General features: G+C 42.5%; 2 protein-coding genes across 10 annotated transcripts; both read left to right on the top strand.

Moving 5' to 3' along the window:
- Positions 1 to 12295: 12295 nt before the first annotated feature.
- Positions 12296 to 231153, top strand: LOC137348151 (signal transducer and activator of transcription 5B-like). Of its 6 annotated transcripts, none has more exons than XM_068013415.1 (21): positions 12296 to 12389; positions 13354 to 13488; positions 107635 to 107753; positions 165458 to 165595; positions 167929 to 168085; positions 169830 to 169919; positions 170664 to 170835; positions 176714 to 176850; positions 182143 to 182294; positions 185161 to 185316; positions 190163 to 190342; positions 193249 to 193336; positions 195675 to 195797; positions 195898 to 195990; positions 197397 to 197603; positions 208075 to 208169; positions 208972 to 209114; positions 209526 to 209681; positions 211694 to 211745; positions 217395 to 217502; positions 218793 to 231153. In XM_068013415.1, the coding sequence occupies exons 4-21, from the start codon at positions 165468 to 165470 to the stop codon at positions 218917 to 218919; spliced, it is 2364 nt and encodes a 787-aa protein (XP_067869516.1). In that variant the 5' UTR covers positions 12296 to 12389; positions 13354 to 13488; positions 107635 to 107753; positions 165458 to 165467; the 3' UTR covers positions 218920 to 231153. The 6 variants fall into 6 exon arrangements, with proteins under 6 accessions (XP_067869516.1, XP_067869518.1, XP_067869517.1 ...); XM_068013417.1 differs by having other exon boundaries at positions 12308 to 12389; positions 13351 to 13488; XM_068013416.1 differs by lacking the exon at positions 12296 to 12389 and adding an exon at positions 12600 to 12921.
- A 10353-nt stretch (positions 231154 to 241506) lies between these two features.
- Positions 241507 to 276161, top strand: ghdc (GH3 domain containing). Of its 4 annotated transcripts, none has more exons than XM_068013426.1 (8): positions 241507 to 241557; positions 245292 to 245774; positions 250932 to 251541; positions 254476 to 254665; positions 266957 to 267028; positions 267133 to 267266; positions 271594 to 271682; positions 272051 to 276161. In XM_068013426.1, the coding sequence occupies exons 2-8, from the start codon at positions 245292 to 245294 to the stop codon at positions 272270 to 272272; spliced, it is 1800 nt and encodes a 599-aa protein (XP_067869527.1). In that variant the 5' UTR covers positions 241507 to 241557; the 3' UTR covers positions 272273 to 276161. The 4 variants fall into 4 exon arrangements, with proteins under 4 accessions (XP_067869527.1, XP_067869528.1, XP_067869526.1 ...); XM_068013427.1 differs by lacking the exon at positions 241507 to 241557 and adding an exon at positions 241587 to 241626; XM_068013425.1 differs by lacking the exon at positions 241507 to 241557 and adding an exon at positions 241607 to 241697.
- Positions 276162 to 288358: the final 12197 nt, after the last annotated feature.

The following is a 288358-nucleotide window of genomic DNA, read 5'->3' on the forward strand; positions in this document are numbered from 1 at the left end:
GATACAGCCCCTGCACTTGCACAGAACTAAACAGACGGGAGGGATAAAGTATAACAAAAGACAGTAGAGGGGGAAGCTGAGAAGACAGAGAGGCAAAAGATGGGGAGAAAGGTAGGAGAGAGACAAAAGAATGAGTGAAGTAACAGAGGCGAAAGAGAAAAAACAAAGTGTGAACAAAAAAAATGGAGAGTTGGAAGGGAAAGAAAAAATACAGAAAGAAAAGACAGGCAGACAGAACAAAGAGAAAGATATGAGAGAGAAAGAGCGGGACATGTACAGAAAGAAGAAAAACGCGCTGAGAGAAAGGAAATGCAAAAGTGAACCTGGATAAGAAAGACGAAAAGAGGAGAGAGATGGAAGGGAAGGAAAATAGGCTTGCCAATACAAATACCTTTAATTACACAGTGAGAAAGAGGTCTAGGGTTCCCTTTCAGCCTTCATCTGGTCTTACAGTAACAGGGTTTTATTTTTTTAACACATTGTTTTTAGCTCCCCCCTTGGTGATTCCTTGTTCACCGCTTTCCAATTATAAGGCAAAGAAACCAGCACAAACAGGCTTTCTTAGGTTTAAAGAAGAAAAGTGAAATTTTATTAAACTTAAACTCTAATTCGGTTGACACCTATGGATACACGACGCGCCCACCCGAGCATGCATACACGATTCACACATGCAAATAGAGACAGAATAGTGCAGAGGAAAATCAAAAGTGGAAAGGTTTGAGGCAATATCTGAAGGGTTGTTATTACGGTTCTTCGAGCTCACTGTATAGTCCTTGATTGTAGGTAGGTCTTGCTTTTCATTGGGGCCCAGTATTCTTCTTAAACCTTGTTCACTGTAGGAGACTTTTCTCTCTTGGGGTTCATGTGTCTTCAGTTGGTTTTTGGACTTCCATGAGAAAGAGATGGGAGCAGACAGGAGAGGAGGTCTGCTACAGTCCAGGAGCATTCTGCTTTCTGCCAGTTCAAACACTGTCTCTACAATTTAAAACTCCTCAGGTTGGCCAGTAGGGTAGTCATGTGACTGACTGGTATAACCACTTCTGGCTTGGTATATTGTGTGGGCCAGGGAATGGTCCTTTGTTTACAAATACAGTCTGGTAATATGCAAAAATGTCTTTCCAGCCAGGGGCCTGGCAACCCCTTGTAACAGGCCTTCTTTTCCTAGCAACAATTTGAAATTTAATGTCCATGTAGCAAAATTAATGTGCCTCATTCTTGGCAGGTGGGGGCCTGCATAACAAAAGTTTCAGAGTTTTTTTGGGTATGACTGAATCTTTTTTAACATACAAATAAGCCTCTTCTATTGACGATGATATAAAATCATTACACCTGAAGCAAGTTGGTTCAGACAGATGGGAAACATGGAATAGGCATTTAATTGTGACACACTTCAGCATTTGGTGAGGAGATTTGCATCTATCTAATTTTTCTTTTGAATTACTAAGTCCAGTACTGCAAGGCAGGGCAGTTTATCAATTCCAACAGTCATCATTATTACCATAAGCTGCTGTTATTTTGGATTAACTCATTCCTATTTTATTAGCAGCAAACGGTCAGGCAATACTCATTATGGGTGACTTCTAATGTTACAAAAAGCAAGAGCGAAGTGTTAACTTGCACAATTATTTTTTTCAATATTTAAAATATCTGTACCTCTTACAGAATTAATCATTTTTGGCTACACAGGTTGAAAGCACATAGTATGTACATATTACACATTAGATGTCACACTTTATTACAGATGCAAAGCAATGTTTAAAATATGAAGGAAAGCCAGTCATTTCCCATTAGTATTTTTCCAACGGTCGTTACTACCTGGTGAGAAAGAGGTCTAGGGTTCCCTTTCAGCCTTCACCTGGTCTTACCGTAAAAGGGTTTAATTTTAAACACACCGTGTTTTTAGCTCCCCCTTGGTGAACTTTCGTTCATTGCTTTCCAATTATAAGACAAAGAAACCAGCACAAACAGGCTTTCTTAGGTTTAAAAAAGTAAAGTTGAAATTTATTAAACTTGAACTTAAACTCTGATACGGTTGGCACCTACGGATACACAACACGCCCATGCTAGCCTACTTATGTGATACACATATACAAATAGAGACAGAAAAGAACAGAAGAAAAATAAAATGGAAAAATTTGAGGCAATGTCTGAAGAGTTTTTTTTATGATTCTTTGAGCTCACTGTACATTCCTTGATTGTAGGTAGATCTTGCTTTTCATTGGGGCCCAGTATTCTTCTTAAACCTTGTTTGCTATAGGAGACTTTTCTCTCTTGGAGTTCATGTGTCTTCAGTGGATTCAGGGGCTTGTGAGAAAGAGATGGGAGCAGACAGGAGAGATTGTCTCAGTCCAGGAGCAAATAGTCTTTCTGAGTTCAAACTCTCAGGAGCTAGTTCAGAAGACTGGAACAGCCAGTTAATCATGTGACCAGCTGGTCTAACCAGTCCTGGCCCCAGTGGATTGCATCACCTCAGCAGGCCCTGGAATGTGCTTCCCCACCTCCTCACAGTCCAGTGATCAACATCCATTGTGGGTTGAATGTGTCAGGGTATGGTTCTTTGTCTTTCCAAGTACTGTCTGTTAATGTGCAAATGTCTATTCCAGTCATGGCTGGTCTGTTTAACAAGTCATTTCCTCACTTCAGCAACAGTTAAAAATCAATGTTCATGTCAAAATTAATGAGCCTCATTCTTGGCAGGTGGGGGGCCGAGCATGACACTGGGGAGAACCTCGGGATTTACAAACATCTGCCAATCTATAGAGAAGTAATTACACTCTAGTTGACCTCAGTGGGTTCCAAATAGGAATTAGTCTCAAATAGCCTTTTTTAAGTAATTAGATTTTTGGCTCTAAATGGACAAGCCAAAGTGCACAGTGCTCTGGTTGTGTGTTACACTTATACTCAAAAGACAGCATATCTTCCAACTTTTTGTAAGTATTTTAATCTAGTAATATATAGTTTAAATGTATCTGTAGCACTAAAGAGAAATCTGTTATATTTTTCCAGTTGGCTTAAATTTCCCAAGTGTCAATAGAAATCCACTTACTTCACTATTCCTAAGCACATTGTGCAAAATGCCTTCGAAACTTCACGTCCGCTTACTATTTCTGATTGCTGGCGGAAACCAGAGGGGTGGACAGTTAAAATTGCCTGTGAGGCACCCACCAATCCCACAGATTGCAGTTTTAACCTGCAACAACATCCAGCAGAAACTGTTGGGGTCAATCTTTAAATATACAGATCGGACTCTGATGATATCATGGGTGCCGACTGCTTTTTTTAAAATTGGGGCCTGTTCCAGGAAGCCATTGTGGAAGCGGAGATGTGGACAGAAGGAACCCACAAAGCTACATTTGTTTAACTTAAAAAAAAACATTTTTGACTTTCCTTATTGGGCAAGGAGGACTGGGAGTGCACCTCTGCACCCCACAAGGGAAGTTTAGGTTGCCTATTGCAGGCTTCCCCATCTCCATTGTGAGGGCCCCAGGATACCCCTTTCCCAAGTCTTAGCTAAGTGCTGGGGACCATTCTTTCAGTGCCTGGCAACAGTCTTTGCCAACTAACATTGCAATCCTGCTCACCAACTAACTGTAGTTGCCCACTAGTTTTTGGGTAAGAACCACACTCAGATTGTGCAGACGAGATTAAATTGTTAAAATCTCTGGGTCACACACTGCGGAGTTTGAGATAGTTTTCTTCCAACCTAACTCTAGCTCTGAATTAAAATTGGCAGGTTTATTTCTATGTATAACCTTTACTGAACATACATAAGGAACAGACGCAGGACGGACACAATGTTCTTCTAGTCTGCTCCGCCATTCAGTAAGATCATGGCTGAGATCTTTCTTCAGGTCTACTTTCCTGCCCCATCCTCATATCCGTTGATTCCCTTTGTGTCCAAAAATCTATCGATATGAGTTTGGAATATACTCAACGACTGGGCATTCAGCTCTCTCTAGGGCAGAGAATTCCAAACATCCACAATCCTCTGAGTGAAGAAATTTCTCCTCATCTCAATCCTAAATAGCTGATCCCTTAACCTGAGACTATTAAGCCATGCCATAACCTGCAACTCACTGGTTAGTAACATTACAAAAGAGCTAGAAATATTCTAAAAGCCCTACAAGTTGCAGAATCTGAAAATCGGACTGTGAAATTGAGCACCAACAAGTATGAAGTGGTTTCATTACATTTTAGCCGTCAGTTGGCACCAGAAATGCTTTTGCATTCACGTTATTAGCAGTATATTCTATTTAGCGACATCATACGTGAAAAATGTACCAAACGTGGTCCTAATCCTGATGACTACCTTCGTGTGCGGCTGCATCAAGCTGTGTATAGACCTCCAGTACGCAAACTCCAAGTGTCACGATGTGCTGAGGTTCTATCTGTCCCTGGTGTTGCGAAGGATGGGCCTGGTCACATTGCCGCGGAACGCTCCATCCAGTTGGACTGTGCCGTACCACCTATCCTTTGTGGAGCAATTTCTGCGGGAAAACACCTTTGACCACCGATCCATCAGGCAGTGGTCTGCACGGAATGTCCTCAAGGCCCTGCGGGAAAAGGAGACGGTGGATCCTGTCGGATGGTTCCCCGAGCAGACCGCCCAAGTCATTTGGCGGAATGCCTCATCACCAGAACTTTCAAACAAGCACCAAGATATAGCTTGGCTGGTGGTGAGAAGAGCCCTCCCCGTCAGATCCTTCCTGCACGCCCGAAGTCTCACCCCCTCCGCACAATGCCCCCGCGGTGGCTGTGGTGGGGAAGAGACGGTTGCCCACCTCCTTCTGGAATGTGTCTTTGCAAAGCAGGTGTGGAAAGAGATGCAGTGGTTTTTGTCGAGGGTCATCCCAAGCAGCTCAGTAACACAGGAGTCTGTGCTCTACGGGCTGTTCCCAGGGACGCACACCGAGACAAACATCAACTGCTGCTGGAGGACTATCAATTCGGTGAAAGACACCCTTTGGTCTGCCCGAAACTTGCTGGTCTTCCAGCGCAAAGAGTTGTCCACGAACGAATGTTGCAGACTGGCACATTCCAAGGTCCAGGACTACGTGCTGAGGGACGCACTACAGCTCGGGGCAGCCACAGCAAAGGCTCAATGGAGAAAGACCACTGTGTAAGGTCCCCCCACCAAGCTGAACGGAGGGGCTGGATCCATGGGAAACCCCTCAAACTGTATCGGGAAAATGTTCGTTTGCTGTAAAATGTAAAAATGTATCTGGCACGACAAATGAAATGGAAGGGTTGTGAGGCAACTCATGATTGTATTAAAGGAAACTGATCACCTTTGCACTGTTTGTATTTTTTGACCTGGTGCTGTTTGAAACTGTTCAGTAATGTATTTTTTACAGATTTTTATGAATAAAGTATATTTTGGAAATTTAAAAAAAATCATACATGAATGGAGACAATGGGCTGAATTTGACTGGCCCCTTGACCCCGTGGGTTGCGGCTGGGGGGCCCGTAAAAATCAACGGGGAGAGGCTCGCCTTGGCTCCCGGCATTGAGAAGGGCCCGCCGCATATTACCGGTGGCGGGGGGATCTTGGTGCGGACCCCGCCTTCATCTAAATATTCAAATGAACAATAATGAGATTTAAATTAACCTACCTGCAGGCAGCGATTGTCCCACGCCGATTTTACACCCACTGAACACTGCTTGCGCACCTTTGGAACTCTGTACGGAGTTCCGAGGCGAAAACCTGGTGGGACGGGGGAGGATCCCCGGGCTGGGCGGAAGCAGGTTTGCCACCGACTTTTACATTGGTGGCCAGCTCCCGTCCACCCGGCGTAAAATCCAGCCCCTTATCTCCGTGCATCTTGTTTCCATCCTGGATAATGCACATTAACTTATACCTACAGGAGCATACGAAATGAATATTAAAGCAAAATCTAATATTTTAAATATTCTGAGCAAAGTACAAAAGTCATATAAGTACCAAGGTAGCTGGATAAAGTATTTACAGAAAGAAAGACAGTTACTGTTATAATCTAGAAAACACAGCAACCAATTTGCACACAGCAGTGTGATATTAAAAACAAAAGACTTGTATTTATATAGTGCCTTCCATGACCACCAGATGTCTCAAAGTACTTTACAGCCAATTAAATACTTTTCGAAGTGCAGTACAGCAATGTGATAACAACCAGATAATCTGTTTTTGTGATGTTTATTGAGGGATAAATATTGACCAGGACACCAGGGAGAACTCCCCTGCTCTTTGAAATAGTACCACAGGATCTTTTACATTCACTTGAGAGAGCAGATGAGACTTTGGTTTAATATCACATCTGAAAGATGGCACCTCTGACAGTGCAGCACCCTCAATACTGCACTGCAGTGTCAGCCTAGATTTTGTGCTCGAGTCTCTGGTGTGGGACTTAAGCCCAAAACCTGCTGAATCAGGCGAGAATGCTGCTAACTCACTGAGTGACGGCTAACACTTTTACTGAATATTCACCTGTGAATGGAGATCACTCTGTACATAAATTAAATCTAGTTTAAATTTCATACTCAAAACCATCTCTGTCTCCAGTGACATCTGAAGGCTATCCTCATCAGTGAAATAAAATTGTATTTGAATACAACAATTGCATAAACACGTTAAAATAAACAGCTAATTAGTAAATACAGTAAACAAAGTAATTTGTTCAGCTCTGCTGAAAGCAGGAATTTTAAGTGTGATGAATGCCTGCAATCGTAAAGTGCCTGTTATCTACTAATGACAATAAAGAATGTTCCGGTATGTTTTATAGTGGGGTGGGGAACCTTTAGATAATTGAGGCACAGTGTGCAGCCTTATACTTCAATCATCCCTCAGTCCCCATTCCAGCTCAAGCAAAAAGTTGGAAAATTCATATTACTATTTCTGCTCCCGACCTGGAATTCATCCCGATGTTGGGATTGGCACACTAGTGGCAATATTCAGCACAACATTTCAGGTAGGTGACCTTTCATCATAGTTCTCTTTGCTAATTATGATCTTTTGAAACACATCGGTAGAGCTGTCATTACTGCCCAAGTCAGTTTGACAATCATGGATGATCTACTCTACCAGATTATTACCCAGGTGGTTAAAATGAAAATTTATCCCATAATATTTCAATTTATTACTTAGCAAATGTCTTTCCCCCTTGAATTAGCTCCCTGATTCCCTTCCTGCATCATACCTTGAAAGAGAGAGAGAGAGAGATTACAGGTTCCAACACAATTCATCAATCTGTGTCTACATTCTAGCTTTATCTGTTTTCCAATTTCTATCTCCCTTTCTGGAGACGCTTTATAGATCCACGAACTAAGTCGCAAATCTATTCATCGTGCTGAACTTGCACAGCAAGGAAGCCCAGACTTCATAATGCTCTCCCAGTTTGACACAGATTCCATGCATCTCCTGCTTGGGCTGCCTTAAAGTTTAAATTTAGACCTCATTAGGGAAAACCATCTCTCGCTGTGGTATTGAGTTCATAGCTAACTATTGGCTGTAAGTTTTAAGATCAAATTTTTGTATTTCATTTTTATGACATCCTAAGTATGAGCTAATGTAAACTTTGCATAGTTCCCTAAATGATTGAACTTAAGTGAGGTAAGTGTGGCTGTTTATTGGCAGGCTCGCTATAGGGTTAATGCCAATATGAAGCTGAAGCTTTGTCTTCTTGTCTTCATGATCCATAGCCTATCTTTGTTCCCAGCTGACATCCTCCTTCTCCTCTATTAATCAGGAATTTGTCAATTTATTTCTTAAATAATCTTTATTCACTATACTTTCTGACTGTAGTGAAAAACTCTTGAGATAAAGTCATTGTAATACATTTTCTTTAAATGTTCCTCTTTTAGTTTAGTTTAGTTTAGAGATACAACACTGAAACAGGCCCTTCGGCCCACCGAGTCTGTGCCGACCATCAACCACCCATTTATACTAATCCTACAGTAATCCCATATTCCTACCAAACATCCCCACCTGTCCCTATATTTCCCTACCACCTATCTATACTAGTGGCAATTTATAATGGCCAATTTACCTACCAACCTGCAAGTCTTTTGGCTTGTGGGAGGAAACCGGAGCACCCGGAGAAAACCCGCGCAGACACAGGGAGAACTTGCAAACTCCACACAGGCAGTACCCAGAATTGAACCCGGGTCGCTGGAGCTGTGAGGCTGCGGTGCTAACCACTGCGCCACTGTGCTGCCCAGTGGTTTTTAATGCTGAACATTTTCTCTGGAAAAAGTTATTATTGCAACCAAAGTGGTTAAGTACCCAAAAATAAAGATGGCCTGTATTGGTCTGTTTGTTTTACATGACTAAATTCATACATGGTATATAAAGCAGATACTCTGGAAAATGTGTTGGTTCAATCTATTTATACATCTATTTTGGTAGTATGGTTTCTCCACCAGCATTCTTCCCCTCTCTTCAGGAGGCATTCCTGCTTTCTGGGGTGAAATTTTATTGGTGCTGCTCAGTGTTCTGTACCACTCCAACCTGAATATTATTCATGTTTGAACCTTGAAAACCGTCGTCATTCAGTAAGGTTTTTTTATTCGTTCTTGGGATCTGAGCGTCGCCGGCAAGGCCAGCATTTAGTGCCCATCCCTAATTGCCCTTGGGAAGGTGGTAGGTGAACCGCCTTCTTGAGCCACTGCAGTCCATGTGGTTTAGTTACACTGATGTGCTGTTAGGGAGGGAGTTCAAGGATTTTGACCCAACGACCGTGAAGAAATGGCAATATAGTTCAAGTCAAGATGGTGTGTGATTTGGAGGAGAACTTGCAGGTGATGGTGTTCCCATGCATCTGGTGCCCTTCTCCTTCTAGGTTGTAGAGGTTCCGGGTTTGGAAAGTGCTGTCGAAGGAAGCTTGGTGAGTTTATGCACCGCATCTTGTAGATGGTACACACTGCTGCCATTGTGTGCTGGTGGTGGAGGGAGTGACTGTTTAAGGAGGTGGATGGGGTGCCAATCAAGTGGGTTGCTTTGTCCTGGATGGTGTCGAGCTTCTTAAGTGTTGTTGGAGCTGCACCCATCCGGGCAGGTCGAGCGTATTCTATCACAATCTTCACTTATGCCTTGTGGATGGTGAACAGGCTTTGAGGAGTCAGGAAGTGAGTTACTCGCCGCAAAATTCCTAGCCTCTGATCTGCTCTTGTGGCCATAGTCTTTATGTGTCCAGTTAAGTTTTTAATCAATGGTAACTCCCAGGATGTTGATGTTGGGGGATTCAGCGATGGCAATGCCATTGAATGTCAAGGGGAGATGGTTAGATTCTCACTTTTTTTGAGATGGTCATTGCCTGGCACTTGTGTGGCGTGAATGTATATTGCCACTTAACAGCCCAAGCCTGAATGTTGTCCAGGTCTTGCTGTATGTAGGCACGGACTACTTCAATATATGAGGAGTGGCAGGATTGCAGACCTTTGATCTGATCCGTTGGTTGTGGGATAGCTTAGCTCTGTCTATTGCATGCTGCTTCCACTGTTTAGCATGCATGTAGTCCTGTGTTGTAGCTTCACCAGGTTGTCATCTCATTATTAGGTATGCCTGGTGCTGCGACTGACATGCTCTCCTATATTGTTCATTGAATCAGGGTTGGTCCCCTGGCTTGATGGTAATGGTAGAGTTGGGGATATGCCAGGTTATGAGGTTACAGACTGTGGTTGAATACAATTCTGCTGCTGCTGATAGCCCACAGCGCCTCATGGATACCCAGTTTTTAGCTGCTAGACCTGTTCTGAGTCTATCCCATTTAGCACATAGTTGTGGCACACAATACGGTGGAGAGTATCCTCAGTATGAGGAGGGGACTTTGTCTCCAGAAGGACTGTGCAGTGGTCACTCCAATCACTAGTGTCATGGACAGATGCATCTGTGACAGCTAGATTGATGAGGACGAGGTCAAGTAGGTTTTCCCTCTTCTTGGTTTTCTCACCACCTGCCACAGGCCTAGTCTGGCATTTATGTCCTTCAGGACTCAGCCAGTAGTGGTGCTACTGAGCCACTTTTGGTGATGGACATTTGGTGAAGTCCCCCACCCAGAGTACAATTGCGCTCTTGCTACCCTCAGTGCTTCTTCCAAGTGGTGTTCAACAGAGAGGAGTCTGATTTATTAGCTGAGGTTTCTTTGCCCGTGTTTGACCTGATGCCATGAGAATTCACGGGTTCCACAGCCAATGTTGAGGACTCCCAGGGCCACTCCCTATAGACTGTATACCACTGTTCTGTCCCTGCACCACCTCTGGTGTGGTGTAGCTCCTGCTGGTGGGACAGGACACTCCCAGCAATGATGATGGAGGAGTCTGAGACATGGATTGTAAGGTATGATTCAGTGAGTATGACTAGGTCAGGCTGTTGCTTGACTGGTTTGTGGGACAGCTCTCCCAATATTGGCACCAAGTCCCCAGATGTTAGTGAGCAGGGTGTGCCTTTGTCATTTCCCATGCCGAGGTCAATGCCAGGTGGTCTGGCCGGTTTTATTTTTATTTGACTTCTCTGCAGCAGTTTGATATAACCGCGTAGCTTACGAGGCCATTTCAGAAGGCCATTAATAGTTAACCACATTGCTGTGGGTCTGGAGTCACATGTAGGTCATAGCGGGTGAGGTCAGCAGATTTCCTCCCCAACAGGGACATTTTTAATGACAATCCAGTAATTGCATGATTATTATTAATGAAACTAGCATTTTATTCCACATTTATTAATTAATTGAATTTAAATTTCCCCAGCCTTGGTGGGATTTCAACTCATGTCTCCAGCAAATTAGTCTGGGTCTCTGGATTACCAGTCGAGTAATATTGCCGCGAGGTTATCGCTCCCTTATTCAATCACGGGATGGGAAGGGGTTTAAAATCTGCCTCTGAGCCAGATCTTACCCAACACATGTACACTTTCAGCAGGAACTGCTGGACAGCAAAACAAAAAGTGGGAACCTTAGCTAATACTCCTCTCCTTTTCCAAGGGGTGCATAGCCAAAGGTAGCACATGTGACTCAGGACTGAAGCTGAAAGCCTGATTTTTGATATGATTCTGAACTTGCTAGTTAAACTCACTTAGCCATCGTGGAGGTTGCTACTTAAAAGAATCATTGTGAAGTTTATGTCAGGATACTGCTGTTTGTGATTGTTACCGCACCCTTCAAAAATATTGTTGGCAAACATTCAACATTGATGCTAATTATTGGAAGCCGCAAATTGCAAAATATAATTCAATCTGATTCTAACAGATTAGTACTCTAAAAGACCAATTAACAGGACATTAGTAGTTAAAATAAACCAAATTATAATTATGTGCCTTTCGAAGAACCACATAAGGCGTGTGTCGAACACTTGGAGTAAGCAATAATTCCTCTTATTCTGGCCTTAACAAAAGTACTGTCACTGAAATATTTGATTTTGCTATGAGTTATTGCAGCCATAGGACTTCTTATTTTTCAATGTGTTGTTATACCTGATGCATTATAGGAAATCAATCATCCAACTGTATTGAAGTACTTCATCCTGAAGCTGTTCTGCAGTAATACCTTGTCGCTCTGCTGTATAAAAATCCCCACTGATGATATTGCAGGGCAATTTCTCCAACAATTAGATTGACTTTAAGGTAACAACAGCACACTGCTCTAGGGATTCTTTTGGACACTGAAGTGGCAATACCATTGGCGGAGGCATGGAAAATCATCAACTTCATTGATCTTTCCCCTTTGAACGGAAAACTTCTGCATAAGCAGATTCGCACCCAACTTCAGAGTCTTGAGTGCATAATCTAGGCTGACTGATACAGTACCGAAGGAGTGCTGCACTGTCAAAGGAGGCGTCTTTTCAATAAGATGTTAAATCAAGGGCCAGTTAGCTCTCTCAGTTAGACATAAAAGATCCTTTGGCACTATTGGAAGAAGTGAAGTGGTATCCTGGCTAACGTTTATGTCTCAATGAACATCACCAAAAACAAATTGGCTGCTGGGTTTCCCAACATTTCAGCAATGACTACATTAAAAAGTACTTAATTGGTTGTGGAGCATTTTTGGACATCCTGAGGTTGTGAAAGGTGCAATATAAATACAAGTTCTTTTCCTCTTTGTAAACTTGATTGAAGCAATGTGTTTTTTTAAACTACTAAATATTATTTTGATTTAAAGGGTATTCTAACACACTTAATAAATGTTAAAATGAAATATGAGCATCCCTTTAATAAGCTAATTTGCATAAGCTAAGTCACTTTCCACATGTTCATATTAAGGAAGTCCAGAAGCAGAATATAACCGAGCACTTGATGTGCCAGAATGAAACTGAAAGTGAGGGCACAGGGCCATCTTGCGACATGACTTCACCACTGTTTTAAACTATGAAATGAAATTGGCTACAAGTAGTGGGAGTAAGGACTTGGATGCAGAAGTTAAGAAAAGGTTTAATTTAACAGTTCTTTAAATTTAAAAATGTTATTGTTTTAAATAGTAACAAACATGACTGTACAAATTCACATATAGGAGACGAGAGAGGTAAAGAGGAAGAGAGAGAGAAAGGAGAAATTAAGGTCCTTGTTCAGGGCTAAAAGCAGGCTGTCATCTGCCAGTCATCTGATGCAGAGGTCGTATCCTCCTACAGCCTTCCTCCAGCTGAGCGATTTCTCCAAAAATGGAGGACTCAGCAACACCAGGCCTGTACATTCCTGTCAGCTCTCACAGTGCTGTGATATTTAAATGACAGCTTTCCCTCACAACTTCAGCCCAGGCTTCCATTGCTGATTTAATACCAAGGGCAGCCCTGTGGGATAGATACAGCGAGTGGAGATTTAAAAACAGCAGCTGCAGCCAAGGCTGAAGTTGGGCAGGAGAGTTGCATTTAAATCTCAGCACTGGAGGAGTGGAGCAACAGTTGATACAGTTGAAATGAGAAAGAACAGAGAAGCATTACTTGTGAATGCCAACTGACATGGAGGTGAGAATTATTAGTGGATAGAAAGTTTGTAATGTTGACTTGATGACAACGATAACAACTTTCATTTTATATAGAAACTTTAATGTTGAAAAGCGATCCATAGAGGTGCAATCAAAAAATGGATACCACGTCAAAGAAGGAGATATTACGAGTGCCTAAAACCTTGGTCAAAGATTTGGGGCTTAAAGAAGCTCTGAGAGGAGGAGACAGAGGTGGCAAGGCTGAGGGGTTTTGGGGAATGTGGGGTCTCAGCAGTTGAAGCAACTGTTAGCAATGGTGGAACAAGTGAGGGGGTACACAACAGATCATACAATGATGATAGATGAATTTTTTTTTTGTTGAGGGTGCTTCTTTTACACTTGAGTTGTGGTTAACTTCACTGTCACTTTATTAATACTCTTCACATGTTAAATGTGTAATTTTCTGAAGCAGATTCACTGGAAGGAACCTTCAGAGGATCAGTGTGTGGCAGACATAGCACACAATCTCACAACATAACACAGTGAGAAAAAACTGCAGGAGTCCGAGAAGGTGGCCCATCAACATCTTTATCAGGGTTTTGATAAGGTAAATACAGAGAGTGTTTCCACTTGTGTAGAAGAGCAAAACTAGAGGTCATTGATATAATATAGCCACCAACAAATCCAATAGGGAATTGAGAAAAACTTCTTTACCCAGAGAGTGGCGAGAATGTGGAACTTGCTACCACATGGATATTTGAGGTGAATATTATCAATGCATTTAAGGAGAAACTACACAAGTGAATAAGGGAGAAAGGAATAGAGGGTTAGCCGGATAGTTAGATGAGGAAGGATGGGAGGAGGCTGGAGTGGAACATAAATGCCAGCATGGACTGAATTGCCTGTTTCTGAGCTGTATATTCTATGTAATTCTATGTAACTAGAGATGGGATATGGATGTGTTCCTCCTGGCAATAGTCATGGCTTGTGAACGAAAGGAAAATCAACACGTGGGATAGAACTGTCTGATCACTGCGAATCATCAAGAATTCAAGGGAGCTCTGACTCAGAATATTCCTTAATTACCTGAGTGAGGGTGGCTAGTTGTGGAATACTATTATCTACAGATAGCCAGGCAGACTGAAATCAAACTGCTCAATGAACCATGCCCAGTTTACTTTGCTTCTCAGTTGTAATGAATTGTGTCCTGAGTCCTAATTCTTCTGCTAGTTCTGAATGTGGAACAAGGGGGCCTGAGGGGAATCTGTGTCTAATGTGGCTTCTGAAATATTTTTGCCACGGGATTTTCCTCTCTTTCTCCCTCCATCCCACTTCAAATTCCAGATATACCTACCCCAATTCTTTATATACGTTGCAACTCGCCCTCCTTTTCCTTGTCCTTAGTCCTGATTATGAGCACTGCATCTAAAAAGTCAACTAGGTGTTCAGTACAGATGAATCATCCGTGAATGTTATCGCCACAATTCCCTCAGTGGTTTTCCCAATCAGCCACTGTCACCTCAGAGGAAGATTGGGGGAAACACCACTTAAATGGCGTATTTAGAATTTCCTCTAAAATTACACCGGAAAATCGGTAGGTGCCCCAAGGAAATTCCCGACGTGGCTGTTAGCAAATGAGTTTTGAGTCTGTTGAACTGCCCAAGGTCTGGCAATGTATCTAAACCATCTTATTCCCAATTTGGTACTCAAATAGCAGACTGCCTAGGCAATATCCCACATCTCTTCAATAAACTGCACCACACTTGCCCTCTTCAGGAAATAAACTGTTTTTAGATGTGGAATAACCACTTACAGGATAGAGTGAGCCTACCTGAAGGGTGTACGAAATGAAAGCACGCCAAAAGGATCTGCAGGTAATTGATGATGGGGCAATCAAATTCATCACTGCCATTCAAGCCAAATTCCAGCTGCACAAAAATGTCACATTTTAGTACATGCAATTTTTAAAAAACTTCTAAAACTAACCAAACTGGCTGGACTGGAGTTACATGGCCACTCCCAGCCCCAGAAACCTAACCCAACCATTACCACAAAATTAATTCTGTGAGATATGCCATTTATATCTCCATGTGTGCCGAGAAACAAATACATTAAAAATGTCTAAGAAGAGGGAGAAGGAGAGAACCATGGAGAATCCTGATGATTGGGATTTGATTTAAGAAGCAATGCAGAGTTTCAACCTGTAATAAATTCAAAAAGCAAATGAAGGTTAACTTAGAATACAGCACATCCCTGTCCAGCTGCGTTAATGGAATCCTATCAGATTACTGAAGGCTAAGGTGTGTAATTCTGGCAGTAATATGTCAAGTCAAAAGACCATAACAGATCATATAGGGGCACCAAAGGATACTGTAGGGCAGTTTCAAACTCATTCTCATGTTATGGCAGAGCTGATAAATGACTACTTTGCATCCATCCATCATCCTGTACATGATGTCTTTGTTCGAAATGAGGAATTCTAAATATTGAACAGTATTATTAATAATAAAATAGATTGTAATGTCATCTTGGATAGATTATGAAAGCTCAAAATTGAAAGGGTTCCAGGTTCGGCTAATATCCATCTAACGGTGATTAAAGAGATGGGCCAGGTGCTCCGTGAACGTTTTTCTTGTATTTTCAATAGTTCAATAGTGTCAGGGATTGTTCCCTTGGACTGGAAGCTAGCTCATGTAGTTCCTAGTTTCAAGAAAGGGGACAAATAAGAGCAAGGGAACTATGGACCTCAACATCCATATTGGTGAGATGCTAGATGGGATTGTAAGAGATACCTTTATGATCACCGAGAAAGCGAATGGGCCATCAGAGATTCACAACATGGCTTCTGAAAAAATAGATTACGCTGAACATATTTGATAGAGTTTTTTTGAAGAAGTCACTAGGGAGCTGGATGAGAAATCTGGTAGACATTGTGTATCTGGACTTTCAGAAAACCTTTGATAAGATTCCTCACACTAGGTTACTTCACAAGTAGGAATCTTGTGATATCAGTAGAAATTTGAAATGCTTGATTTGGAATTGGCTCCAATACCACAGCCAAAAGGTTATAGATAATGGATACAATTCAGCTTGAAGACTTGATACTAGTGGTATCCTCCAAGGATTGGTCCTAGGTCTACTACTCTTCAAGAACTTTATTAATGACCTGGATAGCAGTGTTGGGCGGATGGTAAGTAAGTTTGTAGATGATAGCAAAATCTGTGCAAGGGCTAAGACGCTAAAGGATTGCAATCAAATCCAAAAAGATTTCCATCTGCTGGGGATTGGCCGCATAATAGCAAATTATGTTTAATTTAGATAAATGTGGTGTCATGTATGTAGTTACGGAACATTTGTAAGGAACAATACTGAAAGAGGTTTGAGAGAGAAAAAGATCTTGGTGTTACCACACACAGAAGGTTCATGATCAATGTAGAGAAACTGTAGTGAAAGCTAACAGGGTATTGGGTTTTATTAATAGAACCATTCAATATAAATCAAAGACACAATTTTGACACTCGACAGGTTGCTGGCCAGACCGCATCTAAAGTACTATGGCCAGTCTTGATCCCCCACATGGTGGATGATATCGTGCCTCGGGAAATTTTTTTTTTTAGAAATACAGCACTGAAACAGGCCCTTCGGCCCACCGAGTCTGTGCCGACCAACAACCACCCATTTATACTAACCCTACAGTAACCCTATATTCCCTATCACCTCCCTACACTAGGGGCAATTTACAACGGCCAATTTACCTATCACCTGCAAGTCTTTGGCTGTGGGAGGAAACCGGAGCACCCGGCGAAAACCCACGCAGACACAGGGAGAACTTGCAAACTCCACACAGGCAGTACCCAGAATCGAACCTGGGTCCCTGGAGCTGTGAGGCTGCAGTGCTAACCACTGCGCCACTGTGCCGCAGGAGTGTCCAGAGGAGTGCCTCAAGAATGATTGCTTGCTTAAAGAACCTCAGCTACCCAAATAGATTCAAGGAGCTTTATTTATTACTTTAGAGCAGTGTAGACTTAGAGGTGACCTGATAGAAGGCTATAAAATAATTAAAGGGCTGTATAGCTTTCTTATTGATAGATTATTCCAGTTAAACAGAATAGAGAGGACCAGGGGACATGAGTTTCAACTATGTAAGAGTAGGCATAGGCTGGATGTTAGGTGGTTCTTCTTTTCCCAGTGAATTGTGAGTCCCTGAATGCATACGTATGGTGGATGCTGACTCTCTTTATGCCTTCGAGAGGGAACTGGACAGGTTCCTGACTCTGGGGCAGAGATTGCATCATATAGAAGCTAAATGTCTATAGGTAAATCATGGTCCATGTGATCTCCTGGACTGATTGTCATTGCCTGGGGGGTGGGGGGGGGGGGGGAGGGGCGCGGTGTGGCCCGACAAAAAATGTATTTTTCCCATATTGGCCTTGAATCTTTTGTTCTTTTGCCAGGATATAACATGGCTGTGAGGGTAGGTGTGAGGTGGCAGTGGGGTGTTTGAAGGAGGGACAAAGTGTTTAACTATGATGGTCCAGACATCATAGTGTAGGACAGGCCTGATGGACCAGCTAGTCTCTCCCTATCTGTCAATTATGTAAGTTCATATGGTGGGGGACACAACTCTTTTCATCTTCTGGTCATGCCCTGGCGTGTGAAATTAAGGTTTTTTGTAACTAAAGTAGTAGTTGTATTCAATTTTCTTGCATGTACACAAAAGCCTGAAAAGGAAACCAAGTTATAAAGGCGCAACATTTGGTTGTGCATTTCTAGACAAGCATCAAATTGCCAGTTCACTAGGAAAGAAATTGATCTTAAGCATTCTTATACTTTGCAATGAATAGATTTTTAATCTTTAAAAAATAAAGGAAAAGCAAAGTGACATTTGGATTTGCAACAGACTAACCAAACCATCACACACCTAAAAGTTACCTCAACTACCACGAAGTTCCAGCATAAACTTGATGTTCTCTTGAGTTCAGCATTACCGGTGAACCCCATAAGTAGACTCTGCATCCCCTGCAATTTGGACAGTAACCATGAGACCCTTTGCATATACTGCAATCCCGCACATGCTCCCTGCTTGTTTCTCCTGTCTACCAAAACATGGACTGAAAAACATTCTAGTGCAATGAGGTCAACTGCAAACCAAGGAACTGGTTTCTTTTAAAAAATACAGAACCGTACAAATGTAATTTTCGGTGAAATTCTATATCTTTTGCTCCTCGTAGCAAGGAAAATTATAACGTATACCACATGTTAACAGGGTAAATTCACTTTACAGACCTGTAATTTCTGAAAGTAGTTGACACTAACCTTAGGGAGATAAATAAAGGAAAACTGTTTCCAGTGCCAGAAGGGTCGATAACCAAAGGGAACAGATTTAAGGCGATTGTCAAAAGACCCAGAGGCGGCACGAGGAAAAATCTTTTTTATTGAATGAGTGGTTAGGATTTGGAATTCACTGCCTAATGGGATGGAGGATACAGATTCAATAGCAGCCATCAAAAGGGAATTGACTAAATTTAATTCAATGAATTGAAGGAGAAAAAATTGCAGGGGTATGGGTAAAGTGCTGGGGAGTAGGACTAAACAGATTGCTCTTTGAAAGAGTTGGCATAGACTCGATGGATTGAATAGCCTCCTTCTTTGCTGGATCTGTATAAATCTCTGTTTAGGCCACAACTAGAGTATTGCATCCAGTTCAGGTACCACACTTTAGGAAGGATGTGAAGGTCCTTGAGAGGGTGCAGAGGAGCTTTACCAGGATGGTTCCAGGGATGTGGGAATTAAGCTTCAAGGTTAGATTGGAGAAGCTGGGGTTGTTTTCCTTGGAGCAAAGGAGGTTGAGGAGAGATCAAATAGAGGTGTACAAGATTATGACAGGTTTAGATAAGGTAGACAAAGAAAAGCTGTTGCCATTAGCTGATGGTACGAGGACTAGGGGGCACAGAATTTAAGGTTTTGGCCAAGAGATGCAGGGGGATGTGAGGATGAACTTTTTAACGCAGTGAGTGTTAATGACCTGGAACTCGCTGCCTAAGAGGGTGGTGGAAGGGAAGATGATCAATGATTTCGAAAAAGAAATTGGATAGGCACTGGCGGAAAATAAACCTGCAGGGCTGCAGGGATAGAACAGGGGAATGGGACTGGCTGAATTGTTCTATGGAGAGCTAGCAAGGACTCAATGGGTCGAATGTCCTCCTTCTGTGCCGTAATGATTCAATGATTATTCTCTGATTCTATTCTGAGGGTGCTGCATGCTCTTCGCTGTTTTTTATGAAAACCTCCTTCACATGATCTTCTTTCCCAGCCAAAGAGGAAGATAACTACGAGATGCCTGAATCCTCCCTCAGTGGAAAGCTTCTCCCATGGCAACAACATAGCCTGTGCAACTAAGACCACTCTCTGCTCAATGAAGAGAAGCCATTCTAAACTTGTAACTGAAAATGTTTCTATAATGTACGAATGAACCACATTGACTCAAATTAATATAGCAGGCAAGAAACGCAATCATATTATTAAACTTTAGGAATGATTTTAACTTTCGGCAGTAAAGGAATACAGGAGGTAGCGACCTGCTGCTTGTACTGAAGTCACTGGAGAGGAAAATCAGCCAAGGTGTGTAAGGGGAAACCGCTCAGCTACTGCCTGTTTTCCACCAGCGCTGAAAGTCAGTATCAGCTCTTTTGTCTTGTCACAGATAATGGGCTTAATTAACATTGCCAATTCTTGTATGTTGTAAGGAGTTAATCCCTTGTGAGACTAATTTAAACTAAATAACAACATGTTAATATAAATTAATTTGAAATTCCTCCGAGGCTAAACAGGCAAAAAGTTCCAAATGTGGCACACTGATCCAAGGGTGGATTAAGATGTGGGCCTCTAGCACCTGTACTGAGAGCCCTGTGAAAATGTGAAGTCCTTGCTAAAACTCAGCATAATGCAGAAAAATTGCATATAACAGCTTTATTATTAATGCAGTGTGTAATTATTCTATGGGCCTATTTCTTCATGCTGTTATATCTAATATATCACAGAATCACAGAATAATACAGGGCAGAAGAGGCTCTTCGGCCCATCGAGTCTGCACCGATGCATTAAAACACCTGACCTGTCTACCTAATCCCATTTGCCAGCACTTGGCCCATAGCCTTGAATGTTATGACGTGCCAAGTGCTCATCCAAGTACTTTTTAAAGGATGTGAGGCAACCTGCCTCTACCACCCTCCCAGGCAGGGCATTCCAGACCGAAGGATGCGGGGTGAGGCTTGAGCAGAGGGTGCAGTGAAGCCCTGAATATTCTCAGTACCCCAAGAATTCTTAAATCTTCTCTTCTCTGCTGTAATTGACATGGGTACTCTACTCCTTCAGGTTCAATTCACAGTCATGTTATCTCTGAGGCTGCACCAGATGAAATTCTTTGAAGCTGACCTTTCCTGGCCATCTAACAGTAGCTGGCCAGCAATTGGTCACACTCCCCATATAGGTTATATACAAGGATGTGGTTGTACACCAACCATCTACCCTCTATAAAGCAACTGTCAAAGCTCAGATGGTGCAACAAAAACCCATTATGCACTTAAATGTCAAGCAGGCATGGCAGGATACTCTAACATCATTACTACTAGCTGCAGTTAGTTTCAACAGTCATCTACCATCCAAGCCACTCAATTAATTCACTGACACAGTGTACTCTATGTGTATGATGATATGTCGGTCATGTGCAATAATTGTAATGCAGTCTATAGTGTTGTATCCAAAGAAAAGTGGCAAAGAAAATGTGTTTTAAATTTGTACTAGTCCCTGCAACATCTAAGACGATTTGTGAAATATTAACGCAAAACCTCTCCTGATGGTATTGAGCCATATAGAGCAGGAAAATTGCAGGTTCAATATCCCGTCCCACTCTTCACCCTGTTCTGTTTCTCTCTCCCCCCACCAGCCCGGCCCAACTCGACTTGACTCCCCGTCTCTCTCCCCCAACCAGCCACTCTTTGTCCCGGTCACCCCAAAGTGAGGGCAGCTCTCTGCATCACCGGGGAGTGAGGTCACTGAGCCAGAGCATTCCCTAAGAGGAAGTTGGTGATGTCAATGAACTGGGGTGTAAGGGTGGCTGGGTAGCAGCATGGGGAGCTGGTGGGGGGAGAGTGGGATTTGAGGGCACTACTGTGACAGCAAATCTAAAGTCCGAAAACCTCCCTGGCTACTAACAGCAGCGTCGGAAGATCCATTGGCCATTTTGAGAAACTGCCAGACAATCTAGGCAACCCTAGACATCCGCCCACATATGAATGGAATGAAAGTCTTTCCCATTCATATTTACTATCTGTTGCTATAGGCTCTGATAAAGCAGCAACTATTAGCAACTATGCGGTGAGAAAAGGTATGATTTACAAGTGGAGTCTTGCAATGCACAATTTCAGCTGCAAACAATAGCAGCAAGTAATGCACCAAATATAATGCAGAAAAGCAAAAGAAAAAAGCTTTAAATGCTGCAATAAGCCATTGACCACAACTTTGAAGTCAAACTTCTAAAAGCCAGAGCAAAAACTCCTGACAGTAAATATTGTCAATGGGCACACAAGGCTGAAAGAATGAATAGGTGAGAATGATCCACTGATTTCTACATGCGACCAAGTTTTAGACAAATGACTGAAGAGGTGTATTGAGATTTACATTTGCTCTGTATGAGGCTTCCAAAAAGTTAGATTTTTCTCTTGCTGAATTCAGTGCTTTGTGAATTGAGTACCCTGAACTATTTACCTGATTCAGTGAGGCGTGACTCCTAATCGCTAGGATCTTTGAGTGATGGGTAGTGTTGCATGTGCTGCATAAAATGATTGTGACATTGGTTTTGTTACTGTGCATTGCTATGTGCTATATTTTATCTGAACTTGACACAGTCTATGAATAAATTTACCAGAATCTGAACCGTCAGTTAGTGTGGTTACCCCACCCTCAATGTATTAACTATTAGAGGCACTTTGTATTTTACTGCAGTCTGTTTACATGGGACCACAGACCCACCCAGGTTTCATTATTGAATTCTGTTACATAACGGTAATTGTTACAAAAACAGAAAATGCTGGAAATACTCAGCAAGTCAGGCAGCATCTGTGGAGCGAAAAACAGAGTTAACATTTCAGGTCGATAACCTTTCATCAGAACTGGCAAAAGTTAGAAATGTAATTGGTTTTGAGAAAGTGAAAGGAAGGAGGGGGAAGAAGAACAAAAGGGAAGGTTTGTGATAGGGTGGAGGGCAGCAGAGATTAAATGACAAAAGGTTTCATGGTACAAAGCCAAAGTGTGTTGCAATGGAACAAGTGAAGAAACAAAAGATGTTTCTGGATGAGGTGTAGATGACAGGATAACAGCCGTCTAAACACAAAGTAAAGGGACGAAGAAAGAAACAAAGAGTGGGAGGAAGAAACCGCATCAGCCAAAAAACAGTAAAAAATAAAAAAATTGGTGGCAGAGGTTATGACCTGAAATTATTGAACTCAGTGTTGATTCTTGAAGGTTGTAAAGTGCCCAGTCGAAAGATGAGGTGCTGTTCCACAGGCTTGTGTTGAGCTTCATTGGAACACTGTAGCAGGCAAAGGAAAGAAAAGTCAGAGTGGGAACAATGTGGAGCTCAGGGTCGCACTTGTGGACTGAATGGAGGTGTTCCACAAAGCGGTCATCCGGTCTGCATTTGGTCTCCCCAATGTAGAGGAGACCACATCGTGAGCAGTGAATACGGTATACTAAATTGAAAGAAGTACAAGTAAATTGCTGTTTCACTTAGAAAGAGTGTTTTTCTTCTCTCCACAGATGCTGCCTGACCTACTGGGCATGTCCAGCATTTTCTGTGCTTGTTTCAGATTTCCAGCATCCGCAGTATTTCACTTTTGTGTTATAGGTCATTGACACCGTTTTGTACTCCTGAACATCCCTAGTTATTTGACATGCTGTATTATCTCATTTTTTTCGACTTTAGCACAATTATTTTGATGCCCACATTACCCTAATATTTTGTTTGCTGTTCTCTTAATTCCACTCTGTCATTTGATGAAATTTTTCATTAAAATATTTCAGTTTTTCACTATGAGTAACATAGGTTTTGCATAATTTCCACATGTGCCCTGGCACGTAAAATAACAACAATTTCCATAATATAGTGTCTTTAATGTAGGAAAACATTCCAAGGGGTTTCACAGAAGAAATGACACAGAGCCAAAGATGTAGACATTACGAGGATTAACTTGATCAAAAAGATAGCTTTTATGGAGGGTTACAAAGGACGTAAGAGAGGCTGAAAGGTTGAGGGAGGAAACTCCAGGGCTCAGTGTTGAGCTGGCTGAAGGCACAGCCAGAAATGATGGGAGAAGTTGAAAAGTTGAAGGAGAAGAATTCAGAAGAAATGTATTTTGAAAAGTTAGCAAAAAAAGTAGTAATTTAAGCAGAATTTTTAACGTTATTAACTGTTTTTAATTGTCAAGATTTTTTTTCCTGCACTGAATCTAATGAAATTGATTGGCCTTCCATCTCTGTTACCTATCCATACATAAGAAATTTGCTTAATCAACGAAACACCATAATGAAGTTTACTGAATGAAATCTTTTATTTCAAAAAAAAAATCCTACAATGATGAATTTTGCTGAACAATTTCCACACATTGGCAGGATTGAAGACTGCAGGGTTGGTTTAGGAGTTGCAGGCTAAGAGGTTGTTTACTTAGGGGCAGGAGGTGGTGGTGATGGTGGCGGGCGGGGATGTTGGGGAATGGACATAGGCGCAACAACTGGTGCTCATTTTTTTTTATTTCTGTAGCTACACCCAGGTTGTAAAAGTGCATAGATATACAAACAAATGTGATCATTATGTTTCATGTAGCTGCTGAAGTGCAAGACGTTACCGGGTTGAGAGGTATGCGGCCCTGCAGCAGCTGATTAAAGGTGATGTGTAAAAAGGTGTTTTTTTTAACCTATTTTTAGGAAGGTGCTGCCTCTTGCTGGTGCTGTTAGTCCCTCCTGTATTTCCCCAACAGTATTTCTCACACTAGACAGTGAGAATCGAGGAGTAATTCAACCATGGAAGGCATCACACCTGAGCGCAATCTTAAAAACACTGATAGCATTATGATTTAGTTGGGAAGGTTCCCTTTGCATTCGTTGGAACATTTTTTATGTTTGTTGAGCTTTTAGTTTGATTGGACTGCGTTTCACTTTCTTATATTAACAATGCCCTAAAAGGGGCTGATTCTGTTGGCCCATTAAAATAAGTTTATCCTAACCCAATAATAGTTTTTTTTAGTTTTAGTTTTAGAGATACAGCACTGGGATGGGCCCTTCGGCCCACCAAGTCTGTGCCGACCGTCAGCCACCCATTTGTACTAGTCTTGCACTGGTCCCATATTCCTACCACATCCCCACCTGTCCCTATATTTCCCTACCACCTGCCTATAATGGGGGCAATTTGTAGTGGCCAATTTGCCTACCGGCCTGCGGGTCTTTTGGCTTGTGGGAGGAGACTGGAGCACCCGGGGAGGGCCCACGCGGACACGGGGAGGGCTTGCGGGCTCCGCACGGGCAGTGCCTGGAGTTGAGCCCGGGGCGCTGCAGCTGTGGGGCTGCGGTGCTAACCACTGCGCCAATGTGCCACCCCAAAAGACTTGCAGATTGGTAGGTAAATTGGCCATTATAAAATTGTCCCTAGTATAGGTAGCTGGTAGGGAAATATAGGATCAGGTGGGGATGTGCTAGGAATATGGGATTAGTGTAGGATTAGTATAAATGGGTGGTTGATGGTCGGCACAGACGAAGGGCCTGTTTCAGTGCTGTATCTCTAAACTAAACTAATAGTTATTAATGAAGTGCGTACCTGGATTGTATCAGTTCTTGGACACGATGTTGATGCTCTTTAAAACAGAAATGAACATCGAGGTAGGGAAGAAATAACTGAGCATGCTGTGAATAGCTTGGCTTAGTGATTGCAGTCTCATCACTAAACTAGAAGGATGTTCAAACCCTGCTCCAGGGATTGAGCCCATAATCTGCTTTCACACTTCAGGATTTTAATCTGGAATGGGAAGAGGGTGCAGATCAGCTGCTGGCAGGCAGTTAAGTGTTGGGGAGGTAGTTGCCTAAGGGTTTCATTGGAAGGCCGGGGCGGGGATAGACCTAGTATTGGAGTCCATAAGTTCCCTTGTCAGGCCCGGAATAGCAGCTTTGCTCCTCCTGGCCCCACAAGGTAATGTTTTGACTTAGCTGGAGGGCTTCTTTGTTCTCGCTGCTGATCTGCTTTACCCCGGCAGAAAAATGTGTTGACTTCCCCACTCAGGCTGTGTTTAAAATGCCATTGGGGTTCTCTTGACATCACAGGACCCCAATTAGCATTAATGCATGAGGCAGCTGCCTGATGCCTCATCTGCCGCCAAAAGCAGCAGCACTAAAACTGGAAATCAGTGGTCACAGAGCAAGAAATGGAGCTGCTCAATTTTGACTGCTCGCCCACTCCATTCTTGCTGAGTGGGGTGCGTTAAAATTCAATGCAGTATTGAAGGAGTGCTGCGTTGTCGGAGGAGCTGCCACTCTTGAACTCTTAAACCAAGATTCTGGATATCTTTTAGAAGATCTTATTATTTCAAAGAAGGGGACTTTTCCCAATGCTCTGGACAACATTCTTCCCTTAATCAACGCCACCAATACCGATGAACTCGTTACTTATTCCATGTTGTGCATGTGTGAACAAAATAGCTGCTGCATTTGCCTACATAATTGCAGTGACTGCACTTCAAAAGTAATTCATTACCTGTGAAGTGCTTTGTGACTTCTTGAAGATATGAAACTTTCTACATCGATGTAAGTTCTTGCTATGAAACACACCATTACAACACATTTAGTCAGTAAGTCGTCAAAAGAACATAACCGTTCCTTTTATAACACTGGTGAAAGGGAATATTCACAATGTAACAGAAATAACCATTGCTCAGGAACAATAGATACTGTGTTTACTGGGAAGGTTCCAGGGCCTGGTTGCAGAAACTAATTACTTTGCTACTTCTTTAATCCTTTGGGAAAGAAGTAAATATGCATTAAAAACACAGAAGTAAAATGAGCTGTCAGGTGGTTGTCGAGGGTGGGGGTTGTTGTGAAATGGTGAAGAAAGTTATTCATTAAGCCTGGCTCTGAGTCAGAAGGCTGTCTGTTCAAGTCCCACTGCAGAGATTTGAGCACAAAAATCTTGGCTGCGAGTCCAATGCAGTACTGACTCATCTTTTGGATGAGAGAATAAACTGGTGCCTTGTCTGCTCTCCCAGGTGAACGTAAAAGATCCCATGGCACAATTTCGAAGAAGAGCAATGGAGTTATCACCAGTGCCCTGGCCAACATTAATCCCTCAATAGGCATTATCACATTGCTGTCTGTGGGAGTTTGCTGTGTGAAAATTAGCTGCCATGTTTCCTACAACAGTGACGACATTTTAAAAGTACTTCATTGTCTGTAAAATGCTTTGGGACATCCTGAGGTCATGAATGGCACTATACAAATGCAAGCCTTTCTTTCATGTTTCAATACAACATGGCTTTATAGCATTTGTTTTCTTTTATTTGCTGGCTCATTTTTCCTTCCTGCCTTAAACATTTGATTAGTCATTACGCTGGTGATGGTAACCTCCTGGCATTTTGCCCAAGTGTCCATAATTTATGTGTGAGTTTTGACAATAATTGTCAGCAGCCTATTTAGGAGGAGAAGGATGAAGGTTGCATTACAGGTTTGTCCAAATCTGTAATTAATGATCCCCACATGAAGATTGTCCAGCAGTACTCAAAATTGCAACGATACAGAGAAGCATGGGCATATGGGGACAAACCTTGGCCATTTTTCCTTTACCTACTTCAGGGCATACATCATGGGGCAAGACGTCAGAAATGCTCCATCCATCAATATTGGTGACCACGCTCTGGAAGTGGTTCAAAAGTTCACCTACCTAGGCTCAACTATCACCAGTAACCTGTCTCTAGATACAGAAATCAACAAGCGCATGGAAAGGCTTCCACTGCTATGTCCAGACTGGCCAAGAGAGTGTGGGAAAATGGCGCACTGACACGGAACACAAAGGTCCGAGTGTATCAAGCCTGTGTCCTCAGTACCTTGCTCTATGGCAGCGAGGCCTGGACAACGTATGTCAGCCAAGAGCAACGTCTCAATTCATTCCATCTTCGCTGCCTCCGGAGAATACTTGGCATCAGGTGGCAGGACCTTATTTCCAACACAGAAGTCCTTGAGGCGGCCAACATCCCCAGCTTATACACACTACTGAGTCAGCGGCGCTTGAGATGGCTTGGCCATGTGAGCTGCATGGAAGATGACAGGATCCCCAAAGATACATTGTACAGCGAGCTCGCCACTGGTATCAGACCCACCGGCCGTCCATGTCTCCGCTTCAAAGACGTCTGCAAACACGACATGAAGTCCTGTGACATTGATCACAAGTCGTGGGAGTCAGTTGCCAGCTCACCAGAGCTGGTGGGCAGTCATTAAGGCGGGGCTAAAGTGTGGCGAGTCGAAGAGACTTAGCAGTTGGCAGGAAAAAAGACAAAAGCGCAAGGGGAGAGCCAACTGTGTAACAGCCCCGACAATCAAATTTTTCTGCAGCACCTGTGGAAGAGCCTGTCACTCTAGAATTGGCCTTTATAGCCACTCCAGGCGCTGCTCCACAAACCACTGACCACCTCCAGGCGCTTACCCATTGTCTCTCGAGATAAGGAGGCCAAAGAAGAACTTCAGGGCATACTGGGGCCAATTATTGTGCCCTGCTGCTTATCTGGCTGCGATCACCTAACTGGTCATGGACTAGGGTAGGAAGCTTTGAAGGTGGCAGGACATATTGAGAGAGTGGTTAGTAAAACATATGGGATCTTGGGCTTCATAAATAGAGGTATTGAGTATAAAAGCTGGGAAGTTATAGTGAACTTTTATAGAGCTTGTGTTAGGTCCCAAATGGAGTATTGTGTTCAGTTTTGGTCACCACACTTCAGTAAGGGTGTGAGTGTCCTTGAGAAGGTGCAGAGTAGATTTACCAGAATGGTTCTAGGGATGAAGAATTTTAATTACCAAGGTTAGGTTGGAAAAGATGGGTTTTTTTTCCTTGGAACAAAGGAGATTGAGAGGAGATTTAATAGTAGTGTACAAGGTTATGATGGGCTTAGATAAGATAGATGAGGCAAAGCTGTTCCCATTAACAAATAGTACAAGGACTAGGGGACACCAATTGAAAATTTTGGGCAAAAGATGCAGGGGAAATATGTGGAAGCACTTCTATACACAGTGGGTGGTTAATGGCCTGGAACTCGCTGCTCACATGGGTGGTGGAAGCAAAGTTGATCAATGATTTCAAAAACAAGTTGGATGGCCACCTAAGAGAAATAGACTTGAGGGCTAAGGGGATTGAGCTGGGGAGTAGGACTGACAGCATAGCTCTACCAAGAGCCAGCATGGGCTCGATGGGGTGAATGGCCTCCTTCTGTGTCGTAAATGAATCTATGACTCTGAAACCCTTTGTCATATAATCGCTCCGGCCCTCCACCCTATCACAGACCTTCCTTTTTGTTCTCCTTTCCCTCCTTCACTTGCACAAACCCTAAGACATTCCTAGCCTTTGCCATTTCCGATGAAAGGTCACTGACAACATTTAAGAAGTATTTAGATGAGCACTCGATAGCATACGAGGCAACGGCACTTGAAACGCCGTAGCATACAAGGCTATGGGCCAAGTGCTGGAAAATGGCATTAGAATATATAGGCTTGATGGCCGGCGCAGACGCGGTGGGCCGAAGGGCCTGCTTCTGTGCTGTTTAATTCGATGACCTGAAACGCTGACTGGTTTTTCCCTGCACAGATGCAGCCTGGCCTGCTGAGCATTTCCAGCACTTTCCATTTTTTGTTGTTGTTGTTGTTTCAGATTTCCAGCATCCTCAGTGTTTTGCTTCCGCAGGTGGAGACAGGTTGTTGTTTGTTTTTTTATTTTTCGTTTTTCGAAAAAGAGTGTGATTTGCGGACGCTCCCCTGAAGCGGATCCAAGGGAGCGTGTGTCAATTAAGCGCCGCGCTGGAAGCGGAGAGGCGGAAGTGGGAGGGAGGTGGCTCGGGTACGTCAGCGCGAGCGGGGCCGAGGGCTCGAGCGGGGAGCGGAGAGAGAAAAATAATCAAGCACTCAACTGAGGAAGGAAAAATTAATAATAAAGTAGTAAAGGAGGAGCGGCACCGACAAACTGAAAGCTTTAAAACAACAGCAACTCAGGTAAGAGGCAACTCGCCCACCGGGCCTGTTTCCAGGGAAAATTACACTTGAAGCGCGATCTTTCTGGGCCGTTGTTTCCAATGACGGTTTGATGTATATATATATATATATTTATAAAAAATGAGGGAATTAATTTAATATTAAAAATTAAAAAGCTGTGGGGAAGCACGCTGGCCGTACGCTGCGGGTTTCACTTTTACGTTGAGTCACTTTTATTGTACAAATTTGCATTGAAGTAAATAGTGGAACTTTTTCTCTCTCCCTCCTGTCAGCTTATTCGTCGTTGGGTTCAACTGTATTTGGTCAAAAGCTTCTCTTTTTATTGAGTGGATCTTAATGGCTTTTATTTTGGAGGGGGAGGGGCAGATTTTAGTGGCTACTTTTTTTTTGGTTAAAAAGTTTTGTCTCTGCATAAATTTAAGTCTGTTTCAGGGAAGTGTTTTCAGATTTTAGTTTGTTGTATTTTTGTTTTTGTGTATTCAGTATTCAATGTTGGTGTGAGGGTGAAGTCTCAGCTCAGTCCCAGTGTAAGGGGACTGGAGTTAAAATGTGCTGTTGAATTGACCTGGGGGAGATGGTGAAGGTGGGGAGTTGTGGGGGTGGTATCAGGGCCACTTTTGCCTCCCCCGCACTTTCCTGAGTCTCAGTGCTGGGGGCAGGGTGAGCTGTGCTGACCAGGGAAGAGGCTGTCACTGCGCTCAGGGAATCAGATTTGAGGCAGTCACATTGTATTTCCTGTCATACAGAAACTCCAGAACCAGGCTCACTTCAGATTTTTTTTTTTGTGACCAAGTGGAGTGGAAAATTATAGAAACCTAATATTGCCTCTAATTACAGCATAATTGCATCAGTTGTATGGTACTGCCTAATTCATAGCTGTCAGGGTTTGCCACAGACGTTCATAGTGGCAGGAGTACTTTCATGAACAAGATTTTGTTTTTATTATAGTTAAAGATTTACCTACAGAATGTGAAAATGATTTTTTTCTTCAGTTTCAATGAAAATTAAAGGAGAAGGAAACTTTTTTGGATAAATTCGTGAAAATCAGTTTTTCTTGATTCTACAAAAAATTGCATGGATTTTTCTGGGTTGGGGAAAACACATCTGACCAGCGAAAAGATGTTGAATTCACACATATCGTGCTCGTGATGTGTGATTTTATGTAAGGTAGTATGCACAATGATGTCTCTGAGTAGCATGAAGTCCAGCTCGATGGATTACTGTTTCCACAGTGTACTTAACTTGGGGAATTTGGTGAGTGAGGGAAAAGGTGCTGTTCTGGTATTTTACGACACAAGGAATGGTCTGAGAAAGGGAGCAGGAAATGGTGGGATCTGAGAGTTGAAGTCTTGAGGCATTAATTCGGTGAACAGGTAGGTTATTGGTTGGTGAGTTTTAAGGTTTTTTTTTCTCTAAACTAGGGCATTACTTTAAACTAGGGGGTCTGGGAAAATATAAGTACTGTATTAAATTAAAACCTAAAGTGCTGGAAATACTCAGCAGGTCTGGCTGCATCTGTGGAGGGAGAAACAGAGTTAATGTTTCAGGTCTGTGACCTTTCATCAGGTCACAGATTTGAAATGTTAACTCTGTTTCTCTCTCCACAGATGCTGCCAGACCTGCTGAGTATTTCCAGCACTTTGTTTTATATTTCAGATTTCCAGCATCTGCAGTATTTTGTTTTTGTATTACTATATGAAATTTATAGCTTAACTACTTAAACTACTTAATATACAAATAATTGTTGAATAAAGGCTTTAACTAATTAAATAAAATAAGGTTAGTCTAAGATATGGCAGAGCAGGTTGTGTGTCTTGATTGCAGAATGTGGGAGTTTCTGGACGGTGAGACTGTCCTGAGCGCAAACGGCTGCAAAAGAGGTCTCCACCTCAGATCTCTCTGGCTGAGAATCATTGAGCTGGTGCGTGAGCTGGCGATACTCTGACACAGAAGAGAGAGGGAGGAATTTCTGGACAGTTTTATCCAGAATACAGTCCCACCCCAGAGGGGAAAACAGGTTCAAGAAAGGGCAGGCGTAACTGTTGGGGAGCTGGGTAGCAGGGATTTAGGACAGGTTGAGAAGGAGGTCCTGCAGTCACTGGTCCTGCCCAACAGGTACAATGTACTTGCAACTGTGAGGACAAGGAGAAAGACTGAAGGAGGACAGCTACAATGAAGACCAAGGCACCGTGGCTAATAAGGCTTTGCAAGGGGGTGGTGGGAAAGCACAATAGATAGTAATGTGGTAGTAATAGGTGACTCTAATTAGGGGATAGATAGCATCCTCTGCAGCCAAGAATGAGAATCCCAAAGGTTGTGTTGCCTGCCTGGTGCCAGGGTAATCGATATCTCATGGCAGCTGGAGAGTAATGTGGAAAGGGAGGGCAGTTGTCATGGTCAATGTTGGAACAAATGATGTAGGTAGGAGCAGGGTGGAGGTCCTGCTGATAGACTATCAGGAGTTAGGCTCTAACTTATAAAGCAGGACCTTGAGGGTAATAATCTCTTGATTACCTGAGCCATGTGCAAATTGGCATAGGAGCAGACAGATCAGGAGAATCAACACATGGCTAAAGGGCTGGTGTTGGAAAGAGGGGGTTCCTTTTCATGGGAAACTGGTACTAGTTCTGGGACAGGAAGGAGCTGTACTGATGGGATGGGCTCCACCTGAGCTAGTATGGGACCTGTCTCTTAGTGGAAAAGGTAAATAGGAAGCTGGCAAAGGCTTTAAACCAGTAAGATGGGGGAGGGATCTACAAGAAATGTAAGCAGCCTAAGTGTAAACAAAACAGGGAAGGAGAGCATAGGAACGAATAAAGTAAGGGAGGACATTGTCAAGAAAACAAATAGTTATAGAACTGGAGTCTTAAAAGATGGTTAAACATAAAGTGAGAGGAAATCCTGTTTAAAAACGAGTTAAAATGTCTGTACAGCAGTGCACACAGTGTCCATAATAAAACTGGGAGCTGCAGGCAATCATGTTGCAGGTAACCAGACATAGTAGGGATTACTGAGACATGGCTACAGAAAAATCAGAACTAGGAATTGGATGTTGCAGGGAAAAACATATTTAGAAAAGACAAAGAGGGGAAAAAGGGGAAGTGGAGTAGCTGTACTTACTAGGGATAACAATGGCAATAGAAAAAAGGGACGCAGCTATCAGAAAGACAAAAATAGAATCCGTATGGATAGAGATAAAAGATCAAATCACACTAATGGGTGTAGTCGACAGAACACCGAATAGTGTAAGGGAGGTGGAGGAAGAAATATGCCAACAAATTTAGGATTTGAGCAAAAAACTTCGAATAATAATCATGGGAGATTTCAACTACCCCAATATTAATTAGACTGAAGAGGTAGGTAAAGGGGATAAGGGAATGGAGTTCCTACAATATGTACAGGACTCCTTTCGAACCAATATGTAAAAAGCCCAACAAGGGAATATTGGCTAATGGATCTAGTAATGGGGAAGGAACCCGAGCAGATGAGAAGTAAAAGTAGTGGAACATCTAGACAATTGCAACAACACTATAATACGCTTTGAGGTAATAATAGAGAAGGACAAATGTATGATGAAAACCAGGTTGATAAATTGGAGCAAAACTGATTTTGAGGGGCTGAGAATAGAACTTGGGAAAATAAAATGAGCAACAATATTGGTGAACAATGAGAAACGTTTAAAATGGCGTTCGAGAGTGCACGAAAAATATATTCCGCTAAAAGGAAAGAAACTAAACACTAGTGAGAGTCTATGGATGAATAAAGACATAAGGGAACAATTGAAGGTTAGCAAAGGGGCATATATTAAGCACATAGACTGCAGAGGAATGCATGATAAGAGAGAATACAAAGTGATTTGAAAAGAAGGCAAAGAAGAACTATGAAATTGAATTATCAAGGAACATAAAACAAAATAGTAAAATATTTTACAGGCACATCAGTAAAGAAAGGGAGGCAGGGATGTGAATATGATAATACAGGTAACAATAGAAAGATGGCAGAAATATTAAGTAATTAGTTCGCTTTGGTATTTACAAAGGAGATAGAACAGGCTAATGCTCTTGAGATATGGGGTTGAATCCCACCAAGGCAGATGGTGAAATTTGAATTCAATTAATAAATTTGGAATTAAAAAGCCTGTTTAATGGTGACCATGAAACCATTGTCGATTATTGTAAAAACCCATCTGGTAATTCCCTTTAGGAAAGAAAATCTGCCATCCTTACCTGGTCTGTCCTACATGTGACTCCAGACCCAGAGCAATGTGGTTGACTCTTAAATTCCCTCTGAAAAGGCCCAGCAGGCCACTTAGTTCTATCAAGCCTCTACGAAGTCTAAGAAAAGTAATTAAACCGACTGATGACCAGGCATCGACCTAGGCAGTGGACACGACAATGGCAAACCCAGCCCTGTTGACAGTGCAAAGTCCTCCTCACTAACATTTGGGGCTTGTGCCAAAATTGGGAGAGCTGTCCCACAGACTAGTCAAGCAACAGCCTGACATAGTCATATTCAAGGAATCATACCTTACAGACAGTTCCCAGACACCACCATCACCATCCCTGGCTATGTCCTGTCCCACCAGCAGAACAGACCCACCAGATGTGGCGGCACAGTGGTATATAGTCAGGAGGGAGTTGCCCTGGGAGTCCTCCAACATTGACTCTGGACCCTGTGAGGTCTCATGGCATCAGGTCAAACATGGGCAAGGAAATCTCCTGCTGATTATCACCGACTGCCCCACCTCGGCTGATGAGTCATTGCTTCTCCATGTTGAGCACCAATTGGAAGAAGCGCGGAATGTGCTCTGGGTGGGGGACTTCAGTGTTCATCACCAAGAGTGGCTCGGTAGCTCCACTGCTGTCCGAGCTGGCCGAGTCCTAAAGGACATAGCTGCGGCAGGCGGTGAGGGAACCAACGAGGGAAAAACATGCTTTACCTCATCCTCACCAATCTACCTGTCGCAGGTGCATCTGTCCATGACAGTATTGGTAGGAGTGACCAGCACACAGTGCTTGTGGAGACAATGTCCGTCTTCACATTGAGGGTACCCACCATTGTTTTGAGTGGCACTACCACTGTGCTAAATGGGATAGATTTCGAATAGATATAGCAACTCAAAACTGGGCATCCATGAGGTGCTGTGGGCCATCAGCAGCAACAGAGTTGTATTGAACCACAATCTGTAACCTCATGGCCCAGCATTCTGCCATCAAGCTGGAGGACCAGCCCTGATTCAATGAAGAGTGCAGGAGGGCATGTCAGGAGCAGCACCAGGCATACTTAAAAATGAGGTGTCAGCCTGATAAAGCTACAACACAGGACTACTTGCATGCCAAATTGCAGAAGCAGCTTGCAATAGATAGGGCTAAGCCACCCCACAACCAACGGATCAGATCTAAGCTCTGCCGTCCTGCCACATCCAGTTGTGAATGGTGGACGATTAAACAGATAACAAGAGGAGGAGGCTCCAGAAAAATCCCCATCATCAATGATGGGAGAGCCCAACACATCAGTGCAAAAGACCAGGCTGAACCATTTGCATCCACCTTCAGCTAGAAGTGCCGAGTGGAAGATCCATCTCGGCCTCCTCCTGAGACAGATGCCAGTCTTCAGCCAATCTGATTCACTCCACATGATAAAGAAACGGCTGAAGGCACTGAATACTGCAAAGGTTATAGGCCCTGACAACATCCTGACAATAATACTCAAGGCTTGTGCTCCAGAACTAGCTGTGCCCATAGCCAAGCTGTTCCAGTACAGCTACAACACTGGCATCTACCTGGCAATGTGGAAAATTGCCCAGGTATGTTCTGTCCAAAAAAGCAGGACAGTTCCAATCTGGGCAGTTACTGCCCTATCAGTCTACTATCGATCATCAGAAAAGTGATGGAAGGGGTCGTAGACAGTGCCATCAAGGGGCACTTTCTCAGCAGTAACATGCTCACTGACTGTCTGCTTGGGTTCTGTCAGGGCCACTCTGCTCCTAACCTCATGATAGCCTTGATGCAAACATGGGCAAAAGGGCTGAACTCCAGAGGTCAGGTGAGAGTGACTGTCCTTGACATCAAGGCAGCATTTGATTTGAGTATGACATCAAGGGGTCCTAATAAAACTGAAGTCAATGGGAATCGGGGAAAACTCTCGACTGGTTGGAGTTATATCTAGCACAGATGAAGATGGTTGTGGTTTTTGGAGGCCAACTATCTCAGTCTCAGGCCATCACTGTAGGAGTTCGTCCGGGTAGTGGCCCAGGCCCAACCATCTTCAGCTGCTTCATCAGTGACCTTCTCTCCATCATAAGGTCAGAAGTGGGGATGTTCACTGATTGCACAGGGTTCAGCACTATTAGTGACACTTCAAATACTGAAGCAACTTGTGTCCAGATGCAGCAAGACCTGGACAACATCCAGGCTTGGGCTGATAAGTGACAACATTCGTGCCACACAAGTGCCAGGCAGTGACCATCTCAAACAAGCGAGAATCTAACCATCTCCCCATGATATTCAATGACATTACCATTGTTGAATCCCCTACCATCAACATCCTTGGGGCTACTATTGACCAGAAACTGAACTGGAATAGCAACATAAATGCTGTGGCTACAAGAACAAGTCCAAGGCTAGGAATTCTGCAGCGAGTAACTCACCTCCTCTCTCCCCAATGCCTCTTCACCATCGACAAGGCACAAGTCAGGAGTGTGATGGAATACTCTCCACTTGTGTGGATGGGTACAGCTCCAACAACACTCGAGAAGCTCGACACCATCCAGGACAAAGTACCCAGCTTAATTGGCACCCCATCCACCACCTTCAACATTCACTCCCTTCACCACCAACACACAGTGGCAGTAGTGTGTGTCCTCTACAAGATGCACTACAGCAACTCACCCAGGCTCATTTGACAGCAGCTTCCAAACCTGTGACCTCTACAACATAGAAGAACAAGGGCAGCAAATGCATGGGAACACCACCACCTGCAAGTTCCCCTTCAAGCCACACACCATCCTGACTTGGAACTCTATCACTGTTCCTTCACTGTAGCTGGGTCAAAATCCTGGAACTCCCTTTGTAACAGCACTGTGGGTGTACCTTTTTCACATGGACAGCAGTGGTTCAAGAAGGCAGCTCACCACTGCCTTCTCAAGGCCATTTAGGGATGGACAATAAATGCTGGTCCAGACAGCACTGCCCACATCCCACAAACAAATTTTAAAAACGTAGACATGTCCTTGAACGATGAGCTAAGTAATGAGACGTGCATTTTAAAATAATAAAAAAGGATGTATTGAATAAATTTACCAAACTCCAAGAAGCTAAAGCCCCGATCTGGAGGGATTGCATCCACACATTTTAAAAGAATCCAGGTAAGAGATAGCAGACATATTACTACGCATTAAATATTTCATGAGAAAAAGGTGTAGAATAGGGAGTTTATTACTTGGAAGGTGCGAGTCTAGATGGGGCGGAGGAACAAAGGGATTTCTGAGTACAAATACACTAATTACTATAAGGTGCGCCACAGGTTAGCAAGTCTATAAAAAAAGCAACTCTAGCTTTATCTCGAGAGGGATAGAATTGGAAAGTAGGGAAGTTATGCTCAACCTGCATCGAACCTTGGTTAGACCATACTTAAAATACTGCGTACAGTTTTGGTCACTGTATTGTAGAAAGATTGTAGAGGCACTGGAGAGGGTGCAGAGCAGATTTAAAAGGATTGTTATGACCAGGTGAGAAAGGTGTCTAGGGGTCTCTTTTAGTCTTCACCTGGTCTTATTGTAACAGGGTTTAATTTTTAAACAGTGTTTTGAGCTCCCCCTTGGTGAATCCTTGTTCACTGCTTTCCAATTATAAGGCAAAGAAGTGAACACAAGCACGCTTGCTTAGGTTTACAGAAGAAAAGTGAAATTTATTTAAACTTAAACTCTATTTCGGTTAACGCCTACAGATACACGCCGATACGCACATGCAAATAGAGACCGAAAAAAAGAGCAGAAGAAAAATAAAATGGAGCGGTTTGAGGCAATATCAGAAGAGTTTCTTGTTGCTGTGCTTCTAGCTCACTGTAGTCTTTTTGTAGGTGGTCTTGTTTTTCATTGGGGCCCAATATTCTTCTGAAACCTTGTTTACTGTAGGAGACTTTTCTCTCTTGCCGTTTCATATGTGTTCAGTGGGTCTTTAAGTTCTGTGAGAGGGAGATGGGAGCAGACAGGAGAAAGGTGTTCTCAGTCAAGGAGCAAAGAGCTTTCAGAGTTTTAAACACTTTGTGGCAAGCTCAAATTTAAACAGCCAGTTAGTCATGTGACTAAACGGTCTGACCAGGTTTTCTGTGTATTGGAGAAGCAGGGACTGGGTCCTTTGTTCCAACACTGTCTGCTAGTATGCAAAAAAGGTCTTTCTGGCGAGGGGCCTGGCAATTCCTTGTGATAGGCCCTTTTCTTCCCAGCAACATTAAGTTTTTAATGTTCCTGTGACGAAATAATGTGTGCCTCATTCTTGGCAGATAGGGGCCTGCATGACAGGATGATACCAGAATTGCATGGGCATATATATCAGGAAAGGATGAACAGGCTGGATCTCACTTCTCAAATAAAGAAGGCCGAGGGTTGATCTTATAGAGGTCTTTAAAATTATGAAACGTTTTGATAGAGTGGATATAGAGCGAATGTTTCTGCTTGTGGGGAGTATAACCAGAGGTCATCAATATAAGATGGTCACCAAGAAATCCAATAGGGAATTCAGAAGAAACTTGTTTACCGGAAGAGTGGTGAGAATGTGGAACTTGCTACCACAGGCAGTGGTTGAAGCAAATAGTACAGATGGTTTAGGGGAAGCGAGACTAGCATTTGAAGGAAAGGGGAATGGCATGCTACAATTATAGTTTTTGATTCGGAAAGAAGGGAGGGGGCTTGAGTGGAGTATAATTACTGACATGGGCTAGTTGGGGTGACTGGCCTGTTTCCGTGCTGCATTTCCTATGTAATCCTGCAACCCATCTGACAAATTTTGGAAGATGTGGGGCGTAACCATAGACACATAGAAAATAGGCCTGCTCTGCCATTCATTACGATCATGGTTGATCATCCAACTCAGTCACCTGTTCCCGCTTTTCCCCCCATATCTTTTGATCCCTTTCACCCCAAGAGCTATATGTAACTCTTTCTTGAGTGTTATGGCCTCAACTGTTTTCTGTGGTAGCGAATTCCACAGGCTCACCACTCTCTGGGTGAAGAAATTTCTCCTCATCTCAGTCCTGAAAGGTTTACCACATATCCTTGGACTATGACCCCTAGTTCTGGACTCTCCCACCATTGGGAACATCCTTCCTGCATCTACCCTGTCAAGTCCTGTTAGAATTTTATAGGTTTCTATGAGATCCCCCTTCACTCTTCTGAACTCCAGCGAATATAATCCTAACCGACTCAATCTCTCCTCATAAGTCAGTCCTGCCATCCCAGGAAACAGTCTGGTAAACCTTTGCTGCACTTCCTCCATAGCAAGGACATCCTTCCTCAGATAAGGAAACCAAAACTGCACACAGTATTCCAAGTGAGGCCTCACCAAGGCTCTGTATAATTGCAGCAAGACATCCCTGCTGCTGTACTCAAATCCTCTTGCTATGAAGGCCAACATACCATTTGCCTTTTTTACCACCTGTTGCACCTGCATGCTTACCTTCAGTGACTGGTGTACGAGAACACCCAGGTCTCGCTGCATATTCCCCTCTCTGTTTATAGCCGTTCAGATAATCTGCCTTCCTGTTTTTGCTACCAAAGTGGATAACCTCACATTTATCCACATTATACTGCATCTGCCATGCATTAGCCCACTCACTCAACTTGTCCAAATCACTCTGAAGCCTCTCTGCATCCTCCTCACAACTCACCCTCCCACCCGGTTTTGTGTCATCTGCAAATTTGGAGATATTACATTCCGTTCCCTCATCTGAATCATTAATATATGTTGTGAATAGCTGGGGTCCGAGCACCGATCCCTGCGGTATCCTACTAGTCACTGCCTGCCATTCGGAAAAAGACCCGGTTATTCCTACTCTTTGTTTCCTGTCTGCCAACCAGTTTTCTATCCATCACTATACACTAGCCCCCAATCCCATGCGCTTTAATTTTACATGCTAATCTCTTATATGGGACTTTGTTGAAAGCCTTCTGAAAGTCCAAATAAACCACAACCACCGGCTCCCCCTCATCAACTCTACTAGTTACATCCTCGAAGAATTCTAGTAGATTTGTCAAGCATGATTTCCCTTTCGTAAATCCATGCTGACTCTGTCCGATTCTACTTCTGTTCTCCAAGTGCTCTGCTATAAAATCTTTGATAATGGACTCTAGAATTTTCCCCACAACCGATGTCAGGCTGACTGGTCTATAATTCCCTGTTTTCTCTCTACCTTCCTTTTTAAATAGTGATGTTTCATTAGTTACCTTCCAATCTGTAGGAACTGTTCCAGAGTCGATGGAAACTTGGAAGATGATCAATGCATCTACTCTTTCTAGGGTCACTTCCTTAAGTACCCTGGGAATTTATTGGCCTTCGATCCCATCAATTTCCCCAACACCATTTCTCTACTGATACTGATTTCCTTCAGTTCCTCCCTCTCACTAAACTGTGTTCCCCAACATTTCTGGTATGTTATTTGTGTCCTCCTTTGTGAAGACAGAACCAAAGTATACATTTAGTTGGTCAGCCATTTCTTTGTTCCCCATAATAAATTCCCCTGTTTCTGACTATAAGGGACCTTCAATCTTTTTCTGTTCACATACCTATAGAAACTTTTACGGTCAGTTTTTATGTTCCTCACAAGCTTACTCTCGTATTCTATTTTCCCCTTCTTAATCAATCCCTTGGTCCTCCTTTGCTGAATTCTAAATTGCTCCCCATCCTGAGGTCCGTTGTTTTTTCTGGCACATTTGTATGCTGCTTCCTTGGATCTAATGCTATCTCTAATTTCCCTTGTAAGCTATGGTTTGGCTACCATTCCTGTTTTACTTTTGCGCCAGACAGGAATAAACAATTGTTGCAGTTCATCCATGTGCTGTTTGAATGTTTGCCATTGCCTATCCACCGACATCCCTTTAAGTAACGTTTCCCAATCCATTATAGCCAACTCTCGCCTCATACCTTCGTAGTTTCCTTTATTAAGATTCAGGACCCTAGTCTCAGAATCAACTACGTCACTCTCCATCTTGATGAAGAATTCAATCATATTATGGTCGCTCATCCCCAAGGGGTCTCGCACAACTAGATTGTCAATTATTTCTCTCTCATTACACAATACCCAGTCTAGAATGGCCTGTTCTCTCGTTGGTTTCTCAACGTATTTGTCCAGAAAACCATCCCGTATACACTCCATGAATTCCTCCTCTACGGTATTGTGACTAATTTGATTTGCCCAATCTATATGCAGATTAATGTCACCCATAATTACAGGTGTTCTTTTATCACATGCGTTTCTAATTTTCTGTTTAATGCCTTTCCCAACATCACCACTACAGTTTGGGTGTCTATATACAACCCCCACTAATGTTTTTTGCCCCTTAGTTTCTCAGCTCTACCCATACAGGTTCCACATCGTCAGAGCTAATATCCTTCCTCGCTGTTGCGTTAATTTCCGCTTTAACCAGCAATGCAACTCCACCGCCTTTTACTTTTTGTCTGTCCTTCCTAAACACTGAATACTCCTGGATGTTCATTTCCTATCCCTGGTCACCCTTCAGCCATGTCTGCGTAATCCTGACTATATCATACCTGTTTACAACTATTTACGCGATTAATTCATCCACTTTATATAGAATTGCATAGAATCCACAGCACAGGCTATTTGGCACATCTGGTCTAAGCTGGTGTTCATAGATCACATGAGTTCCCTCTCAATCTAACTAGCTTTTCCCACCTTGTCCCCATATTCCTGTATTCCCTTGTATATGTATTAAATTTCCCTTTGAATGTGTCAATGCTATTTGCTTCAACCACTTAATGTGGCATTGAGTTACATGTTCTCACCACTGTGTAAATTCCTCTTAGCCACTAACAGATCAAATGAAATATTTATCATACTATGTTCCCCTGTTCCGGACTCACCTATAAGTTTATCCACATCCATCCTGTCGAACATTTTCACATTTTTAAAGATTTCTATTTAGTCTCCTCAGTCTGCTGTTTTACAGAAAAAAAAAGCCCCAGCATGTTCAATTTTTCCTGATAGTTGAATTCTCTCAATTCAAGTAATATCTTTGTACTTTGGGGTAAGTTCATTAAGCACATTGAAAAGCTTGGGAGAAAGTTTAACTGGTGTTTCATACATAACAGTCCCAACCTGTGATGATAAAAGGAAGATGGCATCAAAGAAACTTTGTGATAAAACTTAATAGGAAACGTTCTGATTACTGACCACTTAAGCATCAGCTTGAAGTACACCACTTAGCTTAGTTGAATCTTTGATGTTGATTAGTAAGAGGATTTATGGTTTAGAATAGAGGTGGAACAAGGAAGGAATGAAAATGTGAACCAACATCAAGAACCTTACGAAACAGTAATATGCTCTTAAGCAGACTGTAGAGAATGAAGTACACTGGAAGAGCCTCAGATGATTGCAGCTATGTTAGCAAAATGCATAGATTGCATACTAAGATCACAATATATTTTTTTGAAATTATATTTCAACATCAGCTATTTCATAGTTGTCAGCGGTTAAAAATATTTGTGCTTTAGATATAATGAGGCCAATAACATACACTTACCAACTTGGTAGCACACAGCCCATTCACATACTCAATGTATTTTACTTCTAAAACAATTTGACATTATTTTCTGATCATAGAAACCAGTTACATTGAAGCATGATCCTTTTTAGACTGCATTTTAGTGATCAAAATAATTTTTCTCAATTTACTTTTTTTTGGATTGTAATTTTCCTATGATTTTCTGTGTTTTGATGCTGAAAAGCACCCAGCTTGTTTTAAATTTGATTACATTTACTTTGAAGGTCATATTTATTTTATTCCCCATTAGTTGTAGGAAATAATGCTTTTAAAAGGTACCTCTAAAGACTCATGCGGAAAAGACCAAGACCTGGCAGTCTTTTAAGAGATAAGTTCCCGATCAATATGGAAATAACGAACTACACTGGTATTTCCACTTAAATCAGGATTAATTATACCTCCTTGAGCATTTTCATTTTTTGGCATTTTTATAGTTCTGTGCAACTTTTCACCCCTACCTCCTCCATTTGGCTCATTTTGATATCTTGCATTTGAAATGCAAGAGCATTACCTGTAGCCTGAAGATGCCAGAAACTAACCAACCCCATGCTGCACACATCTGTGTCTGCATTCTTTAACAGACAGTGAGTGTTCTGATGCTCATTGCCACCACACTACCTGATTATGTGGGTTAACTATGAGTTCACTTGTGTGCCTCATAATTTAAAAAACATTCTTGTGATGTCCTTTGTATTACAACTCACGCATTTCCCTTGGTGTTGTAAGTGCGAGGTACTGTCTCATAAGGATAGAATTATACTGTTATGCTACTGAACTACAGCTGTGCTTAATGAGAGCTTTCCTTGAGGACCAGAAGTTATCAGTTCCTGCAGTTCCTATTCGGCCTAATTGTGGATTTGGGATTTTCTTGGTCTGTGTATCTTGATAATGTTAAAAGTTTAGCAAGAACTATATACCTGTGAGATGAGTGGAAATAATCTCCATGGCAGGGAGCCCTGTAATCTATTGCAAAGATCAGACTGATTTTATTTTTGGTAACATTTTTGTATTTTTCTTGTACCTCATAAAATGCTTGCCGACCACTAGCAAACAAAGCTGTGAGCCAAGCTTAATTCCTTACCAGTTTTACACTGAATTGTTAAAGCACAGAAGGAGACCATTTGGCCCATTATGTCTGCACTGGCTCTCCGAGTGAGCAATCCACTTAATGCCATTCCCATGTTTTCTCTACATAGCCCTGCACATTCTTCCTTTTAAGATAACTATCTAATTCCCTTTTGAATGTCTCGATTGAACCTGCCTCCACCACACTCTCTGGCTGTGCATTCCAGATCCTAATCACTCACTGCGTGAAAAAGGTTTTCCTCATATCGCCATTGCTTCCTTTGCCAATTACCTTAAATGTGTGCCCTCTCGTTCTTGATCCTTTCATGAGTGGGAACAGTTTTTCCCTATCTACACAATCTGGACCCCTCATGATTTAGCATACCTCTATAAAATCTCCTCTTGGCGTTCTCTTCTCCAAGGAAAACAGTCCCATCTTCTCCAATCTATCTTTGTGAATGAAGTTCCTCATCCCTGGAACCATTCTTGTGAATTTTTTTTGCACTCTCTCCAATGCCTTTACATCTTTCCTTAAATGCAGCACCCAGAACTAGACGCAGTGCTCCAGTTGAGGCCAAACCAGTGATTTATACAAGCTTAATGTAACGTCCTTGTTCTTGTACTCTGTGCCCCTATTAATAAAGCCTAGGGTACACTATGCTTTATTGACCACTCTCTCAACCTGTTCTGCCGCCTTTAATGACCTATGTACATAGACATCCAGGTCTGTCTGCTCCTGCACCCCATTTAAAGTTGTACCCTTTCTATCAACTATCAGTAGGAGAGCATTTAGGGGATAGTGATCATTGTATCATAAGGTTTAGGCTGACTATGGAAAAGGACAAAGAGCAATCCAGGTTAAGAATTAACTGGGGGAAGGCCAACTTCAGTGGGGTAAGAATGGAGCTGGGGAGAATAAATTGGAGTCAAAAGCTGGCAAGAAAACTGGTAGATGAACAATGGGCTACCTTCAAAGAAGAGATAGTTTGGACACGGTCAAGGCATGTTCCCTCAAAGGGGAAAAGTAGGGCAAACAAATCCAGAGCTCCCTGAATGACAAATAAGATAATTTAAGATAAGATAAAGAAGAAAAAGTGTGCTTATGACAGATGCCAGGTAGAAAATACTATTGAGAACCAGGCTGAATAAAGAAGGCTCAGAGGGGAAGTAAATAAGCGAAGAGAGAGCATGAAAAGAGACGGCAGCTAGTATTAAAGGAAATCCCAAAGTTTTCTATAGGCATATAAATAGTAAAACAGTGGTAAAAGGAGGAGTGGGGCAGATTAGGGACCAGAAAGGGGATTTACAAATGGAGGCAGGGGGCATAGCTGAGGTATTAAATGAATACTTTACATTTATCTTTACCAAGATAGAAGATGCAACCCAGACAATGTTGAAAGAGGAGGTAAGTCAGACGCTAGAGGTGTTTAAAATTGATAAATTGGAAGTATTAGATAGGCTGTCTGTCATTAAAGTGGATAAAGCACCAGGGCCGGATGTGATGCAAGGATACTGAGGGAAGTGGGGGTGGAAGTTGCAGAGGCACTAGCCATAATTTTTCAGTCGTCTTTAGACTTGGGGGTGATGCCAGAGGACTGGAGTATTGTAAACGTTGGACCCTTGTTCAGAAAAGGGTGTAAAGATAAGCCCAGGAAGTCCAGGTCAGTCAGTTTAACTTTGGTGGTGGGGAAACTTTTAGAAAAAAATAATTCAGGGAAAAATCAATTGTCAAATGGACAAATGTGAGTTAATTAAGGAAAGCCAGCATGGATTTCTTAAGGGAAAATCATGTTTAACTAACTTGCTGGATTTTTTAAGGAGCTAACAGAGAGGGTTGATGAGGGCAATGCTGTTGATGTGTTGTACATGGACTTTCAAAAAGCATTTGTTACAGTGCCACACAACAGACTTGTGAGCAAACTTGTAGCTCATGGAATAAAAGGGACGGTAACAACATGGATACGAAATTGGCTGAGTGACAGGAAACAAAGAGTAGTGTTTAATGGATGTTTTTCAGGCTGGAGGAAGGTTTGTAGTGGAGTTCCCCAGGGATCAGTTTTGGGACCCTTGCTTTTACTGATGTATATAGACCTTGGTGTACAGGGCACAATTTCAAAGTTTGCAGACGATACGAAACTTGCAAGCATTGTGAACAGTGAGGAGGATGGTGTAGAACTCCAAGAGGACATAGACAAGTTAGTGGAATGGGCACACAGGTGGCAGATGAAGTTCAATGTAGAGAAATGTGAAGTGATTCATTTTGGTAGGAAGAACATGGCGAGACAATATAGAATAAAGGGTACAATTCTAAAGGGGGTACAGGAGAAGAGGGACCTGGGTGTATCTGCGCATAGGTCATTGAAGGTGGCAGGACAGGTTAAGAGAGTGGTTAATAAAACATACGGTATCCTGGGCTTTATTAATAGGGGCATAGAGTACAAGAGCAAGGATGTTGTGTTGAACATGTATAAGACATTAGTTTGGCCTCAGCTAGAGTATTGTGTCCAGTTCTGGATTCCGCACCTGAGGAAAGACATGAGGGCGTTGGAGAGAGTATAGAAAAGATTCAGGAGAATAGTTCCAGAGGTGAGGAATTTCATTTATAAAGATAGATTGGAGAAGTTAGGACTGTTTTCCTTGGAGAAGAGAAGGCTGAGAGGTGATTTGATAGAGGTATTCAAAATCATGAGGGGTCTGGACAGAGTAGATAGGGAAACTGTTCCCACTTGTGAAAGGATCGAGAGCGAGAGGGCACAGATTTAAAGTATTTGGTAAGAGAAGCAAAAGTGACATGAAAAACTTTTTCACACAGCGAGTGGTTAAGGTCTGGAATGCGCTGCCTGAGAATGTGGTGGAGGCAGGTTGAATTGAAGCATTCAAAAGGGAGTTAGACAGTTACATAAAAACGAAGAATGTGCAGGGTTATGGGGAGAAGGTGGGGAATGGAACTGAGTGAATTGCTCTTTCAGAGAGCAGGTGCGGACACGATGGGCTGAATGGCGGCCTCCTGCACTGTAACGATTCTGTGATTGTCTTTCCATGTTCTTCCTACCTTTTTTACTTCCTACTTTACACTTCTCCGCATTGAACTTCATGTGCCACTTGTCCATATGACCTTTTGAAGTTCCACACTATCTTCCTCATAGTTCACAATGCTTCCAAGTTTTGTATCATCTGCAGATTTTGGAATTGTGTCCTGTACAGCAAGGTCTATCATTAATATACATCAGGAAAAGCAAGGGTCCCATCACTGATCCCTGGGGAGCTCCACTATAAACCTTTTTCCAGTCCAAAAAACATCCGTTAACTACTACGCTCTGTTTCCTATCACTCAGCCAATTTTGTATCCAGGTTGCTACTGTTCCATTTCCATGATCTATAAATTTTGCTCACAAGTCTGTTGTGTGGTACTGTATCAAATGTCTTTTGGAAGCCCATGTACACCACATCAACAGCATTACCCTCATCAACGTCTTCAAACAAACTTCAGCAAATTAGTTAAACATGATTTTCCTTTAACAAATCTGTGCTGGCTTTCCTTAATTAACCCGCATTTGTCCAAGTGCTATTAATTTTGTCTCCAATTATTGTTTCTGGATGTTTCCCCACCACCAAAGTTAAACTGACTGGCCTTTAGTTGCTGGGCTTATCTTCACACCCTTTTTTGAACAAAGGTGTGATATTTGCAATTTTTCAGTCCTCTGGCACCATGCCTGGGTCCAAGGAAGACTGGAAGGTTATGGCCAGTGCCTCTGCAATTTCTGTTCTCACTTCCCTTTGTATCCTTGGATTTATCTCATCTGGACCAGGTGCTTAATCCACTTTAAGCAGACAGCCTATCCAATACCACCACCTTATCAATTTTAAATCCTTCTAGTGTATTAATTACCACCTCTTTCACCGTGACCTGTGGTCGCCTCTTCTTCCGTGGTAAAGACAGATGCAAAGTAACATTTCATACTTCAGGTATGCTGCCAGCCTCCATGTGTAGATCCCCTTTTTGGTCCTTAATCAGCCCCACTCCTCCTTTTGCCATCATTTTACTATTTATCTGCTTATAGAAGACTTTGGGATTCCCTTTTATGTTAGCTGCCAGTCTCTTTTCATACTCTCTCTTTGCTCTTATTTGCTTTTTAACTTCCCCTCTGAACCTTCTGTATTCAGCCTGGTTCTCTGTTGTATTATCTATTTGACAACTGTCGTAAGCACATTTCTTCTTTATCTTACTCTCTATCTCTTTCATCATCCAGGGAGCTCTGGATTTCTTTGTCCTACTTTTCCCTTTTGGGGGAATACACCTTGACTGTGCCTGAAATATCTCCCCTTCAAATCAGGTTGGCATGTAAATTTAGTACTCTCAATCAATCAATAATTAAGTTCCAGTTACTTGTATATTCCAGGTCAGACAAAATAGTATGGCAGAAATTATTTACCCTATGTAGGTAATCCTGTCCAGCCTTTTATCCCAGCATGCATCTTGAATTCCAATTGACTACCTTTCTCGGCTGTACCATCAGCCTTTATGTCTAGCCTCTGGAACACCTTCGCCAAATTCCTTTGTCAAACATCCTTAAAATCCTATCTCTGACTGGTCTTGGCTCCCTGCTTGACATTTTACGCTGTTCCAAATTTCTCTCCTGTTGTGTGGCCTCTGTTCTTCACCTCAAAGCGTTTTAAGACATTTCTGTATTTTAGAATCACTGAAGAAATAATTGTTATTGACTGACCCCAACGTAGTACATGTTCTGTAACTCAAACTAACATTTTTGCTTGAACAAGAGAACTACTTGCATGCTAGTCAATAGGGATATGCATGTTAGTTTTTTCTGTGCAGTACAACTTTAGCTCTTTGCAATGTAATTAGTGAAATTAGTTCTGCAGATTGGAAAGGTAGGAACGAGATGACACTTGAGTTATGGCTTCATTAATAGTTTGTAAATATTTTTTTCAAAGGTTCTCGCATTCTGCTAGCACAGCCAATAGCTTTTCAATTAAATGTTGAAAAATCATAATGTTTTGCTTAGTGGCCTTAATTGAACAATGTTTTCATTAAAAAATGATTTGTTTAACAACTCAACTGGTGAGTGCACTATGTAGTGCGCTACTGAGCCAGAGAGACCAAGAAATACAGTTCAATAGTGAGATACTGCAATTGATAAGGACTGTGAGGCTCGGGACAAGGAAAAGCCAACCAGCAATTCTGCTCCTCTCTAGTGACTCCTGATGGAAAATGCATGTGTATGGATGTTGGATGAGGACATGATCAGGCTTGTCTCCAGTTGCCCTCACTTTCTTCCTGCTTTTCCTAAGTAGCCTGCTGATGAACCCTAATCATAGATCTTTACTTCAAAATGAATGAGGTTGGAGTAATTCAGAAAAACTGACAGTGACCCAATAACTAAGACTATGTTATCCGAATTGCTAAACACTTTTATTTTCTGGAAACCAACATACTTGCTCCTATGCATAACTTATGATACAAAAAATTTCAGTTTTGTGTTTTACTGCCTGCTGCAGCATGGTGCAGGAGGTTCGGGTTTGAATCTATTTTTTTTTTGCTGAGCTTCACATGTGGGTTTTCTTTTCTTTTCACCCAAACCCACACACACAGAAAGTTGACAGTCTGACCAGAGTTGTCTTGAGTGCAGAAGGAGGACATTTCCTTTTTGAACATCCTGCTGATTTTTGGATATTAGTTTTTGTTTGGATTCCAGAGGCAGCAGCAGTATTTACTGACCTTCTCCCATCTCTTTTCAACTTTTGTGTACAGAAGCTGTAGAAACTTATGGTTTCACCTAAAGTTTGAGTTAAGCAAATTTTGTTTTGTGTGCAGAAAGATAAAAACCAACACATGAACGCATTATGCTTCATTTTTCTTACAATTTATTCCATAATGATTAAGCTACTCAAGACTTCATGCTGTAGCTTTCAACAGTTGTTTACAAAATGCCTAATTTGAGACTTAGGAAAATTGAAGTCAGTGGAAAGGAAGATTAGGCGAGGTATGTAACAGGTGGTTGATCTGATACTGTATTTCACACCCCTACCAAAGGTGAAATTTCCACACTCTCTCTCTCTCTCTCTCTCTCTCCTGGACTGACAGGAAAAATTGCAGTCAAAAATAAGCAAGTGTTGAAAACTTTACCATAAAGTCTTGAGAAGCTTAATCATCATGAAATCACTGTTAGAAAAATGAAGCATAATGTGTCATGGTGTTGGCTTTTTTCTTCTTTCTAGGATACTTAGAGGGTTAAAAAGCAGGTTTATTCTCACCGAACAGCTCTCTGTTTTAATGCAACAAGCCTCAGAAACTAAGCTTGGGGTCAATTCATGTAGTGTGGTCCACGACTGTCTCCAGTAACTCTGTTTCTTCCAAGGTGTGAACCTGTAAGCCCTGTAAATCTACACTATTTTTGTCCACATACATTTGCGGATTATAAACGTCTTTGTCAGTGTGAAGCTGAAGCCGTAGTCTGAAGAAGAAAATAGTGCAGGGGCACATGATTTAACCAGGAGCCAAAACATGATTATTTTCTATTTGATCTCTGAGCTTGTGCCAGTGAAGACAAAGCCTTAGATAAGGAGGAGTGAGGGTTTATCTATGAGAATCGTCTCTAGACTCTGAAACCGAAAAAGGTTACGAGTTTAAAATATACCCTCAAAACTCAACAGTCCTCCTAGACATCGGATTAGTTTATTCTGTTTATTCCATGAGAGAAGGTGATAGAGTAATGTAAAAGCAAAATACTGCAGATGCTGGAAATCTGAAATAAAAACAAGGAATGCTGGAAATACTCAGGTCTGCTGTCATCTGTAGAGAGAGAAGCAGAGTTAACGTTTCAGTTCAGTGACCCTTCATCAGGAGTAATGGTTGTGCTCCTTTTCATCTGTTTGTCTCTGCCAACGTTGTGGAAGCAAAACAACCAAAGATTGGCTTCACTGTTCTCTGGCGGATTCTTCGGAAGGTAAACTGTCTTTCCTCTCTGTAACAGCGTTTGGTGTGATAACCAGAAAGGTGTCTTTTAAAAAAAAAAAATTCATGGGATGTAGCCATTGCTGGCAAGGTCAGCATTTATTGCCAATCCTTAATTGCCCTTGAGAAGGTGTTGGTGAGCTGCCTCTTGAACTGTAGCAGTCCATATGGTGGAGGCACACCCACAGTAGTGTTATGTAGGGAATTCCAGGATTTTGACCCAGCAACTATGAAGGAACAGCGATACATTCGCAAGTCAAGATGATGTGTGACTTGGTGGGGGTCTTGCAGGTGGTGGTGTTCATAAGCATCTGCTGACCTTGTCCTTTTAAGTGGTAGAGTTTGCAGGTTTGGAAGGAGCTGTCGAAGATTCCTCAGCAGGGTTGCTGCTGTGCATGTTGTAGATGGTACACATTGCAGCCATGGAGCACTGGTGGAGGGAGTGAAGGTTTTAGGAAATTAGCTTAAATTTAAGCCGAATGCTTAGGAAAGAGGGTATTAATTTCTGTTTTAAATGTGAGCCTGAGTTGTTTGTGCCTAGTCTTTAATTTACAATTGATAAATTGTATGTTCCTCCGTGCAGGAGTAATATTTTGAGGCCTAATTCTTTCTTGGGCTTTTTATAAAATATGCTAAGTTATGAAATTCTTTGCTTGGAGTAGCTCTGCTTACAGTGGTAGAGGAGGAAGGAGGAGAGACATGAGAGAAATATTATTTAAGAGATAGGAAATGCAGAAAATAGTACAGGATTTCAAGTTGGTTCCCTGTTGAAGTAAAAGTCAGGCATGAGAAAAACACATTTGACCCATTGACGTTTATCTGTCCAGTAACTAAGTTCTCATTATGGCAACTGACTATATGTTGAACATCCCTAAGTTTTTATCTTTTACCCCTGGATTTGACTTGCATCTGGAATACACTCTGTTCCTATTTTCTAAATGATTTTTAAAAAATATTTTTTTGAAAAATTTTCATCTCTCCATATTCTGTTAGGGTTCCAATGTTTTGCTGGAGACACTTCTGTACAAAAGCACAAACCAAATTGAGCAAGTCTCTTGCTATTCTACCAGGGCAGTAATTTTGATTGGAGTTGGCCTGGAAGCAGACTGTATAATGCATGTGTTTTGTCCACCTGGCATCTCAAGTGCATTTATTATTTAAGTATTAATACTTGCATAAGTCTCGCATATTTTGAAAAGCTATAACATTTATTTCCAAATATATTGTTGTAAGAGCACTGTTATTTTCAGGATGGATTCTTGTCATTGCACTACAGGTGAGGAGGTTCAAAGCAGAAAACATTTTGAACATAATTGATACATTCACAGTGGTTATGCTTTTAGGCTTTCTTCGTAGTGTTTCTCATGCTCCGTATTTGGACCACTCTTGTAATTGAACCATTCTCCCAATGAGCCGAAGTGTGGACTTGGTTACTGTTTTTGACTTACTGGCATTGACAGATCTTTGTTCTTGTATTCTTTGGATAGCAGCCGAAAAGCAGTCTTAAATGGACTATCCAGATTACTTCATAGACTGCAATTGAAAATTAAACCAGTAGAAAGTTAAGATAGCAGATTTTACTTGATTACAAACCTTGATAATTATGCCTTCATGAGCACAAAAAAAAGGCACAGCATATCACTAGCCAATACAGAATCTGCATTGCAAACATATTCTTGTAGTTTGGTCCATCTTCGTGGCATCTCCATGCATCTGCCTCAACATGTCTGCAGTACTGTTCATCTGGAAAAACTGAAAAGCTGGCAATCAGGCTCTACCTCAGGGCATCAGTCAGAATTTTAAAGATGGGCTGGGAAGCAGGAAGGCTGGTAGAATGGTGGTGGAAAGCATCAGGAGGGAAGCCCAACGTGTTTCAGCAGCCAGGGGATGTTACGAAAGGCGGAAACAGTAGTGGAACGAAACATAAAGTGCTGGAAATACTCAGCAGGTCAGGCAGCATCTATGGAGAGAGAGAAGCAAAGTTAACATTTCAAGTCTGTGACCTTTCATCAGAACTGGCAAAGGTTAGAAAAGAATTAGGTTTTAAGCAAGTGAAAGGGAGGGGAGTGCGGGAGAGAACAAAGGAGAAGATGTTTGATAGGGCAGGAGGAGATTAAATAACAAGGTTGCCCCGGGACAAAGGCAAAGCGTGTGTTAATGTTTGTGGTGAAAGACAAAGCATTAGTCCAGAGAGAGTGTTAATAGTGGAATAATGAGCAACTCTGAATGCATGAAAAGCATGGTTAAAAAATAAAATCTTTAAAAAAAGGTCAGTCATGCTCTGAAGTTATTGAACTCCATGTTCAGTCCGCAAGGCTGTAGATTGCCTAATCGAAAGATCAGATGCTGCTCCTCAAGCTTGCATTGATGTTCACTGGAACATTGGAGCAGGCCAAAACCGGAAATGTTGGCATGAGAGCAGGGAGGAGTGTTGAAATGGGAAGCAACTGGAAGCTCGGGGTCATGCTTTCGGACTGAGCGGAGGTGTTCTGCAAAGCGGTCACCCAATCTGCGTTTGGTCTCCCCAATGTAAAGGAGACAACATTATGAGCAGCAAATACAGTATACTAAATTGAGAGAAGTACAAGTAAATCACTGCTTCACCTGAAAGGAGTGTTTACGGTCTTGGATAGTGAGGAGAGAGGAAGTAAAAGGCAGGTATTACACCTCCTGCGATTGCATGGGAAGGTGCTGTGGGATAGGGACAAGATGTCGGGGGTAATGGCGTGGACCAGGGTATCGCGGAGGGAACGATCCCTTCGGATTGCTGATAGGGGAGGGGAAGATTTGGTGGTGGCATCACGCTGGAACTGGCAGAAATGGCGGAGAATGATCCTCTGGATGTGGAGGCTGGTGGGGTGGAAAGTGAGGACAAGGAGAACCCTGTTGCAGTTCTGGGAGGGAGGGGAAGGCGTGAGGGCTGAAGTGCAGGAACTGCGCTGGACATAGTTGAAGGCCCTGTCAGCCACCATTGGGGGGGAAATCCTCAGAGGAAAAAGGAACGGTAGTAGCTCGGCCCGCCAGAGCCTTCTTTTCCAGATCCCACAAGGCCCAAGGAAGGGCCCCCTGGTGGTAGAGGCCATCCCCGTGGCTCTATTGCGACATCTGGAAGGACTGCCTGCCTAGCCCTGGCACATCCATCAAGCACCTTCCGACCCTTTGAGGGCGCCTCAATATAGAGGAGGCACCCTCTCCTTCTGGTAGCTTCAGCAGCAGCTGCCTCTATCAATTTCGAAGCTGCAGAGCTGCTGGCCCTTTGATTGGACCGGCAGCTTGGAGAGGCAGGCCACCTTAATTGGATGGCGGTCCCGGCGACGGCCTTTTTAAAAAAAAAAGGTCGCCCGTGGGGTCCCACAGACCATCCGCGCCAGCTCGGGAGCCGCTTTTGGTCCTGAAGTTGGGACCCGCGTTGTCCTGATAAGATTCCGGCTACCGTGTGGGATCTCTGCTTCTAGCAGGACTGTAACTGGAGTTCAGGACAGCCGTTTAGGAGTTCCAATCGACAAATACGATACAGGACTTGGTTTTGTGCAGATCAGGACTTATTTCGACAGCTAAAGTTGTCAGCTGGAGGCCTGAGATGATCAAGTAAACAATCAGAACAGATGAGGCGAGTTAATTGCTTTAAAAAAAATAGTCACCCATTTGGTATTTTCTAAATACACATGAAGAATTGGGTTGTTCCAAGCAGGATAACCTAAAACCTGAAGTAAGCAAAACTGAAGTGAACGCCAATGTCCCATGCGCATCGGTCTATTTCACTATATTAAAGATCTTGTGTATATTGTATAGAACTGGGGTTTTCAACCTTTTTGCTTCTGGGCAAATCCTGCTCTCTTCCACCGCGCCCCCCACCCCCCACACACAGCCATTTTCTGGTTCATTCCTCAGGGCAATGCCTTGACCAGAGTCAATCTGTCTTTCAATTTCAAACAAAGCTTGGCAGTTAACTGTCACCTCCTGTAAACTGGTGCATTCTCCAAGGCAACACGTCTACCAATCAGAGTTCACTTGCCAACCAATCAGCACTCTCTTCTCATGCAGTATAAGTTGTTGTTTTCCCTTACATTGGTTATTCTTGCATATTGTCCTGATGAGTGCAAGACGAAAAGCTTTGAGAAAATGTCTCTATTTTCAGCAATTCCATTTTAATTTTGCTTTTTCTATTGCTACATAAATTCAATACATGTATTTTATTTATTATATATGTAAATTATGCTCTGTACCAGAGACAATAAACCAAGTATTTAGAAATGCTGAAATTTCATCTTGTGGTTCCCGGTAGTTTTTATTTTTTTAAAAAGGCTGTTCAGGTTTTAAAAAAAAGGTTGCTGACGCCTGGGTTAGGGTCTGATTAACTTATCAGGCAATTCGGGAAGCAATCTTGAGATAATGAGAAATGTCGGAACATTTAACAAGTTCTTCCATGAGTATGAAAGAATTCCACAATGCTTGTGATATTTAGAGCTATAGTTTTGAGTGAGCAAAACTATAATTGTCAAATTTGTTTATTACACAGATGATTTGAAACGCATTCATATTAACTTCACCCCTTTGATTGATAACTGGAAATTAGGTGCAATTTTATTTTTCCACTACCGTCAAGTCAGAAATAAAATAACAGGATATGACCTGAACCAGGCCCGAAATTCCAACATTACTGGCACTTGGACTGAATGGGTGTGAAGAGGAAGCTCTCCATTGTTACTGCGGGTTATTTATTATTCCGTGGCTGCTGCTCCTTACCAAATGAATTGAGAAAATCTGCTATCTTTTTTTAATGCTGCTGGTGATGACCTCAGTGTACTCCCTGTTGGCCCAGTCCTGGTGTATCTCTCTCTGCACCAGATTGCCCTGCCCTGTCGTGTCTGAAGCACGATGATATCACCTGACCCCACCTGTAATCACTGCAACAATTGGCTTCACATTGCCCATCCAAAGCTCAATCAGATTGGCCACATCGAATCTAGAAGTGCGACTGAAGCTGAAGTTATTGGCTAAGAGGGCGGCAGATTGAGACAATGGATGAAATGAGAGTTTCTATTGGTTATTTTTGGCAGACAGCTTGAAACCTTTTTGTAGGTGCCCAGTTGAGAACCCCTGGTATCAAGTGCTTCTTGTTAGGGTTATATTGCCTATTTGTGTGTCACGTTTCCTGTAACACTAGCCTAGATGTTGCTGAGGGCAAAAGCCTGATGCTTTTGCCACTTTCATGTAGATTTTAAAAAATTTTTCATGTCTTTAAAGCTGTACAATTTAAGAAATTATTTGTAATTTGCTCCTACTTCTCTCTGCTTGTTCCCACTACTGCTGCCACTATCATTATTTTTCCCCTCCCAAATCCTCAGCTTTGGCTGTTTACAGCTGCAAACTTCCCATCTATGGAGTGTTTACCCCTCCCAGATCTCCTACCTCCTTTCTACAGTAGGATGAAGGCTGATAGTCTCACATTTTTTGTTGCCCCTCAAAATTCTGCCAGAAACCAAGTTACTCTTCTGTTTTTTCCTACCAGTGTTGTTCCCCCTAGCCATTCCTGATCTCTTAATCTTCCAGTGGTCATATTTCCCCTCAGATCTGCTCATGGCAGTGCTGCAAATCCTCCAGATGGGCACTATTGTTGGCAAACTTCAGGACCATTCTCTCTTTAGTGTCACTAAACTTTGTTAGCTCTGTGTCCGTAGGATTGTACAAACCTTGACTCCATTTCTGGCAAAATCTAGGGCCTCACAATACCCAGCTTCACAGTGTTGGTGAACTTGGTAACCCACCCAATATGTTAAAACGGTAGATACCTGCCTCCGACTGGGTATATTTTATCTACCATCTTGTTGCATAGGATCATTGAATCTTAGAGGATGTGATGATTACTTGGCGCATCATGCCTGTGCTGGCTGTTTGAAAGAGCTGACCAATTAATCCCAAATCCAGCCTTTTCCATGCAAATTAGTACTCTACAAGTACATGTTCCGTTGCCTTTTGAACATTCCTGTGGAATCTGCTTCAATTTCAGATAATGCATTCAAGATCTTAATCCTCTGGGCAAACAGTTCTTCTTTAGTCTTTTTGCCAATTATTTTATATCCGTAAGCTCTGGTTACCAATCCACTTGCCAGAGAAACTGTTGCAAGGAATCTAAAAATTGCAGCCACAGTATTGGTGTAAAATTAATGAGAACAACCCTGTTGAGAAGTCATATAGTTGAAGATGGAATACTAACTTATGGCCTTATGCTTAGTTGTGCATTGCCTACCTATATTAATGAATTTTGCCAGATGTTTTCATGTTCATTTGCCTAGTATACTGTTGTGCTAAAGCAATTTTATATAGTTATTCATGTATGAGAATATTTGAGTTGTAATGTAGGACTTTGTAGGAGAGAGGTTTAGTGAGGGAATTCCAAAGCTTAGGGCCTAGACATTTGAAGTTATGGCCACCAGTAGTGGGGCAGAGGGAGTTGGAGGGGCTGCTGTGTACAACTGAAGAATCACTTCCACATTTTTGTATTCCAACCCCCTTTACATAAAGGTGACCATTCCATCATCCTTTGTGATTGCTTTGTGATTTGTGCATACAGACACCTAAACCCTTTTCCTCCTGTACAGTTCCTAGTCTATCCCCATTAAGAAAATACTTGAATGTGCTTCTTGGATCCAAAGTGGATGATCTCACTATCGCCCGCAGTGAACTTCATCTGCCATGTTTTTTCCCACTGTCTTCGACTGTTTTTTCCCTCCCCCGTTAAATAATAGTGACATTTGCAATTTTTCAATCTACTGTCACAATTCCTGAATCTAGAGAGCTTTGAAAAATGGTGACTAACACATCTGTAATTTCTTCGATTTTTATTTAACATCCTTGGGGAGAAACCAAGAGACCCTAGTACTTTTCTTAAATCCCAGTCTTTTCTCCATTGCCATTTTTCTGTGTATTAACACTACTGAGTTCCTCCCCTTGACTTACTTTTTGGTTCCTTTTTACTGCAGGTGTTTTGTCCTCTTGCTCCATTGTGGAAAAGGATAATTTAATGAGTCTGCCATTTGTTGTTGCCCATAAAGTCTTGCATGCATCTGTATTTTATGGGTCCACATCCCCTTTTACCACTCACTTTCTCTTGATGTACTTATAACAACTTTTGCTGTTAACTTGCAAACAATATCACTTTTTATTCTATTTTTGAACCTCAGTACTTTTTTGTATCCATTTGTTCTTCTACCTCTTTCAGTCCTGTGGATTTCTACTTTTTCTTGCATTTGTGAAAGCCTTTTCTTTCAGCTTGATGCTGTCTACCTTGTTTATTGATATAGTTGCTTAACTACACAAGTGGTGCAGTAACTTATTAGAGGTATATGCTGGTTTAGTATTGTACCAAATAGTTGGAATATGAAGGGTTTGCTGCGCTGAGGTTCCGTCTGCTTCCTCGGGTGAACGTGGAAGATCCCATGGCGCTGTTGGAGGAAGCGCAAGGGAATTTTCTCGGTGCGGTGGTCAACATCTATCCCTTACCTAGAGTTTAATGTTCATTTATCTCATTGTTTGTGGGTCTTTGGTATGCACAAATGAGCTACTGTATTTCCCTACATTACAGCAGTGACTAGAGTTTCAAAAATACTTCATTGGCTGGGAAATGTTTGAGAAATGTCCCGAGGTTGTGAAAGGTGCTCCGTAAATGCAAGATTATTCTTTTAGTTCACACTGTTTGTAGGTTTACTCATAACAGGCATATTATTGTGGTAAAGTAGAGGTTATTTCACATTACATCCAATTTGTGATTACTTTACCTGTGAGTGCATGTGGGTTGGCTGATACTGGGTGCTAAAAGTACAAGTGTCCCATTCTCCACAGCTGTTAGCACCAGTTTTGAGCATAAATGCAGTACACAATATTAGAAAAAAATCTTTGTAAGGTTTGTTATCTATTTATTTGTGAAGTTATTACAGTCAAAGCTTACTATCATTCTTTTATATCATTTAGAAACTATAATTGAATCCACAATTCAGGAACAAATTATCCTGGCTAGATTTTGCATAATTTTTAATTGTTGAACAAAATAAAACTGTATTTTGTTGGAGTCGAGCAAATGCAGTGACTGTTGCAGCTGTTAAAATACCTTGCTTGTGCCAAAGTTACCAGTTAGGTCTGTTCCTGTCTGAAGCATCTGCGATAGTAAATGCGTGGGAAGATCTCTGCAGCATAGCTTTCTTACGGAAGACGCTTAATAGATTTAGTGCAGGCAATGACTTGTCAGCATACTGCAAACATGAAACCTTCAATAACCACACTGTTGTATCAGAACGATGAGGAAGTGACTTTTATGTTCGAAAAATCCAACCTTACACATTTGGTACTGTTCTACCATTCCATAATGTTACTGTGATATTGATCAGCTCTTCCTCTGCCCCAGATAAAAGTTAGAGTTTGTATGTCCATACATCTGGTATAGTCTGTGTACTAAATGCAAGTTATCTAGACTCAAACTTGCCTCTGTATTTTTATGAATTCAGCATCCTTCTGCACTGCTAGATTTGAGCCAGGCCTCCACCGTAACAATTTCTGTTGTGCTACCATGGTGTTCCACCAGCATTAAAATGGGAACCTCACACAAAACTTACATTTTACAAGTTGAGACTGCTTCAGACATTGCATTTGCATGCTCCAACTACCTGGACGAATTATCACAGGAAAATGTTCTGTGTGAGATGTTGTCTCATAGTAGAGCACGCTAATCAGTTTCTTCTTGATATAAATGAGCCTCACAGACCAGGAAAGATGTAACTGTTTTATTATGCTTGGCTTCATTTACATAATTGGGATATTGCTGTAATAATAGAGAGGCAGAAAAGATGTATGAGAATAGTTCCAGGGATGAAGAACTTCAGTTCGGTAAATAGATTGAAGAAGCTGGGCCTGTTCTTCTTAGAGAAGAGAACACTGAGAGGAGATTGGACAGAGTAGATAGGAAGCAACTGTTGGCACTAGTGGATGGGTCAAGAACCAGAAAATACCAATTTAAAGTGAATGGCAAAAGAACCATATGCAACCTGAGGAAAAACTTATTTTATGCTGCGAGAATCTGGAATACGCTGCTTGAGAGTATGGTGGAAGCAAATTCAATAGTGGCTTTCAAAAGGGAATTGGATAATTATCTGAAGAGAAGGTGGGGGCTTGGGACTAGCTGAGTTGCTGTTGCAGAGAGCTGGCCCAGCCACGACGGGTTGAATGGCCTCCTCCTTCTGTGCTGTGACCATTCTGTAATAAGAGGAAGCCCAAAGTTTAGGAAATTTCCATCATTCACCAAGGAAGCCCCCTCTGGTGTGCAAAATGGTTGGAATATATGCCTAAAATTAGAGGTATTCTCTTGATTTAAAGTTCAGATTTGAGGAAGTATTGGATAGGCTGACTATGCTTAAAGTTGATAAGTCACCAGAACTGGATGAGATGCATCCAAGGATACTCAGGGTAGTAAGGGTGGAAATTGCAGAGGCACAGGCCAAAATCTTCCAATCCTCATTAGATACGGGTATTGTGCCAGAGGACTGGAAAATTACAAATGTTATACCCTTGTTTAAAAAAACATGCAAGCACAAGTCTTGCTACAAGCCAGTCAGTTTAACTTCAGTGATGGGGAAGCTGCAAACTCTTCCACTTAAAAGGACAAGGACAGCAGATGCGTGGGAACACTACCATCTGCAAGTTTTCCTCCAAACCACACACAATCCTGACTTGGAACTATATTTCCGTTCCTTCACTGTTGCTGGGTCAAAATCCTGGAACTCCCTCCCTAACAGCACTGTGGGTGTACCCGCACCAGATGGACTGCACCGTTCAAGAAGTCAGCTCACCACCGCCTTTTCAAGAGCAATTAGGGACGGGCATAAATGTTGGCTTAGCCAGCGATGCCCGCATCCCATGAAACTATTAATTTTGTCCCAATGCTTTTTTAACAGTCACTTGGACAAATGTGGATTAATTAAGGAAAACCAGCATGCATTCGTTGAGAGCAAATAGTGTTAAAAAAACTCAAGCAATTTAATGAGATAATAGAGAGGGTTGTGAGGATAATGCAGTTGATGTGTGTATTGACTTCCAAAGGCATTTGATAAACAGGCTTGTCAACAAAGTTAGAGCCCATGGAATAAAAGGGACAGTAGCATCATGGATATGAAATTGACTGAGAGACAGGAAACAGTAGTTGCGAACTGTTTTCGGACTGAAGGAAGGTATATGGTGGGGTTCCCCAGGGGTCGGTGTTAGGACCCCTGCTTTGCATGATATGTTAATGACCTAAACTTGGGTGTACAGGACACAATTTCAAAATTTGCAAATGACGCAACTGTTGGAAGTGTTGTGAACGGCGAGGAGGATAGTGATACACTTGTGGGAGGTGATGGTGTAGTGGTAGTGTCACTGGACTAGTAGCCTAGCGGCCCAGTCTAGTACACAGGGGACATGGGTTCGAATCCCCACAGCAGATGGTGGAATTTGAATTTAATAAATCTGGAATTAAAAAGCTAGTCTAATCGTGGCCTTGAAACCATTTTCAAGTGTTGTAAAAATCCATCTGGTTTACTAATGTCACTAAGGAAATCTGCCATCCTTACCTGGTCTGGCCTACATGTGACTCCAGGTCCTCAATAATGTGGTTGACTCTTAAATGCTCTCTGAGATGGCTTGGCAAGCCACTCAGTTAAAGGGCAATTAGGGATGGGTAATAAATGCTGGCCTATCCAGCGATGCCCACGTCCCATGAACGAATAAAAAAAAAACAGAGGTGAAATGGGCAGACAAGTGGCAGATGAAATTTAATGCAGAAAAATGTGAAGTGATTCATTTTTGTAGGAAGAATGAGGGGAGGCAAAGAATACAGTTCTAAAGGGGGTGCAGGAGCAGAGGGAACTGGACGTATATGTGCACAAATTATTGAAGGTTGCAGGGCAGGTTGAGAAATTGGTTAATAAAGCTAATGGGATCCTGGGCTTGATAAATAGGGGCAAAGGGTACTAAAATAAGGAAGTTACAATAAACCTGTACAAAACACTAGTTTGGTCTCAACTGGAGTATTGTGTTCCGTCTGGGCGCCACAGTTTCGGAAGGATGTTAAGGCATTTGAGAGGGTGCAGAAAAGATTCACAAGAATGGTTCCAGGGATGAGGAACTTCAGTTTCATGAATAGGTTGGCGAAGCTGGGTCTGTTCTTCTTGAAGAGGAGATTTGATGGAGGTATTCAAAATCATGAGGGGTCTGGACAGAGTGGATGGGGAGAATCTGTTCCCATATGCTAAAGGATCCAGAACCAGAGGACACCAATTTAAGGTGATTGGCAAAAGAAGAACACCGACATGAAAAACATTTTCAGGCAGCGAGTGGTTGGGATCTGAATGCACTGTCTGAAAGTGTGGGGGTGGCAGATTCAATCGAGGCCTCCAAAGAGAACTGAATAATTATCGGAAGAGAGAGAATTTGTGGGGCTACAGGGAAAAGGCAGGGAAGTGGGAGTAGGTGAGTTGCTCTTGCAGAGAGCTGCTATGGATACGATGGGCCAAATGGCTGCCTCCTGCTGCAGCCATTCTATGATTCTATAAGTGCTTTTTTATAAGTATCATGAATGATAACTTGCGTTTTTGTCTTTAAAGTTGGATAGCTAAAGTTCAGTACAGATTGATGTGCTGAGATGTTACTGTTTTATATTGAGCACTGTGATGCTGTGTTTTCACACAACAAAAATATTGTTGAAATGGGAAATTCCAAACTTAATTGGTACAGAAAGCGATTTGTTTCATGATTTGCTTTATTTACAGTTTGTGAGTGGTTTCTGAGACCGGCATTTAAGTTGAGATTAATTAAGATTCCTCATCATGTAATGGACATGTTGGGTATGGTGCCAATTAAGAGCACGTTATTGTGGGTTAGTACTGTGTTGTTTAATCAACTGAAAATTTGAGCACGATTTTGTAAAATGAAATACACGTCTACAAAAAGTCACAAAATACACAAGTACAAAACATCTGTCATTTAGAGCAAATTTTATTTTGGTTGAAATGTTTCTGTCTGATATTTTATTAAACAGTATGTTTTGGTATTCAACTTTTTAAAGGAACTGTCATCATAAATATATGAGCGATAAACAGCCAAAGATCTTGCCATTGCACTGTAACTGACCCATCCACCACGTTGAGGGTTAAAATCTTCAGGCACATTATGTGCCAGGCTTGAATGAAATGGCTGTTAGGAGAAGCAAGGGAGGAAATATTGGAGGCTCTGACCATCATTTTACCATTCTGTCTGGCTACAGGCATGCTGCCAGAGAACTGCTAACGTTGTACCGTCGTTAAAAAGGGAGGAAGGGATAGACAGAGTAATTATGGGTCAGTCAGTCTAACCTCTGTTGTGAGTAAATTGTTCCAAAAACTTCTGAGGGACAGTCTAAATTGGCATTTAGAAAGGCATGGATTAATCAAGGACAGTCAGCATGGATATATTAAGGGAAGGTTGCGTCTGACTAACTTGATTAAATTTTTTGCGGAGGTTTGATGAGGGTAGTACGTTGGCATCTACATGGATTTTAGCAAGACTTTTGACAAGGTCCCACATGGCAGACTGGTCAGGAAAGTAAAAGCCCATGGGATTCAAGGCAGAGTGGCAAGTTGGATCCAAAATTGGCTCAGTGGCAGGAAGCAAAGGTTACTTGTCGAATGGGTGTTTTTGTGACTGGGAGACTGTTTCCATTGGGGTTCTGCAGGGCTCAGTACTGGGTCCCTTGCTTTTTGTGGGAAATATCAATGATTTAGACTTAAATGTAGGGGCAGAGTTAAGGAGTTTGCAGATATTTTTTCGCATGGTTGATGATGTGGAAGAAAGCTGTAGACTGCAGGAAGATACCAATGGTCAAGTGGGCAAAAAGGTGGCAAATGGAATTCAATCAGGAGAAGTGTGAGGTCTTGCATTTGGGGAGGGCAAACAAGGCAAGGGAATACGCAATAAATATTAGGATTCTGAGAAGTGTAGGAGTGCATGTCCTCAGATCCCTGAAGGTAGCAGGATAGGTAGATAAGATGGTCAGGAAGGCATTCGTGATACTTTCCTTTATTAGTCGAGGCATAAAATATAAGAGCAGGATGTTATACTTGAACTGTATAAAACATTAGTGATGCCACGGCTAGAGTACTGTATACAGTTCTGGTCGCAGCATTACAGGAATGATGTGATCGCGCTGGAGAAGTACAGGGGTGATTTATGAAGATGTTGCCAGCGATAGAGAATTTTTGGCTATGAGTAAAGATTGAATAGGCTGGAGTTGTTTGCTTTGGAATAGGGGAGGTTGAGGGAAGATTTAATTGAGGTTTATAGAAGTGTATAAAATTTGAAGGGCCGAGATAGAGTGAATATGAAGGACCTCTTTCCCTTCGGAAAGAGGTTAGTACCAGAGTGCTTGGATTTAAAATATTTGAAAGAAGGATTAGAGGGGAGTTGAGAAATCTTTTCATCCAGAGGCTATTGGTGGGCTGGAATTCAATGCCTGGTAGGGTGGTAGAGGTAGGAACCCACATCACATTTTAAATAAATACTTTGGATATGCTCGAAGTTCTGTAACCTGCAGGGCTACGGTCCAAATGCTAGAAAATAGAGTTCAACTGGATAGCTCCTTTGCTGGCATAGTGGTGGGTTGAGTGGCTGCCTCCTGTGTTGTAAATTTTCTGTGTTTCCATGTTTCTATGCTTTCTGCACAGTACTTGTTTCCAAAACATCTCGTGCACAGAATGTTTGTCAATTATATTTTTAATTTTTGTCTTGCTTGCTCATTTATGATAAGAATTTTTAAGAATTGGCAAAAGCTTTTTTTGATTGATTGCAACTATATCTTTTAGCTTTATATCCCTTCATTCTCCAGAAATGTGTGTAATTACCTCCTCAGCCTGCTAAGGTTTCCATTAGTGGTTTCTCTTAGTAATATATTCCACAAGTCCTATTACCCTTTGTATGAAAACATTTCTGACTGATTTTCCCTTATACACTTAGCTGACTTGCATAAACTGGTATTTGGACCCGTTGCCATTTCATAGAGAGATGCAGCACTGAAACAGGCCCTTCGGCCCACTGACTCTATGCCGATCATCAACCACCCATTTATACTAATCCTACATTAATCCCATTTCCCTCTCACATCCCCACCTTCCCTCAATTCTTCTACCATCTACCTACACTAGGGACAATTTACAATGGCCAATTTACCTATCAACCCGCAAGTCTTTGGCATGTGGAAGGAAACCGGAGCACCCGAAGGAAACCCACGCGGGCCACAGGGAGAACATGCAAACTCCGCACAGGCAGTACCCAGAACTGAACCTGGGTCGCTGGAGCTGTGAGGCTGCGGTGCTAATCACTGCGCCACTGTGTCGCCCTCGCTGGAGCTGTGAGGCTGCGGTGCTAACCACTGCGCCACTGTGCCGCCCTATCGATCAACATGGTCAATTTTCTGAATGGTCTTCAAAATTTTAGTTGAATTACTTCAGGCTCTTATGAAAATAAGTAAAGCTTTCTTAACTTTTCTGCATTACATTGAGGTTCGTGGTATACTTTTGCTACCTATTTCGGTGTCATCTACAAAGCTGCTTGTGGCATTCATGTCGAAATCAATCAATTATGTTTATACTTAAAATAGCAAAGTATTTTTGGAAGTACTGATCTTTGGGTTGTTATGATGAGATAGGGCACAAAATTGCATTGTACTCTACTGGTGCCAAGTGGGAGGCGACATCTAGCAACAGGGAGGAAATATCATGGTTAGGCAGTTTCTACTGCCTCTTGGTTATATTGTATAAAGTTGTAGTACTTTCAAAGCTGTTTATTCTCTGAGTGAGCAATACCAAAGGAAGTTTGTTGGATGCTGTACAAAACATGTGTTGGAATAATTTTCTAAAAATTAATACTTGGGATGTGGGTATTGCTCGGAAGGCTAGCATTTCTTGTCCATCGCTAGTTGGTCTTCTGAAAGTGGTGGAGAACCACTTTCTTGAACTGTTAATGTGGTGAGGATGCTCAAGAAGCTGTTAAGGAGTTTCAGGGTTATGACCAGCAACAATAAAGGAACAGGAATTTATGTTGAAGTCAAAATGTTTCACTTGGAGAACTTAAAGGTGGTGGGGTCCTTATGTGTCTGCTACCCTTGTCCCTCCTGGTGGTTGAGGATGTGGGGTTGGGAAGTGCTGTTGAAGAAACCTTGGTGTGTTGCTGCAGTGCATCTTGCGGGTGGTACACACTGCAGCCAAGCACGCTGTGGTAAAGGGAGTGGATGTTTAAAGGGGTGGATGGATTTCCAGTCACGTGATCAGGTTTGTCCCGAATAGTGTTGAACTTCTTGAGTGTTGTTTCAACTCCACTTATCGAGGCAAGTGGGGATTATTCCACCACACTGTTGACTTATCCCTTGTATGTGGTGGAGAGACTTTGGGGAGTCAGGAAGTGAACCACTCGCCTGCCGTCTCTGATCTACTCTCGTAGCCAAGGCATTTATGTGGCTTGTCCAGTTGAATTTCAGGTCAGTGGTGACCCCAGGATGTTCATGGCGGAAGATTTGGCGATAGTAATGTCGTTAAGTATTAGGAGGTGGTTAGACTCGCTTGTTGGAGATGTCATTGCTTGGCACTTGAGTGGTGCGAATGTTCCCATTCGATTAACAGATTCCAAAATAGTGGCCCTGGAGATATTAGGGGAAAGATCAGACCATAAAATACATGTGATGGGACTGCATGTTATTACAGATCGTTTAAATTTTGGACGTGAAATTTTATTTTTGTGTATTTGGAATAGATAGCTCATTTTAAATTGTGAATTCACATTTGGAAACTTCTTGATGTTTCACACTACATCAACTTAAAAGTCATACAACCCATACCTAACTTGCACCAAGTCCCATTCAGCTGTTCTCACTGACCTACATGGCACCTGGTCTGGCAATGCTTTGATTTTAAAATTCTCATCCTTGTTTTCAAATCCTTCCTTGGCCTCGTCACTCTGTAGCATTCTCCAGCCCTATAACCCTCCGAGATCCTTGCACTCCTCCAATTCTGGCCTCTTGTACATTCCCAATTGTATTCGCTTCACATTGGTGGCAGTGCCTTCAGCTGCCTCAGCCCTATGCTCTGGAAAGCCCTCCCTAAGCCTGTTTAACAGTCTTTCCTCTTTTAAAACAATGCTCAAAATTTAGCTCTTTGGCCAAGTATTTAGTCATCACCGTTATAGAGACATGGTTACAAGGTGATCAAGGTTGGGAAATCAATATTCCAGGATACACAATATCTTGGAAAGATAGAATGGCAAAGGAGGAGGGGTAGCCCAGATAGTAAAGGACGCCATAAGGACATCAGTGAGAAATGATCTGGCTTTAGAAGATCATGAAGTAGAATCAGTATGGGTGGAAATTAGGAATAGCAAGAATCAGAAAACACTGATGGGGTGTTTTATAGGCTCCCTAACCGTAGTTATGCCATTGGAAAGAGCATTAAACAAATTATTGGAGCTTGTAACAAAGACTGGGACAATGAAATTGGCAAGAGTGGTGAGAAGATGAGTTTGTAGAATGTTTTTGTGACAGTTTCTTGGAGCAATACTTAGTGGAACCAACTAGGGATAATGCTATCTTAGATCTAGTATTGTGTAATGAAGCAAAGTTAATTAGTAATGTCATAGTAAAAGATCCACTAGGGAACGGGGGTGATCATAATACCATTGAATTTCATGTTAAGTTTGAAAGTGACATGCTTGAACAGCAAACAAGAATCTTAAACTTAAAGCGAATTACTTAGGTATGATGGAAGAACTGGCTAAAGTTAATTGGGTAAATAAACTAAAAGGTATGGCGGTAAATAAACAATGGGAAACGTTTAAAGAAACAATTCAAAATGTTCAACAAAAATACATTCTATTGAAAAACAAAAACTCAGCGAGGAAGACCCATTCGTGGCTCACTCTGGAAGTTATGGATAGTATTAGATTAAAAGAAGAGGCTTACACTGTTGCAAACAATAGTAGCAAGCCTGAGGATTGGGAGCGTTTTAGAAACCATCAAAGAACCACCAGAAAGTTGATGAAAAAATAGAATAAACGAGCCAGAAATATTAAAACAGATTGTTAGAGCTTTTACAAGTATTTAAAAAGGAAGAGAGTAACTAACGTAAACGTTGGCCCCTTAGAAGCAGAGGCAGGAGAAATTATCATGTGGAATCAGGAAATGGCAGAGATCTTGAACAAATATATTGTTCCTGTCTTCACAGCAGAAGACATAAGTTTCATACCAGAAATAGATGGTAACTTAGGGGCTTAAAAAGTGAGGAAATTAAGGAAATTAATATCAGCAGAGAAAAAGTATTGGAGAAACTTACGGGGCTAAAATCTGACAAATCCTCAGGACCTGATGGCCTACACCCTAGGGCTCTAAAAGAGACAGCTGCAGAGATAGTGGATGCGCTAGCTATGATTTTCCAAAATTCCTTAAATTTGGCAGCGGTCCCATCAGATTGGAAGTTGGCAAATGTTACACCAATTTTCAAGAAAGGAGGGAGAGAGAATGAACTACAGGCCAGTTACCCAAACATCAATCATTGGGAAAATGCTGAAAACTATTAAGGAAGTTTTAACAATGCACTTAGAAAAGCACAATATGGATAGAACAAGTCAACATGGTTTTACGAAAGGGAGATCCTGTTTGACAAGTTTATTAAAGTTTTTTGAGGATGTAATTAGTAGGGTAGATAGAGGGGAACCAGTAGATGTAGTATACCTGAATTTGCAAAAGATATTCGATAAGGTGCTACACAAAAGGTTAATACACAAGATAAGGGCTCATGGATTTGGGGGTAATATATTAGCATGGTTAGAGGATTGGTTAACGGATAGGAAGCAACGAGTGGGTATAAAGGGGCCATTTTCAAGTTGGCAAGCTGTGAATAGTGGAGTTCCGCAAGGATCAGTGCTGGGGCCTCAGCTATTTAAGATACGCTATTTACTTATATGAAGAGGCAGAGAGTAATGTATCTAAGTTTGCTGATGATACAAAGCTAAGCTGTGGGGAGGATACAGGCTGCAAAGAGATATAGACAGGTTAAGTGAGTGGGCAACAAGATGGCAGATGCAGTATACTGTAGGGAAGTATGAAGTTATTCACTTTTGTCATAATAGAAAAGCGGAATATATTTAAATGATGTGAAACTTGTAAGTGTTGCTGTTCAAAGAGACTTGGGTGTATGTTGGATATTGACAAGATATTTGATTAGAAGGCTTGCTGCTTAGCTGTCAGAAGTGGGTAGGTCCTAAAAATATTATACTGCAGTAATTCCTGACAGTGGCAGTTTCTGTTTTTAGCCATAATTTCCTCCAGCAGAACATTAGGAAGACTGAAGCTGTATTTTCTATGGCCGCTGCCACAACCCCCTTACCCTTTGTAACCTTGGCGTCCTGTTCACTACTAAGATAAAGTTCTAACCCCATATCCTGTCCTTCACAAAAGCCACCAACTTCCTCCACTGTAGTATCTGTCACCTCTGCCCCAAATTCAACCTATCTGCTGCTGAAGCCCGACACTATGGCCTAGATTTTAGCTTGGAGACATATTCTGTGCAGGGGTGCTGTTTTGAGGTTTGGAACCCCAGTGGTATGGGTTTCCCAAACATACTGTAGTTTGTCTTTAACATTTTTTTTGTAGATTTCCTGCTACAGACAGCCTAACAGGCTGGAGGCCTGCCTGACAGATACTCCTACAGCACAAGGCTGCAGCTTAGTTGAGCTGAGAGTGGGTGGGTCCACTGGAGGAGGGTGTGGGGGAGAACAAGAGCTTGAGAGCTGGTTTCCAATTGGGTGGGTGGTGCCATATGTTGGCTGTTGGCGTGGGTCCGATGGTGGGGTTGGGGTCGGGGGGAGGGAAGCAGACGGCTCGCGGGGGTTGGGTGGGGTGTGGTTACTTTGGTAGCTTGTAGGTCTGGGGAAACACTCCTACTTATCCTGTGCCATAAGTAGTGGTGTAAAGGTACATAGCTCATAGATTGATCCCTTCTTTCCTCCTTTCACCTTTCACTTTTCTCCAGGCCTGGGAAATCTGGCTGCCTGTGGTTAAAAATAGAATCAGTTAAAAATGAATGCAGCCTCATGAAAGTATTTAAATGACAAACCTGCCTCATGCAAGCAGATTGGTCACTTGTCACACCTCCATTAAAGTTTGAGGTGGGTTGGGTTCGTGTTCCAGATATTTTGAATTTTGCCCTTTGACCTGACACCAACCCACCCATTTTTGGACGTTGAAACTCAGCCCTGCGCCTTTGTCATCTCCAGAATTGATTATTCCAATGTTCTGTTGGCTGACTTTCCATTCTTCATCCTTCGTAAACTTCACCCTGTACAAAACATAGCTTACCTAATCCCACGGCAAGTCCATTTCCTGCATAACCACCTACCTCTTCACCACACCCCTCCCCCCTCCCTTGTAGGCCCCTGCTGATCTGTATTGGCTCTCGGTCCCCCACAGCTTCAGTTTAAAGTTCTGATTCTTGTGTTTCAATCTTTTTGTGGCCTTGCTCCTCCCTATCTTTGTATCTTCCAATTATCCAACCACATCTCCCCCAACATTCCAGCTGAAAACTCTCCATTAGTGGAACTCTTGACCTATGCTGCAGTTCCTTGCACCTACCATTGGCAGCCTTGCCTTCTAAAGTCTGTGCCCAAGCTCTGGAATTTCTTCCCTAATATTTCCCTCCTCTTCTTTCCTTCTTCCTTTGCAAGTGGTTTTTGCAAGCTGGAAGTGGCCTGCAAATCATAACATCATGTTAGTATTGTACTGCTAATTGCATTCCTCTTTCCCCATAATTACAGTGCTTAAAGCATTCTGAATCATTGATTAGGATAATGTGGCTGCAGTGCATTATTTCTACTCATTCTCCTGGGCCTCTCTGCAACCTTCACAATTGATCAGCCCATTCTCCTTCAACGTGTCCCCCTGGCCTGCCGTGGTTCAGCTTGATGGGACTGCCTTCAGTTGGTCCCACTTATATTCATCTGAGCACCTCTGGCAATGACTTCTCTTTCCACCCTTGTGTAATCTCCTTTAGAGTTGCCCAAGGATTCATTTGGCCCACGTCCCTTTCTTAGCACTTTGCATCCTATCTAAGAACTTGATTCACATGAACAAGGCATGCTCCCTCTGTTTCAAATTTGGACAATTGGTGTCTGCATAAAAAATAAACTGGCATAATTTTACAAATTTGTGATGGCTTGCTGAAGTTAATTACACAACGGTCAGCTAAGAATTAGCTAGATAAGAACTTTTAGAGCTTTGTGGATAAATGGCTCAATAACGTACCATGTGCAACATTTACCGTAGTGTAATTAGGGATATATCCCCCACTATTGATATCCTTGGAGTTAGCATTGACCAGGAACTGAACTGGATCAGCCATATAAATGCTGTGGCTACAAGAGCAGGTCAGAGGCTGGGAATTGTGCGGCGAGTGACTCACGTCCTGTCTCCTCAATGCCTGTCCACCATCGAAAAGGCACAAGTCAGGAGTGTGATGGAATACTCTCCTTTTGCCAGGATGAGCACAGCTCCATCAACATACTCAGGCAGCTCGACACCATCCAGGGCAAAGCAGCCCGCTTGATTGGCACCTAATCCACCATCCTCAACATTGATTCCCTCCACCACGGACATACAGTGGCAGCAGTATGTACCATCTACAAGAAGCTCTGCAGCAACTCACCAAGGCTCCTTCAACAGCACCTTCCAAGCCTGTGACCTCTACCACCTAGAAGGACAAGGGCAGCAGACGTATGGGAACACCACCATCTGCAAGTTCCCCTCCAAGTCACACACCATCCTGACTTGGAACTATATTGCCATTCCTTCACTGTCACTGGGTCAATATCCTGGAACTCCCTCCCTAACAGCACTGTTGGTGTACCTACACCAGGTGGACTTCAGCGGTTCAAGAAGGCACACTGCCACCTTCTCAAGCGCATTTAGGGATGGGCAATAAATGCTGGCCTAGCCAGTCATGCCCACATCCCACGAACTAATAAAAAAAAAAGTCCTCTGTTTTTCCGCCCCCGCACCTCCGGCCAAACCCTCACTTCTTTACCTTCTAAGACAGCATTGTGTACAAAATTTTCATTAAAACTTTGTCTCTTTTGCCCTTTCTCTTAAAAGGATTGAGAGCTCACATTTATGCAGCAACATTTTAATCCTACCTCCTTATTGCAGCTTCCCATCAAAACCAATTTAGCCACATTTTCTATTCTATTTGTAAACTCCTTAAAATATATAAAACACTTTACTTCCACATTTGAACATTTCAGTTGTGTTAAATTGGACCTTCAGACATTGAACACACAAAGATCAAATGGTCCATTCACCATGTCCAATTTAGATGTCATGCAGCCTACATGTACCATCGACCCATTCTCAGTCATGCTACCCTCTGAGAGACGCATAAAGAAATGTTCAAAACGAAACATACATGGCAGTTTAGGAAACAAAAATGGAAAATTCCTCTCCCACCGTCGACTGTAATTGGGCAAGTCTCACAATACTGCAGTACCTGATGATGTGGCCCTATCTTTGATATTTGAGACATCTTTCACACCTTTTTTAAGGCCTGTCGTGAATGGATAGTAAAGATGTATTCTGACAATCTGTTCCAAGGATTAGTAACTCTGAAAATAAGTGCTTTCTGTATTTAATCTAACAGAACATTTTTTATATTGTGCCTTGTCCTGATCTCTCTCTCGCTGCAGCTCAAATTGTCTGTCCACCCAAACAGAATCTACTATTTTAAAGAACACAATCTTGTCCTCTTGAAGTCTACATTTCTCCAATAAGGAAGTTTCAGTTTCCTAAGCTTATCCAGAAAAATAAGAGCCTTAAAACTTGATACCATTCTGATAACCCTCTTGAAACCCTCTTGAGGGCTTTGATTTTACTTTAAAACCAGCAATGATATTCGATAAAAATTAACGGTTGATTTACAAGCAAATTTATCCTTACTGATTTAATAGTAAATTGTTTCAGCTTACTGGAACTGAAAAGTTAAATTAAATAATCTTTTCTTTCCTCACTGTTATCTGTATTAAGTACCAGTGGTGTACAGTTGTCATTTGATTATGTTGCCAAAGTGTTATCTGATTACCACCTTGTCGCAAGGAGACATTTTGCTTTTGGACAAATTTGAAGTTTCCTGACAGAAGCATGTATTTACTGAAAATGGTCAACTATTGTGTATCTATATATGTTTTCATATAATTGGGAGTTTGCAGTTAATGTTGGGCCTTATAGAAACAAGCAAGTTGCTTATTTTAATAGTTAAAAAAAAATGTAAATGGGTGCTGAAACAAAAATAGTTCTTCATTCTATGCAGTACTTCTAATGTCATGGATTGACTGATTTTCAAACTGTGAGTTTGCAAGTTGGTTGCTTCTACTGCAACTGATGTTATGAATTCTACTAACTGTGTTATTTGAGTTAATGTTTCCAGTTATTGGAGCAATAACATGAAAATGTATAATGTAAACACTTATTTGTGAATGGGACAAATGATCATATTGTCAAATGTTGTGATGCTGGGGACCTCAGGAGTAGGCCAAGATGGATCATCCACTTGGCAATTCTGGCCGAAGGCGGTTGCGAATGATTCCATCTGTCTTTTGAACGAATGTGCTGGGCTCCTCGATCATTCAGGATGAGGATATTCATGCAGCCACCTCCTTCTATTGTTTAATTGTCCACCATTATTCATGACTGGATGTGGTTTATTGACAATCAATAATGTAGTTCTACTCAAAATCTGTTTCCTTTAATGTTACGAGATTGCTTCTATTTCTTGTGTAAAATGTGTTTTAGAACTTGCAGTTGAATTATGGCCATTGATTCATCTGGAAGTGAAGAGATGCTGAACTTTGTTTTTTTGAAAGAAGTCACCAGAAGGTTCCTGGATTTGACTTGTAAACAAGTCTTACTGGAAGGCACCTGTCTGTGGATAATCACCTAGGGGTTCTTTTTGACTTGGAGAGATATTTACAAAGAAGTGACAGGCCAAGATTTATTGATGTCAGAAGGCTTGACTTCTGGAATGTTTTAGTTTTATTTCGAATTGTGACAACAGACAGTTGGTTTTTGCCTGCCAGAAGAAGAACCAACTTGTCTCTCCCTCTCAAAGAAATCCTGTATTTCCAGTGTGTCAGTTTCCTAGTTCCAACTGTATTTGAAGGGACCCTGCATGTTAAATATGTGGGAACTGAAGCCTTGTTGCCGCATTTGTGCTGTGGGACCTGTGTAGCCTCTGTGGCTGCATTTCTTGGAAAGCCGACCCAAACTGATCTTCACTGTTGCCTGGCAAGAACTGTTCTAGGAAGATCCCAGTGGCAGCCATCTATATGTTGTTGGGATGCCAAACCAAAATAAAGGATATCTTTCCATACCTTTTCAGCTGAAGTGTTCTTTTTTTCTTCTGTTTTCTTTGTAGCAGCGCTATAAACAAAATGCCTTTTATTTTTCCTGGTTAACTGGTATATGTGTGTGTGTAAGTGGCTAAGGTAAATAAGGGGCTTTAATATTTCTATTCGTGTGTGTGTGTTTTACTTCATTATTGGTTAAGACTGATTTTATAATCTGATAATTCTGTTTATTGGAGAAACCTGGTTGGTGTGTTTTATTCTGGGGGGAAAAATAGACTATATAATTGACTGTATCGATAAGTAGGGAAATTTAAATATATGTTGTGACCTGTGGAAAGGTGGGACTAAAATATACAGTGCACTCTTCCCACCTCGGTTGTAACAGTATCAACTATTCTAGTGCCTAAGAAATTTCTTCTCATAAGGCAGCCTTACTCTTTCTCCCCAACCTCCACATGGAGAGGGAGATGTAGGGAACTTTTTGGATAAACCCATCTCTAAACATTAGTTAGATCATTGAACAACAGGATGTCTCTCCTTGTGATATTTCCTCTTTGAGAGCTACCAGGAAGATAGTGTCTACTGTAAAGGTCTGCTACCCGACCTGAACCCAACTGGACCCGACGACGTGCCGGGTTCAGGTCTGGTCGGGCCAGGGACATAATAAGTGCTCTGTTGGTAATTTACCTGAGCTGGGAGTCTGGGACATCAAGCAGTGAAACTGAGTCTGCGCAGTGAGCAAGTGACGTCTCTATGACGTCATCACGCACACGCTGCGGCTTCCTGGAGGTTCCGAGTCGGAAGGTCAGTAAAGGGATGGTCGGGTCGGGTGCGGGGCAACATTGGAGGGACTCAGGCTGGGTTGGGCTTGGGTCGGGTTCTTTTTCTCGAACCTGAGCAGGACTTTAGTCTACTGTACCTTCCGGATTCCTACTTTTTGAAATCATATTCTTCAGTTTGTGGTCCTGGTAAAAGTTAAATAGCCTGTTTTCTTTGAATGTTACTTTGCAAGCATGGATGATTTCTTATTTGGCTTTTAGGGTAGTTATCCTTAGTTGCCCAAAATTGTATCTGAATTTCACTTGTTTCAGAAAATTGAGCTGAAATTTAATCCACTGCTTCATCTTTTGTTGCACTGCAAAGAGTTACATTGTTGTAAGACAGAGTTTTGATTGTTCTCCATAGCTGGAACTAGAATAATTTGCCAATGTAGCTAATTTTGTTTTCATATGGGGATGAGACCTTGTGTAAACTAAGCAGAGCTCATTCAACAAGAGCTGTTTGCTTTTTAATAGTTTTTTTTAAACTTGGGGTACTTAATGGAGAAATAAGAGGAGTGGACACTTCATCTTGGGGTGGGGGGGGGGGAAGGTCAGAAGTGATGATTGAAGAGTAGGGCAAAAACAAATGGATCGTGAGGGTTTTTTCAGAAAAAGGTGAAGTGGTTGCCAGAATTAGGGAGTACCAGATTAGTAGAGCTGAAGTGGTCTCGCCAATGGTGAGGGTGAAAAAAGGGGCATGTACAGGAGGTCAGAGATGGAGAACCAAAGTTTGAGGTAGAGAATGTCGAACGTAGGTGATTGGATGTTCTGGCAAATGGAGAGCTTATGTAGGTCTGCAGGCAACAGAGGTGATGGGGCTTAATGTGGGATTGAATGCAGGCAGCTGTGTTTTGGACAAGTTAGAGTTTGTGGAAGGTAAATAATGGGAAGCCAACAAAAAGAACATTGAAGTAATTGAGTTTAGTGGTGACAAAAAAACAAACAAAAGTTTCAACAACCAAAGAGCAAAGTGGGCTGTGTGGCAAGGGAACAGGGTTTATTATGTCAAAAACTATATTCCACTGATGGAAGTTTTAACACTCTTAGAACTTGCCGTTGGATAGGAAATCTGTCAGCATTCTGGTCGTTGTGGGATTGAGAAGTGTTGGAAGAGGTAGAGCGAGGTGTCACTAGCATAAATATAGAAACAGACAGTAGAATGTTTTTTTTTGTGTTCATTGGCTGGCCAGGAGCTACCAGGGAAAAATGGAGTTCCTCCTGCATGATTACTTTTTGGGCCAACCCTCAGAGGATTTCTGTCAGCACTGTAAGCATTAGCCACCTAGATCGTTTCTGTTAAGTGGTGTCTGGGAGTAGCCCCAAATGAAGTTTGTAACTACGTTGTCTGTGCCAGTGATGCTTCCTTTCCCTTCTTTTGTCTCTTTGCAGCCTTTGAAATGATGAACCATACCGTGCCTCCATTATCTAGCTTCGTGAAATTGCCTTGCTTGGTTCCACTCTCAATTATATGATTTTAGCCAGGGCATATTTAACAATGGCTGTTCTTCCCACTGCTGTGTTATCACATCGGGAGTTCCCCTCTGAGCCATCTTTTTCCCTTTCTTGTGCTTTCAGCTGGTCCCATTATCTGCCGACATATCATCAGCTTGTCTGACATCCATTGTTCGATGAACTGCCGTTTCATGTAGCAAAACATTGGGAAGATCAGACTGTTGTCTTTGGTCCTCACCACAGATACCATTCACTTCCTGGTTACTACTTCAAACTTGGACCAGACTATTCACAACCTCAGCATCCTGTTTGACTTAGTTGAGCTTCTGAACTTTTATCCTCTATCATTTTCCACCTCTTCAGTGTTGTCTACCTGTTCCCCACATCAGTTTATTTGTGACTGGAACCCTCTTCCATGCTTTTGTCACAGCCGAACTGGATTATTTGAATGCTCTCTTGGTTGCCCACCAATCCTCCACCCTCCCAAAACTTGAACTCATTAAAAAGACTTACTGCCTATGTCCTATCACAAACTAGTCCAGTTAGCTCATCACCCATGTGTGACTGAACTGACCTACATTGGCTCCTGGTTCCCCCACTGCATTAAAATTATCATTCTTGTGTTGAAATGCATCGGTGACCTCATCCCTCCATCTTTTGATCTCCTTGAGGGTGCCAGTATCCTTACTGAAATCTATGTTCCTTTGATTGACAACCTCTTGTGCATCACCATCCAACTTCAGCCACCTAGACTTCACAGTCTGGAATTTCCTCTCTGAAGCTCTCCACCTCCCTTTTCTCCTTTAAGATGCTTCTTAAAATCCACCTCTGGCCATGCCCAGGACCCAATCTTGTGGAAAATGAGCATAATTTTTACCTATTAACTCTGCTTTTCTCCGCGCCCCCCCCCCCCCCCAAAACTCCCCACACACATAGACAACCCACACAATATTAACACACTTCTCAACATGTTTAGTTAGCTTTCCATCTCTAAATGGTGACATGTAACATATGCTTTCCGAATCACATCCTGTTTATTTTCTCCCCCGTTCCCATTCAAACCTGCGCCATCCAATTGTATTGTAAGATGCGTTTTCATTGTAACTTGTGATGTTGGACAAGGTGCACTGTGTTCTTAGATTAATGCTTGGAAATGGAATTGATTTCTAGAACAAGTCTTAGAAACGCAGTGAATCCATGCATACGTGACTGAATGTGATACTTCATCCACTACACATGGGCATGGTAATGTCATCATCACATTAGTAAAGGGTAATATGTGCAATGTTCAGGGATTCATGTCAAGTCATCAATCCCAGACATACTGAATTGCACTTGGCACATTTAGTACCCAGTCACTCAAGTTCTGGCTGCCAGGGCGGATCAGATGATGTAGCAAAAACTTGGTCTTCAGTGCTCTTGTATCTGCAAAATAAATTGTGTTTATCTTTTATGCCATTGGTTCAAAGGGATCTAAATGTCAGCTACCAACTACATTAACATAATTTATAAGTGCCTTTAAATGACCGCAAGCTTTTTTCTCTCCACCACTCTGTCTAGAAACCTATTCCAACTAAAGGCCTGCTACCCGACCTGAACCTGACGACGTTTCGGGTTCGGTCGCTCTTCCGGGTCCGTCTTTCAGGCTCCGGTCGGGCATACACAGTACTACCTTTTGCACTGCTAGGTAGAAAAGGGAAGTTGAGTAAGTAAGCATCAAAATTTGAAAAGCCTGCCTGAGCTGGGAGTCTGGGACGTCAAGGAGGGAAAGGTGCATCTGGACACCACAGACTCTGAGTCTGCGCAGTGAGCATCTCTGGCGTCATCGCACTCATGCTGCAGCTTCCTTCCATTCCAGTCATCCAAAAGTGCTAAGTACAGTGAGTGCACTATGGATGTAAAACGAATGCTGTCAACTGGAGAAAGTGAACATACCGGTGGTTGGGTCGGGCGCGGGAAAAATGAAAGGACTCTGGTCAGGTCGGGCTCGTCGAGTCTGATGTGATTCGGGTCGGGTTTTTTTTCCCAGACCCGAGCAGGCCTTTAATTCCAAGTATTGTTCGCTCTGCATGAAAGAAGAAATTCAGCATTGTTTCTAAATGTTGCTGTTTGCTGGGCCGCCTTCTACTGTTGAGATTCACCTGGAAGTAGTGCATTGGGTATACCTTGTATCATTTAATGACCCTGCGTTTCTGCTTCGGGTGCAGTTGCAGATTGCACCTGACACATTACGTCTGTCTGCCTGTAGTAAAATTGTGCCCAAGTTTCTGAGCAACCTGATTAACGTAAGTCCGCTTGTGAAATTTCCCACAGATTATTTGAGTATTTCTTCATAACTGCAACCTCTTGTTCTTGGTTTAATCTTGGTGAATCTTTCCTCTGCCCCTTTTTTGTGATTATAGTATGCTCCGAATGTTGTTCTCAGATGGTCATACACTGCTCTGCTTAGACCTAAATAATGTTTTGTACAAATTCGGCACCACTTTGGTTCTGTATTCAGTAGTCTATGTATAAAACCCTGAATGTAATTTATCTTTGTGTCTTGCTTTTGCAGGTTTTCTCCCAAAAATCATAAATGTTTGTTTAAGCTGAAATCTTCCCAAATTTTCCTTCAGTGGGGATCAGTAACTATTTTCAGAATAGTAGCTACTTGAATGTAAAAAATCATCTTCTCTGTTGTCCCATTTTTGAACTGCTTATGACCACTTGAGACACTTTTGCCACAGTTAACATTTTTGCATTTGTTTGCAATACCAGAAATTAATTTAACAGTGTGTTTTGACCCTTTTAAAAGATATGCAATTTAAAATCTAACTGTAAACTTTCTCTTTTGCAATCTTTGATAATTGAGAGTATAGCTGTCTGATCTCAAACATACAATGGAACAACAGTTTTTTACAATTAATCAGAATGATCCATTTAGTTGGATGGGAAACTGTTTAACATGGTTGTAGACTGACTTTTGTTGGAGAGGGGCACTTCAATTTAGGTTTGAGTTCTGTTTAAGGATGTTATGACATTATTAGGATGATGAAGTGGCTTGGGTAATTTGTTTAATGTTTTCTATTGCTGTATGTGCCACTGATGTTGGATCTTAAACAGAAAATTCAATTGGGTTATGTTGTCAGGGCAACTTGTACTTTTTGAGTGCTTTATTATCTCTTTTGCCCCGAATATTGTAACCATATGCTCTCTGCCTGCAGTTATTTCTCTCTCGCCGCCTTTAGTTGCAACTTTGGTACTAGCCCAAAAGTGCAAGGCAAATGGTTTGGAAGTATCATATCCAAAATGAAAACTAATGGACAACACTTGATGTTTTAACACATCTGTTCATTTTCTACAGTTCTCTCAAGATCTCTTATTTTTCCCTGCCCCTCCCAACAGAATCTGATTTATTCATTAATGTTCCTCTCAATACCTTACGTATTCTCCATTTTTTTTCCCCAAATGTCGAAGGCAAGTTTTTTACTTTGGGTTCCTGCCCTTTAACATCTAAAACTTCTGTTGACAGCAGCTCCAAGCTCATGCTGTTAACACATTAAGAAAAATGATCTCCGGCAGCACTATCACAGATAGATTGGATTTAGGGTCCACACATTGGTGGAGGAGCAGGAATGCTTCTTTGGAGTGTCTCATTACAGCAACTGCACTTTGTGTTGCCATGTCTTATGGCTGTATCACTGATTCGATAAGGAACCCATCTGGGAGATAGGTAGGTTCAGGGGACTTTACTCTTAATCAGACACTGACACTGTCCTATCAGTAGGCTGGGGCCCAAAGTTGTTTGGCTAACCTTCAAAATTTTCACCATTTTAAGCCAGAACAGATTTGCCCCTATATAAGCTAACAGCAGAAATCTTCAGTTCAATAAATGTCTCAACAGCTTTGAGGCCAGCCACAAGCTCAAATTCAAAAACTAACCAACAACACTGGAAGCTAGACAGCAAATTGTTCATTGCTCAAACCCTTTTACCTTCAGAAGTTTGGCAAGGCACAGTGAAGGCAAACCAGATCTTTGGCCATATTTAGTACCGCTCCGTCAGAGTGCTGAATCCTGGCACTATATAAGCCTATATACTCAGCTTTTGAATCTCTTCGTATTTTTCATGATTCAAAATGCTGCCTAGTTTAGAATAATGTTGACTAGGAAGTTGAAATATACTGACCATAGATGTCATATTTCTTAATCTTACGATAGAGGGCAATCTTGAAACTTTACCAGGAGTTCCTTACCAAGGTAATGTGGGCTTCTTTAACTTCTGTCAAGCCCTTCCATATTCCTGAAAGGGAGAATGTTTTTTTATTGTATGGATGTATGCACTTATGTGGATGGGACAGACTAGCTGTAAGCCCTCCCATTGTACTATCCTTGGGGAAGCAGTATTGCACTCCTGTCTTCGTAAATCTGCTTTGAAAGTCTAGTGTGTTTCCCTTTTAAGCCTTCCTTAGCTACAAGATGACTTGAAAATAAGACACCTTGGCCATTGGTCTTGTGCACTAATTGTATGACCATAATTCCACAGCTTGTGTCTGTTTCTCTGCATTAGGATGGTAAAATCGCTATTTCAGAGTTGAATTTGAGCATTATGATGCCTGAATGGTAGTCTTCAGTAAACCTGTCAAGACAGGTGCAATCAGTTGGGATGCTTTTGTGCAATTGGAGACTCAGCTTAATGGAAAATTGGCATGATGTGAGTGGAGTTAAAAAACCTAAGTCAGCTTTTGGCCAGGCAAAATTTTGTTACTACCACATGGTTGGCTTGCGTTTCTTTAATTGTCCAAAATGGGAAGTTGTAAAATATGGTGGGCAGTGCCTTGTCAGTGGGGATTTTACACTTTTATTAATCCAGCCCCTGACTTGAATCAAATTGCCTTACAAATTGAGTGGAATGGGGTTTATTTGTGGCAGCTGCTTGCAAATAATTTTATAAGAAACAGCTGTAACTAGCTTTTCACAAATAGATGATCTGGCTAAAAATAATTTTTTATGACCACTATAAGGAATATAATCCTAATTAACTCAATTTTGCATTGTATCAAACTGTTGGAGGCATGCTACCAATAAAAGCTTGTGTCTATATAAGCCCTTTAATACAGAAAACATCCAAATATACATTACAGTGAAAAATACAAAGGGGACCTACATTTGAACCATGAGGCATTTAAGGGTGGAGAAGTTGAAGGTGAATGTTCAAGACAGTAGAGCTGAGGCAATTCAGGATCCTACTATCACTGGTGGTGATTAAGAGGTGATGCACAGAAAGCCAGAGCTGGAGGACCAAAGAGTGCTGATATGAGGCTGGAGGAGGTTGCAAAGGAAGGGCAGGCTGAGGCCATGGAGTGATTTGAAGATGATAATGAGTTAAAATAAGGATGGAGAGTGAGCGTTGTCCAGCAAGGATGGCGATAGCCGACTGGAACGCAATGCAGAGTTGGATAGGAGCAATTGAGTTCCAGCTGATTTGGTGGAGATGGGGAGGCCAGCAAGGCAGACATTGGAGAAATTGCGTTCAGAGGTGTCAGAAACAGGAATAAGGATTTTGGCGACAGTGGGAATATGCTTCTCAGAGATCACTGCTGGTCTTTTTTCACTTGTTCTCATGCATACATAACTAGGCCCTTGGTAAATATTTAAACATTTTGTTATGAACTGAAGATCCAAAGTATAATTTTGCTTGAAATTTCTACTTCGCCCTCACCTTTACATATTGATTCTTCCCTCCCTTTCCTGGACTTCTCTATCTCTGCCTCTAGCCCATTGACTACCTGGATTATAATCCTTCCCACTTTGCTTCCTTGCCACCATGTAAGGATTCTATTTTTGCTTTCGAGTCTCTGTCGCATCTGCTCTGATGATGCCACTTTGTACATGAGAAGTTCTGAAATGTCCTCAACTGAGGATCCCACTCAACTATGGTAGACAGGACCTGGACTGAGTCTGTTCCACTACTTGTGCTTCTGCTGTGCCCTTACCTCTTTCCTGGCCTTTCAAAACCGTGATACAGTTCCCCTTGTTCTCATCTTCTACCCTATCAGACACCCCATTTGAGAGATCATCTTCTGTTAACTCCAACATTATCCCACCACCAAGCCCTCTCCTCCTTGCATTTATAACGGGCTGTTCCAACTGTGACATCTCGGTTTACTTGTCCACCACCCCTAGCACCTGCTTTCCTTCCCTGGTATATTTTCATCCATCACCTCCCTCGCTACTGTCCAGAGAGCAAACACTGCTCCTGGGTGAGATAGCGATCTGTGTACATTTCCACCAACCTAGTATATTGTACTCGCTATTCACCGTGCCATCTATTCTGCAATGCAGACACCAAATGCAGGTAGGTAACTGCTTTGTTGAAATTTCCATTTTTTCCACAGGTGTGGCCCCCAAGCTGCCTGTTGCTTGTCAGATCAATTCCCCATCTCACTCTGACCGACATACATACGAACATGCGAATTAGGAGCAGGAGTAGGCCACTTGGCCGTTCGAGCCTGCTCTGCCATTCAATAAGTTCGTGGCTGAACTGATTACTCCAAATTTCCACCTATCCCCGATAACCTTACAAGGTTATCAAGAATCTATCTATCTCTGCCTTAAAAATATTCAAAGACTCTGCTTCCACTGTCTTTTGAGAAAGAGAATTCCAAAGAGACACATCCCTCTGAGAAAAAATATTTCTCCTCATCTCTGCCTTAAATGGGCGACCCCTTATTTTTAAACAGTCACCCCGAGTTCTAGATTCTCCCACAAGGGAAACATCCTTTCCACATCCACCCTGTCAAGACCCCTCAGGATCTTATATGTTTCAATCAAGTCGCCTCATACTCTTCTAAATTCCAGCAGATACATGCCTAGCCTGTCCAATCTTTCCTTGTAAGACACCCCACCAATTCCAGGTATTAGTCCAGTAAACCTTCTCTGTACTGCCTCTAATGCATTTACATCCTTCCTTAAATAAGGAGACCAGTACTGTACACAGTACTTCAGATGTGGTGTCACCAATGCCCTCTATAGCTGAAGCATAACCTCCCTACTTTTGCATTCAGTTCCTCTCACAATAAACGATAACATTCTATTAGCTTTCCTATTACGTGCTGTGCCTGCAAACTAACCTTTTGCGATTCATGCACTAGATCGCTCTGCATCTCACAGCTCTGCAATCTCTCAGCATTTAGATAATATGCTTTTTTATTCTTCCTGCCAAAGTGGACAGTTTCACACTTTGCTGCATTATACTCCATTTGCCAGGTCTTTGCCCACTCACTTAACCTATCTAAATCCCTTTGTTAGCCCCCTTATGTCGTCTTCACAAGTTACTTTCCTACCTATTTTTGTGTCATCAGCAAATTTAGCAACCAATCCTTCGGTCCCTTCATCTAAGTCATTTATACAAATTGTAAAAGGTTGAGGCCCCAGCACAGATTCCTGTGGCACACGACTCATTACAGCTTGCCAACCAGAAAATGACTCATTTATACCTACTCTCTGTTTCCTGTTAGCTAGCCAATCTTCTATCTATGCTAATATGTTGCCCCCTACACCATGAGCTTTTATTTTCTGCAATAGATGAGATAAGATGTGGAACCTTATCAAATGCCTTCTGGAAATCGAAGTACAATACATCCACCGGTTCCCCTTTATCCACAGCACATGTAAATCCCTCAAAGAACTCCAATAAATTGGTTAAACATGATTTCCCTTTCATAAAACCATGTTGACTCTGCCTGATTATCTTGAATTTTTCTGAATGCCCTGCTATACCGTCTTTAATAATAGCTTCTAACATTTTCCCTAAGACAGATGTTAAGCTAACTGGCCTGTAGTTTCCTGCTTTCTGTCTCTCTCCCTTTTTGAATAAAGGAGTTACATTCACTATTTTCCAATCTAACGGAACCTTCCCAGAATCTAGGGAATTTTGGAAAATTAAAACTAACGCATTTCATTAGCCACTTCTTTTAACACCCTAGGATGAAGTTCATCAGGGCCCGGGGACTTGTCAGCCCGCAGCTCCAACAATTTGTTCAGTACCACTTCCCTGGTGGTTGTAATCGTCTTGAGTTCCTCCCTCCCTTCCATTTCCTGACTTACAGCTAATACTGGAATGTTACTTGTATCCTCAATAGTGAAGACTAATGCAAAATATCTGTTCAATTTATCTGCCATCTCCTTATTATCCATTATTAATTCCCCAGACTCACTTTCTCTAGGACCAACGCTCACTTTGTTGACTTTTCTTTAAATATCTATAGAAACTCTTGCTACCTGTCTTTATATTTCTAGCTAGCTTTCATTCGTACTCTAATTTAACCTTCCTTATCAATCTTTTAGTCATTCTTCGCTGTTTCTATATTCTGTCCAATCTTCTGACCTGCTTCCCATCTTTGCGCAATTATAGGCTTTTTCTTTAAGTTTGATACTATCTTTAACTGTTTTAGTTAACCACGGATGGCAGGTCCCACCCTTGGAATTTTTCTTTCTCGTTGAAATGTATCTATTCTGTGTATTCTGAAATATGCCCTTAAATGTCTGCATCTCTATTGACCTATCCCTTAACCTGATTTGTCAGTTCACTTTAGCTAGCTCTGCTTTCATGCCCTCATAATTGGCCTTATTTAAGTTTAAAATTAGTCTTGGACCCACTCTTCTCTCCCTCAAACTGAATGTAAAATTCAATCATGTTATGATCGCTGCCACCTAGGGACACCTTAACTATGAGGTCATTAATTAATCCCATGTCATTGCACAATACCAGGTCTCGTATAGCCTGCTCTCCAGTTGGCTGTATTGTTCCAAAAAAATTATCCCAGAAACATTCTATATACTCCTCATCTAGGCTACCTCTGCTCATCTGATTTTTCCACTCTATATGTCGGTTAAAATCCCCCATAATTATCACTGTACCTACCTTTCTGACAAGCTGCCATTATTTCTTCCTTTATACCCTGTCCGACAATGTGGTTAATGTTAGGGGGCCTGTACACCACTCCCACAGGTGACTTCCTGCCTTTATGATTTCTCATCTCTACCCAAACTGCTTCTACATCCTGGTCTCCTGAACTTAGGTCATCCCTCTCTATTGCGTTAATACCATCATTAATTAACAGAGCTACCCCTCCACCTTTTCCCAGCTTCCTGTCCTTCCTAAATGCCATATACCCTTCAATATTTAGGTCTCAATCTATGTCGTCCTGCAGCCATGTCTCTGTAATGGCTATCAGATCGTACATGTGTTTCTATTTGCGCTCTCAGTTCATCTATTATATTTTGAATGCTGCGTGCATTCAGATACAGAGCCTTGTCCTTGACCACCTGCAGTGTTGTCCTGAAGCTCAGTACATGCTTGAGTAATAGAACTTTATCTTTGAGATTCGCTGGACTTAATATTGAATTTTGTAACTTCAGACCTGAACTATAGCTCCCATTTTCTCTCTTGACAGGAAGTGCTGACCGTGTGGGTTGGGTATACTAATGTTTCTGGCATTTTGGCTACCACTGTGGACCCAAGCCCACTACTTCAATTTCCACTTTATTATTTTCCTTCCTTTTAAAAAATTTTTTTCTCTACCCCTCCTAGACCCTCCTCCTCCTGTCATTTTGCCTCCTTTCTCCCCTCTCAAGTACTCTGCCTTCCTAAATCCTTACCCCAAACCCTTAAGTACTCCTCGACCTTTCTGCTCTCCTGCTGCTGGCCCAGGCTTGATTTCCTCTGAGATGAGCCTACAGCTTCCCTCTGTGTGTCTCTTGGCATTCTTCGAAGGGCCTATTGAGGCACTCATCTCTGCTTCCTCTAGAGCAAAAACCCCAACTGCCCCATCCTGCTGTCCTGTCAACCTTCCCAACCAGCATGCCAGCTAGGAGCTGATCTTGCCAACCTCTTGCCTGGCAAACTCACTCTTCCCAGTGCTGATCCTGTGGACTCTACCAGTGGTCCAGCTATCACCACTCCTCTCCACATCTCCCTCCAGAATGACTATTCGCTCATGAACGTCCTTGCAATCCATGAGCTATTGTGGATAACTGCATCAACATTATGGCCTCGACAGAAACCTGGATGAAGGATGATGACACCTTTCCCTGAAAGGAAGCCTTCCCTCCAATATATACCTTTCATCGCTTGCCTTGGCGAGACCATCGTGTTGATGGTGCAGCTCTTATGAGCAAATCTCAACTTGTTCTGACCCCGTTCTCCTCTGGCACTTCCTCCTCCTTTTAAACATCTCACCTTATTACACCTTCTCACCCTCTCACCTCTCATTTAAAATTCTAGTTCTCCACCACCCGTCTTCGCTGCTTTCCTCCCTCAGCCTCTGCACTGAGTGACTTCTCATTTTCGGTGAATTCAACTTCCATCATGTTCTTTCTCATCTGAGTTCACTGCCTTCCCATCCTCCCTTAATCTCTCCCTCCATGTAAACTCCCCAACCAATATTCATGGCTGCCCTTGCCATCTTGCATGACATAGTATCAATCATAGAAAAGGCCATCTCCCATCGTATCAATCATAGAAAAGGCCATCTCTGATCACTTCCTTGTATTGCTCTCCACCCACACCCTGTTTCCCCCTCCAAACCCTAGTTCCTTCTGTCCTCACCCTTGGGGGGGAAAAACTCTTTCCCCCAATTCACTTAGAACTTCACTCTCAAAATCCCAACTCTCTAGATTTTTGGCACCATGGCATTTCTGCAGCTACTGATCTGCCACATAAAGCACTGTCGGGTCCTGCTCTTGTCTGCAAAACCTACTTACTAGATCATCCTAGAATGCAAATGTACCACCCGGCTTCTTTTTTCTACTGCAAGCCATCTTCTTAAACCCCTATTCCCTGCCTGCTCCAACAAGTGCAAGGCACTCATAGATGCCTTTGTCACCAAGATGGAGACTCTGCTACTTCCCGCCCTTCCCCTAGTGAACTAGGGGAACTTCCTGTAAGGCTTCCCCATGTCCTAGCCCGAATATATCTGTCTCTAGTTTCTCTCCTATCTTCCCATATGTCCTCTCCCAGCTCATCTTGTCCATGCTACACACCTCCTGCTCTCTTGACTGTATTCCCACAAAACCACCCAACTTCCCTTTCTGGCTCCCATGTTAGCTGAAATTGTTAGCGGTTCTCTCTCCTCAGATTCTCTTCCTCTCTCCTTCACATCTGTCATCATCACCCCCCCCCTCCCCCCCCCCCCCCCCAGCCCTCAAAAAAAACCCTTAACTCCTCTGTCCCTGCAAACTTGCTTTCCCCATCTCCCTTTCCTCTCCAAAGTCCTTGAATGTGTTGTCTCCCAAATTCATGCCTGTCTTTTCCAGCATTACATTGTTGAATCTTTTACAACATGAGTGCAGAGTGCTGCATTGCCGAAATGGCTCAGCGTCACAAATGACATCCTACGTCACTGTGACAAAGGCACAATATCCCCCCTCCTCCTCCTCAACCTGTCTGCAGCCTATGGCATAGTTGATCACTCCATCCTCCTTCAATGCCTGCCTGTTGTTGTCCAACTGGGTGGGAATGCACTTGCTTGGTTCAATTCTTATCTATCTAATCGTAGCCAGAGGATCACCATGAATGCTTCTTTTCCCATTCCTGCACAGTTGCCTCTGGTATCCCCCCCATGATCTATCCTTGGTCACTTCCTAATTCTCATCTACATGCTATCCCTTGGTGACATCATCTGAAAACACCACATCAATTTCCCCAGGTATACTGACGTCTCCCAGCATTACCTCACCAATACCTCTCTCAACCCCACTACTGTCTATAAATTGTCAGACTACATGTACAACATCCAGTACTAACTGAGCAAACATTTTCTCCAAATAAATATTGGAAAGACTGAAGCCATTGTCTTTGGTCCCCACCAGAAACTCCGCTCTCTCTCAACACTGACTCCATCCTTCTTCCTGACAAGTATCTGAGGCTGAACCAGACTGTTCGCAACCTCAGTGCTATGTTTGACCCTGAGCTGAACTTTCAACCACATATCTGTGGCATTGCTAAGACCGTCGATTTACACCTCTGCAATATTACCCAACTAAGCCCCGCCTCAGCTGTTCTGCTGCTGAAACCCTCATTTGTTACCTTTGTTACTTCTAGCCTTAACTATTCGAATGCATTGCTTGCCGGCAACCCAGTTCCTATCCTCCTTGAGCTTGTGGTCATCCAAAAGTCTCCTGCCCATGTCCCAACTTGCACTAAATCCCATTCATATGTTACCTCAGTGCTAGCTGACCTACACTGGCTCCCGGTTAAACAATGCCTTGATTTTAAAATCTCATCCTTGTCAAATCCCTCCATGGCTTGCCCCCTCCCTATCTCTGTAATCTTGGTTTAAGGACAGAAAACAGCGAGTTGTGGTAAATGGTTGTTTTTCAGACTGGAGGATGGTAGACAGCAGTATTCCCAAGGGTCAGTGCTCGGACCACTGCTTTTTTTTTTGCTATATAAAAATGGCTTGGATCTTGGAATACAGAGTAGAATTTCAAAATTTGTCGATGATACCAAACTTGGAGGAGGGGCAAACAGTGAAGATATGAACTGCCTACAACAGGACATAGATAGGCGAGTAGAATGTGCAGATGGAATTTAATAGACAAGTATGAGGTGCTGCATTTTGGCAGAGGGATAAGGTGAGGCCATAGAAACATAGAAAATAGGAGCAGGAGTTGACCATTTGGCCCTTCGAGCCCGCTCCGCCATTCATTATGATCATGGCTGATCATCCAACTCAGTAGCCTGTTCTGGCTTTCGTCCCATACCCTTGGATCCCTTTAGACCCAAGAGCTTTATCCTTTTTGAAAACATTCAATGTTTTGGCCTCAACTGCTTTCCGTGGTAGCGAATTCCACAGGCTCATCACTCTCTGGGTGAAGAAATTTCTCCTCATCTCAGTCCTGAAAGGTTTACCCCGTATCCTTAGACTATGACCCCTGGTTCTGGACTCCCCCACCATCGGGAACATCCTTCCTGCATCTACCCTGTCAAGTCCTGTTAAATTTTTATAGGTTTCTGAGATCCCCCCTCACTCTTCTGAACCCCAGCGAATATGATCCGAACTGACTCAGTCTCTCCTCATACATCAGTCTGGTAAACCTTTGCTGCAGTCCCTCTATAGCAAGAACATCTTTCCTCAGATCGGGAGACTAAAACTGCACACAATATTCCACGTGTGGCCTCATCAAGGCCCTGTATAATTGCAGCAAGACATCCCTGCTGCTGTACTCGAATCCTCTCGCTATGAAGGCCAACATACCGTGTGCCTTTTTTACCGCCTGTTGGACCTGAATGCTTGCCTTCAGCGACTGGTGTACAAGAACACCCAGGTCTCGCTGCATATTTCCCTCTCTCAGTTTATAGCCATTCAGATAATCTGCCTTCCTGTTTTTGCTACCGAAGTGGATAACCTCACATTTATCCACATTATACTGCATCTGCCATGCTTTAGCCCACTCTCTCAACTTGTCCAAATCACCCTGAAGCCCCTCTGCATTCTGCTCACAACTCGCCCTTCCACCCAGTTTTGTGTCATCTGCAAATTTGGAGATATTGCATTTAATTCCTTCATCTAAATCATTAATGTATATTGTGAATAGCTGGGGTCCTAGCACCGATCCCTGTGGTACCCCACTAGTCACTGCCTGCCATTCAAAAAAAGACCCATTTATCCCTACTCTTTGTTTCTTGTCCGCCAACCAATTTTCTATCCGTCGCAATACACTACCCCCAATCTCATTCGCTTTAATTTTACACAGTATTCTCTTATGTTGGACTTTTTCGAAAGCCTTCTGGAAGTCTGAATAAACCACATCCACTGGCTCACCCTCATCAACTCTACTAGTTACATCCTTGAAGAATTCTAGTAGATTTGTCAAGCATGATTTTCCTTTCATAAACCCATGCTGACTCTGTCCGATTCTACCACTATTCTCTAAGTGCTCTGCTATAAAATCTTTGATGATGGACTCTAGAATTTTCCCCACTACTGATGTTAGGCTGACTGGTCTATAATTCCCTGCTTTTTTCTCTACCTCCCTATATAGACTTACAGGCACAGTTCTAAAGAATGTGCAGGAACAGAGGAGCAAGCACATCGAGCTTTGAAGGTGGCAGGACATATTGAGAGAATGGTTAGCAAAGCAATGGAATCTTGGGCTTCATAAATAGAGGCATAGAGTACAAAAGCAGGGAAGTTATGCTGAAATCAAAACAAGAAATGCTGGAACCACTCAGGTCTGGCAGCATCTGTGGAAAAAGAAGCAGAGTTAACGTTTCGGGTCAGTGACCCTTCGGTGTTCCGAAGAAGTATGTAGATAGTCCAACTAGGGATGGGGCCATTCTGGACCTGGTATTGGGGAATGAGCCCGGCCAGGTGGTCGAAGTTTCATTGGGGGAGCATTTCGGGAGCAGTGACCATAATTCCATAAGTTTTAAGGTACTTGTGGATAAGGATAAGAGTAGTCCTCAGGTGAAGATGCTAAATTGGGGGAAGGCTAATTATAACAATATTAGGCAGGAACTGAAGAATTTAGATTGGGGCGGCTGTTTGAGGGTAAATCAACATCTGACATGTGGGAGTCTTTCAAACGTCCGCTGATTAGAATCCAGGACCAGCATGTTCCTGTGAGGAAGAAAGGCAAGTTTCGGGAAGCTTGGATAACACGGAATATTGTAAGCCTTGTCATAAAAGAAAAAGGAAGCATTTGGAAGGCTAGGAACAGATGAAGCACTTGAGGAATATAAAGACAGTAGGAAGGAACTTAAGCAAGGAGTTAGGAGGGCTAAAATGAAAAGTCATTGGCAAACAGGATTAAGGAAAATCCCAAGGCTTTTTATACATATATAAAGAGCAAGAGGGTAACCAGGGAAAGGGTTGGCCCACTCAAGGACAGAGATGGGAATCTATGCGTGGAGCCAGAGGAAATGGGTGAGGTGCTAAATGAGTACTTTGCATCAGTATTCACCAAGGAGAAGGACTTGGTGGATGATGAGCCTAGGGAAGGGAGTGCAGATAGTCTCAGTCGTCTCATTATCAAAAAGGAGGAGGTGTTGGGTGTCTTGCAAAGCATTAAGGTAGATAAGTCCCCAGGGCCTGATGGGATCTACCCTAGATTACTGAGGGAGGCAAGGGAAGAAATTGCTGGGGCCTTGACAGAAATCTTTGCATCCTCATTGGCTACAGGTGAGGTCCCAGAGAACTGGAGAATAGCCAGTGTTGTTCCTTTGTTTAAGAAGGGTGGTAAGGATAATCCAGGAAATTATCGGCCAGTGAGCCTTACATCAGTGGTAGGGAAACTATTAGAGAGGATTATTCGGGACAGGATTTACTCCCATTTGGAAACAAACAAACTTATTAGCGAGAGACAGCATGGTTTTGTGAAGGGGAGATTGTGTCTTACTAATTTGTTTGAGTTTTTTGAGGAAGTGGCGAAGATGATTGATGAGGGAAGGGCGGTGGATGTTGTCTATATGGACTTTAGTAAAGCCTTTGACAAGGTCCCCCATGGCAGACTGGTGCAAAAGGTGAAGTCACACGGCATCAGAGGTGAGCTGATAAGATGGATACAGAACTGACTCGGTCACAGAAGACAGAGGGTAACAGTGGATGGGTGTTTTTCTGAATGGAGGGATGTGACTAGTGGTGTTCCGCAGGGATCAGTGTTGGGACCTTTGCAGTTTAGTTTAGAGATACGGCACTGAAACAGGTCCTTCGGCCCATCGAGTCTATGCCGACCATCAACCACCCATTTGTACTAATCCTACACTAATTCCATATTCCTACCATATCCCCACCTGTCCCTACATTTCCCTACCACCTACCTATACTAGGAACAATTTATAATGGCCAATTTACCTATCAACCTGCAAGTCTTTGGCATGTGGGAGGAAACTGGAGCACCCGGAGAAAACCCACGCAGACACAGGGCGAACTTGCAAACTCCACACAGGCAGTACCCAGTTTGTAGTATATATAAATGATTTGGAGGAAAATGTAGCTGGTCTGATTAGTAAGTTTGCGGACGACACAAAGGTTGGTGGAGTTGCGGATAATGATGAGGATTGTCAGAGGATACAGCAGGATATAGATCGGTTGGAGACGTGGGCGGAGAAATGACAGATGGAGTTTAATCCAGACAAATGTGAGGTAATGCATTTTGGAAGGTCTAATGAAGGTGGGAGGTATACAGTAAATGGCAGAACCCTTAGGAGTATTGACAGGCAGAGAGATCTGGGCGTACAGGTCCACAGGTCACTGCAAGTGGCAATGCAGGTGGATAAGGTAGTCAAGAAGGCATATGGCATGCTTGCCTTCATCGGTCGGGGCACAGAGTATAAAAATTGGCAAGTCATGTTGCAGCTGTACAGAACCTTAGTTAAGCCACACTTAGAATATTGCGTGCAATTCTGGTCGCAACACTACCAGAAGGACGTGGAGGCTTTGGAGAGGGTACAGAGGAGGTTTACCAGGATGTTGCCTGGTCTGGAGGGCATTAGCTATGAGGAGAGGTTGGAAAAACTCGGATTGTTTTCACTGGAACGACGGAGGTGGAGGGGCGACATGATCGAGGTTTACAAAGTTATGAGCGGCATGGACAGAGTGGATAGTCAGAAGCCTTTTCCCAGGGTGGAAGAGTCAGTTACTAGGGGACATAGGTTTAAGGTGCGAGGGGCAAAGTTTAGAGGGGATGTGCGAGGCAAGTTTTTTACACAGAAGGTGGTGAGTACCTGGAACTTGCTGCCACGGGAGGTGGTGGAAGCAGATATGATAGCAACGTTTAAGAGACAACTTGACAAATATATGAATAGGAAGGGAATAGAGGGATATGGGCCCCGGAAGTGCAGAAGGTGTTAGTTTCGGCAGACATCAAGATCGGCGCAGTCTTGGAGGGCCGAATGGCCTGTTCCTGTGCTGTACTGTTCTTTGTTCTTAGTATTCACATCCTCATATGTCTTTCATTTCTCTCATTCTGCCATCTTCAGCCCTGTTCTAATACCACTACTACCATTTAACCATCTCCTGTTGACCAATTAAGCACTTTACATGCCATTTTTGCGCTCTCCTTTCCATTTGTTTTGTTTCTTTTTAAGCACTATTCATTGATGAAAAGAAAAGAAAGGCAAAGTTAACATGCAGGTGCAGCAGGCTATTAGGAAGGCCTTTATTGCAAGGGGATTGGAGTACAGAAATAAAGAAGTCTGAAGTGAGCATGAGACCCTTGGAGGATGTGACTGGAGAATTGGTAACGGGGCACAGGGAAATGGGAGATAATTTAAACCGATCGTTTGCATTGGTCTTCACGGAGGACATTGTAAACATCCCACAGATATCAGATAAGCAAGGAGCTAATGGGAGGAAAGATCTTGTAACTGTCTCTATCACGAGGGACAAAGTATTTGACAAACTCATGGGACTAAAGGCAGACAAGTCACCAGGACCTGATGGCCTACATCCAAGGATTTTAAAGGAAAAAGCTGCAGAGATAGTGGAGGCATTGGTCGAAATATTCCACAACTCACTGGATTCCAGGAGGGTCCCAGAGGATTGGAAAATAGCTAATGTGACGCCCCTGTTCAAGAAGGGAAGGGGACAAAAAGCAGGAAACTGTAGGCCAGTCAGCCTAACATTGGTCGTTGGGAAAATGCTGGAGTCCATTATTAAGGAAGAACTAGCAGGACATTTTAGAATAGTTTCTTGCAATTAAACAGAGTCAACATGCTTTTGTGGAAATAAAATCGTGTTTGACAAATTTGCTAGAGTTCAAGCAGAGTTGATAAAGGGGAACTGGAAGATGTCGTGTATTTGGATTTCCAGAAGGCATTCGATAAGGTGCCACATAAAAGATTATTGCACAAGATAGGAGCTCACAGTATTAGGGGTAATGTATTAGCATGGATTGAGGATTGGTTAACTCACAGAAGACAGAGACAGGATTAATTGGTCTTTTTCAGGTTGGAAAGACGGTGGGAGGGCATGTTGTGATGAGGACACAAGGAATCTGCAAGGGGTTATGGATAGGTTGAGTGGGCAAAAACTTGGCAGATGGAGTTTAATGTGGGAAAGTGTGAGGTCATGCATTTTGGTAGGAAGAATCAAATGCCAGACTATTATTTAAACTAAGTGATTGACAACGCTCCGGTGGTGAGAAGGGCCCTCCCCATCAGATCCTTCATGCACACCCGAAGTCTCGCCCCCTCCGCACAGTGCCCCCGCGTTGGCTGTGGTGGGGAAGAGACGGTCGCCCACCTCCTCCTGGAATGTGCCTTTGCAAAGCAGGTGTGGAAAGAGATGCAGTGGTTTTTGTCAAGGTTCATCCCAAGCAGCTCTGTAACACAGGAGTCTGTGCTCTACGGGCTGTTCCCAGGGACGCACACCGAGACAAACATCAACTGCTGCTGGAGGACTATCAATTCGGTGAAAGACGCCCTTTGGTCTGCCCGAAACTTGCTGGTCTTCCAGCGCAAAGAGTTGTCCACCACCGAATGTTGCAGACTGGCACATTCCAAGGTCCAGGACTACGTGCTGAGGGACGCACCAAAGCTTGGGGCAGCCGCAGCAAAGGCTCAATGGGGAAAGACCACAGTGTAAGGTTCCCCCACCAAGCTAGACTGAGGGGCTGGATCCATGGGAAACCCCTCGAACTGTATCGTTAATATTCTGAATTGCTGTAAATGTAAAACTGTAATTGACATGACAATTGTGAAACGGAAGGGTTGGGAAGAAACTCATGACAGTATTGAAGGAAACTGATCTCCCTTGCAATGTTTGTATTTTTTGGTGCTGTTTGGAAACTGTTTGGCAATGTAATTTTTACAGATTTTTATGAATAAAGTATATTTTGGAAATAAAAAAAAATCATCAGGATGCGCCGCGGTGCGCACACGACCCCCTTTCTCTCTCCCCCCCCTTTCTCTCTCCCCCCCCTTTCTATCTCTCCCCCCCCTTTCTCTCTCTCCCCCCCCTTTCTCTCTCTCCCCCCCCTTTCTCTCTCTCCCCCCCTTTCTCTCTCTCCCCCCCTTTCTCTCTCTCCCCCCCTTTCTCTCTCTCCCCCCCTTTCTCTCTCTCCCCCCCTTTCTCTCTCTCCCCCCCTTTCTCTCTCTCCCCCCCTTTCTCTCTCTCCCCCCCCTTTCTCTCTCCCCCCCCTTTCTCTCTCCCCCCCCTTTCTCTCTCCCCCCCCTTTCTCTCTCCCCCCCCTTTCTCTCTCCCCCCCCTTTCTCTCTCCCCCCCCTTTCTCTCTCCCCCCCCTTTCTCTCTCCCCCCCCTTTCTCTCTCCCCCCCCTTTCTCTCTCCCCCCCCCTTTCTCTCTCCCCCCCCTTTCTCTCTCCCCCCCCTTTCTCTCTCCCCCCCCTTTCTCTCTCCCCCCCCTTTCTCTCTCCCCCCCCTTTCTCTCTCCCCCCCCCTTTCTCTCTCCCCCCCCTTTCTCTCTCCCCCCCCTTTCTCTCTCCCCCCCCTTTCTCTCTTCCCCCCCCTTTCTCTCTCCCCCCCCTTTCTCTCTCCCCCCCCTTTCTCTCTCCCCCCCCTTTCTCTCTCCCCCCCCTTTCTCTCTCCCCCCCCTTTCTCTCTCCCCCCCCTTTCTCTCTCCCCCCCCTTTCTCTCTCCCCCCCCTTTCTCTCTCCCCCCCCTTTCTCTCTCCCCCCCCTTTCTCTCTCCCCCCCCTTTCTCTCTCCCCCCCCTTTCTCTCTCCCCCCCCTTTCTCTCTCCCCCCCCCTTTCTCTCCCCCCCCCCTTTCTCTCCCCCCCCCCTTTCTCTCCCCCCCCTTTCTCTCCCCCCCCCCTTTCTCTCCCCCCCCCCTTTCTCTCCCCCCCCCCTTTCTCTCCCCCCCCCCTTTCTCTCCCCCCCCCCCTTTCTCTCCCCCCCCCCCTTTCTCTCCCCCCCCCCTTTCTCTCCCCCCCCCCTTTCTCTCTCCCCCCCCCTTTCTCTCTCCCCCCCCCTTTCTCTCTCCCCCCCCCTTTCTCTCTCCCCCCCCTTTCTCTCTCCCCCCCCCCCCCCCCCCCGGCACCGGCACCGCTGGTCTCCCCGCGCTGCTCTCCCCGGCACCCGCGCTGCTCTCCCCGGCCCGCTCCACTCTCTCACTCCGGCCATTGTATTCTGCCACGTGTTTGTTAGGTTTCATCTCTGTGATTCTTTGAGCAGCGCCATCTTTAGTCCTGGCAGCTGCTGCAGTCGCAAGCTGTGACGTTTTCGTTGCACATGCTGTATTTGCGCATGTGCCAAAACAGCGCCACCTACCGATCGCGTTGTCAACAATTGCGGTCTTTATACTAACCCTACAGTAATCCCATATTCCCTACCACCTACCTACACTAGGGGCAATTTACAATGGCCAATTTACCTATCACCTGCAAGTCTTTGGCGGTGGGAGGAAACCGGAGCACCCGGCGAAACCCACGCGGTCACAGGGAGAACTTGCAAACTCCGCACAGGCAGTACCCAGAATTGAACCCGGGTCCCTGGAGCTGTGAGGCTGCGGTGCTAACCACTGCGCCACTGTGCCGTCCGTTCTAGGGGTTTGGAGTTTAAAAATAGGGAAGTCTTGTTAGAACTGTACACGGTGTTGGTGAGGCCACACCTGGAGTACTGTGCACAGTTTTGATCCCCGTATTTCAGAAAGGCTTTGGAGGCAGTTCAAAAGAGCTTCATTGGGCTGATTCCGAGGATGAAGGGGTTGACTTATCAAGAATGGCTGAACAGGTTAGGCCTTTATTCATCAGAGTTTAGAAGAATGAGGGGTGATCTTATTGAAACGTACAAGATTTTGAGGGGGCTTGACAGGGTAGATGTTTAGAAGATGTTTCCACGAGTGGGGGAGTCTCGAACTAGGGGACATAGTGACAGAATAAGGGGACACTCATTTAAAATTGAGATGCAAAGGAATTTCTTTTCTGAGGGTAGTGATTGTCTGGAATTCTCTACCCCAGAGAGTTGTGGAGGCTAAATCACAAAGTATTTAAAGAGGAGGTAGGTAGATTTTTGAAATATCGGGGAGTTGAGGGCTATGAGGAGCTGGCACGAAAGAGGAGTTGAGGTCTGGGGCAGATCAGCCATGATCTCATTGAATGGTGGGGCAGGCTTTAGGGGCCGAATGGCCTACTCCTCCTATTTCTTATGTTCTTATATACTAAAATTGGACAGGACTTTGGTGAGACTGCACCTGGAATACTGTGTGCAGTTTTGGTCTCCACATTTAAGAAAGGATATACTTGCACTGGAGGCAGTGCAACAAAGATTTCCTAAATCTGAAATAAAAACAAGAAATGCTGGAACCACTCAGCAGGTCTGGCAGTATCTGTGAAAAGAGAAGCAGAGTTAACGTTTCGGGTCACTGACCCGAAATGTTAACTCTGCTCTTTTCACAGATGCTGCCAGACCTGCTGAGTGGTTCCAGCATTTCTTGTTTTTATTTCAGATTTCCAGCATCCGCAGTATTTTGCTTTTATTTTACTAAATTCGTATTGAATGGCAGAGAAGGCACAGTGGGCCATATGGTCTACTTCTCCTCCTATTTCTTGTGTTCTTGCATTTATATGTCATCTTTAATGACCTCAGGACATCCCAAAATGACTTTTAGCTAACAAAGTTCTTTTGAAGGATTCACTGTCGTTATGTAGGGAAATGCAGCAGCCAGCCAATTTGCTGACAACGTCCCACAATCAGCAATATGGTAATGAACAAGTAAGCTGTTTTCATGATGATGATTGAGGGTTGAATATTGTCCAGGACATGGGATAACTCCCCTGCTCCTCTTCAAAATGCTGCCATGAGATCCTTTGCATCCACCTGAGAGAGCAGACAGGGTGTCAGTTTAACATCTTATCCAAAAGATGGAACCTCTAACAGTGCAGCACCTCCTCAGTACTGCACTGCAAGGTCAGCCTAGATTTTTGTGCTTAAGATTCTGTAGTGGACTTGAACCTATGATCTTCTGACCGGGCAAGTGTGCTACCAACTGAGCCATGGCTGACTATTTCTAACCCTGACAAAATGTTGACTTGTCTTCTCTCTACAGATCCTATGTGATTTGCTGAGTGTTGCCAGCATTTTCTGATTTTGTTATCAACAACAGCTCTTGAAATGAATTTTTTGTTTTTGAACTACGTTACTGGCTAAAGTTCACAGTTTTTGATTGAATTAATATCATTTCCCACACTTGCTGAAATCAGAAGTCTGTTGGCTTCTATTTTTATTTATTTGGCTATAATTTTCCCAAAAGTAAAATTTTAATTGGAAAGGTTTGTTTGTCTGTTAAATGTGCTCAATTACCAAGGATTATAGTGCTTGTCTTTCACAGGTTGCTTTTTTTTTGAGGGGGAAAATCCATGACTCCTGCAAGACCAACTAAAATTTATTCAAAATGAAACTTAATAAATTGATCTGCTCAACTGCCTATGTGCCCTCTTGCTTTCTGTTGGGCTTGAACGACTGTAGGAGTAAAGTTTATGGAACATTAACCTTTGCATATTTAAATAAAAGATGAACCTTTTACACCTTAAATCAGCAATAAATATTAACATACTGTCAATATGGGGTTTATATGCTATAAAATTGTCAGATACACTTTCAAATAAGATACAAGTCTCCTATTAGTACAGTAAACAAAATATTGATCTGTGAAACTGGTATTTGATGATGTAAACTGAGGAAAAATGCAGGCGTCTAAAGTAGGAATTACAGGCTAGAATGGGTAGATAAGTGGCCGAGCAAGTTTAATGTAGAAAAATCTGATTTAATATACTTTAGGAGCAAAAATAAGGAATGGAAATACATCTTAGAAGTATGATTAATTATGAATTAAAGCCAGACTTCCTGGTAGATGCACTTAAATCTTGAAGTGGTCATTCTTTGTTTCCCATGAAGTTAGCTCTAGCAGTGTCATTTTCTGACCAATGTCATGATATCAAAGATGATCATTTTTTGATGTACTTTGGCATTAGTGTCATGTAATCTTGGTACCAAATGTATTCTGCTGTGACTGAGGCGGGAGGAGTGCACTGGTTATTCTAGTCCACTTCTCCACAGGTCACAACATTTTTTAAATTTTCCCACTGATCGATACAGTCAATCATATACTGTTTTTCCCAGAATAGACACACTAGCCAGGAATCTTTCATGAACAACAAACTTATCAATTTATTATAAAAGAAGTCTTAACTAAAAAAGAAGTAGGACATAAGCACACAGATTTAAATTTTTAAAGTTCCCTTTTTACCTTAGTCCCTTCACATACACTCACTCAATCTCACGCACGCACGCACGCACGCACGCACGCACGCACGCACGCACGCACGCACGCACACACACACACACACACACACACACACATATATACACCGGTTAACCGAAAAAGATAAAGGGGATTTTTATAAATTCAGAGCTCTGTTTCAGACAAAAAAAAACACCCGCGCCAATTACTTGCTCATTTTCGAAGACATCAGCAGATGAGATATGTTCCAAAATTGGCATGCAGTCCAACTTGAGTGCACGTAGGCAGGTCACAGATCTTTTTGAACAGTTCTTGTCCGGTGGCGTTGAGAATTAATTTTAGCATGCTTTCTTCAGAGACTGGAGACGAGATGAATTGACACAATGGACTTCTCAGGGCCTTTAGAGAATTTCTGGAAAGCGGGCTGGGTTGCGGACTTCTGTCCTTCCTTGACACTTCAGCAGCAGACTTGACTTTATCTCACTCCAGAAGGTAAAACGCACTGATTCAACAACCAAAAAGTTTGAGGTTTTTTTCCTGCCCATCCCAGGTGCAGTCTGCTGCTACTGGGCTTGTCCAAAGGTTGCTTGTCATGACTCTGCCCCTGTTATCGGGGTTTTTGTTCTATCTTTAACTTGAGTCATGTGACAACCAGTAACAATGTTGCCAATCCAGTTTGCTCAGTGTCCGCTTGATGGCTCTCTTTAAAAAAAACTGGTCCAACATTTATTTAGTTTGACTATAAATTCCTTTAAAAATATTTGAACAAAAAAACTAGAATCACTTTCATAATACCTAAAGAAAGTGCTGTTTTTGGGATGCTACATGATGGATGCAACTTTGAGACATTTTGAATGGTGACACCACTTTTTTTCTTGGTACAATGTTTCTTGCTAAAGTGCATTCAAGAACCATAACTTCACAAAAGATCATCAGTTTCAAATAATTTGAAGTATTGCACAGTAAAGTTACTGTGGGAAAAAGAGTACAGCAACACTTTCCCAATTAAACAAATCACTTCTGCTTCAATCGATTGCTTTTATTAAATTACACTGTTTGACTTTTTTATTCGCTTCTGGGAAGTGAGCATCACTGGCAATGCCAGCATTTGTTGTCTATCCTGATGGTACACCCACAGTGCTATTAGGGAGTGAGTTCCAGGATTTTGACCCGGCAACAGTGAAGGAATATAGTTCCAAGTCATGATGGTTTGTGGCTTGGAAGGGAACTTGCAGGTGGTGGTGGTGAGTGTGCTGCCGTTGTTCTTCTAGATGGTAGAGATCGCAGGTTTAGAAGGCTTTGTTGAAGGAGGCTTGGTGAGTTGCTGCATTGCATCCTGTGATGACTAGTATTGATGCCACTGTGCCCTGGTGGTGGAGGGAATGGATGTTTAAGGTGGTGCATGGGGTGCCTGTCAAGTGGGCTGCTTTGTTCTGAACGATGTCAAGCTTCTTGAGTGCTGTTGAAACTGTACCCATCCAGGCAAGTGAAGAGTACTTCATCACACTCCTGACTTGTGCCTTGTAGATAGTGGATAGGCTTTGGGGAGTCAGAAGGTGAGTTATTCGCCACAGAATTCACAGTTTCTGCCCTTGTAGCTGCAGTATTTATATGGCTGGTCCGGTCCAGTTCAGTTTCTGGTCAGTGGTAACCCCTAAGATGTTGATGGTGAGGATTGCCATTGAACATCAAGGGGAGATGTTTAGATTTTCTTGTTGGAAATGGTCATTGCCTGCCACTTGTATGGTGTGGATGTTACTTGCCACTTATCAGCCCAAGCCTGAATGTTGTCCAGATCTTGCTGCATGTTGGCAAGGACTGTTTGAGTATCTAAGGGGTCATAAATAGTACTGAACACTGTGCAATCATCAGCAAACTGCTCCACTTTTGATCTTACGATGGAGGGAAGGTCATGGAAGTAGTTGAAAATGGTTGGGCTGGGGACACGACTCTTAGAAACTCTTGCAGTGATGTTCTGGGGCTGAGATGATTGGCCTCCAGCAACCAGAACCATCTTCCTTTGTGCTCGGTATGACTCTAACCAGTGGAGAGATTTCCCCCTGATGCGCATGAACTTCAATTTTGCTCGGGCTCCTTGATGTCACACTCGGTCATATGCTGCCTTGATGTCAAGAGCAGTCACTCTCACTTCACCTCTGGAATTCAGCTCATTTGTTCATGTTTGGACCGAGGCTGTAATGAGGTCTGGAGCCAAGTGCTCCTGGCAGAACCCAAACTTAGCATCAGTAAGCAGGTTGAGTAAGTGCTGCTTGATAGCACTGTCACTCTCCATCACTTTGCTAATAGATTGAGAGTAGACTGATGACAATATGAAAGGCACAATTCAGCATAGCGGCGCCTCATCATACCCTTTTCCTATCCTGAGTGGTGTGAAACGGCTGTGTTCTCGCACCTACATTGTTTCAGATTTTCTTCTCCCTGCTGCTCTCACATGCGTTCAAGTCTTCAGAAGAAGGAATTTTCCTCCACACAAGATCAGGTGGCAGGTTGTTCAACCTTGCCCGTCTAAGAGCGAAGACCAAAGTACGGAAAGTCCTCATCAGGAAACTTCTCTTTGCTGACGATGCTGCATTAACATCTCTCACTGAAGAGTGTCTGTGGAATATCATCGACAGGTTTGTGGCTGCCTGCATCGAATTTGGCCTAACCATCAGCCTCAAGAAAACGAACATCATGGGGCAGGATGTCAGTAATGCTCCATCCATCAATATCGGCGACCACGCTCTGGAAGTGGTTCAAGAGTTCACCTACCTAGGCTCAACTAACACCAGTAACCTGTCTCTCGATGCAGAAATCAACAAGCGCAAGGGAAAGGCTTCCACTGCTATGTCCAGACTGGCCAAGAGAGTGTGGGAAAATGGCGCACTGAAACGGAACACAAAAGTCCGCGTGTATCAAGCCTGTGTCCTCAGTACCTTGCTCTATGGCAGCGAGGCCTGGACAACGTACATCAGCCAAGAGTGACGTCTCAATTCATTCCATCTTCGCTGCCTCCGGAGAATCCTTGGCATCAGGTGGCAGGACCGTATCTCCAACACAGAAGTCCTCGAGGCGGCCAACATCCCCAGCTTGTACACACTACTGAGTCAGCGGCGCTTGAGATGGCTTGGCCATGTAAGCCGCCTGGAAGATGGCAGGATCCCCAAGGACGCATGGTACAGCGAGCTCGCCACTGGTATCAGACCCACCGGCCTTCCATGTCTCCACTTTAAAGACGTCTGCAAACGCGACATGAAGTCCTGTGACATTGATCACAAGTCATGGGAGTCAGTTGCCAGCGTTTGCCAGAGCTGGCGGGCAGCCATAAAGGCGGGGTTAAAGTGTGGCGAGTTGAAGAGACTTAGCAGTTGACAGGAAAAAAGACAGAAGCGCAAGGGGAGAGCCAACTGCAAAACAGCCCCGGCAACCAATTTTATCTTCAGCACCTGTGGAAGAGTCTGCCACTCTAGTATTGGCCTTTACAGCCACTCCAGGCGCTGCTCCACAAACCACTGACCATCTGCAGGTGCTTACCCATTGTCTCCTGAGACAAGGAGGCCAAAGAAGACGACTGATGGGGCGGTAAATGGCCAGGTTGTGTCCTGCTTTTTGTGGACAGGACTTAACTGGACAGCTTTCTACGTTGTCTGGTAGATGTCCGTGTTGTAGCTGTACTGGAATAGCTTGGCTAGGGGCGCGGCTTGCTCTGGAGTACAAGTCTTCAGCACTAAAGCCGGGATGTTATCAGACCCCTTGTATTCAGTGCTTTGAGCTGTTTCTTGATATCACGTGGAGTGAATCGAATTGGCTGAAGAGTAGCATTTGTGATGCTGGGGAACTCAGGAGGGTGCCGATTATAGATCATCCACATGGCACTTCTGGCTGAAGATAGTTCCAAATGTTTCAGCCTTGTCTTTGAGTAATTCCATTTCAGGACTCGAGCATGTAATCTAGGCTGCCATTTAAATGTTTTCTTGTAGCTAATGGTGGCAGAATGTGGTAACCTACAGTTTCATAAAGGCAATGCCAATTTATGCCAGCGATATCATAGATGCAAAGAAAATGTCATGTGGTTGGAAGGCTAATGATTGCATATGCATTTTGAAATTGTAAGATTTAATTTGGCTAGATGCTAATTTTTATGTTTTCTGGGCTATTAAAAGAACCATTGAAATTGTTGTCTTGAAATAAAACTAAACCCTTTTTCTTGACTTAGTTGTGTACAATAGTCCTTTAATACTAGTTTACTGTTGATGACACACCTGCCCTTCCAAATTTCTGATGCAAATGCAGTTTTGCTGCAATGGCAGCAAACACAACAACATTGCTGATTTTTCAGTTACTCCCTTGACTCCTGCTTCAGCTTGCAATATAAACATTTTTCCAGAGGTAACCAGAAAACTTGGCTTCACTGGATTGAGTGTTTAGTTTAGAGATACAGCACTGAAACAGGCCCTTCGGCCCACCGAGTCTGTGCCGACCATCAACCACCCACTTATACTAATCCGACACTAATCCCATATTCCTACCACATCCCCACCTGTCCCTACATTTCCCTACCACCTACCTATACTCGGGGCAATTTATAATGGCCAATTTACCTATCAACCTGCAAGTTTTCTGGCTGTGGGAGGAAACCGGAGCACCCGGAGGAAACCCACGCAGACACAGGCAGGGCTTGCAAACTCCACACAGGCAGTACCCAGAATTGAACCCGGGTCGCTGGAGCTGTGAGGCTGCGGTGCTGACCACTGCGCCACTGTGCCCCCACTGTGTGGAAAACAAAATAGCCTCTGTTGCTGACTTAAGCAGACCTTCCTCTGTAATTGACTAAGATACTGACTTAAGCATAATCATAAATATTAATTTCAGAGTAGTTTTGTCGATGCAAGCCTGCTCGTGCACTATTTTAATGTCAGTCTGATTGCTGCAAAACTGCCCTACAGTATGAACTTGGTGATTTCAATATTCGAACAGGTGAGGGTTGCTGGAGAATAGTTTCAGGAAGCAGCTCACCAAAATAAAATGAGCTACTAGTTTCAATCAAGTAAGCATAGATTAAAACTAAAGAGCAAAATTTAACATTTTTGTGAAAATATAAACTTTACAGAAAGACAATTAATTTCAGCAATACAGCAATAGATAAATGTCTCCACTACCTTTGGCTTTCCTGTTTCTTCCATTGCTTCAATTTTCTACATGAAATCTTCAAATTGTACTCGCTGTTGTCCGTGAGCAAATCATAGCGTTTCAGTAGGTCACAAGCATTCTAATTAGTTCTGTGCACTTAGTTTATGCTAGTATTTTGAAGCTGTGAGGATCTGAGTTTTAAAATCTGGGATCCCTGATTAGGAGGCAAATTTTGTTGAGGTGAAGAAAGAGGTATCTTATGACCACTTAGAAATGATTTCACAATCTTGCTTCATTCATAAAATTTATGATGCTAGCAAACATCAATCTTGAATGCTGGAGAACAGAACTATGTGTACTTGCATGATTGCCTAACCACGGAGAGATGTGAGAGCACTGGCTAACACTGTAATGCCAAATTCACATCACTGTAAGCAGCTGCCTGTATCACTTTAATAGCACTCCTCATATACAGGAAAATATCTCAAAGGTTCGTGCATTGAAAAGAAACAGTGGATGTTGAGCAGCGACTAAGAGAAAATGCAGAGGGTTAGGTATACTCATGCTATTTTTGATTCTTGGGCTATTTGCACTACTGATTGAGCATTCGTGTGTATTTCATGCAGTTTAACATGACAGTGCTATGGAACATCTGCTCCTGTTTATAAAATGATTAAATGTAGTAGATTCCAATAAGATATTTGAAATGGATTATGATAGGACTAGAAGGCATCCAATAAAATACTTGGGCAAAGAATCAAATTGGGTGTTTGAAAGCATTTCTTCAGCTTCTTGAAATGTAAAAACGGGGGTAGCAAGAGTTTCTACAGGTATTTAAAAAGGAAAAGAGTAAGTAAATGAGTGTTGGTCCTCTGGAGAGTGAGAATAGGGAGTTAATAGATAATGAAATGGGGGATGAAATGAACAAATATGGTGCTTTTGCCTTCACTAGAGGGTACAAAAACATTCCAGTAATAGCTGTAAATCAGGAGGTGGAAGGAAGAGAGGAATGAAAACAAGAAATGCTGGAACCACTCAGCAGGTCTGCAGCATCTGTGGAAAGAGAAGCAGAGTTAACGTTTCGGGTCAGTGACCCTTCATCGGAAGGAAGAGAGGAACTTGGTGAAATTACAATCACCAGGGAAGCGATACTGAGCAAACTGACGGAGCTGTAGGCTGACAAATCCTTGGGTCCTGATGGACTTCATCCTTAAAAGAGGTGGCTAATGAGGTAGTAGATGGTTGGTGTTAATTTTCCAAAATTTGCTAGATTCTGGAAAGGTTCCATCAGACTGGAAAGTAGCAGCTATAACCCTGCTATTCAAGAAGTGGGGGAGGCAGAAAACAGGTAACTATAGGCCAGTTGTCTTGATGTCTGTCGTGGGGAAGATGTTGGAATCCATAAATAAGAAGGCTATAGCTGGGCACTTAGAAAAATGCAAAGTAATCGGGAAAAGTCAGCATGGTTTTGTGAAAGGGAAATCATGTTTAACCTATTTATTGGAGTTCTTTGAAAGAGTAACATGCGTTGTGGATATGGGGGATCCCGTTGATGTACTGTACTTGGATTTCCAGAAGGCATTTGACGAGGTGCCACATCAAAGGTTGTTGGGCAAAGTAGGAGCTCATGGTGTAAGGGGTAATACATTAGCATGGATAGATAATTGGCTGTCTGGCAGAAAGTAGAGAGAATGTATAAATGGGTCTTTTTCTGATTGGCAGGATGTGACGAGTGAAGTCCCGCCGGGGTCTTTGCTGGGGCCTCAACTTGTTACAATTTATATCAATGACTTAGATGAGGGAAGTGATGGCATGGTAGCTAAATTTGCAGATGACACAAAGATAGGTAGGAAAAAATGTTGTGAAGAGGACATGAGGTTGCAGACCTCATAGATAGGTTCAATGAGTGGGCAAAAATCTGGCAGATGGAGTATAATGTGGGAAAATGTGAAATTGTTCACTTTGGCAGGAAGAATAAAAAAGCAGAGTATTACTTAAACAGAGAGCGACTGCAGAATTCCAAGGTGCAGAGGGATCTAGGTGGTCCAGTGCATGAGTCACGAGAAGTTAATATGCAAATACAGCAAGTAATAAAAGCGGCTAATGGAATGCTATCCTTTATTACAAGAGGAACTGAAAATAAAAGGAAAAATGTTATGCTTCAGTTATACAGGGCATTGGTGAGACTACATCTTGAATACTGTACGCAGTTTTGATCTCCTTATTTAAGGATGGATGTGAATGCATTGGAGGCGGTTCAGAGCAGGTTTACTAGATTGATACTTGGAATGAGCAAGTTGTCTTATGAGGAAAGATTGGACAGACTGGGCTTGTTTTCACTGGAGTTTAGAAAAATGAGGGGAGACTTGATTGAAGTATATAAGATCCTGAACGGTCTCGACAAGGTGGATGTGGAAAGGATGTTTCCCCTCGTGGGTGAGTCCAGAACTAGGGGGCAATGTTTTAAAATTAGGGGTCATTCTGTTAGGACAGAGATGAGAATTTTTTTCTGAGGGTTGTTTGACTTTGGAACTATCTGCCTCAGAAGGTGATGGAGGTGGGGTCATTGAATATTTTTAAGATGGCGATAGATTCTTGTTAGGCAAGAGAATCAAAGATTATCGGGGGTAGATGGAAGTGTGGAATTCAAAACACAAACAGATCAGCTGTGATCTTAGTGAATGGCGGAGCAGGCTCGAGGGGCCGAATGACCTCCTTCTGTTCCTAATTCGTATGTCCTTTAAAGCATGTTATGAGGCGTTTCAATAAGTATTGATATGTTATATTCTTATAACAAGTGACTTGACAAGTTCTTCAGTGAGGATTATATGGCAATATATTGAGGTGGGGTCTGAGTTAGACAAATTTACCTAGTGATGTCTGGGGCCAGTTGTGAGTTCCTGAGGTTTGCCTGATTGCTTTAGAAATTGGAATTGAGTTTTTCCTGAAATTGGCCATTTTTCTTATACTGTTCTCAAGAGTTAACATTACCAGAGGTTGGGAAACTCATGCAGTTACTGCCTAGGATGAGGTGGGGGTTAATTGGTTTAACATTTTCAGCCATTTTGTATTTTCGAATGTTATCATTATGCAATGTTATGTCACACAATTGAGTCATTCTGTGCCTGTTGTGAAGCAAATTAGATTGCTAGTTTTCTTTGCTGCTTCAGTTGAAGTAGAAATAGAGTTTATTCAGTAAATAGAAATAGTGTTTATTTAGTTATCAAGCCTCAAAGATTCATGTGAAGCGAAGTATTTTATGGCGAAATTGCTAAACTTTAGATTGTGCAATTTTATGTCTCCATCAATTTGACAAAAAAATTATGCATGTGAAATTAAGATGCTAACCATATAACTGGAATGTTCTGTAGTACTAATGAAGCAGGTGAAGCTCAGTTGCAAACCTCATAGTATGCAAAAGATGTGTAGTTTCTAAACTATAATTTTGCTTTGGTTTCAGCTTCATGTTTGCAATCGGTAACAGTTAAATGCTCCATATTGAAAATTCATCGGTACTCAATGTACCTCCAAAACAGATTTTCAAATATAGTTTATTTGTCTAATGACAGTTGTGTGATGGTGTTTGCATATATTTTGTTAAATTTTCAAATTCAATCATTTTGTCTATTGAACAGGGAATATTCCGTATCTAGCGTATTGCTGTCATTATTTAATGGCACAGATGGATAGCCTGGCAGACTGTTGAAGCATTACAGAGACTTAATATTGGATTGGAGTAAAACAGCTCAATGAGGTCAGTAAACTGATGGTAGGGATCTGTGGAGGTAGTCAAAATTCATTTTAATTTTCAGCATGCATGGTATCTTTGAAGCTTATAATTCAGATTAAAGAATCCTATATTTTTAGGAGATTTTTTGTTTTGAAGGGTGAAATGTAAAATCTTATTGTTTTGTCTTTGAGAGTGATGCATGCAACATTTTCTAACTTGTACTATCAACTTGTGTGGTGTGTGTTGTTTTTAGATTTTGTTTTTAAGTGCACATCAAATGTAACCATTTAAAAAGCGATGGACTGCAAAGTTTCTGTTGAAATGTTCCTGCTTGAAGTACAAAATAGCAGAAATAGAAGTTCGAATTTTCTTTGGATTTGGGTCAAAATTTCGCTTAAATCAACAGATCATTTCTGTTTTTTCAATTCAGGAAAGCATAATTGCACATATTTTGTTTAGACAATTTTGTAATAGCACTTACAGGAAAATAAAATTGGGCTAGTTGAATACACACCAGAATTTTGAATTTCAGGCTGGTTTAGGAGCATCCCTGCAGTTTTGCTGCTTGGGAATATTGAAGGCTTTGACTCCATTGAATGGGATCTTGTTATTTGTTTGTTGCCTTCTGTGAGACGTGTTCAATCAAATGGAAGAAAGCAAATCCTCTTGTAACTGTGTTGCCACTTGGCTCACTCTTAACTTCTTGGGATTACTCTATTGAAGATGTCTCGGTGGTGAGAGATTCCAGGAATGGGCTCTGGCCTGCTCATTGTCTTCAAGCTCTAGGTGGAGTTTACTTTTTAAGCTTGGTGTGTGTGTCACACGTGTTTTGCCTACGTTTGTTGTGGGGATATGGCATCTTGTGCTACTGTTAACAGATGGACAAGGTTACGTGTTACTCGGATGATGTGTGCATTTAGTAGACCTTATATGCACAAGCCTAAGTTAGCAGTAATCGTGAGCTCCATTTGTTTTCTGGCCTTCTGCTTGCTGCCCAGTGTGGCTGAATAGAGGAACAGTGTGCCTTTCTGACTTTGTTAGAAGTGGTGTTGCTCGATGATTCTGCGCAGTCCAACTCCTGGACTGTGGTTGGGATGCTCAAATGAGCTCTGTAAGTCACTTGAGCTTGGATCAAGAGCCTTCAAAATCACATTTTACAAGCTGAATGCTTGTAACTGTTGACAATTAATTAGTCAGTCACCATAGAAGAAACTTGTGGGGATATTTTTTCTGGACCATGTGTACCTTTTTCTGATTTATTCCTCTGTAGCATCTTGGAATGTTTTTCTACTTTAAAGGCTCTATATAAATGTAAGTTATTATTGTAGTTGGGAGGAATCTTTTTATTTTTATACAGGCTCTTATCTACAGACAACTAACTTAGAAACACAGATTCTGTGCTTGGATTAGAACTTCACTGAGGTTTATTGATGGGGGAAGGAGAGTAATTGAGAATAGTACTGGCACTATGAAAATCTGTCTTTGGGCCCGAATGCGTTTGTCCAGACAGATCTTTAATATGGTCTTGTTTTTAAGACACTAACTGCATTGAAGATTGACTATTTGCACTGGCAGAGTTAACCTATAAGAGGTTTTATGTTTCATTATATGATGTAAATTATATTGACATATCAGACAAATGTGCTTTTCTGACTTTGTCAGAAGTGGTGTTGCTCAATGATTCTGCAAAGTCCAGCTCCTGGACTGTGATTGGGATAAATAAATAAATGAAATAATTTGTTATGTACCTGACTGAGAGTTCCTGTTTTCTTGGGGTTGTCAAAGGTTTCAGAGATGAACAGATACCGAAACACAATTTGGCGGGGGGAGTATATTGTAGCTACCCTTAATCTGTATTTATGTAGGTTTATCTCATGCTTGTCAAACTGATAAATTTGCACAGTTTTGTTCTACACTAATACCAGAGATTAGGCTTTCCTTGCAGGCACCATAGCAGATTGTCTTTATAATTCTAGTTGTTTATATTAGAGCATGTGTTCAGCTGTGGTATAATTATCCAGATAGAAAATTGCAGAGGTTTTTGTAGGTCATTGTGTTGCTTTGTCTTGTGCAAAATGCATACAGCAGACTGACCTGGGTATACTGCAAGGTAAGCCAAGTTCCTTGTCTCAGGTTCCTATATCCTGTATTGAGTCTGAAAGAACCAAAATAGTTTTTTGCTATTAAACTGACGGTATGTTAAAGTGCGCAGGCTGTGGTTAAAGATTTGTGCTGTAGCTTTATTTTCAGTCAAACCTTAGACTAGTGTTCCTTGTAAGAGTTGGTGGAATATTTTATGAAAGCTATAACATGAGGTGGTCTCGAATAACAGTTGAGCAGGGACATTATGTAGAGTCTATGTAGCACTTTTGACATTCTACTTGTAAGGGTCAGTTATAAGTTTGTTTATCAACAAAATGCAGTTACATTTTTTTGAAATACTCATTTCAATCTCTTTAGAATAATATTGTCTAAGACCTGTTTTTAAAGTCGAGTTGGTTTTTATTGCATTCAACCTAATAATCTAATGAACTTCATTTCTGCCTAAATTTGCATAGTTAGCTGTATATTAACTCAGTGTAGTATATAATTTTTCTGTAAATCTGGTAGACATTTGTATTTCAAATATGGTATCCCTAATTTTGTTGAAGGTTTTTTTTTTAAGGTGGATGAATTTACTCTGATTTAAAAAAAAACTTGCTGATTTCCTTATTTATTCTATTTGTTCTCGGGATATTATTCAAATTTGCAAAATAAACAATAAGGTGAACATGGAGTTATTCAGAATTAAAATGAAGTTTGGTGTTCTTGAGTGTAGTATCAAGAATTGCGTTTTCTAATCGAACCATTTTTGCTGAAAGGAGCTCACCACAGAATTTGGTGACACGATTTTTTTTCCATCTTTGCCCTACATATTTTTTGGGAAGCAAGTCTACTCTTTACTTCCATCAAAGCAGCCTATTCCAGGCAGAATAATATACAGAAACTGCTTTTTGTTGTGAAAGCAGCTGTGGACTAGATAGTAGGCACAGAGTCAGTTTTCCTTTACTGAAGTGCCTTAGGTAATCAGGCAGAGTCAACATGGTTTTGTGAAAGGGAAATCATGTTGAACCAATTTATTGGAGTTCGTTGAAGGAGTATTATGTGCTGTGGATAAAGGGGAACTGATGGATGTACTGTACTTAGATTTCCAAGAAGCATTTAAGCAGGTGCCACATCAAAGGTTATTGTGGAAAATAAAAGCTCATGGTGTAGGGGTAACATATTGGCATGGATAGAAGATTGGCTAGCTAACAGGAAACATTGGGTATAAATGGGTCATTTTCTGGTTGACTAGATGAAACTGGTGGTGTGCCACAGGGATCAATGCTGGAGCTTCAACTTTTTACTATTTATATAAATAATTTGGATGAAGGGACAGAAGGTATGTTTGCTAAATTTGCTGATGACACAAAGATAGGTAGGAAAGTACATTATGAAGAGGACATGGGGCTACAAAGGGATATAAAAGAACAGTACAGCACAGGAACAGGCCATTCGGCCCTCCATGCCTGCACCGATCTTGATGAATGTCTAAACTAAAACCGTCCGCACTTAAGGGGTCCGTATCCCTCTATTCCCATCAGACAAGGAACCTGGACCTCCATACGGATGCACCTTCTCGGGGAGACAGGCAGGTGCCATTGTGCACCCAGATGGAGGAGGAGGCTAGGCTTCATATCATCATCTCCCTTGAACATTGACCCCCTTATCCCCAGCAGGCAAACCCAAGGGGGATGCTCAAGCACCAGTGCTGGAGATCCCCAGTAGGATCGAACTATCAAGGCCCCAAACCTCCAGAGGACGCCCACCATGGTCATCTGGAGCAACAGGGCAGCACAATGATCAGACTACCTCCACCTTAGCTGCAAATGTCAGGGTAGCACCTAGACTTAGTGGGAGAAAAAGGAAAATTATTAAAAAGAATTATGAGCACGAAGGTGGCACGGGTGTTTAAAATAGTGTAACTGCAAATGATATATATAAATACATTTATTTGATTTAATCTTGATACATTCTCGTATATCTCGTATACTTTCAGTTGTGATTTTTTTTGGGACTATTTTTGTCAAGTAAATTTTATCCCTGCTCACTTTTTTAAAACAAAAGAGTACATTTTAGATAGTATGAACTGGGTGAGACACAGATATTTTAGGGTCATGTTGGTTGAAAATTTCTGAAAGTGTTCAGATGGTGGTGGGAGATTTTGGCTACCTTACAATGTTTTTAAATTCTACAATACACCAACAATTCACATTGATGTAGCACCGTTAGCACAGTAAAATATGCCAAGGTTCTTCACAGGAATGTCATCAAACAAAATTTGATACTGAGCCATATGAAAAGATGTTAGGACAGGTGGCAAAAAGTTTGGTCAAAGAGGTGGGTTTTAAGGAGGGTCTTGAAAGAGGAGCGAGCTGGAGAGCTTTCGGGAGGGAATGCCAGAATTTGGGGCCAAGGCAGCTGAAGGCACGTTGGAATTAAGGTTATAGTAAGACATACTTTTTACAATACACAACACTGCTTCCTAGATGAGTACGTCTCCAGTCCAACAAGGAAGGAAGCATCGCTTGATTGATTTTATATAGATAGGTTAAGTGAGTGGGTAAAGAACAGGAAACGACTATAATGTGGGAAAATGTGAAATTGTCCATTTTGGCAAGACGAATGAAAAAGCACATTGTCTAAATGGTGAGAGATTGCAGAGCTCTGAGATGCAGAGGGTTCAGAGTGTCCTAGTGCTTGAATCACAAAAGGTTAGTATGCAGGTACAACAAGAATTAGGAAAGCTAATGGAATGTTATCGTTTATTGCGACGGGAATTGAATACAAAAGTAGGGAAGTTGTGCTTCAGCTATGCAGGGCATTGGTGACACCACATCTGGAGGACTGTGTACAGTACTGGTCTTTAAGGATGGATGTAAATGCGTTGGAGGCAGTGCAGAGAAGGTTTACTAGACTAATTAACTGGAATGAGCGGGCTGTCCTACGAGGAAAGATTGGATAGGCTAGGCTTGTATCCGCTGGAATTTAGAAGAGTAAGAGGCAACTTGATTGAAACATATAAAATCCTGAAGGGTCTTGACAGGGTGGATGTGGAAAGGATGTGTCCCCTTGTGGGAGAATCTCGAACTAGGGGTCATTACAAAAATAAAGGGTCACCTATTTAAGGCAGAGATGAGAAATTTTTTCTGAGGGTCGTGAGTCTTTGGAATCCTCTTTCTCAAAAGGCAGTGGAAGCAGAGTCTTTGAATATTTTTAAGGCAGAGTTAGATAGATTCTTGATCAGCAAGAGGGCGGAAGGCTATCGGGGGTAAGTGGAAATGTGGAATAACCATTTCAGTCATGTACTTAGTGAATGACTGAGGAGGCTCGAAGGGCCAAGTGGCCTACTCCTGCTCCGAATTCGTATGTTTGTCTGGAATGGGCGGGCTATCTTATGAGGAAAGGTTGGACAGGCTAGGCTTGTACCCGCTGGAGTTTAGAAGAGTAAGAGATAACTTGATTGAAACATATAAGATTCTGAGGGGTCTTGGCAGGGTGGATGTGGAAAGGATGTTTCCTCTTGTGGGAGAATCTAGAACTAGGAGTCACTATTTAAAAATAAGGGGTTACCCATTTAAGACAGAGATGAGGAGAAATTTTTTCTCTGAGGCTCATGAGTCTTTGGAACTCTCTTCCTCAAAAAGCAGCGGAAACAGAGTCTTTGAATGTTTTTAAGGCGGAGATAGATAGATTCTTGATAAGCCAGTGGGTGAAAGGTTATCGGGGGTAGGCGGGAATATGGAGTTGAGGTTACAGTCAGATCAGCCATGATCTTGTTGCATGGCAGAGCAGGCTCGAGGGGCTGAGCGGCCTACTGCTGCTCCTAACTCATATGTTCGTCTGATAACCGAAGTAGAGCATGGCCATCCGACCCGAACCCGACCACACTCGATGGCATATGTCGGGTTCAGGTCAAGTCTCTCTTCTGGGTCTGGCACTCGGGCTTGGGTCGGGCTGGGTCGGACACAGTGCTGCCTTATACTCAGGGAGGGAAAGGGAAGTAAGCTTCAAAATTTGAACAGCCGGGACATCAAGGCGGGAAACGTGCATCCGGACTCTGCACTAGTCTGCCTCCATCTGCATGATTCTGCAGGAGTAGCCAGCTGTCGGAACAAGGTAGAGCACAACCTCTTTGATATAATTAACTTCATTCCGGTGGTCGGGCCAGGCGCGTGAAAAAAATCAAAGGGCTCTGGCCTGGGTCAGGTTTCAATTGCATACCCGAGCAGGCCTTTAAACCGAAGAAAAAGAACAGAACACTACATCTGGGCCGGTGTTCTTCGTCTCTTAGTCATTGCAGGAGCTGATGGGGAATTACATAATTGTTAAAAGGGAAACGTCAAATAAATTGCAGTCAGTCCCTATGACTAGCCAGATGCACTGCAAATCTATCGTAATATGGTTGATGAACAGTCCCCCCGCAACTCTTTCTCTGTCCCACTATAAAATCTTTTTGTACTGAAAGCCCCTTTAAGGGGTTAAGTAAACCAGTAGTAGCTACCAGTAGTCTCTACCCACCTACATCCGTGACTCTTCTGACGCCCTACGTCATTTTGACAATTTCCTGGTCCCAACCGCCTCCTCTTCACTATGGACGTCCAATCACTCTACACCTCCATCCCCCACCAGGATGGTTTGAGGGCTCTCCGCTTCTTCCTGGAACAGAGGCCCAACCAGTCCCCATCCACCACCACCCTCCTCCGCCTGGCTGAACTTGTTCTCACATTGAACACCTTCTCCTTCAACTCCACGCACTTCCTTCAAGTAAAAGGTGTCGCTATGGGTACCCGCATGGGTCCTAGTTATGCCTGTCTTTTTGTGGGATATGTCGAGCATTCTTTGTTCCAGTCCTACTCAGGCCCCCTCCCCCAACTCTTTTTCCGGTACATTGATGACTGTATCGGTGCCGTTTCCTGCTCCCGCCCCGAACTGGAAAACTTTATCAACTTTGCTTCCAATTTCCACCCTTCTCTCACCTTTACATGGTCCATCTCTGACCTTCCCTTCCCTTCCTCGACTTCTCTGTCGCCATCTCTGGGGATAGGTTGTCTACTAATATCCATTATAAGCCCACCGACTCCCACAGCTACCTCGACTATACTTCTCCACGCCCTACCTCCTGCAAGGACTCCATTCCATTCTCCCAGTTTCTCCGTCTCCGACGCATCTGCTCTGATGATGCTACCTTCCATGACGGTGCTTCTGATATGACCTCCTTTTTCCACAACCGAGGATTTCCCCCCACTGTGGTTGACAGGGCCCTCAACCGTGTCCGGCCCATTCCCGCACCTCTACCCTCACCCCTTCCCCTCCCTCCCAGAACCGTGACAGGGTTCCCCTTGTCCTCACTTTCCACCCCATCAGCCTCCATATCCAAAGGATCATCCTCCGCCATTTCCGCCACCTCCTGCGTGATGCCACTACCAGTCGCATCTTCCCCTCCCTTCCCCTGTCAGCATTCCGAAGGGATCGTTCCCTCCGCGACACCCTGGTCGACTCCTCCATTACCCCCACCACCTCGTCCCCGTCCCATGGCACCTTCCCCTGCAATCGCAGGAGGTGTAATACCTGCCCATTTACCTCCTCTCTCCTCACTATCCAAGGCCCCAAACACTCCTTTCAGTGCAAACCTGAAGAAAAACAACCTGAAAAAAACAGTGGGTAAGCAAACTGAACAAACTAAGATGAAATGAAATAAATGCAAAAAAGATTGTAAAAAATGTAAAAAGGAATGTAAAAAAAAAGGAAGAAAAAATAACTAAAAATGAAAGTAAAGTGGGGGGCTGTCATGCTCTGAAATTATTGAACTCAATGTTCAGTCCGGCAGGCTGTAGTGTGCCTAATCGGTAGGTGAGATGCTGTTCCTCGAGCTTGCGTTGATGTTCACTGGAACACTGCAGCAATCCCAGGACAGAGATGTGAGCATGAGAGCAGGGGGGAGTGTTGAAATGGCAAGCAACCGGAAGCTCAGGGTCCTGCTTGCGGACTGAGCAGAGATGTTCCGCAAAGCGGTCACCCAGTCTGCCCTTGGTCTCCCCAATGTAGAGGAGACCACACTGTGAGCAGCGAATACAGTATACTACATTGAAAGAAGTACAACATCCCGAAGGGATCGTTCCCTCCGCGACGCCCTTGTCCACTCCTCCATTACCCCCACCACCTCGTCCCCGTCCCATGGCACCTTCCCCTGCAATCGCAGAAGGTGTAATACCTGCCCATTTACCTCCTCTCTCCTCACTATCCCAGGCCCCAAACACTCCTTTCAGGTGAAGCAGCGATTTACTTGTACTTCTTTCAATGTAGTATACTGTATTCGCTGCTCACAGTGTGGTCTCCTCTACATTGGGGAGACCAAGCGCAGACTGGGTGACCGCTTTGCGGAACATCTCCGCTCAGTCCGCAAGCAGGACCCTGAGCTTCCGGTTGCTTGCCATTTCAACACTCCCCCCTGCTCTCATGCTCACATCTCCGTCCTGGGATTGCTGCAGTGTTCCAGTGAACATCAACGCAAGCTCGAGGAACAGCATCTCATCTACCGATTAGGCACACTACAGCCTGCCGGACTGAACATTGAGTTCAATAATTCCAGAGCATGACAGCCCCCCATTTTACTTTCATTTTTAGTTATTTTTTTTTTCCTTTTTTTTTAACATTCTTTTTTACATTTTTTACAATCTTTTTTTTGCATTTATTTCATTTCATAGTTTGTTCAGTTTGCTTACCCACTTTTTTTTCAGGTTTGCACTTGCTGCTGTTCAATATTCAGTGTATTAACACCTAATCTGTACTAATGCTTTGTCTTTCAACACACCATTAACATATTGTTTGCCTTTGCTCCATGACCTTTTGGTCAGCTATGTGGCCTGGTCCAATCTAGACCTCCTTTGTTATCTCTTGCCCCACCCCCACCTCACTTGCTTATAACCTGTGACTTTTCTAATATTTGTCAGTTCCGAAGAAGGGTCACTGACCCGAAACGTTAACTCTGCTTCTCTTTTCACAGATGCTGCCAGACCTGCTGAGTGGTTCCTGCATTTCTTGTTTTTATTTCAGATTTCCAGCATCCGCAGTATTTTGCTTTTATTATAGTAGTAGCTACTGACATTTGTTCACTGTCTGGTTTAACTAGAATACACAAAGTTGCATCATTGTGAATATAATAAGAGGTTGAATGGATCGGTGAGGGGGAGGGGGGGTGGAATGCACATTCGGGAAATCTGCAGTAAAAATAGATTGGAGTGTCAACTTGTGCAAGAACATTTTGCTGCAGTAATTTGTAATGCACACTTTAACCACTAATTAGAGTCAGAGTTGTACGGCTTAGAAACAGGCCCTTTGGCCCACCACGTCCATGCTGACCATAATTCCTATCTATACTAATCCCACCTGCCTGCATTAATTCCATATCCCTCTATGCCTTGCTCATTCAAGTACCTGTCCAGATGCCTCTTAAATGTCGCTACTGTTCCTGCCTCCACCACCTCCTCTGGCAGCTCATTCCAGATACCCACTATTCTTTGTGTGAAAAATTTACCCCTTTGATCCCCTTTAAACCTCCTCCCTCTCACCTTAAATCTATGCCCTCTAGTTTTAGTCACCCCTACCATGGGAAACGGACTCTGGCTATCTACCCTGTCGATGCCTCTCATAATTTTATATACCTCTATCATGTCCCCTCTCCGCCTCCTTCGCTCCAGGGAAAACAGACCCAGCCTATCCAATCTCTCTTTATAACTCAAGCCCTCCAAACCAGGCAACATCCTTGTGAATCTTTTCTGTACCCTCTCTAGCTTAATCACATCTTTCCTGTAGTGCGGCGACCAGAACTGCACACGGTACTCCAAATACGGCTGAACCAACGTTATGTACAACTGTTACATGACGTCCCAACTCTTGTACTCAATGCCTATTACTATTGGTTTACTCACCTAAATGAGATTTCAGTGCTGCCAACGATTATTTTTTGGGAGGGTGAGTTGGGGTGTCCTGTTCATTGAAACATATCACCATAGCTTTATGTTTCATCTGGCCAATCAAAGGGGTTGACTGGCGTCTGCCTGGTGTAGCCTTTTAACAGTGGCATGATTTCTCCTTGTTCCTGCAGTGGGGAAGACCAAGATCCAGATATAGCCTTCTGTTTTTTCTTCTGTTAACACCAAAAACATTTCAATCTTGCTGTTTCAGCAGGAAAAGCTACTCAATTACGTAAAATTTACAGCAGAGATGGGCCAGCATTGTTAAAGCTCCATACGAGCTCCTCTCACCTAAATTCATCTCACCCTCTTGACATACCCTTATATTCCTTTCTCCCTTGTCCTTCTCTAGCTTCCGCGTAAATGCATCTATGCTATTCGCCTCAACAACTCCATGTGGTAGAGAGTTCCACATTATGACCACTCTGAAGTTTGTTCATTTTTTTTTATTTCCAAAATATACTTTATTCATAAAAATCTGTAAAAATTACATTGCCAAACAGTTTCAAAACAGCACCAAAAAATACAAACATTGCAAGGGAGATCAGTTTCCTTCAATACTGTCATGAGTTTCTTCCCAACCCTTCCGTTTCACAATTGTCATGTCAATTACAGTTTTACATTTACAGCAATTGAGAATATTAACGATACAGTTCGAGGGGTTTCCCATGGATCCAGCCCCTCAGTTCAGCTTGGTGGGGGAACCTTACACTGTGGTCTTTCCCCATTGAGCCTTTGCTGCGGCTGCCCCAAGCTTTAGTGCGTCCCTCAGCACGTAGTCCTGGACCTTGGAATGTGCCAGTCTGCAACATTCGGTGGTGGATAACTCTTTGCGCTGGAAGACCAGCAAGTTTTGGGCAGACCAAAGGGCCTCTTTCACCGAATTGATAGTCCTCCAGCAGCAGTTGATGTTTGTCTCGGTGTGCGTCCCTGGGAACAGCCCGTAGAGCACAGACTCCTGTGTTACAGAGCTGCTTGGGATGAACCTTGACAAAAACCACTGCATCTCTTTCCACACCTGCTTTGCAAAGGCACATTCCAGGAGGAGGTGGGCGACCGTCTCTTCCCCACCACAGCCACCGCGGGGGCACTGTGCGGAGGGGGCGAGACTTCAGGTGTGCATGAAGGATCTGATGGGGAGGGCCCTTCTCACCACCAGCCAAGCTACGTCTTGGTGCTTGTTTGAAAGTTCTGGTGATTAGGCATTCCGCCAAATGACTTTGACGGTCTGCTCGGGGAACCATCCGACAGGATCCACCGTCTCCTTTTCCCGTAGGGCCTTGAGGACATTCCGTGCAGACCACTGCCTGATGGACCGGTGGTCAAAGGTGTTTTCCCGCAGAAACTGCTCCACGAAGGATAGGTGGTACGGCATGGCCCAACTGCATGGAGCGTTCCGCGGCAATGTGACCAGGCCCATCCTTCGCAACACCGGGGACAGATAGAACCTCAGCACGTAGTGACACTTGGAGTTTGCGTACTGGAGGTCTACACACAGCTTGATGCAGCCGCACGCGAAGGTGGTCATCAGGATGAGGACCATGTTGGGTGCATTTTTCCCGCCCTTGTCCAGAGATTTGAACATTGTGTCCCTCTGGACCCGGTCCATTTTAGATCCCCAGATGAAGCGGAAAATGGCTCGGGTGACTGCCACAGCGCAGGAGTGGGGTATGGGCCAGACCTGCGACACGTAGAGCAACAACGTGAGCGCCTCGCACCTGATGACCAGGTTCTTACCCACAATGGAGAGAGATTGCTGCCCCCACATGCCCAACTTTTGTCGTACCTTGGCTACTCGCTCCTCCCAGGTTTTGGTGCATGCCCCGGCCCTTCCGAACCATATCCCCAGCACCCTCAGGTATGTGACCTGACGGTGAAGGGGACAAAGGATCGGTCAGCCCAGTTCTCAAAGAACATGGCCTCGCTCTTGCCGTGGTTAACTTTGGCTCCCGAGGCCAGTTCGAACTGGTCGCAGATGCTCATCAGTCTGCGCACGGACAGCGGATCCGAGCAGAAGACGGCGACATCGTCCATGTACAGGGATGTTTTAACCTGAGTGCCTGCGCTGCCTGGGATTGTCACCCCTCTTATGCTCGCATCCTTCCGAATAGACTCAGCAAAGGGTTCAATACAGCAAACAAACAAGACTGGGGAGAGAGGACAGCCCTGTCTGACTCCAGATTTGATCGGGAAACTTTCCGATTCCCACCCGTTGATTGAGACTGCGCTACTGATGTTTGTGTAGAGCAGTTGGATCCAATTGCAGATTCCCTCCCCAAACCCCATTTTGGAAAGCACGTCCATCATGTAGGCGTGCGATATCCTGTCAAAAGCCTTCTCCTGGTCCAGGCTGATGAGGCAGGTGTCCACCCTCCTGTCCCGTACGTAGGCGATCGTATCCCTGAGTAGCGCAAGACTATCAGAGATCTTCCTGCCGGGTACAGTACAGGTCTGATCGGGGTGAATCACCAACTCCAGAGCAGACCTGACTCGACTGGCTATGACTTTGGACAGAATCTTGTAATCAACATTAAGCAGTGAGATGGGCTGCCAATTTCTGATTTCTGCCCTCTCCCCCTTCTGCTTGTAAATGAGGGTGATGATGCCTTTTCTCATGGATTCTGACATGCTGCCGGCCAGGAGCATACTGTCGTGTTTGTTCATGCTTTCCAATTTCTGCATTCGCATCCTTTGCAGCAAAAAAAGACGCGCTGTAACTCTTTGCAACCATAAGCTGCCAGTACTCTTTTTAGCTTCATCTCGTCAGATTTGAGAGTTAAGACTTGGGTTCAGTTGAACCTTGTTTTGGTTAAGTGCACTGTGGCTCAACACCTTAAAAACCTGGTAACCACAGTGCAATCAGTTTAACATCGATGGGGAAGCTTTTGGGAACAGCAAACCTTTGCCGCATGGGCATGTAATAGGCAAATGAATTTCAACGCAGAAAAGTGAGATGTTACATTTTGTTAAGAAAAATGAGCAGGTCACATTACTTGGAAAATAAGAATCTAAAAGGTGTAGAGGAGCAAAAGACTCTGGCAGTATAAATACGCAAATCGCAAAAAAGAGAGATGCGGGTAATGAGGCCATTTAAAAAGCCAAACCAGGCGCTGTGCTTTATTTCTAGAGGGATAGAATTGAAAAGTAGGTAAGTTATGCTCAACTTATATGGAACCTTGCTTAGACCATACTTGGAGTACTGTGTACAGTTTTGGTCATTAGATTACAAAAAGGATATAGAAGCACTGGGGAAGGTGCAAATAGATTTGCAATATTTACCAGATATGCATGGAACTATTAGGAAAGGATGAGCAGGGTAACCTAACACAGGTCTTTAAAAATTATAAAAGGTTTTGTTAGAGTAGACACAGAGCAAGTGTTTCCACATGTGAGGAAGAGCAAAACTGGAGGCCATCAATATAAAACGTTCAGTAAGAAATCAAGTAAGGAATTGAGCATAAACTTTTTACCCAGATTAATAAGAACGTTGAACTTGGTTGAAGTGGTTGAGGTGAAAAGTATGGATGAGTTTTAGGGGAGGCTCAATAAGCATATGATTAAGATGGGAATAGAGGGTTATGCTTAGTCAGATATGGGAGGAGGCTGTTGTGGAGCATAAAAACCAGAATGTGCTGGTTGGGGAGGATGGTCTGTTTCCCTCCTGTATGTAAATCTGGGAGAAAATGAACAGCCACTTGGACAAACATGAGCTAATAAAGGAGAGCCAGCATGGATTTAACGGGCAATTGTTGACTAACTTGGGTTTTTTGATGAGGTAGCAGGAAGAGTGGATGAGGGCAGTGCAGTTGATGTTGTGTATATGGACTTCTCAGAAGACTTTTGATAAAGTACCACATATTAGGCTTGTCAGCAAAATTGAAGCCCATGGGATTAAAAGGGGCAGTAGCAGCAAGGATGCAAAATTGGCAAAGGGATGGAAGACAGAGTTGTGGTGAATGACTGACTGTTTTTCAGACTAGAGGGAGGGTGGTGTTTCCCATGGTTCAGTGCAAGGAGCACAGTTGTTTGTCATATACATTAATGACTTGGAGGTATGGGGTACAATTTTGAAATTTGCAGATGACATGAAACTTGGAAATGCAAATGAGGAAGATAGTAATCGATTCCAAGAGGACATGGGTTGGTGGAATGGCGGACACATGGCAGATGAAATTCAAAGCAGAAAAGTGCGAGGTGATACATTTTGAGAGGAAGAATAAGGAGATCCATTACAAGCTAAATGGTACAGTTTTAAAGGGTTGCAAGGAGAGACCTGGTAGTGTTTATACACAAATCTTTGAAAGTGGCAAGACAGGTTACAAAACAGTTAATAAAGTATATGGGATCCTGGGCTTTATAAATAGAGGCATCGTGTACAAAAGCCAAGAAGTGATGTAAAGCACTACTTTGGCCCCAGCTGAAATATTGTGTCCAAATATGGACACCAACTTTAGGAAGGACATTAAGGCTTAAAAGAGGGTACAGAAGAGATTTATTCGAATGGTTGCAGGGATGAGGGGTTACAGTTACGTGGAGTAGCTGAAGTTGTCCAGTTTTGACTGGGTAGGCTAAGAGGAGATTTGATAGAAATATTTAAAATCATGTAGGGTTCAGATAGAGTAAGTAAAGAGGAACTGTTCCCAATGTTCTGAATGGTCAATAACCAGAGTGCACAGATTTAAAGCGATTAGCAAAAGAACCAGAGGCGATATGAGGAAAATTTCCTTTATACAACAAGTGGTTAGGATTTGGAATGCACTATCTAATAGGGCAGTGGATACAGATTCACTAGCTGCTTTCAAAAGGGAATTGGAAAATTACTTGAACGAGAAAAGATTGCAGGGGTATGAGTAAAGAATGGGGAAGTGGGACTAAATAAATTGATTTTCGAAAAAGTCGGCACAGACCCGGTGGGCCAAGTGGACACATTCTTCACTATCGTATTCTGTGAAATCCTGTTTAAGATGTTTCTTCTGTCACTCACTGACCTTGTTGACTTTCATCAAGACATAACTTCACTTTGGAAAATGGAGAGAAACTGAAGAATTAGGAAATTATCAATGACACTTGGCTTCACTAGATAGGTCATTTCTATATTGGGGTCAAAAAGCACAGAAAACACTTGTAAATTAAGGGACCAAACTGATTTTTAAAAAAGGCAACTGTTGAGACTGTCTAATCTCGATTTTTTGTTGCCTTCAGTAAAAGCAACAAGGCTTGGTTTGTCACTGTGCAGTGGAATACATTGTCTGGCAGACCAGAGAAGCTGATCTGTTGATATTTCAAGGCACCTTTATGATAATGTTCATGTAAGTCAGTGATCAGGAACAACTCCTACTTCTGTTTCATTTCTTCCAAAGGTACATTTTTTTTTGCTGTTTTGGTCTTTGATACAGGTCTTAAGCTAATCAGTTTCTTGTCCCCAATGTTGGGTACTACTTCGTAGAAAGATAATTTGTGGTAGATGAATGAAGAAAATTAACTATTTTTGATCTTTCCCATTCTTTTGAAGTTCATCTTGAACACATTTAGTTCTAATTTCATGCTTGCTTTTCTCTCTCTGATGGTGTTTATTTTGGAAAATTATTCGTTGTGTATGCTACCTCTGTCAGAACTGTCAGTTAGTCTGTCACCATGTATTTTCTGTGCCAATTTGGCTGAGTTGGTAGGACTTCTGAGTCATATAGCCAACTATAGACTTGAGCACAATGGGAGTGCTGAATTGAGTTTTTTTTTGGAGATGTGATGTTAAACCAAGACTACATCTTCTGCCACCCAAGGCAACAACATTCAGTGGGTAAGGAGTCTGCCCTTTGTTTTGCCTTTTCCTCCCAATTAACCTCATATAAAACAGATAATGTGGTCTTTTGTTTGCTATTTATGCAACCTTGTGTGTAAATTGATTGACATATTTGCCAACATAACATTGTCTGCACATCAAAGCAATGAAATGTGTACAGCACTTTGGAGTGTCCTGAAAGCTTGATTAGCACGCTGCAAATTTAAGTTTTTCTTTTGTAATTTTGGAGCTAAGGAGAAGAAAAAAAAAAGTGGCATTTGTGAAGTTATACCAAGCTAGGATTTTAAAGCTATGCTGTCCCATGATTCTTATTAAACCAGTTAATATATTTTGTTATGGTGTAACAATTTATCAAATTGATTAATGTATCCACTAAAGTATAGAGATCTGCACATGGAAATGTTACTTTTTTTTTAGCTTTTGTTTTCTGCAGTGTAATTTCAAGGGCATTGTGTTTTGGTTAATGCAAAGCATACTCTTGTTTGGAGAAACATGAGCTATCTGCCTTTAGCAAGCTTTTCTTTACCTATACTTCTATGGATAGTTTGAATACTGTTGATTAAGAAGATTAAACTTTGCAGGAGTTTGCAAAATAGGCAAGGCTTGTTTAAACATAAAAATCTCACTTGTTTACTCAACTCTTCATTTAGAATGCCAAAAATAATAAGCTTCTTCCTTTTGATCTTTACCTTGCTGCACTTACTATTCGCTGTCAAATGGGAGAAGTAAGCTATTGCTCCTTGGAGTCATAAAGTCATACACGATGGGCCGAAGGGCCTGTTTCTGTGTTGTATGTGCCGGCCATCAAGCACCTAACTATTCTAGTCCCATTTTCCAGCACTTGGCCCGTAGCCTTGTATGCTATGGTGTTTCAAGTGCTCATCTAAATACTACTTAAATGTTGTGAGGGTTCCTGCCTCTACCACCACTTCAGGCAGTGCGTTCCAGATTCCAACCACCCTTTGGGTGAAATTTTTTTTCCTCAAATCCCCTCTAAACCTCCTACCCCTTACCTTAAATCTATGCCCCCTGGTTATTGACCCTTTCACTAAGGGAAAAGGTCTCTTCCTGACTAACCTATCCATGCCCCTCATAATTTTGTACACCTCAATCATGTCCCCCCTCATCCTTCTCTGTTCTAAGGAAAACAACCCTAGCCTTTTCAGTCTCTCTTCATAGCTGAAATGCTCCAGCCCAGGCATCCTGGTAAATCTCCTCTGCACCCTCTGCAGTGCAATCACATCCTTCCTATAGTGTGGAGCCCAGAAATGTACACAGTACTCCAGCTGTGGCCTAACTAGCATTTTATACAGCTCTGTCATAACCTCCCTGCTCTTTTATATTCTATGCCTTGCCTAATAAAGGCAAGTATCCCATATGCCTTCCTAACCATTTTATCTACCTGTTGTGCTGCCTTCAGTGATCGATGGACAAGTATACCAAGGTTCCTCTATACTTCCAATGGTCTTACCATCCATTGTATATTCCCTTGCCTTGTTAGTCCTCCCAAAATGCATCACCTCACACTTCTCAGGATTAAATTTCATTTGCCTCAGCTCCACCCATCTTACCAGCCCATCTATATTGTCCTGTAATCTAAGGCTTTCCTCCTCACTCTTTAAGACACCAATTTACGTGCCATCTCCGAACTTACTTATCATACCTCCTATATTCACGTCTAAATCATTAATGTACACTACAAACAGCAAAGGGTCCCAACATCGATCCCTGTGGTACACCACTGGTCACAGGCTTCCACTCGCAAAAACAACCCTTGACCATTATCCTCTGTTTCCTGCCACCAAGCCAATTTTGGATCCAGTTTGCCAAATTGCCCTGGATCCCCTGGGCTCTTACCACCTTAACCAATCTCCCATGCGGGACCTTATCAAAAGCCTTACTGAAGTCCATGTATACTACATCAACTGCTTTATCCTCATCTACACATCTCGTGGTCACCTCGAAAAATTCAATCAAATTTGTTAAACATGATATCCCCCTCACAAAGCCAGCTAGTTAGACACAATCTCCCCCTGACAAAGCTGTGCTGACTATCCCTGATTATTCCCTGCCTCTCCAAGTGAAGATTAATCCTGTCCCTCAGAATTTTTTCCAATAGTTCCTAACCACTGATGTTAGACTCACCGGCTTGTAATTACCTGCTCTATTCCTGCTACCCTTCTTGAATAATGGTACCACATTTGCTGTCCCCCAGTCCTCTGGCACCTCTCCCGTCCCCGAAATGCTCCCCCGCTGATACTTCTACCACTTGCCCAGCTTCATTTCCTAGGATGAGGTCCAGTACTGTCCCTTCTCTTGTAGGACTTTCTACGTGATGGCTCAAAAAGCTCTCCTGAATGCATTTTAAGAATTCCTCCCCCTTTAAGCCTTTTGCACTAAGACTATCCCAGTTGATATTAGGTAAGTTGAAATCCCCTACTATTATTACCCTATTATTTTTACATTCCTCTGAGATTTGCCTACATATCTGTTTATCTCTCCCTGACTGTTTGGAAGCCTGGAGTACACACCCAGCCAAGTGATTGCCCCCGTTTTGTTTTTAAGTTCTACCCATATGGCCTCATTTGAGGAACCTTCTAAGATATCATCCCTCCTTACTGCAGTAATTGACTCCTTGATCAACAGTGCAATACCACCTCCTCTTTTATCCCCTCCCCTATCACGCCTGAAGATTCTATACCCTGGAATATTGAGTTACCAGTCCTGCCCCCTCCCTCAGCCATGTCTCTGTGATAGCAATAATATCATAATCCCATGTGCTAATCGCCCTCAATTCATCTGCCTTATTAGTAAGACTCCTTGCATTAAAGTATATGCATTCCAGCCTTGCATTTTTCACTTGTGCCTTAACAGGTCTATATTTCCTCTGCCTTCCAGACTGACTCACTTTCTCTTCTATATTTGGCTGTGCCTCACCTCCTACTATACCTCCACTCTGTATCCCATTCCCCTGCCAAATTAGTTTAAATACCCCCACCCCCCCAACAGCAATAGCAAACCTCCCAGCAAGGATGTTGGTCCTGTTCCGGTTCGGGTGCAACCCATCCAACTTGTATAGGTCCCACCTTTGCCAGGAACAGACCCAGTGATCCAGGAACCTAAAGCCCTCCCTCCTGCACCATCTCTTCAGCCACACATTCATCTGCTCTATCCTGCTATTCCTATACTCACTAGCATGTGGCATCGGGAGTAATCCAGAGATTACAACCTTTGAGGTCCTGCTTTTTAATCTGCTACCTAGCTCCCTAAATTCTTGTTGCAGGACCTCATCCCTCTTTCTACCTATGTCGTTGGTACCAATGTGTATCACGACCTCTGACTGCTCACCCTCCCCCTTCAGAATGTCTTGCAACCGCTCCGTGACATCCTTGACCCTAGCACCAGGGAGGCAACATACCATCCTGGAGTCACGTTTGCGGCCACAGAAATGCCTGTCTGTACCCGTTACGATAGAATCCCCTATCACGATATTTCTTCCAGCCCTTTTCCTCCCCTGCTTGCAGCAGAGCCCTTCGTGGTGCCATGAACTTGGCTGTTGCTGTTTTCTGCTGGGAGGTCATTCTCTTTCTCTTTTCCCCCCCCCCCCAAAAAAGTATCCAAAGCGGTATGTCTGTTTGAGAGGGGAATGGCCACAGGGGACTCCTGCACTATATGCTTGTGCCTGCTACTCTGCCTGGTGATCACCCACCCCTTTTCTGCCTCTGCAGCCATTACCTGCAGTGTGACCACCTCACTAAACGTGCTATCCACAATGTTCTCAGCATTGTGGATGCTCCACAGTGAATCCAGCCACAGCTCCAGCTCCGTAATGCGGGTAGCCAGTAGCTGCAAATGGATACACTTCCTGCACACGTGATCATCAGGGACACTGGAAGCGTCCCTGATTTCCCACATAACGCAGGAGGAGCATATCACGGGTTTGAGCTCTCCTGCCATGACCTACCCTTAGATTAATTAGTTACTCCCTTAATTAAAAAATACTAATTACTCTCAGGGCCTTGTTCTACCCACTTCAATCTAAAGTCCTTAAGTTACACTGAATTTAAAAAAAAACACTATAGTAGTACTCACCTTATCACTAGAGGTTTTTTCAACAAAAATAACTTTCCCCTTATTAAGCTATTTAAATGTACTAACAGCTGCTACTCGCCTAACTAATCACCTTGCAGATTTCCCGTAATGTCACTAAGTTTTTCGAGTCTCAGCGCGTGCCGAGAGAACGGGTCCACCAGCCGCCGCAGCTCCTGTCTTCAGGTAAGTGAGGGCCTCGAGCCCTGCGCTCGCTTTTAGAGCTCCCGCTCCGGATCAGCTTCTGCCCAGGTCCGCCAGCCGCCGCTGCTCCTGTCTTCAGGTCTTGTATTTCACTTCGTTGAACATATGACAAACATAAGGAAATCCTCAGTTTTAACCTCAACAAGAAATGACAACAGAAAGTGCTGGAATAAAAGCAAAATACTGCAGATGCTGGAAATCTGAAATAAAAACAAGAAATGCTGGAAAATTTCAGGTCAGGCAGCATCTGTGGAGAGAGAAGCAGCGTTAACGTTTCAGGTCTCTGACCTTCAGAACCGGCAAAAGATTAGAAAAGAATTAGGTTTTAAGCAAGTGAAGGGGGTTGACTTTGGTGGGGAACAGAATAAAAGGGAAGGTGTGTGTCAGGGCAGAGGACAGGAGAGATTAAATAACAAAGCCGTCATGGGACAAAGGCAAAGAGTGTGTTCATGCTTGTAATGAAAGACAAAGCATTAGTCTAGAGGGAGTGTTAATGGCAGAATAATGAGCAGCTCTGTCTACATGAAAAACAGGCACATGGTTAAAAAATAAAACAATTAAAAAAAAAAGGAAAATATAAAAAAAGGCCAATCATGCTCTGAAATTGAACTCAATGTTCAGTCCGCAAGGCTGTAGCGTGCCTAATAGGAAGATCAGGTGCTGCTCCTCGAGCTTGCGTTGATGTTCACTGGAACACAGCAGCAGACCATGGACAGAAATGTGGGCATGATGGCAGGGGCGTGTTGAAATAGCAAGTAGCTGGAAGCTTGGGGTCATGCTTTTGGACTAAGCGAAGGTGTTCAGCACAGCGCGGTCACTCAATCTGCATTTGGTCTCCCCAATTAAGAGGCGACCACATGGTGAGCAGCGAATACAGTATACTAAATTGAAGGAAGTACAAGTAAATCACTGCTTCACCTGAAATGAGTGTTTGAGGCTTTGGATCGTGAGGAGGGAGGAGTTCAAAAGGCAGGTATTACACCTGCAATTGCATGGGAAGGGTGTAAGGTGATTGAGGAGTGGACTAGGGTGTCAGGGAGGGAACGATTCCTTCAGAATGCAGTCGGGGGAGGGGAAGAGAAGATATGTTTGGTGGTGGCATCATGCCAGAGGTGGCGGAAACGGCAGATGATGATGCTTTGGACGTGGAGGCTGGGTGGGGGGGCGGGAGGGTGCGGGTGGAAAGTGAGGACAACAGGATCTCTGTTGTGGTTCTGGGAGGGAGAGGAAGTGGTGAGGGCAGAAGTGTGGGAAATGGGTCAGACACGATTGAGGGCCCTGTCAACCACAGTGCGGGGGGGGGAATCCTCAGTTGAGGAAAAAGGAAGACAAGTCAGAAGCACCGCTGTGGAAGGTTGCGTCATCAGAACGGATGCGTCGGAGACGGAGAAATTGGGAGAATGAGATGGCGTCCTTACAGGAAACACGGTGTGAGGAATTGTAGTTAAGGTAGCCGTGGGAATTGGTGGGCTTCTAATGAATGTTAGTAGACAGCCTATCCCCAGAGACGGAGACAGAGAAGTCGAGGAAGGGAAGTGTCGGAAATGTACCGTGTAAAGGTACGAGAGGTGTGGAAATTGGAAGCAAATTGAAGTTTTCCAGTTTGGGGCGAGAGCAGGAAGCGGCACCAATACAGTCATCAGTGTACTGGGAAAAGAGGTGAGGGGGAGGGCCTGAGTAGGACTGGAACAAGGAATGTTCGACATATCCCACAAAAAGACAGGCATAACTAGGACCCATGCGGGTACCCATAGCAACACCTTTTATTTGAAGGAAGTGAGTGGAGTTGAAGGAGAAGTTGTTCACTAAGAACAAGTTCAGCCAGGTGGAGGAGGGTGGTGGTGGATGGGGACTGGTTGGGCCACTGTTTAAGGAAGAAGCGGTGAGCCCTCAGACTGTCCTGGTGGGTGATAAAGGTGTAGAGAGATTGTACTTCCATAGTGAAGAGGAGCAGTTAGGGCCAGGAAACTGGAAATTGTCAAAATGATGTAGGGCGTCGGAAGTGTCACAGATGTAGGTGGGACGAGATTGGACCGAGGAGAAAAAATAGCCCAGGTAGGAATAAATAAATTCAATGAGGCTGAAACGATGGGTCTACCAGGACAGTCCTGTTTGTGGATTTTGGGAAGGAGGGAGAAGCGGGTTGTCCGGGGTTACGGAACTGAGGTTGGAAACTGTAGAGGGAAAATCTCCAGATAAGCTGAGGTCATTGACCGTCCTGAAGACAGTGGCTTGATGTTCGGTGGTGGGGTCATAGTCCGGGGGAGGTAGGAAGTAGTGTCTGAGAGTTGGCGCTCAACCTATGCAAGGTAGAGGTCGGTACGCCAGACAACAGCAGCACCACCCTTGTCAGCAGGTTTGATCACAATGTTGGGGTTAGACCTGAGAGAAGGGAGTGCAGCAAGTTCGGAGGGAGACAGGTTAGAGTGAGCGGAGAAATTGAGATGGCTGATGTCACGCCAACAGTTCTCAATGAAAAGATCAAGGGCTGAATTTTATCAGTGCACTGCACTCTACAGCACAGTGCCACCGCGCAGCCTCCATGATATTACGTGCTGGGGCTGATTTAAATGGAGGGGGTGGAGCGTCTGCCCCCGATGACGTAGGGGGGACGACTGCCGCGTTCCTGGCAATGGCGTCCGGCACCAGCGCGATTTTTAAAGGGCTTCAAGCCCTTGAGTGACATTCAAATTTTTAAAGGTCCCGGTTTCTGGGAAATAAAAGTAAAATTTTAATAAAACTTTAAATCCTGTCTCCCACCCCACAGTGGTAATCTATATATAAATTGCCCCCTCCTCCCTGAAAAAACTTTTATTAATATCCCATTCTTTCGCCCCTCCGAAATTTATTCCCTTTGACCCTCAACCCCTTCCCACCATCCCTCCAACCAACAGGGATAGTTTTTCCAGCTTCCCCCCCACCTCCTGCCCTGATAATTTTATTCCAACCCCCTCGTCTCGTCTCAGAACTGAAGGCGTGCGAATGGCGGCTGGTTGGCCGTAAAATCGGCGTGGGGCAACTGGCGGTGTCAGGTAATTTCATTAGCACGTTAATGTGGCTCATTTGAGTATTTTAATAAAGGCCCTGCCGCCCGCACCGAGGCCTCGTTGCTGCCCAAAAAAGTCCACCCTCCATCCACCAGCGGACCCTTTCACCCGCCTCCAATATGCTCTCTCCACTTGGTCCCCTCCCTCTGGCCTGTTACCCACTCTTGGGACTGAATTTTGCCAGCCACTCGATGCTAGGGGTTGTGGCAGGGGACCTGTAAAATTCTGACAGGAGAACGCCGCCATGACCCCTGGCGTCGAGGGGCTGGTAAAATTCAGCCCCGAGTGGGTAACAGGCCAGAGGGATAATATCGGAGGCAGATGAAAGGGTCCGCTGGTGGGGGGAGGACTCTGGTCAAAGAAGTGAGCCTGGAGGCGAAGACAGAAGAAGAGCTCAATGTCCTGCCAAGTGTGAAATTCATTGAGGTGGAGGCGTAAGGGGATAAAACTGAGTCCTTTGTTATATTGTTCAGCGTCAAGAGATGGGAAGGTCAGAGGGTATTTTGAATACAGGGCAAGGGGTCATATAAGAGGAGTGGGGTCAGAGGAAAGTGAAGGGAAAGAAGGATCTGGAGGGGTGTTGGTACCCATGAGTTGCTGCAGCTTGCATTCCTTAACACCTGAAAGGAAGAGAAAAAGTTTTAGGAAATTGCTCAATCTTAATTTTACTCCCCTTCCTCAGAAATACATAGTGCAAAATCTGTATTTTTTCTTCCATTCTCTTTCTACTTGATTCTTGTGCATTTTTTCAATTCATTCTGTTTGTCCTTCTCTTGGTCTGTCTGTCGGCCTGTAGGTCACAGCACTTCAAATGCATATCCAGGTTTTTTTTTTAAATACTCTGAAAGTTTCTGCCTCTACCACCCTTTCAGGACATGAGTTCCAGACCCCTACATCCCTCTGCATGAAAAAAATTCTTCTCTAACTCCGCTCTAATCCTTCTGCCAATCACATTAAAGCTATGCCCCATGTGTTTATTGACCTTACTTGTCACACCCCCTCCCCCCTTCTCGCCCCTGCTGACTTTGTCCTGAATCATTCGCTGTACTTAAGTCTGTTGCAATTTGTGCTTTTTCGGATATATCAACGTGACTCCAGATAAGCTACTTCTGCTCAAAGATACTTTTTTCCAAACAAAACAAGAAATGCAGCTCAGCATTATATCCTGCAAAATACACAGTCAACTTCATCTGTTCATTTTTAGTATCACTCCCACCATTGTTCGCTGTTGAGCATGTTGTGCACCATGTTCATACAACAGCAAGCAATATGCTGTGTTAATAGAACTAACAGTATTTTAAATGAAGCAGAGTAATTAGTTTGTTGCCAGCATGCAGCAAAATCATACCTGTTAGTACAAAACAAAGATCTCTGCTGTTGATTAATGTGGCTGGTTTAAAAGTAACTTTTTTGAACAATTTTGTAATAAATCAACCTTGCAACAGTTTTCTGAAAACTTAAATTTTCTGTATTGGGAAGTGATGCTAAGCATTTTCAAGGACACTTAGTTTTACTGTAGTAGTGTAGAATTCTATGACATTTAGAAATTATGTATTTTGCAGAATAAAATGTGTAATATTACCAGTTTTGTTACATAGGGAAAATTGCTCACTGCATTTCAAAAAAAGTTTTTAACTCCTTTGCTGTAGCATATAGAACTGCAAGCTATATTCCATGGAACAAAAAGGCAGCAGTTCAAATTATCAAAATAAATTAAACAAGCACATTTAGTGGAAAATCCCAGTGTTTAACTCAATATTCCAATCTGATTCTCCTAACTAAGATAATGCTTTGGACAATTAAATGTAATTAAATACTCTGGCAGGAAGCCATTGTTTGAGTAATACAATAATTCTTCTGTCCACGGAAATAAATTTTAAATGTTTTGTTGCACATGGCATCTTCATAGATGCACATGATCTATAAAGAGATATTTTCCTCTATTCATTTTACTGCTTGTGAAAAAATGCAACTAAAATGGGGAGCTCCACATTATGCTCGTATTTTCCATTAATGACAAATTAAAAAATACTCTACTTTGCAGCTGAAATTAGCATATTATCAGTAAAAAAAAAATTGTCAAATCCATTTGGGCGGTGGGTATTGCTTGTATGTAGTTGGTCAAACAGTGAATGTATTTTTAAAAAGAATTTTTTGTGAAATGCTTCAAGACCATCCTGAGGTCATGAAAGGTGCTATATAAATGCTAGGTCGTCTTTCTTTATTGTACTAGCAGGCAACCTATCAAAAAGCTTGTACTTCAAGTAAAAGCTGTAAGTACCAGGAATGTTTGAAGAACACAGTGGCGAAGTGGTTAGCACACAGCCTCACAGCTCCAGCGACCCGGGTTCAATTCTGGGTACTGCCTGTGTGGAGTTTGCAAGTTCTCCCTGTGTCTGCGTGGGCTTCCTCCGGGTGCTCCGGTTTCCTCCCTCATGCCAAAAGACTTGCAGGTTGATAGGTTAATTGGCCATTATAAATTGCTCCGAGTATAGGTAGGTGGTAGGGAAATATAGGGACAGGTGGGGATGTGGTAGGAATATGGAACTAGTGTAGGATTAGTATAAATGGGTGGTTGACACAGACTTAGTGGGCCGAAGGGCCTGTTTCAGTGCTGTATCTCTAAACTAAACAAAACACCTTCAGGACTAAAGAGCCCTGGAGATTGTGTTTTACCACTGCACGTCAACTTGTTACCTGACACCAAAACTTGCTCTGGAACAGGTGTTGTTCTTCAAGCTGGTAACCTTAAACCTCTTCACAAATCATTATTGCTACTTGCAGCTATATAACATATATGTAGCTATATGATAGATACATGTAGACTACAGTCCAACACTAAATGATTGATTTGATGCTCTCTGACGTGGTCTAGCAAGCCACTTTGTTATAAAAGCATTCGCTGTGATGAAGGTAGCCCACCAACATCATCTTGGGGCAGTTAGGAATGGACAATAAATGCAACTTCAGTAAAACATTGACACTGAACAGTCTAGCTTTTCCAAGACTCTGATATCAAATCAGTATCATAGTTGTAGTGTGCCTAAGATTTTTCTCAACCCTTGGTCTGAACAAGTTCACATCTAAACAAAATTCAGATAATAGCACACTATTTTGTAATTTTCATAAACTTACTTTTGCATCCAGTCTTTTAACCTGCCCTCTCCTTTTTCCCAGTGCATTTTATTTTAACCTTTACTATTTGTTGTAATTATTCTAAACCTTTTTTCATTTAATTTTTAAAATGCTCTTCTAGTTTTGTTCTGCTCACTGGCTCCCACTATCTTTTTTGAAGTCTCGACCTAGATTGGAAGAATTGATCTGTGTTTGGAAAATGGCTTTAGAAGTTGCTTTTCAGGCAGTCGAATGTCCAAATTCTTTCCTGTTTTCCTCCTTTGTCTCCTGAAGGTGTTTACTACTTTCGTGAGCATGAGCAACCTTCCAGTATTTTGTCTGTGAACATTCTGTTCTTCTGTGAGCTTATATATTACGTGATAACTCACCTTGAATGCTATGAGATCTAAGCTTGATATTATCCTCCTATGTTGTCCATTCACATACTCATATGTCCAAAATCACCTGCCTGTGCACAATGCAGTGTGTCCACACATAACATGCAACTCTATGTATCAGGACTAAAACTGTTAGCTTTTGCCTGCATCAATGGGCACTGAAGCCACTTAGTGGCACTACTCTCATGCTGAGATAATATCAACAAACTGAAAATCAATCAGGATTGAAGCTGGCATTTTTTTGAACTTGTTATGCTACAGTTACAGTTATTGTGCTTGATGTCGAAATAATTGTGCCAGACATCTAAACACTGACTTAATCACATCATAGATCCAGCCAGTCAACACTGGGTATGCCAAACTAGGAAGTGATGTTGTCATGTAAGTTTGTATAGGAACATCGGAGCAGGAGATGGCCATTCAGCCCAACGAGTCTGCCCTGCCACTTCAATGCCTTTTTCCCACACTATCCTCATATCCCCTTATGTCATTGGTATTTAGAAATCTGTCAATCTCTGCTTTAAACTTACTCAATGACTGAGTTTCCACAGCCCGCTGGGGTAGAGAATTCCAAAGATTCAGAACCCTCTGTGTCAAAAAATTTCTCCTCATCTCTGTCCTAAGTGGCTTCCCCCTTATTTTAAAATTGTGTCCCCTGGTTCTAGACACCCCAACCAGGGGAAACATCTTAGCTGCCTCTACCCTGTCTATCCCTTGAGGTATTTTGTAGGTTTCAGTGAGATCACCTCTCATTCTTTGAAGCTGTAGAGAATACAGGCCCAGTTTCCCTAATCTCTCTTCATAGGACAGTCCTGCCATCCTGGGTACAAGTCTGATCAACTTTTGTTGCACTCCCACTATGGCAATAATAAGGAAAGGGAACCAAAACTGCACACAGTACTCCAGGTGCGGTCCAACTATAATTTGCACCATCAACAACCGGCGTATTTCTGGAGGTAGTAATTTGTCAATTTTCATGTTAAAGCTTTCAAATTCAATGCATCACTCATTGGGCTATGTGATGTTTGTGATGTAATAAACTTGGGAAGGGTATAGGATTATTGTTCTTTGTGTGGTGCAAGACACAAATGTGTTGTGTTCTGCAATTTCTAAGTTAATTCTTCAATATTTTATCCCTTTATTAAGTATGCACTGATCATGGAGTGCTTCAATTATGAATGATGTTTTGATATTGAAATTTAAGTTGTCAAAGTGACATTTGTGTAGTTACAGAAGTTTAGAAAACTGCCGTGTTTTCAGTCACTAGTTGGTAGAGACCTGTTGCCTATTACTGCTGCTCATGATTAAAAGGAATCAATGCAACAAACTTCTGATGCAGTGGTTATCTGTCACACATCTGAGAGCCCTGTCACTGAACACTTCCTGTTTTTCACTTTCACATAAGTTTTCAACACAAGGTGTTGGCATATATGTGAAATAGTTGCAAAGTGAAAGTGGTTCTGCATGAACATATGGATTTGTTACATAACATACCTAAAATCCACAACTAGAGAATGTTTAAATACTGTAATTTGCAATAAAGTGAAGGTATAAAGAATGTCTATGTTTGCTGTCAACGCAACCACTAGGTGGTGCAGTACTTGCACATGCACAAATGCAGCCTCAGGCTTTGGAATGTCACTTTCTGCGACATTTTAGGCAGCTACCAGTAGTAAAAATTGCGCTGCTCAATTTATCAAAAAAAAAACAAATGAAAACCAAATGCCCACAGTGGCTGCGATCGCCACCTCATCCCACCCTCAACAGTACCTCGCTCCCTCCTGCCAAAGCGCTTCTCTTCGCCACTGCCTGCCATGCCCGTCTGCTCGCTGCATACCTCACCACTTCTCCCCCCACGGCCACTCACACTCCGCTTGATGCCTCCCCCCGCCCTCCACCTGTCGGCCATTCACCTCTGTCCTCACTGCTTCATCCCCTCTGCTCTGCCTCTACTTCCCGCTTCTGCTCCCCACTCTGTCCCGCTTGCCGATTCTCTCTTTATCCCTCTTCCCCCATGCGGGGAAGAAAGGCGGCATTCGCAGGAGGGAACGGGGAAGCAGAGGGAAGGAAGCGGCGAGGCCGGGAGTGAGTGGCCCACAGGAAGGCGGGGGAGGGGGGTAGTGAAGCGAGGAGTGTGAGGCTGCGGGGTGGGGGGGAGGATGCGGCGAAGTGGGGAGCAAGTGGCCCAAAGGTGGGTGGGTGTGGGGGGTGAAGCGGGGAGCGAGTGGCCGAGGGTGAAGAGGTGGGGAGCGAACGGCGAGCAGACATTGCAATGCGTGATGACGTTTTTATGTGCATGTGCGAATTAGTCCTGGCAAGCCGGGTGCTAACGTAGGCTGCGCATGCACAGCACCATACTGACAGCAAGGGTCTGTTTTGTGCATGTGCAAAGCTGGGAGCGCTCTGACGTTGATGTTGGGCTGCATTGTCAGGAGTCACTTTGATCAAAAAAATCAACAGCTTTAGGCTATGGTGATCATAGAGTTAAGACACTAAGAAGGCCTTGGAATGAAAATGGCATTTTCTAGCTAGATAGAATCATATAAAGTTTAAGGCACAGAAAGAGGCCACTTGGCCCAGGCATTGGCCATGGTCAGCAGAGGTGGTGAATGCGTATAGTTTTCATTTCTGGGCACCACACTTCAGAAAGGATGTGACGGCATCAGGGAAGGTACAGAAAAGATTTATGAGAATGGATCCCGAGATAAGGAACTTCAGTTACATGGATAGGTTGGAGAAGCTGGGGTTGTTCTCCTTGGAGAAGAGAAGATTAAGAGGAGATTTGGTAGAGATGCTCAAAATCATCAGGGGTCTGGACAGAGTAGATAGGGAGAAACTGGCAGAAGGTTCCAGAACCAGAGGACACCGATTTAAGGTGATTGGCAAAAGAAGCAATGGCGACATGAGGAAAAACTTCATTACGCAGTGAACGGTTAAGATCTGGAATGCACTGCCTGAGAGTATGAGTTAAAGGCCTGCACAGGTCGGGAAAAAGAACCCGAACGGGCCACAGCGGACCCGAGCCCAACCTGACCCAAGTCCCTCCGATTTTGGCCCGAGCCCAACCCGACCATCCCTTTACTTAGCTTCGGACTCGGAACCTCCAGGAAGCTGCTGCGCATGCATAATGACATCACAGGGACATCACTCGCTCACTGCGCAGACTCCATTTCGTCCCGGACTCCCAGCTCGGGTAAGTTTTTTTTTTTCATTTCATTACTTACCAGCAGAGCACTTACCATGTGTGTCCGGCCTGACCTGGGCTTGGCCTGACCCGACCCGACCCGAACCCGACATGTCATCGGGTTGGGTCAGGTAGCAGGCCTTTCAGTGTGCGTCAGATTCAGCTGTGGGTTTCAAGAAAATTGGGTAATTACCTGCATTGAAAAATTTACAGGGCTACAGGGAAAAGTTGGGTGAGTGGGATTAGCTGAGTTGGTCTTGCAGAGATCTACACAAACACGACAGGCCGAATGGCCGCCTCCTGTGCAATGCTTCCATTATTTTAACTGACAATCCATAAATCAAAGTTCAGAAAAATTACTCTTAAGTATGCACATCTTATGTCTATTGATTGGATTTTTGTGCTCTGGGTGGTGTCTTCCCTGATGATGAAATACAATTTTGTCTTGTCCAGTTTCATAACTGTTGGCATCCACACCCACATGAAATCTTTGAGAGACCAAGCTATATCTGATGCATGTACTGTCAAGTTGGGCAGCAATTTATATAATGTAAGGATGTTATTTGCATGTTTACAGGGCGATTAAGTCTCTTTTGTTCATGCACGCAGAAAATTGCTGTCGTTTCAGTATTTCTCTTTGTTCATGGGATGTTGGTGTTGCTGCAAAGCCAGCATTTATTGCCCATCCTTAATTGCTCTCAAGAAGATGGTGGTGAGCTGCCATCTTGAACTGCTGCAGTCCATCTTGTGCGGTACACTCAGTGCTGTCGGGTTCCAGAATTTGGACCCTTCAACGGTGAATAAAATGGTGATACATTTCCAAATCGGGATCATGTGTGAGTTGGAGGGGAACTTGTAGGTTGAGGTGTACCCATGTGTCTGCTGCCCTTGTTCTTCTTCTAGGTGGTAGAAGTCGTGGGTTTGGAAGGTGTCGTTGAAGGAGCTTTGTCGATGGTACACACTGCTGCCACTGTGTGCTGGTAATGTTTAAGGTGGTGGATGGGGTGCCAATCAAACAGGCTTTGTCCCTGGATGGTAAAGGAGCTTCTTGAGTGTATGGTGTTGCTCTTGAAGAGTTTTAAGATACATTGTATAAATGTCTCAGTGGCCAAGTAAATGGGTCCTGTGTGGCAGAATTTGTCATTGGCGATGTAAGGTTTTGTTTAAAAAAAACTCTAAAATTATTTAAGTTGAAAATGGGATCCTTAGCTTGCTTGATGCATTAATAAATAATACTATCTATTTGTACAATATAGCCACTTTAAATGTACTGTAGCCCCATGGCAGAATTCACTACATCTGTAATGATTTAAAAGGTAACTTTAAAAAGAAAACCAAATCTCTCAAAATTAGTCTTTTTAAAAGACTTAACTCTTCAAGGGTCTTGGTGAACTAGTCATTCAAGGCCTGGAAACCAGTTGCCATACCCAGGATGCATGAGTGTCCTGAAAATCTGGTTAAAAAACACCAAAAGTATTTTTGGAAAAACAAAATATCAGACAGATGTAAATACTTTGAAGCACAGTACCAGCTAGTGGCTGGAGGTATGCAACTGTGATGGTTAAATGTTGACGGAGTTTTTTTCATTCTAAATGTTGATATTAAAGGATTACGCAAAAATTATGACAAGAATGTAAACAGGAAGTATATGCCACACATTAATATAAGCTAACTGGGGCAGGTCCATGATGGATCAGTGAGTTAAGACAACGAGTGACTGATCCGTGCAGACTTGGAAGGTTCCATGCTAAAATCCATGGTCTTTATTGAAGTGGTTGTCGTGCGCTGGGACAATCTTTTATCACGCTTGTGTTGGGAAGGTGAGAATCACTTGGGTTTCCTCTCCTGATTGGTCAGTGAAGGTCATGTATCTGCATACTGAAATTAGGAGTATTGACAGGCAGAGAGATCTGGGCGTACAGGTCCACAGGTCACTGAAAGTGGCAACGCAGGTGGATAAGGCAGTCAAGAAGGCATACGGCATGCTTGCCTTCATCGGTCAGGGCATAGAGTTTAAAAATTGGCAGGTCATGTTGCAGCTGTACAGAACCTTAGTTAGGCCACACTTAGAATATTGCGTGCAATTCTGGTCGCCACACTACCAGAAGGGCATGGAGGCTTTGGAGAGGGTACAGAGGAGGTTTACCAGGATGTTGCCTGGTCTGGAGGGCATTAGCTATGAGGAGAGGTTGGAAAAACTCGGATTGTTTTCACTGGAACGATGGAGGTGGAGGGGCGACATGATCTAGGTTTACAAAGTTATGAGCGGCATGGACAGAGTGGATAGTCAAGCTTTTTCCCAGGGTGGAAGAGTCAGTTACTAGGGGGCATAGGTTTAAGGTGCGAGGGGCAAAGTTTAGAGGGGACGTGCGAGGCAAGTTTTTTTACACAGAAGGTGGTGAGTGCCTGGAACTTGCTGCCAGGGGAGGTGGTGGAAGCAGATACGATAGCGACGTTTGAGACATCTTGACAAATACATGAATAGGAAGGGAATAGAGGGATATGGGCCCCGGAAGTGCAGAAGGTGTTAGTTTCGGCAGGCATCAAGATCGGCGCAGGCTTGGAGGGCCGAATGGCCTGTTCCTGTGCTGTACTGTTCTTTGTTCTTTTGTTCTTTGTCCTCTTCTGCCGAATAACTTGAATAACACATACTGGCTTCTCAGATGAAGCCACAGAAAGGGACTACTGATCAACTAGCTTCCATCGAACTACATGCAAGTATAGACTTAATTGTTGGTATTTTCACCACCTGTTATACTTGAATTAGTCAGTGATACCAAACCTGGTAAATTGGCCCCATCTCCCTTATAAACAGCAGTGTGTCTTAACCTGTCCAATATCCAAGTTAAACAAAAGCGAGACTAGGGTCAAATGAAAAACCCTCATCACAGTTCTTCAGCTTAATAAAAAAAACTTAATGTATCACCTGTTATCAAGTAATTTTTTTCGATCAGACTGAGGCTTAAGCTATAAACAAATCAACTATTCATTTATTTACTTAACATAAACCAGTTAAAAGAACTTCAATATATCAAAAACAGTAAAGATGTTCTCCTGAATGATCGCTCAACAAAATTTGATCCTTAAATAGTTCTCACCACGAGGCGGAATACTGTCATGGAGCCAGATTACCCCAGTCTCTGCTTTCTGTCTGTCAAGGTGCAGGCTCGCCAGTTTGGTCACAGAGCTGTAGGTCAAAAAGACTACAAATAATAATCAGCACTCCACTCTCCAAGACTCCACGCCTTCATTCCAGAGATAGCTGACAATCAAAAGCACTAGCACAATATTTGTCAGTTCCGAAGAAGGGTCACTGACCCGAAACGTTAACTCTGCTTCTCTTTCCACAGATGCTGCCAGACCTGCTGAGTGAATCCAGCATTTCTTGTTTTTGTTTCAGATTTCCAGCATCCGCAGTATTTTGCTTTTATAATCTGTGACTTTTCTAATATTTGTCAGTTCCGAAGAAGGGTCACTGACCCGAAACGTTAACTCTGCTTCTCTTTCCACAGATGCTGCCAGACCTGCTGAGTGAATCCAGCATTTCTTGTTTTTATTGCACTCAACTTGCCTGTTTTGAAATTGTATCAGACGGCTTGACTCATTTATCTATGCCAAATACTTCAAATTACATATGATGTCTGGCAATTAACACACTCTGCAGCCAGCTATCAAAGACATATCAGACAGAACAGCATCAATGACTGCATTCAATTGACACCAGCATATAAAACTCCCTTAAAATTCTCAAATATCATGGGGATATTTGATTATTTTCCAGGGTCAAAGAAGTGTCTCGACTCTGTTGGGTAATATGGGAATATGTATTGAATTATACTAATATAATTTACAGAAATTGAAATCTGTATCCAAATACTGGCTTCACTTCAATTCTCTCAACCATGATTCTCATCTTTGAATAATTTGGAGTGCATAAATGCCGAAAGGGAAACCTGAGGGCAGGCAGTGAATGTTTGAATGCATGCTTTTAAGATAGCTTAAGGTTCATGAAGGATATTGATAAGTCCTTCAATTTCCATATGCTAATTCCTAAGTTTGATTTCCTGTATCAGAAGCTGTAAGTCCAGTGGGTGTCTCAATTATATCATGAAAATGTAAGCACAGGAGCCTATCTAACTTGTGCTGGTGCTTGTACTTGAAACGAAAATATTAACTGCAATCCTATTTCCTGCTTATTTTTTTTCCCTTTTCAATATTTCTCCAGTGCATCTATATTAACCATGTGGTCTGTTTTACCCTTGTCTCCAAAGGCAGGGCTGTAATGATAGGATGTTCATGTTTTTACTGAATTAAGTGGCCATTTGTGTCTTTAAAAAAATTACAGCTGATTTCTACAGTGGCAATTTTCCTTTTTTATTTGAAAGCTGTAACTCATACAATGCGCATATTAACCTGAGGGTATGTTTGTGGTTGTGAATTAATAGTAAGTGAGTAGTACATCAAAGGGAATAGTACGTGGCTTTTTAAAAAAAAACACAGCCTCATGGGCCAATAAAGAGATACCATCTTTATGGGGTTTCTTTTAGAAATTGGTGGTGGTGGAGTGCTGTGTAACTGGAAGAATCACTTTCTGTGCGTCAAACTGAGTCAAAATTACACTGTGGAGGACGTTGGCAGAAAGATGTTTAATCTTATTTAGTCTGTGGAGGCTGGATCACATCTTGTACGGAAACATTTTTCTGCCTTCGGTCTTTCTGTGATGCATTGTGGTAAACATGACAGTAGTTTAAGTGTATCTCTTGTGTAAACTGGTATATTTACCATAAGCAATTCTGACTTGTGATTTTGTTGATCTGGAGTTAATGCAGTAACAGTAAGTATTGTACTAATTTCGAGATACTGTGCCCTTTACCTCTAAAGCTCTTAGTTATTCAAAAAATATTGATTTAGTACACTGCATTAAAAGAGCAAGTTTTGTAGCTTCTATCATATGTTTTTCCAAGATGATCCTTCTGAGTCCTATTAATTCTGGAAAGTACTCACAGGAGGAAAACATTGTGGAAGGAGTAAAGTCAATGCATTGAGCAAATGTAAACACAGCACTTTGACTCGCAATGTTATAGTTTCAGCATTTAGTGTTCTCAAGATACATTTTGAAAAATGAGTTGAATCCTCTAGTCTTTTTCAAGTGCTATTTGAAATTATATTTGAAATTTCATTCAAAATTCTGTCACATCGAACAGTCAATAATATGCAGTTGAATTGAGGCTGGTTCAATAAACATATCTTAGAACATTCCTAGTGTCAGGAAAACTCTATATGGGACATATTAATTTCATCAGTTAGAAACTTACAGTAGACTTTGGGGAAAATCCTACAAGTTAACTTTAAAAAAAAACCTAACAACTAAGATGGCCACTATTTACATTTGAAACACCCAGGAGATTGGACTGGAGACAAAGGGCTGAATTTTACCAGCCCCTCGATGCTGCGGGTCACAGCGGGGATGGGGGGCTGGTAAAATTCTGCAGGGAGAGGTTCGCCTCGCCCCCTGACCTTGTGAAGGGCCTGCCGAATATTACTGGCAGCAGGGGGACCTCGGTGCGGCCTTCCTGCTGCCAAGCCGGGTTTGGGGGTGGGGGTGGGTGTGGTCGGGTAATTCATCGACATATTTAAATCAACCTAAAGTAGACGTAAATGAGCCTACCTGCAGGCGGCGGCCGTCCCACGCCGATTTGACAGCCTCCATTCATAACTTGTGCACCTTCAGAACTCCGTATGGCGTTCCGAGGCGAGAACCTGGTGGGGAGGAATAACATTTTCAGGGCAGGAGGGGTGCGGGAGTGGGGAAAACACCTGTTATTGGATGTGGGAATGGTGGGAAGGGGTTGAAAGGCAAAAGTTAGAAGGTTGCAGGGTAATGTTCGGGTAGGGTAAAAGGCAAGTTTTGATAATATCGGGAAATGAAATTACCATTGCGGGGGTTGGGGAAGGCCCTCCATATTATTGTTAATAAAAAAAAAAAATGCATATAGTACCTTTATAAAAATTAAAATTGCTTCTAAGGGCTTCCTTTTTGGCCTCCTTATCTCAAGAGACAATGGGTAAGTGCCTAGGGGTGGTCAGTGGTTTGTGGAGCAGTGCCTGGAGTGGCTATAAAGGCCAATTCTTGAGTGACAGACTCTTCCACAGGCGTGACAGATGAAGTTGGTTGTCAGGGCTGTTACACAGTTGTCTCTTTTCCTGCCAACTGCTGAGTCTCTTTGACTCGCCTCTGTTCAGCCCCACCTTTGTAGCTGTTTGCCAGCTCTGGTGATCGCCGGCAACTGGCTCCCACGATTTGTGGTCAATGTCGCAGGACTTTATGTCGCGTTTGCAAAAGTCTTTAAAGCGGAGACATGGACGGCCAGTGGATCTGATACCAGTGACGAGCTCGCTGTACAATACGTCCTTGGGGATCCTGCCATCTTCCATGTGGCTCACATGGCCAAGCCATCTCAAGCGCCGCTGGCTCCGTAGGGCGTACATGCTGGGGATGTTGGCTGCCTCGAGGACTTCTGCGTTGGCGATACGGTCCTGCCACCTGATGCCAAGGATTCTTCGGCCCTTTAAAAAAGGTGCCTGCGCAATGGAGCTGGTCCCTGTTGCCGGGGACGTGGCAGCCACCCCCGTGACGTAGAGGGGACGGCCGCTCTGCCCCCGCTATTTAAATCGGCCCGCATGCGTAATATTGCAGGGACTGTGAGGCGGCACTTCCATGTTGGAAGGCCACCAAGTTCAGAGCACGGCGCGCGAATAAAATCCAGCCCAAAGAGTTTAACCAGAAGCCCAGCCAGAACAATGCTTTGGCTAACTGAGTAAATTAGCCAGATGATCAGATGAGCCATTCAAAGTCATCCTGAGGCATTCATAAGTGGAGATGTTTGTTCCTCTGGGGCGTACACACTGGCAAAGCCACCTAAGAGACGTTTTGAGATAGATTTTTGTTAAGCAAAGATATTAAGGGATATGGGTCAAAGGCAGGTATGTGGAGTTAGGCCGTGGATCAGCCATGATCTCATTGAATGGTGGGACAGGCTCGAGGGGCTGAATGGCCTACTCCTGTTCCTATGGGTTTTAGATTTTGGACGTCATTTAAAAACAATGGGGATTGATAGAACCATGTCACCGCTTACTCATCTCTGCAGAAACTGGAAGGTTTGTCTCTCAGCCAGCACACAGGCAGTAACTGAGTATACAGCAACGAAGCAGGTGGCTCATTCCCTGTGCCTCTCCCTCTCCCTCTCTTCCACCCCCCCCCCCCCCCCCCCCCCGGAAAATATCAAGCAAAGAACCGGCCATGACTGGGGGCCCTTCAAGCCTACAGACTGCTACAGCCAGCAACCAGGGGAAGAGAATCAACTACCAATTCCACCTTCAGGAAGACTGAGCAGAGCAAGACAAACCAAGTGCACTTTGACCAACGAGGACTTCAACAATTCAGCTTCAGCCGAAGACTGCTGGATTTACAGACTCTATTTAAGTTCCATTTATTCTGGACTTTAATCCAACCACCAAATCTGTTTCCCTCTGTAATCTATTTGTGTGTGTGTGTGCAATTCTCATGTGAATGTGTAGTGCATTTTTAGTATTTTTAAATCCGGTTAGAGTGTTAAGTATAATAAACTTACCTCTTTCTTGTTTAAACTCAAGAAAACCTGTCCGATTGGTTCTTTTGCAATCACATTAGAGAAACAAGATAAAACATTCACGAGGTGGAAAGCACAACCACTGTTTTTAAAAAGAAACAAATCCTGTTGCAGTCAAACAAGAGGCGGGGCAAGAGGGGAGTCTGAACCCCCCCCCCCCCCCTTCACATGGTTGTAACACTAGTTACTTAAAAAAAAATCAAAACTGTGACCTGTTAAATGCATTTTTGATGGGCATTGCTGTAGTATTAAGTAACATATCACTCTATTTTGGAAGATAATTTCAGGTACATTGAAGACCAGACTGAATAGTCAAATTTCGTCTTTTATTAAACAAGGAAAAATGAAATTGCCTCATTTTAAAGGCACCGGTTTATGTTAATGTACTATCACTCGATGTTAGTAATGCATAAAGCATATTTGAAAAATCAAGAGTTTTAAAAATTAGTGCAAGTTGTGTTTTTGAGGGACACTTGTCATCTGATCATTTTCAAGGTATTAAGAGAAACTGATAGGGTAGATAGAAACTAATTCTGCTGGGTGGGGAGTCCAGGACTTCGGGGCATTGTCTAAAAATTAGAGGTAGACCTTTCAGGAGTGAAATTTGAAAACATTTCTACACGCAAAGGGTGATAGAAGTTTGGAACTCTTCTGTTAGCAGCAGTTGAAGCTCGATCAATTAATTTTAAAACTCAGATTGATGGATTTTTGTCAACCAAAGAAGTTAAGGGATATGGGGCAAAAGCAGGTATATGAAGTTAGGTCACAGATCACCATGATATCATTGAATGGCATAACGGGCTCGAGAGGCTAAATGGCCTACTCCTACTATGTACCCTGAATTATGTTTCTCTTCAAGAAGTAATTAGAAATTTGCAACATTTAGTGGCAAAACATCTTTTAAATCAAATTTTAGGCTATTGGATAGACATTTCAAGTAAAGATTAACAGTAGGTCGTGTGGCTGGCATCTTCTGATGCTGAACAAAATTAGTTGAATTCTTATCTATTGCATACACACTCTTGTGGTTTCAAAAAACGACAAGATCTAAGTGACCCGATTGAGTCCTGAGTTACTTTCTCATCGACTGAAATGTACACACAGAGAAGAGTATTGTTACGGTCAAGTGAGGAGGGAGGGGGGGGGGGCACAATTGCCTCTTTTGCCCTTCCTCTTATTTGACTGCAACAGGGTTTATTCCTTTCTAAAACAGTGGTTTGGCTTACCACCTCAGTGAGTGTTTTATCTTTTTCCTTTAACGTGATTGTGAAAGAACCAATCGGACAGATTTTCTTGAGTTTAAATAAGAAAGAGGTGAGTTTAATTAATCTAAAAACCAATCTAAAAATAATTAAATATACGCTACACATTCACGGACGCATTCACACGAGAATCTCACACTGTTACGATTCTGTAGTTTTTTTTTCCGGGAAGAATGCGGTGTGCATTAAGGCTTTGAGGCAGAAAGCTCTAAAGGCTGAGACAAAGAATGCATTCTCATTGCCTTTGATACAGCCATTCGGAGACTTCGATTCAAAGGGTGCATTTTCGTTACCTTGGATACAGTCACTCGGACTGAGTATCGAGAGATACATTTGTTACAATTTAATTTTGAACTGGCTTATAGTGAAAAAAACAGACTGTTCTAAGAGGGGACATAGACAGGCAGCTGTGTTAGCACCTGAAAGAAGACCCCTCAGCCCATTTAAACTGAAGGAAGAGAATTTTGTCTATTATTCTCAAAATTCTAAAAAGTCAAGCCAAAACACACATCTCTGATAATTTAAACTGAAGGAAGGGAAGTTAGACTGTGACGATCTTTTATCCCTCAAAAATTCTAAAGCCAGATTGATTCTATTGAAAGTGGTTGTGAGTTGTTGATCTATTGTGGTCATCGTTGGAGAAGGGAAAGCATCACTTACTGCTGGAATTAGACTATGGACTGTTCCACTGTTGAACCTTTTTTCTCCCCATCGGACGGCTGTGAGGACTTCAAGCAACCTTGGACTTTTTCACCTGCGGCAGGAGTGTAAATTTGCAAGGACTCTAATTTTTCTATTTTAAATGTTGTTTAAATTTTCATAGTGTTTAAGAATTTTGTTTTTCTAATTAAACAGTTAATTTATTTTATTTAGAGATACAGCACTGAAACAGGCCCTTCGGCCCACCGAGTCTGTGCCGACCAACAGCCACTCATTTATACTAACCCTACAGTAATCCATATTCCCTCCCACCTACCTACACTAGGGGCAATTTACAATGGCCAATTTACCTATCACCTGCAAGTCTTTGGCGGTGGGAGGAAACCAGAGCACCCGGCGAAAACCCATGCGGTCACAGGGAGAACTTGCAAACTCCGCACAGGCAGTACCCAGAATTGAACCCGGGTCCCTGGAGCTGTGAGGCTGCGGTGCTAACCACTGCGCCACTGTGCCGCCCTAAAGACACCTGGTTTGGTTATCCTCATTTAGGAGTTAATAGGTGGTACAATATTGGCTGGGTCTTTCTTTAATAATTTGGAAAGCTTAAAATAATATGTTAGGCGATCTGTGGAGGGACAGGATTGAATTAATAGTGCATTTCTCCCACCACAATCAGAATCGTATATTTTGATTGGGGGCTTTGACTTGAGCGGTCAGCCGTAACAACACAAATTGATTACAGAGGGGAAAATAGATTTGGTGTTTGGATTAAAGTCCAGAATAAATGCAATTTAAATATGAGGTCTGTGGAGTGATTGATTCACTAGTCTTCCGGCTTAAGCTGTATTCTTAAAGTCCTTGGCTGGTCAAAGTGCACTTTGATTGGCCTGCTTTGCTTAGGGTTTTCTTGAAGGCAGACTGGTAGGTGGCTCTCTTCCTCTGGTCTCTAGCTGTAGCAGTCTGTAGGCTTTTAGGGTCCACAGTCGTAGACAGTTTTCAAACTTGGCGTTTTCTGGGGCGAGGAAGAAAGGGAGGCACACAGCTTTCTCTGCTGCTGCAGTCTCAGTTTCTGCTCGTCTTCTATGTGTGAAACAAAACTTCCAGTTTTTTCAGAGATGGACAGACGGTCACATGGTTCTCCTAATCGCCGTTGTTTTTAATGAGGTCCAAAGTATAAAACCTAAAAGTGCTCTCAGGTGTTGTTGTCAGTGTTTGCTGCTTGGAGGGACGTCTCCACTTATGAATGCCTCAGAATGACTTTGCATGGCCTGCTAATGAGGATGATCTGGATAATCTACTCAGTTAGCCAAAGCATTGTTCTGGCTGGGCTTGTTGTTAGACTTTTGTCTCCAGTTCAATCTGGTATTACACATGCAAATTGCGGTGGCCATCTTGGCTGCTAGTTTTTTTGTAAAAAAGTTAACTGCAAGATTTTCTCCATTAAACGTGTAATGTAAGTTTCCAACTGATGAAATTAATATTTCTCATTTAGCATATAGGGTTTTCTTGACATAATGCTTTGAATTAGTGAGTGTCTGTATCTAAAATTTTTATCTATCAAATTAATTCATTGGCTTCCTCTCTTTAACACCTTGAATACTAATCACTGTAGAACTAATTCCAATTTTAAAATTTACTTGTGCCAGTGGTCCTTCCTAGTAAGTGAGTTTCTTGGCAGCCATGATTAATTGCTTGACATTTTGAAGTGTGCTATCTGCTGGAATCTCACCACTGAAGCCTGATGTGATGGACTGTTCCATTGGAGGACTGTTCTGGCGCAAGGATATTGATTGTCAATTTCTCTTGATCTTGAGGTATTGGGATCCAAGTCTTTGTCTGCTATCTTTGCTCAATCTTGTGCACTGCTGATCAGTTGTTACAGACAGTGTTTGACCACAATATGTCAGAGTAGCAAAATAACCAAAGCCTAATTCTATTATCAGAATTTTCCATGCACATTTATCTTTTTATAACAAACAACACAGTAATTTGTGATTTTAAAGGCTATTTTGTTTATGCAAGAAGAAACCACTATTGAGTTCACATATTTGGAACCACTTGGCCTTCTGCACACATCACTTTATTTTTCCTTAAGCTGCCTGGGTTTATTTTTCAAACGCAACCCAACCCCGTTACATGTCATTTTTGCTTATGTCTGGTAATTAGATCAAATTTCTTGTGTTTGAACAATGGGTAGTCATGAGCCAGCTGTTAAGAAATTAGTCCAAGGTACAATGTGAGCCATATCCCTTTCACAGCCTTTTGGAATTAAGATAAAAACATTTAAAATACAATTGACAAGTAAGTAACTTGTCATTCATTTCAGTAAAAGAATTATTAGTTACATCTCCAGGTGCTCCGGTTTCCTCCCACACGCCAAAGACTTGCAGGTTGATGGGTAAATTGGCCATTAGCAATTGCCCCTAGTATAGGTAGGTGGTAGGGAAATATAGGTACAGGTGGGGATGTGGTAGGAATATGGAATTAGTGTAGGATTAGTATAAATGGGTGGTTGATGGTGGGCCGAAGGGCCTGTTTCAGTGCTGTATCTCTAAAAAAAAAAAAAAAATCCTTTATAACAGTATTCTTGATTTTGTAGAAAACTTTGTATAGTAACATAGCAGGAGTAGGCCATTCAGCCCTTCGAGCCTGCTCTGCCATTCAATGCGATCATGGCTGATCATCCACTTCAGTGCCTTTTTCCCACTGTATCCCCATATCACTTGGTCATTTTAAATTATTTTTGTATTTTTATGTATTTTTAATACACAGGAAATGATTTGCATTTTGACAATTTCCAGTTTCCTGGCCCTCACCACCTCCTTTTCACTATGGATGTCCAATCTCTCTACACCTCCATCCCCCACCAGGATGGTTTGAGGGCTCTCTGCTTCTTCCTTGAACAGAGGCCCAACCAGTCCCCATCCACCACCACCCTCCTCCGCCTGGCTGAACTTGTTCTCACATTGAACAACTTCCCCTTCAACTCCACTCACTTCCTCCAAGTAAAAGGTGTTGCTATGGGTACCCGCATGGGTCCCAGTTATGCCTGTCTTCTTGTGGGATATGTCGAACATTCCTTGTTCCAGTCCTACTCAGGCCCCCTCCCCCAACTCTATTTCCGGTACAATGATGACTCTATCGGTGCCGTTTCTTGTTCCTGCCCGGAACTAGAAAACTTTATCAACTTTGCTTCTAGTTTCCATCCTTCTCTCACCTTCACATGGTCCATCTCCGGCACTTCCCTTCCCTTCCTCGACTTCTCTGTCTCCATCTCTGGGGATAGGCTGTCTACAAATATTCATTATAAGCCCACCGACTCCCACAGCTACCTCGATACACTTCTTCACACCCTGCCTCCTGTAAGGACGCCATTCCATTCTCCCAGTTTCTCCCTCTCCAACACATCTGTTCAGATGATGCCACCTTCCGCGTCAGTGCTTCCAATATGTCTTCCTTTTTCCTCAACCGACGATTCTCCCCCACTGTGATTGACGAGGCCCTCAACCGTGTCTGGCCCATTTCCCACGCCTCTACCCTCACGCTTTCCCCTCCCTCCCAGAACCGCGACAGGGTTCCCCTTGTCCTCACTTTCCACCCCACCAGCCTCCAGATCCAAAGGATCATCCTCCGCCACTTCCGCCCATCCAGCGTGATGCCACTACCAAACACATCTTCCCCTCTCCCTGTCAGCATTCCGAAGGGATCGTTCCCTCCGCAACACCCTTGTCCACTCCTCCATTACCCCCACCACCTCATCCCCTTCCCACGGCACCTTCCCCTGCAATCGCAGGAGGTGTAATACCTGTCCATTTACCTCCTCTCTCCTAACTTTCCAAGGCCCCAAACAGTCCTTTCAGGTGAAGCAGCGATTTACTTGTACTTTCAATTTAGTATACTTTATTCGCTGCTCACAATGTGGTCTCCTCTACATTGGGGAGACCAAACGCAGACTGGGTGACCGCTTTGCGGAACACCTCAGCTCAGTCCGTAAGCATGACCCCCGAGCTTCCGGTTGCTGGCTATTTCAACACACCCCCCTGCTCTCATGCTCACACCTCTGTCCTGGGATTGCTGCAGTGTTCCAACGAACATGAACGCAAGCTTGAGGAACAGCATCTCATTTACTGATTAGGCACGCTACAGCCTGCCGGACTGAACATTGAGTTCAGTAATTTCAGAGCATGACGGGGCCCCCCTTTTTATGCTTAGTTATTTTTTCTTTTGTTCTTTTTCCTTTTTTATTTGATTATTTTATTTTAGGTTTTTCAGTTTTAGTTTGTTTCCACTGTGCTTACCCACTGTTTTTTTTTAATGTGTTTTTTTATGTTTGTGTTTGGAGTGCTCTGTGCTTTAGTCATTCACATCCTCTCTTTACTAATTCTTTGTCTTTGAGCACACCATTAACATTCCGGTCACCTTTGTTCCATGACCTTCTGATCAGTTATTCTCTGTGAACATGTCCTATCAACACCTTCACCTTTGTTAACTCTTGCCCCACCCGTGCTTTACTTGCTAAAAACCTTTTATTAATATTTCTAATATTTGTCAGTTCTGAAGAAGGGTCTCTGACCTGAAACGTTAACTTTGCTTCTCTCTGCACAGATGCTGCCAGACCTGCTGAGTATTTCCAGCATTTCTTTTTTTTTTATTATAAATGATTTGCAGAGTTGGAATCACAGCCTTGTTTGAGGAAACCTTATTTATAAGGCTTATGCTATGGGCATTGGTCCAGATTTAATAGTGTTAGGAGAGCATTCAAGGTATTTTGCATGTTGTTACCTCTGTATCCAAGGAAGTCTGTGTAAAAAGTTCTGTAATCAAGTGAAATCTACTGTTAATTTTCCGCTATCGACTTTTAATAAACCTAATGTGGTTTAAAGCCTAAGTCATGAAACTTGACAAATTTATTCTCGTTATTTGATATACCCTGATGGGGTTTTTGTTTGACCCGAGGCAATGTTTAACTAATAGTTATTACATGTATAAAAGCAAGCTCTGGTTTGGAGGAAGATAAGGGCTCACTCATGCATGAGAGATATCAAGTTGGCAATATCCTCTGGATTTTTGAGAGAAAAATTGTTCTTGGGCATTTCTCAAGAATTACTAAGAAGGAAGCTTACATACCTTTTGTTTTTTTTTAGTCAAATCTGGGACATGGGTAATGCTGGCATTTATTATTGCAAGTTGCTGTTGAGAAGGGGTTTCTGAGCCGCCGCCTTGAACTGTTGCAGTCATTATGATGAAGGGGTACTACCGCAATATTAGCTAAAACTTCTGGAATGTTGACCCCGCGACAATAATTTAAGGTGAAATATGTCCAAGTTCGGATGGTGTGACTTGTAGGGGAAATTGGAGGTGATGGTAATAACAAAGGGTTAGAAATACTCAGCATCTGTGGAGAGCGAAACAGAGTTAATGTTTCAGGTTGATGACCTTTCACCAATTTGAGCTTCTTGTAAGTTGTTGGAACTGCACCCATCCAGGCAAGTGTATAATATTCCATCAAGTTCCTGACACATGCCTTCTAAGTGGTAGAGCGGCTCTGGGGAGTCGGGAAGTGAGTCACTCTGTAGAATTTGCACATGGTTTATATTTATTAATGACTTAGATGATGGGATAGAAAGCTACACATTGAAGTTTTGCAATGACACTAATTTAGATGGCATTGTAAGTCATGTAGGTGGAAGCATAAAATTACGAAGACATTACAAAGACATATCAACAGATTAAGTGAATGCTCAAAACTGTGGTAAATGGATCTCACTGTGAGCAAATATGAGGTCATCCTCTTTGGATCTAAATAGGATAGAACAGAATACTTCAAAAATAGTGAACAGCTAGAATAAGTAGAGGTCCAAGGAGACTTGGGGTCTCTGTACATGAGTCAAATGCCAGGGATAGGTACAGAAAATAATTGGAAAAGCTAATGGATTACTGGCCTTTATATCTAGAGAGCTAGAATGCAAGGGGGAAGAAGTTATGCTACAGCCTTGAACCAACACCTGGAGTACTGAGAGCAGCTTTAGGCACCACACCCAAGGGAAGGATATATTGCCAGTGCAGGGAATGCAATGTAGATTTACCAGAATGATGCCTGGATTCCAAGTGTTCAAGTATGAGGAGCGATAACACACACGAGTGGTCTTTCCTGGAATTTAGAAGGGGGATTTCATCCGAGTTTTCACAATACTAAGAGGAAATGATAAGTTAGATGGAGAAGCTATTTCTGCTGATTAAGGAATGTAGGATTAGGGGATTTGGTCTAAAAACAAAATTAGTCAGGCTGTTCAGGAGTGCTTAGGAGACACTTTTACACATAAAAGATGGTAGAAGTTTGGAACTCTCTTCAGCAAATGGCAGTTGATGCTAGGCCAGTTAATTTTAAATCTGAGATTATTAGATTTTTGTTAACCAAAGGTATTAAGGGATATGGGGCAAAGGGGTTAGGTCAGAGATCAGTTATGATCTCATTGAATGGTGGAAAAGGCTCAAAGGACTAAATGGTCTACTCCTGTTGCTGAATTCCTAGAATAGCTATAGTAGCCACAACATTGTGGCTGGTGCCATTGATTTTCTGGATAATATTGACCCTCAGGATATTGATGGTGGGGTATTGGGCAATTGTTATGCCACAGACTCTGTTCCCTAGCCACTGACTCCATCCCTTTCCATGGCAACTGTCTGAGGCTGAACCAGTCTGTTCGTAACCTTGATATCATATTTGACCCTAAGATGAGTGGGTGTGGTGGGTGTTTGCAGGGCAGTAGGAGGTGGGGAGGATAAGTGTGCTCCCAGGCTGACTGGTTGCAGTAGTTTTGTCGAGCAAGAAGATGCACTTTTGCTCCTTTCAGTCACAAGAAAATACAAGTGTAAACATTTTTTGTGGCTGGACCCCCAAGTGACCATCTGTGGTTCTTTTTTTAAGGATCTTAGCTTTGTCCATTCAACATCAGTATCCATGTATGAAACCTATGCAGTGTATGCACCCCCTATATATATCTCTCAAAAATTGTAATTGGGCGTGGGGGTTGTTATCCTTACCATGCCATTAGAACCTTGAATTCCCATCGTTAAGATGATAACATCTGTTTCAGGCAAGCACTGTTTCTACCCAGTGGTACACATTTAGCAACATGGCAGCAAGTGGCGCCTTCATGATCTGCCACCCCCATTTTGAGGCCTTTACAACCCCATTAATATTAGTTTCGTGGATTAAAATCAACCTCAATCAATGGTCCCTCTAAGCTGTGTAGCTGTTAGCAACCCAGAATTTCCCCTGCAGGCTGAGCATGGCTACCCGACCCGAACTCGACGGGACCTTAAGACGTGTCTGGCTCTTCCGGGTCCAGCATTTGAGCTCAGGTCGGGCCAGGCCGGATACACTCTGTCACCACCTCCGGTACGTGGCTCCAATGTTAATGTACTTTTTGGACTTGAAAGCTTGTTTAGTTACAGTTTTTTTAAGCTTGTGCAGATAAGCAACAAAGTGAAAAATGGAAACTAGGTTAACTGATCGGGTTGGGCGTGGGAAAAAATGAAAGGACTCCGGCCGGGTCGGGCTCGGGTTGGATGTGGTTCTGTTGGGCTCAGTCGGGTTTTGTTTGCAGGCCCGAGTTGACCTTTAGGCCGAGCACAAGTTGGCCCCTTTAAGTTGCTGCACATGTGGAACCGCGCAAAATAATTTAAAAGGCCCACACACTTAAATGAATATGGCGCGCACAACAAAAGATATTGGACGGAATGTTAACCCTGACATTTTCAAGATGAAATAAGTCATTTACCTCAGTTATTTGTGGGAAGTTGCTGTGAGCAAATTGGCTGCCATGTTTCTCTGTTGAATTAGTTGTGGAGTGATTTGCAATGTCCTGATGTTATGCAAGGTACTATGTAAACCTGAGCTTGCTCTTGCTGTATATGTATAACTTACCCATTGTCTCTCGAGATAAGGAGGCCAAAGAAGAAGATAACTCTATTTAATAGGAAGCGCCGCTGATGGACATTATAATCCAATGCAGAAGTGTTTGGTGGTAAAAAGAATAAACAGCTTAGTGATATAATGTTGGGACCTAGGTTTCAGATCTGTTCATAATTTTATATATGTGAACAAAAACCAAATGTCATGTTTTTGAACGCCACCTGTAACGCACACCAAAATTCATGTTCTGAAATAATTTAGGCAAAAATTGGAGTTTAATGTTAAATCAAAATTTTCAATTCTGCCACTTAAAAAAAAAAATGTCATTCATGGCATATGTGTGTGACTGTAAGACCAGCATTTATTGCCCACCCCTTATTGCTCTTGAGAAGGTGGTGGTGAGCCACCTTGAACCGCTGCAGTCCATGTGGTGCAGATAATGGGATGTAAATTAAAGACATATTTTTACTGTGACAATGATGCACAAATGATTAAAATTGCAAATTATTTTTGAGGCCTATGTTGCTGACTATTTTCTGACCATTGGAAGATCTGCTTCCAGCTCTCTGCCAGTGTTTAAATCTAGTTTATATTTGCACTATATATTGCTGGAACCAGTAACAACCTTAGGATGTGGTTTTTGCTCCCTACTACTAAAAGCAAAGCACAGCAGTAAACTACTGAGAAGAAAATGGTGCTCACCGTACAGCAAATATAATGTACAGCAAACAGTATGTTCAGCAACAGGAATAACATGCCAATGATTAAGCAAATGCAGAATAAGATAAAAATGTAAAGGCAATTCTGAGGTCTGCAGAATTGTCTGCGATTCCCTAATTAATCCCCTCAGTTTGAATATCTAGTAGCAACAGGGATTTTTTAATAAGTACTTGGATTCAAATATGTTTCATGCATGTTTACGTATGGTTAGAGAACTTTTTTTTTACTTAACTGTTACAATGTGGAGGGTGTTCGCATAGTTGCAGTTACTCCCTATTCCTTGTTGCTCAGGTGGGGAGGTGGTGTGCCTTCTTGAACTGCTAGTCCTTGTTGTAATGGGGCTCCAGCAATGTCATTTTGTAGGGAATTCCTGGATTTTGATGCAGTGACAATGAAGGGATAGTGATGCGTGCTAAAGCAGGGTGACATGTGACTGGAGGGGATTCTGGAGATGATGGTGTTTCTATGCTCTTATCCTTTTCAGTGGTAAATATCCTGAGACTGGCTGATGCTGTGTAATGCAGAAGTTCTTCCATGATTTAACTGTTTTGTTAATATGTTCTTGAAATTCACTTCAGGCCATTTTTAAAAATGTATAATTGTAGGTGAATGGAGTTGATCAGTTTTTATGGTGTCATGGAGGACAGTGATAATAGCCAACTCTGACTAGGCAGGAAGTAAACTCGTGAAGTATTTTGAGGTTGATTAATCTCTTTGGTTAGAAGCCTCAGTGGGTAGAGAATTACATAAATCAGAAGGCCCCAGGTTTGAACTTCAGTGTGTGATGAGTTGGCTGATCTGAATCAGTGTAATGACAAAAAAGAAAAGAACTTGCATTTGTAGAGTCCAGCACAATTCTACATCTCTCCCACTTAACTTAACTCAAAGGTCACATGCATGCTTTCAGACTGTTTGTCTGGCAACTAATTGAACACTGGGAAGACCAAAACCATTGGCCTGGATTTTGCAGGAAGATCAATGGTGAGCCTAACAGCCATAAATTCCATTACTGAGCCATCCACTCCATCCCTATCCCTAGCCACCATCTGAAGCAGAATGTTTGCAACCCGTCCTATTTGACCGCTCGTTGATTTTTCGGCCCCAAATTCTCTCCATTAACAAGATCACCTATTTCCAACTCTGTAACATCACCCATATTGGTCCTGCCTTAGCCTATCTGCTGCTAAACCCTATATATGCCTTTGTTACCTCCAAGCTCAACCATTCCAATGCTCTCCTGCCAGCCTCGCACCTATTACTCTTTGTAAACTTCAGCTCATCCAAAATTCTGCTATTGGTATCATAACCTGCATCAAGTTCCGCTCACCCATCACCCCATGCTTAGATTAGCTCTCAGTCTGGCATCCCCCCATTTTAAGATTCTCATGCTTGTGTTCAAATCCCTCCATGACTTCGCCCCTCCCTAGCTCTGTAACCTCCTGTCTTCAACTCTCCCTAAACCCCTCCACCTCTTTCTTTCTCCCTCTCTTCTTTTAAGTTGCTTTTTAAAACCTACCTCCTGGACTACTCTTTTGGTCTCCTGTCCAAATGTCTCCATGTAACCCACTGTCAAATTTTGTGATAATGCCCTCGTAAAGTGCTTTGGGACATATGTTAAAGGTGCTATGTAAATGCAAGTTGTTTTAATGATGGGTGATGCTGGGATAGTTCAAAGTGTTTGCCTGACCAAGTCTCACCACTGCATTTGTAAGATGGATTGAACCAGAAGAAGTGCAAACCCAGGTTCATGAGGCAGGAGATGGATTCAGATTAAAGAGTCAAGAGAAGATATGTTGTTTTGGGCATTCAAAACGTGCAGTAACAGTGCAACATTGATGCATGGAATAAACTCTCTCCAAGTGTAAATATCTTAGCTTGGGGCAGGGAAAAAAGCAACAGAAGAGAATAGATAAAGAATTAGTGTCATTGTAGAAAAAAGAAACAATTGAAAGGTTGGGAAAAGAAGAGCTTTATTCAAAACTAAGCTACGTATGGAAAAAGATTGAAATGAAAACTCAATAGTATGAAAGCTCCAGTGTTTAGTTTACTACTTTCTGTACATTTACATTTGTTTGCACGTAGGAAAACAGACATTTCAAAGGACATTTGTAGGGAAGAGCACAATGGTAAAATCATTAACACATCATCAAAAAACTTAATTATATCTCTCAGGATGGGTTTCAAATTGAATATAAAATGAAGTTAAAATGCAAAAGTCCCAATTTTTTTGCTGTTTGTGAGATAGAGTGTGCCAGCTTTCAATGTGATGTAATGGTGACTGAAAATAATACTTCAAATTTTTCACCCATTGTTGACAATTCTGCACTCCAATATCAGTCATCAGTTTGAAATGTCAATTTTAAATTGTAGCATTAACACTCGAGCAACAGACAGAAAAGAAACTAACAACTACTTTTTGATACTTATAGAATTTTACAGCACAACAGGCTGCCGTTCGACACATTGCACCTGTGGAGACTCTGGAAGAGTCTTCGTCCCTTCCATGAAAATTGCAGGTCTATGGTTCTGAAGGTGTTTCTGTTCATGTGGTATCATTGATTTTGTTTTGTGTCTCACAGTTTTTAAATAAGGTTGACAACTGCTTGTGAAACAATATATTTTACTGGAACAATGCACAGTTAAGAATTGCATTCCATGAGTTACTTTCTCAGCTGTAAGCCATCAAGGTAACACATCCTTTTAACAGTGGGCTATTGTGGCGCACTGAATTTTTAGTGTTTTGCGTAACTGTCAATGAAGTGGTGTTATCAGCTGAGACAGGTTTCCATTACCTGTATAAATCTACTTTTAAATGAAGAATCTTTACTTTGCTGGATTCTGGGAAAATTCTGATGTAGTTATGCCTGATTTAGTGTCTGGGCCAATCTGAAACTACAAATTAATGATTTTTTTTCCTGTACACATAGTTAATTTTGATGCAAGGCAAAGGTGTGGTAAATAACATTTAGGAAGTTTCAAATATTTTCAAGAGTAAAATTGAAGCATATTTAAAAGGGTGTATCATGGTGAACGCTGTGAATTGCATGTGCGAGGACAGCACAGGATGAATACACTTACCAAATACCATTGACTCGCAAGTGCTTTAGCAATAGATTATTGAACTTGAGAAGTAGCTTGGTACATTAGAGACTGAAGAGGAACTATTCAGTACCTTGGCTACAGCTAGACAAAGTCAGGAAAGGAGGACCTGAGAGGTGGTAACAGGAAGAGGAATGAAAGCCAAGAGGTTGGTAATCACTGAGAGTGCAGCAGAGCTGATACTCCTCTGTCTAGAATTTGAGTTGGTTGACTCCATGGCAGATGTTTCTGACGCAGAGTAGGAGGTTGGTAGATATTGGGAACCATGGCCCTGTGGAGCAAAGATCCACCCCAGCCCAGTGCAGTACTGAGGAAGTGTTGGAAGGATATAAGAATAAGGAAAACTTTACCACACGTAGCTCTCGAAGCTGAGTAAATTACAAATTTAAGGGGGAATCAGATAAACAATGGGAAAATTTGTTGAAGGGTATGAGAAAAGAGCAGGGAAATGGGATTAGAATGGATTGTTCCAGTGGGGGAGTATTAGTTTAGTTTAGAGATACAGCACTGAAACAGGCCCTTCGGCCCACCGAGTCTGTGCCGACCATCAACCACCCATTTATACTAATCCTACACTAATCCCATATTCCTATCACATCCCCACCTGTCCCTATATATTTCCCTACCACCTACCTATACTAGGGGCAATTTATAATGGCCAATTAACCTATCAACCTGCAAGTCTTTGGCATGTGGGAGGAAACCAGAGCACCCGGAGGAAACCCACGCAGGCACAGGGAGATCTTGCAAACTCCGCACAGGCAGTACCCAGAATCGAACCCGGGTCCCTGGAGCTGTGAGGCTGCGGTGCTAACCACTGCGCCACTGTGCCGCCCATAGAGTAGAATCAATAATTTTTCAAAACCATGTTTCTTCGTAAAGAAATTAGATTCTGTTGAATAAGGATAGGTTGTTTGTATGAATGCTTATTGCAGAAACAGAGGCCCTCTCCTCCACTCAGGTGGGCATAAAGCATCCCAAGGCACTGTTTGAAGAAGAGAGCAGGGAAGTTTTTCTAGTGTCCTTGCCAATATTTATTCCTCAGCCAACATCACTAAAAGGAGATTATCTGGTCATATACTGTAAAATATTTTGGAGCTGCTTAGGTCTGTATTCAAAGGTATGAAGCTCTCTCCATGTTGTTAACAGTTAGGAGTCTGTGCTCTACGGGCTGTTCCCAGGGACGCACACAGAGACAAACATCAACTGCTGCTGGAGGACTATCAATTCGGTGAAAGACGCCCTTTGGTCTGCCCGAAATGTCCACCACCGAATGTTGCAGACTGGCACATTCCAAGGTCCAGGACTACGTGCTGAGGGACGCACTAAAGCTTGGGGCAGCCGCAGCAAAGGCTCAATGGGGAAAGACCACAGTGTAAGGTTCCCCCACCAAGCTGGACTGAGGGACTGGATCAATGGGAAACCCCTCGAACTGTATCGTTAATATTCTCAATTGCTGTAAATGTAAAACTGTAATTGACATGACAATTGTGAAACGGAAGGGTTGGGAAGAAACTCATGACAGTATTGAAGGAAACTGATCTCCCTTGCAATGTTTGTATTTTTTGGTGCTGTTTGGAAACTGTTTGGCAATGTAATTTTTACAGATTTTTATGAATAAAGTATATTTTGGAAAAAAAAAAAAAGTTAGGATTTTATTTAAGCATGAGTGAGACTTGGTACACTACTGTATTTGAGCAGTAGTTTACTATAACGACCAGGCGAGAAAGGTATCTAGGGGTCTTTTACTGTCTTCACATGGTCTTATTGTAACAGGATTTAATTTTAAACAGTGTTTTGAGCTCCTCCTTTCTGAATCCTTGTTCACAGCTTTCCAGTTATAAGGCAAAGAAACCAGCACCAGGTTTTCTCAGGTTTTAAAGAAGAAAAATTAAGTTTATTAAACCTTAAACTCTAATACAGTTAACGCCTACAGATATGTGACGCACCCACGCTAGCATGCACACGCGATACACACACACATAGGGATAGAAAAGAGGAGAGGAAAATATAGTAGAGATGGTTTGAGGCAGTATCAGAAGAGTTTCATGTTTACTGTGCTTCGAGCTCACTTGATTGTAGGTAGTCTTGCTGTTCATTGTGGTCCAGTGGTCTTAAACCTTGTTCACATAGGAGACTTTTCTCTCTTTGAGGTTCACATGTTTTCGCAAGATTCAGTTCCGTGGGAACGAGATGGAGGTAGGCAGGAGTGGAGAGGAGGTTCTGTTCCAACTGGGAGCACACTGCTTTCTGAGTTCAAATCCTCTGTTGAACTTCCATCAGTCAGTCATGTGACCAAAACTGATCTGACCACTTCTTTGTATTGAGGAAGCAACGACTGGGGCCCCATTGTTCCAACACTGTCGGTTACTATGCAAATGTCTTTCCAGTCAGCGGCTTGCAATTTTAAGTTTTAATGTTCATGTGGTGAAATCATGTGTGCCTCAGTCTTGGCACGTGGGGGTTTGCCTGATATTTACCAAGTACAATTGAGTCATATTATGCAATATAACTGTCCTAACTGCCTTTTGGATAGTAAAGATGGTCCATTCATCTTTCCTTCTAATCACCTACACCTTTGCACCAGTCCAGATCGATGCCCTTCTTGACCGTTCTGCACTGAGAATGACCCAAACACCCTAGGACATGCCCCAAAAAAAAAGAACTGCAGAAAGATCCATCTAATCATGATCTTCCATACCTTCCATTTTACATAATCAGGAGCCTGACGGGGCCTGTGTCCAGCACAGGCCTTGGGCCTCTCTTATCTGCTTTTTAGCCTCAGCCCAAGCCTTTTCTTGTTCCATGGTGGTGATGTAACCCAGGACCTCGGTGACAACTCTTCCAATGCTTGATCCCTCGAAATACCTTCAAAGACCCATATTCGAATATCTTATCGCTGTTTGTTGAACTTTGCTTTGCTAAAGTTGACTGCTATTTGTTCCTACATTACAATGGAGACTGCAATTCAAAGGTACTTATTTGACTGTGAAGTGTTTTTTCACATCCTGAGGTTATGAAATGTGCTGCATAAATGCAAGTTCTTCTTTGCTTTGCTGTGCTTGCTCACACATGCTCCTCTCCCTCACAAGCTTTCCTCCACTCCCCCACCACCACCATCGCGCTATGAAGGTGCCTTCTGAATGTTGTCTTCTACTTAAAGCCATTTCATTTGGCTTACTACGCAACAGCCTTGGAAAGCTGCATGAGCTTGGACCCTGGCTTTCTCAGAGAGGCACAGGCTCTTAAAAGAAAAACATGGTGAGACAGAAATATAAAAAATGCTACTGTACAAGTAAGTTGAATCATTTTTGGGGAATTCTGTAACTTTATGCCTTAAATTATAAAATGTCCCAGCTTAGTGAGAAACTATGATGACAGTCGAAATAATTTTGCCAATATTTAGTGGCTTAATTGGTTCCTTTTCTCATTTCCACTGGTAGCTGTTAGTGACGACCAGTATTGTTCTGAGATTTTGTTCCTGCTTGCTTATTCACAGATCAGTACATTTCTAACCACCTCAGTTGTAATTTGTTACTTAACTAGGCACCAGTGTGATGCAGATTTTAAGTATTGAGTGTGATGAGCACAAGATAGCACTCAGCACAAGCCTTTTAATTATATAGAGGTAAATAGATCTAGCTATGTTTCCTTGTATCTGCTTTTTAATTGTGTTTTGTTTCTACGTGAGGAAGAACTTTTCCTTTTCTCTTACAGTTTTAGGGAGTAACCATAATTAAAGTGAGGACACTTAAGCATTTAAAGCCTTTGGTTAGTTTTTTTTTGCCATGTGCAATGGCATCAGCTGAAAAATACAGAAATTGCTATCTGGTTTAGATACTATTCTAGAAGCTAGTTGTGTTGAAAGCTGAATACTGAGCACTAACGTTAGCTGCTTCACAATCTCCCGCTTCACATTTTGTGGCTGTAAGATTTCTAAATGAACAGATTTGCTAAAAACTATTGAATTATGGGATCCTCCTCCCCACACCCCCTGCCACCTGGTAGAGAATTACATAAAACAGGTTTGGACTTCAGTGTGTGATGAGTTGGCTGATCTGAATCCATATAATGACAAAAAAAGAAAAGAACTTGCATTTATAGAGTCCAGCACAATTCTACGTCTCTCCCACTTACCTTAACTCAAAAGTCACATGCATGCTATCAGACTGTTTGTCTGGCAACCAACTGAACACTGGGAAGACCAAAACCATGGCCTGGATTTTGCAGGAAGAACAATGGTGAGGTTAACGGTCATAAATTCTGTTACTGAGCCATTCACTCCATCTCTATCCTTAGCCATCATCTGAAGCTGAAGCAGACTGTGCCCTTAGTTAATTTTTCGGCCCCAAATTCTGTTCACCAAGATCATCTATTTCCAACTCGGTAACATCGCCCATATTGGTCCTGCCTTAGCCTATCTGCTGCTAAACCATATATATGCCTTTGTTACCTCCAAGCTCAACTATTCCAATGCTCTCCTGCCAGCCGCGCACCTATTACTCTTTGTAAACTTCAGCTCATCCAAAATTCTGCTATTGGTATCATAACCTGCATCAAGTTCTGCTCACCCATCACCCCATGCTTAGATTAGCTCTCAGTCTGGCATCCCCCCCATTTTAAGATTCTCATGCTTGTGTTCAAATCCCTCCATGACTTCGCCCCTCCCTATCTCTGTAACCTCCAGTAACCATGCAATCCTCCAACATCTCTATGCTCCTCCAATTCAGACCTTTTGCGCATCCCCAATTTCCTTTCGCTGTCTTTGGCGGCTGTGCCTTCAGTTGTCTAGATCTGAGTCTGCAACTCTCACCCTAAACCCCTCAACCCCTCTCTCTCCCCCTCTCTTCCTTTTAAGTTGCTCTTTAACATGAGAGTCCTGGCTTGCCAATAAGATCAAGGTGAAAGCCAGCAAAATTTGGATAATCCGCAAGATGAAATGCCAAGAATGCTTCAGGCTCTTCTACTGTAAATATATCTTTGGGGTAACACATGATAATGTGGCATTCATTTTCATGGAGCTTCTTTAAATCAAGCTAGGTAGTGATTTTTCTTTTGTGTGTGACTCTGCAATGAAATAATAAGACTCAGATTCACAGCCCGAGCCTTGTGATGTGGTGCCATTGCAACCTTTTTGTCGAGCTTCAGTTGTAGTGTTTAGTATGACCAGCTGGAACAATATCCACAGTGGAAAAAATTGCTATAAACAAATTATTTTGTTAACCTAAAAAAAAATAAAAACAAAATACTGTGGATGCTGGAAATCTGAAATAAAAACAAGAAATGCTGCAACCACTCAACAGGTCTGGCAGCATCTGTGGTTCCGATGAAGGGTCACTGACCCGAAACGTTAACTCTGCTTCTCTTTCCACAGATGCTGCCAGACCTGCTGAGTGGTTCCAGCATTTCTTGTTTTTATTTTGTTAACCTTATTGCCATGTTATGGTTTTGTTTCTCACTTATGCCATTTTTGCCTACCTTTTACAGTTTCATCAGCTGAAAACTTCTTGTTATCAACAGCTTTGGGTTTTTTAGTGGCAATAGTTTCAAAGATGTATGGGCTGAGACAATAATCACCACTCAGTGAGTGATTTGTGATCTCAGTGTTGGCCAAAAATTACAATTATGAACTGCAGAGCAGCAGGTTGGAGTACAGATTGAATCCAGTCAGATGAGTCTGCCCCCTTCTGCCAACTATAATGGGGTCCCACAAAAAAAATGGTGATGCATTCAAGCCAATTCTGACTGAACAACGTCATGCAGAAACCCTGGCAATCTGAGACCATAAAGATGATAAATATAGATAATAACGATATTATGCTGGTGTATTAGAAGAAATTTTATTCGGCAATGTTATATGTGACCTAGTGTTTTGAATGTTTGCATTGACTTAAGTGTTTTATTCACCAATGTGTATAACAACTGAAGTCTCAGAATTTTTTTTATAGTTCACGGAAACAGCAATACTGTTTTCTAAATTCTCAAAAGTTCATTCCACTATGTCGTAGTTCTTGACCGATAATGAACATAGCAATTCACCCAACTTCTGAAATTATGAATGGCACGTTCATAAATTCTAAATTACCTGATCTTTGGTTGGACCAATCGATTAGTCGATCAAGCTGTTAATTAAGCTTTTGAAATCTGTGTTTAGTATATATCTGTTGGTTGAGTCGAGCTTTATTTTAGCCAGGAGTTAAATCTTATATCCTAATTGATTTTTGCTAGCTGATCTATAATATTGCTCCTGGGTAGTCTGCTGTCTGGCGCAGGATTATAAAGTTCGACTAAAATTTAGAGCTGTAGTTAAAGTAGCCTGTTCTAAGATGATTGCTATGTATTCACCATGGTCTAAATCGATGCATCTTGAAGTGAGATAGGTGCGAATTACTGAGAAGGCTGCTGTAGAATGCTACATTTTGGCTTTTTTGTTGAAATGTGATTTTTGCAAATAGACATTTGCTTTATTGAATAGGTGGTTTCCTTGTTTGCAGCTTCTTTAGTGATTTTTGATTTGTCTTTTCAGATTTTAGACCATGTCAGTATGGATTCAGGCCCAGCAGCTTCAGGGCGAAGCTCTGCGTCAGATGCAGTCCTTGTACGGCCAGCATTTTCCAATTGAAGTTAGGCATTACTTGTCACAGTGGATCGAAAGCCAGGCATGGTATGTAGAATTTAGATAACTGTTCAAGTCACATTCTCCAAATGGCTATTGATGTCTGGTCAGAATTAGAGTATATGGTTGTGTTGTCAGTTATGTTCCTGATCATCATTTCAAACTTATACACAGTTGAGAGTGTTCTTATGAGGCACAATGCTATTTTACTTCTCTGTTTCTTGCTTGTGGTCAGATTCTTGAAGTAAGTAGTCTCTTGCATCAAAATGTTGACGCACTGAATGAAATGATCATTGTGCACTTGAATGTATACATTTCTGTAGTAGCCTTGTCCTTCAATCAACAAGCCTATCTTCAATTCTTTGGTTGTTTTTAGTTTAATCAATAAAAGTAAGTGTACAGTTCCAGGAGATTTAAAAACCAACTTAACTTGTTGAAGCAATTATGTATTTACATAATTCTAAAATTAGAGCTGGGCCAGTTAGAAAAATCACGTAACATTATTTTATGCAAAGGTTCGTGATAATATGGATTTATCTCCCCCAGGAGACTGCGAATGGTGGGTCATTAGAAATTTTCAAGACTGAGATCAATAGATTTTTGTTATGTAAAGTTATCAAGAAATATGAAGCAAAAGTGGGTAAATGGAGATGAAGTGCCGATCAGCCATAATCCAATAGAAAGGTGGACCACATAAGAGCTAACTTTCTGGATCTTGTACCAACTAGGGAATAGGTCACTCAACAACAGTTGTTATCTGGTAGCAAGTGGCTACTATAGTGCAATGGCTTTGGACATCTCTCCACTCTGTGCTGGTCAAGAGGCTGCAGAATTCACTCCTGGCCTGCCGAAGTTTCTGATGGTTCTTGATATGTGAAGGTTATTATTATCCTCTCGAGCAGCACCAGTCTCTCATGTAAGCAGACGCTGAACTGAGGAGTACTGCACTGTCAGAAGTGCTATTTTTCAGATGACATATCAAGCCAAGGCCCAGCTGCCCTCCAAGTTGGATATAAATGATCCCACATCACTATTTGAAGAGCATTTCTCCTGGTGTCCTAGTCAACATTTATCCCTCAAGCAGCACCTAAAAAGACTGGTTGTGGGAGATTGCTGTGTGTAAATTGCCTGCTGTATTTTCTACGTTATCACAGTGACTATTCTTCAAAAGTACTTAAGTGGCTGTAAAGCACCTTGAAAACATGTCAAGGTTGTGAAAGGCACAATATAAATGCAATAAAAGCAAAGTGCTGGAAATACACAGGTCTGGTTGCATCTGTAAAGAGCGAAACAGAGTTAACGCTTCAGGTCTGTGACCTTTCACCAGAAGGTTCTTTTCTTACACCATTTATCCGCTTTCTTTTGAACTTCTGCAGATTTTATGATGATTGAGCTGGAGGGAGGGTGGATGAGCCAATGAAGCACTTTTTGAAGTGTAGTCATTGTTGTCATGTAGGAACGCAGCTGGTAATTTGTGCACAGCAAGGTTTCACAAATAGCAATGAGGTAATGGCCAGATAAATCTGTTTGAGTGAATGTTGGTTGAGGGATAGATATTGGGAGAACACCAGAGCCAAAGCTACTGCTGTTTTAATTAATAGTGCCATGAGATTTTTTACATCCATCTGAGGGCAGACGGGAGCCTCAGTTTAACGTCTCATCCGAAATATGGCACCTCAGTGCAGCACCGCACAGTACCAATTACAAAATTCCTCTTCAATGATGTATTTGAACACTGGTAACACTTCAAAAGAGGAAGGCAATTATAGTGATAAACTGAGTGCAAAGTTGTTCCGTTCATTTTTATTGTCACCCTAAACTTGCCATTAAATTTAAATGTACTACAGAGCTTCCAAAGTGCAATTTGCTTCACTTAAAACTTGAGCTGTTGTGCCCTGGTTAATTCAGAGGATTCTCCTCAAGCACACTTATTGTCCGTTACTCTTGCCAGTTTAATTTGTTTGTTTCTTGCCAGACTGATTGGGAGCTTTTTTCCAAAACAAAAATTTAAAAATAACCATTTGAATCCCTACAAAATTTTAGCCACATGAACAAAATATTTAACCAGTTTTTTTTAAACAAATAGCGAATGGTCTGAGCTTTGGTATTCTATTGATTTTCTCAGAGGTCACCTTGGTTTATATTACCAGGGACCAAGTATTTAAAGGACCTTAGAGTAGCATTAGCTGATCAATCAATTGTTTCCCCCTTAGTGCATTCCCAAATCTGATCCAAACAAAAACAATCTTCCTGTTGTGATAGCTTCAAAATACAAACTGAAGTTTGGATAGTTCAGCAATGCTGTATTTTTTAAAAATGCAATCATTTAAATGCTTTAGAATTTCATCTGAGCTTTTTTGCATTACATTATTTCTCTTTAGGGACTCAATTGATCTGGAGAATCCACAAGATGAATTTCGAGCACAAAGGCTTCTCGAGACCTTGATACAGGAGTTACAGAAGAAAGCTGATCATCTAATGGGTGAAGATGTTTTTGTATTAAAGCTGAAATTAGGGAATTATGCCACTCAGTTAAAGGTAGGTGTAACTGTCAAATATTCTGCATTTGTAGTAAGTGTGTTTGAGTCCAGATACTAATTAATTGATTATTGTATTTTTATGTTTTAAAACCAAGTAACGGGAGTTTGATGCAAAGCAGTTTTACCTTTTGTTAAATTAACAATTTCCTGTACTGCATTCACTAATAGAAATATTTTAGATTATTTTGCTTTCTAATCCATGATTATTCAGTCTAACATCTGCATCAAGTATGTGTCCATTTTCTTCTTCCATTGTTTGACTTTTTTCTTTTATGATTGTTTTCTAGTTTTGAAATAGTTTGTTATTCAAAAATCATATTACACAATGCCGTTGTCTCCAATTTTATGTTTCCCCAGTTAAATCTCAGTGGGGAAAAAACTGCAAGATCCTTGTACCATGACAGTTCCTCACGCATTTTACCTCAACGTAAAATGCATTCCCTGCTGCACAAAAGATTTACCGAAAACTTACAAACTTGCTCATAAAGTTGACTCGAACTCAACCTTCCCCTGCCATCTGCACGATCAGTAGGACACAACTTATCAATTCTCTGAATATTTTGGACTCTGGATATGTGCTCCCTATGGGAAAACAGTCTGGCAGAATTCATATTAGTTTATCTAACATTGGATTGACTCACCAATCCCAAAATAGAGATGAAGTCTTAGCAGGCTTGTTTTTTCCACAATCTGTCTCAGCCACAGCTGCCTGACTCATCCCATTTAAACACTCGGATTGCATCCCTCTCAGCTTCCCACTTCCTCTTGGGCCTTGCCCTCCACACAACAAGGGGGATGTAAGGCCCAAGGGCCAGGTGTAAGCAAGAGACCAAGCCTGGAGTATTTTCCAACCATTGAAATGAAAACAGCATTGGAATACACAAAGAACTGGCATAATATAACTGAGTTTGTGATGTTCAGTAATTCAGAAGATTTTGCAATCATAGTTTGGTCAATTTTGTGGCATTCTGAAGAACCTCATAGGCCTCATACATCAAAGTATGCAATATGTGTTACATTTCTAAGTGGCATATATATGGTACATCCTGCATCTCAAATCCTACCTAAGCAACCAGCCCCGAAACCAACCACAACTAAGGGTCGTGGCCTCATCCACAATCTACAACATCCACCTTCCACTTGTACTAATACCCCAATTCTTCATCTCAGCCCCATGGATATACACATGCATCAGTACAATTAAAAAAATCAATAGAGTGCTGAGTTCCTCCAATGGCCTAGTCAGGAAAGAAACGAAACCATAAGATTCAGCTTTGATTTCTGGTCTCTGCAAAGTTAGCTGATCTCAGTTGAGCAGCATTTAGATTGCTTTTCAGTACCCCTGGGATAGGGAGGGGAATGATCAGCTACACTCCTGATACATCTCCACTGTCCCCTGATAAAAGTAAGGCAGTATGGTCATTGGATTGGAACAGAGTGGGACATGGATACGTTGCCTCCCACAGTCAAATGATCTGCCAACACTTAGCGCCTCAGTACAAGTTTAACTGAGGGGTGGAGGACTCCAGCACCTATGGAATCATAGGCTGACAAGTCTATGTCTTAAGGATGTACATGGAAAAAATATGAAAAAGGAACATGCTTCAGTTTTGAATAGTTTCTAATATCCAGAAGGTTGAGAATTGTGAATTTAAGGTTTATGCACATCAGTCTACATGGATTTCAGTTCTAGAAAATGTTAAACCTTTTGAGTAGTTTGACAGTTTCATTCTTCTTTCCAGAATACTTATGACCGTTGCCCACTGGAGCTGGTTAGATCAATCAAACACATTCTGTACCATGAACAGAGGCTGATTAGAGAAGCTACAAATGTAAGTAACAAATTAGAAAAAAAACATTTCTCTTCCACTCTGTTTCAATCCCTGTTTAATCACTTGTTTGAAATTGAGAAACCAGGGTGAAGGCTCATCATGATTCTGGGAAGTAATTTGAGTCATTTGGAAAGTAGTGATTAGCTGATCTAAGGATTGCCTTAAAAGCAAGAAAATTGTAAGAGGAAGGGAAGACTGAGGAAGTTAAGGAGTGCCATTGTTCTGAGGTCCAATGAATGAATGAGATCCAGCATTTTGCAAATGCTGATAATCTGAAATAACAAAGTGCTCAAAATTCTCAGGTCAGCAATTCTCTATGCAGAGAGAAACACAGTTAACTTTTTGTGTAGATGGCCTTTCTGATGTAACATTAATTCTGTTTCTCCCTCCACAGATGCTGCCTGACCTGCTGAGAATTTCCAGTATTTTCTGTTCTTTCAGATTTTCAGCATTTGCAATATTTCGCTTTTATCTAAGATTAAGACTAATTTGTTTCCTCCTTTTGAGTATCACATTCACCACATACTTTTCTGCAATTGATTTAGCCACATCTGGGAGAACTTAGTCCCATTAAGGGCAATGATACCAGTTATGATGTGGAAGATCCATTTAACATTTTACTTTTAATTCTTTTCTCTGGTTTAGTTGATAAAAAGCAAGTGAGTTAATGACAAAGCACAGTTATCTGCAATAAAACTGCTGGACTAGGATCAGTGAATTGATAATAATTCCTTTTAAATGTAGCCAAGTTCACCAGTAGGTTTGCTGGATTCCATGTCTCAGAAACACCTTCAAATAAACCAGACTTTTGAGGAGCTAAGACTAATGACTCAAGACACAGAGAATGAACTACGAAAGCTACAACATACCCAAGAGTATTTTATCATTCAATATCAAGAGAGTCTACGTATACAAGGTAATTGAAATTTGCCTTCAACAGAATTTTCGCTGTTTTTTAAAGTTTTACTGAAATGAAGCTTAGTCTAATGGTTTCACTTCAAAATTGTGTATTCTCAAATCTCAAGTTATTCTGAGTCATTCAGTATGTGTACTGCTACATTAAATATTAAATAAACTGCTAGATGTATTTTGTATGGATGATTGCTTCAATAATTTGCCACCTCAGAAGAAGCTTGACAAAAGAGGAGAGAGACTAAGTGATAAATTTTGTGCATATTATCCTGTGTCTGTTCAGAAGCTGAAAATGAGGTGATAAACTCTAGATTCCATTCAGTGCACATCTTTTGATATAAGAAACTGCTTTAAATCTGACTATTGTGATAAGATGTAATTTCCAGTTGAACTCTGGAGTTTGTTTCTACAGATAGGCTTGCCTATCACCAAAAAATTTTTATAACCGGAGACCCAGCAGATAATCCATTTTCCATAGGGAAGCAAAGTGATCGAGCATAATCAAAATTTCTGATTATATCACCTGGCTAATATTGCTTACTTATTGACCAGTGGAAATAGTTTTCACCTATTTATCTTGTCAAATCCCTGTATAATTTTATTAGATACCTTCTTAACAACCTTTGTTCTGAAAATTGGACCTGTTTCTGTAGTCTCTTCACATAACTGAAACTTTTTACTATCTTGTCATATCTTAATAAATCTCTTCTGTAACATTTTCATTGCCCTTCATATAGAATGGCCAAAGTGGGACACAGCTGAAGCCCAGCCAATGATTTGTATAGATTTAACATTACCTCTTAACTATTGTACTGTATGCGACTATTTATAAAACCAAGGAAACCAAAATTTTTCTTTACAGCTTTGCCAACTTCCTGCATCTGAAAAATCTGTGTATCTGAAATCCTAATTCTCTTTCTGCTCTTATAAACTATTTAACGTGTCACCATTTAATCCATCTTTCTTTACTTATTCTTCTTGCCAAAATGTAGCTAATGTATTGGAGTTTATAATAAACTGTCTCAAGGGTTTTGTAGAGTACTGGATGTAGCCTTTGAATTTTCATATTTCTGAATGGTTCCAGGATAAGTAATATGTACTCAGTTATACCATCTCAAGCCATAGTCATGATATTAGTTGATTTGGTACTTAATTTCTTAATGGGTTTGTCTTGCAGGAGAAAGGTGGGGGGTAATTTTCTGTTTACATATATGTGGCAGGGAACCTTACCTGCTGCCAGCAAGTATCACAAAATTATCTCAGGCAGCACACCTGCAATTATATGATGATGGCTAGCAGTGAGGCTCTCCAACATCAATATGAACATATGAATTCGGAACAGGAGTAGGCCCCTCGAGCCAGCTCTGCCATTCAATACGTTCATGGCTGAACTGATTGCTCGACATTTCCACCTGCCCCCGATAACCTTCCACTCCCTTGCTTATCAGGAATCTATCTACCTCTGCCTTAAAAATATTCAAAGACTTTGCTTCCACTGCCTTTTGAGGAAGAGAATTCCAAAGACTCATGACCCTCTGAAAGAAAAGATTTCTGCTCATCTGTCTTAAATGGGCAACGCCTTATTTTTAAACAGTAATCCCTAGTTTGAGATTCTTCCACAAGGGGAAATATTCTTTCCACATCCACCATGTCAAAACCCCTCAAGATCTTATATGTTTCAATCAAGTCGCATCTTACTCTTCTAAATTCTGGTGGAAACATGCCTAGATTATCCAATCTTTCCTCGTAAGACAACCCACCCATTCCAGATATTAGTCTAGTAAACCTTCCTTAAACAAGACCGGTACTGTACACTACAGATGTCTCACCAATGCCCTGTAAGCTGAAGCATAACTTCCCTACTTTGGTATTCAATTCCCCTTGCGATAAACGATAACATTCTAATAGCTTTCCTAATTACGTGCTGTACCTGAATCCTATGCTTTTGCGACTCATGCACTAGGACACCCAGATCCCCCTGCAATCTCACCATTTAGATAATGTTTTTTTATTCTTCCTGCCAAAGTGGACAATTTCACACTTTCCCACATTATACGCCATTTGTCAGGTCTTTGCCCACTCACTTGACCTATCTATATTCCTTTGTAGCCTCCTTATGTCCTCTTCACAACTTACTTTCCTACCTATCTTTGTGTCATCAGCAAATTTAGCAACCATACCTTCGGTCCCTTTATCTAAGTTGCTTATATAAATTGTAAAAAGTTGAGGCTCCAGCACTGATCCCTGTGGTACACCACTCGTTACATCTTGCCAACCAGAAAATGACCCATTTATGCCTACTCTGTTTCCTGTTAGCTAACCAATCTTCTATCCATGCCAATATGTTACCTCTTACACCCTGAGCTTTTATTTTCTGCAATAACCTTTGATGTGGCACCGTGTCAAATGCCTTCTGGAAATCGAAGTACAATACATCTCCTTTATCCACAGCACATGTAACTCCCTCAAAGAACTCCAATAAATTGGTTAAACATGATTTCCCTTTCACAAAACCATGTTGACTCTGCCTGATTATCTTGAATTTTTCTGAATGCCCTGCTATACCGTCTTTAATAATCGCTTCTAACATTTTCCTAAGACAGATGTTAAGCTAACCGGCCTGTTGTTTCCTGCTTTCTGTCTCTCTTCCTTTTTGAATAAAGGAGTTACATTCACTTTTTTCCAACTTAATGGAACCTTCCCCGAATCCGGGGAATTTTCGAAAATTAAAACTAGTGCATCTCATTAGCCACTTCTTTTAACACCCTAGGATGAAGTTCATCAGGGCCCGGGGACTTGTCAGCCCGCAGCTCCAACAATTTGTTCAGTACCACTTCCCTGGTGATTGTAATCGTCTTGAGTTCCTCCCTCCCTTCCATTTCCTGACTTACAGCTAATACTGGAATGTTACTTGTATCCTCAATAGTGAAGACCGATGCAAAATATCTGTTCAATTCATCTGCCATCTCCTTATTATCCATTATTAATTCCCCAGACTCACTTTCTCTAGGACCAACGCTCACTTTGTTAACTCTTTTCTTTAAATATCTATAGAAACTCTTACTATCTGTCTTTATATTTCTAGCTAGCTTACTTTTACCTTCCTTATCAACCTTTTATTAATTCTTTGCTGTTTTTATATTCTGTCCAATCTTCTGACCTTCCTCCCATCTTTGTGCAATTATGTGCTTTTTATTTAAGTTTGATATTATCTTTAACTGTTTTAGTTAACCATGGATGGCAGGTCCCACCCTTGGAATTTTTCTTTCTCGTTGAAATGTATCTATTCTGTGTATTCTGAAATATGCCTTTAAATGTCTGCCACTGCATCTCTATTGACCTATCCCTTAACCTGATTTGCCAGTTCACTTTAGCTAGCTCTGCTTTCATGCCCTCATAATTGCCCTTATTTAAGTTTGAAATGCTAGTCTTGGTCTCACTCTTCTCTCCCTCAAACTGAATGTAAAATTCAATAATAATATGATCCCTGCTACCTTAGGGACGCCTTAACTGAGGTAATTAATTAATCCTATGTCATTGCACAATACCAGGTCTAGTATAGCCTGCTCTCCAGTTGGCTTCAGCACGTATTGTTCCAAAAATATTATCTCAAAAACTTACTATGTGCTCATCATCTAGACTACCTCTGCCCATTTGATTTTTCCAGTCTATATGTAGGTTAAAATCCCCCATAATTATCGCTGTACCTTTCTGACAAGCTGCCATTATTCCTTCCTTTATACCCAGTCCCACATTGTGGTTAATGTTAGGGGGCCTGTACACCACTCCCACAAGTGACCTTCTTGCCTTTATGATTTCTCATCTCTACCCAAACTGCTTCTACGTCCTAGTCTCCTGAACTTAGGTCATCCCTCTCTATTGCGCGAATACCATCATTAATTAACAGAGCTACCCCTCCACCTTTTCCTAGCTTACTGTCCTGCCTAAATGTCATGTATCCTTCAATATTCAGGTCACAATCTATGTTGTCCTGCAGTCATGTCTCTGTAATGGCTATCAGATTGTACTTATTTATTTCTATTTGCGCTCTTAATTCATCTGTTTTGTATCGAATGCTACATGCATTCAGATACAGCGGCTTTAGTTGTGTCCTTTTATTGTATTTGTAACCTCTTGCCTTATCTGTTGATTTAGTCTTAGATTTGTATGCTCTGTCCCTTCCTGTCACAGTCTGTTTATCATTTCCCATATTAATATCTTTCTCTCTTGCCTTGTCTCTACTCCTTGATTTGCCATATCTTCCCAAATTTGATCCCTTGCCCCCCACTACTCAGTTTAAAACCCCCTCTACTTCCCTAGTTATGCAGCTCGCTGTAACACTGGTTCCAGCACGGTTCAGGTTAGACTGTCCCAACGGTACAGCCACGACTTTCCCCAGTACTGGTGCCAGTGCCCCATGAACCGGAACCCGCTTCGACCACACCAGTCTTTGAGCCACGCATTAATTTCTCTAATCTTATTCGCCCTATGCCAATTTGCATGTGGCTCAGGTAATAATCCAGAGATTATTACCTTTGAGGTTCTACTTCTTAATTTGGGGCCTAGTTCCTCATATTGACTATGCAGAGCTTATTTCCTTATCCTGCCTATATCGTTGCTACCTGCATGGACCACAACGACTGGATCCTCCCCCCCCACCCCCCCCACTCACTAAGTTCCTCTCCGGCCCTGAGCAGATGTCCCGAACTCTGGCACCAGGCAAGCAACACAGCCGTCTGGACTCTCGCTTTTTGCTGCACAGAACAGTGTCAATCCCCCTAACTATACTGTCCCCTACTACCTCTACATTCCTTTTTTCTCCCTCCACTTGAATGGCTTCCTGTACCATGGTGCCATGGTCAGGTTGCTCATCCACCCTGCAGCCCCACTCTCATCCAAACAAGCTGAAAGAACCTCAAACCTGTTGGACAGTCACTGAGACTCATGCCCTCTGGTTCCCCTTACCTGCCTCAGCTGCAGCCACACTCTCCTGTCCCTGACTACTGAACAAATCAGAAGACCCTATCCACCTGGTACAAAATGTCCAGGTACCTTTCCCCCTCGCTGGTGTGTCGCAGTGTCTGCTGCTCGGACTCCAGTTCAATGAATTTGAGCCGTAGCTCTTCGAACTGCGAACACTTACTGCAGACGTGTTTGCCCTGGATCACGCTGGCATCCAGGAGCTCCCACATGCTGCAGCCATGACACATCACCTGTCCTGCCATCCTTAATGTGTTTTAATTAACTACTTAATAATTTTATTCAATTGTTTTATTTTCCTTTTTTAAATATATTTTGTTAAGCTTACCACTAGTTCCTTCACTATTTTAAGCGTTAGGATTAGAATGGACCTTAATCACTTGCCAGATATCACCAAACAGGTCGCTGCTCCCTGCTCTCTCTGTTGATTGTGATGTCACTCTGACACTTCTTGATTTTTTTTTTCCCCCTGCTCCGTTGCTCGAGCTGTGCTCCTGTCTCTGTGTCTCCGGTCTCCGACTCTGTGATTTGGCGCACTTTTTAAACCTCTTCCACTCGGGCTCCGCTACCCTCTCTGTCTCTGCCTGTGTGATTTGGCGCGCATTTTAAATCTCCGCTCTTCAGGCTGTGCTCCTCTCTCTCTGTCTCTGGCCTCCAGCTCTGTGATTTGGCACGCTTTTTAAACCTCCGCTCCTCAGGCTGCGCTCCCCTCTCTGTCGGTTCAGCAAAGTATCCCATAATCTGTGAACAGATGGAAGGTAGATGATGATGCTGATAAAATGGACAAAAGTTATTTAGACAGTATGATTTTAATATAATTCAACAATTTAGAATCTAAACTTTTGGAATATACAAGTTTTATTTCCATTTTGACATTGATGTGAAATTACTTTTTTTTTTAGCTCAGCTTGCCCAGCTTTCACAGCTCAGTCCACAAGACCAGACCCGTATCTTGCGAGAACAAAGCCTACAACAAAAACGGACATCAGTGGAGAGTTGGTTACAACGAGAAGCCCAGACACTACAGCAATACAGACTGGTATTTAAAAATCCGATATTTTTTAATACCGATTGTGTTTCTTTAGATATTCTGCATTGTACTTAGAAATGTTATTGTTAGTAACTTTAAGCAGCAGGATATTAGATTAGATTAGAGATACAGCACTGAAACAGGCCCTTCGGCCCACCGAGTCTGTGCCGACCATCAACCACCCATTTATACTAATCCTACACTAATCCCATATTCCTACCAAACATCCCCACCTGTCCCTATATTTCCCTACCACCTACCTATACTAGTGACAATTTATAATGGCCAATTTACTTATCAACCTGCAAGTCTTTTGGCTTGTGGGAGGAAACCCACGCAGACACAGGGAGAACTTGCAAACTCCACACAGGCAGTACCCAGAATCGAACCCGGGTCCCTGGAGCTGTGAGGCTGCAGTGCTAACCACTGTGCCACTGTGCCGCCCTCATATTGTGGTCAGGTTTATTGCATTTTAGATCAAACTTAATTTTTTTACTTTGAAGTTTTGGACCCATGAAGATGGGAAATGGAATCATTTCAGGCACCAACTGCCAGCGCCAATCACTCAGACTCATCTCATTAACATATTGTTTGCCTTTGCTCCGTGACCTTTTGGTCAGCTATGTGGCCTGGTCCAATCTACACCTTCTCCTTTGTTATCTCTTGCCTCACCCCCACCTCACTTGCTTATAATCTGTGACTTTTCTAATATTTGTCAGTTCCGAAGAAGGGTCACTGACGCGAAACGTTAACTCTGCTTCTCTTTCCACAGATGCTGCCAGACCTGCTGAGTGATTCCAGCATTTCTTGTTTTCATCTCATAACTATGTAGCTCTAATCTGAGTCCTAATGCACTCATGGTTTTTGCTTTTCCACACTACCCTGTGGCGGCTTTAAGTGAGATTACCAATTTGTGGCAAATTAAGGGCAATTTTTTGCTGTGAGTGCATGTCCTTGAGGAACTGGATTTGACACTGTTGAAATCTATTTCACATAGGACCCTTAGAGTCATCAGACAGCAAAGGCATTTCTATTTTTCTGGCTTGGCTGTGAATCGAGATGTCAGGGATGAAAATACTGTATGCATTACTCAGCTCTTTATCGTCCCATGCAAAATAAGAAATGAAATAGTGGAAATATCTGATATGTATGTGAATCTATATTGGCTTCCCTCCATGAATTTACTCCCCAAATGCATTATCTCTGTCAACTGTGCTGTACTGTGGTCGTCCAATGAGAGACAACCCTATGATTAAGAATTGTTCTCTTTTATCCAGTCATTCCAATCGGATGCATAAATAGGAAATTGGTGATGAAACTGATGCTATAAATGTGTTCTCTTATTATCAGATTCTGCTGCATCATCTATGGTGCTAAATACACCCCTAGCATTTCTTTTTGATGTGGGGTGAAAAATTTGGTGCATATTTGTGCTGATCAAGTTAATGCGAATGCTGGGAAATGGTGCACATTTCTACTTAGGGATCTAGTGACCACATAAAATGTCCCAGGTCAGATGCAAACCAAAGCTCCTTCACATTTTCCCCCAAAATAAGCCTTGCCTCCAGCCTCAAGAGCATAGAATCATAGATTGATAGATCACAGAAGAATATCGTTTAGTCCATCATGGCTGTGCTGACTCTTTGGTAGAGCTATCCAATTAATTTCACTCCCCTGCTTTTTCCCATAGCCGTGTAATTTTTTTTCCTTCAAGTATTTATATAATTTTCTTTTGAATGTTACTGTTGAATCTGCTACTGTCCTTTCAGGTAATACATTCCAGATCCCAACAACGCGCTTGCTTCTTTTGCCAATTACCTTAAATCTTTGTCCTCTGGTTACTGTTCCCTTTTGCCACTGGTTATTATTTCTGCTTATTTGCTTTATCAAAACCATTCATGATTTTGAACAACTCTATCACAACTCCTTAACCTTCTCCGCTCCAATGCTCCACTCTCTTCTGCACCCACTCCAAAGCCGTAATGTGCTTGCTAAAGTTTGGTGTCCAGAATTAAACACGACACTCCAACTGAGGCCTAATCAGTGTTTTAAAAAGGTTTAACATAACTTCCTTGCTTTAGTGCTCGATTCCTCTATTAATGAAGGATCCCATATTCTTTTTTTAAAACAGCTTCTCAGCTTGTCTTGACACCTTCAAAGATTTGTGTACATAGACTCCCAGGACTTTTGTTCCTACACTCCCTTTAAAATTATACCATTTAGCTCATATGGCCTCTCCTCATTTTTCCTCCGAAAATGTATCACTTCATAGAAAATAGGAGCAGGAGTAGGCCATTCAGCCCTTCAAGCCTGCTCTGCCATTCATTGTGATTCTGGCTGATCATCCAACTGTTCCCGCTTTCGCCCCATACCCTTTGATCCCTTTAGACCCAAGAGCTCTATCTAACTCCTTCTTGAAAACATAACAATGTTATGGCCTCAACTGCTTTCTGCGGTAGCAAATTCTGCAGGCTCACCACTCTCTGGGTGAAGAAATTTCTCCTCATCTCAGTCCTGAAAGGTTTACCACATATCCTTGGACTATGACCCCTAGTTCTGGACTCTCCCACCATTGGGAACATCCTTCCTGCATCTACCCTGTCAAGTCCTGTTAGAATTTTATAGGTTTCTATGAGATCCCCCTTCACTCTTCTGAACTCCAGCGAATATAATCCTAACCGACTCAATCTCTCCTCATAAGTCAGTCCTGCCATCCCAGGAAACAGTCTGGTAAACCTTTGCTGCACTTCCTCCATAGCAAGGACATCCTTCCTCAGATAAGGAAACCAAAACTGCACACAGTATTCCAAGTGAGGCCTCACCAAGGCTCTGTATAATTGCAGCAAGACATCCCTGCTGCTGTACTCAAATCCTCTTGCTATGAAGGCCAACATACCATTTGCCTTTTTTACCACCTGTTGCACCTGCATGCTTACCTTCAGTGACTGGTGTACGAGAACACCCAGGTCTCGCTGCATATTCCCCTCTCTGTTTATAGCCGTTCAGATAATCTGCCTTCCTGTTTTTGCTACCAAAGTGGATAACCTCACATTTATCCACATTATACTGCATCTGCCATGCATTAGCCCGCTCACTCAACTTGTCCAAATCACTCTGAAGCCTCTCTGCATCCTCCCACCCAGTTTTGTGTCATCTGCAAATTTGGAGATATTACATTTAGTTCCCTCATCTAAATCGTTAATGTATATTGTGAATAACTGGGGTCCTAGCACCGATCCCTGCGGTACCCCACTAGTCACTGCCTGCCATTTGGAAAAAGACCCATTTATCCCTACTCTTTGTTTCCTGTCCGCCAACCAATTTTCTATCCATCGCAATACACTACCCCAAACCCATGCGCTTTAATTTTACATGCTAATCTCTTATGTGGGACTTTGTCGAAAGCCTTCTGGAAATCTGAATAAAGCACATCCACTGGCTTCCCCTCATGAACTCTACTAGTTAGATCCTCGAAGAATTCTAGTAGATTTGTCAAGCATGATTTCTCTTTCATAAATCTATGCTGTCTCTGCCTGATTCTACCACTGTTCTCTAAGTGCTCTGCTATAAAATTTTTGATAATGGACTCTAGAATTTTCCCCACTACTGACGTCAGGCTGACTGGTCTATAATTCCCTGCTTTCTCTCTGGCTCCCTTTTTAAAGAGTGGGGTTACATTAGCTACCCTTCAATCTGTAGGAACTGTGCCAGAGTTTATAGAAGCTTGGAAGATGATCATCAATGCATCCACTATTTCTAGGGCCACTTCCTTAAGTACTCTGGGATGCACACCATCAGGCCCTAGGGATTTAACGGCCTTCAATCCCATCAATTTCCCCAACACCATTTCTCTACTGATACTGATTACTTTCAGTTCTTCTCTCTCACTAAGCCCTGTGTCCCCAACATTTCTGGTTTGATATTTGTGTCCTCCTTTGTGAAGACAGAACCAAAGTACACATTTAGTTGGTCAGCCATTTCTTCATACTTCTCTGCTCTAAATTTCATCTGCCGCATGTTTGCCCAGTTCACCAAGTCTGTCTGTTGTCCTAAAGTCTGTTATCCTCATTGTTTATTACATTTCCGAGGTTTGTATTCGCTGCAAGCTTTGAAATTGTGCCCTATATGTACAAGTCCATGTCATTAATGCAAATCAAAAGAGCAGTGATCCTAATACCACCCGCTGGGGAAGATCACTGTATACTGTTTGGAAAAAATCTGTTCACCCTACTCTCTGCTTGCTGTCCCTGAGCCAATTTTAAATCCATATCCACTGTCCCTTTAATCCTATGGGCTTTAATTTTGCTAACAAGTCTATTATATGGTACTTTGTTAAATGACTTTTGAAAGTCAAAATACACAACATCAACCACATCATCATTAACCTCATCAGCCCTATGCTTCCTTCATCAAAGAAGTGGATCACGTTCTTCAAACAGGATTTGCTTTTTGCAAATCCGTGCTGACTTTCATTTATTAGCTCATACTTTTCCCAATGTTGGTTAGTTTTTGTCCTGGATTATTGTGTCGCCCACCACAGATTTTAGGCTCACTGGCCTGTAGCTGCTGGGTTTATCCCTCTCTCCTCTAAATGGGGTGCAACATTCGCAATCCTCCAGTCTCCTATCCACCGCCCTCATATATAAGGAAGATTAGAAGATTGTAGCCAGAGCTTCTGGAATTCAGTAACCTAGGATGTATCCCATCCGGACTGAGTGGCGTTTCTATTTTGAGGGCTGCCAACTTTTTAAGTACATTCTTTTTATCTATTCTTATCCTATCCAATATTGCTACTGCTTTCTCCATTACTGCTACATTAGCAGCAACTTCTCTTGTGAAGACAGATGCAAAGTACTCATTTGGTACCTCAGCCATGCCCTCTGCCTCCACAAGATGATAGTTTTGGTCTCTACTTAGCCCCACCTTTTCTTCGACTACACTTTTACTCTTTAGCCATTGCTGTACACCACTGTGCATTTTCCATTTCCCAGCACTCAACATTGTTTCAAGTGAGCATGCCAAGTTGTATGCCAGTTTTGCATTGTAAATCTGTAGAACTCTTAATTGGCAGAAAAAGGAAAACTTTCATCTCATCATTGTAGGCTTGGTTTTGAAGACCCCTTTCATCAAAGCAAAGGACTCCACCTCCCCTCCCCCCACCCAGCCTCTAATTGAAATTCAATCATTCAGGATATTGTCTCCTGAAAAGAAAGGAACATTTCTAACAGAAACCAGAAAGGCAAATAGACACCAACAATGTAATTTCTGTCAAGAATGTGAACTACAATGTACTTGTTGCAGGACTTAGCCGAGAAACACCAAAAGACATTACAGTTGCTTCGTAAGCTGCAGACAATTATTTTAGATGATGAATTGATTCAATGGAAACGTCGCCAGCAATTAGCAGGGAATGGTGGTCAGTCAGAAGGTAGTTTGGACGTGCTTCAGTCATGGTAAGAAAATTCACATTTTAGTAAAGTATGGTTCAGCAAACAAAGATGTTTCAAGATAGTAGAACTGCAAGAGAACATGTGTACTGTTACAGATAAGATGCATACTTGTAGCTGTGAACAGGATATTTTACACAAAGCATGCTTTTAAAACTTAAATTCTACCTCTTTTTAAGTTTAATGCCATTGTTTATCCTGGTCTTTTTGGTTAACCCAGAGTTTGTGTCATTTCTCAGACAAAAACTTGAACATATGACTTCAGTTCCCAGGCAAACACTTCGGCATGTGTCTTTCGTTACGAGAAGTTTGACCATGCTTCCACTGAGTTCACCACTCTGACTTGGAAAACAGGAAGTTGGGTACAATGTTTCTACTCATGATTCTCTACCCCACCCCAACTGGGAAGGTTGCCAGTGACTCATTCCCTGTCTGTCACTTGTGTAAATGACAGTTGGGGCCTAGCAAGCCACTCAATTTCCCTGTCTTCTACCCATACCACTGTTGCCCCAGACACTGGCAGAAGACCAGAGGTAATCTCTGAGGTTGCTGCAGAAAGCCCATCAATGCCCCTTTTGAAAGAAAATGGCTGAGTTTTAGACACTTCTCTCTCCCTTCAGGTTCCTAAATTTTACCTTGGCTGAGACATGAACGTTGACCTGATCTATGGGGCCCTGTGTCTGCATTTGAGCTGGGTTTCAATGCTTATGATGCTTTAACATTCCTGTCTAACTACCACCTGACTTTTCAGTGGGTTCACTTCTGGTTCAGATCCCACCAAGAGTCTGTCCTGCATACTTAATAATCCCTTGCACTGGAGACTAGATCAGGGTCATGGTAAATGAAAGTCCTGCCCCAACCATCCATGCAGTGGATTCAGAAAAATCCAGTCCCACAAGTATGCAAGGCAGCTTCCCCCAATAACATAGTTGAGATTGAGAGCTGTCAGTATTGGGTATCGTAACCGTAAGTACTTTGCTACGGTTCAGTCGTTCATCATTTCAGAAAGGAGATGAAGGAGCACATCTGCAAGCAAATTTCTGAAAAATCAATCAAAAACTAGCACAGAAGATAACAGCCATTTGGCCCATCGTACCTGTACTGGCTATTTTGAAAGCTTTATGAAATTTGCTTGTAGATTTGTTACTCCATCTCCTTCCCAGTATTTGGTGATGCCGAGCAGTGTAACTGCTCCTCTTCTCCTTAACTCCAAATAGATTCTGTCTTTGAACCCTCCAGCATCATCCCTTTCCAGGGATGTAACAGTATCTATGATCAATATTGCAACCCCCCACCTCATTTTCTTCCCCTCACTTTCTTGAATACCTTGTAGCCAGGAATGTTACGTTCCCATTCCTGACCTTGTTTGAGCCAGGTCTTCAATTTGCCACTGTATCATAACCCCATTTGACAACCTGTACCAGTGGCTCACCAGCCTTATTTGTCATGCTCAGTACATATACACGGATGCACTTCAAACCTGCCTCTGTCTGCTTTGCATTTTTCCTTTGATCCTTCTCTTTCTGGACTACTGTTTAATCTAATGCTGTTTCTCTCGTCCTAGTTTCTCCTGTGTGATATTTCATTCTGGTCCTGCCCAAATTAATTTAAAACCTCCCCAGTAGCATTCATTAACATCTGAAGCCCTCCTTCCTGCACCATTTTTTTCAGCCACAAATTAACTTTCTGTATATTGTTGTTTCTATACTTAGTAACACATGGCACTGGGAATACTCCACAGGTTATCACTTTTAAGGTGCTGCTATTTAGTCTCCTCCCTCGTTCTTCAATCTGGCTACAGGACCTCAACCCTTTTCTTTCCTCTGTCATCGATTCCAAAGTGAAAAATTACTTCTGGCTGTTCCCCTTCTCTCCCCTCTCCCCACAGAATGTTCTGCACCCGTTGTATATGGCATCCTCTGTCTGTCCCCTTGGACTACCAAGTCCCCTATGACAACTGCATTGCTAACTTTCCTGTGACCTCCCATGCAGTCATTTGCTGCACAGTTCTGTAGAATTACTTTAGACTACACTCCCCAAGTTGTCACTCTCAAAGTTGGTGTGTGAGTGCCACACTGCTGGAGGATTTCTGCACTGCCTATCTCCTTTTCCTCCCATGCTGGATGGCCGTGCACTGTCTCCTTATGATCTCTGCAGCTGCGGGTTTGATGGCCTCCAGTAACATGCAATTCATGAAACTTTAAGCCTCCCATTATAGTCATGCCGACTGCTCCTCCAGTGTAGAAACTCTGAGCTCTAGCAGCCAGAAGCAACTTTTGCACATTTGCTTGTCCAGGACACGCGAAGCGCCCTGGAGTTTCCATATGGTTCAGAATGTCTATACAACATGTCTCAGCTGCCCTGCCATTTCCCAGATGTTGGACAGCTAACTAGTGTAAAGCAGGCACACATCGAACTTTCTGGTGCCATACTAGTAGTTTTCAAGTCAGCACTATTCCTTTATTGAATATCCTTGGATGCTGATTTGCATAACGTTCCAAAATAAAAGGTCTAATTGCAGGTAAATGATGTTTTACAGCCTTCATAGTGTGTTTGTTAAAATGTTGATGGTAAATGTAGTCCTTAGTTGAACAATCAGAGCCACAATTTTGAGAAACCAGCCTTGGATACTCACATTTTCAGATTTTGCTTTGTACTTAAGCCAACTTGGTTAGCTACTGAAGGTTTCCCTGATCAAGTACCAAATTCTTTGGAAACAAATTCATTTTGCAAAAGTTATAAGTGCGTTGAAACATTGTTGTATGCCCTTTACTTGGTTCTAGAATTGTTAATCTATGATACATTTATAATTGTATGTAACTATTCTTTATATTTACTATTCTGTTCATTGGAAAATTTGTTACACTTGTAGGTGTGAGAAATTAGCAGAGACAATATGGCAGAATCGTCAGCAGATCAGGCGAGCTGAGCACCAAAGGCAACAGCTACCCATCCCAGGTCCAGTGGAGGAGTTACTTACAGAGCTCAATGCAACAATTACAGATGTAATATCTGCACTAGTCACAAGGTCAGCAACATGAATAGAGCTGCATGTAACAATTCACTGTAAACACTGCTGAAATGTACATTTTAGCTATATATGCTTCATGCATCAGATAACAAAATATCTACTTTGGCCTCCTTGTCTCGAGAGACAATGGGTAAGCGCCTAGAGGTGGTCAGTGGTTTGTGGAGCAGCTCCTGAAGTGGCTATAAAAGCCAATTCTAGAGTGACAAACTCTTGCACAGGCGCTGCAGATAAAATTGGTTGTCAGGGCTGTTACACAGTTGGCTCTCTCCTTGCACCTCTGTTTTTTCCTGTCAACTGCTAAGTCTCTTCGACTCGCCACTCTTTAGCCCGGCCTTTATGGCTGTCCGCCAGCTCTGGTGATCACTGGCAACTGACTCCCATGGTTTGTGGTCAATGTCACAGGACTTCATGTCACGTTTGCAGATGTCTTTAAAGTGGAGACATGGACGATGGATGACCAGTGACGAGCTCGCTGTACAATGTGTCCTTGGAGATCCTGCCATCTTCCTTGCAGCTCACATGGCCAAGCCATCTCAAGTGCCACTGGCTCGGTAGGGTGTATATACTGGGGATCTTGGCCGCCTCGAGGACTTCTGCGTTGGGGATACAGTCCGGCCACCTGATGCCAAGGATTCTCCGGAGGCAGCGAGGATGGAATGAGTTGAGACGCCACTCTTGGCTGACATACGTTGTCCAGGCCTCGCTACCATAGAGCAAGATACTGAGGACACAGGCTTGAAACACTCAGACTTTTGTGTTCCTTGTCAGTACACAATTTTCCCACACCCTCTTGGCCAGTCTGGCCATAGCAGCGGACGTCTTTCCCATGCGCTTGTTGATTTCTGCATCGAGAGACAAGTTACTGGTGATAGTTGAGCCTAGGTAGGTGAAATCTTGAACAACTTCCAGAGTGTGGTCGCCGATATTGATGGACGGAGCATTTCTGACGTCCTGTCCCATGATGATCGTTTTCTTGAAGCTGATAGTTAAACCAAATTCATTACAGGCAGCCACAATCCTGTCGATGAGTCTCTGCAGACACTGTTCAGTGTGGGATGTTAATGCAGCATCGTCAGCAAAGAGGAGCTCCCTGATGAGGACTTTCCGTACTTTGGTCTTCGCTCTAAGACAGGCAAGGTTGAACAACCTGCCATCTAATCTTGTGTGGAGGAAAATTCCTTCTTCTGAAGACTTGAACGAATATGAGAGCAGCAGTGAGAAGAAGATCCCAAACAGTGTAGGTGCGAGAACACAGCCCTGTTTCACACCACTCAGGATAGGAAAGGGGTCTGATGAGGCATCTTTATGCTGAATTGTGCCTTGCTAGTAGTCTGAGGGGACCACGTCTGCTGACGAGGTCAAAGGCTTTGGAAAACAATGTAGAGGGGCATCTATTGTTCGCATCATTTTTCCTGTAGCTGGTGAAGGGAGAACAGCATGTCAATGGTGAATCTCTCTGCTCAAAAGCCGCACTGTGTCTCATGGTAGACACGCTCAGCCAGCTTCTGGAGACTGTTTAAAGCGACTCGAGCGAAGACTTTCCCCACTATGCTGAGCAGGGAGATTCCACAGTAGTTGTTGCAGTCACCGCGGTCACCCTTGTTCTTATAGAGGGTGATGATATTGGCATTGTGCATGTCCTGTGGTACTGCTCCCTCATCCTGGCACAGACAAAGCAGTTCATGGAGTGCTGAGAGTATAGCAGGCTTGGCACTCTTGATTATTTCAGGGGTAATGCTGCCCTTTCCAGGGGCTTTTCCACTGGCTAGAGAATCAATGGCATCACCAAGTTCCGATTTTGTTAACTGTTCATCCAGCTCATCCATGACTGGCAGAGACTGGGCTGCATTGAGGGCAGTATCAGTGACAACATTTTCCCTGGAGTACAGTTCTAGGTAGTGCTCCACCCAGCAGTCCATTTGTTTGCATTGGTCAGTGATCGTTTCCCCTGATTTAGACTTGAGGGGGGCGATCTTCTTGATGGTTGGCCCAAAAGCTCTCTTAATGCCATCATACATTCCTCTGATGTTTCTGGTGTCGGAGGCCAGCTGATTATGACTGCATAGGTGTTGCCAGCGCCTGGCTGTTCTTTCTGCAGCGCTTCTGGCTACTTTAAGTGTTACGGATGTCAGCTCACTGGGGGCTCAATGCAACAAATACAGATGCAATATCTGCACTAGTCACAAGGTCAGCAACCTGAATAGAGCTGCATGTAACAATTCACTGTAAATACTGCTGACATGTATATTTTAGCTATATATGCTTCATGCATCAGATAACAAAATATCTAATCCTTGCATTTAATATGACTCGCGAAATGGCAAGCAGAAGCTGGGTAGTATCTCAATTTAAAAGAATCCTCATTTATATCAAACAGTCATCCTAAAATCTGAATTCTGACATACCCATTTATATTGAAAGAAATCTACTCCACAGCCGGAGATTGTCAGAGTTAATTATGGCACAGAAGAAAGCCATTCGCCCCATGGAGTCCAGTTTCCATTTGAAGTCTTTCATTGTCCCTGCTTCCACCGCCCTTATGGGCAGCGAGTTCCAGGTCATTATCACCCGCTGTGTAAAAACTTTCTTCCTCATATTCCCCTGCATCTCTTGCCCGCAACATTCTGTCTGTGTTCTCTAGTTCTGGTACCATTAGTTAATGGGAAGTTTTTCCCTGTCTATCTAAGCCTGTCATAATCTTGTTCATCTCTATTAATTCTCCCCTCAGTCTCCTTTGTTCGAAGGAGAACACTTTTCTAACCTAACCTTGTAAGTAAAATTCCCCATCCCTGGAACCATCCTGGTAAATCTCCTCTGCACCTTCTCGAGGACCCTCACATCCTTTCTAAAGTGTGATGACCAAAACTGGATGCTGTACTCCAGTTGGGGCCGAATCAGAGCTTTATAAAGGTTCAGCATAACTTCCCTGCTTGTGTGCTCTATGCCTCTATATATGAAAGCCCAAGATCCCATATGCTTTACTAACCGCTCTCTCAATATGTCCTGCCACTTTCAAAGATTGTTGTACAAGCACCCGCAGGTTCCTCTGTTCCTGCACCCTCTTCAGAACTGTGCCATTAGTATATATTACCTCTCCCTATCCCTTCTGCCAAAATGCATCACCTCACACTTGTCAGTATTAAATTCCATCTGCCACCTCTCTGCCTATTCTGTGAGTCTATTTATGTCCTGTTGCAGGCGGCTCACTGCCACACCTCCAAGTTTGGTGTCATCGGCAAATTTTGAAATACTGCTGTATTCCAAGATCCAAGTCATGTATATATAGCAAAACAAAAATCTTGTAGTCCCAGCACTGACCCTTGGGGAACACCACTGTCTACCATCCTCCAGTCTGAAAAAGAACCATTTACTACGACTCACTGTTTCCTGTTCTTAAAACAAGTTTTTATCCAATTAGACACAGACCCTCCTATTCCATAAACATCAGTTTTGTTAACCAGCCTTTTACGTGGTACCTTATCAAATGCTTTCTTAAAATCCATATACACAACATCTGTCGCAATCCCTTCATCAACCTTCTCTGTTGCTTCATCAAAAAATTCGATTAGATTTGTCAAGCATGATCTCCCTTTTTCAAATCCATGCTGGCTCTCCTTAATTAACTGAAACCTCTCCAAGCGTCTAGACTTTTTTTTCCTGATTATTGTTTCTAAAACCTGATCCACCACTGATGAGCTAACAGGCCGATAGTTGCTAGGACTGTCGTTAGACCCTTGAATAAGGGTGTCACATTTGCCACTCTCTCATCCTCTGGCACCTCCCCCATATCCAGGGAAAATTGGAAGATTATGGCAAGCCCTTCTGCTATCTCCACCCCAACCTCCTTTAGCAACCTGGGATGCAGGCTATCTGGGCCAGGTGACTTATCTACCATAAGCCTAGCTAGCCTTTTTAGTACCCACCCCTCTCAATATTTACTCTATCCATTGTCTCTTCTCTACTCCGCTTACCAATATTTTGTCAAATTCCACTTCCTTTGTGAACACTGATACAAAGTACTCATTAAGTATATTAGCTTTGCCCTGTGCCCGTAAGCATACATTATCCTCTTTGTCCCTAGTAGGCCCCAGTCCACCTCTTAATACCCACTTACTATTTACATGCCGGTAGATGATGTTTGGGTTCCTTTTTATGTTGACTGCCATTCTATTCTCATGTTCTCTCTTTGTCAATCTTACTTTCCTCTTCACCTCTCCGCTCAAATTATTTTACATCGCCTGTTTTTTTTTTGAAGAATTCACCTGATATGCATCATACACCCTCCTGGAAGGTGGGATTAGAATGGGCGGCTCATTTTTTTCAGCCAATGCAGACACGATGGGCTGAATGGCCTCTTTCTGTGCCGTAATTTTTCTCTGACTCTCTTTTTGTTTCATCATCATCTCTATTTTCCTCGTCATCCAAGGAGCCATTTTCTTTGGTTCCCTTACCTTTCGCTCTTGGGATATACCTAGCCTGTACCTGAAGCATTTCTTAAAGATAACCCATTGTTCCAATACAGCTCTTCCTGTCAGTCTTTGGTTCCATTTTACCATGGCTAGATCCTTTCTAATCGTGTTGAAATCAACCCTCTCCCAATCTAGATGTTCTACTTCATTTCATTTCTTGCTTTTCTGCATTACTAGTATAACCTTATGATATGATGATTACTCTTACTTTTAGTAATGTTAAATATCCTAATATCAAAAGAATGGTAGGAAAATATGTGATTCATGGACATAAACGATTTTATATTTAGTTTATGAAATCAGATTAACCTAAGTACTGTGTGTAAATAAAACAGATTGTACTGAACAATTTTTTTCTTTTTTATTTTATACAGCACCTTTATTATTGAGAAACAACCCCCTCAGGTTTTGAAGACTCAGACCAAGTTTGCAGCCACAGTACGTTTATTAGTAGGAGGAAAGCTGAATGTACACATGAACCCACCCCAAGTGAAAGCAACCATCATCAGTGAACAGCAGGCTAAGGCTCTTCTGAAAAATGAGAATACTAGAAAGTAAGGCAACTACTAAAATTGTCAATTTTTTTTTGTTTTAATATTCAGTACCCCATATATGGAACCCAGAATTCAGATTTACTTTGAGCCTTTTCTATTCATTTCCAATTTATCGGTGCACTGAGATTTCAGTTTTGCTCTTAGGTTATGCTGGTACTGTTTCACATTTCCCTGCATTGAACTGTATTTGTCTTTCCTCTTGCAGTCTTCCTTTAAATTTGCCATGACCCCTAATATAGTTTCAGTAAACTGTATTCAAATCATTTAATGCAAACGGGAAAATAGAGAAGTTCCAGACAGATCATCAGGGCAGATTGCCACGCAACCCGAAAAAGATTAATTTGCTCTTACTCTGTACTTTTCCTCGGTCATCCCTCTATTCATGCAGCTCTGTCCCCATTACTACCATTTCACTTCATCTTTGTAAGAAGTCCATTATGTAGCACCTTATCAAAATAAATATATACAACATCCGCTGCATTCTTTTTATCTATAAATTCTAATTTCAGGAAGAATTATTTATTTTAGTCGCGCTTAATCTACCCTTTGAGTGCATGCTGCCTGCTCCTAATTAGCCTTGGTCCTGTTTAGAGTTCAGAAATTTTACCCATAATTTATATAAAATTAATTGGCTATTAGTTTCTGGTTTATCCCTATCCTTTTTACTGAATTGAGAGTAACATTTTGCCAAAGATTTCTGAAGAAGTATGAGTTGTGCCTCAGCTATTTCGTCTCCAAACTCCTTTGATATTCTGGGTGGAAAGCCATACAGGTCTGGTAATTTTTTTACTTTTAGCCCCATAAACCTTTTTACAAATAAAATTTCCTTTTGATTGATTACACCCAGTAATGGCTCTTCTGCATCTTCAGTCTCAGTTTCACCTTCTTTAAAAAAGAGGTGAAATATTTCTTATGCATTGCCTCACTTTCAAGATTAAGATGTTCCTCTTCATGTTGAATGGTCCCAACTCCCCCCTCACTCTTTTTGTGCCTTATACCTAGATGTTCTCTTAATTTCTGCATGTAACCATCTTTAATCCCTCAGATGGTATTTAACCTGTACATTATGTAAGCCGTACATTGAAACATCTTCCACTGCTGGTTTATTTGAGCTCGCATTTTCTGAACTAATCTTGCCTTGACTCTGTTTCATGTTAAAATTAGCAGCTACCAGTCAACTTCTTTATCTTCAATATGAACACGATTAGGTTATGATCACTATTTCCCAAGTGATGTTGCACTGTTTTAATGATCTGGTGTCATGAGTTCAAATCCCACCACAGGAGCTGGGCAATTTAAATTCAATTAATTCATTAAAATCTGGAATAAAAAGTATCAATAGTGATTATGAAACTACTGGATTGTGGTAAACACCCATATGGTTCACTAACATCCTGAGGGAAGGAAATTTGTGACCCTGCTTGGTCTGGCCTTTATGTGACTCAATACCCACAGCCATGTGGTTGACTCTTGTCTGAAATGGCTTAGTTATACTCTAGAAGGCAGCCTACCACCACCTTCTCAAGGGCAGTTAGGGGTGGGCATTAAATGCTGGCCTTACCAGCATCGCTCACATTCTGTGAATGAATTTAAAAAGAAAGCACGCTGTCTTTCCTTATTGGATATGTGACATGTTGGTTAAGGAAAGAGTTATGCATTTTAATAATCACATCCCCATTTTGACCACAATGGCTTGTTCTCCGTCTGTATCGGATTAAAGTCACCGTTATTACAATTGTTACCACTGTAAATCTTTATAAATCGCCTACAATTTCTTCCTTGTTTCTTTTCCACTTTTTGGTGATTGATGGTGTACTCCCAGCATAACAGATCCCTTATTATTTCTTAGCTCAGCCGAGACAGATTCTCTCAGCAGTACCATCCATATAATCTAATTTTCCAGCTGTAACCGTGCCCTTAATTAAATGGCTGTCCCTCTTTTTTTTTTCCTTCTATTAATTCTCCTGAAAAATTGTAGACTAGAGTATTTATTGACGTTCCATTTCTGTAAAGGCTAACATTATGTTCTCCATTCTAATTGTTAACTCTAGTTTGTCATGTGTTTTCTTGTTCATGAGCACTGAAACCCTAACCCACTCATGCTGTGTACTGTGTAATGAATTTGTGATGCTTTTCATATTCAACAGTCCACTCAACTATCTCAATATCATGGTGTATTCATTCCCTAGTCCTGTTCAATTGTGCATTTTTCTTGCATTTCTGCATTCCACGCAGATACACACTCAATTGACCTCCTTTTATCTTTTAAAAAGTACTTTTTATAGTTGAAATGTGTTGTATCTCACTGTTTGCCTTCATAGAATTTAATGAAACAACTTGTAGCGTAGAGACAATGAGTTGGAAATTAATGGATTATTGGGGCTTTCGTGAAGGAAAAGAACAGACCTCCTTTCATTCATATTTAAATCTAAACCAATTTTAATTAGTATGCCTTGCAATAATGAAGCATTTAGAAGAGGAAAATGTCAGTCCCACTGTAGCAAGAATGCCTTCTACAACTGATGTGACCTTTGGGTAATATCTACAACTCAGATCAGCCAGTTTAATTACTGCCATTGCAACACCTTTCTTTTAATTTTTATAAAACTTAGGGTAGTGTGTTGTACTGCCACACTATTTCTACGAATGGGGAAAAGCTTTGAAATTGGCGGAAAATTGACCACAGTTAGAGCAACATTCTTGCTTGCTCACATACACGCTGCCCTTTTTTTAAAAAAACCTCTTAATGATCCAAGCTGGCAGTGTAATCATGTCTGTTTGCTTGTGTTATTCCATAAGCATCACTACAGTGCAGTGCAGCACATCACTGATCTCCTGCAGTAATTTTTTCAGTTATAGCAGTTTGAAAAGTAAACTAGATTTTAACCCATTTATGTCTCTGGCAGTGACAGCAGTGGTGAAATATTAAACAACTGTTGTGTTATGGAGTACCATCAAGCAACAGGAACCTTAAGTGCCAACTTTAGAAATATGGTAAGCAAAAGCATTCAGTACAATTCATGGCGTTCCCATTGCAATGCTCTTGGGCAATTAGGTTTGGAGGCTGGGAGCCACTTGCTGCATTACACTATCAGATTTCATCCCAGCACACACAACCAATTTGTGGTTTGTTCTTTGTACAATATGTTTTGCTCAAAGGCATTCCTTAGTTACATGTGTGATCATCAGGCGTTTGAGCTGCACAGTGGCAAATAGCATGATTTATTTTTTCTTTGGTGTTTGAAGAGGCTGTAAAAGGGAAGAAGGTATAGCGGGAGGGCTGTTGGCAGTTGATGGGAGGAATTTGCTGGGAGAATTTGTTTTTAAACTGAATTATTCTTGGGAGACATGGAGAGAGAGTCAAAAGGAAAGTGCATTTAGTTAGACGTGAGTAAATGGGGAGAGAATTTCAGATTGTTGATAGTAAGTATTATCACTGCCTCTGTGTTTCACTTGGAATTTATTCTGTGCTCACCACCTGATACCTTTGATTATGTGGCCAAAATAAATATGTATTTAGCACAGACTAATCAATAAACTGGGAGTTCATTAGCAGTTATGCGTTCTAGGAATGTTACTGGTTATTAGGTCATCACTGGTTATTATACTGCCCCATTGGTCTACTCTCGATCATCAAAGTGATGGAAGATGTCGTCAACAGTGCTATCAAGCGCCACTTAAACAGCAACAACCTGCTCACTGATGCTCAGTTTGGGTTCTGCCAGGGCGACTCGGTTCCTCACCTCCTTATAGCCTTGGTCAAAACATGGACAAAAGAACTGAATTCAAGAGGTGAGGTGAGAGTGATTGCCCTTGATATCATGGCAGCATTGACCGAGCCCTAGTCAAATTAAAGTCAATAGGAATTGGAGGAAAACGCTCCACTGGTTGGAGTCATACCTAACACAAAGGAAGATGGTTGTTGGAGGTCAATCATCTAATTGAAAGGACATTGCGGCAGGAGTTCTTCAGGGTAGTGTCCTCAGCCCAAACATCTTCAGCTGCCTTATCAATGACCTCCATCTTAAGGTCAGAAGTGGAGATGTTTGTTGCTGATTGTACAATTTTCAGTACCATTTGCAACTCCTCAGATACTGAAGCAGTCAGTGTCCATCTGCAGCAAGACTTGGACAACATTCAGGCTTGGGCTGATAAAGTGGCAAGTAATATTCGCACCATACAAGTGCCAGGCAATGACGATCACCAACAAGAGAGAATCTAACCATCTCTCCATGACATTTAACGGCATTACCATCACTGAATCCCCCACTATTAACATCCTGGGGGTTGCCATTGACTGAACTGGAGCAGCCACATAAGTACTGTGGCTACAAAAGCAGGGCAGAGGCTAGGAACTCTGCGGCGAGTAACCCACCTCCTGACTCCCCAAAGCCTGTCCACTATCTACAAGGTACAAGCCAGGCGGTGATAGAATACTCTCCACTAGCCTAGATGTGTACGGCTCCAACAACACGCAGGAAGCTCGACATCATCCAGGACATAAGAGCCGCTTGATCGGCACCCCATTTGCCACCTTCAACATTCACTCCCTCCACCGCTGATGTACAGTGGCAGCAGTGTGTACCATATGCAAGATGCACTGCAGCAACTCACCAAGGCTCCTTCAACAGCATCTTCCAAAACCGTGACCTCTTCCACCTAGAAGGACAAGGGCAGCAGATGCTTGGGAACACCACCATTTGCAAGTTCCCCTCCAAGCCACACAGCATCCTGACTTGGAAATATATCGCGGTTCCTTCACTGTCACTGGATCAAAATCCTGGAACTCCCTTTCGAACAGTGCTGTGGGCGTATCCACACCAAATGGACTGCGGCAGTTCAAGAAGGCAGCTCGCCACCTTTTCAAGGGCAATTAGGGATGGGCAACAAATGCTGGCCTTGCCAGCAATGCCCACATCCAAGGAAATGAACAAAAAAACTGTAAAATACACAAAAAGGGGTGTCTACTTTAAGAAATTAAGATATTTTATCAAACCAATTGTAATTTCACTCCTGTATATGAAAGATTTTTACATGGGTAATACCAGATCTATTTATAATCAAACTTTTAAGATGCTTCTTTCTGGTCATAAAGCAAATCTTCTTGCTCTTTGGAAAATAGACTTTCAGCAAATATGCTGTCGTTACCATCATATACGAATACATTTGTGTTCGTACGCAAGTTAAACAAAAGGACATTTTATTGTATATGCATATAGATCAGAAGATTTTTTGTTTATTTCTATTTATTCTGGGTACAGTCAGTGTTAGCCCAAAAAATAAAAATATTGCGACTCCACATACAATTTGATTAAACTTTGCTTCTTTGTAGTCTCTGAAACGAATCAAGCGTTCTGATCGACGTGGAGCAGAATCAGTCACGGAAGAGAAGTTCACAATTCTTTTTGAATCACAGTTCAGTGTTGGTGGAAATGAACTAGTGTTTCAGGTTAAGGTATGTTGGATACACTATGGGCTGAGAGATTTGAACAATGTAATGTGTCTTGTGTCGTTCCATGCATATCATGCCCAAATAATTGTTTTCTTTCTGGCAGACTTTATCACTTCCGGTGGTAGTGATCGTTCATGGCAGCCAAGACAACAACGCCACTGCCACTGTACTGTGGGATAATGCATTTGCGGAACCAGTAGGTTGCAAGTTGTTTGTCTCACATTCAATATAAAATTTAAAACTTGTATGATAGCTTATGGTAATATAAGTACCACTTCATACTGTTCAAACGGGCTAACGAGAGATTGTATATTTGCCAACGTCCTTCAGTTTTAAGAACATATTAAATGTGGGCAGTATTTGTTAGAACTTGGATAGCCAGGTGGTGAAGGATAGAACACTGGAGCCAAGTCTTTATACACTTGCAAGCTTTTATTTACAGTGACATGCATTACATATTGTGCACCTCCAACCCAACAACCACATTTTCAGCCTGCACCTATGCAGATGAACACAGGTGACTCCTCAATTAATGCCCACCACCTGAATACAATTAAAAACCTAATTATATGCAGTTAACAGTATTTGTGCTTTACTATAGTTAAAACCCAAGCATTCTGTGGGAATGATATTGACTTGAAGAATTATGCAAGATCCTGCGTTTAACTTGCAAAAATATCCATGGATTCAACTTCTGAATCTAGTGAAGGCCAATTTGAGAGAGTTTATTTTTTCTCCTGTGGAAATAGTCTGAGCACTTTTTTGAATTGAATTGAAGTTGATATTTTAGTAATTATTTCAAGTTTCCTACTGGCTGGAAACCATTGTGTGGGATATCCCATGCCACTGTACTGCTTGGGAAAACATTCTATAAGATAGTGTACCGACTTTGAAAGCTGTATCCTGGTTCGGGACGCCCATGAGACCACCCCTCAGATTGATTTTATTTACTCAAAATTAAAGTGGCTAAACAGCAAAGGTAGGCCGCACTCCAGAATCTCCATGTCAATTAGAAGCTTGTCATTTTCTACGAAAACATTTAACGTAGTCCTTTCAGATTTTTTTAACTCTACAAGATTGCAATAAAATGGCTCTCTTTTAAGTAACACACAAAAAACTTATTTTTAAAATGATACTCGTAATCAACTTGAACCTGAAACTGCATCAGAGGTTGAGAGATGCCACTTTGAATATGTTTCAGCTGTTACACACTTGTGCATAATCTCAGTAAAATGTAAATAATTTTGGCCTTGTGGCCAGTTGCACCAAACGGGAGATGGAGCAACAATGAAGTCGAGTTGCAGCTTGCATCATAATTCAATGCCTTTCGCATCATATTTCAGTGTCCCATGCTGGCTTACCACAGTGTCATTTACAGAGGCCTTCAAACTCTTTGTAGTCATCTGTCTGCCTTAGCTGAAGTTCAGTCAACAACTAAAATATGAACTGCATGATTTTTCTAGATATGCCTGTTTAGTTATGTATTTATTGGTTATCTGCTATTTACTGTTGAATAGCCTGAGCTTTTATTGGGTAATAATGAAAAATGAAGTTGGTAGAAATGTTTAGACATCCACATTAGTTTTCTGTTTGCAATTTCAGGGTAGAGTGCCGTTTGTAGTCCCTGACAAAGTACTCTGGCCACAGTTGTGTGAGGCTCTCAACATGAAGTTCAAAGCAGAGGTTCAGAGCAACAGAGGATTGTCAGAAGAAAATCTAGTTTTCCTGGCTCAGAAAGCATTCAGCAGCTCAGCCATACATGCAGATGATTATAGTAATATGACCATCTCCTGGTCCCAATTTAATAGGGTAAGAAACTACTTCATCTAATTGGGGATTAACTATTTAGCAACTTTTGTTCTGTACTTACAAACCTGTAAGACTTACAAAAGCTGACTTATTGTTCCCGAAAAGTTGACAATTGAAAACCTGGCCTGATACAGGCCAATTAACTGTAGTTACACCAAAAGTGTAGTGGGCTTAAGTACTTGAGCACCATTTGTTTTTAACATTTCAACAATTTAAGTGGAAAATTGTTCCAAAAATTGCAGTGCCATTCCTTCATTGCTTGCTGAGAAATTGTGGGTGTTTATTCATACTGTGTATGTTGTGAATTCTGGATTTGTTAAATTATTTAAGATTGTTTATGCAGTTGTCGCAATGACAATCACTTTGAATGCCTCCCCTTTCGTGATTTTACTTTTCTCCCCAACCTCTTGTCAGTTAATGCTGGCAATCTGTCTTTTCACAGTCCTCAAATTTCATTGTGCCTGATTTCCCCTCCTCGCCCGCAGTTCCAAGTCATACATGTTGTTCCTCCCACCTGTGTTCAAGGTGACTTTCTTTTATCACCCTCCCACCCCCTGCCAGTTCATAATCGCTTTCTTAGTCTTCGTCAAATCCCCTCCCCATTCTCAGTGGCACTCTTTGTTCCCATCCCAGGTTTGTGATGGTATTCTTCTGTCTTCTCTTTCCCCCACCCCCTCATCTCCACATCCCAACTGCCAATCTCATCATTTCATGCTGGCACACATCATCTCATCTCCTCACCTCCACTTCCCATACTCACTTTAAGATAGTTATTTACTCCCCATCTCAACTTGTGCTTCTTTCCCTGTACTGTCAGCTGTGACTCAGTTGGTAGCACTCTTGCCTTTGAGTTAAAAGGTTGTGAGTTCAAGTCCCACTCCAGAGTCTTGAGTATAAAATCTAGATTGACAATGCAGTGCAGTACTGAGGCAGTGCTGCACTATCTGAGGTGCTGTCTTTCGAACAACATGGTAAACTGAGGCCACATCTGCGCTCTCAGGTAAGTGTAAAAGATCCTATGGCATTATTTCACAGAAGAGCAGGGGAGTTAACCTTGGTCTCCTGGCCAATATTTATCCCTCAATTAATATCACTAAAACATTTTATGTGGTCATGATCACGTTGTTGTCTGTGGGAGCTTGCTGAGCACAAATTGGCTGCTGTATTTCCTACATTACAACAGGGACAACACTTCAAAAGTACTTAATTGACTGTAAAGTGCTTTGGAATATCCTGAGGTAATGAAAGGCGCTAGTCCTTTTTCTCCATTTGAATACTGGCACAATTCCTGTTAAAAACCCATCGTGCCTAGTTCTTGCTATCAATCTTCCATCACAAACCCCGCCCCATGTCATGCCTCTTGCTCCTGCCGTCTGCATGTGATCCAAGGGTTCGAATATCACTGCGTGCTGTGGGCAGAAGTTCCTGTTCTTGTGAGTATTCCTGTCTACTGTTCAGCAAGGTTTAATCGCTTATAGCTACAGCAACAGGAAGTAGGAGCAAGGAGGCCTGCTGAGTTCTCCATTAATGTTGACGTTGTGCTGAAATGTTGGCTGGCTGTGCGAAATGTGGATATTTGGGATGTAGTATTCTTCCATGTTTCTTGGTGCCTGTATAAAAATAATTCGTGGAGAACACTCAATACCTGCATTACTTTGATATAAGTATTCTTAACTGTCTGTTGAATGGCTCTTGAGAACATAGGAAATAGGAGCAGGGGTAGGCAATTCGTCCCCTTCAGCCTGCTCCGCCATTCAACTAGATCATGGCTGATCTACCTCAACGCCATTTTCCCGCACTATTCCTGTATCCCTTGATATCTTTAATATATAGAAATCTAGCAAGCTCTGTCTTAAAAACACTCAATGACTGAGCCTCCACAGACCTCTGGGGTAATGAATTCCAAAGATTCACCATCCTCTGAGTGAAGAAATTCCTCCTCATTACAGTCCTAAATAACCTACTTCTTATTCTGAGATTGTGTCCCTGGTTCTAGAACGCCGCCCCCACCCACCGCCAGCCTCCCCCACCACCCCCCACCACCCCCCCCCCCCCCCCCCTCCACGCCAGGGGGAAACATCCTTCCTGCATCTATCCTGTCAAACCCTGTAAGAATTCTGTATGCTTCAATGAGATCACCCCTCATTCTTCTAAACTTTAGAGAATATAGGCCCAGTCTCTTCATTCCCACCATTCCAGGAATCAGTCTGGTGAGCCTTCGTTGCAAGTATATCCTTCCTTGGGTAAGGAAACTAAAACTGTACACAATGCTCCAGATACAGTCTCGCCAAGGCTCTATACAATTGCAGCAAGACTTCTTTACTCCTGTACTCAAATCATAGAGTCATAGTCATAGAGTTATACAGCACGGAAACAGGCCATTTGGCCCACCATGTCCGCGCCGGCCATCAAGCCTATCTATTCTAATCCCGTTTTCCAGCACTTGGCCGGTGGCCTTACATGCTATGGTGTTTCAAGTGCTCATCTAAATACTTCTTAAATGTTGTGATGGTTCCTGCCTCTGTCACCCCTTCAGGCAGTGTGTTCCAGATTCCCACCACCCTCTGGGTGCAAAGAATTTTCCTCAAATTCCCTCTAAACCTCCTGCCCCTTGCCTTAAATCCATACCCCCTGGTTATTGACACCTCCGCTAAGGGAAAAAGTTTCTTCCCATCTATCGTATGTATGCATCTCATAATTTTGTATACTTCAATCAGGTCCCCCCCTCAGCCTTCTCTGCTCTAATGAAAACAACCTGAGCCCATCCAGTCTCTCTTCGTAGCTGAAATGCTCCAGCCCAGGCAACATCCTGGTGAATCTTACCTGCACTCTCTCCAGTGCAATCACATCCTTCCTATAATGTGGTGCCCAGAACTGTACACAGTACTCCAGCTGTGGCCTAACCAGCGTTTTATAGAGTTCTAACACAACCTCCCTGCTCTTTTATTCTATGCCTCGGCTAATAAAGGCAAGTATCCCATATGCCTTCCTAACCACCTTATCTACTTGTGCTGCTGCCTTCAGTGATCTATGGGCAAGTACACCAAGGTCCCTCTGACCCTCTATACTTCCTATGGTCCTACCATCCATTGTATATTCCCTTGCCTTGCTAGTCCTCCCAAAATGCATCACCTCACATTTCTCAGGATTAAATTCCATTTGCCACTGCTCTGCCCATTTTACCAGCCCATTTATATCGTCCTGTAATCTAAGGCTTTCCTCCTCACTATTTACGACACCACCAATTTTCGTGTCATCTGCAAACTTACTGATCATACCTCTTATATCCAGGTCTAAATCATTAATGTACACTACAAACAGCAAGGGGCCCAGCACCGATCCCTGCGGTACACCAGTGGTCATAGGCATCCACTCGCAAAAACAACCCTCGACCATCACCCTCTGCCTCCTGCCACCAAGCCAATTTTTGATCCAATTTGCCAAATTGCCCTGGATCCCATGGGTTCTTACCACCTTGACCAATCTCCCATGCGGGACCTTATCAAAAGCCTTACTGAAGTCCATGTAGACTACATCAACTGCTTTATCCTCATCTACACACCTAATCACCTCCTCAAAAAATTCAATCAAATTTGTTAAACATGATCTCCCCCTCACAAAGCCATGCTGACTGTCCTTGATTAATCCCTGCTCCTCCACGTGGAGATTAATCCTGCCCCTCAGAATTTTTCTGATAGTTTCTCTACCACTGTTAGACTCACTGGCCTGTAATTACCTGGTTTATCCCTACTACCCTTCTTGAATAATGACATTTGCTGTCCTCCAGTCCTCTGGTACCTCACCTGTGGCCAGAGAGGATTTTAAAATTTGTGTCAGAGCCCCTGCTATCTGCTCCCTTGCCTCACATAACGGCCTGGGGATTTACCCACTTTTAAGCCTGCTGAAACCACTAATACCTCCTCCCTTTCAATGATAATTTGTTCAAGTATGTCACAGTGCCCCTCCCTGATTTTGACACTTACATCGTCCTTCTCCATAATGTACATAGATGAAAAGTAATCATTTAAAATCTCACCTATGTCCTCCAGCTCCACACCCACATTGCCACTTTGGTCCTTAATGGGCCCTACTCTTGCCCTTAATATACTTAGAAAACACCTTGGGATTTTCCTTTATCTTGACCTCCAGTGTTTTTTCATGTCCCCTCTTCACTCTCCTAATTGCTTTTCTAAGTACCCCCCTACACTTTCTATACTCCTCTAGGGCCTCTGCTGTTTACAGCCCTCTGAATCTGCCATAAGCCTCCTTTTTTTTTTTTCCTTATCCAATCCTCTATACCCCTTGACATCCAGGGTTCTCTGGACCTTTTGGTCCTACCCTTCACCTTTACAGGAACATGTTGGCCCTGAACACACACTATTTCCTTTTTGAATGACTCCCACTGGTCTGATGTAGACTTTCCTACAAGTAACTGCTCCCAGTCCACTTTGGCCAGATCCTGTTTTATCATTTTGAAATCGGCCTTCCCCCAATTCAGTCCCTTTATTTCCTGTTCATCTTTGTCCTTTTCCATAACTACCTTAACTCTTAGAGTTATGGTCACTATCCCCAAAATACTACCCCACTGACACTTCTACCACTTGTCTGGCTTTATTCCCTAGGATTAGGTCCAGTACTGCCCCTTCTCTTGTAGGACTATCTACTTACTGGCTCAAAAAGCTCTCCTGTATGCATTTTAAGAATTCCGCCCCCTTTAAGCCTTTTGCACTAAGATTATCCCGATTAATATTGGAGAAGTTGAAATCCCCTACTATTATTATCCTATTATTTTTACACCTCTGAGATTTGCCTACATATCTGCTCCTCTATCTATCCCTGACTGTTTGGAAGCCTGTAGTACACTTAGTACACTCCCAGCAAAGTGATTGCCCCCTTTTTGTTTTTAGGTTCTACCCATATGGCCTCATTTGAGGAACCTTCTAAGATATCATCCCTCCTTACTGCAGTAATTATCTCTTTGATTAATAGTGCAATGCCGCCACCTCTTTCACCCCCCAATCACGCCTGACGATTCTATACCCTGGAATATTCAGCTGCCAGTCCTGCCCTTCCCCAACCATGTCTCTGATGCCAATAATCTCATATTCCCATGTGTTAATCAATGCCCTCAATTCATCTGCCTTACTTGTAAGACTCCTTGCGTTAAAATAGATGCAATCCAGCCTTGCATTATTCGCTTGTGCCTTAACAGGTCTATTTGCTCTGCCTTCCATACTGACTTAGTTTCTCTTCTATATTTGGCTGTGCCTCACCCCCTACTGTAACTCCACTCTGTGTCCCATCCCCTGCCAACAGCACTAGCAAACCTCCCGGCAAGGTTCAGGTGAAACCCGTCCAACTTGTACAGATCCCACCTTTGCCAGAAATAGACCTAGTGATCGAGGGAACTAAAGCCTTCCCTCTTGCACCATCTCGTCAGCCATGCATTCATCTGCTCTATCCTCCTATTCCTATACTCAATAGCACGTGGCACTGGGAGTAATCCAGAGATTACAACCTTTGAGGTCTTGCTTTTTAATCTGTTACCTAGCTTCCTAAATTCTTGTTGCAGGACCTCATCCCTCTTTCTACCTATGTCGTTGGACCTATGTGAACCACGACTTCTGACTGTTCACCCTCCCCCTTCAGAATGTCCTGCAGCCGCTCTGTGATATCCTTGACCTGAGCACCAGGGATGCAACATATCCTGGAGTCACGTTTGCGGCCACAGAAACTCCTTGCTGTACCCCTTACAATAGAATCCCTTTACAATAGAATCCCCTATCACTATAGCTCGTTCACTCTTTTCCTCCCCTCCTGTGCATCTGAGCCACCCGTGGTGCCACAGACTTGGCTCTTGCTGCATTCCCCTGAGAAGCTATCTGCCCCAACAGTATTCAAAGTGGAATATCTGTTAGAGAGGGAGATGCACCCAGGGGACTCCTGCACTACCTGCCTAGTTCTTCTACTCTGCCTGGCAGTCACCCATTCCCTTTCTGCCTGAGCAGTCTTTACCTGCGGAGTGACCACCTCCCTGTACGTGCTATCCACGATGATCTCAGCCTCGCGGATGCTCCACAGTGTCCCCAGCCGCTGCTCCAGATCTGAAACATGGATTTCGAGTAGCTGCAGCTGGAGACACTTCCTGCACACGTGTTCGCCCTCGACACTGGAAGTGTCCCTGACTTCCCACATTGCACAGAAGGAGCACTGCATGCTGCTGAACTGCCCTGCCATAACTTACCCTTAATTTACTCCCTTAAATTACTCAAAAATTAGAGATTATTTACACTAGGGACCTTGATTCCTTAAAAAACACTACTTACTATATAAAAAAAACTGTAGACCTTACCTTTCTCTTTAGTTACTAACCCAGCTATTTATTGATACTCCCTAACAACAGTTACTCACCAACCAATCGCAGCTTTCCTGTGATGTCACTGTTCAAATTTTTATTTTCAAACGCAGTCAGCATGCGCCAACTACTGAAGAGGTCCGAATCCTCTCTGCTCCTGAAGGTAAGTGAAGGCCCCGAGCCTGGTGCTGAATTTATCTGCTCCCGGTTCTAGGTGCTCCCACACAGGTCCGACTGCTCTCTGCTCCTGAAGGTAAATCCTCTTGCAATAAAGGCCAACATACCATTTACCTTCCTAACTGCTTGCTGCACCTGCATGTTAACTTTCAGACTTCTTAACTTAAGATCAAAGACACTCAGGTTCCTTTGGACATGAACACTTCCCAATCTCTTATCATTTAAGAAATACTCTGCAGTTCTGTTTTTCCTACCAAAGTGGATAACTTCACATTTTTCCACAGTACATTCGGTCTTCTTGCCCACTCACTTAGCCTGTTTATTCCCTTGAAGCCTCTTCAAATGCTCCTCACAACTCACATTCTTACCAAGTTTTGTGTCATCAGAAAACTTGGAAATATTACATTTGGTCCCCACATCCTAATCATTAATATAGACTGTGAATAGCTGGGGCCCAAGAACTGATCCTTGTGGTACCCCACTATTCAGAGCCTGCCAATTTGAGAATGACCCATTTATTCCTCCTTTCAGTTCTCTGTCCGTTAACCAATTCTTAATCGATGCCAGTATATTGCTCCCAGTCTAATGCGCTCTAATTTTGATTATTAACCTGCTGTGTGGGACCTTATTGAAAGCCTTCTGGAAATCCAAATACACCACATGCACTGGTTCCCCCTTAATCTATTCTGCTAGTTATATCCTCAAAAAACAACTCCAACAGGTTTGTCAAACATGATTTTCCTTGCATAAAGCCATGTTGACTCTGCCCAATCCTACCATTATTTTCGAAGTGTCCAGTTATCGCATTCTTTATAATAGATTCTAGTATTTTCCCTACTAATGTCAGGCTAACCTGTCTGTCGTTCCCTGTTTTCTGTCTCCTTCCTTAAATTGTGGGGTTACGTTTGCTACATTCCAATCTGCAGGAACCATTCCAGAATCTATAGAATAGATGGGCGGCGCAGTGGTTAGCACCGCAGCCTCACAGCTCCAGCGACCCTGGTTCAATTCTGGGTACTGCCTGTGTGGAGTTTGCAAGTTCTCCCTGTGTCTGCGTGGGTTTTCTCCGGGTGCTCCGGTTTCCTCCCACATGCCAAAGACTTGCAGGTTGATAGGTAAATTTGTTATTATATAAATTGCCCCTAGTATAGGTAGGTGGTAGGAGAATATAGGGACAGGTGGGGATGTGGTAGGAATATGGAATTAGTGTAGGATTAGTATAAATGGGTGGTTGATGATCGGCACAGACTCGGTGGGCCGAAGGGCCTGTTTCAGTACTGTATTTCTAAACTAAACTAAAACTAAAGTTGTTTGGTAGTGGAGAGCTTGAGTATTGCTGAAAATAGAGACATGATGACGAAGCTTTTCGTGTTGCACTCATCAGGAAAATCCACAAGAATACCAATGTAAGGAGAACAACGACTTTATACTAAGAAGAGAGTGCTGATTGGTTGGCAAGTGAACTCAGTTTATGGTGACTGATGGTTAACTGCCAAACTTTGTTTGAAATTTAGACCAGGCAGCTTGAATGTGATTGGTCAAGGCATTGCCCCGAGGAATGAACCAGTGCTTGGCTGTCACTTACTTTGTTTATCTGGAACAGGCGCAATGTTTGTACATGTTCTTTCTGTCTGCAAAGAACAAGGCCCTGTGTATTAAGATATGTAGCTTCCAGCACACGCAAATGTGCCACACTGCGAGCTCTTAAATTGGTTGTCGGCTTAATTCTTAGCACACTGAGGATTATTTACCAAATGTCCAGTCGCAGAATTGCATTTAATGTTGGACACTGTGTTTTGAGTTTTGCAAACAAGGGCTGGTTGGGTGCAGCCTGTACCTTGCCCGTTGCGAACAGCGGAAGGGAAGTGTTTGATATTATCCACTAGTCTTTGGGACATACGGCAATAATACCTAGCATCACACTGGCATTGAAATTCATATATCACATTACTCATTTGTGTGATAGGCAGGATGTCTTTTTAGCTCGATGGCAGCATCCTGTTGGTAGCGAACACCACACGTGTTGCTACTGCATAGCAGCGTGAAACAGCTAGCTTCACCTGTTGCTGAAATCTTTGGGATACATTACCCTTCCAGGGTAATTTGAGGTAGACTGGGCACTTTTCCAGGGCTGAAAATGACTTCCCTAAGCCTGTTCATAAGTTTGCGCAATATACAGTGGGAAGTGATCTGATCGGTGTAGCCATTGTCACGCAGGATGTTTTTGATTCACCCTATTTCAGCATTAAGCTTGCAAGTTGAGCAAATTGGATCCTATTTATGAGGAAGCTGATGAGGAAAATCTTGTAGCTCATGGAACTGTAAGAATCCCAACGCGTGGCTGGACCAGTGAAGGTAGGTTTGCGGTAGACTGTGGTGGAGACGTTGCTACTGTGCAGTTGCAACGCGTGTGGTGTTCGCCAATAACAGGATGCTGCCGTCAAGCAAAAAAGGCGTCCCGTCTATCGCACAAATGAATAATGTGATATATAAATTTCAATGCCAGTGTGGTGCTCGATATATGGCCATATGTCCCAAAGACTGGCAGATCATATCAAACAACATGCCCCTTCCGCTCTTCGCAACAGGCAAGGTGCAGGCCATATCCAACCAGCCCATGCTTGCAAAACTCAAAACAGTGTCCAATAGTAGATGTGATGTTGCGATTGGGCAACATTTGCTAAATAATCCTCAGTGTGCTAAGAATTATACTGACAACCAATTTAAGATGGTCAGGAGGGCTTGCAGTGTGGCGCATTTGCACGTACAGGAAGCTACATATATTAATACGCAGGGCCCTGTTCTTTGCAGACAGAAAGAACATGTACAAACATTGCACCTGTTCCAGCTAAACAAATAAGTGACAGCCATTCACTGGTTCATTCCTCATGGCAATGCCTTGACCAGAGTCAAGCTGCCTGGTTTAAATTTCAAACAAAGTTTGACAGTCAACTGTCAGTCACCATAAACCGGTGCATTCTCCTTGTCAACGCCTCTACCAATCAGAGTTCACTTGCCAACAAATCAGCACACTCTTATACAGTATGAAGTTGTTTTCCCTTACATTTGTTATTCTTGCAAATTGTCCTGAGAAGTGCAAGATGAAAAGCATCGACAACATGTCTCTAGATGACCACCAACGCATCCACTATCTCTGCAGTCACCTCTTTCAACACTGGATGTAGAGCATTGGATCCAGGGGATTTATCAACTTTCAGTCCCATTAATTTCTCCAGTAGTACTTCTTTTGCGAATAATTTCTTTCAGTTCCTCATTCTCGCTCGTCCCTTAGTTCTCTAATGTTCTGGGAGTTTATTTTGTATTTTCCTCCGTGAAGACAGCCACAAAATATTTGTTTAGTTTCTCTGCCATTTCCGTATTTTCTATTATAAATTCTCCTGTCTCTGCTGGTAGTGAGCCCACATTTGTCTTTTCTAACCTTTTTACATAACTATAGAAGCTTTTACAGTCTGTTTTCATGTTTCTCGCTAGTTTACATTCATATGCTATTTTCTCTTTCTTTATCGATTTCTTTGTCCTCCTTTGCTGAATTCTAAAATGCTCCCAATCCTCAGGCTTATGACTTTTTTGGCAACTTTATAAGCCACTTTTATTGATCTAACACTTAGAGACTTTAACTTCTCTTGTTAGCCATGGGTGGATCACCTGTCCTGCCTGGTAAGCTTGAGACTAATTAAAATTAAGGGAACTGGCCATTTATGGTTTGATTTTATTTTGCATGTGCTGTTAACTATGCTAAAAATTGTCCACATACTGCTCATTTCTTTTTGAAGATGGAGGAATAAACATAATATAATGGTGAACAGGATCCTGTTGAAAACATCTTGGCAATAATTTATCTTGAATTTACTGTATAGCTTCATATAGCTATTTTGTCATATTAGTACATGTAGTATTTGGGAATTTCTTTTCTTAAAGGAAAGTTTACCAGGTCGAAATTTCACGTTCTGGCAATGGTTTGACGGAGTCATGGAGCTGACAAAAAAGCATCTAAAGCCTCATTGGAATGATGGGTAATGTAATGTTCTCTGCCTTCATTGTCGATAAACCTGTACGTTGACAATATGTCGGTATCTCTTTGCTACATCTACATGTTACTGCATTTGAATACTGTGCAAATAATTCAAAGCAGGGCAAATTAATTTCTAGTAATTTTTTAAAGACTTTTTTTTATCAGATGGCTTCAAGCTGATCATAGAAGCAAGTAGAAAAGAGCCCTCCAAAAGGTTCAGCCAGTTAGGGCAATGTTTCATACAGGTCATAGACCTGAGACAATAACACTGTTTCTCTCTGCACGGATACTGCCAGACCTGCTGAGTATTTCCAGCATTTTCTGTTTCTATTTTAGATTTCCAGCATCCGCAGCTTTTGTATTAAAGTGGAATGTGTAGCTTATTTTGCAGCCCAAGATTCCCCAATTCAGTCTCATATGTCTGTTGAATGAGCTAGTCTCAATCAGGAGACATAAGGGGCGATGGAATTGTTCTCAATGTCTGTAAAGCGGTAAATCAACTTGCGTTCCCATTCCAAATCGCCATTGCTGACTCCTGCTGCATGTGACAATGATAACCAGAGATCGAAATGCGCAGAGCTTTGGCTATCTGAAGTGAGATGAAAAATGGTTAACATGGGAAAGGTTCCAGAGGGCACCATGTTCCTGCAGGAATCAATGCTATCAGGAATAGAAGAAATGGTAACGAAAGGAGCAGAAAAGTGTTTAGATACTGTTTTTGCGACACAACACATATTGTATTCAAAACATATAGTATTAAAACTTTAGTCATTGAAATATATTCATATCTGTGCTTCATGCAGGGCAATTTTGGGTTTTGTAAACAAGCAGCAGGCACAGGACATGCTGCTTTCCAAGCCAAATGGAACCTTCTTGCTGCGATTCAGCGACTCTGAAATTGGAGGGATTACAATAGCTTGGGTTGCAGATAATCCCAACAAAGCAGGTGCGGTCGTGGGAAAAGCTTCTATATCTCATTTCTGACCTTTGTGGCAACTGTAACAATTAACCTTTTTAAACTATCTGTGATTAAGAAAATTCCTTAAATTGTATAAGGATTATGTATTTAAGAAAAAATTAAGTTTAATGTATTGTAATCTTTGACTAATCTTTACCATAGTATGATTCCATGAAAGACCTATGTGTACTGCAGTAGCTTTCATGGAACCATTATTTGTGTCTAACACTTGAAACATTAAAACAAAACTTACTCTGTTTGACCATGATTGGTGTTGATGTAACTTTATAACTACGCTGCTTTGCTACTTTTTGTGAAAATTCTACTGTTTTCCTACTAAAGCAGGAGCAAATGAGATAGCAACACCAATATTAAAATAGTTTTATATCTATTTTAAAGGAGAACGAATGGTTTGGAATCTCATGCCGTACACAACCAAAGATTTTTCCATTCGATCATTGGCAGATCGTATCAGTGATCTGAATCATTTGCTGTATTTGTATCCAGACAGACCGAAAGATGATGTGTTTTCAAAATATTATACACCACCGTTATGTAAGTGTCATTTGCTTTGCTGGTCAAGAAAGCCTTCCGTAGAATTTTTATTAGTTGTACATATTGTCAAAGCCACATAAGTAAGTTTTTAATCAATTCAAAATACAGTTTGGAGCATGAGCTTTTTAGCTTATTTTGGTAATTACTTGTTTTAACAGTACATGTTTTCCTTTCTTTAAAAGAGGAAGACTGTCCTGTTTTGAACACTGATAAATAAGTCCATTTTATACATCAGATGTATACAAAAAAAATTGTGCATTGGAGCTTAACTACTTCTTTGGCACAATACCTTCTGTTAAATTGCTGACCTGCTAGACAACTGTATGATGAGCATGTTGGTGTAGTAGCATGCTTATGTAGGCTTGCACCTATGTGTTTGCCAGTTTGTTAGGGAAAGAGGCGAAACTAGAAGCCAAATAATTTCAAACCGGGAGGGAAAATCAGGATGAACCAAGCATTATTTTTACTTTGCTTATGAAGCTTCACCATTTGAGGCCCAGGAGCATGTCATCAGCCAACTTGCTTCGCCATGAGGAACCTACAAAGAGAGAAAATTATTCATCAAATGGCAAACAGTGGGGCTTGGTGATGGGTATTATAAATTACTTTCATGCTGATTTTTTTTTTTTATGGATGCAAAAATTAATGTTACTTTGTGAAGTCGCTCAATGCACTTTGAAACAACAAAGTGACTCCTGACAACGCAGCGGCCAGCTGACGTCATCAGAGCGCACCAAGCTGCGCACATGCACAGCTACATCTTGAGTAAGTTGCGCATGCGCAGGATGACGTCATCATGCAGCGTCAATGTCATCGCATATCTGTGCCTGGTCCATCTTCGCGCATGCGTGATAAAGCGTCATCGAGTATCCAGCCCCCACTCAGTTGGAGGAAGTGGCTGAATGGGAGACTTTGAGGCTGGAGCTCTTCCCCCTCGACAACTTGCTCCAGGCCTCAACGCTCCCTCCCCTCAGCCGCTCCCTCCCCACTCCCCTAGCCGATTGTTCCTCGCTTCGCACCACCCCCACTCTCCGAGCGCTTGCTCCCTGCTTCCTCGCCCCCACCCAGCCGCGAGCTCTAGGCTGTGCCGCTTCCCTACTCCCTGCCACTCGTTCCTACGTTGCCCCGTCACCCCTTGTGGCCCGCCTTGATGCTTCGGGCGGCGCGTGGAGAATGATGGAACATGGGAGCGAGTGGCCAAGAGGAGGGAAGCGGCGCAGCCTCGACCTAGTGGCTGCAGGGGAGGACCGGAGAGCGGGATGGCACGAGTGGAGAACAATCAGCCAGGGAAGTGGAGGGGAGCAGCGAGGTCTGGAGCGAGCAGCTGAGGGGGAGGGGGTAAGTGAGTTGCTGAGGGGCGAGAGCGGCCAGTGGGACAGGAACTAGTAGCTGTGTTCGAGTGAAATCAATCTTGGTCAGTCATATAAACGAATTGCAATAACGAATTGGCAGCACATTTTATACTCTGCCCAGTTTTCTTTTCCATCGATCGGGGTGCCAATTCACTATCTTCCAATGGAAATTCAATCATAAAGTTCCTTTTGTAATTAATAGGATTACTGGAATATTAAATGGATCTGAGGATTACAGTTAGTATCCGATAACGACATAGCATATTACTGGACTTCCGTGCAACTTAATGTAAGGTTAGTTTGCTAGAACGATGCAGTCATGAGCGTTTCCTGTGATAAATTGAGCAGCGCCATCTTTAATCCTGGCAGCTGCCTGAACGTCGCAGACACTGACGTTCCAGTTGAAGAGCCTGCATTTGCGCGTCCGCAAGTACTGCACCACCTAGTGGTTGCGTTGTCAGCAAACGCAGCCATGAAACAATTCCCTTTTAAATCTAGAAGTCGGTTTACATTACAGGTGAATCACAAGTGCATCTTAATTCTATAGCAAAGGTTTACTTCAGCTGTGCCTTAATTTAATAGAGTTTTTAAAGAATCTCTTACAGTATATATGAATTAATGTTTTAACAACTTTGGTTTTCTTTTTATCCCCTGCTGTAGCTAAAGCAGTAGATGGGTATGTAAAACCACAGATCAAACAGGTGGTTCCAGAGTAAGTACTTCACTGTGACATTTTTAAAAACATTGTTGATAAGACTTGTTTTAATTTTATATCTAGCATTATGCAAGTTGTCTGATTTCTACCTCTAATCATCTGTCTTTAATATTCCATGAAAGTATATAATTAAGACTGCTATTATAGTTGTACCTATAAGACTGTACTGCTGGATTCAGACAGGCTTCTGTGCATCAAGTATATTTTAAAAATGGTTCTGTTCAAATATGCTTTCACTATCAGTGAAGTTGAACAAAAGATAAACTAGTCATGGTTCACCAGGGGTTGTGAATCCAGATATAGAGTCGTACAGCATAGAAACAGGCCCTTCGGCCCACCAGGTCCATGCCGACCATAATGCCTATCTATATTAATCCCACCTGCCTGCATTAATTCAATATCCCTCTATGCCTTGCTCATTCAAGTACCTGTCCAGATGCCTCTTAAATGTCGCTGCTGTTCCTGCCTCCACCACCATCTCGGGCAGCTCATTCCAGATACCCACTATTATTTGTGTGAAAAATTTACCCCTTTGATCCCCTTCAAACCTCCTCCCTCTCTCCTTAAATCTATGCCCTCTAGTTTTAGTCACCCCTACCATGGGAAACAGACTCTGGCTATCTACCCTATCTACGCCTCTCATAATTTTATATATCTCTATCATGTCCCCTCTCAGCCTCCTTTGCTCCAGGGAAACCAGATGCAGCCTATCCAATCTCTCTTTATAACTCGGCACAGTAGCGCAGTGGTTAGCACCGCAGCTTCACAGCTCCAGCAACCCGGGTTCGGTTCTGGGTACTGCCTGTGTGGAATTTGCAAGTTCTCCCTGTGACCGCGTGGGTTTCCGCCGAGTGCTCCGGTTTCCACCCACAGCCAAAGACTTGCAGGTTGATAGGTAAATTGGCCATTGTAAATTGCCCCTAGTGTAGGTAGGTGGTAGGAGAGTGGTAGGGAATATGGGATTAACGTAGGATTGGTATAAATGGGTGGTTGATGGTCGGCACAGACTCGGTGGGCCGAAGGGCCTGTTTCAGTGCTGTATCACTCTATGACACTAACTCAAGCCCTCCAAACCAGGCAACATCCTTGTGAATCTTTTCTGCGCCTTCTCTAGCTTAATCACATCTTTCCTGTAGTGCGGCGACCAGAACTGCACACAGTACTCCAAATGCAGCCTAACCAACGTTATGTACAACTGTAACATGACGTCCCAACTCTTGTACTCAATGCCTCGGCCAATGAAGGCAAGCATGCCATATGCCTTCTTCACCACCCTGTCTATCAGTGTTGCCACTTTCAGGGAACTATGTACTTGTACCCCAAGGTCTCTCTGCTCAACAACACTCCCCAGGGCCCTGTCATTCACTGTATATGTCCTGCCCTGGTTTAACTTCCCAAAATGCATCATTTCACACTGGTCTGCGTTAAATTCCATTTGCCACTCCCCTGCCCAGTTTATCTATATCCTGTTGTAACCTTCGACAACCTTCTTCACTGTCCACTATACCACCAATTTTGGTGCCATCTGCAAACTTACTAATCATGCCCCTTGCATTCACATCCAAGGCATTAATATATATCACAAACAACAGAGGGCCCAGTACCGATCCCTGCGGCACACCACCGATCACCAGCTTCCAATCTGAAAAACAACCCTCCACTACCACCCTCTGCCTCCTATCACCAAGCCAATTTTGTATCCAATTTGCTAGCTCACCCTGGATCCCATGTGTTCGAACCTTCTGGACCAGCCTACCATGCGGGACCTTGTCAAAGGCCTTGCTAAAGTCCATGTAGTCAACGTCCATCGCCCTGCCCTCGTCAATCCTCTTGGTCACCTCCTTGAAAAACTCAATCAAATTCGTGAGAAATGATTTCCCACGCACAAAGCCATGCTGACTATCCCTAATCAGACCATGCCTTTCCAAATGCATATAAATCCTGTCTCTCAGAATCCCTTCCAATAACTTTCCCACCACTGATGTAAGGCTCACCGGCCTGTAGTTCCCTGGCTTTTCCCTGCTGCCCTTCTTAAATAAAGGCACAACATCAGCTATCCTTCTGTCTTCCGTTACCTCACCCGTGGCTAACGATGATACAAAAATATCTGCCAGGGCCCCAGCAATCTCCTCCCTTGCTTCCCATAGCATCCTAGGATACACCTGGTCAGGCCCTGGGGATTTATCCACCTTACTGCGCTTCAAAACCTCCAACACCTCCTCCTTTGCAATATTGATATGCTCCAGGATATTGGTGTTCCCTCCCTTGAACTCACTAGCTTCCATGACCACCTCCACGGTAAATACGGACGAGAAATATACATTTAAGACCTCGCCCATTTCCCGTGGCTCCACACTTAGATTGCCACACTGATCCTGAAGGGGACCTACTCTCTCCCTAGCTACCCTTTTACTCTTAATATACTTATAGAATCTTTTAGGATTCTCCTTTATCTTATCTGCCAGGGAAATCTCATGGCCCCTTTTCGCCCTCTTAATTTCCTCCTTAAGTGTAGTCCTACATCCCCTATACTCCTCGAGGGACTCGCTCGATCCCAGCTGCCTATACCTAACATATGCCTCCTTTGTCCTGACCAAACCCTCAATATCCCTCATCAACCAAGGTTCCCTAAACTTGCCAGCCTTGCCCTTCCATCTAACAGGAACATGCTGGCCCTGAACTTTTCCTATCTCACTTTTAAAAGCCTCCCACTTGTCAGACGTCCCTTTACCTGTAAACAGCCTCTCCCATTCAACTTTTGAGAGTTTCTGTCTGATGCCATCGAAATTAGCCTTTCCCCAATTTAGGACTTCAACCTGAGGACCAGTCCTATCCTTTTCCATAACTATCTTGAAGCTAATAGAGTTATGATCACTGGTCCCAAAGTGCTCCCCCACAGACACATCAACCAGCTGCCCAGCCTCATTTCCTAAGAGGAGGTCAAGTATAGCCCCTTCTCTCGTAGGGCCATCCACATACTGCTTCAGAAAACTATCCTGGACACACTTAACAAATTCTTCCCCATCTGATCCCTTAGCACTAAGGCAGTCCCAGTCAATATTAGGGAAGTTAAAATCACCTACTATTACAACCCTATAATTCCTACACCTATCTGTGATTTCCCTACATATATGCTCCTCCACTTCCCTCTGACTATTGGGGGGCCTATAGTATAATCCCATCAAAGTGATCACCCCTTTCTTATTTCTAAGTTCTACCCATATGGCCTCGCTGGACATTCCCCCTGGGATATCCTCTCTAAGTACTGCCGTGATGTCTTCCCTAATCAATAGTGCAACTCCCCCTCCTCTCTTACCTGCACCTCTGTCACGTCGGAAAGATCAGTACTCTGGAACATTGAGCTGCCCATCCCTCAAACACGTTTCCGTAATAGCTTTAATATCACAATCCCATGTTCCGATCCATCTTCTGAGTTAATCTGCTTTACCTGTAATACTTCTTGCATTAAAGTAAATGCAGTTTAGCCTTCCAGACCTTCCACGCTCCCTGTCCTGCCCCTGCCCGGCCTGCCTACTGGACTTGCTTGCTTTAACCTCAAGACTGGTTTAAACCCTCCCAAGTAGTGCTAGCAAACCTCCCCGCAAGCATATTGGTCCCCCTCCAGTTTAGATGCAACCCATCCTTCTTGTGCAGGTCACCTCTGCACCAGAAGAGATCCCAATGATCCAAATAGCTGAAGCTCTCCTGCCTACACCAGCTCTTCAGCCACGTATTCATTTGCCTAATCCTCCTATTCCTACCCTCACTAGCACGTGGTACAGGGAGTAATCCTGAGATTACAACCCTAGAGGTCCTGCTTTTTAACCTTCTGCCTAACTCCCTATTTTCACTTGGCAGGACCTCATCTCTTTTCCTGCCTATGTCGTTGGTACCAATACGGACCACGACCTCTGGCTGCTCACCCTCCCCTTTCAGAATGTCCTGCAGCCGCTCCAAGCCATCCTTGACCCTAGCACCAGGGAGGCAACATACCATCCTGGAGTCTTGTTTGTGGCCACAGAAACGCCAATCTGCACCCCTTACGATAGAATCCCCTATCACTATAGCTCTTCCAACTCTTTTCCTCCCCTGCTGTGCAGCACAGCCCTCCGTGGTGCCACGAACTTGGCTGTTGCTGCTTTCCCCGGGAGGTCATCCCACCCCAACAGTATCCAAAGCGGTATATCTGTTTGAGAGGGGGATGGCCAAGGGGACTCCTGCACTACTTGCTTGCGCCTACTACTCCATCTGGTGGTCACCCATCTCTTTTCTGCCTGTGCAGCCATTACCTGCAGTGTGACCACCTCACTAAACGTGTTATCCACGACTTCCTCAGCATCGCGGATGCTCCACGGTGAATCCACCCGCAGCTCCAGCTCCGTAATGCGGGTAGCCAGTAGCTGCAGCTGGATACGCTTCGTGCACATTTGGTCATCAAGGACACTTGAAGTGTCCCTGATTTCCCACATAGCACAGGGGGAACATATCACGGGGCTGAGCTTTCCTGCCATGACTTGCCCTTAGGTTAATTAGTTACTCCCTTAATTAAAAAAATCCTAATTATACTAGGGACCTTGTTCTACCCACTCCAATCTAAAGTCCTTAAAAAAAAACACTTTAGTAGTACTCACCTTATCACCAGAGGTTTTATTTTCAACAAATAAAAACTTACCCCTTTTTTTTAAGATATTCTAACAGCTGCTACTCACCAACCAATCACCTTGCAGCTCTCCTGTGATGACACTGTTGGCTTTTTTTTCCAAAACTCAGACGTGCTGTCACTGCTCTTTTTAAACACCGCCGGTCTCACTCAGTCTCCCGATCAGTTTACAGAAAATTGAGTGGTGTTGATTAAATAACTCATTCATATCTCTAATCTGGAAATTAAAATTATAACCAGAAAGATATGTCTTGGGTTTAAAACTTTCCGAGTTTACCTTTTATTGCTGCATATTTCCTATTTTTCTGTATTCAGTATTAGAGTTTTATAATTTACATATTAGTTCATTATTCACACCTATAATGACATAGTCATATGTCAAAAGAGTTTATCATTGGTTGTGAAAAGGCTAAAGAAAAGGTAAATAATAAGGTTGGTTTCCCCTGTGGATGTGGATGGAGATAGGGAGAAGAGAGGAAATGTTCAGTTCCCACTTTACGCCTCAGCAGATGATTGAACATGGGTTTTCATAAAGGAGTCTGGAAATATACATTGCAAGGATTAGAGTACCAATATGTATGTATTAATACAAAAATGTATGCAGAGAGTAATTTTGTGTGGCCTTAAACTGGGATCTTTACCATGGTCTTCTCAAATATTTCCTTCAGGAAACAACATTTTTTTCAATGGAGTTTCCCAGTAATATAGTTCAATTTAAAAAAAAAATCTAAATGGTTAGGTCTGTTTTCAGAATCTTTGTTGGGAAATATATCACCAACCACGTACAAGATGGTCAGAATGCTAAGAATATTAAAGTTTATTAAAGTTGGATATCAGAATTTAAGGTGATATGCCACTACATTGTATGGAGCGTTATTGTTGTATCTGTACTTGCAATATTGGAGGTTATTGTATGTACTTTGTAAAAGTAAAAATATTAAAACAGCTGCTATACTGCTTAGAGTTGATAATCTTGCTGCTTACAGATTTGCCACAGCGTCATCTGATGCAACCTCAGCAAGCAGTACCTATATGGAACATGCAGCATCACCTGCCGTTTGTCCCCCACCACAGTATCCCCTCTATCCGCAAAAGTAAGCATTTTATCTCAGTTGTTAACTATTATGTTTTGGTAGCCTTTTAATGCTAACTTGTCTCTGAACAGAACAAGAGATATGCCTGTGAACAGACCTTTGCCCCCTATGATCCAGGTGGTGTATCCTTTTCTGCACACTGAACAAACCAAACTGCCCCTGAGGCTACCCCTTCCCTAGCACTCTACCCATGCCTTTCTCGCTCTTCTCTCCTATCATGCTAGCTATATTTATCTATGAGACCCGACCTGCTCTTTTTTTTTCATGGGATGTGGGCATCACTGACAAGGCCAACATTTGTTGCCCATCCCTAATTGCCCTTGAACTGAATGGTTTGAGAGGCCATTCCCCTATGTCAGCCACATTGCTGTGGGTCTGGAGTCACATGTAGGCCAGACCAGGTAAGGATGGCAGATTTCCTTCCCTAAAGGATTTGAATGAACCATATGGGTTTTTTATGACAATTGATAGTTTCATGGCATCATTACTGAGACTAGCTTTCAATTTCATATTTTTTTTTAATTAATTGAATTTATTAATAAATTGAATTTATTAATTGAATTTAAATTCCACCAGCTGCCATGGTGGGATTTGAACCCATGTCCTTGGCATTAGCCTAGGTCTCTGGATTACTAGTTCAGTGACATTACCACTGCGCCACTATCTCACCCATTCATGACTCCATTCCCACTAAACTGTTGACCACTTATTCCATCTCCCTCTCCGGCCACCATCTCTGGCTGAATCAGAGTGTTTGCAACCTTGGTGTCCTATTTTTGACCCAGGAGCAAGCCCATATTCTGTCCTTTCACAGACCACCTAGTTCCACCGCAATAATATTATCTTTCTCTACCCTGACTCAACTTATCTGAAAACCTCATCCATGCCTTCAGCAATATGGTTTCTAAAGCTTCTCTTCACTTCTCTCTCCTTTTAAGACCCTCTACCGAAAATCCTACCTCTCTAACGAAGCTTTTACTCCCCGTTCTGATAGATTTTTTGGCTCAGTCCGTTTTTGTCTGATTAATCTCCTGTGAAGCACCTTGGGACATTTCCCTACATTTAAAACATGCTGTATAAATGTATGTTGTTGTTGTTGTTGTTGACATCTTTGATATTGGATGCACAAAGCAACAAAACAGTCTATTCCTTTTGACAGATTCTGTTTGCAAAGATGCATTCAGAAAGTACAATGAAACGTTATTTTGTTTTACAGTAACACATGTCTTATTATCCTGCTGATGAATTGAATCCACTTTTTATAAGACTTCGTGATTTTCTTTTGTTTAGCCCAGACAGTATGCTTGATCCTGATGGTGATTTTGACCTAGATGATACGATGGATGTTGCCAGACATGTGGAGGAACTTCTGCGCAGACCAATGGATAATCAGTGGCTTCCTCATCAACCAACATGATTGACCATCCCCACCTCATAGAAATAATTGTTTCTTATGGTTTCATTCCATAAGTTGCTTCATTTCCAAAACATTCATAATGTGAAATGTTAATATTGCTTGTGAATCTAATATTTTTGTGCATGTTGAGGCAACGCAAATGTTTTTAAATGTCTTGTTTGCTTGGAAGAAGGCTGCAGTTTTGGAGACTGTGGATTATAGTTTTCTGTTGTACAAAATGCAAGTTGCTATTTGCATGGTTTTTATTTACCCTTTGAGTTTTAGTTGTTCCTTTTTTGGTCGATAATCCAGTACAGTTTTAATTTGTATTTTAATCTGTTCTGTTTCGCAAGTCAATACCCAATTAAAACCCAACTTAAATCACTGCCCTTAGCAAGAAGCCAGTCAGAGCTACTTAAATTATGTGTGGCTTCTAATTTTTTTAATCATTTGCTAAGATAGTTCTTTATGTATTTTGGAAATTATTGTTCAGTTTTTGATTGGCAACTTCAATTGAACATTGGGTCATAAATTGGCACAGAAGGGCCACACTAACAATGATTTTGCTCTTTAAAAAAATTTAGACCCATCATGAAGTATTAGTGATATGTTCATGAAGAGACATTTAGAAGGGAGAGTTTATGATGTATATTTTTGTACCCGGAACCATTTTGTTTATGCTTGCATTGGGTGTTCCCATGATCACTCTGAATTGAAAAGGTTTTTAAAAAAAGAAAATCACACATTTGGCCTTTATTTCACTCATCAGGACAGTTTTAGGAGGAAGCTCTTGTTACATAGTTTAGGTCATGTTGTTTGTATAAAAAGTGCATGAGTTGGGGATGGCATAGCAGTTAAAATTTGCACTGAACAAAATCAAGGCGTTTATAAGATGACTAGTTTGTGTTGTATCAACATGTGCAAAACTGCCTAGTTGCCTGAATTCAGTCATACAAACTAGTTACCTTATGACTGTAACTTCGGAATTGTCAAGAAAAAAAATTATGGGTATCAGAAGAGAGAAGCTGTACAATAGCTGCTTCTTAAGTCATGGAAAAGCAATATTCCACATACAGGGCTACTTAGATGAAAGTATCTCGGGTTACTTTGGATGTCTCTATGGCCGTATGGAAGACTTTTTTTTTGTCTCTAGTGTCATGTTTAGCCAATATCTTGATCTCTTCCTTGTGACAGAGATATGTGTGAAAAGGATTTAATGCATTCTAGTCTACAGTGGATAGTAATCACATTGAGGAAAAATAGCCAGGCTAATCTCTCAGATGCCTTAATAAGCTCTAATGAAGGTCAATTGGTGCAGTCGAGGGTAGTATTAGAAACTTATGTGTGTGTTGTTGGGTGTGACTCTGCCTATACTTGATCCTAGCAGTACTGGGACATTGGTTGAACAAAAAGTATTCCTTGTTGCAGCAGAAGCCTTTCAATGGGACCACTCCTCTAATAAATTAATAAAGGGAATTTTTTAATCATTTGTTTTTAGCAACCACTATACAATGTACAGGAAATGAAATGGTATTTGTTCTCTTAAAGGGGTGCCCACTCTGCTATAATTCCTTGTTCAGGAATGTCATGTTCAGCCTAATAACCACAAACGAAAAGGGGAGGACGGAAGCAATGCAGATGTTTACATTTTAAATTATCCGATGTACTTTCCCATAAAAAAAATCAAGTATTCTAACAGCTTGTGCCCATTGCTTCTTTGTTTTTTTTGTTAATACGCCCAGGCCTACTGAGATGTAACATTTTACTTTACAGTTACAGAATATTTGGCTATCTTTAATGTAGAGTAAACTAACAAAAGACCAGTGTATTGCTACTGCCAAACAATTTTTGCTAGTTCTGATACAATGTAGATCTGTACAAGAGAAAAAATTGTTTCTTCTGGACTCCTGCATGTCAGACATTTGCCTCTTTGCAGTGCAAACAGGAGAAGATGGATTTCTATCCTTCTAAATTCTGGTAGGAATGCTCCCAGTATCGGGCTTTCCTTCATACACCACTTCTTCATATTGTATCTCCCCATTCATCTGTTATATTGATCTCTCTTTCTCATTGACAGCAAAGTTCTCCCAAAAACTCTCATTCACCTGCCTTTAGGAATGACATTATGATGAACTTAATTCCTGGTGCATCTCATGAGGCATGATCTGACTTGGATACAATCTTGTGCACTTTTCTGCAATGTTGGCCAGTATTAAAGAATATATGTTTTCCTTTTGTGTTAAATTGAATGGCACAGCCGTTTACGTACTTCAGGCTATGAATCTAATGTAGATAGGGATGTGGTACCTTCTCATTCAGGCTATAAGGGTACTATGTCAGCTTGCTTTGTCTTATTTCAGCTCTCTGGCATCAGTCCATATCTCTCAATTCAGTAGCGTCTTCAAAGAAGCCTTCAGAATTGCTAGTCTATGAAATAGACATGTCTGAAGTGCAGTACTACACTTCTGAAATTGGGATTCAGATATGTGGCTGGGATAGTTGGGGAGAGCTGTTACCCTGAATTTAATCTGTTCTACACCTGACCTGGGAATGCTTGATGGCAGTGGACATGCAAAAAAAATTGCAGCTCTCCTTCACTGGCATTTATCATCTTGAACAGAAGAAAATCCTACTTTTGTGCATGTATGACTACTACGCAGACTTGCATTGTGGTGTGCATGTTAGCAAGGAGAGACTTTCTTTAAGTGACACTTTTTTGAGAATCCCTCATTGGTCTAAATGCTATGGTGTCCAATCTTCAAAGAATTGTCTGATTTAACTGTTGTGGTTGTTTCTGTGACACAGCTTTCCCATTGCTGAGAGGGTGGATTTATGATGCAGTCAGATACAGAGTTGATGCTTGACTATTGTTGATGCCAAGGCACATGTATCATAATTTTGAACCATACAAATCAGGAACGTGTTTTTCTTGGTCATTCAGGCACCACTTGCAAATTGTTAGAACTTTTCCAATCTTGACTGGTTGTCCGCTCCAAGTTACGGACCACCCAGACTTGGAAATATATTGCTGTGCCTTCATTGTTGCTGAATCAAAAATGGAACTCCTCATCTATGAGTACTGTGCGAGTACCTTCACCACAGGAACTGCAGCAGTTCAAGCAAGTAGCTCACTGGCAACTAGGGATGGGCAATAAATGCTGGCCTTGCTGGTGATCCTAACATTCCATGAATGAAATTTTAAAAAATCATTTTTATCCTCCTGATCTCGTTAGGACTATACCCGCTTCCCCCACACGCATCACCCCCACAACACCAATCCATTAATGACTCCATTTCCACTATTTATAAAGGCCTAGGACCTGTGAGCTAGCTCAGTTCTTCATTTGGTACACTGCTCCCTCTCTCCCACCCCAGTAGTCTCAGTTGTATCTGGGTAAGATGATTGTTGTGCTCTTGAAAGAATGCCTTAGTTACATCTGACAAACAACATTTACCAAAAAGGCTGAGTAGAACCATTTAACCAGTAAATGTCCCTGAGGTCCACTTAGCTATAACTTCTATTACCAAAACAGACCTACTGAGAATGCTATCCTGAGTATTGAAACTAATATTTGATAAACATGTGAGAGGGATTGCTTTTTAAGGCAACTAAATGGAATATCTCATGTTTGCCAAACATTGCAGTTCAAATTTGGTCAAGAACCAGGGCAGTACTTGAAGCATGTCTGTCTAATAGAATAGAATCATAGAAAGTTTAAGGCACAGAAAGAGGGCACTTGGCCCATTGTGTCTGTGCCGGCAGAAAAACAATCCACCTATTCTAATCTCACCTTCCAGCATTTGGTCTGTAGCCCTGCAGATTACGGCACATGAGGTGCATATCCGGACTCCTTTTGAATGAGTTGAGGGTTTCTGCCTCAACCACCCTTTCAGGCAGTGAGTCCCAGACCCCCATCACCCTCTCGGTGAAAAAGTTTTTCCTCATCTCCCCTCTGATTTTTCTACCAATCTGTTTAAATCTGTGCCCCTTTGTCATTGACATCTCTGCTAAGGTGAATAGACCCTTCACCTCCACTCTATCCAGGCCCCTCAAAATGTTGTACATTTCAATCAGATCTCCCCTCAGCCTTCTCTCTCCCAAGGAGAACAACCCCAGTCTATCCAATCTTTCCTCATTGCTGCATTTTTCCAGCCCTGGCAACATCCTCGTAAATCTCCTCAGTATCCTCTCTAGTGCAATTACATTCTTTCTGTAATGAGGTGACCAAAACTGCACACAGTACTCAAATTGTGGCCTAACCAATAAGTTATGCAGTTCCAGCATAACCACCCTGCTCTTGTATTCTATACCTCGGCTAATAAAGGAAAGGATTCCATATACCGCCTTAACCACGTTATCGACTTGTCCTGCTACCTTTAGGGATCTGTGGACATTCACTCAAAGGTCCCTCATCATCTACATTTCTCAGTATTTTCCCATTAATCCTGTATTCCTTTGCCTTGTTTTACCTCCCCAAATGCATCACCTCACTCTTCAAGTTGAATTCAGTTTGCCGCTTTTTGTGCCCATCTGACCAGACCATCAATATCTTCCGGAACCCGCAGCTGTCCTCCTAGCCATCTACTGCACGGCAAATCTTTGTGTCGTCTGCACGCTTCTTGATCATGCCCCCTACATTTACGTCCAAATCGTTAATATATGCCACAAAAAGCACGGGACTCAGTACTGAGCCTTGCAGAATGCCACTGGAAACAGCCATCCAGTCGCTAAAACGCCTGTCAACAATTACCCTTTGTTTCCTGCCACTGAGCCAATTTTGTATCCACCTTGCTGCATTTCCCTGGATCCCATTGGATTTTATTTTTGTATCCAGTCTGCCATGTGGGACTTTGTCAAAAGCCTTGCTAAAATCCATGCAGACCACATCAACTTCACTACCCTCATGCATCTTCCTTGTTACCTCTTCAAAAAATTCGATCAAGTTGGTCAAACAAGATCTTCCCTTAACAAATCCATGCTGACTATCCTTGATTAACCTGTGCCTTTCTAAGTGACAGTTTATTCTGTCTCTAAGAATAGATTCCAATAATTTGCCCACTACTGAGGTTAGACTGACTGGCCTATAATTATTCGGTCCATCCTTCGCTCCCTTTTTAAACAGAAGTACAACGTTATCAGTTCTCCAATCCTCCGGCACCCCACCTGTATCCAGTGAGGGTTGGAAAATGATAGTCAGACCCTTTGCTATTTTCTCTTTTGTTTCTTTTAACAGGCTAGGGTACATTTCATCTGGCTCTGGTGATTTCTCAACTTTGAAGGATGCTAATCCCATTAATACTTCTCTCTCCCTATGTTTATCACAACCAATACTTCACACTCTTCCTCCTTAACTACAATATCTGCATTGTCCTCCCCTTTTGTGAAGACAGACACAAAGTATTGATTGAGAACCATACCAATATCTTCCACGCCTACACATTGGTTACCTTTTTGGTCTTTTATGTTTCGTCAAAAGATAGAGGCAATCCTCCTAGATTGATAGTTTTGTAAGGCTCTTATGGTGAATAAAGGGTAACAACAGCAACCCCTTGCATTTATGTCGTGCCCTGAACACAAAATGTTCCAAGGTGTTTTACAAGAGTGTTATGGAACAAAATTTGACACTGAGCCACAAAGGGCGATACTAGGCCAGATGGCCAAAAGTTTGGTCAAAGAGGTAGGTTTTAGGTAGCAAATTAAAACAGGAAAGAAAGGTGAAGCAATATGGGGAGGGAATTTTAGAGCCTAGCGCCGAGGCAACTGAAGGCACACCATGAGTGATGGAGTCATTAAAATCGGGAATGCTCAAAAGGCCAGAATTTGCGGAACGGAGATCTAAGGGAGGTTGTAGGACTGAAGGAGATTACAGAAATGGGGAGGGACAAGGCCATGAAGTGATTTGAAAACAAGGATAAAAATCTTGAAATCGAGGCTTTGCTTGACTGGGAGCCAGTGTAAATTAGCAAGTATGGGGGGGTGGTGGCCTTGGTGTGAATTTAGGACGTGGGTACCAGAGTTTGGAATGACCAAGTATGTGGGGGATAGAATGTGGGAGAACAGCCAATAATGCGCGATATAATCAAGGCTAGAGGTAACAAGTGTGAATGAGGGTTTCAGCAGCAGATAAGCTCTGAGGTAAGATCAAAGTCAGATGTTACGGTGGTGAAAATAGGTAGTTTTGGTGATGGTGCGAATGTGTGGTAGGAGGCCAATCTCCAAGTCAAATATAACACCAAGGGGTTACAAACAGTCTGGTTCAGTCGCAAGACAGTTCCCAAGGAGAGGGATGGAGTCAGCGATACCTAAATGACATTGTGTAATTACCTATCTATGGGGTCTTTGTCCATATTTTAGCACTCCTAATTTATCACAAACCCTCTTCACCATCTCCTTAAGCCTTGATGAGTTAGTCACTTTATGGTCAGTGAGCTTTGAAGGAAGTTGTTCTCAGTATAGAATAAGTCACAAAGAAAATCTGAGCTTGGGTGTGGAAGCAGGGGTCAGGTGAAGAGTGATCCTGATGCTAAGACAGAAAAGTGATCTCTCCAGAACCAGTAAGGACTGTGCAACTTAATGTGAATGTCATGCTAGGCCCCCACCTACCATTAATGAGGCACATTAATTTTGTCATGAGCATTGATTTTAAACTCTTGCTAGAGTGAGAAAATGACTTGTTAAACAGATCAGCCATGGCTGGAAAAGACAGTTGCATATTAACAGACGGTGCTTGTGTAGACAAAGGACCATTCCCTAACACATTCAACCCACAATGGATGTTGATCACCGGTCAGAGATGGGGTGGGGAAATGCATTCCAAAGCCTGCTGAGGTGATGCAATCCACTGCGGCCAGGAATGGTTGGACCAGCTGGTCACATGACTAACTGGCTGTTCCAAGGGTATTTTGAACTAGCCGCAGAGAGTTTGAACTGGAAGAAGAAAGATTGTTTGCTTTTGGATTGAGACGATCTCTCCTGTCTGCTCCCATCTCTTTCTCACAAGCCTCTGAAGACACATGAACCCCAAGAGAGAAAAGTCTCCAACAGCGAACAACATTTAAGAAGAATACTGGGCCCCAACGAAAAGTAGGATCTACCTACAATCAAGGACTCTACAGTGAGCTCGAAGAACCCTAACAAAAGCTCTTCAGATATTGCCTCAAACTTTTCCACTTTATTTTTCTTATGCTCTTTTCTGTCTCTTTGCATGTGTATCGCGTATGCATGCTAACATGGGCGCGTCATGTATCCGTAGGCGTCAACGGAATTAGAGTTTTTCAAGTTTAATAAATTTCAACTTTTCTTCTTTAAACCTAAGAAAACCTGTTTGTGCTGGTTTCTTTGTCGTATAATTGGAAAGTGGTGAACGAGGATTCACCAAGGGGCAGCCAAAAACACGGTGTTTTAAAAATTAAACCCTGTTACGTTAATACCAGGTGAAGGCTGAGAGGGAACCCTAGACCCTTTCTCACCTGGTCGGAACAGAAATTTGGGGGCTCATCCGGGATTTTACCCACAGACAAATGAGAGAAATTGGAAGTGGGAAGCCATATTGTTCCTAATCAAAAAAGAGCAAGATTTCATTACAGGTTTTCTTGTGGTTCTGTGTGCTTGAATACTAACATGTCTGTGACTGAAGCTAGTAGCTCCCCAAAGCCAGGGTGAAGTAACTTGGGATAAGTTAAAAGCACTGTCTATGGAAGAGTTGAGGAAATTGCTGAGCAGTATGCGATCACTGTACGTGGCAAGGCTAAGAAGTCTGAACTCCTAAGGCTAGTGGCCAACCATTTTTCCCTTGAATCTGCAGAAGCAGGTTTAGAAGTAGACCCCGACACGGTATTGCTAACAAAACTACAATTGGAACAGAGGAAACTTGAATTAGAGGAAAGAGAGAGACAGGAGAGGGACAAAGAAAGAGCCTTCCAGAAGGAACGTTAATCAAACGTATCTGGAGTTTGAAAGAAGTAAGCAGCTGGCTTTTGACCAGTGGCCGAGTGCTCTTGCTCAGCTATGAGAATCTCAGGAAAGTAATTCTGTTAGAGGAATTTAAACACTCTCTCCCACTCTTAATAAAGACCCATGTAGAGGAGCAGCGGGTTCAGAGAGCCTGGCAAGTGGCCGTTCTGGCCAATGAGTTTGTTTTAATTTATAAGTCGGTGGTTTCCCAGGGGAGAACCTTTCTTACTCACCCCCACAAATCCAAAAAGGACAAAGGGTGGGAAGGTGATAGGAGCCCAAGCAGTCCTGGGAGAGAAAGAAAAGCAGGAGACACAGGGGGCTCTCCTCCAGCCAAAAAGGAAGGTGCTGTGAGCAAGAGTGAGACCCGGAGACCTGTGTGCTTCTATTGTAATAAAGCAGGGCATTTAAAAGCTGACTGCTGGAAACTAAAGGGAAATCCTGTAGGGTTAATTAGGGCACACCTGCTCAGTGATAAGTGAACCTGATGGAAAGCACAGCAGAACAAGCTGTGGCTTTAACTGCAGTAAGAGTGAGACCCAGGAAGCTTACGGCTGCAAGTGCAGGAAAATTTCATAGGATTCCTGAAGGTTATCAGGGTTTTGTGTCTGAAGGAAAAGTAACCCCATACCCCTTGAGTGGGGCAAGCAAGCCCATAGTAATTCTCAGGGACACAGGGGCCACTAGATCCCTTTTACTGGGAAACGGCCTGGCCTTTTCCCCCTAAGAGTGCTGTGTACATGTGAATGGTATTGGAGGGTGGTGTATGCCTGTACCTGTACACCGGGTGCACCTAAAGTGTGACCTAGTTTCGGCACCGGTGACCATAGGGATTGTGTCTAGTTTGCCTGTGGACAGGGTTGATCTGCTTCTAGGTAATGATCTGGAAGGGATGAAGGTGGTAGACACACCCCCAGTAGTGAAAGACCAACCGCAGGAGACAGACCCCTGCAGTTTCCCTGAATGTGTAGTGGATCAGGCCATGATCAAGCCAGCTCCCCCATAGGAGACTGAATTATCATTGCAGACAGATGACCAAGTCTGTCTGAGATTTTCTTTGGAAAGTTAGGAGACCAGGGGAATGAATTGAATGGATTTTCCCTAGGTGGTGAGGCTCAGTGAGCTGACCCAGTATGGTGAGAGCACAGGCTGCGAAGTCTGAAAGTGAAGCAGAGGGAGTCCCTGATTAAAGAATGAGGTACTAATGAGGAAATCGAGTTCTCCTCACAGACCTGAGAGCAAGGAGTGGTTACTGGTTCACCAGTTAGTGTTACCACAGAGGTACCGGAGAGAAATATTAAGAAGAGCCCACGAGACTTCAGTGGCTGTACATGCTGGTATACAAAAGACCAAAGCCTGCATAAGATGGCAGTTTGGCTGGCCAAACCTCCACAAAGATGTGGTGGAGTACTGTAGGAGTTGCCACATGCGCCAGGTTTAGGGGAAACCCCAACTTAGTGAAACCTACACCCCCTAAGTCCTGTACCGATGTTAGGAGGTCGAAGTTAGGAGCAGAGGGCTGGTGAACTGTAAGGGACCCCCGCCGAGAACAAAAGGGACAGGCAGGCACAAGGCTGGCAAAAGTTTAGAAAGGAAAGGGGAAATGTTACCAAGAGGGCAGGTTAAAAGAAATCCTGGATGAAAACCCTTACTGTCCAGTCAGCCAACCCCAAAAAAGGTGAAAAGTTAGACCCCACAACCCACTACGTAAATACAGACACTAGAAGCACTCCACCAGAGTTTCCAACAGCCTTTACAGGAACCTGCAGAGACAAAGAACGACCTCTAAGGGGGGGTTAGAGAAACTGAGGGTGATGCCTCACCTGGTTGAAGTGCCACAGGGGAGTGCAGTAGAGTCTGCACAAATACCTGCAGGCAGAAGTGTCCTCTGAAACAAAGGGGAGATTAGCAAAGAATCCTCCCCCACAGTCACAAAAAAAGCAAAACACCCATCCCCTGAAGTCAAAAGCCTTTGCATGATTCAGCAAAGCACAGATTGTGCATTCAGGATAGACTCCAACCCCTCCCCCACTACTGACTCTCCTGGGGGGGAAAAATTCCAGGTTGGGGCTAATTAAATGTAACCCCCATTCCCCCCCCCCCCCATTTCAACAGGAACAAAGACCCTAGGCAGCCATGGAAGTAGGCAAATGGAAGAGAAACTTCCCTAAAAAAAGAACCACATGTTTATTGGGATGCTTAAAAAGGGGCGATTTCAATAAGTTTTAGGATTTGTGAATGAATGAGAGAAATGCATGGTTTTTTTCTGTATCATGTTTTCTCTCGACCCTTTTAATGAAATGTGCTTTTCTCAAATCGCGTTTAATTCTTTTGGGTGTGGAGGTGTCATGCTAGGCCCCCACCTCCCAAGAATGAGGCACATGAACTTTGTCCTGGACATTAATTTTAAACTCTTGCTGGAGATGGGAAATGACTTGTTAAACTGATCAACCGTGGCTGGAAAAGACATTTGCGTATTAACAGACGTTGCTTGTGTAGACAAAGGAGCATTCCCTGACACATTCAACCCCCAGTGGATGTTGATCACAGGACAGTGAAGGGGTGGGGAAGTTCATTCCAGGGCCTGCTACGGTGATACAATTCGCAGGGGCCAGGACTGGTTAGACCAGCTGGTAACATGAATAACTGGCTGTTCCAGGGGTCTTTTGAACTAGCCACAGAGAATTTGAACTGAAAAAAGAAAGACTGTTTGCTCCTGGACTGAGAAGATCTCTCCTGTCTGCTCCCATCTCTTTCTACAAGCCTCTGAATCCACTGAAGACACATGAACCCCAAGAGAGAAAAGTCTCCTACAGCAAACAAGGTTGAAGAAGAATACTGGGCCCCAACAAAAAGTAAGATCTATACCTACAGTGAATTCGAAGAACCATAACAAAAACTCCAGATATTGCCTCAAACTTTTCCACTTTAGTTTTCTTCTCTTTTTTTGTCTCTATTTGCATGTGTGTATTGCGTATGCATGCTAGTGTGGGTGTGTCGTGTATCTATAGGCGTCAACCGAATTAGAGTTTACGTTCAAGTTTAATAAATTTCAACTTTTCTTTAAACCTAAGAAAACCCATTTGTGCTGGTTTCTTTGCCTTATAATTGGAAAGCGGTGAACAAGGATTCACCAAGGGAGAGCTAAAAACAGTGTTTTAAAAGTTAAACCCAGTTACGGTAAGACCAGGTGAAGGCTGATAGGGAACACTAGACCCATTTCTCACCTGGTCATAACATGAATAAGAGATGCTATAAATTTGAAAAATGACTAAGACTCCACAAGGTAATCTTATAGCCTTATTGTTCATGATGTGGGGAGTGAAAAATAAGCTAAAGTTCCTAATCAGTATCCAACAATCCCTGATGGAAAGCTATATAGGTATAGGTTGAGAACACAATGGGTTTGACTGTGACTTTGGGCAACTAGTTCTAATCTGTCATGAAGCAAGTCTTCCATTGATAGTTCATGAAACATGTAGAAACTAACCTGACCTAGAAGATTAGCTATTAAGATAAAGATCCCAAATACTGGCAGGATGGTTCTTACCGTGTGAAGAATGATTCAAGTTGTGTTTGCTTGCACAGGTATTTGTGCCAACTGAATGTTTGTGGAGGACACCTAATAAGTAGATTATGAAGCTCAGTTCAACGTTCATACTTTCAATTTTCTTTATTCTCACTGCCCTTTACTTTAGAGAACCTGAAACCAACTGGTCAAAAGTAAACAAAATACAGTAACTAGTGCAAGGTTGTATTCAGTGTGAGGACATAGATCAATGCATCCTTGTGTGAATTTAAAGTGACACGTGTTCTGCACATTTCATTTGGGCTTGCTGTTGTGAAAGTAATTCAGTGTGTGAAGGATCCCTGCATATGAAGAAAGAAGACAACTACCCCTTCAAAGTACTTTCAATCTGCTCCACTTATTTCTCACCCAGAGTGATGATAATGTTTGGGAGAAAAAGGAACAATTTACAGTCTCTATTTGATTTTACTAATATCAGTAAAAGCAATATTTTTAATGGGACACGTAAGTTATGCTGTATTTGTTCTTCATTGTGCTTATGCTGTGTACATCATAAAACAATACAGAATTAACGGCAATTTTATGGTTCATCATCACTAAGTCCATAACGCCATCACTTCGGCGATTCATTTTTACAGTGCTTTCATCAATTTTGTTACAAAAAATTATTGTAATAACAAATAAACGTTTACAATCCTGAAGTTCATTTAAATTGGATAGAATGTATGTCTGTTAATAAGCTTTATCAGTAAATTGATTTATTTTTTAACTACCTCTTTGTTGTCTCAACGCTTCTCTTGACACACCTGGTTAACTAGGCTAGAGGCAGAGCAAACTGAACAACAGAAACTTGCATCCACATACCATTTTATTAATATGGGGATATGTTGGGTAGGCAACTCTGGTTGGACATGTTCCTGTAGGTGTGATCACATGACCTCTTGCCTCCAACCACTCTGCCCCCACGCTCCTCCTACCAGTCACCCAACACATCCTTACTCGCAGAACACTGCCTTCCCACACCAATTGGAAAGCAAATTGATTCTGTTATCCAATTGGATGATTTCTGACTCAATCAAACAGCCTTTTTCCCTCCATATCAAATATTTTCTAACCATTAAAATCATTCCAAGATTTTTCTTTTTAAAAGAACATTTATTTTTCAAGCCCCATGATTTTTCTTCAGGGTTGCTTGCAGCAGTGTCCTGGAGATTAGTCTTCAATTCCTGTAAAATCTTGGTCAATCCCAAAGGGTTATTTCACGCAAAGGTTTACGACAAAATAAAATACATTCCAATAAGCAATCATTGAAGCCATGCCAATGGTGATATTTTAAGTCTTAGCAATATAAAGAAAGTATTTGAGGCATATTGGGTTCGAATACAAAATAGGGATTGAACTTCAAATTTTTATGCTTATGCGGTCATTCAAATGTCTCACTATTTCACGTGCATTTGACCACTTTGAAATATCATGATGTTGTGAACAGCAAGATCTCACTGACACCACTGAGATGAGCAACCAGTTTTGGTCGATGAGGAAGAAATGTTGGCCTGTTGAACAGGCAGGAGTGATCTCAGTTAAATGACTCCTCCAACAGTATTGATATTGGAAAGTCAACCTTGATTATGTACTCAATCTTGGAGACAGACTTCAGCCCAAAACCTTCTGACTTAGTCAAGGGAAGTAACAGCTAAGCAAAGCCAGTCAGTTTGCTTAGAAACAAGATATTTGTTATAAATGCTGTACTACTTAAGTTGTTGAATATGGGAATTTTTCCCCCCAAAATATACTTAATTCATAAAATTCTGTAAAAAAAAAAAATGCATTACAAAACAGTTCAAAACAGCACCAAGTTGACATTCCAAAAAGTGTAAAGGAAATCAGTTTTCTTCAATACAGGAGTGAGTTGCCTCACAACCCTTCCATTCCATTTTGTATGCCATGTACATTTTACAGCAAACCCATATTTGGTGTATACAGTCCATGTGGTTTCTCATGGATCCAACCCCTCGGTTCACTTTGGGAGGACCTTACACTGTGGTCTTTCTCCATTGAGCCTTTGCAGAGGCTGCCCCAAGCTTTAGTGCATCCCTCAGCACATAGTCCTGGACCTTGGAATGTGCCAGTCTGCAACACTCGGTCGTGGACAACTCTTTGCGCTAGAAGGCCAGCAAGTTTCAGGCAGACCAAAGTGTCTTTCACTGAATTGATGGTCCTCCAGTAGCAGTTGATGTTTTCTCAGTGTACGTCCCTGGGAACAGACCGTAGAGTGTGTTACAGAGCTGCTTGGGATGAATCTCGACAAAAAACACTGCATCTTTTTCCACACTTGCTTTGCAAAGACACATTCCAGAAGGAGGTGGGCAACAGTCTCTTCCCCACCACAGCCACCTCGAGGGCAGCTTGTGGAGGGGGTGAGACTTCGGGCGTGCAGGAAGGATTTGACGGGGAGGACCCTTCTCACCACCAGCCAAGCTACGTCTTGGTGCTTGTTTGAAAGTTCTGGTGACGAGGCATTCTGCCAAATGCCTTTGGCAGTCTGCTCAGGGAACTATCCGACAGGATCCACCATCTCCTTATCTCGTAGGGCCTTGAGGACATTCCATGCAGACCACTGCCTGATGGATTGGTGGTCAAAGGTGTTTTTCCGCAGCAACTTTTCCACAAAGGATAAGTGGTATGGCACATCCAACTGGATGGAGTGTTCCATGGCAATGTGACCAGACCCATCCTTTGCAACACTGGGGACAGATAGAACCTCAGCATGTAGTGACACTTGGTGTTTGCGTACTGGGGCTCTACGCAAGGCTTGATGCAGCTGCACACGAAGGTGGTCGTCAGGATGAGGGTGATGTTGGGTACATTTTTTCCACCCTTATCTAGAGGTTTGAATGTGGTGTCCCTCCAGACCGTTCCATTTTGCATCTCCAAATAAAGCGGAAAATGGCTCAGGTGACCGCCAAAGCACAGGAATGGGGTATGGGCCAGACCTGCGCCACATACAGCAGCAACATGAGCGCCTCGCACCTGATGACCAGGTTCTTACCCACAATAGAGAGAGAACGCTGTGCCCACATGCTCAGTTTATGGTGTACCCTGACTACTCGCTCCTTCCAGGTTTTGGCACACGCCCCGGCCCTCCAAACCATATCCCCAGCACCTTCAGGTAGTCTGACCTGACGGTGAAGGGGACAAAGGATCAGTCAGCCCAGTTCCCAAAGAACATGGCCTCACTCTTGCCGTGGTTAACTTTGGCTCCCAAGGCCAGTTCGAACTGGTCGCAGATGCTCATCAGTCTGCGAATGGACAGCAGACCAAGTAGTAAATGGCGACGTCGACCATGTACAGGGAGGCTTTGACCTGAGTGTCTCCGCTGCCTGGGATTGTCACCCCTCTTATGCCCGCATCCTTCCTAATGGACTCAACAAAGGGTTCAATACAGCAAACAAACAAGACGGGGAGAGAGGACAGCCCTGTCTGACTCCAGACTGGATCGGGAAGCTTTCTGATTCCCACCCATTTATTGAGACTGCGCTACTGATGTTTGTGTAGAGCAGTTTGATCCAATTGCAGATTTCCTCCTCAAACCCCATTTTGGAGAGCATGTCCATCATGTAGGTGTGCGATATCCTGTCAAAAGCCTTCTCCTGGTCCAAGCTGATGATGCAGGTGTCCACCCACCTGTTCCGTACATAGGCGATCGTATCTCTGAGTAGCACTCGTCTATCAGAGATATTTCTGCCGGGTACAGTACAGGTCTGGTTAGGGTGAATCACCAACTCCAGAGCAGACTTGACCCGACTGGTGATGACTTTGGACAGAATCTTATAATCAACATTAAGCACTGAGATGGGCCGCCAATTTCTGATTTCCACCCTCTCCCCCTTCCACTTGTAGATGAGGGCAATGATGCCTTTCCTCATGGATTCTGACATGCTCCTGGCCAGAAGCATACTCTTGTATACTTCGAGCAGGTCTGGGCCGATCCAGTCCCACAGGGCCAAATACAACTCAACCAGTAAGCCGTCGCTTCCGGGAGTTTTACTCGCCTCGAAGGATCTGACGGTGTTTATCAGCTCATCCAGAATTAGCAGTTTGTCCAGACTCTCCTGCATGCTGTCATCTAAGACCTTCGTGATAGATGACAGGAAGGACTGGGAGGCCATGCTGTCTGTGGGCTTTATGTAGTACAGCCCAGCATAAAAGGATTTGCTGATCCTTAGGTATGTTGAATATGGGAATGTATTTTTACTGCACAGCCAATTAAATACTTTTAAAGTGTATTCACTTTTGCAATGTTGGAAATATAGTAGCCAATTTACACATATTAAAGTCAATGTGAAAATCAAATAATCTGTTTTAGTGATAATGGTTGAGGGATAAATGCTGGCAAGGAGACCAGAGTGAACTCACTTGCTCTGCTTCAAAATAGTGCCATGAAATCTTCTAAGTTCATTTGAGAGCGCAGACGTGGCCTCGGTTTAACCTCTCATCTGAAAGATGACATCTCTGATAGTCTAGTGCAGTACCCAGTGATTGCTACACTGAGAGTCCCGATTTTATGCTCAAATCTCCAGATTTATTTGAACACACAATCTTTTGACTCGGTGAGAATGCAACCACTGAGGTACAGTTGCTGTGTGGTAATTGTATGTACTTGTGTAAACTTCTGAGGTCAATTAGAAATAAGTCTTAAATAAAAACAAGAAATGCTGGAACCACTCAGCAGGTCTGGCAGCATCTGTGGAAAGAGAAGCAGTGTTAACGTTTTGGGTCAGTGACCCTTCTTCGGAACTGACAAATATTAAAAATGTCACAGGTTATAAGCAAGTGAGGTGGGGGTGGGGCAAGAGATAACAAAAGGGAAGGTGTAGATTGGACAAGGCCACATAGCTGATCAAAAGGTCATGGAGCAAAGGCAAACAATATGTTAATGGTGTGTTGAAAGACAAAGCCTTAGTACAGAAAAGGTGTTAACGGACTGAATATTGAACGTAAAATCATACAGCATAGATTGAAGTCATTTGGCCTGTGCAGGCTGATTGAAAGGGATACCAATTAGACCCACTTGCCTCCTCTTTTCCTCATAACCTTACACATTTTTCTTTTTTTAACATCTTAGTTCAGTTTAATTTGCAGCACAAAGAACCACTGGTCAGAACGAGTGTATCCCCCAATTTGCCATGAGCAGTGCCATGAGAAATCTACTGCTAATGCAACAGGTACTTCCTGTTGCCATTTTCTCATAGCACTTTAGTTCAAAGTAAAACAGCAGTAATGGGGAGGCAGTGGCATAGTGGTATTGTCACTAGACGAGGAACTTGGCGTCTAGGCGACTGCTTTGGGGCCTGGGTTCAAATCCCCAGCAGATGGTGAAATTTGAATCCAATCTAGGCTAATAGTGACCAATGTCAATTGTTGTAAAAACTCATCTCGTTCACTAATGCCCTTTCGGGAAGGAAATCTGCTGTCCTTACCTGGTCTGGCCTACATGTAATTCCAGACCCACAGCAATGTGGTTGACTATTAAGTGCCCTCTGAAATGGCTAAGCAAGACACTCAGTTCAAGGGCAATTAAGGATGGGCAATAAATGCTGGCCTAGTCGCAACTCCCACCAAACAAATGTAAAAATTAGTGAACAGACCTGTGGAGGAGGGAATGTATTATTCAAAAGTAAGTGGCTGGAAACTGCCAGCACCAAACCGTGGAAATATGTGGATACAACTGATCTGAATGGCCAATCAGGAGAGGTGACTAACAGTTGTTTTTAAAAATAAAGTGCCAATTGAACCACTCATTGCTGTTTGAAAAGATTTTTACTGCCCCTTTTCTCAGCAACTGAAATATCTTATCACAAAAATAAGGACTTAAACAAAAGAACATCAGAGAATTACATATTTCACAATAGCATGATTGAATTTATTCCTCGAATTGTCTTTTGTGTCTTAATGCCTTTTAAAGTTTTTACTTCAAGCTGCGCTTTAGCTGCTCTCTAAAACTTGCGCTTCAACTGAACAATTTTCCCCGCAGTGCTTGAAGGGAGTTACCACATCTGCATTCTGAACTTCTGCACTTAGTAGAATGTCTTAGCATGCATTTGTAAGTTTCTGAGTTAAAGGGTGTATTCTCCGCTCCGCCTCTCCTCCTCGCCCACCCTCAGGCTGCCACCCTGTGAGGATTTCTGAGTTGATTTGCTTTTTCTAAAAGGCTTAGAATTCACTCCCCAGTTTGTTTCTCAAAGCTTTGTATCAGTTAAGTTTTATGTTTAAAATTTTTGCACTTGTTTAAAAAAAACTACCTGTTGACACTTGGGCAATGCCAGTATATAATGGTGCATCTGATTTGTTAACTGATATTTAACAAGCAAACTGAAGATTATTTCATTGATGCCGCACAGAAGGGAGGCTATTTGGTCAAATATGCCTCTGCCAGACATTTAGTAAGCAACCTGAAGATTATTTATCGAGAATGGATTTATTTTTCTCAACTGAAATGTTGGTGGAGTATTTCAGTTTGTTTTTCCCAAGCGATTTAAACATTGCTAGAAAGTGTATTGAAATTATTGGGTTTGTCCTCATGTGTTGCTGTTTGTGCCAATCATTGATAAGTCTTATCTATCTTCATTTTGACTCTAAATTGAAAACCTAAAATACGTTTCATTTCTGAGAGATGGTGAATCATTCTGGCTCAAAGTAACTTTTTGAGAATTGTTCGTGGGAATTTCTGTTTACTAACAACTGCACACATTGGCAAACTCACTAATAGTACACCAGGAATCAAATAATGACCAGGAAGAAGCAGTGGTGGGGTTACATGACAAGCCAAAGAGGCCAAAGACAGATTGGGGAACATCCTAATGGGCAGGAACACAGGTGGGGGGCGGGGGTGGTTGGGGAGCTGTCTGATAAACTGAAAGGGGCCTAAGGGCAGTTTGGGTCTCTTTCTCTTGGGAGGTCCTTCTGCTAGACCCTACTTCCAAATCTTCCTGGGTCACAAGAACCCCTCCATAGGGCTCTTAGTCCACCCAGATCTCAGCACCTTCCTCTCAAATCTCCTGGATGCCAATATTAGCACTCCCATACTTCCAGACTCTGATTAGTTCCTCTCCAATGTTCTCATGATTCATCTTCCATTCAAGGCATATCACGGGACCTGACCCAATTATCCAAACACCATTCTCTGCAATCATCCTAAACCCTCTAACCACAATGCCCACCTCAAAGTACTACCAGACCCTGAATCTCAATCCCAAATGCTGACAAGTCTTGTGCCCCCTTCCTGGTGTTCTCAATTCCACTGTCTGACCCTCTCTTTTCAACTGCCACCACCCCAGTTAATAAGTCAGCAACCCTGACAACTACCTGAGATAACACACCTGTGCTTATAAAGTGTGATCCACGAAGCAATGTCATGGGACATCATTTAATAATATTATCAGGTTGCAACTAGAATATATTTTGCCACATAACACGTCATGTGTGTATGTGCAGATATACCAAACTCAAATCTCTTAATTAGTTCAAATTTTGTATTGTTAACATTGCAGCAAATCAAAACTGAAAGTACAAATCAAATGTAAGGAAAGCAAGCAGAAAAACTTCCAATGCAGGACGATTAAGCACAAATGAAACCAACGTGTTTTTTTTAAAAATCATTCACAGGATGTGTCATTGGCAAGGTCAGCATTTATTATTCAGCTGTTGAGAGGATGGTGAGGAGCTGCCACCACCTTGAATACAACTGAGTGGCTTGCTAAGTCATTTCAGAGTCGATCAAATTGGTGTGGGTCTGGAGTCACATAAAGGACATACTGGGTAAAGACAGCAAATGTCCTTCCCTGAAGAACCAGATTGGCTTTTTAAGATAATCCAGTAGTTTCATGATCACCATTACTGTATTCCAGATTTTTGTCGAATTAACCGAATTTAAATTTCTCATATGCCATGGTGGGATTTGAACTCATGTCTTTGGACCATTAGTCCAGGCCTCTGGATTACAAATCCAGTAAAATACTCACTATGCTACCATTCTCATAACTCACTACCTTTTGTTGTTACAGTTCCTTCCCCTTCAAACGTGTCACCATCACCCCTCTCCTCGTAAATCCTATGCTTGACCTCTCTGTTCTTGCAAACTATCACCCCATCTTCAACTTCCCCTTCCTCTCAAGCCCTTTAACAGGTCCCCTCCCAAATTCATGCTCATCTTTTCTGCAACTCCAAGTTTGAATCCTCCAATTAGGTTTCCAGCCATGCCACAGTACTGTAGTAGCTCTTGTCAAAATCACAAGTAAGATCCTTAGTGAACATGTTAACAATCCCTCCTCATCCTTCTCTACCTATCTGCAGCCTTTGGCACAGTTGACCACACCATCCTCCTCCAAAACCTCACCTCCGTCATCCAGTGGGACTGCCCTCGCCTGGTACTATCCTTATTTGTCCAATCATTACGAGAATCAACTGCAATGCTTTCTCTTTTCAGCCTTACACCAGACATTTGGAGTCTTATTTCTCCTCTGCATGCTGTCCCTCAGTGACATCATCCAAAAACACATCCGGTTCCACGTGTGCGTTGACGACACTCATCTTTATCTCCACCACCTCTTTCAGCTGTTGGATTTGCCACACTTCTTGTCTGACATAGAGTACTGGATGAGCAGATATTTCCTGCAACTAAATATTAAATTAAATATTCTAACTTAGACTTTCTGGTTTAGGCTCTGCATGCCTCGGTAGGGATTCTTCAATCTGGTTGAAGGGGCACACTTACTGTTATTTGCCTTGTTCACATACGTCCCAGATCCCCGTGAAAGGCTGCTTCGGACTCCCATTGATGATAAGTTGCCACAAAAAGCCCAATAAAGCCTCTGGACAGCTGTAAGCGTAATGAAAGGCGAGTGTCATTCATTCACCACTGATTGTAAATGATGACCCTCAGCCTCACTCAAGTTCTGGAAAGCCTTGGGGCAGGTTCACAAGAGCTGAGGCTTAAGTGCCCCAAAAATGTATGCAGGTAACCAGGTAAAATCATAGTTTACCAACAGAAGACATCAGTAATCTTTCAGTTGCTTGTCCAAGCAGTATCAGTCTACCTGGTGGGACATTGCGAAGATGACTTGCAAAGATCCCAGCCTCAGTAATGTACCTATCCATGTCTCAACAATAAGTTAAGTTGGCTGGTGAATAATCAAAATTTGCCTGCAATATAGTGGACCTAACTGGCTCAGAATGGAAGATTCAAACTAAATTTATCACTAATGTTAACTGAGTTCAGTCTTCCATCATCAGCTTAGTCATTGTTAGAGCCATTTTGAGACCTTATCTCATTCCCATCCTCTTTTTCCTCTCCAAAAGGACAGTCGTTAGTCATTAAACAACTGATGAAGAGTAAACATCTTATTAGGTGGACAGTAGGGATCAGGAATGTCACAAGCAGATTGATGAGCAGCCTAACTCCCTATGATCCCATGCCACTGCCTCGCTGCAACAGAGACAGGCACCATAACCTCTAGAGTAATGGTTCCACTACCCCATTTAGAACTAACTACTTGTCTTCTGTAACCCAGTCAAGCTAAGCAAAAAACTCTGGGTGGTAGGGATTAAGATTTCTAGCAAATTATTTGCAACCCCTAAGAATCCCAAGTTTAACTTTATTTAAACAACAACTTGTATTTATATAGCACTTTTAACCTAATTAAACACCCCAAGATGCTTCACAGGAGTGTTATAAAGCAAAATTTGACATTGAGCCACAGAGGGTGATACTAGGTCAGATGGCCAAAAGCTTGGCCAAAACTGGTAGGTTTTAAGATCTTAAAGGAAGAAAGAGGGATTTTGAAAGTGCAATTTTAAGTGAATTGGGAATAGGTTTTTATTTCCGGGACAAACACAGAAGGGCGGCGCAGTGGTTAGCACTGCAGCCTCACAGCTCTAGGGACCTGGGTTCGATTCTGGGTACTGCCTGTGCGGAGTTTGCAAGTTCTCCCTGTGACCGCGTGGGTTTCCGACGGGTGCTCCAGTTTCCTCCCACAGCCAAGGACTTGCAGGTTGATAACTAAATTGGCCATTGTAAATTGCCCCTAGTGTAGGTGGGTGGTAGGGAATATGGGATTACTGTAGGGTTAGTATAAATGGATGGTTGTTGGTCGACACAGACTCGGTGGGCCGAAGGGCCTGTTTCAGTGCTGTATCTATAAAACAATAAAAAGGAGGGTAGGGTTAGGATGTGGAAGGGGGATGTGGGTGAAGAGTGATACAAGAAAGAGATCAGAGATGGCCTTATATTAGAGAGTAGCAAAGCCATATGAGTTGGGGAGTGTACTTGGAAGGAAAGGTTAAGGGAGGATAAGAGGGCAGTGAACTTGGGAACGAGTGCATGATGAGTTGAGATGGACGTTGAAATCATGGAGGATGAGCATCGTTGTGTGTAGAGGCTGAGGGAGCAAAGCAGTGACGATATCTTGGTGAGAAAGTTTTTATTGTACTTGGGTGGGTGGCAGAGAAAAAGAAAATGGGAGAAAAAAGATTGAGAACCATCATGGATGCCAAGGTGATTGGGTAACATGAGAAGGGCTAATTTCCATTGACTCAGTACAGCAAAGGTTCACTAGATTGGTTCCTGGGACGAGAGAGTTGTTCTGTGATGAGAGGCTCGGTAACTTGGGTGTATATTCTCTGGTGTTCAGAAGAATGAGAAGTGATCTCATTGAAAATAACAAGAGTCTGAAGGGGTTTGACAGGGTAGACACAGAGGTTGTTTCTGCTGGCTGGGGTATCTAAAACACGAGGGCACAATCTCAGGATAAGGGGATGATCATTTAGGACTGAGATGAGGAGAAATTTCTTCACTGTAGGATTATGGAGCTTTGGAATTCTCTAGCATAGAGGTAGTGGATGCTCCATGGGCAGGGAATGGAGGGAAAATGGGACTCGGTGGGAAAGTGGAGTTGAAGCCGAAGATCAGCCATGATTATATTGAATGGCGGAGCTGACTCGATGGGCCATGTGATCTACTCCTGCCCCTATTATGGTCTTATAACCCACCTTCAGCTGCCAGCATGGAGTGGGTGAACTGTTTACAATAATCTAGGTTCTGCCTGAGCTCTCCTGCTGCAACGTCAGCACGCTGGGTGCGGGCTCGCTCTGTAGCTGATGATACAGAAGGCGGAAGAAGGTAAGTGAAAGTCCTGCTTTAAACAGATCGCAAAAGGGCGACAGATCGCGAAACTGGAAACGCTGCTCGGTTGTTTTCATTATATTTATTTTTCTTGAGTTCTGTCGGAATTCCTCACCTTTCGGTTGTTTCGGTCCGGTGTAAGTGAGGCGCGCGCGACCGACATTGTTACATTCAGATGTTGCAACTTGCTGTTATTACTGTTACCGGGAAAATGTGTAACGTTTTCAAAAATAGCAAAGTTCTTCCCTGAAGGATGTAAATAACCTGCAATAACAGTGAAATAGTAACTAACACTGTCATATGATGCATAAAAATATCAGTTTCAATCAGAAACTTTACTAAATCTCTTTTTATGCTAACCAGGAATTGTGAACAAATTCAATTTCCTGTTTATTTCACTATACTCTATTTCTGAGGTCCCGTGACCACCAATTATAAATTGCATCTGACCTACATCACCACCAGTTTTTTTTAACTTGACCCTATTGCATTTCCAATGGGCAGTTTTTGGCAGGTTTAGTTTCAGGAACAAAATCTGTTCAGATGTTGCCAGGTAATGGTGACTCATTTATAATATTTGGAAACCGGAGTGCTACCAGTTTGTGGGCCATAAAAATAAGATAGTTATATCAACAATTAGGTCATTTTGCACTCCTCAGTAAGGGAGACATTCCCGAGCAATGAATTTTCTTAAGAGTTAAGATTTGTATAAAGTTCAGTTGCCTGCCCTGTGCTCTGAACTGCCAGGCTGTGTTTTTGCTGAGAATTCTAAGTGTAATGCTAGCAATCTGCAGAACACCCAGCAGTAGTGAGTGGGTCAAGTGAATCGAGTGTGTCAGTAGGGGAACATTTAGGGGACAATGACCATAGCATCATAAAATTTAGATTAGCTATGCAAAAGATAGGGAGCAATCCAGAGTAAAGATAATTAATTGGGGGAGGGCTGTTATGTCTTCTTGTTGTTTTCTGGTTCCCAGATGTTGGAAATAATCACACTTTAAACTTGGAAAGGCTGGGGTCTTTGTTTATTCATTCATCCACAGCGTTGCCTGCTCTAGGATTGGTGAAACAAAAACAAGAAATGCTGGAATCACTCAGCAGGTCTGGCAGCATCAGTGGAAAGAGAAGCAGAGTTAACGTTTCGGGTCAGTGACCCTTCTAGGATTGGTAAAACTGGTTTTCTGTTACATATCCCATGACTCTCCAGTGCAGCCATGAATGTGGCCCCACTGAAACACTTACATATAACAACTAGTGCCTAGCTAATTGGTTCCTAGCACTTTACAGATATTATAACAAGGGCTAACTTCAATGGGGTGAAAACGGATCTGGCCCGAGTAAATTGGAATCAAAGATTGGAAGGCGAAACTGTAATTGAACAATGGGCTGCTTTTAAAGAGGAGGTAATTTGGTACAATTGAGGTGCATTTCCACAAGGGAGAAAGGGAGGGCAAGCAGATCCAGAGCTCCCTAGATGACTAGATCGAGAGTAAGATGAAGCAGAAAAAGGGTGTATAGGACAGATGTCAGGCGGATAATATAATTGAGAACCAGGCTGAATGTAGAACATTCAGAGGGGAGTGCAAAAGCAAATGAGAAGAGACTTGCGGCTAACATAAATGGGAATTGAAAAGCCTTTGGCATATACTTAGTAAAAGGGTAAAAAGAGGAGTGGGACCAATTAGGGACCTAAAAGGGGATTTTTGCATGGAGGCAGAGGGCATGACTGAAGTACTAAATGAATACTTTGCTTTTCTTGATATATGCTAATGACTTAGACTTGGGTGTACCGGGCACAATTTCAAAATTTGCAGATGACACAAAACTTGGAAGTATTCTGAACTGTGAGGAGGATAGTGGTAAACTTCAAGAAGACATACAGGCTGGTGGAATGGGTGGTCAAGTGGCAGATAAAAGTTTTGATGTAGAAAAGTGTGAGGTGATTCATTTTGGTAGGAAGAATGAGGACAGGCAATATAAATTAAAGGGTACAATTCTAAAGTGGGTGCAGGAGCAGAGGGACCTGGGAGGATATGTGCACAAATCATTGAAGCTGGCAGGGCAGGTTGTTTACTCTAGCCATAGTTCCAAAGGACAGTTGATGATGTATCGCTTGAGGGTCACCACTCCTCAAGCATGGGGCAAGGCGAGGAGGCAGGCCTCCTTGAACTACCACAGCCAGTATGGGGATTGAACCTGCACTGTTGGTGTCTTTTTGCATTTCAAGCTAGCTGTCTAGCCAACTGAGCTAACCAACTCCCCTAAGCAGGGCCACTTGAAAGCAGGGTTAGTAAAGCTTATAGCATCCTGGGCTTTATAAATAGGGGCATAGAGTACAAAAACAAGGAAGTTATGAGAAACCTGTATAAAACATTGGTTCGGCCTCACCTGGAGTATTGTGTCCCGTTCTGCGCACCTCGCTTTCAGAATGATGTTAAGGCATTAGACAGGGAGCAGAAAAGATTCACAAGAATAGTTATAGGGATGAGGAACTTCCGTTACATGGATAGGTTGGAGAAGCTGGATCTGTTCTTGGAGAAGAGAAGATTAAGACAAGACCAAAGGCATATTGAAAAGACGGGAGAATGGGCTAAAAGGTGATAGATGGAATTGAAATGTCAATCAGGGTGAGGGATGTATTTTGATTAAAAGTTAACACATATAATTATGCTCAATGGAAGTGGACTGAGTGTTGTAGAGGGCCAGAGGAATTTTTAAGGTTAAGGTTTTGCAGGATATTCAAGGTTGTTGACAAGGCTGTTTCTTTTATTTAAAAAAAGGCTAATTGAATTCTAGGTTTTCTCACAAGATATAGAAAATAAAAACCAAGAGGTAATGATGAGCCAATACAAAACTTGAATATGACCACAGTTAGACTACAGTGTGCACTATTGGGCTGCACTCCACAGGAAGGATGTTGGTGCTTTAGAAAAGGTACAGCACTGATTGACTAGGAGGCTGTTTGGTATGAGGAAATACAATCACAAAGTAAGATCTGAAAAATCCGATCAGTTCCATTAGAACAGCACAGTTCATGGGGGTGATATGATAAAAGTGTTTAAAATCATGAAAGGATGGGAAAGTGCCATTAGCAAGTACAGTTTCGAGTAGATTAGGTGTCAAAATGAAGAGCCACAGATTCAAGATTAAGTGTACGACATTTAAAACAGAGAAACCTCTGTGGAGTTGACATCCAGGATTTGTGATTGAGGTTGAAACTTCGAGATTAGATTGCATTAGTGGATGAAGGAAAACAAATAGAAGGGATATGGGAATAGGAAAGGCAAAAATGTTTGGAGCAATTTATTCCATTGGAGGTTAAATGCTGACATGGACTGGAGGAACCGAAAGGGCTGTTTACATGTTATAAACTCGATAATTTTTTTCTCCTCCCTCCCCCCGAAAGCATTAATTCTGGGAGGGTTTGGCAGCTGTCCAGTATCTTGCCATGTGTGAACGTAACAGGGAATGTTAGTTGGCTGTTTGATAATGAAAGGCATCGCAGCTGAGCTTGAGTCAGCACATCCCCAATTTCTGGTTGAAGTCACCAGTTAGAGCTCAGGAGTGGAAACCTTGGGTGATTTTATTTTTCCCTCCTTCCTAACCTAGGGCCACTTCTAATCTGTACAGTTCAATGCTGTAATGTTAATCACTAGGAAGTAATATACGGAATGGTTTGACTTGATGTATGCTGATGTTGCTGCCTATTTACAGTGATTATTTGTTGACAGATGCTTCTCATTGCTGCATTTATTTTTGGAATCCTCAGTGTGTGGGTGCTGGTGTTGCTCTGCTGTGATATCTGCAACAGGTCATGGGGTCAGAAGAGACCTTTTTTCAGTCTTTTGAACCACTACCTGACACATAGGACTGCAAGTGTTGCGAGCCTTTTGCAGCGACGGAGATTTGAATTCAGCACCACAAATATTCAGCAAGTGCAGCACAACACTCTTCTGTACAGGATCCACAGGAATCGAAACACTGAGTATGGCAAGTTGTACCGATTCTCTGAAATTACAGACCGTGAGACATTTCGCAGTCTTCACCCACTGACACGTTATGATCATTATAAAGATTATATCGAGAGAATTGTCAAAGGGGAAGAAAATGTGTTGATTTCAGTGAGACCAAGTGTCCTTTCTAGGACATCAGGAATTTCAGGCTCCAGTGCCACAATACTCAGTACGAGGATGACAACGAATGACTTCCATCAGGTATTGGTAACTCCTGTTTATGAAGTATGTTTGTGTTTGATGCCTGACTTAGCCAAAACCTAACTTCTAAGCTTTTCTCCTCCCCTTCTCTCACCTTTCTCTGGCAAGTTTCTTCCCCAACCCTCTCTAGCTCTTCTGCAGTTAATGATTCTTTTTATTTCTGTACAGTTCCATAATTGCCATTCACTCCTGGCTAACGTGCTCAAATGACTATTTCTTATGTGAGCTGATATAGAATATAATGGTTTTGACTGTGCTGTAATGAAAAATGAATGCCATCAGCAGCCCGTCTTAAATCTCTCCAGAATTTTATTTCCATTCAATTTCCATCCAACAATGGAACAATGCTGTGGGAGATCTGCAATCTACAAATAAACGAGATTATGTTTCATTTAAATACATATTTGATGCATTTATACACCAGTGAGTTTTTTTTATTATAAATTACAAACAAAAGGAAAGCTGGTATACTACAAACACCATTGCCCATATAAATTATGATCAGTCAAATTTAAGCAAAAAACAGTTCAATTGACTAGATTATGACCTTGCATAGAGGGAGTGGTGTAGGACCAGAATGTGTCCTTGCATTAGCAAGGCAAAGGGAGGGTTGTGGGAATGTGTCCTTGCATTGGCAAGAGGAGGGAGGGACGCGCTTAGAATGTTGCTTTGCAGGGGTAGAGTGGAGGATGTGTGGGACTGGAATGTGTCCTTGCACTGGCTGAAGGGAGGAGGCTGTTGGACTGGAAATGTATTTCTTGCAATATGGACCTTAATTTCTAACACCACTGTATAAAAGTAATTAACTGAATGCAATACAATAAAGTTGAAAGTTTGAACTTTGCAGAATGAGAAGGAAAGACCAAAGAAAATGAACATGGAGAATTTGGATTTGGTGGGGCTGTATATCTGACTGCATTTGTGTATTGTAATCGTTGGATATGTGTGTGTTTCTGTGTACGTTCTTTCTATGGCAATGCTTTAACTCAACAGCTCTGTTCCCTTTAGAAGGTGATGTTTAAAGGGGCAGATGTATATTCTCCTTCTGCAACTTGAAACCTTCATAAAGCAAACACAGACCAATTTAGTTAACTTGTTCAATAACACTGGAAGTTAAAAACATTGAGGACACTTGAAGCATTGTGGAATGGGCAACATAATAGCCTGAATGACAATGAGGCGAACAACGCTCAGCTTTATTATGGAGTAACATCTGGAGTATAGACATGTGACGCCAAACACGGAAATCTGGATAGTCGCGGTCTGAGTTACCCTGCTCTTCCACAGGCTGTGGTAGAATAGTACCTCACCGATAAACTAGGCATTGAAATCCATGTAAGGGCATGAAGTTGTGGTTCTTGCCCATTCATTACCCACTAAGCATGGCAGAAAAAGTTAAGACTGATATGTTCAGGTGTAAGTGAATTTTTAATGGCATGATAGGTCATAATTACTGCCAAACAACATTTCGGCGCTTAAAAATTTAATTTTACAAATGTGGAGTCTCATTCCTTCATAATTTAATATTGAAGATTTTTTAAAATTAAAATACTTTTTTGTCTTTTATCACTTTCTTAATCCCATCTATCTTTCCCAATCCCAATTTTGCTATCTGTGCTTGATTTAAATCTAATTTATATTTCCTAGTTTAAACTTCTTGGTTTACATCCTGCGTATCTCAGTGAAGATTGTTCAATCTGATTGATTGAAGAGCCTTGCTGTTGCTTGCGCTGTCCACAGTCATCATAGATCCTCCGTAAAGGGCGCTGGATGGTAACAAGTCTCCACTCAAAAGGCCACAAAACCTCTGTGGAGCAGCTGTCAGCATTGTGAATGGCAAGCACAAAATCTGTGCAAAGTATCCTTGCATACAGGGTACTTGAATCAGTGCACAAGCTCAGTAGGTAGGTAGACCCTTGGTCACACCTTATCATATTATCTGGATTAGCATTGAGTAGAAAAAGCATGGCACCTGGGGTTGACAACTTTTGTTGAGCCCAAAGCTAGAAAGCGTACTTGACTTGGTTTATGGGTGGGGCTTAAGCATGACCTTCAGGGTTATAATATTTAAAATTAGTTAACCCTAAAGTTTAAAAAAAAACTGTTGTTCTGAGCATGTCTGTTATCTCTATTTCTGGTTACAACACAGGGGCGCAGTGGTTAGCACTGCAGCCTCACAGCTCCAGGGACCCGGATTCAATTCTGGGTACTGCCTGTGCAGAGTTTGCAAGTTCTCCCTGTGACCGCGTGGGTTTTCGCCGGGTGCTCCGGTTTCCTCCCACCGCCAAAGACTTGCAGGTGATAGGTAAATTGCCCCTAGTGTAGGTAGGTGATAGGGAACATGGGATTACTGCAGGGTTAGTATAAATGGGTGGTTGTTGGTCAGCACAGACTCGGTGGGCCGTAGGGCCTGTTTCAGTGCTGTATCTCTAAATAAATAAATAAAATAAACACAACATCCCAGTCGGGGCTGATAAGTGGCAAGTAACATTGCACCACACAAGTGCCAGGCAATGACCATCTCAAACAAGAGAGATTCTAACCATTTCCCCTTGATGTTCAATGGGATTACCATCGCTGAATCCCCACTATCAACATCCTGGGGGTCACCATTGACCAGAAACTGAACTGGACCAGCCACATAAATGCTGTGGCTACAAAAATGGGTTAGAGCCTGGGAATTCTGCAGTGAGTAACTCACTTCCTGACTCCCCAATGCCTGTCCACCATCTACAAGGTACAAGTGAGGAGTGTGATGGAATGCTCTCCACTTGCCTGGATGGGTGCAGCTCCAACAACACTCAAGAAGCTCAACACCATCTAAGACAAAGCAGCCAGCTTGATTGGCACTGACGCACAGTTGCAGCACTGTGTACCATATACATGATGCACGGCAGCAACTCACCAAGGCTCCTTTGACAGCACCTTCCAAACCCACGATCTCTACCACTTTAGAAACTGTGATGCCTTTTACTTGCAAGGAACTGTCCACTGCAGGAAGTCCACCATTTCTGGACATGTTGCTTGGAACAGTAATAGAACAACAACAACTTGTATTAATATAGTGCTTTTAAATAACGAAACATCCAAGTCACTTCACAGGAGCATTATAAAGCAAAATTTCACACTGAACCACATGGGATATTAGGGCAGATGACCAAAAGCTTGGACAAAGATGTCACTTTTAAGAAGCATCTTAAAGCAGGAAAGAGAGGTAGAGAAGTGGAGAGGTTTGGGGAGGCAATTCCAAAGCTTAGGGCCTTGGCAGACGAAGGCACAGTCACCGATGGTGGAGCAATTAAAATTGGGGATACCCGATACCAGAATTGGAGGACCACAGACACCTCAGAGGGTTCTATATTGGAGGAGGTTAGAGGGTTAGGCGGGGTGAGGCCATGGACGGATTTGAAAACAAGAATACGAATTTTAAAATCAATCCACTGCTTAACAGGGAGCCAATGTGGGTCAGCAGGATACAGGGATGATGAGTGAATGAGTTGGTGCGAGTTACGATATGCCAAGTTTTGCATGAGCTCAAGTGTATGTAGGTTGGAAGGTGGGAGGCCAGCCAGGATTGCATTGGAATAGTCAAGTCTAGAGGTAACCGAGGCAATAGATGAGGGTTTCAGCAGCAGTTGAGGTGAGGTGGGATGAAGTTGGGTGATGTTACAGAGGTGGAAATAGGCGATCTTAGTGATGGCGTGGATATGTGTTCGGAAGCTCATCTCAGGGTCAAGTGTGACACCAAGGTTGCGAACAGTCTGGTTCAGTCTCAGAGAGTTACCAGGGAGAGGGATGGAGTCTCTAGCGGGGACTGAAGACAATGACTACGGTCCTCCCAATATTTAATTAGAGGAAATTTCTGCTCATCCAATATTGGATATTGGACAAGCAGTGTGAAAATTTAGGGACAGTGGGAGGGGCCATGGGTTTGTGAGGTAGTGCTGGGTGTCAGCCACATGTGTTTTCAGATGATGTTGCCGAGGGACCAGCATGTAGATGAGAATTAAGGAGTGGGATACATCCTTGGGGGGCACCAGAGGTAATGGTGCGGGAGCGGGAAGTGAAACCATTGCACATGATTCTCTGGTGACGATTCAGTAGATAAGAATGGAAGCAGGCGAGTGCAGTCCCAACGAGCTGGATGACAGTGGAGAGGCATTGGAGAGGATGGTGTGGTCAACCATGTCAAAGGCTGTAGTTAGGACAAGGAGGGATAGTTTACCTTTGTCACATTCACAGCGGATGTCAGTTATGACTTTGATAAGAGCCATTTCCGTACTGTGGCATGGGTGGAAACCTGATTGGAAGAATTCAAACTGGAGTTCCGGGAAAGATAGGCATGGATTTGGGAGGCGACAGCACGTTCAAGGACTATGGAGAGAAAAGGGAGGTTGGATGTGGGGTGGTAGTTGAAAGGAGGGTGGGAACCATCATGGAGCTCCTTGACACTAAGTATGTTTGAATGCAGTTTATGTTTACAGATTAATTGTAAAGCACACTCACACTGATGGAAGTGAAATATGTGCATCTGGACTCGAGCCCAAAACAGGCTTGCAAGGACTGCAGTGGGCTGTTTAATGAGTGATGGATTTAACAAAACTTTGTAACAAAATATTGGAAAACTTATGAAAGATTATTAGAATATAAAGGTATTATTGATTATATTGTATTAATAATTTAAAATCTCACTGGAAAAATTAAGCATACATTGAAAGGTGTGGAATATGATTTATTATCCTACTCATGAGCTGATCTGACTGGAGAAGCAGTTCCAAGTTAGTACCATGCGTGTGTTATCCATCATGTCAGCAGATTTTCATAGTATTCTGTTCATACTAGCATTAAGAATTAGGTCATCTTAATCTGGTAGAGAGGTGAAAAAGGGTTTCTAGGCAGGATTCAACCGTTGCAGATACGTTCCAGTTCGACTAGATGCAGTGATGATCTTATTGGACCATTTATGTGACATTTATAACTTGAATTAACTCTTCAAACAAATTTTCAAAGACAAATTAGTTTCAGTAATTAGAATGCTAATATGTATTCTATGCAAATAGCCATCATTTACTACAGTTTCTCCAGTATTTTGAAACTAGTGTCACTGCTTTGTTTTAATACCAACTAAAGCTATTGCTTTTCTTCCTCTCATTACAGGGCTTTGAAGTATGCTTCAATTCAATGCTTAATGTCTACCCGCGGATTGGAAATTTACAGCGGACTGCAAATTTTTTCTACTCTAGTTGGAGTAATTCAGAATCAAGAATTCCAATTGGCCCCAATTCCCCCTCGCCACTGACTTCCAAGCTCAAATTGAATATCTATTCAACGCCAGTAGCTGGATTTGAAATTACTACTGAACCTGAGGCACAGTACATTCATTTACTTTTTGCCCTGAAAGATAGATCTTTGGGAATGCTGGAGGCTAGCTTTGCTTCCATAGTTTATCACAGTTTTGCTTTTCTGCAGAATAAGTGGGAACAATTTATTGAGGACATTAGGCTGGGACGAATAAATGCCAAGCTTAAAATTACTGATGATGTTCGCCTGAAACTCCAGGCTCAATTAAAGCCTGATCCTCGGAGGGCCTCAGAACTGGCTGCAGAGTTTGGGAGTGGATTTAATGGAATCGCTCGCAGAGTGTGGCCCCACCTCAACTTGGTTCTTGCTGTGGATTCTGGCGCAAATGAACTGTATGGAAGTCACCTGAAAGGCTTCTACTGTGAAGGAGTTCCTATTTACTCTGCAGTTTATGCAGCCACTGAAGGTAATGATGAATCTCTCAGTATTACCATGTTACCTAACCTTCTTTTCTGTATTGTAACGACCGAGGCAGGAGGAGTGCACTGTTTATTCTAGCTCCACTTCTCCACAGGTCACAAGATATATTTAAATTTTCCCGCTTACCGATACAGTCAATCATATACTCTATTTTTCCCAGAATAAAACACACCGACCAGGTTTCTTTAATAAACAACAAAATTGTCAGTATTATAAAACAAGTCTTAACCAGTAATGAAGCAAAGCATAAACACACAGATCAAAATATGAAAGTTCCCTTTTTAACTTAGCCCCTCACATGCATGCACACACACACAGACATATACCGGTTAACCAGAAAAATAAAGGGATTTTTGTTTTAGAGCTCTATTGCAAAAATAAAAAGAGAAAAAACTCACTTGGGCTAAATACTTGCTCATTCTTGAAGAAGAAAGAGACGATATGGAAAAATGTCCTTTGTTTTGGTTTGGCAACTTAATACGCCTAGACGGCTGTCACCGGAATCTCCCTAGAACAGTTCTTTTCAGGCGACGTTGAAGATCAGTTTGGGTAGGCTTTCCAGGGAAAAATGCAGTATCAAGGATTTCAGGCAGTTTCTTACACTTGCTTCTCAAGAAATGGATAACAAGTAGGCTTTTTCAAAGAGCTGGAACAGATTGAGCTGGCGTGGTTTGTTCATCTTGGCAAGACTTCTCCAACTGTCTTTTCAAACCATTGTCCACATCGCAACTCACTGTCCAAAGCAAAACAATAAACAATGTCACAAGAGACAAGCCTCCTGACCTCTCTAAATCTTGACCTGTCACTTCTCTATAAACATCTTCCCAAACTCAAAAACAACCCCTGCTGGGTAATTATCTGCAGATAGGTGCCTTCCAGTAAGGGCTTGTTTTTAGCACTCCTTGACCCTTCCAGTAATTGTTTGTTTTCAAAGCCAGACCTTTCAGTGACCCTGGTAAAAAACCCATCCGTGGAGTCTTTTTAGTTTTCCCAAAATAAATCAATGTCCAGTACAGGAGTCCTCAAAAAAAACCTTAAAAATATAGAAGCACTCGTAACAGTATTACTTTTGGTTGCCACGTTCTCAGAGTCAGGCTAGTGCAGCACTCTGCTCTTGATTCCATCAATGTTAGTCTGTACTGAGCTGTTAACAGAAAATTGAATTTATGTAGTGTCGTTCACATAGAAAAACATCCCAAGGCACTTTAAATACGCATAAGGAGAAACAGATGCCAAGTCTAAGAGGGAAAGATTAGAAGGGTGACCAAAAGATTGGTCGGAGGTGGATTTTAAGGAGGGTCTTAAGTGTACCTGCCGAGCCCAGGTTGACTATCTCTCCTTTTTCTCCTACCCACAGAATCGAGGGGCATTTCACCTCAAAAATCTGATCATATAGTATTATAAAACTGTAGGGAAAGTAATCCCATTACCACTGATTGTTTCGATCACAATGCAACATCACAGTGCAATCTCAGGATATTCTCCAGTCATAACATTCATTTTATAAATTTAAAAACCTAACAATTTTGACAAATTATCACAGTATTAACGTGACATGACACTTCTGTCGTGAAGCTGAAAATTGTAGTTTCTTCTGGACATCTTCATTTGGCTATGTTGGTGACTATGATATCAAGGAAAACAAGGCAGAAATTTCGTGCCTTCAAAATATGCATTATATCCAAGAATAATTAATTCAGCTTTATATTCTTACAGTTGAAGCAATTTTACATGGCGAGATTCTTCCATTTGGTGTGTATTACAAGTTCTGGCTGTTTGCACTTGCTTGTTGTTTAAGATGATTTTCTAGCCCTTTTACATGGGAATTATGTTCTTTTCTCATGACTGACTTACACAGGTCTTTCTCCTACATCGGGTAAAGTCCTTCTTGAAGATTTAAGTCAGCAATGCAACTTATCAACACTAAGCTGTGCGGTTATTTCCCCAGTGCAACTGATGCTGTGATTCCCACCCTGCATTGTGAACGTGACAGATTCTGGAATTGTTTCAGGCAGAAGAAATTATGTAATATTGAGACAACATTGTTGGGGCAGGGGAAACATTGACTGAATCCTCACTACTATCATTCTATCTAGCCCGTACGGCAGATAAACACCAATATGGATTAATTGGGCCAAGCAACTGTTTTCCATGCTGTAGTTTCTATATAATTCTGTGTGTGGATTTTTGTATTAATTCAAAATATTGGTGTGCAGCCCCAGGGGCTTTGGTGTTCCTGGCATTGATCTGGAGACTTTGTCTTGGGGTGGCGGTCGGGTCATAATCTTGCACAGTTGCTGACACAACCTGAAGGCACATTTTCAATCGTCAAGAAACTGGGCCCTGGCATGGAGTAAGCCGCTTCCTCCTGCCATCTCCAGCACTTTACTCCTACTGAGGTAGGGTTTCATAAGTGCCAGCAGCCATCTAACACCTCTCCCCAGATGCCAGTCTTCATGTGCAAGACCAAACAATAAGTATCGACAGGCTACTCAACTGGAGCCCGATGTCCACACACACACGCATTTTCCAGCTGGAATCATTGACCAGCAGTCAGGAGTCGGGATGCTGGCTGCTTTCTCCGCGCACCCCCCCCCCCCCCCCCCCCACCTCCCACTTCCCCCCATCTAGTGCAAGGGTGCAGGTGGCAGCATTTTTTAAAAAAAACAAGCTCAAGTATGTTTTGGTTGTAATAGCTGAAATCTGGAATGCACTGCCTGAGAGTGTGGTGGAGGCAGATTCAATATTGGCTTATAAAAGAGAATTGGATAATTATTTGCAGAGAAAAGATTTACAGGGCTACAATGAGAAGGCAGGGGAGTTGATCTAGCAGAGTTGCTCTTACAGAGAGTTGGCAAAGACTTGATGGGCCCAATGGCCACCTTCTGTGCTGTAACCATTCTGTGATTCTCTCTCTTAGGTCTCATTGGAGTGAATCTGTGGCCCGAGAAAGAAGAACGGCAATATCTCCTATGTCCGCAATCAATGTTTTTTGAATGTATTCCTGTTGACCTCTGCCATGAAGAACAACCACAAACACTGTTTCTGGATGAAGTGAAGGAAAACGAATTATATGAATTGGCTGTCACAAATACATCCGGTTTGTACAGGTACAGATTATAAATTACTTGAAAAAAGATTTAAATGACAGCCTCTGTTACTTATGTTCTTTTACATTTGCTCTCAAGATTTTTTTGATATATTAACAGGTTGTACAAATGGCATCCAAGGCAAAAGTAAAAACATGCAGCCTAAATATTTTAGTGATTCAGAAATATTGATGTAGGAAATGTTGTACGGTTTAAATTGATGGACTGCATTACTACATGTCTGTACTGAATGCAGCTGTGGTTAACCCCTGTATGCTAAAGATGATGGATTGATCAATGACTGGAAAAGTTACCTATTATCTGTTCTCTCCTCCAATTGCCATCTGCGGAGATCTCTTCCAGTTATACCAAGGGACAGTGAGTGAACAGCCTTAAAGAAGCAGAATGTGATTTTCAAAAGCCTTATACTCAGCACACTTTTTAATTGTGCGAGCTTTCACTTAACATTGATATAGGAGCTGGAGTAGGGCATTCAGCCCTTCGAGCCTGTTCTGTCATTCAGTTAGATCATGGCTAATATGCAGCCTAACTCCACATGTCTCCACCCCCCCCCCCCCCCCCCACCTTGCCCCATATCCTTAGATTTTTGTATACCAAAATTATCATCAATCTCAGATTTAAAATTAACAATTGATTTAGCATCAGTGTTTCCAAATTTCACTGCTGAATGGTCTGGCTCTGATTTTTAGACTATGCGCCCTCGTCCTGGACTCCCCAGTCAACAGAAATTGTTGCTCCCTGTCTACTCCATCTGTTCCCACTCATAACATAACATCAAATCACCCCTTAACCTTCTAAATGCCAGGGAATACAACCCTAGTTTGTGTAATCTCACCTCATAATTTTACCCTTAGATTGCAGGTGTTCTTCTGGTAAAATCTGCTCTCCCTCCAAGGTCAGTATATCCTTCCTAAGGTGTGGTGTGCAGAACTGTTCATCGTACTCCAGGTTTGATCTAACCAGTGCTTTGCATAGCTGAAGCATAACTTCTACCCGCTTGTATTCTAGCCCTCTAGACACAGACACCAGCAATCCATTAGCTTTTTTGTACCTGTTCATTAAATTTTACTGATCTATATACCTGGACCCCCAAGTCTCTTTGGACCTCCACTGGTTCTAACTTTTAACCATTTAGAAAGTAACTTTCTCCATTTAATTTAGTAGCTTGGCTCCATTTATCTGCCTTGGTTCCATATCCCTCAATACCCTTGCCTAACAAAATTCTATCAGTCTCAGTTTTGAAATGATCAATTAACCGAGCCTCAGCAGCTTTTTGAGGAGAGTGTTCCAAATTTTCACTAATCCTTCCTGAGGCTCAGTGCCCAGAACTGAACACAATCTTCCTACTGTGCTCCAACCAGAACTTTGTACAATTACAGCATAACTTCCATCACTTTTCTATTCCAGCCCCCTTGAAATAAAGGTTCACATTCCATTAGCCTATTGAATTGTTTTTTTGAACCTAGTCTTCAGTGACTTCTGTACATGGGCTCCTAAATCTCTCTGCTTCTCCATAGCTCCTAGCTTCTCACCATTTAGAAGATATGCTGATCTATTTTTCATAAGTCCAAAGTGGATGACCACTTACTTTTCCACACTGAGCTCCATCTGCCACAGTTTTGCCCCGTCATCTTAACTCTATCAATGTCCCTTTGCAACGTTTGACGTCTGTACTACTTGCTGTGCCACCTAATGTAGTGTGGTCAGCAAACTTGGTTATATGGCACGTCGTTCCTTCATCAAAAGTCATTGATATTTTGGGGCCTCTAAGATTAATTAAAAAACTGTCCATCATCTTTCATAGATGGAAGGATGCTAACCAACCATAAGATTAACTGTCGCTTGTGTGAACGTCATCTTTTTGGCACATCCAGTTTGACTTTTGATGAGATCAGATGCATACTGAGGTCATCTTTGGGAGAATGGAATTGATGCTGAGAGAGTCTTGTTGCTGTTTGTCTGACAGTGTAGTACACTAACTCAGCCACAATATGGTGCTGTGATATAAATTGTGCGTTGCTGTCTGTAAAATGTCTCTGTGCCTCATCCTGTGGAACTGTCAAAAGGTCACAACCAGCACTTGTGTAGTCTGAGGAAGTCTCGGCAAAATGTACAAAATTCCCTAAATAAGTGCACAAATTTTGATAAACTAGAGCTGTTAAGACAAGAACAAGACCATTCCCTCACGATTTATCAGTTTCCATTGCTGCATTTTCATTTTTGTGTAGTCTTGTTTTCTCCTGAAATCACTCGTGCTGAAGTCGAATTCTGCCAGTGCCAGCAACCCTTTACGACTCTGCTCAAGGGACCATTTTCATGTAAGCCATTGTATTATGCATAAAAAAATCACAGCTGAGCCGGGTAATGTCCTCACTTGACCGAGTCATTTACAGCACAGAAAGAGGCCATTCGGCCCATCAAATCTATGCCAGCTCTCTGTGGAGAAATCCAGTCAGTCATGTTCCCCCACTCTGTCCCTGTAGCCCTGCAAGTTTATTTCCTTCAAGTGCCCATCTGATTTCCTTTTTGAAATCATTGATTGTCTCTGCTTCCACCACCCACGTGGGCAGCGAGTTCCAGATCATTACCACTCGCTGCATTAAAAATGTTCTTCCTCACATCCCTCTGCATCTCTTGCCCAAAAGCTAAAATGTGTGTTCCCTCGTCCTTGCACCATTAGCTAATGGGAACAGCTTTTCTTTGTCTACCCTCTCCAAACCTGTCATAATCTTGTACACCTCTCAAATCTCCCCTCAATCTCCTTTCCTCCAAGGTGAACAACCCCAGCTTCTCTGACCTAATCTCGTAGCTAAAATACCCTCATCCCTGGAACCATTCTGGTAAATCTTGCTTCACTCTCTCAAGGACCCTCGCGTCATTCCTGCAGTGTGATCCCAAAACTGGACGTAATACTGTAGTTGTGGCCTAACCAGAGCTTTATAAAGGTTCAGCATAACTTCCCTGCTTCAATACCTCTATTTATGAAGTCCAAGGTCCCATATGCTTTGCTGACAACTGTCTCAATACGTCCTGCCATCCATGCAGAGTCACTGGAAAGTGATGAGAATCAGAATCCCCAGCTATTTTTATCATCCGCCACCCAACCCCCCCCCGCCACCTATCTAACAGCCCAAGCCTGTTAAGACAGACTATAGTGCCTCTCCTGCAGGTCTACCTGACAGCAGCTTGAGCATGGGGCCTTTCTACTCTGCATGGCTCAGCTCACGATAGTCAACTCATACCAGCTGACCCATTGACAGAGCCATGAGTCGTTTTTTAAAAAGTAGAGAGCTTTGCTGCTACAGCACTGGCTATCAGGCTCACTGCTGCATTGTTATCATATTTTAAATTGTTAGCTAGCCTCCTGAGTGTCCCTGTAGGAAATTACATCCATCCATCATTCAATAAGTGTGCATGAATAATACTGTTAATATTGTCTGCTGCTCCCTGGACAACTTTTAAAGTGCTGGTAACATAAAACAGTTGAGAACATCGACTAATGAGCTTAGTTGTAACATTTTTTTCCTTTCAAGTCTAATTACACACCATGCCTTCCTGTATTAGATTTTTAGTTTTCACTTAAGCTTTTGTTTTTAAACTGGAAGGCAACCGAGGCATTTTCATAGTGATTGATTTTGTGTACAAGGCTATAACCAGTCTCCATAGATTGTTCTGTTCATCATTCTAGTTATACTGTTGAGGGGCAACAACAGATAACAGTTTTTTTCATGTTTTTTTCAGGTTTGCACTTGCTGCTGTTCAATAATCAGTGTATTTACACCTAATCTGTACTAATGCTTTGTCTTTCAACACACCATTAACATATTGTTTGCCTTTGCTCCGTGACCTTTTGGTCAGCTATGTGGCCTGGTCCAATCTGCACCTTCTCCTTTGTTATCTCTTGCCCCACCCCCACCTCACTTGCTTATAATCTGTGACTTTTCTAATATTTGTCAGTTCCGAAGAAGGGTCACTGACCCGAAACGTTAACTCTGCTTCTCTTTCCACAGATGCTGCCAGACCTGCTGAGTGATTCCAGCATTTCTTGTTTTTGTAACAGATACAGTGGCCTAGACATTCTGCCTTGCAGTGCCTGTTTTTCAGGCAATAATCAAACTCCTAAGCCTCTAATGTGGTGGGTAGCAGGGGAACACTCATTATGAACAGGAGGTGCTCCATCTGCCATATTGGTAAAAGACAAAGAAAAATCAGTGTGCAGTGCTTGTGCGTTTGCATATGCAAATAAGGGGTCCTAGCTCCTGTTTGCAGCCCTCATTGCAAGCTTGGTTTGCCCTGAAACAGCTAGCTGCACTCACGAAAACCACATCTACGATGGTCCTTGAAGGGACTGCCTGTTAGGCTGCAGCCAACAAGGTAAGATTTTAAAATATACCTTACCTGACTGTGGAGCTGGGACTAGCAGGAATGCTCCTCTCAACCTTCATTCAAAGATCATTGGCCATTGCCATACTCAATACTGACCCTGGCCACTGCTTGCTTTACAACCTGGTTGTCCTTTTCCCAGTAGTCCCCCTTCATCACTTAACCTGAGGGTCGCTGGCGACAATGCAGCAGCCCAATCTTTGTTTCCGATTTGCTACTGCTATCTGCAGCTCACCAGGTCGGTAGAAATATTGGTTTGCCTCGCGCCTCACCATTCATTCAATCACAGGGATTGTTCTTCCTTTCCCCCTAATGGGGGTGCCTGAATTTCTAGGCCAGTGTATTGTTGATCATAATCCTTGACCAGTGTGACTGCTGGGACCTCACTGCATTGATACTTGAACTGCAACTGTCCATTGGGTAGGTTTTCAAACTTGCAGCTCCTGCATTCAAAACGCTAGAGCACTTTTGTGAGACTTATAAATTGGGATACAGATTCTGTCTCTCAAGTGCTCAGTTACAGATATCAACTATTATCGCTTTGGGGGAACGAACTAGCAGATGCTAGATCCATCCCCGCAAGGAATGATCAGAGGAGGAGTCATTGCAGGATTCAATGTGCACACTTTTGGAGGAGTGATGCCAGATAGCATCAGGTGTAGCCAGGGGGTGGGATTGATTGCACCATCACCTAAGCTGCTAGACCACCAATAGGAGAGAATGTGGGGAGAGAATAGGGTTTGGGGGAGCAATAGTCGTGAACACTTACCCTAAAACAACGGGGATAAAGCAATCTTCCTCCATGTAACAAATCACATCTGTCCATTATGAAGAACATAAGAAACAGGAGCAGGAGTAGGCCATTCAGCCCTTCGAACCTGTTGTGCCATTCAATGAGATCATGGCTCATCTTCTACTTCAACACCATTTTCTTGCACTATCCCCGTAACCCCTGATGTTTTTGATATGTAGAAATCTATCGATCTCAGTCTTGAACATAGTCAATGACTGAGCTTCCACAGCCCTCTGGGGCAGAGAATCCCAAAGATTCACCACCCTCTGAGTGAAGAAATACCTCCACATCTCAGTTCTAAATGGCCTTCCCCTTATTCTGAGACAGTGTCCCCCAGTTCTGGACTTTCCAGCCAGGGAAAACATACTTCCTGCATCAATGCTGTCGAGCCCTGTAAGAATTTTGTATGTTTGAATGAGATCATCTCTCATTCTTCTAAACTCCAGAGAATAAAGGCCCAGTCTATTTAATCTTTCCTCATAGGACAATCCCTCCATCCCAGGAATTAGTTTGTGAACCTTAAGAAAGTCTACATGAACAACCCATTAACTGAATTAGCTGCTACTCCCTTCTGGCCTTTTGAAGTGTTGATATACATTGCATAGAAAAAAATGGATTGTGGAATTCATGCAACTATTAACCACTTAAGCTTCACTCTTGCTGTTTTTTGATCTGAACTTTTCAACATGTTAAACGTTTATAAAACACATTCCTAACTGCCTCATGCTCTTCTGTATTTTGCATATGGGTATTCTATTCGAGCAAATCATTGTATAATATTTTTCAGTAACACCCAATCTTGTCTGTTAGTTGATATGAACTGTGCTCTGATCTAACATGATCATGTTATAAAACAGCCTCTGTCATGAGACTTATAAAACTGTCAGTTCCATATGAAAAATATCACATGCCATGAACATATGAGATTCCTGTCATATTATCAAATAGAACAAAAAATGCTAGGGATTTCAGAAAATTAGAAAACTTCAGAAATTTTGCAGCCAACACATGACTTCATGCCTGTATTTAAATTGCTGTTGGAAGCAACTGGCAGATTTAGTACTGGACTCAACGTCTATTGCCTTTGTTACCTCCAGACTTGACTATTTCAGCACAATCCTGGCTGGCCTCGCTCACTTGTTTCCTCCATAAACCTGAAGTCATCCAAAACACCGCTGCCCATGTTCTTACTCACACCAAGTCCCATTCACCCATCACCCCTGTGCTCGCTGACCTACATTGGCCCCTGGTCAAGCAAATGCCTTGATTTCAAAATTCTTATCCTTATTTTCAAATCCCACCATGGCTTCGCCCCTCCCTGTCTCTCTCATCTTCTCTAGCCCAAAACCCTCCGAGATATCTGCGTCTTCTAATTCTGGCCTCTTGTGCATCCCCGACTTTAATCATTCCACCATTGGTGGCCGTGCCTTCAGTTGCCTAGTCCCTAACTTCTGGAATTCCCTCCCGAACCTCTCCGCCTCGCTGCTTGTCTTTCGTCCTTTAAGACGCTCCTTAAAACCTACCTCTTTGACCAAACTTTTGGACATCTGCCCTAACATCACTTTTTGTGGCTCAGTGTCAAATTTTGCTTTCTAACGTTCCTGTGAAGCGCATTGGGACATTTCACTATGTTAAAGATGCTGTTTAAATACAAGTTATTATAAAAACTGTAAGGAAGCTAAAGGACTTGTATAGAATAACAGTTTGAATGTACTTCTGAATGTCATCAATTATGTAGCCAGTTTCTGAGAGATATGCTTAACTGTAATAATTCAGTCACCATGCATTGCAGATGTTGGTTACCAGACTGCTTGTGCATCATTCACTATTGCATAGGTCGCTGTTTTCTCCAGCTAAACATTATGACTGAAGATACTATCTTTTGCTCTTGCCATCGGCATCTGGCTGTACTCTTGACATCGAGTCCATCGGCCACCTTGGCCACCATCTCAGACTGAACAGACAGTTTGCAGCTTCAACGTTCTGTTCAACCCCAAGCTAAATTTCTGATCTCATCGCCTTTGTGATGGAGAAGATATTTACTTCCACCTTTGCCATATTGATCCCTATCTCAGTCCACTTGCTGTTTGAACTCCGATGCCTTTGTCACCTCCAGAATTGACTATTCTAGCACTTGCCTGCTGGCCTCCCATTCTTTAACCTCCATACTTCAGCTCACCTGGAATGCTGCCTCCTATAGCCTAGGAACATAGGAACAGGATTAGGCCATTTGGCCCTTTGCGCCTGCTCTGGCATTCGATAAGACATGGCAGTTCTGGTTGTGGTCTCAACTCCACCTTCCTGTCTGCACTCATAACCCTTGACTACCTTGTCTATCAAAAATCTATCTAACTCAACCTTGAATAAATTCAATGATCCAGCCTCCATTGTTCTCTGAGGAAGAGAATTCCACAGACTAATGACACTCAGAAAGAAAAATTTCTCCTCATCTCTGTTTTAAAAGAGAGGTCTCTTATTCTTAAACTGTGTTCCCTATTTCTAGTCTGCTCCACAGGAGGGAAAATCTTCCTGGTATCAGCCCTGTCAAGTCCCCTCAGGACCTTATATGTTTCAATAACATCACCAGTCATTCCTCTAAACTCCAATGGGTAAAGGCCCAATGTATTCAACCTTTCTTCATAAGTCCTTCATCCCAGTAATGAATTGAGTGAACCCATCTGAACGGGCGATAATGCAATTATATCCTTTTTCAAATAAGGAGACCAAAACTGTACACAGTATTCCTGGTGTGGTCTCACCAAGACCCTGTACGGCTACAGTAGAACTTCCCTACTTTCATTCCATTTCCCTTGCAATTAGCACCATTCCATTAGCTTTCCTAATCACTTGCTGTACCTACATACTAACTTTTTGTGATTCATGTACCAGGACACCCAGATCCCACTGTACCGCCGAGTTCTGCAATCTTACTCCATTTAAATAGTATACTGCTTCTCTCTTCTTCCTGTCAAAGTGAACAAGTTCACATTTTCCCACATTATACCCCATCTGCCAATTTTTTGCCCACTCACTTAACCTATCTATATCCCTTTGCAGACTCTTTAGCTCCTTTTGACAACATGAGCTATACCACACAAAGTCCTGCTCAGCCCTCAGCCCTGTCCTTTTTGACCTACTTTGGTCACTGGTCACTGGTACCTCAATCCCATTAAATATTTCTATTCGTGTAATCACCTCTAGACCTACGGCGGTGGTCTAGAGGCGGTGGCGTAGTGGTATTGTCACTGGATTAGTAACCCAGAGACGCAGGTTATTGCTCTCGGGACATGGGTTCAAATCTCACCACAGCAGAAGGTGGAATTTGAATTCGATTAATAAATCTGGAATTAAAAAGCTAGTCTAATGATGGCCATGAAACCATTGTCAATTGTTGTAAGAACCCATCTGGTTCACTAATGTCCTTTAGGGGAGGAAATCTGCTGTCCTTACCTGGTCTGGCCTACATGTGACTCCAGACCCACAGCAATGTGGTTAACTCTTACATGCCCTCTGAAATAGCCTAGCAAGCCACTCAATTGTATCTAACCGCTACAAAGTCAATAAAAAGGAATGAAACCGGATGGACCACCCGGCATCGACCTAGGCACCGGAAACGACAACGGCAAACCCAGCCCTGTCGACCTTGCAAAGTCCTTATTACTAACATCTGGGGGCTTGTGCCAAAGTTGGGAGAGCTGTCCCACAGACTAGTCAAGCAACAGCCTGACATAGTCATACTCATGGAATCATACCTGACAGACAATGTCCCAGACACTGCCATCACCATCCCTGGGTATGTCCTGTCCCACCGGCAGGACAGACCCAGCAGAGGTGGCGGCACAGTGGTATACAGTAGAGCGGGAGTTGCCATGGGAGTCCTCAACATCGACTGTGGACCCCATGAAGTCTTATGGAATCAGGTCAAACATGGGCAAGGAAACCTCCTGCTGATTACCACCTACTGCCTTCCCTCAGCTGATGAATCAGTACTCCTCCATGTTGAACAGCACTTGGAGGAAGCATTGAGGGTGGCAAGGGCACCGAATGTACTCTGGGTGGGGGACTTCAATGTCCATCACCAAGAGTGGCTCGGTAGCACCACTACTGACCGAGCTGGCTGAGTCCTAAAGGATATATCTGCTAGACTGGGTATGCGGCAGGTGGTGAGGGAACCAACAAGAGGGGAAAACATACTTGACCTCGTCCTCACCAATCTGCCTGCCGCAGATGCATCTGTCCATGACAGTATTGGTAGGGGTGACCACCGCACAGTTGTTGTGGAGACGAAGTTCTGCCTTCACATTGAGGATACCCTCCTTCGTGTTGTGTGGCACTACCACTGTGCTAAGTGGGATAGATTTCGAACAGATCCAGCAATGCAAAACTGGGCATCCATGAGGTGCTGTGGGCCATCAGCAGCAGCAGAATTGTACTCAACCACAATCTGTAACCTCATGGCCCAGCATATCCCCCACTCTACCATTACCATCAAGCCAGGAGACCAACCCTGGTTCAATGAAGAGTGCAGAAGGGCATGCCAGGAGCAGCACCAGGCATACCTCAAAATGAGGTATCAACCTGGTGAAGCTACAACACAGGACTATCTGCGATCAAAACTGCGTAAGCAGCATGCGATAGACAGAGCTAAGCGATCCCATAACCAAGGGATCAGATCTAAGCTCTGCAGTCCTGCCACATCCAGCTGTGAATGGTGGTGGACAATTAAACAACTAACTGGAGGAGGTGGCTCCACAAATATCCCCATCCTCAATGATGGGGGAGCCCAGCACATCAGTGTGAAAGATAAGGCTGAAGCATTTGCAACAATCTTCAGCCAGAAGTGCCAAGTTGATGATCCATCTTGGCCTCCTCCTGAAGTCCCCAGCATCACAGATGCCAGACTTCAGCCAATTTGATTCACTCCGCGTGATATCAAGAAACGACAGAAGGCACTGGATATTGCAAAGGCTATGGGCCCTGACAATATTCCGGCAATAGTACTGAAGACCTGTGCTCCAGAACTTGCCGCGCCCCTAGCCAAGCTGTTCCAGTACAGCGACAACGCTGGCATCTACCCTGCAATGTGGAAAATTGCCCAGGTATGTCCTGTACACAAAAAGCAGGACAAGTCCAACCCGGCCAATTACCGCCCCATCAGCCTACTCTCAATCATCAGTAAAGTGATGGAAGGTGTCATCAACAGTGCCATCAAGTGGCACTTGCTTAGCAATAACCTGCTCAGTGACGCTCAGTTTGGGTTCTGCCAGGGCCACTCAGCTCCTGACCTCTTTACAGCCTGGGTTCAAACATGGACAAAAGAGCTGAACTCAAGAGGTGAAGTGAGAGTGACTGCCCTTGACATCAAGGCAGCATTTGACCGAGTATGGCATCAAGGAGCCCTAGCAAAACTGAGGTCAATGGGAATCAGGGGGAAAACTCTCCGCTGGCTGGAGTCATACCGAGCGCAAAGGAAGATGGTTGTGGTTGTTGGAGGTTAATTATCTCAGCTCCAGGACATCACTGCAGGAGTTCCTCAGGGTAGTGTCCTAGGCCCAACCATCTTCAGCTGCTTCATCAATGACCTTCCTTCAATCATAAGGTCAGATGTGGGGATGTTCGCTGATGATTGCACAATGTTCAGCACCATTCGTGACTCCTCATACTGAAGCAATCCGTGTAGAAATGCAGCAAGACCTGGACAATATCCAGGCTTGGGTTGATAAGTGGCAAGTAACATTCGTGCCACACAAGTGCCAGGCAATGACCATCTCCAACAAAAGAGACTCTAACCATCTCCCCTTGACATTCAATGGCATTACCATTGCTGAATCCACCACTATCAACATCCTAGGGGATGACCAGAAACTGAACTGGAGTAGCCATATAAATACCGTGGCTACAAGAGCAGGTCAGAGGCTAGGAATCCTGCGGCGAGTAACTCATCTCCTGACTCCCCAAAGCCTGTCCACCATCTACAAGGCTCAAGTCAGGAGTGTGATGGAATACTCTCCACTTGCCTGGATGGGTGCAGCTCCAACAACACTCAAGTAGCTCGACACCATCCAGGACAAAGCAGTCCGCTTGATTGGCACCCCATCTACAAACATTCACTCCCTCCACCACCGACGCACAGTGGCAGCAGTGCATACCATCTACAAGATGCACTGCAGCAACGCACCAAGGCTCCTCAGACAGCACCTTCCAAACCCACGACCTCTACCAACTAGGAGGACAAGGGCAGCAAATGCATGGGAACACCTGCAAGCTCCCCTCCAAGTCACACACCATCCTGACTTGGAAATATATCGCCGTTCCTTCACCGTCGCTGGATCAAAATCCTGGAACTCCCTTCCTAACGGCACTGTGGGTGTACCTACACCACATGGACTGCAGTGGTTCAAGAAGGCAGCTCACCACCACCTTCTCAAGGGCAATTAGCGATGGGCAATAAATGCTGGCCTGGCCAGTGATGCCCACATCCCATGAATGAATGAAAAAAAACTCTTCACTCTAATTTGCCATTCCTTTGACTTAGGTCTCTGCACCATGGAACATTAAAAGCACTACATAAATGCAAGATGTTGTTGTATCTTGGTCAATGTTGTAATCCTCTTGTGTTGTGAATCTCAGCTTACATAGTGCATTGGCAAGGTGATAAGGCAAGATCTCAGAGATACAGACTGTAGTATATCTCCAATACACTATTCAGAAAGTGTTGGCAAACATTTCATCCCAGCTTGTACATTCCACTGTGTAACAAAGCACAGATCGACTCCCAGTTCTTCTCATTACACTGTGTAACTGGCGCAGGGCTGAAAGGCCCCAGTCAATTCAGCAGCTCTTGTTTGCTCACTCCTTTCTGTGACAGCTTGAGCAATTGCCCTGTCGTTGAATTTAAGTACAGACTATGTTGGTTTAATTTCATCACTTCGATCTATTTATTTTGTTCTCTGCAACGGGTTATTTGGGGAAATCAGACACTATTCCATATTGTAGGGCCTGCCGTCAAGGTGGAATAGTATAAAGTATTGTCCTTCCGCAGTCTAAAGGAAAACTAAACTCAAAACTGAACTTTAATGCGTTGCCATTCACTCATGTGATGTTGATCTTTTCAGATACCGGATGGGGGATATTATAAAGGTGGTGGGTTTTCACAATCAGTGCCCAGTCGTTGAATTTAAGTACAGGTATGGAGGTTGAATTTCATCATTTTGGTCTATTTGTTTTGTTCTCTGCAAAATTGTTTTACTGAATTTCTAACCCTGGACATTTGTTCATTTTACTTTGTCAGACAAAGTCAGATGTTAAATGTCAGAGGAGAGAAAATCACAGAAGAGACATTCTATCAAACACTGCTGCGAGCTGTTAAACTGTGGCCTGGAGCAGTGCTCCTTGATTACTGTTGTGTGGAGAGTGGCCTTTTGGGTAAGCAAATGACAGACTTCCTTCTTCATAACTGCTAAAGTTAAATATGTTAAAATTACAGGTTTGACTTATAGAGACTGCATCACTTGTGGGATTTTATGTTTGCTTGTGCCTGAAACTCTGGGATTTGATTTGTTCACGAAAGTATTCCTCCTCAGTGTTTCAGTAACAGGCTGTACTTATTTTGAAGGAATTTGAAAAGGAAGTTGTCTGGTGCAGTCCTTTCACCTTTGACATGTGCCCTTTCACCTTTGACGTTGGGACAAATCCGCCCAGATGAGGTGGGAAAAAAAATGAGCATCTTCCACGGACAGATCTAGCGCTATAAATGCAGTGAGATTTGCATTGCCTCAGTCCTTTAGGGCACAGTCCAAAATTGCTGATAATTTGGTATTGAATTGGCTGTCAGTCAGTGATACCACAAGAACATCTGGAGTATGACATGGAAATTTCACACTAGTGCACCCTGTGAGGTTATGGCTGAGTCACATGATTTGGATTAAGAAAAGGAAGCTTTACTCTGTACAAAGGTAAAATACAGCAGCTGCTGGAAGTCTGAAATATGAACAGAAAATGCTGGAAATGCTTAGAAGGTCCGGCAGCATCAGTGGAAAGAGTTAATGTTACAGGTCAATTACCTTTTATCAGAACAGCTCTATTGTGCATCTGGCTGTCTATAATTGACCTGAGACCCAAACCTGTTCCCTAAAGAACAAAAACATTCTATTGCCTGGCACCAGCATTCTTCACCTTGATGAACACAAATCAATTCATCAAAAAGTGTTCATTGTTTTTTAATAAAAGTCTTATTTCAAGCATTGTATGTAATGTGATCCTTCCCACAAAGCAGGAAATCAGGCATGCAAATGATGATAAAAGCAAAATACTGCAGATGCTGGAAATCTGAAATAAAAACAAGAAAGAAAAGCACAAACATGAAAAAAACATTGGGCAGGCACATGGTAAGAAAAATGAATGATGAAACAAACTAAAATAAAATAAAAAGAAGAAAGAAAAAATAACTGAACATAAAAAGTGGGGGGGGGCCGTCATGCTCTGAAATTATTGAACTCAATGTTCAGTCCAGCAGGCTGTAGCGTGCCTAATTGGTAAATGAGATGCTGTTCCTTGAGCTTGTGTTGATGTTCACTGGAACACTGCAGCAAGCCCAGGACAGATATGTGGGCATGAGAGCAGGGGATTGTGTTGAAATGGCAAGCAACCGGAAGCTCGGGGTCATGCTTTCGGATTGAGCGGAGGTATTCTGCAAAGCGGTCACCCAATCTGTGTTTGGTCTCCCCACTATAGAGGAGCCACATCTCTATCCTGGGCTTGCTGCAGTGTTCCAGTGAACATCAACGCAAGCTCGAGGAACAGCATCTTATTTACCGATTAGGCATGCTACAGCCTGTTGAACTAAACATTGAGTTCACTAATTTCAGAATATGACAGGCCCCCCCCCCCTTTTTATTTTCAGTTATTTTTTCTTTTTCTTTTATTTTAGTTTGTTTCATCATTCATTTTTCTTACCATGTGCCAGCCCACTGATTTTTTTTCATGTTTGTGCTTTGAGCCAGGGTTGTTCATTTTTCTGTCTGTTAACACCCTCTCTGCACTAACGCTTTGTCTTTCAACACACCATTAAAATACCGTTTGCCTTTGCTCCATGACCTTCTGGTCAGTTATTCTCTGTGACCCTGTCCTACCAACACCTTGCCTTTTGTTTTCTCTTGCCCCACCCCCACTTTATTCGCTTTAAACCTATTACATTTCTAACCTTTGCCAGTTCTGATGAAGGGTCACTGACCTGAAATGTTAACTCTGCTTCTCTCTGCACAGATGCTGCCAGACCTGCTGAGTGTTTCCAGAATTTCTTGTTTTTATTTCAAATGATGATGATGGGAGTCCAGTAATGCTAATGAGATAACCCATCAGCTACCAGTGTGAAGTGCTGTGTCTCTGAGAGAGGGCTTGAGATGAAATCAGAAGTTTGAGAGCAAGGTACTCATAATGGGTGATAACTAAGACCCACATTATTTACCATATGCAAATCTGTGTTGACTTGCCCTATGTGTCTGTCATCTGGAGATGAAAGTATGGCACTATTTATCCAGTTTTATAACACTATTCAATTTGCAGTGCTGCTTAAAGGTGTTTGAAAATGAAACTGAGAAGGGCAAGCATCCGGTCATCTTAGCTTAGAAACGTAGAGGCCAAATCAGACTGCCAACATCAGGGAAAGAACATTAGTTAGATTTACAGTCAAAGAGTAACAGACTGCAAACGCATTTATCTATTTATGTTCCATTCAAAGCTGGAATGGCTTGTTTTTCCAAGGGAGACCAATCAAATTAGGACACACTGTTAAACTAAAATGAATGAAGCTCCAATTAGGTGGGGCTGGGAAGTACCCAGAACATCACCCCCCCCCCCCCACCCCCCCACCACCCAGTGGCTGAGTGCAGAGTTACAATTGTGAACATGCTTCACAGGAGCTTGTGATTTGTTCTCTTATTTATACTTCAAACACGGTTTAATTGTGTGTTTGTAGCATTCATGTCATTGATGACTGTGCATCAGTCACTCTTTAAATCTCCCTCAGTAACCTACAACAGTGACCCTGCCACTGGTGCCTAAATCCCACACTGTCTGAATACCCAGTATTCCTGTCCTTTGCGGATGCCGTTCATCCAAAGCATAGATGAGATTAGGGACACTGATATTTCCACTTTGACAGGGATTTCCAAATTTTTGAAGTTCGGGACCAGAATCAGTGAGTGAGATGCATATGATTGCAGAAAATGTGAGCCTGCCTCTGTCTACAAGCACAACTCTGCACAGCACAAGGTGGATGAAGGGTCAATGGGGCATAATACCAACAACAACTACTTGTATTTATATGGTGCTTTTAAAGTAATAAAATATCCTAAGGCATTTCACTGGAGTATTATCAAACAAAGTTTGACACTGAGTCATATGAGATATTAAAGCCACTGACCAAAAGCTTGGTCAAAGAGATAGGTTTTAAGGAGCATATTAAAGGAGGAAAGAGAGGCGGAGAGGATTAGGGAGGGAATTCCAGAGCTGAGGGCCTTGGCAGCTGAAGGCACAACACCAATGGTGAATTGATTACAGTTAGGGAAGCTAAGGAGGCCAGCATTGGAGGATTGCAGATATCTAGGAGGGTTGTAGGGTAGATTACCAGTTAGAGATGGTGATGTCTGGGCTTTGCCCCAGGGAGTCTAGAACTCATTCTTGGAAGGCCACATAGCCAGACACCTTCCACACAAACATAGACCAGGCAACCACAAACCACCAATTTTCTACTGTTTTACAGTGGACAATGCACCAACCCTATAAGACCCATCCTAATATTTGTAAGATTTTTCATACAGACTGACAAAGCTGAACTGCAGAATCAATGCACTGGTGTAACCACTCGCTTTTGGGTTGGAGAATTCAAACACTTGAGTGCATCATCTAGGCCTATACAATTTCTTTTCTTTCTATATTTCATTGCAGTACTGAGGCAAAACTGTATTGTCTTTCTGACGAATCATTAAACTTGAGTGCTTTTCCAGTGATTTAGATGTGTGTAAAAGATCCCATAACACTACTCAAAGAACAGTGGGGAGATCTCTGGACTAGATACTGTAAAGCAGGTTCCTTTTGTAACAAAAATATTAATATTTTTGCTATGGTACCCAGCATTGCTCCTTCAACCAACACTGCCAGAAACTGATTAACTAATCATTCATCTCATCTGCTGCATATGGGACCTTGCTGTGTGTAAATTAACTTGCATTTGATCACATGACAGTGATTGCACTTCAAAATTTATATTTAGTAACAAATTACTTTGGGATATCCTGAAGACCTGATAAAGCACTACAATAAATGCAAACTCTTTTTTTCTTTCCTTCAATGTACCAATAGATTCCTCTGGGTATGTCCTATGACCAGCTCTAGGGTAATATATGGAGCTACTTTTTTGTTGAAGAAAATTAATATAATTGAATACATTGATCTTCAATTTAATGGTATAATGTCACTACAGGAAACTGATGCATTGATAATTACAGTCTGCTGCTCAATTGTAAGTTCCAGAAGCTGATTTCTGTCTGCCTGTGTGGTGATAATGGATGTTAGTAAACTTAGAAATACTATAAAACTGCAGAACTGCTGCCTGCAATATAAGATAGATAGCTTGATTTTAATTTGAAGCTCTTGCAAAGTGCTTTACTGTCTATTGTAAAATAAAGTGCTTAAACACTGGGCAATACTAACATGCCCATATACTGCAGACAATTCACATTTTTTCTTGCAGGACCGTTTTGCGGTAGTTCAGATCCTCACTATGAAGTTTTTGTCGAGATAAAAGGAGTCAGAAACTTGTCAGAGGATCAGCGCTACAAGGTGAGAGGCCATTTCTTCTTAGCCTGTAAAGAGAGTGGTTTGTTTGGTTAAAATTGAAGTTGTTTTTCCTTCCTTGTTGGGTTCGACAGGCTGTTGATGTGTGATCCTGACTGATGATCATCACCGTCATAGAAATCAGCTAATTCAGCATAGACTTGGGAGTAAAACCCACCACTGTCCTGTTCTAAGTGGCTCTTGGCTACACCGGGTGGTGCATTAACCTCCTGTCCCAACATGAGATTTATAGTTAATTTTTTAATGTGATTAATTACCAGCAAATATGAATTGTACCATATTGATAATTAGGTGCTCTCGACAGCGATTTTTCAAATACAATCTTACTGGTGTTCTCTTTCCTATCTCTTTAGCTGGACCAGTGCCTTCAGGAAGATTCAGAACTGTACCAGTTATTTAGACGCAAGGGTAGCATTGGACCAGTGAGAGTTCATATTGTGGCACCAGGCAGCTTCAAAGAGCTAACTGATTTTATGATTGCAAGTTTAGACACTTCCTACAGTCAGTTCAACATGCATCGTGTTCTGAGGCGAAAAGAATTTTTGGACTTTATTCAAAGAAAAGTAATTTCATGAACTCTCTGCACATGGATTTTTATATTTTGCTGCCTTAAATTTGGCATTTTGCACTTTTTTCCTCATTCACCTCTTTGTAACCTGGGATTGATAAAGACACCACCATCCCTTATGGATGGCATTCATTCCCAGACTTGTCTAACTGATTTGGTTTATACCTTTTTTGTAGCAATTAAGCATGAAATTAGCACTGGGGAATGGTTAAGCTGTGCAGGCACAATAGGAGTACTGAACCAACCCTGATGGAAAAAGTCATTGTAAGCTTTGCCGATATCCTTTTATTTGTAATACTATATATAGATGTGTGTATATATCCTCTGCAGTGAAAGGAATGAAATGGATTTTCTCAAAAGAACTGAAACTCCTGCCTCTTTGCATCCTGCAAGACTGATGCTGATCCCAGGGATCAGGGAGCCGTTGAACTGAAACCACTTGGCGAAATCCATTATTACTGTAAATAATTGCAATTTATTACTTGCATAATTATGCTTTTATTTTCTGCATTAAAACCATTAATGTAAGCAAATTCAATTTGAGTTTGTAACTCCAGCGTTTCTCCCATTGTAAACTGCTTGAAATTGTGTGTTGTCCAGGATAGCTGACTTTCTCTATAACTGCAGTTAATGCCATTCTGTCCGTGCCTGATAGTAAGGTAAAGATACAACATACTGTGTATGTTGTGTGATGCTATGTCCGATTCACCATTACTGAGAATGGATCCAATCTACCCAAATGAAGTGAGAAAGACTCACAGCTGTGTAATTCAGACTAGTGCTCATTGGGATAGCTGTCACCACTTGAGCTACTAATCTCACCTGTGATTGTCTGGGATCTGTACCAATATTCTGATAGTAGTCAGACTGTCGACTGCAATATATTGTAATACCATGGTAACCTGATGGAAAAGCATCCTCAGTTTAAACCAGTGAATCTCCCTCGATGGAGGTTATGAGTGTTTTAAGCTCTAGAGGATAGTTATGTTTAGCTACTAATCTGGCCCTTTATGGGTCAGTGCACAGTTTAAGTAGGTAAAAACAGATCATTATAGCTGCTTCTAAACACTTGGAGTTAACTAGAGGGCAATTGTAACTGATTTCAAATTTCTGGCTGTGAATCAGAAGATAACAATAAAATAACTGACTTTCTTTTCATAAGGATAGGAAGTTAGATAATACCATATATTACATATAAAATATATTTAACATTGTATATGCTGCTGCTAAGGTGATGCTTTAAGATGAAGTATAACTGATCAATTTATTTGCTCTGAATTTTTTTTTTAAGTATGATTTTTGACATCACTCAGAGGTTTCAAATAGTCTGCTGTATCAGAGATATTTTCAATTGCTGGGGAAACATTGCTGTACCCCAGTAGCGGGCAAATTATGGCCCATGGCAGCTGTTCATCTGGCCCTCGAGCAGCATTGTGTCCATAGAGACTTGCCAGGCCGTCCAGGAAATATTCTGAGGAACAAGAATCAGAGACTTTGAGAGGGGACGGAACTCCGATGACCTGCTTTTGTCTGTATAGAATGACATTTAATGAATGACAACAGAAAGTGGTCCACGTTAAGCCACAAAGCGATGACTGGAGGTGGGAACAGAGTGCAGCTGCCATGTAAGGAGGGTGAGAGCACTGAAAGCAGCATGAGGATTTACAATGTTCATGGACCTCTGATTGACTTAGTGTTAAGCACTGGAACAGACTTAACTGAAGTGGTTTAAAATGTCAGTGGGCATAGTATAGGTAGGTTATAAAATTTACCAGTTACTGTGCCTATCTAACATTTTCATTGATCTGGCAAGCATTTATTGTTGATCAATAATTTTTTCATCCCTATCCATAACACTAAATCAACATTGGGGTAAATCTGTACATCTGGTATCTGTAAGTAAATGCCTGTTTTCTTAAAAGCGTTATTAAATTACTCCGTGTTGAAATGTAGCACATTCATATTATGAGTATTGTTTAGTATTATAGTTTAGTTGAGGGGGCCTGTGATTGCTAATGCAATCTAACAAATTAACTAACCTAAGAAGGGTTCTTCATACAATAAATGCCGCAACAAATTTTAATGGTAGCTGTTGTTAACACAATTCACTTCATGTGCGCAGGACTCAACAGCTTATCAAAGCTTAAGTGATCTTCCAGCCCAAATAATTGGCCACCCCTGTTCTACCCATTTCAAATGACTAGCTTTCTTTGTACCTTTTTGAAGTGAAATGGAGTGACCCTTGAAATGTGACAGGCACAGGTGCACACAATGTACTTATTGCATTGCAAGTATGGTCACATTTGTATGATGTTAAACCACCTCTTGCTGTTATAATTGTCAGTCCCAGTTGTGCTTGTTTTTTTTCTTACACATTTAAATTGTAGTCATGCAATGTCTTAAGTTGTCTAATGTCTGCAGTTCTGAGTAAAAAGAAAAGACTTGCATTTATATAGTGCCTTTCACAACCCCGGGATGTCCCAAAGAACTTTATAGCCAATGAAGTGCTTTTTTGCTGATGTGTGTTACTGTTATGCGGGAAACATGGCCGTTGATTTTGCACACAGCACGGCCCCACAAACAGCAACGTGTTAATGATCGGATCATCTGTTTTTGAAGGATAACTATCAGCCTGGACACCGATTAACAAAATATAGAGTATTATACAGTATTTCAACCCTCTGATGTTTTCATTGTGTGTGGAAAATTTTAATGACCATAGATTGACCTGATCAGTTTTTTTTAAATAATTGCTCCATTTTCTTACCAACACAGAGCTTCCTACAAGGAATAGCTCTTTAAGAAAGGCTGTTAAAATCCAATAAGTTTGCTTCCATAGCTGCTGCTAATTTCTGTGGGGGAAAACAGCACCTCTAAGCTTCAGCCAATGCATTTTGGAGTTTCTCCAGTTTTTCAAGGGTCTGTAACAACCGTTTCTGGCTAGAAACAGATTAGCTGCATAAGAAGCCAAGACTGAATTCTCGATCAGTTTGCTGATGCCACAAAATTTGTTGTTAGAAGTTGGGATCATTATAGTTCAGAGCAACTGTGCAAAATGCTTTCACCATGCAGGTATGGTCTGTCATGAAGAACAGTATTAGATGGAGCTCAAAGGAATTGAAGCTGGCCCTGAGCTGCAGAGCAATTGTGAGCAACGCCAGCAAGCTGGTCTGACGCCTGCTATAGTACCTCAATCTGATTATATCGCAGTGACTCTTTGATCACCTGAACCTCCATTGAAGCTTTGAGCCAATGCAAAGCGAAAACAAAGAACGAAATTAGGGAGGCTAGTGTGAAGTTTCAAGGTAAATCCTTTGAATTCAGCACTTGTTTCAAGATGATTTTTGACATTCAACATTACACTCAATGCTCACATAGCAACTGTTTGACTCAAAAATGTTGGTCACTGTGACAAAAATTGAAGAAGCAATCACTTCTGATTCAATTTCAAAGATAAAACAGTACAAAATAACTGATTTTGTTTTTTTAAAAAAACACTCTTCCAAAACAGTCTGGAAATGTTTGCAATGGTTTATAAGGGAAATTCCGCTACAGTTATAGTACATGTAACAATTATTATCTTTGGAATTCTCTACCCTAGAGTGCTGTGGATGCTCTGTCATTGAGTATATTAAAGGCAGAGGTCAATAGATTTTTGGATACTAAGGGAATCCAGGGATATGAGAATAGGAGGGAAGGTGGAGTTGATGTAGACGATCAGCTGGGATCTTATTAAATGATGGAGCAGGCTCGAAGGGCTGGATGGTCTACTCCTCCTATTTCTTATGTTTTTATAATGTGACAATTTTCACAATGCTACGATTTTGTCCAGTCTGACAGGTTATAACATTAGGTGGATTTGCCGTATATCAATAAAAGACTTGAACTGTACAACAGCTATAACTTTGTTCCTTTTTGATTTAAATATTCAAATGTAAATTTTTTGTTGAAATGGGTTGATTTTCACATGTTGCCAGGTGTGAAATGTTCTCATAATCTCTACAAAACTGCCATTCAGCCATCAGGACAGAGGGGATCCAAATGTTACTGAGGTCTGCTGATATATGTTAATCGCCAAAACAGATTTTAACTGCTCTCCTATTTCCTCCGGGTCTTAATTTATGGGGTAACTTTAACTATCCTGCAGTTTATTAATATCAGCATGAACAGTCATTCTAAGCAAACCAGTTTTGCAGATGGAACATCTACAATAGATTCTTGTTTGGTACAACAGAGGTTCACTGTATCTGGAGTTGGTCAGAATGTACTTAACAACATGATGAAGAAGCAAAAAGTTCAAATTCAGTTGCAGTGAGATAGGATTGAAATTGCTAAATGCTTGAATTTGATTCCGAGACCCTAGCCCAAAAAGCATCTGGAGCTCACTCAAGTTGCGAGTCTGACCTAAAAGGTCGAAAAATATTTGAAACTTTCTGATTCCTAGAGATGAACGATAAACTATAGTTTACAGACCAAGTGAGACCAGAGAGATATATTAAATATTTATGCATGAAAGTAGTGATTTCGATTGACCGTTGAGGTACATTCCGCTACTGATAGCTAAAGAAATACAAATGAGAGTTCACATTTTCAATATAATCAGGTTATATTACATAATTATGTCAGAAATATCATCCAATTAAATAAAAGCAAAATACTGCGGATGCTGGAAATCTGAAACAAAAACAAGAAATGCTGGAATCACTCAGCAGGTCTGGCAGCATCTGTGGAAAGAGAAGCAGAGTTAACGTTTCGGGTCAGTGACCCTTCTTCCAATTAAATAATGGGGCAGCCATTGGCTCAGGGAATAAATGTACAGCCTGGTGTGATATTGAGACTACACAGATCAGGAAGACCCAGGTTTAATTTCCTATTTGTACTGAGTAAACTGAGGTCAGGTTGAGTAACTGTATCCTTGGGCTGAAGGGGAGGAATCGAACAAGCTATTTAATTGCCACTGCTTGGATATTGGGTGAGGCCTGACCCAGGCTAGGCTGCGACACTCGCCACAATGGTTTATTCGTAAATATTTTCCCTGCATGTTGTAAATTGCTGTATATGATTGGGAACGTGACAGCAGTTTAAATCCTCTGCCATTGCTTCAGTTTGGAGCACACTTTAGATCTCTCTCTAAGTCCATTGTGCACATGCTCCGACACTTACTGTTGAGATTCACACATGAAGAATAGAGAAGAAAAGAAAGACTTGTATTTGTATAGTGCTTTTCATGACCACCAGATATCTCAAAGCGCTTTACAGCCAATGAAGTACTTTTGAAGTGTAATTACTGTTCTAATGTAGGATACATAGCAACCAATATGCACACAGCAAACAGCCATGTGATAATGACCAGGTAATCTGTTTATGTGATGTTGATTGAGGGATAAATATTGGCCAGGCCACTGGAGATAATTTCCCTGCTCTTCTAATCGTGCCACGGAATCTTTTACATCCACCCAAGCAGCCAGATGGGACCTTGGTTTAACATCTCATCTGAAAGGCAGCACCTCCGACAGTGCAGCACTCACTCAGTGCTGCACTAGGGTGTCAGTCTTGATTTTTGTGCTCTAGCCCTGGAGTGGGACTTGAACCTGAAACCTTGTGACTCAGAGATGAGAATGCTACTCGCTGAGCCATGGCTGACACCCAACAGCTTGAACAAAGGCAAAATACAGTGGATGCTGGAAATCTGAAATATAAGCTGAAAATGCTGGAAATATTCAGCAGGCCAGGCATTTCAAATATTTATTTTGAATGTTAGTTCATAGCTGAACCTTACCCTCCATGCCTTCCCTGATGGCTCAGCCTGTTAAGGGAGTCAGTAGCCATATAGAGCAGTAGATGTCAGTCAATTCTCAGTTCAGGCTTGGTGGAGAGAGAAACAGGATTAATGTTTCAGAGTGGTGACCTTTCATCAGAATAGTCTGGATGTGGTATTGGAGGGCTCCCTGCATCCATAGAACAGGGTCTCAGCCTTTCAGGAGTGGGGCGAGAGAGAATTTTCTTTGTATTTGTTGAGAAGGTGGTGGACTTGCCTCTTAATTCCTTTCTCAAAGAAATTGGTTGTAACTGAATGCTTTGCCAGACCAGGTAGAGGTGGTCGGTTTTCTACCAGTCAGTTGAGTTTTAAGACAGTTTGGCAGCGTTTATGGCCATTATTTCTGGCATTACCAAATTTGTTGAATTTAGATCCACATTTTGCTTTAATGGATTTGAACCACTACATTGCTGCACCACTTAAATTAACAAATTAATTATTGTCTCAATAAGCTATGTTTTAAAGCCTTTATAATTAGTTTCCTCTAATGATGGTATTGATTTGATAGATTATGTATTTTACTCAGCTACTCTACGTGTTGCTGAGTTTTTAATACAGCCTTGTACCCAAAGATTAAACAGTTTTGTTAGCAGCCCACAGATTGTGTTTCTGGTGCTGTTTTAACACCACTGTGCTGGGAATCACACTTAATCCTGTATGAGTTAACATAGCATTAATACTCTGGAGGGAAAAGCATGATCGCAGTTTTAATATTATCGGTTGACAAGAAGTGTGTGACTTTTCTGAACATTAGAGTACTGGGGAAAGTGGATCAGTAGTATTTTATCACTGTTATTAAAACCCAGTACGCGCATTTAAAATGTTTGTTTAAAATGTTAGTTCATAGCCGAACCTTACACTCCACATCTTCCCTGAGGGCTCAGCCTGTTAAAGAAGTCAGTAGCTGTGTAGAGCAGAAGATATTGGAGTCGATCAATAGTTTGGGCATAGCTGATCTTGACTGAGTCCTCAGTTTGGGATGCTTCAAAGCTACTGAGTGTACCTAGGGATAATCAGCCAGCCTTTCCATTTCTGAGCACTATCACCACTGTCTGTGTTTGCATTTGTGGATATCAGCTGAGGTCAGGATTGGGCTCAGCTCTGATATTTCCATTTTCGATTAGCTGTTCACTGTCTACATTCATACAGGCAGAGGGGCTATTTGGATGAGGTGTTAGATATTGCTTGTGGAACTAGACCCCAGCGAGGATTCAACATCTTCATGAATGGAGGGGGGAAAACTGGTGGGAAAGTAGGGAACAATTTCCAATTACTTCCTCGTTAGTTTTTTTCTTCTTATTCCTCTGCTTTCAATTGTTTTGAATGTTTGTACATAGCATCCCATAATGCCCTTCTACATAAAAGAAAAGTTGATAATGTAATACTAAAAATGAGTAAGCTATACTTAAATTAAGATTTTTTCCCATGTCAGTTATTGCTTTACCACTCTGCTTTGATTCATTGCAGAACACTTCCTGGTATAGTAAAATCACTGATTGTCTGCTCACACCATCCTTTCCACATTAAATATTACTGTTTTATTGAGCTCTAATACATAATCAGTATAAATGGTATGTAATGAAGATATAATGAAATAGTTAGGGTAAAGATTCACAAATCATTAAAAGTAGCAATTCAGGTTAACAAGGCCATAAAAATGCCAACAAAGAACTGAAGTTCATTTCTAAAGGGAGAGAACTGCTGATAGAATCTAGTTAGACCTTCTTTTCTTTTTTCTTTTGGGCCTCCTTATCTCGAGAGACAATGGATACGCGCCTGGAGGTGGTCAGTGGTTTGTGAAGCAGCGCCTGGAGTGGCTATAAAGGCCAATTCTGGAGTGACAGGCTCTTCCACAGGTGCTGCAGAGAAATTTGTTTGTTGGGGCTGTTGCACAGTTGGCTCTCCCCTTGCGCCTCTGTCTTTTTTCCTGCCAACTACTAAGTCTCTTCGACTCGCCACAATTTAGCCCTGTCTTTATGGCTGCCCGCCAGCTCTGGCGAATGCTGGCAACTGACTCCCACGACTTGTGATCAATGTCACACGATTTCATGTCGCGTTTGCAGACGTCTTTATAACGGAGACATGGACGGCCGGTGGGTCTGATACCAGTGGCGAGCTCGCTGTACAATGTGTCTTTGGGGATCCTGCCATCTTCCATGCGGCTCACATGGCCAAGCCATCTCAAGCGCCGCTGACTCAGTAGTGTGTATAAGCTGGGGATGTTGGCCGCTTCAAGGACTTCTGTGTTGGAGATATAGTCCTGCCACCTGATGCCAAGTATTCTCCGAAGGCAGCGAAGATGGAATGAATTGAGACGTCGCTCTTGGCTGGCATACGTTGTCCAGGCCTCGCTGCCGTAGAGCAAGGTACTGAGGACACAGGCCTGATACACTCGGACTTTTGTGTTCCGTGTCAGTGCGCCATTTTCCCACACTCTCTTGGCCAGTCTGAACATAGCAGTGGAAGCCTTACCCATGCGCTTGTTGATTTCTGCATCTAGAGACAGGTTACTGGTGATAGTTGAGCCTAGGTAGGTGAACTCTTGAACCACTTCCAGAGCGTGGTCGCCAATATTGATGGATGGAGCATTTCTGACATCCTGCCCCATGATGTTCGTTTTCTTGAGGCTGATGGTTAGGCCAAATTCATTGCAGGCAGACGCAAACCTGTCGATGAGACTCTGCAGGCATTCTTCAGTGTGAGATGTTAAAGCAGCATCGTCAGCAAAGAGGAGTTCTCTGATGAGGACTTTCCGTACTTTGGACTTCGCTCTTAGACGGGCAAGGTTGAACAACCTGCCCCCTGATCTTGTGTGGAGGAAAATTCCTTCTTCAGAGGATTTGAACGCATGTGAAAGCAGCAGGGAGAAGAAAATCCCAAAAAGTGTGGGTGCGAGAACACAGCCCTGTTTCACACCACTCAGGATAGGAAAGGGCTCTGATGAGGAGCCACCATGTTGAATTGTGCCTATCATATTGTCATGGAATGAGGTGATGATACTTAGTAGCTTTGGTGGACATCCGATCTTTTCTAGTAGTCTGTAGAGACCACGTCTGCTGACGAGGTCAAAGGCTTTGGTGAGATCAATGAAAGCAATGTAGAGGGGCATCTGTTGTTCACGGCATTTCTCCTGTATCTGACGAAGGGAGAACAGCATGTCAATAGTCGATCTCTCTGCACGAAAGCCACACTGTGCCTCAGGGTAGACGCGCTCAGCCAGCTTCTGGAGCCTGTTCAGAGCGACTCGAGCAAAGACTTTCCCCACTATGCTGAGCAGGGAGATTCCACGGTAGTTGTTGCAGTCACCGCGGTCACCTTTGTTTTTATAGAGGGTGATGATGTTGGCATCGCGCATGTCCTGGGGTACTGCTCCCTCGTCCCAGCACAGGCATAGCAGTTCATGTAGTGCTGAGAGTATAGCAGGCTTGGCACTCTTGATTATTTCAGGGGTAATGCTGTCCTTCCCAGGGGCTTTTCTGCTGGCTAGGGAATCAATGGCATCACTGAGTTCCGATTTGGTTGGCTGTATGTCCAGCTCATCCATGACTGGTAGAGGCTGGGCTGCATTGAGGGCAGTCTCAGTGACAGCATTCTCCCTGGAGTACAGTTCTAGGTAGTGCTCAACCCAGCGGTCCATCTGTTTGCGTTGATCAGTGATTATGTCCCCCGATTTAGATTTGAGGGGGGTGATCTTCTTGATGGTTGGCCCAAGAGCTCTCTTCATGCCATCATACATTCCTCTGATGTTTCCGGTGTCTGAGGCCAGCTGAATATGGCTGCATAGGTGTTGCCAGTAGTCGTTTGCGCAACGCCTAGCTGTTCTTTGTGCAGTACTTCTGGCTGCTTTAAGTGCTGCGGATGTTAAATCGCTGGGGGCTTTCTTGTAGTTCAAAAGTGCAATGCGCTTAGCGGCTATGACAGGTTCCAGCTCTTGTTAGACCACACTTGGATTATTGTGCTTAATTCTGGTCTCCATATTACAAAGAGGATATAGAGGCATTGGAGGAGGTGCAAAAAAGATTTTCAAGGATGATACCAGAACTGAGAGGTTACAACCATTATGAAAGACTGAACAGGCTGGGGGTTGGGAGGTTGGGGGTGGTGGGTTCTCTAGCAAAGAGAAGGCTGAGGGATGACCTAATAGAGGTCTTTAAAATTATGAAGGGGGTTGTTATGGGAGATGTAGAGAAGATATTTCCACTTGTGGGGGAGTGCAGAACTAGGGGCCATAAATATGATAGTCACTAATAAATCCAATAAGGAATTCAGAAGAAATGTCTTCCCAGAGAGTGGTGAGAATGTGGAACTTACTGCCACAAGGAGTAATTGAGACAAATAACATAAATACAGTCAAGGGGAAGCTGGATAAGTGTGTGAGGCAGACAGGATTAGATGGTCATGCTGGGTTAGATGAAGAGAGGGTGGGAGGTAGTTAATGGAGCACAAACACTGGCATGAACCTGTTCAGCCGAATGGCCTATTTCATTGCTGCAAATTCTATTTAATTCTTTTTCAAATCATGCTTTCCATTTGTGATAACTTTTTAAATAGACATGCACAAACCCATGAGTTCTGCAGTTTCCTTCCAGTTTGAGCATTTGGCATTGAATGTTTTGAGCAAAATCATGTAGCTTGCACAGGAACCTATCTGAAAATAACCCATTGATTCTTTGTTTTAAAAATGATCCTGGCGACAGTAAAAATTGATCTATCTGAAAGCGAGGGTCTTGTTGAAAAGTACACCAATTAAACACAGGAGAGCACAGAATGCAGACATTTGGCCAGAAAACACTCTCTCCTCTATGGAGCATGTCCAGTCCTCCCACGACAGATTCCAGTTCATTTGTTTTACTTCCTGAAGAAAAGTTTGTCCTAATCCGTCTTTTAGATGAGAAGTTAAACCAAGGCCCCATCTGTCTGCATGGGTGGACATAAGATCCAACGGCACAATTTGAAGAACATGGAGTTTGCTTGCTGTCTTGGCCAACACTCCATCCTTCGCCAAAGCTACCAAAAACTATTCAGCTCATCATTAACCCACTTGCTGCTTGTGGCCTCTTGCTGTGTACAGGTGGTTTGTTTGCTCCAGAGACTTGAGCACAAAATCTAGATTGATTTGTCTTTTATGCAACCTCCCCAGTAAAAGGAAACAAAATCCCTTGGCAGTATACAAAAAAAGGAGAGTTCTCCTGGTATCCTGGTCAGTATTTATCCCTCAACCAACATGGTTGTTAAGCACCATTGGATGTCCTGAAGAGTATATAAATACAAGGTCTTCCTTTATAACTTCTTCCGGATCTACCCCAAATAATTACGCAAAACTCAGAGTATTTGGCTACCTCAACTTTACAACTTTGGCTGCCCACTTCTCACATCACTTCCTTAGTCACAGTAGCATAGAAACCATAATATTTTTTGCAGCATTTAATTATCTATATCCTAATAATTTTCAATCCTATTTATCCATTCTTTTTAAAGGAGGAAAGTGGTACCACGCAAGCACTTTTGGTGGGAGTCGTTCCATGTGTAAACACACTGCTCTGTAAGTTAAAAGCTCTAAATCCTGCGATAATTTTTTTGTTGCTCTTTTTTGAACCTATGCAACACGTCCATGTCCTTTGCAGGGTAATATACCTAAAATCTCTCAGGATGTTACATTATCCCTGTGTGATGTACAAAATAGTAGTGCTGTTCTTCATATTTCATTGTTAACTAATTCAATGTAAAAGCTCTACCTTCATATTTGTTTGGATACAGTGGCACACAGAAAGTGCATGCTCAAGAGGTAGCTGGTACAGTATGATATAATTTCCAATATGAATCAAATCATCTCACATTTGACACAATCCTTTATTGTTTGTTATTTCTACCATTGATGAGGCCTGAATAAGTTGCCTCCCTAAAGTGTGTTGGAGGATGCCAAAATTCCATTCCATCTTTGCCTTCATTGAGAGAAATGAGCAGTAAAGGAAGAGGCCATTCAACTTCTCAAGCTTGTTCCATTGTTCAGTGAGATCATGGCTGATCTATGACTTAACGCCTTTACCCCATATCCCTGAATAACTATGGTTATCAAAAATCTAACAATCAGAGTTTGAAATTTAACAATTGATTGAGCATCAATCGCCATTTGCGGAAGAGAGCTCCAAAGAGGTTGCCCTTCAACTCAATTAATGTCACATTTGTGGAGTTGCGTCTCAAATTGTTCCTTTTTTTTTACATACAAAGCATTGGGCAAACATTGTTCAGCCCAGTATATTGTTTGTATTTCCATCAGTGCCTTTCCCGCATGTAACTCTTTTTTAAGTGAAGATACATCAATTGTATCAATCCTGCTTTTTAACGTCATTTAAAATGCTGTCCCGTATTTTTTGTATTAAAATGATTGAGTTATATTTTTCCACTTGGCACCCAGGCAGCTTTTTCACTTGGCAGAACTTCCCAGAAAAAAAAGTTGGTTTGCTTTTCCAATTTTCCCTTTTCACCCAGTGTTTTGTGCAGCGACTCTAAGTTTTTAAGGAAAGAAATGGAGAGCAGTAAAAATTAGCTTTGCTGCACAAAATTTCAGCTACTTCCTGCACTGAGAAATATTAGTTTGCAATCTTACTTTAAGGAAGGGAGCACGAGATATATGACTAGTTCAAGACAGGAAATTAGCAAGTAGTTTCTCAGGAAGTTTTAATTTATTTCCATTTTCTATAAGATGAGACACGCTCTCAGGATCTGAAAGCTTTTTTTACTTTGTGTGGCATATTTTAAGTTGTTGTTATCATTTGAGAGACGTCATGTATTGTTAACTACTTATGCAAACTGCAAAGTCTTCAGCCCTTACTGTGATTTTTAAAAAATATTTAATCATCAAGACTGTTCAAAATCTGCCAGTTTTTAATGGGCATGATTACGCAGTATGAAACTACCCCAGAGTGGTACTCAATTAACATCAACTTACGTGTGAACTGGGAAAATTCACATAGGTCTATCGAGAGCTGCTTTTCATCATTAGGTGGAACAGATGCTGTTGAAAAAGGGCAGAGAGACAGCTTTACTCTGCATCTGTAGTGCTTAATCCTGTCACTGGAAGTGGGAAAATGTTCTGTTTGCCAACTCTGACATTCAAAACCTTGGGTACAAATCTTCTCTGAAAATGAATAAATGAAGAAAGGAATGCAATGGAGTATGCATTAACAATTATTTGTAGGAAACCACTCCATTGCTCAGAAAATGTGAACTGTGTAGTACTTAACTACATGAATACGGCAAGTTTTTGAATCCTGTGACACAGAATTTTTTTTAATTTTGAGATTGCCTGCAAAATTCTACTGCTTTGTTTACTTAAAATTTCACACACATTCTGTTCAATACACAAGCTTTGAGAAATCCATTTATGTTCTAGGTTACTTCATCATCCACCTGGTTAATGTTTCGGGCCTTTCCACTTGCCAAGTTGCCGATGATGACAGGGCTGTTGAGGGGAGGGACTGAACAGGAAGTTAGTGATACACTTCAGGGAGTGTGAGAGGGAAATCAAAGGGAGAGTTGCTCCTCTCTTGCCATTGTCCCTGTCTTATAACTGGTTATTGAACAGCACTGGCAGGGCCAAGGGCTAGGCCATCCTTTGGCTTTAACCTTGAAGGCTAACAAGAGAACCTAAAGTAGGGTAGGAATTGAATTTAAAATGAAGCAAAGTTAAAAGCTTTTTGTGTGTTCTAAACCAAACCAAATATTTTAATTGCAGTCCAAACCATTTTACTTGGAGCTGTGATGCACAATACTAACCCGATTGCTGCATTTAACATCTTTTATGTTGCCAAACTAAAGCCAAAGGCAAACATCCTGTTCTCTGCTGTTTGTTGTAACAGATCTGTAAACTGCCTAAAGTTCCTTATTCTGGTAGTAGCAGAGATTGACTTTTTCATAGGTCTTGTGAACGATTGCCAGATTCAGTAACTCCGCTTCTGGCCAACACCTGACAAAGAATGAGGCAGAACATTAATGCAAGCAGCAAAGCAGAGCCAGCAGGAAAAAAATTGCATTTATCTAGTACCTTTCATGACCTCAGGATATCTCAAAGCACTTTAGCCAATTTAGAAATGTAACCACTGTTGTAATATAGGACAGTTGTTCTCAAACGTTTTTGGCTGAAGGGCCCCTTTTCCAATGGATTAGTAATAAGGCACCCCCATCTAAATTATTATATAATACTTATAATATAAAAGTGCTGCATGTAAAGAATGTTCGAATAATGCTTGTAAGTAAACTGGTATTTATTTACAGAAATCAATGCTTTTTTTTATTCGTACATTTATTATTTTTATAGGATGTGAGCATCGTTTGCAAGCCCATCATTTGTTTTCCATCCCTAATTGCCCTTGAGAAGGTGGTGGTGAGCCCCCCTTTTGAAGCGTTGCAATCCATGTGGTGTAGGTACAGGTATAGGGAGGGAGTTCCAGGATTTTGACACAGTGACAGTGGAGGAACAGCTTTTATTTCCAAGTCAGGATGGTGTGTGGCTTGGGGGGAGAAATTGCAGATGAAGCTGTCAAAGTTGTTGCAGTGGATCTTGTAGATGGTGCACACTGTTGCCACCATGCACCAGTGGTGGATGGGGTGCTGATCAAGAAGGCTGCTTTCTCCTGGATGGCGTCAAGCTTCTCGAGTGTTGTTGGAGCTGCACTCATCCAGGCAAGTGGAGAATATTCCATAACACTCCTGTCTTGTGCCTTGTAGATGGTGGACAGGCTTTGCTGAGTCAGGAGGTGAATTACTCACCACAGAATTCCCAGTCTCTAACCTGCTCTTGTAGCCAACATATTAATATCACTGCTCCTGTAAAGTTTCTAGTCAGTGGTAACCCCCAGGATGTTGATGGTGGGAGATTCAACGATGGCAATGCCAGTGAATGTCAAGAGGAGATGGTTACATTCTCTCTTGTTGGAAGTGGTCATTGCCTGGCACTTGTGTGGCAGGAATGTTACTTGACCCTTATCAGTATAAGCCTGAATATTGTCCAACTCTTACTGCATTTGGGCAGGGTCTGCTTCCTTATCTGAAGAGTTGTGAATGGTATTGCACACTGTGCAATGATCAATGCACATTCCCACTTCTGACCAATTGATGGAGGGAAGGTCGTTGATGAAGGAGCTGAAGATGGTTGAATTTAAGGCACTACCCTGAGGAACTCCTGTAGTGATGTCCTGAGGTGCTGGCTTTTCACTGAAGTGTCTGTCTTTCTTTGTGTGCTGCTGAGGTAAGACAGCCAGCATACTCTATGCTGCACATGATGGCCACACTCCACGTTTCATAATATTTCACAGATTCCCCCCAGTGGTCTGCAGACCTCAGTTCCAGTGCCACTGATATAGGAAACGTGACAATCAATTTGCACACAGCAAGGTCTCACAAGGATACTACTCGAGCACCAGTGTCCCAAAACTAGCAGTTTTGTCGGGCAAGGAACTCTTGGTTTTGACACAACTGAGGTGACGTGCTGCAGGGTGATAAAGCACAGGGGTTTTTGAGTATTCTAACAATGGTAGTTTTGTTCTAATTAGTTAACCGTTCATTCAGAAGGACAGCTTACATGGAAGGATTGTACTCTTCCCCACTCACTCTCAGCTGCTTGCTTTCTTTCCTGCCAACCTTTCATTTTTCTCCCTCTCCCAAAATCAGCTCTGAGCAATGAAACTTTTATTATTGAACAAGATTTTCTACCACTATCCATTCCCTGTTGTGCTAGCACTTCCTCCCCCAGATTACAAACTGCTACTTCTTTCCGTTCACCAGATGGCACTAACTCCGACATAGCTGAATATATCAAAATATTATATGCAGCATACTTGTTTCTGGGTGGTAACATCAGTGAAGATACCAGTCTATTGAAAGTAAAACCTCTGCTTTTTGTCAGCATGCATTTTTCTCTTGCGTTCTGAAAGGTTAGCCGCCTATGGTCCAAAAAGAAAAGCTATTTTTTATTGAGTACCTTGTACAACCAAAAGATCAGCCTCACAACAGCTATTCATTAATGAAATAGAGACCGTTTATTTAACAAAAACTTTTTGTAATAAGCAAAACATTTATAATGAGAAGGCAATTTTAACCCAACTTGATGGGTGGGAAATGCACAGGATCAGGTGGGACACTGATTTTGCACTGGCTGAATGGGGGCAACTAATGGGATTGGGTGTAATGTTGGTTTTACACCCTGCCCCATTTTACTCTCCATTGAAGTCAATGAGTAATGTTGGACAGGGTGTAAAATCAGCGTTCCGCCTGATC

This window comes from Heterodontus francisci, chromosome 33 (genome assembly GCF_036365525.1).
Source record: "Heterodontus francisci isolate sHetFra1 chromosome 33, sHetFra1.hap1, whole genome shotgun sequence".
Lineage (NCBI taxonomy): Eukaryota > Metazoa > Chordata > Chondrichthyes > Heterodontiformes > Heterodontidae > Heterodontus > Heterodontus francisci.

What these genes read in the sequence shown, in the direction of transcription:
- LOC137348151 (XM_068013415.1), top strand. Translation starts at nt 165,468, where the DNA reads ATGTCAGTATGGATTCAGGCCCAGCAGCTTCAGGGCGAAGCTCTGCGT. An exon ending in GTGCCAACTTTAGAAATATG is followed by an intron (nt 193,337 to 195,674) that starts GTAAGCAAAAGC and finishes GCTTCTTTGTAG; the next exon opens with TCTCTGAAACGAATCAAGCG. An exon ending in CCTGGTCCCAATTTAATAGG is followed by an intron (nt 197,604 to 208,074) that starts GTAAGAAACTAC and finishes CTTTTCTTAAAG; the next exon opens with GAAAGTTTACCAGGTCGAAA.
- ghdc (XM_068013426.1), top strand. Translation starts at nt 245,292, where the DNA reads ATGCTTCTCATTGCTGCATTTATTTTTGGAATCCTCAGTGTGTGGGTG. An exon ending in AATACATCCGGTTTGTACAG is followed by an intron (nt 254,666 to 266,956) that starts GTACAGATTATA and finishes TGATCTTTTCAG; the next exon opens with ATACCGGATGGGGGATATTA. An exon ending in GTCGTTGAATTTAAGTACAG is followed by an intron (nt 267,029 to 267,132) that starts GTATGGAGGTTG and finishes TTACTTTGTCAG; the next exon opens with ACAAAGTCAGATGTTAAATG.